The sequence below is a fragment of the Polypterus senegalus genome, chromosome 8 (assembly GCF_016835505.1).
Source record: "Polypterus senegalus isolate Bchr_013 chromosome 8, ASM1683550v1, whole genome shotgun sequence".
Lineage (NCBI taxonomy): Eukaryota > Metazoa > Chordata > Cladistia > Polypteriformes > Polypteridae > Polypterus > Polypterus senegalus.
In genome coordinates, this window is record NC_053161.1 from 56,367,489 (window position 1) to 56,655,846 (window position 288,358).

Genomic DNA, 288,358 nt, shown 5'->3' on the forward strand with positions numbered 1-288,358 from the left:
AGTTTAGTCCTGTAGGTTATTCCTTGACAGACCACCTATCGCACAGAAACTGGCTGTAACCCCCAATGTTCTTCCAATCTGCGTGGCACCAAATCATGTCGAGCACAAATGGAATCCCATCTGCGTTTCTTGTGCTTAGCATTAACATTTTGCTCTGTATTGTTAATAGTTATCTGATAAACTCTCACTCTCCTTTTATAATGCATTTTGCAAATTGCTGAAAAAATAGCTAATCCACCAAATGAATAACTTGAAGACAATTACAATGCAACATTAAATAGCATTCATTGTGAAATATATTCAGCATCACAGTGCCTCATTTTAATAAAACAAAAATAAGCATTTAAACTTCTGTCCAGGAGCAAAAAGAAGCACTACTATAAATAACAATATAAAAACATTTTAACAGTCACAAGCAGCGTATTATGTATATGCAGGCAGTATCAAGTGTTTCCAGCTCTGTTTTTATTTTGATCTTGTCACAATCTGCCCAGTCATAATCCTGTTTCTGTGAATTATTGTGTTTTCTTTTAGTCTTCATATGCTTCTTTTAAACAACCATCCATAATTCAAAAGCAACCAATGCTTTAGGAGAAAACAAATATAAAAAGCATGTAGCACTGAGACATTTAAGGTCATCTGTATTACATTTTTTGCTAGAACAGTCAATGGGGTTGTGGAAGTGAAATGGAGCTGAATGTTGTTCTGTCTGTTATGTACTGATTAACTACTCCAGCCCACAGCACTCAATCATTCTCCCTTGCTGATGAGCATTTTTCCACTTTATAATATTATTTTTTTCTTTAATGTTATTACTTTTCCTATGATCAGCACTACCATTACTTCCACTGGATATAAGTTTCAGGGGCACAATGATGGCACAAAATGACTTGTGCGTATAATATTCAGAATTCAGAATGTGGCTGCAAGGCTTCTAACTGGAAGTAGCAGAAGCCAACACATTACACCAATTTTAAAAACCCTACACTGGCTGCCGATTAGATTCAGAATCGATTTTAAGATACTCCTCTTAACCTATAAGGCACTAAACGGTCTAGCCCCTGCCTATTTGAGTGTCTTGCTCCATCGTCACAATCCTTTTCGTGCTCTTAGATCCGCAGATCAGCTGCTCCTAACCGTTCCCAAGGCACATTTTAAAGCTCGTGGTGAAAGGGCTTTTTCCGTCTGTGCACCCAGGCTCTGGAACTCCCTACCCTTAGTGGTTAGGCAAGCCGCCTCAGTCGCCACATTTAAATCATGCCTAAAAATGCACTTCTTCACATTGGCTTTTAATTCGTAACCTGTCTCATTTCCACTTGCTTCTTCCTATTTCTCAATTTTATTGGGTCCTCTGACCTGTTTTTAGTATCTCTGTTTTAATTCTCTCTTAATGTTTGTTTTTAATATTTTGTTTTTAGTCCTGCTTCTTTTTTAACTGTACAGCGCTTCGGTCAGTTGTAATGCTTTGCTTTTAAGCGCTCAACAAATAAAATGGTATGGCATGGTATGGTAATATTCAAGTAACTGACTCATTATTATTGTAGTGGCTCCTTTATGGGTAAAGGAAACAAAGACATGTGAGACAGAGAAGCTCTTAACAAGATAAATACATAAATAAATAACAGTGGGAGGATTAAAGCAGAACTACTGCTGAAGAAGCAGGGAACTCAACTATGTATAGTCTTTCCCACTGCTCTGACCATGGGGAATGCCTTCACTAAGCTGCGCTGGCTCAGTTAGGTAGAAGGGCCATTATACATTACCATTCACAACATTCACCTGCCCACACCATCATGCTCTTCGTTCTCCTTACATGATACCTCTCCTTCTCTGTCATCCCACTCCAAGTGAGTATGGTATCTCATTGCTTCGAGCTGGCCACTGAAACAACGCCCATCGATCCTGCTGGCAGTCCTCATTTGTATGGCCAGTTCATTGTAGCAGAGTTGCTACATTATAATGTGCATTGACGTGTTAAACATACTAAACCTCAAAAATGATAATGTCTATACTGTATATCATACTCTAGATCCTATTTACGGGAGTCAATACTGCATATTTTTTGTTTATTGATCAATTTACACTTACATTTACTTATTTGGCTGACGCCTTTATCCAAGACAACTTCAACATTTATGATACAATTGGTTACATTTCTTTTGGTTTTCCAATTGGAACACAGGCAGGTCAAATGACTTGAAGGTGTTATTGTGTCACTTCACGGGGTACAAAGCTCGTCGACTGTTTCACTGCATAGTAAAACCATAGCACCAAAACCCCTTGATTATTTGTCTTTTATTTCCTTGTGGCACATGATGCTTCGCAGGATTCCCTAACCCCTGGACTTTCAATTGTGTGTCTAAACTTCACAGGGGATATATTTATGAGATGATTGAGAATTATAAAGGAAAATTACAGAGAAATGTGCATGTCAGGCTCTGTACAATCAGATTGTTTTTGGCATACACATATTTTCACACTCAAATCAAGCAAAGGTTTACAAAAAGACCTTTTGTGTGGAATTTTCCACTTTTGACATCATGCCAGAACTCAAGTTTAGAATTTTGGAATTTCAGATTAGGGATACTCAACCTGTATAAGGAACATCTTCTGCATATTAATCTGCATCAAAACTGTTACTCCTCATTTTAAAGTAAAAATACATGCTGGCATTTAAAAATTAACTGCTACCCAAAAAATAAACATTTGTATTTCTTTTACATGTTCCCTCACATTTACAGAACTGCTGTGACCCAAGACCTGCTTGAACTATGTCTTTGCTAATGTCTGTAGCCCATCATAGTATATGCAATGGGCATTATTAGGATAAATGATATAAACCTAATTCACACATCTCATTTATCCCACTGATACACAATTTCAAATTGCATCATTTCATGTTATCTCAGCATTAAGAGAATGATATACACATTTGAACACAAAAGCTAACTGGGAAAATGTTAGCATTTAGGGTGGTATATCCCAGTCACTAGGGCTGGGTTTTAGCACTGATGTCCCAATTTGATTCGATTCCAATTCACAAATGCCCAGATTTAATTCAATGTCGACTTTATATTGACTGAATGAACTGAAATATGTGAATTTAGAAATTGCTTAACCATGCATAAAGAACATTAATAAAATGTGACAAATTTCAGTAACACTTTATTTGAAGGGTGTATACATAGTGACTTCATAACAGGTGCATAAGCATGGAATCACATTTAAGAATAAATACTTGATTAGCAATGAACAATTAACATCTTTAAAAAAAAAATTAATAAAATAAAATACACAGCACTGTACTCATTCAAAATTCAACATAATTTAACTAATATATCTATCACCACATCAGAGTCCACACATTATGGTGGGGTTCCTTGTTTTAATACAACGCAACAGCATCAGTTTTATAAAACATTTATATTATCTTGCAAATAATATCATTAAATAATGAAATAGTGCTTCTTCAATAATATATGTTATTCAATAACCTATTCATGTGTTATGAAGCTCCATGTAGACAACCTTTCACTAAACTATTAGCCAAATTTATTCCCAATTAAAATAATCATGAATAAGTCGAAATTAAAGATAGAAAGATACGAGTCTTCCCGTTCTATTATTCTACAAGTTATACATATCTTCAGTTGCTCACTTGTAGCAGTTACATTAATCAGTCTAGAAAATGTGTCCTGAGAGTCTTCTGACAAAAAAGTAAGCATTTTAAAATGAGGATCTAGACAGCTGGTGCTTGTTGACAGTGGCACTGAACGAATGGAACACTGTTATGGATAAAGCAACTATTATGGAACTACTTGAAGTTGCCTGCATTGAGCACACACACACACTTTTATATCACAGGTTACTCTGAAAATTCCAACACATTCCCCGCTTGCTATGCTGGGAGAGGCTTGTTGCAAAATATTTCCAGCATAGCAGTACTGCTAGCCCACCATGCTTAAAGAGAAGCAACATTTATTGGACTTGGCAAAACACAGACTTGTTATTGATGTGGTCATGCAATGGAACAGCGCACTGGAAATGGTAGAAAGGAGTTTGGAATAACAGTAAGTCATATCAGCAGCTCTGTATATAGGCAGCAAGGTTGCTCCTGGTGTGATTGGCAGGCAGTGATGTTCAGCTGTTGTAAGTTAGGGCTACACTCTCCATTGTCCTCAGAGACATGGCAATGCTTTGCTTAAGAACTTCATAAAGCCTAGGGACAATAAACTTCACTCAATTACTTTCTGGTTGGTATGGCATACTGCAGTTCAAAACCATGTATCATTTCTTAAAAACGCTCATTTTCAACAATAGTGTAGGTTATCTTATCTTTACAAATTAAATCTGTTAGATATTCTGTTATTTTTTTGGACACAAGGCCAATTTAACGAAAGCTTGGAGCTATGTGCCATCTTAAGTGTAGATTGTTTAGCATCTACTTGTTTGGATGTTGACTGAGATTATGTTTATGGGTGATGTTGGGATAAATTATTTCTCAAATTTGTTGTGTTACAACAATTACCATCCGAGTTGCACAGCTTACATATGGCTTTGCTTTTATCCAATTTTCTTTACCAACGGCACCATAAGTCCACACATCTGATTTGAGTGTCTAACGTGCCGATTTCAGTTAAAAGTGGACACACCATTTTATGCAAGAAAGTAGTAAAGTGCTTTTTCTGTAGAAAGTCTTAACAGGTCCATTAGCACCATCTACTGAATCAGATGGCAAAAATGAAGATAAGCAAAAATCTACATATAGTAACGGAGCAGGATAAAGATTCACAAGATCAATTTTCAGATTTAAAGAATCAATATTGAATCATTGAAATGAAAACTAACGATTAATCAGAAAAATGAACATTTTTGCCCAGTTCTGTTGACTTTTTTAATTTGCTTTGTACTTACTCTGAAATAACCTCTCCTATCTTTCTATAAAATTATAACAAACGTAAAAATCACACAATACATAAACATAGCAAATGCTGAAACAGCAAGATGATTTAAAGATAAATTGAAAACTAAAGAAATAATACAGAGTTGTTGAAGTAAAATTGGAGCAACACAAACAAACCTGGGAACCAAAGAGAAAAAAAACAATGACAAACTAAATTGAAGACTGGTGTATCCTCAGAAATTCAACATTATTCAAACCTCTTCCCTTCTAAATTTGTAAATTATACCAGATTTTTCACTTAATTACAAAATAAACAAATCCTACAATTAAATACATTTTAAAATGTAAAAAAAATCTTGAATATATATCTATATATATATATCTCTATATATATATATATCTCTATATATATATATATCTCTATATATATATATATATCTCTATATATATATATATATCTCTATATATATATATATATATATATATATATATATATATATATATATATATATATATATATATATATATATATATATATATATATATATATATATATATATATATATATATATCTATATATATCTATATATATCTATATATATCTATATATATATATATATATATATAATTCTTTTTTGCGTTTGAAATGGAAAATGAGTATGACCACGTCACGGAAATTACCTATGACCATAGAACATATTATAATACAAGAACTAATCACTTAATTTGTGGACGTCATTTTTACATCGTCTTTACGAAATATTATTACTTTTGCGAGAGTTATTTTACTGATATTGAAAAGAAGCAAGCACAATCACGCCAATCCATCCCATAGAAGTGCACCCCACGTCGCCCTCTCCCAGCCCTCCTCCTCTCTGGAATCCTGCACTGAGCCATCCACCGCTGGGCGCATTCTGACAGACAAGTCTCATTTATTTGTCCAAGTGACTGTCGCGGAAACTGCCACATTGTAACTTTTTTTTTTTAATTGGCAGTACTTGATAGTAGAAGAGATGAAGAAAACAGCTTTGCGTTTTTCTACTTTTTAACTGCCCTGAGCTGTAAACAATGTGAAGACGAGACCGCCTTCAGCAGCGAGGGGTACTGACAACAAAGTGGACGCTGGGAGGCACGGAATGTCGGGCTGCTCACGCCGGGTCGAGAGCTTTGCAGTTTCGGGCGGTGTCCTCTCTTCTCGCTCTGTTTGTGACACTTCGAGTGCCCTATCGGCTCCTTGGACAGTGGAAATCTTTGCGAATGAGTGTAATCGTTGCCATCAAAGCGTGACTCTCTTGGTAAATTGCGGTGCACAACTACTCACTGTCTCTTAAGGCGAGTTCGGATCACTAAAACCCCACAACATTCAAAGTTGCTTTTGTGATTAATTCCTTTAAGAAGATGGAGGATTTACATCTAAGAAGATGTACTGACCTCTTCATGTTAAGTATTGGACTTGAGAATTGTTTGGATCTTCTGCCCGTTGAGCACAGAAGGGCAGCGTACACATTTCTCAGAATAATTTTTTTCTTAAATCACAGTTTACCCGAAACCACTGTAGTAGTACTCAATGCATCTTTACTTCTTAAATGTTAATTTAAGAAACGCGAAGTGTGGCAGAGACAAGCTGAGCCTCATCTCAGAGTGCTCTGTCCCTTACACAGTGGGTTGATGTATGTAATTGGCGCACGCCTGTTGCGATCTCTCTGTATGTTGCCAATATGTTTGCACATACATTTATTATACACCCTGACTTTCCACAGTCTGGCTGATATCTTTAAGGAATGTGTGTGACATTTTTAGTTTTGCTGATCGGACATAAAACTGCAGTGAAAAGGAACAAGGCGAGGCAGACAGTACCATGCCACACCGAAGGGGGCAGATGTGAGCCAAACTGGTGCTGCTGCTGTTCTTCTACACAGAGGCTCTAAGCGGCATAAAGTTAGTGATATCAGAAAGTCAAGTGCACTGCTGCATTCCATTTATTTTTATTTTTTGGTCCAACTAACTGCCAAAATGGAAGATTAAGATTTTTAAAAATGAAGGAAAGTAATGGAGATTTGTGCAGAGAAGGATAGGCACATAGACTATTTACAAATAAAGGTAAGAACATAAACTGTTTTCGGTTTTATAAAAAAATGGGATCAGACTAAGAAAAGAAAAAAAAAAAAAAAAACGTCCAATATTTAAAAACTAAATTTTGACTTTAAACAAAATTTTCTTTTGTTTTTCTTGTTATTCTTTTGTTGAACAGTCTGTATTAAAACTGATTAAAGCATCATAATTAAAAGCTTTTAAAAACAACTAAATATTTCAATTAAGGTCAAAATAGAAATCCTTTTTTTGTACACCACTTTATTCTTTCATCTGTATTGAATGAGTATGAATTGTGGAATTGCAATGGAAAATTTAGAACACATGGAGGGTGCAGAGCAAATTAGCTCTCTCTCACCACTATAAATGTAACATTCTTTCTTAGCCAAATATGTACCTTACCTGTGTGTGTGTGTGTGTGTTAAGAATGCTGATGAGATATGAAACATAACCAGTAGTCAATGTGCATGCTGCCAACTGAATAGTGAATAAGCTATTCTTTACGGTTCATATATATATACTGTATATATATATATATATATATATATATATATATATATATATATATATATATATATATATATATATATATATATATATATATATATATATATATACACACTAGCAAAATACCCGCGCTTCGCAGCGGCGAAGTACTGCCTTAAAATTTTTATTAAGAAGAAAAATTAAGCCTTTTTAAACTGAGGGAAAATATACCAATAATTATTTGTTAAGGATCTCTTTGTATACCACATTGTCAGTTCAGCCCTCAGGTTATAATATGACCAAGCTGTGTGCGGAGCTTACTCTTGAGCATGCAAAGTACAGTTGGCCATGTGAAAAGTAATCTTGTTTCAGATCTCACAGCTTGGATTGCCACGGTCATAATCGGTTTGAGTTTCATAGTTTGTTTCAATTACGGCAGTATTTGCAGGACTTGTGTTGAAGTGACATTCGGCATCTGTCAAGCGCTGTAAGCATACAACTGGTTTCATCGATAACTTCACATCCAGCTTTTGAGAGTTTAAACATTCATAAACATCAAAGTGTCCACTACTCAAATCGTCACCTGTGAATCTAAGATGTTCAAGAGGCATTGGCAGTTGTCGAAAGGTGTAAAATATTTGGCCATTTCGGGACACTTGAAAGCGACAACCAAACAATTCAGCGGCAGCCATCAACTCACATGCAGAACCATAGATGAAGGGCTTAAGCATTTCACTCTTATAGTGCTCCTGTGTAATATAATTATCTCTTGTACCGTCATCAGTCCACACCTTGAACCTGTCCCAGTCATTCAATACATAAGACACAATGTTCCTCCGGATATCAAGAGTGAGCCTGATATGGCCGTGCAATATGTAACAAAGAGAATGGAAAAAGGCAGGTGCCATCTCCGGGCATGGAAACCATTCGGTAAGTGACAGTTCTTTGATCGATGTCTATCGAGGTGATCACCATGTTAATGGGGGTACGGTTGGAATGATAAAGGAAATGGGTACCTGAACAATGTAAAGAAAGTCTAAAATACCTACACAATAACTATAACCGTAATAAACAAACAATAAAACAGCGGAGAAGCTGTGGATTAAATAAAAAGGCTGCAGTTATCAGCAGGGAGACGCGAATCCCGTGGCGAAGCAAGCAAGGTAATGTAGAGACCGGAGCGACGGACGGCCTTATATAGGCAGGCAACCAACAACGTGGGAGGCATCGGGATGGGGTACCTAACGCCGCCTCACACGGTGACCGAGCTGCAGGCTATGGACGTATATATATGTATGCAAGTAGGATTCAGTTAGCGTTGGGAACCCGCGTACCAAATTTCTTGAAGATGGGCACATAAGTAACAAAGACCATTGGAAAGTTCAATATGTCGGCCGGCAGTGGCGTCATACCACCGAAATAATTACGTACATTGGTTTCAGGTCGCGCAGGGAAGCCGCCTACCAAATTTCGTGAAGAAGGGGCCATAAATTAGAAAGTTCAACATGGCGGACGTTGTCGACCATTACGCGTAGAATTTCGAAATGAAACCTGCTTAACTTTTGTAACTAAGCTATAAGGAATGAGCCTGCCAAATTTCAGCCTTCTACCTAAACGGGAAGTTGGAGAATTAGTGATGAGAGAGTGAGTGACAGGGCTTTGCCTTTTATTAATACACACACACATACAGTGCATCCGGAAAGTATTCACAGTGCATCACTTTTTCCGCATTTAGTTATGTTACAGCCTTATTTCAAAATGGATTGAATTATTTTTTTTCATCAGAATTCTACAAACAACACCCCATAATGACAACGTGAAAAAAGTTTACTTGAGATTTTTGCAAATTTATTAAAAATAAAAAAACTGACAAAAATCACATGTACATAAGTATTCACAGCCTTTGCTCAATACTTTGTCGATGCACCTTTGGCAGCAATTACAGCCTCAAGTCTTTTTGAATATGATGCCACAAGCTTGGCACACCTATCCTTGGCGAGTCTCGCCCATTCCTCTTTGCAGCACCTCTCAAGCTCCATCAGGTTGGATGGGAAGCGTCGGTGCCCAGCCATTTTAAGATCTCTACAGAGATGTTCGATCGGATTCAAGTCTGGGCCACACAAGGACATTCACAGAGTTGTCCTGAAGCCACTCCTGCGATATCTTGGCTGTGTGCTTAGGGTCGTTGTTCTACTGAAAGATGAACCGTTGTTCCAGGCTGAGGTCGAGAGCGTTCTGGAGCAGGTTTTCATCCAGGATGTCTCTGTACATTGCTTCAGTCATCTTTCCCTTTATCCTGACTAGTCTCCCTGGTCCTGCCGTTGAAAAACATCGCCACAGCATGATGCTGCCACCACCATGCTTCACTGTAGGGATGGTATTGGCCTGGTGATAAGCGGTGCCTGGTTTCCTCCAAACGTGACGCCTGGCATTCACACCAAAGAGTTCAATCTTTGTCTCATCAAACCAGAGAATTTTGTTTCTCATGGTCTGAGAGTCCTTCAGGTACCTTTTGGCAAACTACAGGAGGGCTGCCATGTGCCTTTTACTAAGGAGTGACTTCCATCTGGCAACTCGACCATACAGGCCTGATTGGTGGATTGCTGCAGAGATGGTTGTCCTTCTGGAAGGTTCTCCTCTCTCCACAGAGGACATCTGGAGCTCTGACAGAGTGACCATCTGGTTCTTGGTCACCTCCCTGACTAAGGCCCTTCTCCCCCGATCACTCAGTTTAGATGGCCGGCCAGCTGTAGAAAGAGTCCTGGTGGTTTCTAACTTCTTCCTCTTACGGATGATGGAGGCCACTGTGCTCATTGGGACCTTCAAAACAGCAGAAATTTTTCTGTAACCTTCCCCTGATTTATACCTCGAGACAATCCTGTCTCTGAGGTCTATAGACATTTACTTTGATTTCATGCTTGGTTTGTGCTCTGACATGAACTGTCAACTGTGGTACCTTATATAGACAGGTGTGTGCCTTTCAAATCATGTCCAATCAACTGAATTTACCACAGGTGGACTCCAATTAAGCTGCAGAAACATCTCAAGGATGATCAGGGGAAACAGGATGCACCTGCTTTCTCAATTTTTTTATTTTTAATACATTTGCAAAAACCTCAAGTAAACTTTGTTCACGCTGTTATTATGAGGTGTTGTGTGTAGAATTCTGAGGAAAAAAATAAATTTAATCCTTTTTGGAATAAGGCTGTAACATAGCAAAATGTGGAAAAAGTGATGCACTGTGAATACTTTCTGGATCCACTGTATATATACATACACACACAGTTGTGCTTGAAAGTTTGTGAACCCTTTAGAATTTTCTATATTTCTGCATATATATAACCTAAAACATCATCAGATTTTCACTCAAGTCCTAAAAGTAGATAGAGAAACCAGTTAAACAAATGAGACAAAAATATTTTATTTGTCATTTATTTATTAAGGAAAATTATCAAATATTACATATTTGTGAGTGGCAAAAGTATGTGAACCTTTGCTTTCAGTATCTGGTGTGACCCCCCCCTTTGCAGCAATAGCTGCAACTAAATGTTTCCGGTAACTTTTGATCATTCCTGCACACCGACTTGGAGGAGTTTTAACCCATTCCTCCATACAGAACAGGTTCAACTCTGGGATGTTGGTGGGTTTCCTCACATTAACTGCTCGCTTCAGGTCCTTCCACAACATTTCGATTGGATTAAGGTCAGGACTTTGACTTGGCCATTCCAAAACATTAACTTTATTCTTCCTTAACCATTCTTTGGTAGAGCGACTTGTGTGCTTAAGGTCGTTGTCTTGCTGCATGACCCACCTTCTCTCGAGATTCAGTTCATGGACAGATGTCCTGACATTTTCCTTTAGAATTCTCTAATATAATTCAGAAATCATTGTTCCATCAATAAAGGAAAGCCATCCTGGCCCAGATGCAGCAAAACAAGCCCAAACCATGATACTGCCACCACCGTGTTTCACAGATGGGATAAGGTTCTTATGCTGGAATGCAGTGTTTTCCTTTCTCCAAACATAACGCTTTTCATTTAAACCAAAAAGTTCTAATTTGGTCGTATCCGTCCACAAAACATTCTTCCAATAGCCTTCTGTTTTATCCACATGATCTTTAGCAAACTGCAGACGAGCAGCAATGATTTTTTTTGGAGAGCAGTGGCTTTCTCCTTACGTCCCTACCATGCACACCATTGTTGTTCAGTGTTCTCCTGATAGTGGACTCATGAACATGAACATTAGCCAATGTGAGAAAGGCCTTTAGTTGATTAGAAGTTACCCTGGGGTCCTTTGTGACCTCGCTGACTATTACACGCCTTGCTCTTGAAGTGATCTTTGTTGGTCGACCACTCCTAGGGAGGATAACAATGGTCTTGAATTTCCTCCATTTGTACACAATCTGTCGTCATATATATATGTATATATATATATACTGTATATATATATATATATATATATATATATATATATATATATATATATAGTATATATATATATATATATAGTATATATATATATATATATATATATATATATATATATATATATATATATATATATATATATATATATATATATATATATATATATATATATATATATATATACACTATATATATACACTATATATATATATATATATATATATATATATATATATATATATATATATATATATACATATACATATATATATATATATATATATATATATATATATATATATATATATATATATATATATATATATATATATATATATATATATATAGTATATATATATATATATATAGTATATATATATATATATATATATATATATATATATATATATATATATATACTGCTCAAAAGAATTAAAGGAACACTTTTAATCAGAGTATAGCATAAAGTCAATGAAACTTATGGGATATTAATCTGGTCAGTTAAGTAGCAGAGGGGGTTGTTAATCAGTTTCAGCTGCTTTGGTAATGAAATTAACAACAGATGCACTAGAGGGGCAACAATGAGATGACCCCTAAAACAGGAATGGTTTAACAGGTGGAGGCCACTGACATTTTTCCCTCTTCATCTTTTCTGACTGTTTCTTCACTAGTTTTGCATTTGGCTACAGTCAGTGTCACTACTGGTAGCATGAGGCGATACCTGGACCCTACAGAGGTTGCACAGGTAGTCCAGCTTCTCCAGGATGGAGACACACACATATACATATACACACACACACACATACATATACATACATACAATAATAAAAGGCAAAGCCCTCACTGACTGACTCACTCACTCATCACTAATTCTCCAACTTCCCGTGTAGGTAGAAGACTCAAATTTGGCAGGCTCACTCCTTACAGGTTACTTACAAAAGTTAAGCAGGTTTCATTTTGAAATTCTACGCGCAACGGTCATAACTGAATTCACTTACGTACATATGTATGTCCATAGCCTGCAGCTCGGTCGCTGTGTGAGGCGGAGTTGCGTCCCCCATCACCACGCCTCCCACGTAATTGACTGCCTGCCAAGGCCGTCTTTCGCTCGGGTCTCTTGATTCCCTTCCTTGGTTCGCCACGGTATTCATGTCTCCCCGCTGATAACTGCAGCCTTTTTATTTAATCCACGGCTTCTCCACTGTTTTATTGTTCGTTTATTACGACTATAGTTATTGTATAAGTATTTTAGACTTAAGTTTAGATTGTTCAAATACCCATTTCCTTTATCGTTCCAAACGTACCCCCATTAACATGTCTGTGGAGGTGATCACCATCGATCAAAGAACTGTCACTTACTGAGTGGTTTCCATGCCTAGAGATGGCGCCTGCCTTTTCCATTCCAAATCCACAAGTTAATAGAGCTTCTGTTTCTAGGTACGATCCCAATAATGAAAAGCGACTCATACGAAAACAACAAGTTTGGCTCAAAAAAGCCGATTGTGGATTTACGTACGACCCAAACATACATTATGAATCTGACAAAACAGTACACATTGGATCCATGGATGTTCACTGTGACTATTGTCAAACTCATAGGTGGAAATGAGAGTCTCCACCGAAACTCTGTAACGGCACGAGACTTCAGGTCACGGGTCTGCAAAAGAACCTAATTGAGGCAACTATTTTTACTGGCAGTGGCTCAGGTGAGAGAGTTTTTATTCCTCGCATCCCCGTTATACCGCTGATCTCCCATATCAATTCAAACGCCTTCAATTTCCAGTAAGGCTCTGCTTCGCAATGACAATTAATAAGTCTCAGGGACAAACCCTACAAAAGGTTGCCACTGATTTGAGATAAGATTGCTTTTTAAATGTCCAACTGTATGTTGCATGCTCAAGAGTAAGCTCAGCGCACAGCTTGGTCATATTACAACCAGAGGGCCGAATGTTTAAACTCTCAAAAGCTGGATGTGAAGGTATCGATGAAACCAGTTGTATGCTTACAGCTTTTGACAGATGCCAAATGTCAGTTCAACACAAGTCCTGCAAATACTGTCGTAATTACAACAAACTATGAAACTCAAACCGATTATGACAGCGGCAATCCAAGCTGTGAGATTTGAAACAAGATTACTTTCACATGGCCAACTGTACTTTGCATGCTCAAGAGTAAGCTCAGCGCACAGCTTGGTCATATTACAACCTGAAGGCCAAACTGACAATGTGATATACAAAGAGATCCTTAACAAATAATTATTGGTATATTTTCCCTCAGTTTAAAAAGGTTTTTCTTCTTAATAAAAATTTTAAGGCAGTACTCCGCTGCTGCGAAGCGCGGGTATTTTGCTCTTCTCGGTACCTTTTCCATTTCTGTCATGTACTTCTTGTAGCCTTGAGACAAAACTCTACACCGTACTCCAGGTGAGGTCTAACCAGTGTGCTACAAAACTTCAGCATAACCTCCTTGGACATGTAGTCTGTACATTGTGCTATATAACCTGACATTCTGTTAACCTTCTTAATGGCTTCTGAAAATTGTCTGGTATTTGACAGTGTTGAGTTCACCATTACTCCTAAATCCTTCTAATAAGGTAACTATATACACTACACTATATCTTTCCAGCTGGATAACAACAAAACAACAACTTCCAATAACTACCACCATGCCAAGTCTTGTCTCCAAATTGCCCCACTGTCACAATTTAAATTTTTTAAACAAATAAATGGGTGCAAAGGGAGAATATCTACACAAAAACATGCCCTTTGAATTGTCATTTAAGTTGTAACGAAAAAGCAAGCTGACAGTGCTTCTATTGTTTACATGAGAGTTTGATTAAGTCTTTAAATTCACAATAAGTACAGCGAGCACAAATAATTGAGAAATACATCTTTCCCCACATGCTTATGCAGGCAAATGATCTAGTTTGCTGTATACAGTACCCATATTCACACACAGATACAGGTTGCATTTAACACGTTACAGAACTCAGCTGGTACTGGAAAATGCATTTTACTTAATGACAATGCCTTTAAGTAAACATCCAGTGAGATAATGCTTAATGTGTACATAAAAAAAGTATAGAACCTAGAATATCACACAACTTTTTAGTTTAGAGTGAAGCAAGGTGTCATAAATGTGCATCTGTGGATTACTGTCTGGGCTAGTCTAGGACAGTCCTGGGACAAAAGGGGGTGCTCGTACAAATATTCTCCTCTTCTTTTTACTCTGCAGTGGCAAGAAGATCCCCAGTGAGGGCAACTGATTCACCCTTTCCAGTCTTCCAGCTTTAAAGCCCACTGCTGCGAGAGAGACAGTCAGATTTGACTCAACTGAAGGGAAGGATGGAGTTCCATATTCCTTAAGCACTGTCGTCAGAACAGCTTTAATTAATCTATTTGCAGTTACTTGTAACAGAGGCACGCATAGTGGCCCCATTTTTTTCATTTTTGTGACTGAAATTAAACAGGGACAATCAGCTTGATGCCCCAATATTTCTTCTGAGACATGTAGTAACTAATTTTGACTACAAAGAGACATTCCCACATCACCCCCACAATGCTAACTCTGGTAAACAATATGTAAATAACAAAACAACAAAGTAGCTAACACACCCTGACGCTGGCTCATTGTTGCAGTGGATTAACAACTCACTGGCAGCAGTCCAGCTTCTGGACATTTTCACTAGACACATCTAAAGGCCCAAGAGATCAGCAACTCACAAAAAAAGGTCACAAACATTTGCATTTCACTGTTGAACCAGGCACTTTTTTAAGATGATGTGTTTGGTTTACTGCACCAAAACTGCTGTTTATTGTAAGGAATTAAAACTATCCAAAACAAACTAAAAAAAGGTGCTGAGTGTTTCTCCACCCATGGACTATATTAATTTGTCTTAAATTTCAAACGTTACACCAACAAAAACTGAAATTTCAGTTATGTGGGCAAAATTTTGTTATCCTAGGGGTATATATGGTTGACTCAAGCCAGCTACAGATTAATTTCTGGTTAAGAGGTTTTCCATGAAAAGTTTGTTCTCCCCATTGGTGTTCATTCCTCAGATAAAAGACATCCCATTAGAAAAACTGGAGAAATTCAATTATAACAGCCGGAGTGTGTAATTGAGCCAAACAAAGACATGCATTATAAAGTTTTAGAAAATTACTGATTTTTAAAATGCCTTTCTGAATGCAAGTTCACCTGCAAACAAAAACCACTACAAATGAAAAGTCATGCTTAATGTTAAATAGTTCATACAGTTTTTCACCAAGAAACACTAAACTGGACGTGTTGTTTTCTAATATACCACTACAACTAAAGACGTTACATGAAGAGACTGCTGATCACCGTTTTGTGATTAACAAAACACCTCTTCATGGATGTGCAATAAAATGTAGTGTTCGGACTATGACGTGTTTATATTCTAAAATATCTGATATTAATGGTCAATATGTAACAGAACAGAAAGGCAAAATTTTCATAATTAAAGAACAACTGATAGAAGTGATTATAAAAAAACTGGCATACTACATACCTAACATTACAGATTAAAGAAAAAGGGGTTAGACGTAAACTATAATTATCATAATACTGTATCCTAAGTACTTGAAACTGAGTGCTATACAGCTAATTGACAGTGTAAATGCATGAGTAAGCTTCATCCTTGACTATCTTGTTTCTAATTTGAGGTTAAGAACTATGCCTTCTAAACGATTTCCGAGATGTTTTTTGCAAACACATTGAATTACATGGGATATTATGTATTCTTTGTCAGTAAACTTTAAACGAAAAACTGGCAGCTGTGCAGGCCTAAAAACAGAAATGTAAAAACAATGTCGTATCTTACTTGGCTGATGACACTCAAATAATACAATATTGGTAGAAACGTAGTAGTAATTTCACTGCTGTAGGATCTTTTGTTAGAATCTAAAACACAGTATTAAATAAGAGTAACAATGTTGCGAACAGGTCTTTCTTTGCAGCCATGATGACAGATGACTGGCGCGATGCCTCGTTCTATTCACTGGATAAACCGGTAGCTTAATCGCTCAAGATGCCAATAAAGAAGTGCCTATATAGATCGGCCGTCACTCAAGGCCCTGCTGCTAGGAGGCTCCCGTCCTCGTTTAGTATTGGTAAAAAGCTGCTTTGCTCCTCTTAACTCCACGATTTCAACTGTGGGTACACAGGCGAATCGCACGCTACGGACAAATCGCTCGGCTGCTAACAATACAGCAGCGGGGTGCGTCAGTCGCTCTTCTGTAACGTGACGCGGCGATCTCAGGTTTCCAGCAGCCACCAGAACTCGTTGCTACTTTAACTTCATACTGGACACAGATTATCAGACACGATTGTATAAAGAATATACATGTCTAGTTCATTTGCTAAGTATTTGTACGACCTCAAAAAAAAACTTTTACAGCTTATGCGTCGCTACAGAAATTGGCTTAACTGCGTCTCAATATGTGACTCGCAACGCCAGTAACCCGGCCCCTGCTTAAAATTCAGCAGGGGGCTGTCATACCTCAGAGCGCACAGCAGGTAGTTTTATGCTGTAGGCGTTTATTCTTCAGGTAAAATAATGAGAATCAAAGGCGTAGCGACTATAAATTCAACTAAAAATATTGAGTCTTACCTCAAAGCCACTCTTACGGAGCTCTCGTCCTGGCCAATCGACATGTTGGGAAAGGCTCCGCGAGTCTTGTACAAACAAAGGAGAAGAACAGACCACAGCAATGGAGATAAAGCCTGCTCAGTCGAGAGTCCCTGCAACTAAGCCGACTCCTGTCTCCGTCAAGCCGGCAAAAAGTGCGCAGGCAAGCACTCAGTTGCGCTTCTCAGCCATTTTCTTTATGTTTAATAAAATGCACGTAACTGACCTAGGCAGTTTTGCAGCGTCTTTCTCAGGTGTTATTTTAGCTGTACGCACGCCATGGTCACCCTAATCCTACTTTCCACAGCAAACGTTTACCATTGGCTTGGCTTTTCTTTCTGCCTAAAATTCTCCCACGATCACCGCCTGTCTGCAACACATTGACAGGACTGCTGTTTGTAATGTGCCCGAGCTCACCAGGTTGCGCGAGCCGCAATGCGTCATCAAGTCACGCCCCCTTAGAGCGCGTGGACAGGGAGGGTGGATTGTGAAGACAGGTCGAGTGACAACGAGCAACGCCCGCGCGATCACTTTCGAGAAGAGAAGGGAGCGTACTGCGGACAGCGACTTACCACTGTTAAAACACATGTGTGCTTTAAAATATAGAAGGTAAAACGTCATGCTCGAAGTGATGGATAATTAGCCATGAGATAACTGTAATTAGCTTTGTTCATTAGAAAACCATTGCGACACTTCCACGCCTTCCTAAATATATGAAGGCGTTCAAACTCTGTTATCTTCATGCTCCTGCTTAAAGGATAATTATCCTGAAGCTGTGGAGACATCATATAATTAGTCCTATTCATTAGAAAGCCAGTATAAAATATGAATCATTCTTAGGTTATAGATAGCTTAGTGTCAAGTGCTTGGAGAGAACGGTGGGGCTCCCTTGGGATGACACTGTCGTGCGCAAAGCGCAAGGGTAAGTGGACGGGGGGAAGTGGGTTGTTGCAAGCTGCGGGCCCCATGTGATCTGCAATATAGACCATGCAGTTCCACAATATCCACAGTTGCTTAACAAAACGGTGCGACACCAGTTGACCTAGCAGCGGAGAACATGACAAAAACGAGCCAATGGGGGTAAAACTAAAGTTGACGTGTATCCCTCTCAGAAAATATTTCCACCTCGCACTTACTCCTATATCTTTTTAACTAATGTATACAAATATGCACATTTCAAACTTTACAATTCTTTTAGCCATTCATTCAGATTAGTATGGCAAGTTAATGACCACCTCAACATCGTCTGGTGCAAGACAGGAGCCAACATTGCATTGGACGGGACGTCAGCGTGTCAGTTACCACATCTTTTGAAAGTTATAAAAAAAATGAGAAGGTGCAAACTCCATACAGACTGGAATTTGAGACAGAAGGGCTAATCACTGTGCCATCGTGCTGCCTTTTACTTCAATTCATTCTTACACAATGCCCTTTTCATAAGGCCAAATTAGATAACTGCACAGGTGGTCAAAGCTGATAATAAGAGCAGACATTATTTAAATAAACTAAATAAGCTATTTATAAAAGTTTAAACAAATGAAAAAAAAATTAAATGGCTTAGAAAGAAAGACTAAGAAGGCTTGTATTCAGGGATTTAAAAGTGAAAGAATCTTGTGTCAGACCCCAAGTGCATTTATGACAAAATTTAAACAAATGAATGGTCCGGAATTTTACCTGTAGAATAGTAGAACCTGATTCCTAGAAACATGTAGATGTGCATTCAGTCCTCAAGAACAGGTATGAAGTTAACATGTCATAATGTTGTCAGAGGCACTACATTTAGAGAGATAGGGGACCAGAGTAGCATTTGGTACAAGACAAAAAATGGCCCTGACAGCAAAACAGTCCATCATCAGGTCCTCTGGCACACACATATGAAGACATTATGCAGTTTCCAATTAATCTTAAACATAAATATTTGGAAATCTTATCTCCACTCCTTTTAAAATAAAGGAAACAACAGCCACAATCCATAAAACTTCTGTGTATATAAAAATATTCAAAGCAAAGTGTTTAGTGGTTTTTAGAGGTCAGCTGAAGTAGTACAGAAAAGCAAAGCATACAATAGTGGTTATTACACTTGCCAAAAGGTCCTGATATGGTTCAGTACAGAACATTAATTTTTAATATAGCACTAATCACTTTGGACAGGCTCAGAGTACTGTAACAAGTTCACAGGTATAATACACCTACAAACATTGCCAATTACAATATGTACATACATAAAAATACAGATTAGTTTAAACACAGTAAAACAGAAATATCTGTTCATTAACTTCATCATTGATCTATAGCCAGTTGACAACAGAGGAGAGGAAAATAACTTCAGTCAGCAGCATCCCTTAGGAAAATAAACTTCTGGGGGTGTCTATATTCAGTTATAACAAGACGTAGTTAAAAGACAGTATCAGTCATGGTCCTGTAGACCTAGGCCAACTGGCCAACAACCCCTGCTAGGCATTCTGCAGTATTACACAGGTTTGTGCTGAGCAGTATAATAAGATGAAAAGATCATTTATTTCTTGGATTCTAAGGCTCCTACTACCTCTGATGTATTTTCCAAGGGTAGAATAATAGCTTAGAGGTACAGCAATGGTACCAGGTGCTACAGCAGGAAACCAGAAAAAGAAATAGATGAGTAGAGGAGGGTTACTTCCTAATTGTTGTACTGAGTGCAGGAAAGAGGGAATGTAACCATTAGAACAGTCTCATAGGGATATATGTTAGAATAACTGTTTTTTGTAATTTATGTGAAACAATATATATTCTTATATAGAAAAAAACAGGTAAATCTTATGCCCAAACTCTATGATGCACAAGCAAGACACATCTGTACTTCTAACACTACTAAAACATAAAAAAGCACTAGAAACTATGCAGAGAAGAGTAACCAACAGAATAACTGAACTAAATGGTATGTCATACTCTGAGAGACAAAGGGAATTAATTTTAAGAAAATAAGGTTTGAAGTCACTTTTTGATTTGCACAATTTTCAAAATTACTGCAAAGTAAAAAATAAAGGCCATTGTGTTTTTCTTCTTATCACATTACAGTCATAGGCATTATTTATGTATTTTTTAATTGCATGTGTCAACCTGGATTCCTTTACTTTTGTTATATTTGACTTAACACTGAAGCTGTGAGTTTTCTCCTTTATTTTTATCTTCTTTCCTTCAATATTATGTAGGTCAACTGTTACTAATCTTTATGTCCTAGAATGTTAGGAAAAGATGATAATTACTGTTACTGCATTGCTGTTGACAGCATATGAAGATATGTACTGTTTACTAAAACCATTGTAATTTTTGTAGTATGTGTCATACAAAGGCTTTTTAGTCATTTGTATAAGGGAAAGGATATATTTATGTTAGACATTTTAATGTCTTACTCTTACCTTATTTTTTAAATTTACCACATTACTAGATTCTTGTTATGAGAGTTGTTTGTAACATAGTGGTTTTTTCTTTATATAATCACTGCCGCTCTGCCTGTTCTTCTTTTTCCCCATGACGGTCTTGGAAAATGGGGTTTGTGGCGATGTTTCTGCGTCTCCTGACGCTGCCTTCTTAGGGTTCTCTACCCACAGAAAATTTTTATACAGGTCCTCTGCCAAAACGACAACCACAGAATCCTGCCGACTACGCCACTGTGACAGATAGAGGGTGCTATCGTCATCTTGAACCCTCAGACTATACGCCAGACACCAGATAAAAGTCCAAAATAATTACTTTTTATTAATACAAAGCACCCTCCCTTCCACAATACTCATAAATTGCCACCCTTCCACCCAGCTCAGCTCAACACACTGGTGTTTTTTCCAGTCTTTTATAGTGCCTGACCCGGAAGTGTTTCCCACCCTTCAGTCCATGTGACTCCTTATCATTTCCAGGTCAGATAAAAAGTCCTCCTCTTCATCCCAGAAGTACGTCATCTCCCCTGTCACTGTGACTAAGTCACACTTCAGGTTTATAGGGCACAAACGACTCTCTGGGCCTCCCCGCAGCATCCTCTGTTGGTCCCTGTGATATCCAGTAGGGCTGTAAAGGAAAACTCCATCATCCATGATTCCCTGCTGGTATTCGGGGCACCTCCATGCTGCAGGGAGAGCTCCATCTGGCGGCCTGGGGGTATTGGGAGACCACAGTACTCCCCCAGCAAAAAACTATGGTTTGGAGCGTCCAGCCCTGCGAGGGACATCTTCTTCCAGGAGAATCCAAAGGTCGAGCCTTGGTGATGACACTCCCATGCAAACCTAGGAGGAACAGTACAACAATAAGTTCATTGATCCCCTGTCCTCCTAGGACAACCTTGCCATTCATGGCCCTGCCTGCGGCATTCGTAGCACAGCCGCAGTCCCCCCGGTTGCATCCCTCTGTGAGACTGAAAACACCTCGGTACTTACGGCTACGCCCTTTTCTCTGCTAAGGAGGATTCACTGGCTGCCCTTGGGCTTTTATTGCCCTTTTCCACTTTGTCAGGAGATCCCCACTTTACTTTAGGGATTTCCTGTTTAATCTGGGGCTTGTCTACGGTTTAGGTCTCTCTATTAGTTAAAGAGAGCCCTTTTACTGTCTGAATTCCTTTTGATTTACAAATGGCCGGTGGCGGCGTCTTTAGGACCGCATCGCTCCGGAAGCCAGCACTATCCAGCTGCCCCGGCTCGATCGATCCTTCCCCTGTCCACTCAGTTAAGATTCCCAACTCCCTTTTAGGGCTCGCAGCTACTTGGCACCCGCTATGGAATAACAGCAGGCCCGTGTCACTCTGTGTCCCTCTATTATGTATGGTACGAGCTTTGCTTACCTGTACCACCGCATTCATCATGACGAGAGACTCCTGACCAAATTGCCATAGGTACACGTCTACCTTTCTTAACGGTGCTTCAGCCACTGCTCCCAGTTCCCCAATGATCTTCTTAATGTTTGTCAGGACCTGTAAGAAACTACTTATGGGCTCGATTAACTTCTTGAGTTCCCGCGAGTCCAAAATATTATTTACTTCGGCCGGAGGTAGGCTTACTTCCTCATTCGCCTTACCTGCCGGTAGGGAGCCAATGAACACACCCGCTCCTGGCACATGCTCTGACGGGTCTCGCAGAGGCTTCTGGGAATTGGAGTTCTCTGTGTAGGATCGGGCTGCTGTCTTTGGCTGACTGTGATCCCCCTGTATTAATTTGTCAGCAGATCGACCAGCCATTTCCCGGCCCTCCTTACCTTTTTGTGGGGTGAGCAGTGCTTCACTCGCCTCTCCGTTCTCCTTTGGAAAGTCCAGGACCATCTCTTTGAGGGCGAAGTTGGAAGCAACAGGAAGCGGACCTTCTCCTTCCTGCAATGCAACGGGTTTGGTCACGTGTCCCTCGCCGGCAGCCGACATGCGGAAGTCCCTTCTTGTGCTCGTCTGCTTGCACCGGAGTACACCACCATCTTCAGGAACGTCCCCTGCCTCCTGCAGAGCCCCTGGATGGAAATCTGGGAGGTATGTGCATGGGACAAAATGTGTTATTTTAAGAAGGTTTTCCAATCCTTCCCCGGCACATATCTCATTGAAGCCGTCCTCTTCCGGATGCTTCTCCCAATATGTGTAGCCGCTCCATGGTGCTTTTTGAGTGTAGGCATTGTTAAACGCAGGACCTCCACTTGAGCTGCCGCTCTGCCTGTTCTTCTTTTTCCCCATGACGGTCTTGGAAAATGGGGTTTGTGGCGATGTTTCTGCGTGTCCTGACGCAGGGTTCCTTCTTAGGGTGTCCTTCTTAGGGTTCTCTACCCACAGAAATTTTTTATACAGGTCCTCTGCCAAAACGACAGCCACAGAATCATGCCGACTACGCCACTATGACAGATAGAGGGCACTATTGTCCTCTTGAACCCTCAGACTATACACCAGACACCAGATAAAAGTCCAAAATAATGACTTTTTATTAATACAAAGTGCACAAAGCACCCTCCTCTCCACAATACTCATAAATTCCACAATACTCAATCACAATACACCAATCCACCACTCCCAGACGCGTTGCCACCCTTCCACCCAGCTTAGCTCAACGCTCTGGTGTTTTTCCCATTCTTTTATAGTCCCTGACCCGGAAGTGTTTCCCATCCTTCAGTCCATGTGACTCCTTATCACTTCCAGGTCAGATAAAAAGTCCTCCTCTTCATCCCGGAAGTACGTCATCTCCCCTGTCGCACTTCCAGGTTATAGGGCACAAACAACTCTGTGGGCCTCCTTGCAGCGTCCTCTGTTGGCTCCTGTGGTATCCAGCAGGGCTGTAAAGGAAAACTCCATCGTCCATGATTCCCTGCTGGTATCCAGGGCACCTCCATGCTGCAGGGAGAGCTCCATATATATATATATATATATATATATATATATATATATATATATATATATATATATATATATATAGTAATAAAATGAGACAAAGACAGATAAAGGTTTGGGGCAGCCACCCATATAATTTGGTATCCTGGCTGCAAAAGTCGTTTTCAAAGCACTGGCACTGAAGTGCATACAACAGAGTCTAAAACCAGACTGCGGGAGAAGGGAAAAGGGTAGGCTTTTAAAGGGTAAGACAGGAAGTGAGGTTATAAGGATCTGGCACGTGTTCATTATTCATTGGATCAGGCCCGGATGTGACATCAGGGGGGCCGGAGCTGGTAAGGTCTGTTTCCATTGGTTCGGTCCCAGAAGTGATGTCAAGAGAGCCAGGTGGAGCCTCCCGGGTTTGGTCTACAGGGAAGTGAGAAAAAGAGTTAGTGCACTCTGCCACATCCCGGCATGCCTCAGAACTGCCTTCACTCGAGCCCTTTAGCTGCCTCCCAAGCGTGCGTGCGTGACAATATATATACTAGACATTAAGCCCGTTACAATAACGGGCGCTAGAACAGTAGTGCATAAACATTAGTAGGAACAGTCTATATTAAATGGCAAAGGACCTTGTATGTGGCTGTAATATGTGTCACTGTATTATGTGCCTTTAATTTTCTCTCTCAGTAATACTGGTTTGTATTTCTGTAAAATGCCTGTAATTTTGTCTGACAGTAATACAGTGGAACCTCGGTTCACGACCATAATTTGTTCCAAAACTATGGTTGTAACCTGATTTGGTCGTGAACCAAAGTAATTTCCCCCATAGGATTGTATGTAAATACAATTAATCCGTTCCAGACCGTACAAACTGTATGTAAATATATATTATTTTAAGTTTTTAAGCACAAATACAGTTAATTACACCATTGAATGCACAGTGTAATAGTAAACTAAATGTAAAAACATTGAATAACACTAAGAAAACCTTGAACAACAGAGAAAACTAACATTGTAAGAGTTTGTGCTATAGCCTTACGACACACAGTAAAAACACTTTTTTTAATGAGTTTTAAGTACAGGGAAAAAAATGAACATTTGAAAAATCCATAATTTAATAAACAACCAAGAAAAGTAACATTGCAACAATGCACGTGTGTGCCTGTATGCACTTTGAGCTACTTTTTGTATGAAAATGTGCTATATAAATAAATGTTGTTGTTGTGTGTGTGTGTGTGTCTCTGTTGTGGGCCTGCATGTATGTGTGTCTGTCTCTCTTAAGCGCACACCTCTGTGTCTGTGTGTGTGTATCTGTCTCGCCTGTGTGTGTCTGTCGCGCGCGCCTGTGTGTGTGTGTCTGTCGTGCATGCGCGCCTCTGTGTGTGTGTGTGTCTGTCGCGCGTGCGCCTGTGTGTGTGTGTCTGTCGTGCGCGTGTGTGTATGTGTATGTGTGTGTGTGTGTCTGTCTGTGGCACGCACACACCTGTGTGTGTCTCTCTCTCTGTACACACAGGGAATGCACAGGAAGAGACTGAACATGTGCCGTGTGGCCCCGCGCATGCGCACTTCACCAGAAGAGACACACGGACACCTGGACACACACAGGGGTTTAATTAACTATTATATATATATATATATTGTAGCAGATAGAGGCGTGGTCCACCTCTAACACCCTCAGGTACCACTCTGAACACCAGGTGAAAGTATAATAACTATTCTTTTTATTATTATACAGTGCACAAAGCACCCTCCACTCTAAACTCATAAATTACAAATAAATCCAACACTACAATTATCTCTCCTCCTCACCCAGACACTTCGCCCTCCTACCTCCCAGCTCAGGTCAGTGTCTGGACTGAGGCATCGTCCTTTTATAGCCCCTGACCCGGAGGTGTTCCTGTCCCAACAGTCCACAGTTCCTTTTTCCTTCCGGGTCAGGGCAAACAGTCCTTTTTTTCAACCCGGGAGCACGACGTTCCTTCCTGTCACATGACCGTGACGTACTCCCAGGTCATATGGCACAAAAGAGCCCATAAGCCCCCCCACAGCAACTCCTGGTGGCCCCCAAGGTATCAAGCAGGGCTGTGTATAAATACTACAAAGTCCATGAGGCCCTGCTGGACCTCGGGGCACTATCCTGCTGTCGGTAGAGCTCCTCCTGGCGGCCTGGGGGTGAGGACCGGCATAAAAAGCCAGCAGTCCTCCACAATATATATATATATATATATATATATATATATATATATATATATATATATTAGCCTGCACTGTTTGCATTGGAGTTTAATTTATGTATCTGTTCCATTGTTGATTAGTTTCAGTTTTTAGTAAGTTGCCAAATATACTGTAAATGTTATAGGTCAGTAGAGTTACCGCAATTAATATTTCAAAAAAGATAAGAACATGCTGCAAGCTGTCTGGGTTGAAGTGAGATGTCCATCTGGGATAGCTTTTTTATGTTGCATGTTGGAACATGTTTTAAACAGAGGCAACTGAATCTTCAGCTACAGTGTAATGGCATGTGTTTTTATGAGGAGTGCTTTAACAGTAGTCATCATGTTTAATGTTCTACCTAAAAGCAAGTTCAGTGCATGTGCTTTCTTTAATTTCTATTTCTGTTATTCTTTTTATGTCCACATATGCACCTTTGTTTTAAAATTAACAATAAATATAAACATTGTCCTTGGTTACTCTTCCTTGTAATAGTCTACTGAGTACTATCTTCACCAGACCGTATTCTTTCTGAATGCCTCTGAGCCATTTCTTCACTAAAATACTGTAGAATTCAAATGCCTTCTGTCATCATTAGAAGACATTTTAGTTCGTCTTATGGCTTTGTGCTTGACTTTCTTCAGCTGTTCCTAGTTCTCCTCATTTTTTCCTCAAGGCTCATGTGTGTAAATAGTATAATAGTAAATAGTATAATGTGCTACACTAGTGTATCACATCTTTCTCTTGTCCGTCCTTCACTTGTTAAACCTGTTCAGTACAATTCATGGTTGCAGTGGCTGAAGCCTGCCCTATTAGATGTGGACAGAAGGCAAGAAACAATCATGGACGTGATAATAGTACATCACCAAATCATATTTCATTGTCAGCCTGCCTCTATTATTCACTTCTGCCTCCACAACCCCATAATCAATTCTGATAATATCAGTAATAAAAATGGTGAAAGAGGACATTTGTATTGTCCTAACCATTACTATCTGTTGTTCATATACCGGTACTGCATAGGAACAAATCTTCACACAATTTTGTCCTTTCATGTTTTGTTTAGTATTTATATTATTTTGTTTCACATTACTTTGCAAAATCTTTTTTTAAACAACTTAATGAATGAAGGGTAGTATTTATTTTACTCAAGTGATCCATGTTTTTTATTCTTAATTAAACAGACAGATAAGTTTGTAATGACACATTTTCTTTAGGTATCTTCCAAAGAGTGATCTTCATTTAAATTATTTTGTAGTATAACCCGGTATTAAAACTAATAGTTGTTTGGCTTTAGGCAAAGTACCCTAGCTAAACATACTGTAATGCAGATACACTTGTACTGCATGCATTTTGGATGTTAACACCATACTTAGTTTACAAAGTTTCCAAACTTTGATATTTTTGCAAGTGTGTGACACAGGGAAGATTTTACAAGAATATTTTATTCACTTTTAATAAAAGCAGATTTCACAAAGAAAGTCCCCACTAATACAGAGGGAATATGCAGACTACAGAGAAAGTGATTGGACTGGCAATTGGGCTGAAGTAAATGGAATTACGAGGCACCACTTATAGTTGTGCCACTGTAATCATTCAGTTTTCTAGTCAAGATTCATTTGGGATTCAAATTTGATAGGAAAAATAATAACAATAAAACAAACGAGACAAAATTACATAATGAAAAATTACATAATATCCATCCATCCATCCATCCATTATCTAACCCGCTATATCCTAACTACAGGGTCACGGGTGTCTGCCAGAGCCAACCCAGCCAACACAGGGCGTAAGGCAGGAAACAAACCCTGGGCAGGGCGCCAGCCCACCACAGATTTCTTAATATCATGTCATAATTTTTTACTAAACACGTTTTTATGTTTTAACTTTTGAATAAGTAGCTTTAAATCATCAGAGTGTGTATTATATATTCTAACTGTATGGTGTATTTTAAAGTAGGCAATATATAATGGGAAAAGTGGGTGAAAGCAAAAAATTGGTTATATTCACCTTCTTTCTCATAATTGATAATGGTGATTGTACTTGTGGCTTATTATTATTGGTAGGTTGTTTAATTCTTTTTGCCACCAGTACAATTTAGCAGGTTTGCCTCAAGAACAGTATATCATCGTATTTTACTCATCATGCTTTTACTGCAGTACTGCCACCTTATATAACACATAAGATTTACAATCCCATTTATCCAAGTTTATGGTCACAGAGAGTTTGATCTTTGAGTGCATAGAAGAAACCAATGTAGGGTACATGCGTTCACACTGATACGGGGGCCAATTAATCTAAAATGCAGCTCTGTCAATTTTTATAATAGGGTTTACTTAATTGTGATTATAATTAAACATGCTTTTTTATTAATATATACTACATTTTAAGAGTTTGGGAGCAGACATGTTCTTTTCATCTGATTCTCTCTTTCACCATTTTATTTTTTCTATGTGCATCACTTTCTTCCACAAGGGGACTCCAATTTAAACCCTACCATGGTGTTATTTTAAGAGTCAGTCATTACCTCAAAAGGTCAGTGACCTCTTGACAATGCCATGCCTTGGTTTTTCACAATTTAGCCTCCCAGTTATATATTTTTGAAGGGCTAGATAACTGAAAAGCTCTTTTTTGCTGACTTGCCCATCATACAGCAAATAGAGCAAGTGGCCAACTTTCCAATTGTCCAACAGTGCTTCAGAACTGTATATCTGGCACTCTTCCAGAGTGGAGCAAGTGCAGACACACTTGGAAAAGTGTACAGATTTTCCAGCATTCAGCATTTCTGGTATTAAGGCCACAAAAGGGCACAAGGCTGAGTCTGTTTAGCTGTTTAAACAGAGGGTCAGTCTTTTAGTTCAGAATCTGCTATGTATTAAAGTTGTTTCATTCAGAATATACTGAATCTCAACATGCTTTCTCAGCTTTCAGGCTAAATAACTGGAGACACTGAAATACACCCTGAAAATGGACCTTGTGACTGCTCTCCTATTCTTAACCCCAAAACTGGCAACCACCCATTTCTGGTGAGAAATACAGCATGTTTTGGATCATTCTTGCTGTAAATATTTCTGTCCATCAATGTATATTGTAACTGTGATGACAATAATGCATTAATTGATGCATACACCAGCACATGCTGTGCCCTACAAAAAACAAAACCGTGATGGCATGTTAAGGACACATTATAAATAATAATCTATTTTTCGTCAAATCACAGGCAGACATGACATATGGAGCTGAGATTTAATGCAGACAAAGAATACGAAAAGTGGGATTCACAGCATACTTGGTTTCTTCTACTTACTTCAGATGCTGCTATCTACTTAATCTTAAATAAATTAATATTTAAAAACCTGTGATTTGACAGTCTTTGTCAGACTGAATCTAAATTACCTCAAGTACTGTCTTAAAAAAGCAGAAAGTAATCTCCTATCTGACCACTGTCAGTGGCTCAGTTGATTTGGATACTCGTGAAGGATGAGTTAAGCTGTTTCTGTTCTTTAGTCAAAGGTAAAAGATACATAAGACAAATAGCAACACAAAAAATGAAAAGCTCCAAAAGGAAGGCTATAGAGATTTTTGGTGTCTTTGGATATCCCAAGGTCTATTATGGCCATGTTTGGCTCCACTGAAAAAAAAACATTGTCTTATGTACTTTATTGATAACTTTTTGACACCTGTGAGGTTGGGGAAAATTACCATTTGCTAGTTTCAAAATTAATTAACAATCATGGCCTGTATAGAGGGTTAGCTGAAAGAGGGAATAAAACTTGAGAAAATCAAAGGGAAAATGGTGCCAAGTATGGAAATAAACAGGACACGGCCTACTCTAGTCTACCACAGATCTGGCTCTGGGAGGATTATAAATGTGTTCTTGTGTAATATTCTTTTCACTGAAGGGGCTCAGAATACTCCACATCAGGGGTCTCAAACTCGCTGCCCGCAGGCCATTTGCAGCCCTTGGTACAATATTTTGTGGCCCGCACCAACGCCGGCCTTCGCAAAACAATGAATGGATCGCGATTTTTATTGCGATTCAAGGGATAATGCAAGGGACGGCGGGCGGGAGCTGCTGATTGCGGAAATGACATAATGCCATCATAACAGTTATTATGGGAAGACGTTCTGTGTGCACTATTAGCTGCTAAGCCAATTAGAATTAGAACAGACACAAGGGAGAGAAGTTTAGTACAGAATTAGATTTTGTCATACCTTCATCATGACTTCATCAAAGCCTGCAGTGAAGAGAAAGATTGATGACGAGCACAGACAATTTCAGGAAAAGTGGGAGACGCAGTATTTCTTTGTTGAGCACAGGGCATCCCCACATGTCTTATTTGCACAGAGAAAGTTGCAGTGCACAAGGAATACAACTTGAAACGCCATTATTCCGCTAAACATGCTGAGGAATGTGCAAAATATCAAGGGGATGAGAGAGCCAAGCGGGTTGCCAGTCTTAAAGCATGTCTAATGAGGCAACAAGATTTCTTCAAGAAAGCAACCAAAGAGAATGTTGCATCAGTCCAAGCTAGTTACATGGTTAGTGAGAAGATTGCTAAGGCAGGGAAACCATTCACAGGAGAGTTTGTTAAAAAATGCATGTTACAGGCTGCAAGTATTATCTGTCCGGAAAAGAAAAGTCAGTTTAGCAAAATCAGCCTTTCTGCCAACACTGTGGCAGAGCGCATTTCTGATATGTCAAGTGACATTTATCATCAACTGTGTGAGAAAGCCAAATGTTTTGATGCATACTCAGTTGCTCTTGACGAGAGCACAGACATAACAGACACTGCTCAGCTCACAATTTATGTCCGTGGTGTTGATTGCAATTTTGAATTGACGGAGGAGCTGCTCACAATAATTCCAATGCATGGCCAGACCACCGCTAATGAGATATTTCATCATCTGTGTGATGCCATTGAGAATGCAGGTTTGCCATGGAAGAGGTTTGTTGGAATAATAACCGACGGAGCTCCATCGATGACAGGGAGGAAAAATGGACTGGTGGCACTTGTTCAAAAAAAACTTGAAGAGGAGGGTGTAGAGGAGGCCATTGCTCTTCACTGCATTATCCATCAGCAGGCCCTTTGCAGCAAATGCCTGCCGTGTGACAATATGATGTCTGTTGTTGTGAAATGCGTCAACCAAATCAGATCCAGGGGCTTAACGCACAGGAGGTTCCGTGCTTTTTTAGAGGAAATGGGGTCAGAATATGGAGATGTGCTCTATTTCACCGAAGTACGTTGGCTCAGCAGGGGAAATGTCCTGAAAAGATTTTTTTGAGTTGAGAAAAGAAGAGAAGTTTGAGCCCCCTGCCCTAGACTGTATATACTGTCTCTTGTCTTTTTTTAATGTATTACATTTGTAAATATGTAGAGCAGGGGGCTCAAACTCAATTTACCTGGGGGCCGCAGGAGGCAAAGTCAGAATGAGGCTGGGCCGCATAAGGGATTTCACAAAAAAAAGTCCTCAAATGTCATTATTAACAGTTTTAATTATTTCTTCTGAACATGAAGTGTCCTGAACATGAATAGAACATTGAGTGAAGATCATGAACAGTTCTTCTGAACATGGCATCTTTTGCCTACTCCCTGCTGCCAGAGACTTGACAGCGCTTCTTCTCACAAATCTGAACCACATTTGGCTTTAGAGAGGAAGCAGTTGAGACCCTCAGTATGGCTTGAAGATGATCATCATTAAGTCTAGACCTGTACTTTGACTTATTGAAGTTCAAGGTGGAGAATAACTTTTCACACAAATATGTGCTCCCAAAAAGGCACATGGTGCGCTTGAACATTCGGGAAAGCTCAGGGAAGCTGGGGGGCAATTCTCTCAAAAATTGCACATGCATGTCTGCTTTTCCACTTATCTCCCTGAACTTGGCTTTGATATCAGAGTTGCATTGCAGGTCAATGAGCTCCATTTGAAGCACAGGAGGGGCATCTTGCACATCAAAGGAAAAGAGGTCCACAAAAATTTGGAAAGTGGCTCTGTGCGTTTTGAAGTCTGCAAATCTGTGATCAAACTCCTTCTCTAGCTTAAAAATAGCATCAACATATTTCTCACCACTGAATGGTATGCCTGCATCCACAAGTTCCTTGCATGCTGGGGAATGGCAAAGGTTTGTCTGAGAGAGCTGGGATTTCCATAACACAAGTTTTGTGGAGAATGCTCTCACGTTGTCATAGGCAGCGCTGACGAGCTGCCCCAGGCCTTGTAACATCTTGTTTAGTACATTCAGCTTTTGTGTGATGTCAACAACAAAAGCTAAGTCCATGAGCCATTTGTGATCACTCAACTCAGAAACAGCCTTCCCATCCTTCTCTATGAAGGCTTTCACTTCTTCTCTCAACTCAAAAAATCTTTTCAGGACATTTCCCCTGCTGAGCCAACGTACTTCGGTGAAATAGAGCACATCTCCATATTCTGACCCCATTTCCTCTAAAAAAGCACGGAACCTCCTGTGCGTTAAGCCCCTGGATCTGATTTGGTTGACGCATTTCACAACAACAGACATCACATTGTCACACGGCAGGCATTTGCTGCAAAGGGCCTGCTGATGGATAATGCAGTGAAGAGCAATGGCCTCCTCTACACCCTCCTCTTCAAGTTTTTTTTGAACAAGTGCCACCAGTCCATTTTTCCTCCCTGTCATCGATGGCGCTCCGTCGGTTATTATTCCAACAAACCTCTTCCATGGCAAACCTGCATTCTCAATGGCATCACACAGATGATGAAATATCTCATTAGCGGTGGTCTGGCCATGCATTGGAATTATTGTGAGCAGCTCCTCCGTCAATTCAAAATTGCAATCAACACCACGGACATAAATTGTGAGCTGAGCAGTGTCTGTTATGTCTGTGCTCTCGTCAAGAGCAACTGAGTATGCATCAAAACATTTGGCTTTCTCACACAGTTGATGATAAATGTCACTTGACATGTCAGAAATGCGCTCTGCCACAGTGTTGGCAGAAAGGCTGATTTTGCTAAACTGACCTTTCTTTTCCGGACAGATAATACTTGCAGCCTGTAACATGCATTTTTTAACAAACTCTCCTTCTGTGAATGGTTTCCCTGCCTTAGCAATCATCTCACTAACCATGTAACTAGCTTGGACTGATGCAACATTCTCTTTGGTTGCTTTCTTGAAGAAATCTTGTTGCCTCATTAGACATGCTTTAAGACTGGCAACCCGCTTGGCTCTCTCATCTCCTTGATATTTTGCACATTCCTTAGCATGTTTAGCGGAATAATGGTGTTTCAAGTTGTATTCCTTGTGCACTGCAACTTTCTCTGTGCAAATAAGACATGTGGGGATGCCCCTGTGCTCAACAAAGAAATACTGCGTCTCCCACTTTTCCTGAAATTGTCTGTGCTCGTCATCAATCTTTCTCTTCACTGCAGGCTTTGATGAAGTCATGATGAAGGTATGACAAAATCTAATTCTGTACTAAACTTCTCTCCCTTGTGTCTGTTCTAATTCTAATTGGCTTAGCAGCTAATTGTGCACACAGAACGTCTTCCCATAATAACTGTTATGATGGCATAACGTCATTTCCGCAATCAGCAGCTCCCGCCCGCCGTCCCTTGCATTATCCCTTGAATCGCAATAAAAATCGCGATCCATTCATTGCTTTTGCGAAGGCCAGCGTTGGTGCGGGCCACAAAATATTGTACCAAGGGCCGCAAATCGCCCGCGGGCCGCGAGTTTGAGACCCCAGGTCTAGGGTAAAGAAATAAATACATTAAGGCATGTTTTTGGAAATTGCAAAATCCCTCAGGTTTTTTAGGTAATTAATGCAGGTAATTTAAATACATTATAATGGAATGCAGATTAAGATAATGTACAGCAAGGGAAGCCACGATCAGCTAGGAACAGAGTAGAGAAAAAAAAAAAAGTTTATGCAGATCTTAGAGGAAAATAAACTAAAGGCAGCTAAAAATACTTCAGGAAAATTTAAAGCCAAGAGTCCAAATGGCCTAGTCGGACTACCTACCCAGTTCTGCCTGAGCATATAGTCTAGTGATATATTTCAGTACAGAATATCATATGTACTTGACAGCATTTGAATTTTGCTTAGGTCTGGGACAGGTATGGCACTGATGATGCTCATGTCTCCCATCCACTCTCCCAACAAACTCTCCAAACAAGAAGACAGAGGTAGGAAAGACAACGTTAGAATTATTGGACTCCTGGAATATGTGAAGAAGGGGAATATTTTTGATTTCCAGGAAAAGCAATGGCCTGTATGACTCCTGTCTGTCCCAAATTTTACACCTAAAGGGATGTGGGCTCATAGAATATGTTCAAGAGTCAGCGACACTACTCGTTCACATCCAGTTATAATGAAACTGATTCATTATTCTGACAGAGCTACCATCCTGAAGGAGACACGTAGTCATCAAAGTATAACCTATGAAGACTGGAAGATATAGTTCTACATTGATTATTCAACCCACACTGCTGGGGGGTTCTCTCGCTCCACAGTTGTATATTATCTGACTGTTAATTTCAGATACACTTTCTCAAAATTTCCTTACATTAATCTATGTGATGTGGATGCAGGGGGTTGGAGTGGTATTATTTTCACTTTTCTCTCTCTGTATGCCCACTTATGGACCGAACCTATTGGTTACTTTTTTTTTTTGTTTAAGAGACCTTGGTTCAGTTTTTTGTGGTGTTTCTGCTGAATTTACACTAGGGGTGTTTGGGGGTGGGATTTTGGAGCTATTTCCTACATTATACGCGGTTGCTGGCTGGGCAACGGGACAGACGTGTTTGGTACTATTTACTATGTTTCATTATAAATCACCTTTGCTGATAATTATTCCTTCTCCTCTCTGATGGCTAATCTAATGGTCTTTTCCTTGGAATGTAAGGTCGCTCTCTTTCACTTGCAAAAGTGTCACTGATTTATTATCTTTCAATAAGGTGAAATAACATATGTGAACCACCACAGGTGCTCCTGCCGGCCCAAACTGACACAGATAGGCAGAGACATGAGTTCCAGCACAGCACACGTTTATTTACAAGTGGGGAAGCTCTTTTCCCTCACTCCCCACAACAGCACAGTACAATACAGTACCAAATACACAATGCCTTCTTCCTACTTTTCCTCTCCTTTCCACCTCTACTCCTTCACTGGCAAGCTTTGTCCCTCTTCTTCCTGACTCTGGCTCCCCGAATGGAATGAGGTGGCTCCTTTTATGTTATACCTGGGAGTGATCCATGTGACTCATCAGGGTTAACTGAAATTACTCCCAGGTGTAATTGGAACCCAAAGTGAGGTTCTATAGTTCCCCCGGTGGCCCCTACAGAACCCCCATCTCTTGACCAAAGACATTCACAGGGCTGCCTCTAACCACTACTGTATGGCGATGTCCTCCTCAGCTATGAATAAGAAATTGAGGTGATCCACAGGGCAGGTTTGCTATGCTTTGATAGAGATTGGTACAAAAAAATTTGCCTGTATTACAGTTTATGCCCCAACTCCATATAATAATGCTTTCTTTGCTGATATTATGAAATGCATCCTTTTCCGTTTATCAATTCCAATTAATTATTGGTATGGATGTAAACAAATTTATCAACACCCTGCTGGATAAATCTCCCTCATTGATTATATGCACTGTGAACTTGAACCTGGACACAGACAGACGGACATCGTTGGCTCCACCACACACCGTTTATTATATACAATATGTACAATTAGTCACGTGCACTCCCCAGTGCCTCTTGCACCGTTCCCCCAAAGTCCAGGCCTCACAGCTTCTTGTGCCTTTCTCCTGGCCGCCTCCAGTCCCCTCTCTAGCTCCGTCCTCTTCCACCCGATTCCGCCGATGACTGGAGGGAGGCCCCTTAAATAGGAACCCGGATGGGCTCCAGCTGCTTCCCGGCATTCCTCCATAGCCACGCCCCAGTGTGGCGGAAGTGCCGGCTGCGCACCCGGAAGCCGTCCGGGTGTCCCCTGTCGTCTTACCCCCAGCACTTCCTGGTGTGGCGGAAGTGCTGGGCTCCCGGGATATTCAGGCACTGGGGCGCTGCCTGGCGGTGGCCACGGGTCCCTACAGGGCTGGGCTTCCAAGCCATTTACCCGAGGCCCCCAACATAACCAGGGCGGACGCCCCCTTTGCGGTCTGGAGGAGGCACAAGCCCTCCTCCGGTCCTCCTGAGTGTTCCGGCCGGGGCTTGCCAAATTTGTTATGGATCTAAACCTTGTTCACTATTTTAGGTTATTAAATCCCTCTGCAAAAGAATTTTCCTTTTTTCACTCCCCGTTACAAGTCTTTTTCCAGAATAGACTACATTCTAATTTCGAAATCTGTTGCACCCTGAACAGAGAATTCATTGTTATCCATGTCCTCTCTCTCCAACCACTGGTGCATTAATCTTCAGCTTTTTTTTCCTTTTCTGTTCTCCAAACATCATCCTGGGATTTTAACACCTCTGTACTGCAAAATATATACACTTTATTGAACAAATCTCTATTAAACTTGAGGAGTTTCTCACACAAAGGCTCTGTTCAGGTTCCAACTTATGTTTGGCTGGTTATTATGGCACATACTCAAGACTTGACTGATTTCTTTTGCATCCAATTTATCCTGTATAACACACAGGAATATTGATGATCTTGAGAAATGTCTGAATAATTTGGAAAATACAACCATGAATTTCTGATCCATTACATGAGCTTAAAATTGCACAAACTACAGCCGAGTTAAATGAGCTATTTAAATGAACTCTGTGGAGTTTGACATTCATTACACACGCATCCATTATTATCTCTCAGTTGCTAAACCCAAGCAAATTGTTAGCACTTAGATTACGCAGATGTGACTCATTACCCTCTGTTTTGTAAGTTACGTTGAAATCTGGTAATATCACTAACCACCCTTCAAAAATTAAAAGATTATTAAGAACTTTTCACTTCTGCAGAATCCCTGTTGTCAGATGCATTGGATGTTTTTTTCAAATCTATTGATTTGCCATGACGCTCACAAACTGATGCAGCCAGTTTGGTGGCCCCAATCTCAACTGAAGGAATCAAAACTGCCTTAAACTCATCTGCAAAAAACAAAGCTCCAGGTACTGATAGTATATAGCCAGAAGTATATTCTGCATTTTGGTCACAAGTTTCAAGCTAGTTGTTTCAAATGATCAACACGTCTCTGTCCTGATCTAACCTATACTTTAACATAAATTCCTACATTATATCACACTTCCTAAAACAGGGCAAAGATCCCACACTGTGTTCTAGCTACCTTACAGTGTCACTTATGAACTCAGATGCTAAGCTATTACTAAAACTGATTCACTCCAACCAGACCAGCTTCATGACATCTCGTTATGTTGCTGACAGCATGTGTCGGCTTTTGCACATTTTAAGCGTGGCTCATTTGCTCTTAACCCTAGCAGTGCTCTTCTCACTTGATGCAGAAAAGGCCTTTGACATGATGGACTGGAAGTTTTTGTGGAGAGTCATGAGTGAAATGGGGTTTAATACTTTATTTATCAACATGATTAAATCATTTTATGTTTTTCCTATGGCTTCTGTTTTATAGGCTCAGATCTATCATACTTGCTTCCTGTATTCAGGGGCGATAGGCAGGGCTTTCTGTTATCTCCACTGCTTTTCATTATCTTCCTTGAGCCTTTAGCCATTGCCCTGCATTAGCCACTTTTACTTCTATTCTGGCTCATAACACAGTCCACAAGGTATCTTTATATGCAGGCAACATTCTTCTGTTCCTATGAAATGCCCCTTCTAATTTTCCTCACATGTTAACATTTTTTGTATGTACAAATCCAGATAGGGCTATACAACTAACTGGATCAAATCTGTGCTGCCCCCTATAAATCATGCTTGTCCATCTCCCGCTTGTCCTTCCTTCATTCCAGTTGTTAAATCTTTAAAACATCTAGGAATATTCATGACTTCTTCCATTACTGATATTGTATGGGCAAACCTCCACACTGTCTTTAATGAAGTAATATGGTCAATGCAGTCCTGGAATAACCTCTCTTTTTCTTTTCAGACTTATTTGGCAATCATTAAAATGAATATTGCCCCTTGTTTAAACTTTGTCAGCTCAATGTTCCCTCTTCCCCCACCTTCCTCCTTTTGGATCCAGGTCAAATAATATATCAGCTTCTTTTTATGGAGTTAAAAGATCTACTGTCAAACACACCTTTTTGATTTGAGCCCGGACGGGTGGAGGTATCTTCCTTCCGGATTTTGAAATGTACCATTGGGCATATGTTCTTTGCCCGCTATCCCTATGGCTGAATTCCCCACTCTGCCCTCTCTCCTGGCTTTTTGTAGAAACAAACCTCGTTTCCCCCAACTCTCTGCAAGACCTACCATTTATTAGGTTCAAAACAAAAAGTAGAAAGGATGAATATAATCCTCTTATAAATTATGTTCTTCGTGTTTGGCACAAAGTAGAAAAGCACCTTAGCTCCACACTGTGCTGGCACCCCCTCACACCATTGTTTCATAATATCTCTCTCAGCATTGGTGGGCAACCCATCTTTTACCCACTTTGGGCTTTACATGGTATCAGCACGCTCAGCGATTTGTGTCTGCCCCTGTCCCCAGCAACCCATTATTTGGATACTTTTTCTCCCCCTCATGTTCCACTAAGTGCATTTCCTCTTTGTATGCTCACCTTTGTGATTCCATAACTACATCTATCCCAGTCACTCAAAATGGATCAACAATCTTTTCCTATCAACCCTATTGTTTTGGAACACAATTTTTAAAACCATTAAAAATTCCTCTAGGAACTCTTAACCACCAATTTACATTCAATTGAAAATTGTCTATAGAGTGTGTTATTACCCTAGAAGCCATTTCCTGATGGGCGTAGCTCCTGATTCACTCTGCCATCTGTGTGCTCTTAATGTATAGGACACCTTTCTCCACACATTCTGGGAATCTCCCAATGTTGCTGATGCTGTTCTTTGGGTTTCAGTTGCTACTGCCTTTTCCTCAATCTTATCTGTCTCTATTCCTTGCCCTCCTACTAATCTACTTCTATTAGATTTCCCAACTCTCTCTTTCTCTTAACTACCAGCACATTATCTCATTGGCCACAATAGCAGCCAAAAGTCTAATAGTTTATCAATATTCTGAATCTGTCACTTTCTTGGTTTGGAAGCCATATTTTTACAACATTGCTTTACTAGAATTGTCAGCCTAGTGGATTAATGGGGTGTCTGTGCATACTGTTAGTAAATGGGAAAACACTGGTTGACAGCGAACCCCTGGTTTCAAATTTGACACTATTCTATTAGATTTATTTCCTCAGCTGGATGTGTGGGCCTCTGGGACCTGTCAGTGACGCTTCACCGACAAACGCGCGATAGATATATGCACCCCGACAAAACCGGGACCGACAAATGAGCGCCGATAAACCCACTTACTGGTTTTCAACAAATGCGCGCCGACAAAATCGCCACGACAAAATCGCAAGAGAGGCCAAGAGAGTGGGACGCCCTTGCTGCAATTCTTCCTACATTTGCAGGGCATGATCTTAAGGACTATCTGCGTGCCGTGCTGATGGCATGCCGCGTCTCATAATATTAACTTCTAAAATAAACATTATTATATATGCTTTAAACTAGTATTTATATTTAATGAAACTTTTGTGATTTTGTTGGGCCAATTTTGTCGGCGCGATATTGACAGCACATTTTAATCGCCACTATTTTGTCGGCGCACATACTGTATGTCTATCGCGCAAATGTCGGGTCACAGTCAGTGACCTGCATGTTCCATAATTTCCAAATTAATCCTCTTCTTAAATAGCTTTGGGGTGGGTTGGGTTTTGGGTGGGTGCTAGTGGGGGGTTTCTTCAAAATCTGTATATGAAAATATCATTTCCTTTTTTGTTGCCTTATTTGTTTTTAACATTAATAAAAAATTGATTACAAAAAAAATTACATATACAGAAGAGCATCTCTGAATGCACAACACGTCGAACCTTGAAGCAGATTGGCTACAGCACTAGGAGACCACACTGGGTGCCACACCAGTTGGCTAAGAACAGGTAATTGAGGCTACAATTTGCACAGCCTCACCAAAATTTGACAACAGAAGACTGAAAAAGCATCGCCTGATCTGATGAGTTTCAATTTCTGCTGCAACATTCGGATGGTAGGGTCAGAATTTGGCATCAACAACATGAAAAACTGCATCCCTTGTGTATCAATGTTTCAGGCTGGTGGTGGTTGTGTAATGTTGTCGGAAATATTTTCTTGACACACTTTGGGCCCCTTAGTATCAACTGAGCATCGTTTAAATGCCACAGCCTACCGGAGTATTATTGCTGACTATGCTCATAGATAGGTAGATAGATAAGATAGATATCCCTTTATGACCACAGTGTACCCATTTTCTGATGGCTACTTCCAGCAGGATGCCATTTCACAAAGCTTAAAATGCCTCAACTGGGTTCTTGAACATGACAATGAGTTGACTGTACTGAAATTACCTCCACCAGTCACCAGATCTGAATCCAATAGAGCACCTTTGGATGTGGTGGAATGAGAGATTCACATCATGGATCATATCTGCAGGAACTGAGTTATGCTATTGTGTCAATTTGGACCAAAATCCCTGAGGAATGTTTCTAGCACCTTGTTGAATCCATAACATGAAGAATTACAGCAAAAGGGGGTCCAGCCTGGTACTATTAAAATTATGGTGTAGAAAACCACCATAATTGCACAGCCTCTACATTGGAAGGATCGAGGGAGGGAACATTTCCAGAGCATTAACTCCCCTGGAGCACTAGGTGGCAACCCCCCTGGGTTGCAGCAATGCCACAAACTCCCGCAGGGCTACATGGGAGCTGGAGTTTGGTGCCATCCTGTTGGGTTCCATGGGCGCCACCAGGGGGTATTGCAGCTGCTGCTGAGCCCTTAATTGCAGCACTTCGGACCACAAGGTCAATGAGCACCTGGAGAACTTCCGGGTGCCTTATAAAAGGAACCAGCAGCCACTAGTCCAGGGAGCCAGAGTCGGGTGGAAGAGTATGAAGCTTGCCAGGAGGTGTGGAGGTGGACGAAGAAAGAAAAGAAACTGTTAGATGCTTGTGTTGGAACTGTGCTGTACACGTGGGAAACAGGGGAAAGAAATAAATAAAAACGTGTGCCCTGAACTTGTGTCCTGTGTCTGTCTGTGTCAGGTTCGGGCATCAGGAGTGCCCTATGCAGCCCACAATACAAATAAAAGTGGAAGATTTAACAAATGTTCCACACAAGTAAAATAAACAGCATTGACATTAATGCAAATTTAAATCAGTAAGTACTTTAACATTTACCAATATCCACACATAATCCTGTAGTTTGTTCTGTACACTAAAAACTTGGTTTAGTTGTTTATGGAATCATACCCATTGTGTGCCTAATCAAGCATAGCTTATCAAGCAAATTAAGTTTGGGATACAATATGTATATACTGTATCAGGTAGTATGGTTATGCAGTGGTGAGTAATGCAGCTCCAGTGACCTGGGTTCAAATCCCAACCAGGTTACCAATTTTCCATATAGGATTTGCATTTCTTCTCCATGTACAAGTGTGCAGTTTCTGGATATTGCAGTTGAATGGGAGATATAAAGTAGTTTGGTGTGAGTATGTAAGCGAAACTGCCAGAGAAAAGACTAACATATCACCCTAAATTGTTTCCTGTCTTCCTTCATATACTCCTGGAATAGTCTCTATTGTATGCAATTTTGCAATGGAATAAGTAAGATCAGGAGATGGATGGATTATTTATAAAAAAAAAATGTGCTATGTATGTAAGATGATTATTTTGGTTTACTTTACATTTTTAAAGAACACTAAAATTTTATCTATTCATAGATCTGTGTTTTCAATGCCTCCTGTAAAATAAATTCTAACCACTCAATATATTCTTTTAAAAAATGATAGCAAAGAAATGTAGGCATTTTGCATTTGCCATTCTGAAACTGGAAAAGATTGTACAGTACAAACTGTATGTAAACTCTATCTTTCAATTTCCATAACTGCTCCATTGATTTCAGGGTACTGGCCTGAACATAACCAGACAGGAATCAATACTGCACAGGATATGAGACCATGGGAGGGCACACCCAAAAGCCAAAATGGCACATTAAAAATATCACGGAAATTTTGAGAAACAAAAACAGACAAAAACTACAAGCTCTACAAATAAGGCACTCATTCCCGAGCTGAACATGCAGCCACATGCTCTGAAACAGTTCTGCTACTTACTGCACCATACTATTCACACATTTATACAATTAACAAATGTTTAATTTATTATTCTCCCATAATTACCTATTTTGTTATAAACTAAAAGATCCTTAACAAAAATTAAAAACCTTTATGTCTATAATGCTAATGTAATTGAAATCACTTTGTGAATATGAAATGATGTGATTCTTAAAAAGCAAAATGCACATAAGTTGAAAACTATTTCAGCTGTCATAAAGACTGGACCATTTATCTGTAAATTTAATGTTTCCTATTGCATGGAAATATTTTTTACTTGATTAAAATCTGTAGAACATGACTGTGCTTGATATAATGTATAGTAATATTTTACAAAAATCACTGAAGGGAAAGGTGGGGCATGAATTTTATGTTATCCAAACACACCCTTTTAACTGCACATTATAAGTAATGTGTTTAGTCTCTATAATTAAGATGTGTTTTAAAAGTAAAGCAAAACCAATAGAAGAACAATAAAATTGCAAGAAAGTTTGAATGAAGGCTGTTTAGTTTCGTAATACGTCCATTCATTACTGTTTTCAAACCACATTAACCAGTTCAAGGTCAGAGCCCAGAAGAAAGAGGGGAAACAAACTGAAACACATAAGATCTGGTACTGATTTGTACCAGCTCAGAATGTTGCCACTGTGACCCTAAACAGTAGGAAAATGAGTAATAAAGAATATGCTGCATAAGGAGATTATTTTTTTAATTATTAAACAACCACAACGATGGTAATAAGAAAAAGACAACTGTCAAAAAAGTTTCTGGAAAGACAGGAATTAAATCACGTCCATGATGAATGTGGAACTGTTAAAAAACCTGGTGGTCAGTGGTAGTTAATGTGGCAGAGTTGTCAAAGTGCTTATTTTCTGAAAACAATGGTAGATAGATTATGGATTATTGTGTTCCCAGGGCTGATTATGTCATTTGTTGAGTAGGAGAAGCCAGTCTGGTAGTCAGTATGGGGTCTGTAATGTAGTGGGTGATATGCCAGTGGCAAGTTTACACACAAACACACACACACACAGAGTCAATGTTCACATTTCCTCTGTATTCCTCTACAGGAGGCACTTATAATAGTCCACTTGAGAGGACCACTAAAGTTGTCCTGGAAGAGACTCCACGAGAGACAAATAGACAGTATGATATTACTTTGTCGTTGAATTTGGGCAAGGACTGGGGAGGTTGTAATTTGGTGATTCATGGAACAACCCTGTCTGTGGCAAGGGCACAGTACTTGTTACAGTAATGTTGTAAAATACAGAAGTTTAGGACTCAAATCAGTTTTGGTCCTCTCATGGTCAAACTTTCCATTTCAAAATTAAAAATCCTTTAAAACATGTCTCAGGAAGAATGAGTATACACTTTTCAACAAGATAGAAGAAAAATACACAATCTTTTTACAGATGTTTATCGTGCCACCTGGCACCTGGCCTTAAGACAAAGACATTGTTGAAGGTACACAACAACCCCGTGTGATATTAAAATAAAAACTGCATAGTTTTTACAGCAGTTAAAAATTTGAAGCAAGCTGAAAGTAAGTGTGCATGAAGAAAATAAAAATCCTCTGTGAAGTGCAAAATCAGTGCAGCTCCTGGTACCGGGACTAACGAATGATGGCAAAAAGCTTTCAGAGAAGGATCAAAGATTACCAGTCTTTTAAAGTGATTGAGGTAGCAGGAGTATCTGTCAGTGAGCTTCAGATTTCTGTAGATTTCATAGCAGTACCAGTTTATAAAGGCATTTATTAGAGATCAGGATTTATCTATAGTATCTCATACTATACTAAGCACTCACATCTTGCTTATTTAGAGTTAATCCAACACTCTGGGATGTGAGAGGAAAACTAGGGAATCCAGAGGAGAACTCACATGCACACGGAAAAAACATGCAAACTCCACATAGAAAGTCAGGATCTGAACCAAGGCTTCTCAAGCTGTAAGTGTGCAGCACTAAGCTAGGTGTCGATCAGAAAAGGCCACGAGTCCCTATAGTCCAAGAAGCACATATTGTTGTAGAATATACCTGTGAGGCAATTTCAATAATGTGCTTTAACTGTGGAAGATTGTGGGTTCGTTTCCCGGTTCCTCCCTGTGTGGATAGCGCTTTGAGCACTGAGAAAAGCACTATATAAGTGTAATGAATTAATTATTATTATTATTATTTAAAAAGTACATTTGGCTTACAGCAAGATGGGCATTTTTCCTGTCATGTTTAAGACTGCAAATTTGCATAAGCCAGCTATGCAGAGTGGACTTGTCAGGTATTTTGGGAATATTATCACAAGGTGGGTCATCATAAGCAGGATGTTTGTGTGAAACTGAGAAGTGCTGTCTAGTGCAGTGGCACTGTTGTATGTCTTCCCGCATACTGACAAAGTATTCACTTTAAACACCTGAACAGCTGACACATAAAAACAAATAAATAGAGGCATTCTTAGTAAGCTAGGCCAAGCGTTGACAGAATTTTAGTCGACAGAGCTGGGAAGGAAAAATTTAGAAAACAGCACATGCTGTGAAAGCCATTTGAATGCCCTAACACTAACCTGAAAAACTGAGCTAATTGATGATCAAATGCTCCAGGATGTGCTTCACTATTCCGACCTGTGTAATTAGATGTGAGCATCTGCGTAAACACAAACTACCGCCTAAAGAGCAAAATAAGACACCAAAATTCTGCTAAAGGAGAACTGGCTTAAACAAACACATCTACCACACAATTCAATATAAGAAATAAATCCATAAAAGAATGGAGTCTGTCAAAAAAAAACATTTTTGAGACAAAGTGAACTTCCTGTTTAAGATGAACTTGTCCTAAGTAACCACATGCAGACCATATAGCCACACCTATCCTGTTGTGGACCTCGTCATCCACAACTTTATAACATTTCAGTCATCTTAGATACAGTACCTTGAATTATGCAAAATGAACCAGTCCAACAATGAAAAGAAAAAACAAAAAGGCACCAACATAGCACAGAATGCTAGCTAACACAGCAGATACTTTTTTCTGTTTACAGCTGTTAGTGACACCCTTATATTGGTGCAGAAAAGTGTTGATTGATGAAATTTGCAGTGAAAATGCTGCATTTGTCGCCAACTGTGTTCACTGAATATTTTCCTGGAAATGTGCCATGTGGCTGGCTTAAACAAATGTTTTGTTTTTTTTTCCTGGCCCCCTATGTAGTTTTGAGAGGCCAGTGTGACCACCAACGAGCTATAGCAGGTAATGCTGGATGGGGCAGCCTCCCAAGTATACAACACTGATCCTAGTAGTGGGCTAAAATGAGTGAAAAACTTACAAATACATTTAAAAACATACACACTGAAGAAAACTGGACATTTGTTGGGATATTTGTGTGTTACTGGTAATGTCTTTTTATATGAATTTGTATGTGAACCTAAACCCTTTAACAGTATTACTTAGAGTGCTGTGCAGTTGAGGCAAACAGAAAGGAATGAAGAATCCACGTGATTTAGTGTTGCAATTATTTGGTAGCAGTGGCAGTGAATGAACAGAAGAGTCATGGGAAAAAATTAAAAAACAAAACAAACTGTGAGTACCTGACATTAAATCTGTGCAGGATGAGCCTCAATGTATTCATGCTTCCTATCTGCCATTGTCTGAAATAAATTTTACTATTTGGATATTTAATTCTGTTCATTTTATCTCAGGAAGGCATGGTCGTGCAGTTCAAATCATGTTTTTGGCCACAATAATTGGTCCAGCAGAGTTAGAAGATATTTCCCTAGCCGTCAGGGACACTTAAAAGACTACTGCACCGTTATGATTCGCTCAGTTCAGTTCCTCCTTCCATATTAACCTCAATGCATTTTGTGGAGTTTGGCAAATTTCCAGAACATTTCTATGATTTCACTGAACTCAAGGCAAAGCAAATTCAGTGAAGTCCATTGAAGTCCACAAGTTCAGAGCACCAAATTCATTCAGGTTTTATTAATGAAATGACATGATTAACACATTAAAAGGCTTAACTTTGGAGGCATGGCCTTGAAAATTAAAGTTTTATTCAGCTCTTACTTTTTAAACACCTGGCAAGCGAGTAGGATTTCAGTGAAACTCTGCTCTTGCTTTTCCAAACTCCCATGATATACCACCAGAGGGACATCATGAGGTTCAATGACAAGTGGCACATCCACTTTCCTCTCTAGAGCAGCACCACACAGCTCTTGGCACTCCAACTGTTATCTTCTTCAATCATTGTTTAAGTTGGAGCTTCGCCTCCTTTTAAAAGAAACTTTCTTGATGCCGCTTTCTCCTGGCAGTCTCAAGATACAGTTTCTCATAAACTGCTAAGAGTACAATAATGACAACAAAAAGCAAGAATGTATAATTAAAATGAAAAGCCTGCAATGTAACAAAATTAAATGAAGAAATGAATATATGCTGTATATATCTATTATACAAGGAAATCCTGAGACGAGACTTTCTCGTAGGAAATTTCAACTCCCGCAAGAGATAATTTCAGGTCCCGCTAGACAAGACTTTTTGCCAAGAGATTCTGACAAGTCCCGCCCACCTCTCAAACATTTACAACTGTGCCCACGGTCCAATCACTTCTCATTCATGTGAATGCTATTGTCAGACACAGTTCCTGCACACTCAGCTCCAAGTGGGGTCGGAAATAAAAGGCAAAGAGTAGAAGACAAAATAGAACGTCGTAAAGAGGTTCAAAAACATTGGTGCAATACAAATGCAGAGTATGTTAGAGATTATGAAAGTACTAAAACTCGAAGTCTCAAAAAAATGATAGTAAAGATCGCATTAGTGCTAACAAACAGAAATTATTACTCAGTGAAAATAACGGAACAGTGAAAAGAGATTGAGTATATGGACATTGGTGATATGACAGAAGTATGTAAACATTGTTTGGCTTTAAACTTTAAGTAGATCATCTAATTCATGTTGCCCTCAGGGAAAAGTAGTGTTTCTTCCCAATGAAGAGGTGTCTCTGTGAGAATTGAGTTTTATTGTTTGGTGAATGTGAAATCCACATAGGTGAGAGGGAGAGACGCGAAGTGGCTGGCACATAGCGCCCACCCAGGGATTGGCGGGCAAAGCAAGCAGGGGGCAGAGCTGCTTCATAAATGTTGTATTTTGCATGTTTTGGTTTCATTTTCTTCTTATGTGCCATGTGATTGAAAAGGGTTCTCAGCTGTGGCCAGGCTAGTAAATGATCACTTTTTTTCTGTCGGTTTCTATGGTGCTTTAGAGCACCAAGTGTTTCAATTGGTTAGGCTCGCTGGCTCTTGGTGTCCAACCAGGGGTTAGTCCAATTACCTGTGGGTTAAATATGGCCACTCCACTGATATCCAATATCCCTCGGTGGACAATTCCAAGCAAAATAAATATCTCTTTGTATTGTAGATACAGATGAAAATGAGCCAGTTAGGTTACGCTTCAGGTTTTTGATTTTTGTTCTTTCTACTTTTTGTGTTTGTCATCATGTTAGGATCTCCTGGCATTTTAATGCTCACAATAATCCTTGGGTCTTTGTTCTTAACAATAAGCAGGCAATGCATATGAGAGCAAAGCTTACAATTTAATATACAGTGCAAGTGACGTACTGAATATTGATTGAACTTCACTGCTCCCAACAGCTTCACTCACATGAACCATCCTATGGCTTGCTCCTCAAATGTCAAACCAGTGTGGGCAGAGGACACAAGGAAGATATGAAAACCTCAGACAGAGGATGAGAATTAGGCCTGGGTTCGAGCACTGTGAGGTAGCAACATACTGACTGTGCCATCATGCCAGCCTTACACAATATTTATCTAAACGCAGATTCAAAGAATTGTTTTGGATTATAGTTGGGCCAGTTGAAAAGCTCCTCTTTGGAGTGAATCTGAAAAGGAAACTTTGCACCTGATACTATAACAAATGTTCCTCTGTGCTGGTATGTCATCCATAAAGCTGAAAAGTGAATGACAAGTGGTACAGACATGGCATTGTTCCTTGTTGTGAAGCATGCCTCATTTGAACTGAATGCTGGGATTGACTAAGATTGCATAATAAGGTCACAAATTCTGCACTATTGTTTAGTTTATATGTGCATTTTCTATACTGTGTTTAAACTGTGCTAGTTAATTTGCAAGACTATATTGTGTTGAACACGTTGACTTTCACTTTTATAAAGGCAATCATAAATAGTGTGCATTGTCTGGAGAGCACTTTAGGTTTACATCAGAAACATGAGCTTTTGTCTGATGGTCACCAATTTTTTCACTGGTGGCATTAGTTATAGCTGTGCACTGCCTAATTTGTTCATTAAAATTCTGTTTGGCAGTAAATAGTTCAAGGATCCTTACTCTTTTTTAAACCATTACAATAAAATACATGACAAAGACAAATTTACTCTACATGAAAGCAGTAATGGAGCAAGAGCTGAAAAAGTCAGGAGTGTGTAGTAAGCAGTTGGCTCTGGTAGTGATCAAGATCAGGTTTGTCCCTAGCACCGAGCTCATCTCCTGCCTGGCATGAACCTTTGTACTTGTGGCCATGGCTCAGTGGTGTACCCAACACACACAAGCAACCTAACCAATTAGGCTAAACATCTGCTGTAGCCTGGCCTTTTAGTATCATTATGAATGGTAGAGTGCCGTTACTGTGCAGTAATCACTTGTGAAATTTTCCTCTTGTTTCTATAAACTTGTTATGTAGGTGAGATAAGGTGTATTCAGTGAATTATTCGTTCATGTCTGATTTATAATATGTACAATATGAATATTGTTATAACAGACAGCAAAGCAAAAATCCATTACATCCAGCTGTATGTGAGGTCTATGACAGTGACTAAAAGTTTACCTCATTAGTTCTTCACTGATCACAATCTTCTCTTGAAGGATAGTGTGGTAATGCAGTGGTTAGTGTTGCTATCTCACAAAAAACAGAGACCTAAATTGACATTTTGTGTGTACGTCACACATTCACCGAACTTTCTGGGTATTTTGGTTTCCTCCAGCATTTTATAGATGCCCACTTTAGATTAATGGACAACTCTAAGTTGTCTTGATGTGAGCTGAGTGTGTGTGTTTACATGACTGAGCTCACTTATCCAACCTTGCTTCCTACCTTGTACTTTGCTGCCAAGATGGACTCCAACTTTTTATAACCACAAAAAGAAACCAGCAGGATTGGAAAATGCTTTCCTTTTGTTCAGAAAGTAACATGTTTTAGTGAAATGGCCACAATCGACCCTCATTTTCATTGGTTAAACATTTGGGGGGCTGTCTACTTAGTTATATTTCTTTCAGTTATGGACAAACAAACTTGCAGTCCTTGAGGACAAGGCCAACAGCCGTTATCTCCATTCTGAGGATTTGCATGAACACAAATGTGCAGAATTTGTATTACTGTGGATACTTGGCTTGTGACGATACAACTTTAAGGCTCTTCTGTTAGTTCTCAGGCTCATTGAAAATATGCCAAGGTGTACTACCTGATCTTTGAGAACTCAAAACAGTTCTCAACCACTGTGACCACACCAGAGAGTAGCGACATGTTGCACTTGTACATGTTACACTGTACCCTGTACGTTTGTTAATACTACTCCTACTAATGCTATGTAACACATATCGGACTGTCACAATTTCTAGTCCTCAGTTATTTGTATTAGGACGTTTTGTTTACTAGGCTGTGGGCAGTATTTATGTACCTAGACAGTCAATCAGTCTTTCACAAACACCTAGAAATGAAGGAGTTTTAGGTCAGAATCTAAAGTAATAAAGTGAATGCACATGAACGTAGAATATCATTGAGAGTTAATAAGTAGCTCCCTGCTAGGGGGAGCTCAGCACACCAGAGGCCTCATGTATAAACAGTGCGTACGCACAAAAATGTTGCGTAAGAACATTTTCGCGTTCAAATCGTGATGTATAAAACCTAAACTTGCCATAAAGCTACGCACATTTCCACGATACCTCATACCCTGGCGTATGTATGTATGTATGTATGTATGTGGTTGGTATGTGGTTACTCTTTCTTTTTTAGATCCACATCCCTGACGCGGCTTTATAAATACACTGAAATTAACTGCATATTGTTTATTAGTTTAATGCATCTGATTGTAATTAACCAATAACAATATAATGGTCCACGGAATGGTCAAACTATTCCAAATACCATAGCTGCTTCAGCGTTGTTACTCTCACTGCACCTTCCTCTTCTTCTTTCAGCTGCTCCCGTTAGGGGTTGCCACAGCGGATCATCTTTTTCCATATTACTCTCACTGCACCACTCAGAGCAGCTGATCGGAAAGAGAATTATCGGTATAAAGCATCAAGCATATGCTGCCTCAGTCATGCTGCCTGTTGAACTGCTCTCACACGGCAAATGCTTCAAAACCTTTCCTGTACGGACCTCGTGGTTCAGAAACAGTTTCATCCCAAGAGCTCTAAACGCAATCAATCAGTCCATCAAGTGCTCCTTGTAGAACTGTTTGTACTTATAAGTACAATCACCTCACCGTAAACTTGCATAACAGTTATAATATTGCACAACCTGAGCCACTTTATAAAGTGCGTATTTACATATGATGACGATATCATTTTTAAGATGAAATGCAGCAAAATATGTTTATTATATTATACAGATAAAACTTTAACTTCATTTAAATAATCTATATCGTTAAAGACACGGTGTCGCTACGCTAGCAAGGATCTGGCACTCCATTCACGAATTGTCCCTGCCTCGCGCTGTATGCTTCGCTGGGACTGGCGTGAAGGATAGAATAATTAAACATGTACTACGAAGATATTTCAATGACCCTTAAAAGTTTTGAACAAACAGCGTTCTAAGCTTACAGATGGCTTAATGTCCATTACAGAGCTGATTGTGTGGCGATTGGGTATTTGGAGAAAGAAAAGGAAGGACAGGAATTGGGGGTTAGTACGTTTGAAACAGACAGTACTGCTGCAATAAATGATTTTATCAAAGGTTGCGCACAATCACTGCGGCACTGTGTTCCCATGTTTAATAATGTGCTTTAATCCTATCATCATGAAAATGATATCACATATACATCTCAGTATTTTAGTTATTCAGAGAGCTGTAATATCACGAATGTAATGGATTCTGTGTCCTGAAGAAGGAAGTGAAAGCCCGGAAGCACGTAGTGATAGAGCACATAGAAGATCAAATACAAAACAAAGCATTTAACGTGCTACTTTAGTTACGATGGGATTTGAGAAACTAGTAAATTAAACAATTTTAAGATTAAGTTTATGATGTGCTACTTTAATGACAAAATAAGCTACGTGATTAAAGTGGAAATTTCGAGATTAAAGTTGACATTTCGTGCTTTTTTCCCCACTGTGTACCTTTTTGTTTCCTCTGTACCCTAATAAGCTTTCATATGACACTCAGACGGTGGGCTACGACTCACCTTTTCATGGCAACTTTGATATCTGACAACTTCTTTTTCATTTCGGGCACTGTGCAACTTTGTGAACTTGAGCTTTCGAGTTTCTCCAACACGCTATGTCACTCGATCAACTTCCTTTTGTTGTTTATACCACTGCTTAAACCAACAAATAGTACGTTTTTCCTTGCCTCCAATTGGTATTCACTAAAATTGTTCTATTTTTCCTTGTGGTTTTGCCATTGTCTTTTCACAGAACGCTGAGCTTAAGGGCTATTTATATTGATTTACATATTCAAAGAGGCGTAATTCTGGGAGGAATTGGGGCGGAAAAGCAGGCACGTGCATGTGCGTTACTTTTCACGCTGACCGGGATTTATGTAGCGGAAGAAAGTGGAAATTTGCGTACGCACAGATTTATGCATCTGGATTTTTCTGTGCGTATGCACATTCCCGCTTTTGTGCTTACGCCATGTTATAGTGTGAGTTTTACGCACGCCATTATACATGAGGCCACAGAACTGTAAGGTAACCCCAATCACGTTAATCATCTTTATTTGGGCTTAGACTGAAACTGACCTGTGGGCAGATTGGCCTCTCATGGACCACAGTCCACTGACACTGAGCTCCTCAACTCTTTGGATTAACTGTTTTTTTTCTTGTCTTGTCACCTTTCATAGCCTTGTTCAGAGGGGTGTAACTTGAAAAGCAGGTGTCCTGTGAGTTGTATTTCTCTTCTTGGGTGGTCTTTTTGTTGCGACTCTTGGCTTCTGGTTCCACAACCCACCTCTGAGGCCTCTAGAATTCCTGACCTACCTTCTGCTGTGCCTGTAATCCTGGCGTTTAAGCACGTCATAGATGCAACTGTAATAAAAATAAATACAGGAACAGCAGATCTAAACTGAAAAGTGGAAAATTCCCTTATGATTTTAATGTGACAAACAGAGGCTCAATGAATGGTGGATGAGAGTTACATAATAAGTCTTTGGAACGGTGATGAGGCTGCCATGGAAGGGTATCAGATGGCTGCAGGCTTGGTATGATGTAAGTGACAATGACAGTTAATCTGGGGTGTTGAGTGAAAAGGTTTCTAAGTCCAGAGTAAAGTTTTGACCATAATAGATGCCAGTTTAGCTGAGTCTGTGTATCAATGTTCTGAAAACGGTCAGGTTTATTAATACTGTGCTGTTGATGAAGCAGTGAGGCAACGTAACCATTAACTTTCAAAATAAGCTAAATGGTGTCCTGTCCTTTGAAAACCTCCCTTATGTTCTGATGGGTTTGTTTTCTTTACCTCTCCTGCTGGACACTGGGACATGAATTAATTAACTACTAAACCAAAGTACAGCACAGTGCCGTTTATTTAAGAGTAAGTGTTTTATGTTTTCAGCTGTTTGCTTCAAAATCTGTTATGTTTTCATTGAATTCAACTGTGGTTCAGGACAGTTAAACTTAGGACTGTTAAAAATACAGTTTCAAAGTCTAATCATATTTCCTATATAAAAACATTAGCAGAATACCCGCGCTTCGCAGCGGAGAAGTAGTGTGTTAAAGAAGTTAGAAGAAGAAAAAGAAAAGGAAACATTTTAAAAATAACGTAAGATGATTGTTAATGTAATTGTTTTGTCATTGATATGAGCGTTGTTGTCATATATATACTTTGTATGTGTATATATATATATATATATATATATATATCTATATATAGCAAAATACCCGCGCTTGGCAGCAGAGAAGTAAAAACAAAAGGAAACATTTTAATAATAACGTAACATGATTGACAATGTAATTGTTTTGTCATTGTCATGAGTGTTGCTGGCATATATATATATATATATTTATATATATACACACAGACACACACACACACATATATATAAACATATATATATATATATATACATAATATATATATATATATACATATACATACATATATACATATACACATATACAAATATAGACATATATATACATATATACACATATATATATATATACACAGTTATATATATATATATACATATATACATACATACACACATACATATATATACATATACATATATATACATATACATATAAATATATATATACATTGTCAGGGATGCCAGGGGCAACGACCCGGCCGGGACGCCGTGAGGGACGGGAAGAGGGTCAAAGCCAACCCTGGATCACGTGGGGGCCGCCTTCCTGGTTGTTCTGGGGGCCACGGGTTGAGGGCATGGAAGCCCTACCCTGTAGGGGCCTGTGGTCACCGCCAGGAGGCGCCCCAATGCCCTGGGGACCTGTTGCCCCAGCACTTCCGCCACACCAGGAAGTGCTGGGGGGAAGACTTTGGGAGACACCCGGAGAGCTGCCGGGAGGACAGCCGGCACTTCCGCCACGCTGGGGCGTGGCCAAGGGAGGAATGCCGGGAACACCTGGTGCTCATCCGGGAACTGTATAAAAGGGGCCGTCTCCATTCATTCAGGGCTGGAGTCGGGAGGAGGCAGGACGAAGCACAAAGGAGGTGTGGAGGCGGCCCGAAGAGAGACATTTGTGGCCAGGACTGTGTATTTAGGGGTTGTGCACTACTGGGTCTGAGTGACCATTATTTGGGTCTGTATGACCATTTATTATTAACTGTAAATATTGTAAATAAAGGTGTGTTGGTTGAAAAACAACATGTCCGCCTGTCTGTGTCCGGGCCAAGTCCACAACATATATACACACACACACATATATATACATATATATACACAGATACATATCTACATATATACTGTATATACACATATATACACAAATCTACATATATATCTACATATATATATTAGGGGTGGGACTTGATTAAAAAAATTAATCCAATTAATTAGAGGCTGTGTAATAATTTCTGAAAAAAAATGCTTTTAAACTGCATTTGAATTAAAAACAGAAACAGAAATATCATCCCTGGTTAAAATTGGGCAGACTTAAAAATAAAGTGGTAGTTTAAATACTTTTAAGTACATTTTCAGAATGGTATTGTCTTTAAATAATAATAACCAAAATTTCAACATAAAGTGCAGTTTTTCTTCTTAAAAAAATAAGTCAGAAACATAAAAGGTAATTTGACCAACTTAATCTTTAAACTCTGAGTAACCTTAGCCAAAATTATTTTGTACATTAGGCTAAAACAGTGTGATCATTGAATATTTTGTAATTAGATGTAATTAGAATTACTAACGGTCATGGAAGTCCAATGATCCCCAGTAAGAGCCACAAAGTCCACTTTCTGTAATACATCTAATTTTGCTTGCTTTTCAGTGTGCACAAAACCATGCTTTTATCAAGGCTTCGCTTGGGTGAACTGAAATTTTCCTCCGATCAGTCGTAGGAACGCGATTTATTCCAACTCTAACATTTTTTTAGCTGTGATGTGTGCATCAGTGTAATCGATGTACCAGGAAATCATGCATTGACAAAAGTTCCCCATTGCTTGGAATTGAAAGTGTGATTAAATGCGTCATTTTTTTAAAGCGTTATGGAGTACATGCATCGAAGCTTCTCAGCTGTGCTTGTGCTAAGAAAAGGAAACATTTTAAAAATAACGTAACATGATTCTGCGGTAACCGCATATTTTTTCATACGTCCCAAACCAAGGAGATGCGAGGGTAAAATGAATCGGGAAGCGCGTGTACATACTCCGTGAATCCCCTCTCGGGAATCGAACCTCGGATGTCGGTGCTAGAGGCCAAGCCTCTACAATTATGCCACGGTGTGTGGCTTGTCTATTTGAGAGTATGTAGATCGAGGTATATATATATATTCGCAGTGGAGAAGTAGTGTGTTAAAGAAGTTATGAAAAAGAAAAGGGAACATTTTAAAAATAACGTAACATGATTGTCAATATACAGTAATTGTTTTGTGAGTGTTATTGAATGTTGCTGTCATCAAGGATTTGATTATCATTATTTGTTTCAATCAGGGTCGTATTTGTACGATGTGTTGTGTTCAAGTTACATTCCGTGTTTGTCAATTGTTGTAAAGATAAGAGGTTTCATTCATCGATTCGTTTCTTACTGCATCAATAAACGCTTCATATTTTTTTGCTGCTTTCTCAATTGTGTAATTCGGTTTTTGTTCAGCACTCTTTGGAACTGTTGCTTTTTGTCAGTGCACTGCGTCAGTTCACGTGAGCCGCTTGGTGTTCTTGCATTGAAGGTTCACAGCTGTGCTGGTGCCATCTCGTGTGATGTCCACGGCTGTATTTAATGTTAAGACCCGGCACTTAAAAGTTTCTCTCGCAGTTTCACTGAGTTTGTGCCAAACACCACCCTGACCATCTCATCTTCCTCTGCATAAGCACAGTCCTTCACCCGTGAATATTTAGCGGCAGTGTTTCTATTGGATTGCCGCTGATGGACGGCCTTATATGGGCAGGCACTAAATTACAAACGCCAGCGGCAGCCTGTCTATGAACTTAATTTAAACTTTAGGTTTACACCACGCTTTGTTTCCGAAGTAGCAGCACTCATGAATATGGTTGTATATGTCAGTCGCTTGCTTCTTATTGTTTCGCTGCTTTCTCAATTATATAATGCATGTTTTCTTCAGCGCTTTTTTGAGCTCTTCCTGGTTTTCTACGTACTGCGTTGATAGTCAGTTCACGTGATTACGTGGGAGGCGTGATTATGTCACACGAAACTCCGCCACCCACGGCCATCCTGCTCAACTCCATTACAGTATATGGAGAAAAATAGCTTCCAGTTATGACCATTACGCGTAGAATTTCAAAATGAAACCTGCCCAACTTTTGTAAGGAAGCTGTAAGGAATGAGCCTGCCAAATTTTAGCCTTCTACCTACACGGGAAGTTGGAGAATTAGTGATGAGTCAGTAAGTGAGTGAGGGCTTTGCTTTTTATTAGTATAGATAATGATGGTTTCCAGAAAAGCTATTTCTAAAAATTATTCTGTATTGTTTAAAAGCTCTCACTTGCAAATTCATTTGGCAACTTCATCTTTTGTTTTGGCAATCATTTCTTATCTGTACTCCAGATATCAGGAAGAACCAAGTAGCAGCTGGAGTTCTATTCATCCGTTTCTCATTTGCACTAACTTTGTTCAATTCACGGTCATCTCAGCAGCTCCGAGCACCGTAGCACGAACAATCCCTGCTGTGCATTAAATCATTCCGTTACAGGGCCCACTCATATTCACTCACGCCAGGCTCATCTGGAATTGCTAATTAAATTAACACTCCTGTCTTTGGGATACGGAAGGACCACCGAAGTATCTGGAGCAAACCCCACACAGACACAGGGAGGCACTAACCACTGCACTACTTTAACACCCTTTTAGGTTCTAGTCTTGGCTGAACCTAAGATGTGGACAGATGTGGACAAATTTGTTGGTACCCTGCCACAAAAAAAGATGAACCCACAACTGACTCTAAAATAACTTGAAACTGACCAAATTAACTGGTGCCCATGATTGTTTATACCATATTTAACAAAAGTCAGACTTTGCTTTTGAGTTTTGATTCGACAGAATATTTGAAATAATAACACAAATAAAAATGGCATATACCAAAATGATAAAACCCTTGGCCCACTCTTCTTGAGCAAGTTGCTTGAGCTGTACCAGGTTTGAAGGGAGCCATCTCCAGACTGCATGATTCATTTTTTTTCCATAGATGTTCAATAAAATTCAAATCAGGGCTCATAAAAGTCTACTTTAGAATAGTCAAATGTTTTGTTCTTAGCAATTCTTGGAAGCTTTCAGCTGTGTATTTTGGGACATTATCCTGTTAAGAGGATCCATGACCTGTGATTAAGATGGAGCTTTCTGAACACAGGACAGTATGTTTTGCTCCAAAATGTCCTGATGGTCTTGAGATGTCATTGTTCTCTGCAAAGACTCAAAGCACCCTATGGCAGATGTAGCAAAGCTGCTTCCAAACATTACTGAGGCTTCTCCTCTATGTTTCACAGTAGGTATGATGTTCTTTCTTTTGAAAGCTTCATTTTTTCTTTTGTGGAAATAGAGCTGATGTGAATTGCCAAAAAGCTTCAGTTTTCTCTCATCTTTCCAAAGGACATTCTCTCAGAAGCATTGTGGTTTGTCAATATGCATTTTTAGCAAATTCTAGATTGTTTGTTTTAAATATTTTTCTTTCAACAATGCAGTCCTCCTTGGTCTTACTCCATTGAGCCCACTGTCACTCAAAAAGTGATGGATGGTGTGATCAGATGGTCGTTGATCTTGGAGTTCAGCTTGTATCTCTTTGGAAGTTGGCCTTGGCTTTTTGAATTCCATTCTCACTATCTTTCTGCCCATTCTGAGGTCGATTTTCCTCTTGTGAACATGCCAAGAAGGTTGACTACAGTCCCATGGACCTTAAGTGTCTCAGTAATATTAGAAACTGTTGTCACAGGAACACTTAATTTAGCCTCTGCTTTTAACATGCTTGTCTATAATTTTCCTTCTGATCTCCTCAGACAACTCTCCCCTTTGCTTTCTCTGGTCCATGTTTAGTGTATAACACATGATGATACTAAACAGCAGAGTGACTACTTTTCTCCATTTAAATAAGCAGAATGACCAACAATTGCAGACGTGTGATACTAATTAGAGAGAACAGTTGGTTTAAAAAAATAATCTATTCCAGTTATTTATGACCTTTTCTGGTGGTACCAACAAATGTGTGCAGGCCATTTTAGAATATCTTTGTAGAATAAGTAATACTTGCTCTTTTTACACTTGTTTTGCTTTACTTTTGACATATCAAAGGCATGCAAGTATGAATGAGACAACTGCTTTTCATTTAATTATTTTTCAGGAGGAATACAGCACACTTTCAATGAGCTGTAAGGGTACCAATAAATTTGTTCATGTCTGTACCTTCTTTATAAATATGTGCTACATTCTACTTCCAAATGTTGTTTCTAATTTTGAGGATTTTATAAGTTTTTCCAAGCCAAAGTAAACTGACCTCACAGCAGAGGTGAGGAGTGGATTCACAGTGGCCTGTGCTTGACCAAATTCACAGTCTGGCATGTCCATTTTGAACACTGCTTTCAGGCTGTACAACTTCCAGGTTAATCATTAGGTTGGTAAGTGATCAACTGGATAAATTATATTATTCAACAGATTCATTTGTTTTCTGACATAACGCATTCAATCTGTTGTTGTATATTATTTATGGTAGATGCTTATGGGTTGGAGAATGGCTGACTGACTTGTGCTAATTTGCAGTAATTAAGACATCCAGAAAGTCCAACCAATACTAAACCTGCATAATCCACTTCAAAAGTAGGTACCTACAGTATCCCAGCATCTTTGAACACATAGACAAGGCACCAGTCCATCACATACACACATCCACTCACAAAGGGAGCTGGAAATTAACATCTTTAAGATGTGAGAAGAAAACCCACACAGACGCCGGGAGAACATTCAGACTCCAAATACCAGACAGTTGGATTTAGTCCATTGCAGTTCCAAAGCTACGCTAACCACTGTGGTATCAGGCCACTTGATGTTAGCGTAACATGAGACTGTTAAACAAGGTTAATCCAGTTCAGACCTTAACCTTTTAACAATGGGTGTGAGCCATAATCAGCTCTGGATGGGGCCAACGCATACACACCCACATGGGGCCAATACAGAGACACCTAATGACTGAATAAATATTTTTGGGGAAGTGAGGGGAAAATCAACACAGGCAAGGGGTGAACATCCAAAACTCCACACTGACAACAACTGCTAATGGGATTCAAACTCGTAATGACGGGCCCATGAGGCAGTAGAGCCAAATACTGCACTGATATGAATACAATTTATATAAAAAAATAAAAAAAAACTAAATTAAATATAAGTAATAAATGTCAGTGTTAGAAGTTTTTCCTTTCGCTTTTTTGGATTGAAGGCTTAAAACATATTTGTAAAAATCATGTTTTAAGCTGCTGCATAAGAAGCACACATAAAGTATTACTACTTCAGCTGACATGCAGTTAATGGGGTCATTTATATGATATACTCTGCACCGGACCAAGCAGCTCACTATTGATCATGCACTGCCTTTTTACTTTTGTCTCCCGCATTATCTCTTGTTCATTTAACATTTAATGCCAAAGCCAGAGTTAAAGGCTCGGAGTACTGAGTTACACATACAGTGTGCTTCAATCCATTTAGAGAAAACCTGGAAAACTAAGAGCCAAACATAAAGTTGGCAAACTGATTCATATTCCTTTTTTTGTTTTTAAAGAAAAGTGATCAAATGCAGATGCCAAATCAATTTAACTTTTGCTATGTGCAGCAGATAACAACATCCATTTATTTATTTGAAGTTAACATTTTATAATATTTACAATAAACTTTTTTGGCTGTACTCATTCTTTTACCTAATTAAAACCATGCTTGCATCTTTTGTCACAAACAAAGAAATTAGCATTAATGACGCCAATAATCAACCCCCCAAAAAACACTGTATTTCCTTAACGTTCATGAAAGGTAAAGAATCTCATGTGTCACAAATCATAGGCAGAAAATGCAATACTGTAATAAGCCCTGCAGGCAAACATTATTTATGAAATATTTTGGCAGAGGTTAAATGAATGGGAGAACACAGCATTCTGTTTTTTTGTTTTCTTTTCTTTTATATGTTATTAATAATTGAATAAGTTCTCGTAACAAAAGGAAAGACTCCTGATGTGTGAATCCAATAATCTACTTACAGCACTGATCTGCCTGCCCGAGAGCCCCAGTTATGCTTATTTATGTTCAGAGGTCTGTTTATGTCTCATGGTGTATGGAGCTATCCAGCTTGGCATATACATGGTGTATCTTTCTGACAACCTTAAGATACTTTTAGTCGAATTCCAAATTCATTAGCACATCCATCTGGATGTGATTGAGTTTACAGTGCTTACAGAAAGTTATCATACCTTTTTGAAATAGTTATTTTGTCATATAGACTGAAATCAAAAACAATGCTCAAAAGAACTTTTATCAGTTTTACTTACAAATGTTGCCTTGCAGCATCAAACTACTGAAAAGAAAGTGACCAGTTCAGAATATTAATTAAAAAATGAAAAACAAGAATGACAGGATTAGAAAAGTTATCAACCCACTAATTCACTACTTAGTAGAACCACCGTTTGCTATAATTACAGCCATCAATCTTTCTGGATATGTCTCTGTTAGCTTTGCACACCTAGATTGGGGAATGTTTGCCATTCTTTGCTGCAGAATCGTTCAAGTTCAGTCCAATTCCAGGGTGAGAAGCAATGGACTGCTCTCTTTAAGTTCATCCACAGATCTTCTGTTGGATTTAGATCAGGGCTTCAAGTTGGCCACTCAAGGACCTTCACCTTCCTATCCTTGAACCATTTTGTTGTTGTTTTGGCAGTATGACCAGGATCATTGTCATGCTGGATGGTGAATTACCTTCCCATCTTCAGCTGTTGAACAGAGGAATGCAGGTTTTCCTCAAGAATTTGGACATACTTGGCAGCATCCATTTTCCCTTCAACCCTGACCAATCGCCCAGTCCCTGTTGAAGAGAAACACCCCCAAAATATGTTGTTGCCACTCTCACGCTTCACAGTGGGTATGTTGTGTTTTTGATAGTGTGCTGCGTTTCCTTTTCGCCAAACATAGTACTTGGTATTTAATCCATAAAGGTTTATTTTTGTCTCGTCAGAGCATAGCACTTTTTTCCACATGGCAGCAAACAAGCAAACAAGATGGAATGTGGTACTTTTTTCGAAAAGGTTTCTTTGTTGCCACTCTGCCATATAGGTTAGCTTCATGTAAAGCTTGATAGATTGTTGTCACCATGAAACCTTGGAAGTCCTTTAAAGTTGCCTTTGGCTTCTTGGTAGCCTCTTTGATCAATGCCCTTCCAGCTCAGTCATCCAGTTAGGACAGATAGCCTGATCTAGGCAACATTTTGGTGATGCCATACATCTTCCACTTCTTAATGATGCTCTGAACGGTACTTAGAGGGAAAGCCAAAGCCTTTGAAAACTTTTCGTAGCCTTCTCCTCACTTGTGCCTTTCTACAACTTTCAACAGCACTTTCCCCAACCATGTTGGTTTCTTTTTTGGAAATCTTGCACTACTGGTAGTGAAATCTTCAAGAGAAAGCTGGTTTTATTCTAAGGTAATCAACACCACAGCAATCAATGTCAGGTAGGACAATTAGAATAGTTTTTGACCTGGCAGCTGATTGGCTGGATCTGATTAAGTTTCTCAGGGTATGATCACTTTACCAAACCAGGTATTTCCCAAAGTGATTTTTAATAATTGCAGGTTAGGTGCATTGGCTATCCTAAATTGTCCCTGGTGCGTAGGTGTGTGTGTGAGTGTGTCCTGTGGTGGGCTGGCACCCTGCCCGGGATTTGTTCCTGCCTTGCGCCCTGTGCTGGCTGGGATTGGCTCCAGCAGACCCCCTATGAGCCTGTGTTAGGATGTAGCGGATTGGAAAATGCCTGACTGACTGCCCAGTATGTTTTAGAATGGCATTTTCACATTGACAAAGAGGGTTATAATGTGTACATACAACTAAAAAAATCAGACTTAATTTATTTTATTTTCCAGGGTGTAATATGACAAAATGTATACATTTTCATAGGGTATGATGACTTTCTATAGGCACTCGAGTACAGAATTAGAGATCTGCAGTGGCTTGTGGGCAGATAATTATAAAAATGTGTTTATTTCTATTAATGTTTAACAAAGATGACCTTGGGTAAATGTTAAATATATACTTTGTGTGTGTGTGTGTGTGTGTGTATGCATAGGTTTACACATACATTTCAATACGTACATTGTTATCTTTCTGGTGAACAGGGGGCCTCCCTGATAAGATGTTTTCTAGGAGCAAGGATACCACCACGTAACACAAGGCAAGGAAATGTCCTGCAGCAAACCTCCAATAGTTAGAAACCCAAACTGGCAGGGAGAAAGCCTTTAGACATGGTAGCAAGGGAAATGCAATGGGCTGCGGCACCCATGCAGAAAAGGAGGAGTTACAGCCTGGAATACACAAATGATAACTCAGTAGATACTCTGAATCCTCTTCTCAGAGTGAGATCTCATTGGCAAGTAGGCAGGTTGGCTCTGAACAAACGAGGCAGTTGAACGAATTAATAGTATATGGCAACTCTTAAAGGTAAGGAATGGTAAAAGTCCACTTGTAACACTCCAGCTCATTAGACAGCCACACAAGGTGCCAACTGTGAGGAGTTAAAGGTTTTTGCATTTTTAGGTAAGGAGATGAGCATAAGTCTAAAGGACCTCATCTTTTAAGGGATACAGCTCAGGAGTTTGGAGAAAACAGCATGGATGAATGCACTCACTATACAAAATATTAGGGAAACCTGCTTATCCATGCAACTATCTATCAGCCAATCATGTGCCAGCAGTGCAGTGCATAATATCATACAAATACAGGTCAGGAACTTCAGTTCATGTTCACAACAAACACCACAATGGTGTAAAAATATGATCTCAGTGATTTCAAACATGGAATGATTGTTGGTGCCAGACAGGCTGATCTGAGTATTTCTGAAAGTGCTAATCTCTTGAGATTTTCACACCAAATAACTCTTGAATTTATTCAGAATGGGGCAAAAAGCAAAAAATGCCTACTGGGCTTTTTTTGTAGTTCTGATGTCACTACACTGGTTAGCTGTGTCATTTAGAATTGACTTTAAAATACTGCTTATAGTTTACAAAGCCTTAAATAATCTCACCCTATCTTATATTTCAGAATGCCTTTCACCTTTCACTCCAAATCATAACTTTAGATCTTCAAATGAGTGTCTGTTTAGAATTCCAAGAGATAAACTTAAAAGAAGTGGTCAGGCAGCCTTCTGCTGTTATGCACCTAAAATCTGGAATAGTTTACTGATAGAAATTCGCCAGGCTAATACAGTGGAGCACTTTAAAAAACTGCTGAAAACACATTACTTTAACATGGCTTTCTCATAGCTTCATTTTAGTGTAACCCTGTGGTGGCAATCTGCTCCACCGCCACCACCTGATCAAAACACCATGAAGTCCCTACATTGATGGATCAAAGGCCAGATGTCCACATGACCATCATCATCTAATTCGTTCATGTGAAGCCTGTAAACCATGAGGACTGATTGAGGTTATTTATGTTAGGTAGAATGCCCAGAGGGGGCTGGGTGGTCTCGTGGCCTCGGAACCCCTGCAGATTTTGTTTTCTTTCTCTAGCCCTCTGGAGTTTTTTTTTGTTTTTTCTCTCTTCCTGGCCATCCAACTTTATTTTTTGTTACTTAGCATTGCCTAATCTTATTTTTCTTTCTTCATCTTGTAAAGCACTTTGAGCTACATCATTTGTATGAAAATGTGCTATAGAAACAAATGTTGTTGTTGTTGACAGACATCAAGCCTGTGGTCACGACAAATAAACTTCTATGGCTAAAAATGTGACTTGAAAAGACCGATGATTAACATGTAAATGTCTGTCAGTGCTTACAAAAACCACTGATTATGAACACAGTTCATCACACAGTTCATCACTGCATCCATAAGTGCAAGTTAAAACTCTACAATACAAAGAAGAAACCAGAAGATGCTTGCATTTCTGTGCATCACAAATCGCATTTCAATAGAGTCTATCTTATAAAAGTGCATCACTTATCCTTTCATTCAGTGGCGGAAACAATTGACTGAAATGTGAGATCCATGCACTGAAACATAGACCCTGGCTGTAGACATTTGGGGACCCTCCAAGTTAATGGCTAAATAAGAAATATGAGTCACTGTGAGTAGCTGTTTGTTTTACAAAAGCAGCTACAGCACTGCAATACAATTAGTCATCCTGTATAATTCAAGGTATGCTGTGTTATCCATTTTATAATATTTAATAAAAACATAACTTAACATGCATTGCAGTAGAAGTGATGCATTTAAAATTTTTGCAATGAAACACAAAAAGATGACGAAAAACCTTTATCGAGTATTTCAAAATATTTCTTCGTTCATTCATTCATTTGTTCATTTAAATTTGCCATATAAACAAAAATTAAACATAAAGCATATTTTGATGGTAGTAAGCATAAAGATGCTCCATAGCCAAATAAAAATGTCAGATGGAGGCAATGAAAGGGAATAATCAATTAAGAAAAAAAACGTGCTTAGAATTAAAGGTACTGAGGGACAGAGAGGCCTCAGGTAAATGGAAACTGCTTTTACCAGGGTTTATTTTTCTACGACTACCTGCCCAAATTGGTTATTTAGGTTAATATTCTACAGACTGTGACTTTGCATGTTAATGAAATGTGAAGTTTTGCTTTTCAAAGTTAAAATCTGGCTAAAGCAGTGTTTAAAGACATACTGTTTTCCACTATTGCAGATATCAAGTTACAAAATAATATCTCCAAAAGCTGGTAGGTACAACGGCTTTGTCAACATAATTTATGTGGTGAAACAAGCTCAGAGTGAACATAGCAAGGGGTAAATCTCTATAGGCAAGGAACCCTTAATTACACATTGAGCCACCATCTGCCACTCCAAAAATCTGAATTTTGGCTTTCACGGCTTAGACTTCTTAGGATTAACTGTTAAAAACCACTGCCAATCTTGTCACATTTTACCTTTATTTACAACAAGACAGTGCATAACAATAAAATAAGTTGCATTCATTTACCTTTATTGTAGATTGGTAATGCTGCAAAAGATGTCAAGCTTCTTGCATAATCAAACTGAACATGAATTATACTACTAATCAATATACAAAGTTTCAGTTATAGTCATTTTTAAAAATTAAAAAACATTCTCACTTTGGAATAGAGGACTTATTGCTGTTTTAGTTGCTGAAGACACAATCAAGACATGCACATTAGTAATCAGTAGCAGAGTTTTTTGTCTGTGGTGAACAAACAGAAATTTCAAACTGGGCATGAAAAGGGCTTAAAGTTTTGCTTGTCAGCAAAAATGTGCACATTTCAGTAACTACTGAAATACTTAAGTCAGGCATAGCAATATAAATATTTTACTCTCCTTAATATCTGAAAAATATTGTTCTTGCAGTTTAATCCGCAGTTCTTTCATTTGTTCAGTTTAACTAATTTCCCTTGTCATAACATAATCCAAAATATTTTTTTCTTGGTGTATTTTTCATGAAATCTACAAAAGATGTGTAATATAACAGGACATTATGTGTATGTTACTTTTCAATACTATATTAAACCCCCAAAAAATCTATTTTGTCATCCAAGAGATTAAAATTCTGGGCACTTGAAAAGGATCATTTAAATGGAACTGTCTGCTTTAAACAATATTAATAGTGGGTTCAAATAGTGTTTTTGTTGTTAGCGCTGTACAGCTAATACTGTGTTGTATTGTGCTGTTGTGCAGTGCTGGTGCCTCCCAGCCAAGAGTTTCAGTGCTATGCCTATTCATTGTCAGTGCTGATGTATTCCAAGTGTGTGGGAGCTTTGTTCGAGTCTTAACGGTTTTCTTCCTGCCTCCTAGAAATGTGCACATTTGGCTAAGATGTGTACCTAAATTTGCCCAGGGTCACTTTGGGTGCCCAGTTTCGTTGGTTTAGAGACAGATTCCATCCTCTCAATGATTTTGTATTAGAAAGAAACAACTCATCTGTAAAATGGACGGATTTATCTGTGGCAAATTGCATCATTTTGATCTGAATTACTATAGACCAGCTACATACATATACATATATATATACACACACACATACATACATATACACATATACACTAGCTGTTCCCCATGGCTCTGCCCGTGTAGTAGTGAAACAGGACAAACTTTAAAAATCAATAAACAAAAAGGTATCACTAGCTAAGGTCCAAAACACAGAGGTAGACCCACTCCCCACTCCTGACCTCACTCTTCCCACTCCCCTCGGCCCAGCAGCCTGTGTCTCGGATTAGCACAGATATATTGCTCCGGCAAGCAAATTATGATTCTTAGCGTGATTAGAGAAATTGCAAAATCAATTGGAATGTTCAAGCAAATTCTAGAAAAAAAACATCTAAATCCGTTAAGTAGTTCTCTCGTTCGCTAGCTAAGTGGATGTGAGATACGGCCTGAGGCTGACACATGAGTGAGAAGTGACCCACCCCTCGGTCCGCTGCATTACTCTCCCCGGTACTATGATACTTAGTGCGATAAGAGAGGTTGCAAAATAAACCGGAATGTTCAAGCAAATTATAGAAAAAAAACCCACATCTAAATCTGTGAAAAGCGGACAGACATACAGATGTTGGATTTTATATATAGAGAGATATATAGCTGTTCTATAATAATAAATATATATATATATATATATATATATATATATATATATATATATATATATATATATATATATATATAATCCAACAAATGATTGTCTGTCTGTATGTCTGTCCGCTTTTCACGAGAGAAGAACTTAACAGATTTAGATCAAGTTTTTTATTTTAATATAATTTGCTTGAACATTCCGGTTGATTTTGAGAGTTTTCTCATTGTGCTAAGTATCATAGTACATTTGCGGCATTGATTTATTCGCTTGAATGAGAAAAAGGCTGTGGGCTGAGGGGAAAGGACTTCAGGAGTGGGAAGCAGGACGGGGCCCTCCTCCCTCACGGACGTGCCAGCGTCCATTCGAGTCTACCTCTTGCCATGTGTTAGAGCATGCCTTGCCTCTGCTTAGCTAGCGATAACTGTTTGTTGAGCAGACATTCTCATCCCAAGTCAAACTCGTGCCAATGAGGTGGATGCATGCCTTAAGTGCTCATCTATCTGGAGTGAAGTCGCCAAGCTGTCACTGACCCTCAATATGCGCACCTTTTTATTTGGGGATGGAACCAAAAAATTTTCATAGCTACTACTGGAAGTGGGGAATGGTTCCTTACAGACAAGAAACAGCACTATTGCAATAAACAATGATGATTGGTGTACCTCAGTTCAAGATTTGAACAAACCTATTACTACAGTATACCCGGACATGCCTTTGACTCTAGATCGTCCTCTTTCTTAGATTGGAGAACGTTCTATCCTCACTCCAAGAAACAACACTGTTAATAAAATTATTCAACTGGTGCTCAAATTGTTTGACATGCTGTCTCTGTCATTCCTTTTAATAAATACTGTTATAGAAGATAAGGATTCAGTTCATTATCGTATAGAATTTTTAAATTCCATTAAACCTCCTGGCATGCTGCTCCACAACTTAGCATTGAAAGTATTAGCACCAATTATCCTTTTGAGAAACCTGAGCCCACCCAAACTTTGCAATGGTACCAGGTCTTTTTCGCTTCAGAATAACATCATAGACGCGATAATCTTTAGATGATGCGACATTACTGAAAGGGTTTTAATCCCACGCATTCCTTTAATTGTGAAGGAAATGCCCTTTCCATTTAAGAGATTACAGTTCCCATTGAAGCTTTGCAATGTCAATTAGCAAGGCCCAGGGACAGACACTCAAGTTGGCAGTGGTTGATCTTAGCTCACCATGCTTCTCGCATGGTCAGCTTTACGTCGCTTTCTTTTTTTTTAGTTCCCCAAGAAACCTATATGTACTCCAAAACCAAAAATATTGTATATCAATAGCCCCTCGGATAGGAAAGCTATTAATATAAATTCTTCTCAATATAAATGACTTTTTCTTTTAATTTTTAATTGATTTTTAATATTTGTCCTGTTTCACTACTACGTGGGTAGAGCTGCAGGGGACAGCTAGTATATATATTTTTTTAATTTAGGAGAGCTTAATTTTTCCTTATCAAATTACAGGTAGCCCTGCAGTAGGCTGGCACCCTGCCCAGGGTTTGTTTCCTGCCTTGCGTCCTGTGTTGGCTGGGATTGGCTCCAGCAGACCCTCGTGACCCTGTAGTTAGGATATAGCAGGTTGAACAATGGATGGATGGATTACAGGTAGAATCTGGAGATTTTCCATATGCTTAAGATGCTGACCATAAAAATATCTTAATTTTAATATTCATATGTATACTTTTATTCAAGTTTCATTTAGGAGGACATACCAAAAAAGTCAACTGGAAATGTAAAATTATGTTGGCTAAATGGTTTGTTCTTATCAAGAATTTATTTAAGCTCATATGTTAGGATGGATAACAGTGCATAAATTATTCACTTACATTTTACATTTTTTTTTCTTGTTGACCACAGTTTTTTTCTGAAGTTCTCCTGGGAGTGATGAAATAGGTCTGACTGAGGGCTTCAGCAGTTGACCTCTGACTTTGTCTCCTCTACCCACTTTTGGCATGGTTGACGGGACTAAACTAAAAAGATAGCAGCGGTCAGTCCAGGAGTACCTGGAAAGACAAACACTACTACTCAGGACTGAAGGTCAAAGGGAAATATTTTTATGCATAGAATCTATTTCTTTTTATGGTGTTTAATTCAGTACTTCGTACACTACTACTTCCACAACCACTTGCATATTATGGCCAAAATGTATAATTCATAAATAAGTGTTGCGGATTACTGAAGTCCTGCTTTGGTATTCTGTAATCTTTCTTCTTTTACTCTTGTGATATGAATCTGTGGAAAACATGTCTGAAAAATATATTTTTTGGGTTTACAGACAAAATCATCATTTGATATATCAATTGATTTTGGATGACAAAAAACGCTCCAAAAACAATCCGCTATATCAAAGACGCCTTTAATAAAACATACAGACACTTTTAATTGCTCTTTACAGCAAGCATACAAACACCCTGAGCTGCTTAAGTATGGTATGTGTCTTAACCTTCTTGAACTTTACAAGAAAACAAGAGGGGAAAAAAAACAAAAAAAAACAGTGATGAAGCAAATAGTAACAATGTTCCATTAGTTTAGCAGTCTAAATTCTGCCATACACAACAAAAATGTAACAATCATTCTGAAGAAACTTGGCATGAGGTAAAGCATTAGAAAAAACAGTTTTCGAAAATGTCACAGATATGCTTGCAAACTACATTTACAAGAAAGAAAAAACAAAAAGAGAACAAAAAGCTCCACCAAGGGAGGTGGAGCTTTTACAGATCAGCAATGGTTCCCCAAAGAATATGTTCCTGTTATTGTTCAGCCTACGAATCAGAACACTTTGTTTTCTGTGTTGTTCAGTTTAAAACAGCCAAAAAGTTGATATATGAAAAATATTTAGTGTTCTGTAAGCAGTAAAAGGCCAACTCACAGTTTTCACCATATTACTCATTAGTCTTTTCAATGAGTCTCTTAGAAATAAACATAGTGTACTTTTTTAAAAGACTAAAAACAACAAGGTGAAATTGTTGGAATTTTTGTAAATAAAACACACAGCACAACATTTAGAAAAGGGTTAAAATGAAACAGTTTTGTTACAAAAAATAACTAACTCAATTGTAAAAAATGGTAACAGTTGGAAGTACTTTTTTCCACCAAGTAAAACTAATACATTTTTTCTATTCACATTAGTAATTCAGAAATAGGCAGCATTTTGTCAAAAAATAATATTTGCAATATTTAAGGATTTCTAGGAAAAATAATTAAAGATTGTAAGTAATCTTACTTCTAGGATTTCCTTCAGATCATTTCATAATGCTGTGCATAAATGGCTTTCGTAGAGGACTCCCGCAGACTTGGTGACCTAATTGTGTGCTGTCTGGGATGAAATGCGTCTAATCCTATATCTTTATGCTTCACGTGGTGCCTTCTACAGACAGGTGGCCTTGGAAGCACAGACAAATTCAGCTAAAACGTCCCTCTTCCTTAGCATGCCAGTCTCTTTCCTTGATGCATTTTGCATACTAGTCACACAGATAGTGAAAAGTGTTTATTTACTACAGACTTTGCCTGTCTCATTCAACTGCTGTTCTCTCTGTAGTAAAAAAAAAACAAAAAAAAAAACTAGGTGCACATAATAAAAAATTAAAAAGGATTAGGCAGGATTCATTAACAAATTAATTTCTCGTGCTTCACTAATGCAGCAAAATTGTCATCACTATGTTATTAAAAATTAGATATGTACACACATTGTTACTGTAACAGATTCCAACATACAATAACTTTCCAGGTAACTAAAACTCAAAAATACTTTGTTCACCCATTTCATGTTTGTCTTATGTAACATTGTGGTGGTGGTGGCATCGGGTTGGGGATTGCAACAAATAAAGCAAAGAAGAGACCCTACATGAGAGGCCACTGCTTCATAGGGCATAATCATCCCAATCCACTAGAACAGTGTTTCTCAAATTCGGTCCTGGGGACCCCCTGAGGCTGCGGGTTTTTGTTCCAACCAGATTCTGTTTTTAATTGAACTCCTGTGCTAATTAAGTGAACTGATATTTCCCAAGTTCTGTGTTTAGGGAACAATATATTAATTAGAAAACTAAGTTTGCTAAATATATATATACACATATATATTAAAATGTACCAAGATTTTCATTCCACTTTTACAAGGTGTTCTAATTGTTTAATTAATCCATTATTTACTAATTAGTGGGTCTGATGCTAAAGTAGTTACAACCTTTGATTATTCAGTGTTGTTTGCCTGGGTGTCTGCTCTGCTCGTTGTAAATTGTCATTATTAAAATGTAATGAAGGGGGGAAAACTGCATAGAGAAAGGGCAAAGTATAATGAAATCAACAAAAGAAAGTTAAGCATTTCAATCGATAGCAAAAGCAGAAATATTTTTAAATGTCTTATAAATGTAAAAAGTCATGCTGCTATGCTTTTCTGAACGTCAAATAAAAGAAAAGAAATACCAGCTAATTAAATGAGATCCGTGTTATCAGGTGTTGTCACCGATTGGGAATCTGGTTGGAACAAAAACCTGCAGCCACAGGGGGTCCCCAGGACTGAGTTTTAGAAACACTGCACTAGACTACTCCTATTGTACTCCTTGTTGACAATGTATGTTATTCAGTGATTTTAGTATAAACTTTGTCAAATTGTTAAAACATTCAAAACTTTTTTTTGAAAAAAAAAAAAAAAATGACAGAAATAAAGTAGGCGTGCATAAAAAAGTAAACTACCTATATATGTGCTTTTACATACTAGATTAATATTTAGTTCTTTGTTCATAATTCTTCAAGGTGAAATGCAAATGACATTTAAAAAGTGTGAGCCAGCGCTTACAGTAAAGCAGCATGCTTCAGGGTAACTAAGCAATACTGTAAAAAAACTAACATTTTAAAAACTGAAATTTTATTATAATTTACCCGTTTGATTATGTTGCTCTTCCCCCAACACCAGGAAACAGAAACTGAACAAGGTGTATGTCCTGGTTCCATGTGTTTTTCCATTACAAGTAAAGGATTACTTGTACATTCAGTACATCAAATGTATTCAACTGATGTGTGCACACAAACCCCTATGGAAAGTATGGAAGAAACTAACTGCGTGCTAAATACTCCTTTTGTTGCTTTTCTTAAATTCAAGTTTTTTGTCTAAGTTATATGGGAAGCCCCTATTTTCCAGTGTATTAAATTATCATCCATATTCATTGATTCATTGCATATCCAAATTTTAAATTCACATGAAACACTGTTACCAAGTACCTATACTTCATCTGTGGTCCAATACGCTATTTTAGACAAAAAAATCAAGTATTGCACAAAACAAAACAAATTCAAAACAACTAATGTGAGGTTTTAAAAACATTTCACAGCTCATCAGTCCTTTGAATGCACGTTTGTCACTTGCTTAACGATACAGACTAAAGACCACCTCACCATACTGTCAACTTTGACCATGCCGGAAGAGGTTACATATAAAGCACTATGAACCAAGCCATGAAACTATAATTCTAAAACCTTAAAAAAAAGTAATGTAAACAAAACACTAGTGGAAAATGTGCCATCAAAAACTTTTGACTTAAGCCAATTAAAAAGGTGCTATTCCTGCACCTCTGAATAGTGAGATTGTATGAAACTACCTACATCAGCATCAGCTTTACCACTGCCAGTATGAAGCTGCCTACTCTGTTTCTGCATTCATCTAAACAGTTCCTCTTTTTTAAAACGTCTCTGCTATGACAAATCTTTATTTTTCAATGTAGATATGCTCATGTTCAATATCTTCACTGACATTACTCCCTAAAATGTTTCCTATATGACCATCTACTTACAGTATATTTATTATACAAAGAAATTTAACATTTCACAGTTAAATGAGAGTGAGGGCATGCTTATATACTATATTCACATTAAAAAAAGAATAAAATAAATACTAAGCTAATTATGTGATGCAGCCCTAGGTAATGGGGTCGCTATTATGTTGCTTGTTATCTTGCCCAAAGTAATATTGTCTCAAATGTAAAGTTTACAACAAAGTTAACAGAAAAAAACAGAGCAATGTTTTCTTAAAATCAGTGCAATGGCACAATAACACTTACTAAATTCCACCTTTCAACCACATTATGGTTTCTTTGATGTTTTTTTGCACTTCTGCCAGTTGATGGAAAGAACAAGCTTAAGGTGCTAAAATATTTCTGTAACCAAATATTCTTATAAAATAGGGTAAAGTGCTTAACAGCTCCATAATGGATGTAAATATCGTAAATATACTCAAAATAAAAGCCTTTTGTCAATGTAAATGAGAGACATACAGTATACAACAAAAGACTGGAAAACATACAAATCAAGCAGAATAAAATCACTTTGATCTAAATGACATCATGTTAACACTCCTTTAGATTTGAGTCTTTGTCCCTTTTGCTAATGAAGGGACTTGAGTTAATCCTCATTGTCAGAAGTCTTTAGCACAGAGTCCTCTCCCAGGATTTTGCACAGCTCATTCAGTCTGTGCTGCATTTTGGGAATCCCAGCAAGCTGGGATTCTAGTCTTTGTTTCTCCTCTGTAAGAGAAAGGCGAGTCGCTGTGTCCAGCTGCTCAAAACGCCAACCCCCTTCACCATCAAACTGTAGAAGGTGTGTATGATACTTCCTACAAAAGAAAACAGAAATCAATGTTTTGCTCTCTGAACTGACACGTCTCGTCAGGCAGAAAAGCATATTAGCCCTTACATATTATTTTTCATTTTGATCCATTATATGATGCCCTAAGAATCGCTGAACACTTCAAAGTAACCTACAAGCATTTTTTGTACATTAATCAATTAAACATCAGATTGAAAAATAATAAAAAATGACAATCTATATAAAAATGAAGCTCATTTGCATTGGATTAGTTGAAAAAGATCTAAAATAAATAACACTAATACAAAAAGAATGTCTACCAAAATAACATTTAAATAAAGGAGGTTGTGTATCAACAACAGTCAGATAGTTTACAGTTTACTTTCCTCATTGTAAACTGCTGTCAAGAGTCATTATTACATGGCAGGAATAATGACTTTTCCGGTTATCGAGTTTGCATATTCAGAGTTAAACAATTAAATGACACAGTTATTTATATAAAAATTGGCATTTTCATATTACTACTCAGCATATCTGAATCTACTGTTTTTCCATTCTTTTTTTTTTTTTTTACCAAGGTGCCCCATCCATCCATCCATTATCCAACCCGCTATATCCTAATATCATTTCTTAAGAGTTTTGATATATCTAAAATGTACCTCCATTCTTGATAGGTTCTCTTGGTAAGATATACAAAATAAACTTATGCAATGCCTTGCAAGTTATAGGTAATGAAAATATGGTTTCAAAGTGACCTTTTCAGTTATCCTCCATTTAACCTCAAACCAGAATGAAAATCTTTTACTATCAGGAGATAAACAATGTGAAGGTACAGCTTCATTTACAACAGACCAGGTATGGTCGATAATGATTTTGTCAAGTGAAAAACACATTAACATACCACTTACAATGAACAAAACACCTTCTCTGTGGCTGATTACTGCCAGTTTAATGGACCACCACCACAGACTTTGTAAAGAAAATTGGAACACTCCTGAGAACACTTGTTCAGTTAACACTGACTAAATGCAATTTCTTTCGCTTTAGTAAATAGGCATTTTATGGAAGCAACTGGCAGAAAACTCATTAATTAGTGGCCTACCTTGTTCTCTGTATGTTTTGACAAATCTGCATTATATGTGTACCAGTTCTGCACTTAGTAATTGGTATAATCTACACTTGTATTTTAACTGAGAATTGTTCACAGAGCCCTGAGCCTACACTAAGTGAACAGCACCATACAAAAATAAGTTGTATTTTACATTGATACATTCCTGATAAACCTATGTACAAGAAAGTTATGGTTTCACTGCTGAAACGTTTTGTCCATTGTGACGATGCGGGATCGCTCCATGCTCCCAAGGTCCTTATGGGAGCCTTTGTACCTGGCACCGTCGGTAATGTCGCCGAGATGAGCTGACAAGTGAGGACAATTCTCAAATGAAGCCAGGGGATATTTCAAAAAAGTGCATAAGTGCTTTTATTAAACAATAATCAAAACAAAAAGTGCAGTGTCCAAAGTTCCAATAAATATTCCATAAAACCAGGTGTCCACTGGGAATAAAAACCATCAAATAAATAAATCCTTTAAAACTCGAGGTTAAAATAAAATACAGAAGTTAAAGCAGTCTCTCTCATTACTCTCCAGCCCACCTCCTTCACTCTTTATCCCTGGCTCACCCATTGCTCTCGCAGCCAGCGGAGAGCCAACAGCCACGAGCACCTTAAGCCAACCTCTGTCTTAGCCCCCTTACGGATATCACTGCCAGACCGAAGAGGTCGGCTCTCCTCCCTTCATCCTTCGCGCACCTGTAATCACTCCTCAGATCCCTTGGGAGGACACCTGCTCTGCTCACCCCACTCATTCAAAACTTTCAGTGGGGCAAACTAGCCCCCAGAGCGCATCAGTCTAACACTCCTTTGCGGGGCCCCCGCTCGTGGTGTCTCTACTTTCCAGATCGCTCTTTCCTGTCCTTAACCTCCTTTCACTTTTCCTCGATCCATCTATACATCCTTCCATTTATCCCCTATCCCAGGGGTCCTCAATAACGGTCCTGGAGAGCCGCAGTGGCTGCAGGTTTTTGCTCCAACCCAGTTGCTTAATAAAAAGCACTTATTGCTAAAGTAACACTTCTGCTTCACTTTAGTGATTTTGAGCCCTTATTGCTTAATTTTGTCTTAAACAGCTATTTTAATTGCTCCTTATTATCAATAACAGGCAAATGACAAGAGAGAGCAGCATTTCTCCATTTAGCTTATTTACATTTACACCTGTGTGTATTTATCTGCACTATTGGGTTTAATTAAATACTTGGAAGAAAAATGAAGAGAAAAAAGTGAAGGACTGAGAATTACTTGTCCATTTTAGCCTTCAAATCATTTGCATGATAGAAAGGGAAAGAAAATCTAGGATATGAGAATGACCTGACATAGCAGAGTTAATTTAATTTCATAGCTTGTTAGTGCTTTATTGGCAAGAATTGCTTTCTAATTAAGCAACCAGGTCAGAACAAAAACCTGCAGTCGCTGCGGCTCTCCAGGACTGGGATTGAGGACCCCTGCCCTATCCTAGTGTCGACCCGTATATATACATACCTCCACGCACACCTCCATGGGTGCAGCGCCTTAATCACACACTGCAGGAAGCCAATGAGGTAATCAAGGATGACTGCACACATACATGCAGGTGCGACTAGCTCCCGCTACCTCATTAACTCTTCGCGGTCATGCAGTCGCGCCCACGGAGAACGACACGGCTATACGGATTTAAAACCTGGGTTTTTTTGGGAAGCCGTGCTATACCACATCCATAACTTATGGATCTGCCTGATTGGCAGTTTTATAGGATGTGGGTGGACAGTGGATAATGTTTTGAATTAAGCCATGCAATCGTATTGTTGCATTTACTCCCATGTTTGATTTTGATTATAACTTTACTCTTATTGGTTTTCTGACAAACTATTGGAGGAATTATGGACTAAACTATGGACTATGTGTCTTAAATTTGATCCACTAAACTAGGTTCTAGAAAGTATAGTAATGTAGCGGCACCTCATTTATGTTTAATGTGCAATCATCAATAGTGAAGACAAAGTGTGGATCCCTGCTATAGGAGATATTAAATGTTTCTTTAAAAACAGGTCAGTTTGTCAAACTGAACTAATGTTTTTGCTAAATATGTTGCCCTGTTTTTGTTTTTTATTCTCTAAAGTCATACAAGTATGTCTCAGTGTGTGATTAACTTTTCTAATAAAATTGAAAGGCCTTTTGTCCAAGCACCATGACTCATTTCTCTCTATTATAAAAAAAAATCTTGGAAGGAGACGAGACATGATTTTCTCAGAGTGACATACACTTTCATGTCCCACGGGACGAGACATTGTGCCGAGATATTTAACCACACCTGGGGCATTAGCACAAACCACTGGAAATTATTACTCTGTGAAATAGCGGGACAGTGAAAAGAGATTGAATATATTGTTCAGATTTAAACTTTAAGTCAGAGACTTGTAGATCCTCTAATTCTTGTTGCCATTAGGGAAAAGAAGTTTCTTCCCAATGAAGAGGCGTATCCGCGAGAATTAAAAGATTTGTTGTTTGGTGAAAGTGAAATCCACATACGCTGTCACGCTTGGGTCACAGAGTTGCACAGATACAAAGGAGATTTTAGAGACAGAAATATTATTCAAACAAACATAAGTCTCCTTAAGGAGTGAATCGTGCTCCATGTGTAGTCGGAGGGGACTGTTCCGTCTCTCAATTAAAAGAATAGAAAATCTTCCCCTTCATAGGGGCACGCCTCTGGAGCGGGACCCCCAACAGGAGCAGAGGATGTCTGGGGGAGAAGACAGTCAAAGACAGTGAGACAAAAGGACAGATGCTGTAGAGGCTTTGAAAAATTCGAAACGCCGCGCCAGACGCAGATCACGTAGCACAGCAGCAGCAAGCCAACAGCCGATCGAGCAAAGAGGAGGTAAAAAAAAAAAACTATTTGTTTCCCATTGTATCACTGTTTAGGAGGGGATTTTGGCGGAGTGACCGTGGCTACTTTGGGTGTGTTCAACCCCCTCTTCACAACGGGAGCGGCTGAGAGATGAAGTGGCAGGCGTGTAGCGTAGGCTGGGGTTTGGCAAGCAAAGCAAGCAGGGGGGCAAAGCCCCCTAGTAAGTATATACTGAAAATAGATTGTTGAGTTTCTCCTCCAAATCTTCATCACACCAAAGGTTGCTGCATCACATACCTGTGAGCTGGATGAAGTGATTCTTCATCTGGAGCTCTGTCTGATACTGTAGCACTTTGTCTTACTAGTGCAGCACAAAACTCCCATCACAAAACGGAACAAAAACACAATACCTATAGACAATGAATGGCCTAAGAAAAAAGAAATAAGGCAAATGGCCAACTGAACAACAGAAAACAGTATATATTAACCGAACAGCTAAATTGCATATAAGCAAAAAAATGCTGATTGCTCTCTTTGACCCAGTTAGGATCATCCTAAAAATATTATATACTCCCTTTAATACACTCTACAGAAGAATATGAAAAGCTCAAGGTGGTAATACGATATTACGGATCTAATAAAAAAGAGAAAGACAGAAGATGACAGATTCCTGACCAGAATGAATGAATAGGAAGGAAAGTCCAAAACATATAGATACAGTACATGTATGATACTAAAGCCATGGAGCATAGGAGGTATAGTGGGTCAAAAAACGCTTTATAGAAAAATAGTTATGGGAGACTGAATACACTCTGACACTGTGTACTTTTAGTGCACTGTAATACATTCTTATTAAATGACTATGTTTTAACAATTTATAAATATTCATCAGGACATTTAGAAAGCAATATAAAAGGATGAAATTAGACTTTTAAAAGCTCTTACCAGGAGTTAAATAGGATAAAAGGTAGGAAATGAGAAGCACATCAATGTGATTAGCAGTATGGGCAAGTAAATGCTATCTTTTCTAATACAGATGTCCCAGCACTTACCATAGGGATGGTCTATGTGTGATAGAAAGCAGAGAAATCCCTGCATCTTTTGCAGCTTGAAAAATTTTTCCTTCTACGTCAATGCTGACAGCACTTGTGCACTCATCTAACAAAGCATACTTTGGCCTATAGAAAATAGAGTAGGAAAAGCATCATTAAAAACATAACATCAATAGAATGTCAGATGTCTATACAAAACTGCATTAGCTATGGACATTTGTAATGAAGTGCTCAAATATCTACAAAATTAAAAAAAAAAAAAAACATCCTTTAAAGATGGGTTAACAGTTAATTTGCATAGGGGTCATTCCACAGCTCAATTGACTGATATAGCAGTCATATATTCACTATAGATTTACAAACACAAAACAAAAACAGTAAAATATTTACCTATGATTAACTATTATTTTTATAGCACACATGTTGTATCTATTTGGATGAATAACAGAGTGATCCATATGCTATGCCTAAAATGTGGATCTGTGTCAGAGTAGCTATGTGCAAGAGGTATTTTATGATGTATATGGTCAGTTGTTTTTTTTTTGCCACACGAGGACTACATTGTACATACCTGATTATCCAACAAAAATACATTAAACTGTTGTTTAGTGTAAGCCCCTATTGACACTTATTGTATCAGCAATTCTTTCATCTTAATTCTCCATGAAAACAAGAGATGAACTATTTTTTATGACATATCTACAAAAAAACATTGGGTAAATAATTGGGTAGATATTTATTTTGGCTGGAGTGCTCTAGTAGCATGCCACCATGCTAAATGTAATGTGTAAAAATACTGGAAAGACCCACTTGCTCAATAGGTTGGGAATCATGGCTCAAAAGACATCATAATGACTTTGGATGATTGTTGCAACAGGAGGTTTAGTGAAAAAGGGTGGTAAATTTAGTGAAGTATCACAAAGTAACAGTGGCTAAGATGGTGCTGACATTGAAATGTACAAAAAAATACAGTATATCAGCTGTGACAGATATCAAAGGAAGATCAAACTCAATGGCTGTGAACTAAAGGTAGTGGATCAAATGACTCTAAATGTCAATCAAAGATAGAAGAAGGAACTTTCATCAATAACACCTGACATGAGGAATTACTTCTCTGGTTGAAGTACATTAAATGACTCATTGCACCTAAATTTCACTTTTGTGGGCAAAGTTATACAAAGAACACACACCAACAGGAATCTATAGACCTAAATACTCGATTTCCATTCTGGTGGTTCTGTTATGGTGTGGAGAGCGTTTTATGGTATAGGCTAACAAATTCCAGTAAAACATAATTATCTGGCTATTTGTTTCCTTTAGATTTCTAGTAATACCAAGAAACACTCAAAATGTCCACCAAGTAGCTTAAGTCATAAAAGCCACAGAATTGTTCTCCAAAAAAAGCAAGAGGCTATGTGGCTAATGGACTAAAGACATGGTTAATAAGTTAATAAAAATAGCATATACATCAGGGTGCTTTCCTTTCAGAAACACTTTATTACCACTCACCTACCTGTCCTCATAATTTAAAGGAATACTACGCCCAAAAATCAGTTTTTTTTGTAGCCACTTATGCACAAGGTGTCCCACTAGTGGGACATAGCCATATTTCAAAAGATGTCTGCATATGTTGCAGTGAAACCACAAATCAAACAACAATTATGGTATTTTTATATACCCAAGGTTGTCTAATTTTATGTAAATCCTACATTTCCATGTAGTCTACTCTCTTTCATTATTACAATATGCGATTCGCACACATATACCAAAGATCTCCCGTACTTCATGCCAGACACACTGTGACAAGCTTATTACCATTGAATAGCCGAGTTTCAGCCCATTCTAATGATGTATAGTTGTCTATGATTGGTCATTTATATTACATGTCTGTGCACAAAAGACAGGAAATAAATGGCTTTGGTGACAGCTCATCTTATACATCACAATTTTGAGTCTATTGAGAAAAACATGTCTTATGAAGGACTCGAAGCTACACTAGATTTGTAAGATATGCTTTTAGTGTAACTCCGTAATGTTGCGGCATGCAGTTTTACCATTCAAGCACCATTGGTTCAATTACCTTACCCAGACACTGCTGTACATTCTCCCTATGTCAGTTTACTGTGCAGTGCTCTTTAAATTTCAACTTAAGAGTACAGGAAGAGTTTCCTAGCAGACCTGTGAGTACTGTTATGCTGCATTAATGCTTCTCAAAGTTTCATGTGAGAACCCCCACTTTCATTAAATTTCTCTGAATCATGCTGCTCTGGTCATTGTGTTGTGAGCACATGAGAGAAAAAAATATAAAGGCGTTTCAGCTAGAAAGTTGTTAATGGCATAATCCCACCCCACCCTCTACTGAAGTGATCGACTGAGTCATGCAATCATTTTTATACCAGTTTTAATCACGCTCACCCCAGAAAAGACCATGATTAAAAACGGTAAATAAAATCAAAGTACTGCCTTTTTGTCAGATGGCATTGTGAAGCGGAATATAAAATGTCTAGCACAATTCAATTCGGTGATGGTGGTGTGGAGGATTATACTGTGAACAAGTCTCTTGTGCTTGCGACCTAGTGACTGCCACCTGTGACTCAAAAGTGGCTGAGAAACACTGGTTTAGGTGTATGTGTCTGTATGACTAGCTCTGCATTCTTGGCTTATAGCAAAGACATTGTCCCCACCCTTCTTACCCAACACTGAAAGACACTGTTATGAAAATGCATAGAGTGTATATACTTATGTTTATTCTAGGCGTGAAAAGCAAGAAAAAAGCAACAACAAGAAAAATGAATAAATAAAAATGCACTGAACTTCAGCAGAGCGACTGCAATAGAATGCTGGAGAAGAAGTGTGAATCGCTGCAGAAAAGCTCCAATCTAGTGTATAGAATGTAATATTTGACTGTGTCCAGTGGTGAAAAGAAATTTTTTCAAGGACTGGCATGAAAAATAATTTTGAAAGTAAAGGTTTGGATGAGTACATAATTATATGTACAGAGTTACAAATTATTTACTTCTTGCTTCAGAGTTATATTTAGTGTGTGCGTGCTTGTGTGTAGATATATATTTTTTTACAACATTAAAAAAATATAACTGTTATTGTGACACTTGTTTCGAGAAACTGTTTAGGAGCAAAAAGTGTAAATATTTTCAAAAAGGGACACTGTTTCCAAACAGAGCAACATCTTGTGCCAAACAGTATAATGCAATGCTATGGGATATGAAATCTAAACTTGGCACAATAAAAGCTGACAGATTAGAGTACAAAAGAAAATTGACTCCAGGGTTGTGCATCATAAAATGTCTTGGTTATGTACTGTAAAAGCCAGTTTTATGGAGTGAACTCCCTAAAGCATCAACTTTTTGAGGGTTTAATTAGCTGACATTGCTGCAAACAAAGGTGTTTAATCATGTAAGTACTTTACTTTAAAAATCTGAAGTGCCGTACTTTCTATCCTTCAGCAATTTGCAACTCCTTTATAACATAAGCAGAGAGTAATAGCTATTTTTGGGTATGTAGATTATAAGCAAAAATGTCAAAAACCCTTTTGTGCACAAGGGGGTTAAATATGACACCTCATGCAACTCGTAGTGGTGGCTAAGAAAAATGTTTAATTCTTGATTTTTTCCAGTTTTTCTCTCTCTTTATTATTATTTTGTTTTCTTCTCTAAAAGGATTGTATTCAGACTGGACTTTCCACTTTTTTGTCTTTGGAGGCCAAAGCCAACTTATAGTTTGGGTTGAAAATTCAATTTGTATACTAGGCTTTGTGACATTGTAAAGTCCAAGACTAGATTTTGGAGTCAAGGCAAGAAAGGTTCTATTACAGAGGCTAGGCCTCAGCTTTAGATATCTTGCCATTTTTTGGATAGCCAGAAAATGTAACAGTTGTGTGCTGTCATCAGCATGACATTTTTTGGGCCATTGTCGCAAGATAAACCTACTCCAATCTTGTGAATAAAATATTTTCTTGTGGAGAGAAAGACTTTTACAAATGCTTTACCTTATTCTGGTTCTTTACTGCTATGCTTTTTAAGACTTTGAGTTATGTTTTCATATTACGATTATTGCCTTTTTGGTTTTCAAATTTAAAATTTTCCATTCTATGCTTAAAAGTTGAGGAGTATTGATTTGCCAGTTATTGTGCATTGCCAAGATGATTGATGACCCTGTGGCATTCAAACTTGATGTGCCAATTGATCAAACCTCACAAAGAATGCTGAGCAGTCTTATCTTACTTACTTGTGATAAAACATCCTTGCCATGCCCATTCTCTGTTTCTCTCCGCCGGACAGGACATCCTTCCAGTCCATAACAGCATCCCACCCTTAAAAGAAGCATAACTTTATATTTTTTCTTTCTTATAGCCTTTTTATAGTAAACAATATATATTAACAAACTTCATGAGAACAGTACTTTACACTTTCTGAAGTAACAGTTTTCAAAGACTATAAGAATATCAGTTATAATCCACCAGACATAGAAAAGTGTTTTAAATTTTTATTTTTTTGGTGCAGTGGGTAATAATCTACTGGGGCAAAACCATGAAAAACAAAGCAAACTAGAAAACACACTGTACTGAGAAAAAAACTATGGTTTCTGAGCTGGAGTCTGTGAATTGTACCATGTAAAAAGAGTACACTTGAGATTACTGGCCAAAGTAATTTGGAAACATAAAAAAACAAGAAGCAGTAATAAAGCTAAAAGCCTGTATGGTGTTCTGCCAGTCTTTGGCATGCTATACCACATAATCAAATCACACAATCTCCTCTGTGAGCCTTTGTGTCCGCCTTGTCTCTCTGGAGGCTCCTCTGCTAAAAATAAACTACACTGCTATTTGAGAGGATACTATATGATCTAGCTTGGTTTGCATTGCCTGTACGGTTTGACTGTACAAATAACATGCTTAACACAGCTGTTTTCTAAGCAGTAATTTGGCAGATTTTATATAATTTAGATTTTACTAAACTGTATAATGTTTGATTCCTTCTTTATTACTGAGAGTTTCGGGAAGAAAGGAGACATACAATCTGTCAAACAGACCACAAATACAGTACTATATAAACTTAGTAAAACCTTGTATAGTACATTCACACAGATTCCATGCTACTGTTTAAATTCACCCTGATCAAAATTATTCTGTGTTAACTATAATGCCTCACCCACATAGTTGCATTTTCTAAGCTAGGCATACCTGTATAAGGAAGTAATTTAGGCATAAGCATTTTTTAAATTGTGGTATCCATTTTACTCCCCCACTGCTTGATTTCCTTTGCTCACTAAGGATGTACTCCCTCTAGGCTCATTTGTTCTGTACCGCCCTGCCCTCCCTACTACCATCCCCCTGGCCTGCACTTACACTGTGCTTAATGTTTTGGGCTCGGGCACCCTTTCGTCATGATCCAAACACAGAGTGACAACATGCATTTCAAAATAATTTTACTTATTTTGTGTGTTTTTTTTAATCATGTAGGGCAGAATAGCACTCTATCCTCTTACAGGTTTATTGAGTGTGTAGCACAGCATTTTGCTGTTAATCTTGCTGTACGTACAAGAAGATTTTTACAGAGACAAATAATTCTAAGGGAGGAATTTGCAGCTTTTCTTGCCAACTGAAATGCATGTTCATTTGTAAGGTGAGAATAAAAACCTGCTTTTAACTCAAATGGTTTTGAATGAAATGAGAATTACACTATTTGACTTATTGCATCATTGATGTCATGTCTGTTTTCTATGCTTCAGCACATTTAGCAATGACATTGTTCTGCAATCCTGCTGATCTGTGCCCAGGCACACCTATTCCAAGTGGGCCAGGGCATGGTACCCTTGGCCTGGGATTTGCTGATCACACTAGTCTGGACACAAACATGTATGGGCACAGAACAAATTGCTAATGTGAGTACACCCTAATACTGTTTCTTCATTGCTTTTTTTGCTTATCATAGTCTTTCACCAACAGAAATTGCATAAGCCTATTGTTTCTTCTCAACCACAACATACCTAGACATGACCAACTAACTAAAGAATTATGCACACCATGCCTCCCAGCACTCTCTTTTTAGTTCAAATCTTCAAAAGACCAAAAAAGAGGCAAAAAAGCTGCCAACAAGACAATTCAAAAGCAAACAAATGCAAATCATAATCCATCAAAGTAAGCCAATAAACAGAAGCAAAAAGATCAAATAAACCAGCAAAGAATAGTGAAACTTTACTGTTAACAAAACTCAGCTCCAAGGCTTATTTAATGAACTACAAGGGACTGGAAATCCCATCTGCCTTTAGAGGGATGGGAGCAGTCCATAAACTGAGATGGACATATGGCAAAGCCTCTGGAGAAAGTACCCACAAAACACAAACAACAAAGTTTTTAAAAGAAACAGTTAGGAAAGTTTTTTCTTTTTTTTGTTTTCTTTTTTGTATCATCTGCTGTTTTTTCTAGATTGATTTAGAAATAATTTTTTGTATAAGGTCTGCAAATTGTATCTGCTTGACCTTATACTACTATGTTACTTTCTTGAAATAAAATAAATAAAATAAAAAGAAAACAATACTTACATATTTTTAAACATAACAAAAACAATATCAAATTAAAAACATTGCCAAAACTTTTAGATTAGTTTGTATTGAATCAGACCCAAAAAGCTGATACAGGCAGATCACTACTGCTCAATATCACTCCCTGAAATGCCCTGCCCTACATCCCCTTTTGGAATTACCCACTCTAACAGACAAGTGAATATATACAGTATATGAAAAAAACAGCCATAAGGCAACATCAGTATGCAATGAGAAACATATTATACAAAGATGAAAAACAGCAACAATCCCTTTTCTCCATCCCACTAACACACAATAACCCCTATACGTGTAAATAAAAATATATAAAGTGGAAAATCACACCTCCAGCCCCCTTCTGAAGTTCACACACTAGTCCAATGTGGATAGGGTTAACAACAGGTGAATGACCCAAAAAAGTTGAAATCTTGGGTCGTGGAGTCGGCGTCTCAGACTACGAAGATGAAAGAGAGCATAGAGAAAGGGATGCAGTGCGAAGGGGTTCTGGACATATCAGTAGGAAATGGAGTAGTGCTTGCTCCGACAAAATTGCTGGATGTAGGATTGAAGTATCCTCGCATGTTTTTTGGGAATCTGAGTAAAATTAGATACTCACCGTATATACTCGCAGATAAGTTCTCATGCGGACAAGTCAAGAGCTGATTTTACTGTATAATTTCTGGTATTTTATAATGTCAATCATATAAGTTGAATGTAGAAATTGCTATTAGTACAAGGGATTATGATATGCTAACGCCCACCTGAGAAAGTAACCACGGAGCACACTGCATTTTTTTCTATGTAGATACGGCAATGCGCTGTATCAGTGCATGCTCCTAACCTCTCTCTCTCTCTCTATTGTGCCTATGTGACCACACGATAATCCCTGAACTATTTTGAAGCAACATATAACTGATGTGTTTTTTGTATCTCACACCCCCATACATCTTTATTGTAACAGCATCCCTTTTCTATGATGGAGGGTTCGATCAGAAGAAAATATGAAAGAAATTGGTAACTACGCTGCTGCAACAAAATTCAATGCGTCTGAAAAACTGATGCAAGACTGGAGTGGGCAAGATATTACGTTTAACGTTAGTAGTGCAAATTTTGAGTAGATGTGGCAAAGTAAAGGATAGACTGTGATAAGCTTTTTAACAGGACAGGTACATACCCACAATTAAATTTGTAGGAAACTTTAAAAAAAAACAAAAAACTCCACAATGGGTTAATAAACTGTTCAAAAAACGCTGAAAAGGAGGAAACAGCTGTATAAGAATAGTAACTCCAATGTGAATCGTAGGGCATGTAAGAACATAAGGGCAACCATTAAGAAAAAAAATAGAGGGAAATATAGCAGATAAGGTAAAAATGACCCAATGAGATTCTTTCAGTATTTTAGTAGTAAAAGAGCAGTCATAGTCAGTAGTTAAGGGGAATTAAAAAAAAAAAACCTTTGAAATAGCAGATACTCTAAACTTGCATTTTTCAGAGGTCTTCACATGTGGGTAACCTCCCACCCTGTAAAAGAGGTACAGGGTTATTTGCAGATTGTAGAGAGGTGAGGTATTGCTCAGATGAAGTAGGCTGAACTCAAATAAATCACCAGGACCAAATAATAATTACCCTTGAGCTCTTAAGGAGGTTAATGAATACATATACGTATAAACCCTTGATACACATTTTTAGGAAATCACTGTGTACTAGGGAAATTTCTAAAAAATACAAAATGAAAAATTATATAAAAAGGGCGAGTGACATATCCAAGCAACTTTAGGCCAATAAGCTTAAAGTTCATCACATGTAAATTAATTGAAGGATAAGATAAGATTGAGCAACACATGGGAAGAACAGGAGTTTTTCTGAACAATCAGCATGGGTTCAGAAGAGGGAGGTCATGTTTTGCAAACATGCTGGAATTTTATGAGTAAGCAAGTAAAGCACTTGATCAAAGTGGAGCATGTGATATCAGTTATCTGGACTTTCAGAAATCATTTAATAAGGTGCCACATGAGAGGTTGGGCATCAAACTAAAAGAAGTGGGAGCTCAGGGTGAGCAGAGGGTTATGGTATGATGAATCCTATCAGGATTGGCTGACTTTAAGAGTGGTGTCCCTCTGGGTCAGTGCTAGGGCCACTGCTATTTTTAATATATATATATATATATATATATATATATATACATACAGTGGTGTGAAAACTATTTGCCCCTTCCTGATTTCTTATTCTTTTGCATGTTTGTCACACAAAATGTTTCTGATCATCAAACACATTTAACTATTAGTTAAAATATAACACAAGTAAACACAAAATGCAGTTTTTAAATGATGGTTTTTATTATTTAGGGAGAAAAAAAAATCCAAACCTACATGGCCCTGTGTGAAAAGTAATTGCCCCTGAACCTAATAACTGGTTGGGCCACCCTTAGCAGCAATAACTGCAATCAAGCGTTGCGATAACTTGCAATGAATCTTTTACAGCTCTGGAGGAATTTTGGCCCACTCATCTTTGCAGAATTGTTGTAATTCAGCTTTATTTGAGGGTTTTCTAGCATGAACCGCCTTTTTAAGGTCATGCCATAGCATCTCAATTGGATTCAGGTCAGGACTTTGACTAGGCCACTCCAAAGTCTTCATTTTGTTTTTCTTCAGCCATTCAGATGTGGATTTGCTGGTGTGTTTTGGGTCATTGTCCTGTTGCAGCACCCAAGATCGCTTCAGCTTGAGTTGACGAACAGATGGCCGGACATTCTCCTTCAGGATTTTTTGGTAGACAGTAGAATTCATGGTTCCATCTATCACAGCAAGCCTTCCAGGTCCTGAAGCAGCAAAACAACCCCAGACCATCACACTACCACCACCATATTTTACTGTTGGTATGATGTTCTTTTTCTGAAATGCTGTGTTCCTTTCACGCCAGATGTAACGGGACATTTGCCTTCCAAAAAGTTCAACTTTTGTCTCATCAGTCCACAAGGTATTTTCCCAAAAATCTTGGCAATCATTGAGATGTTTCTTAGCAAAATTGAGACGAGCCCTAATGTTCTTTTGCTTAACAGTGGTTTGCGCCTTGAAATCTGCCATGCAGGCCGTTTTTGCCCAGTCTCTTATGGTGGAGTCGTGAACACTGACCTTAATTGAGGCAAGTGAGGCCTGCAGTTCTTTAGACGTTGTCCTGGGGTCTTTTGTGACCTCTCGGATGAGTCGTCTCTGCGCTCTTGGGGTAATTTTGGTCCGCCGGCCACTCCTGGGAAGGTTCACCACTGTTCCATGTTTTTGCCATTTGTGGATAATGGCTCTCACTGTGGTTCGCTGGAGTCCCAAAGCTTTAGAAATGGCTTTATAACCTTTACCAGACTGATAGATCTCAATTACTTCTGTTCTCATTTGTTCCTGAATTTCTTTGGATCTTGGCATGATGTCTAGCTTTTGAGGTGCTTTTGGTCTACTTCTCTGTGTCAGGCAGCTCCTATTTAAGTGATTTCTTGATTGAAACAGGTGTGGCTGTAATCAGGCCTGGGGGTGGCTACGGAAATTGAACTCAGGTGTGATACACCACAGTTAGGTTATTTTTAACAAGGGGCAATTACTTTTCACACAGGGCCATGTAGGTTTGGATTTTTATCTCCTAAATAATAAAAAACATCATTTAAAAACTGCATTTTGTGTTTACTTGTGTTATATTTGACCAATGGTTAAATGTGTTTGATGATCAGAAACATTTTGTGTGACAAACATGCAAAAGAATAAGAAATCAGGAAGGGGGCAAATAGTTTTTCACACCACTGTATATATAAATATATATAAAAAAGATGTAGATAGGAATAGAAGTAACAAGCTTGGTGAAATTTGCAGATGACACCAAACTAGGTTGATTGGCAGATAATCTAGATTCTACTGAATCATTACAGAGGGACTTAGACAGCATACAGGCTTGGGCAGATTTGTGGAAGATGAAATTTAATGCAAGTATTACATGTAGGAAGTAAAGGTAAAAAAAAAAAATTAGGTTTGAATACACAATTGATGTCTGAAAATCAAGAGCACATCTTATGAGAAGGATTTAGGAGTCATAGTGGACTTCCTGACAGTGTTCCGAAGCCATTAAGAAGGCAAACAGAATGTTAGGTTATATAGCACGGGAGCTTATGCTCAAGCTTTATAATGTACTGCTGAGGCCTCATCTGGAGTACTGTGTACAGCAGGGGTCTCCAGTCTTTTTTCCCCTGAGAGCTACTTTGACAAAATGAAAATGGCCGAGAGCTACTCATGTATTCTGACGTTTATTTCAACCCAAACAAACTGAATAAGCTTGTTTTGCCTGAACATTTACAAAATGTTGGTGTCCACAACTCACATTTTGCATTAAACCATCACAGAAATATTTAGTTCACCTGCAAGTGCATTTTGTATGTCTGTATGCATTTTCTAGCATATCTCACACTATTGAATTAAAACATGGCTGCTGTCAAAACAAAACAATGCAATTCCAAATACACAGGTATTACTTATTCATTTGTCATTTTGTTACATGTCAGTTTCACTTCACAAGAGTATTCACATGTCCAGTTGCATGTGTGATGTGCTTTTTAGTTAGTGAGATGTCTGGCACTACATGGATTCAACAAGAGAGGTGTATGGTGGAGTGTAGTCACTTAGGTTCACTCTTATGGAGCCATTTAAATGTTCATCTGTCAGTCTTGTTCTGAACTTTGATTTCATGACATTCATGTCAGACTCACAGAGGTATGTAGACCCAAACAAAGCAGACATTTTCAGAGCTGCTTGGTGAAGATTCTTATAGTTATCTGGCTCTACTAAGATCTAGAAATGCTGAGAATGCTGTTGAGACTTTAACTGCACATTATTTTGAAAGTTTACTAATACATAATATATAAAATCCAATGTCTTTCTGTCTGTCCACTTTCACGAGAGAACTACTTAACGGATTTAGATTGGGTTTTTTTTCTATAATTTGCTTGAACATTCCAGTTGATTTTGTGACTTCTCTCATTTCGCTATGTATCATAGTTCACTTGCGGTAACGATTTATTTGCGCAAATCCATGAGAGACGTAGTGGGCCGAAGGGAGGGGGTTGGGCTCTCCTCACTCACTTGCCAGCTTCGTGGCGTGTTCCTTAACTCCACTTAGCTAGCAAATGAGAGAACAACTGAATTTAACTTTGTTTGATATTTAAAATAAAGTTTTACTTAGGTCTGAGTCCGGGTATTCTTTAAGTGTATGCCACATTGAAAAGATAGACTGCAATTCAGATTGTGGATCGTGATATGATTTTTTGGAAAGATTGCCCACCCCTAATTTGACTAATCAAGTTTTCAAATTTATGTACGATTCATTAACCCTTTGGCGAGCTACTTGGAAAGGGATTGCAAGCTACCGGAAAAAGTCCAGGGGAGAGCAACTCTGCTGATTCCAGGACTACAGGGGATGAATTATGATGAAAGATTAAAAAAGCTGAGCCCTTTCAGTTTAAGCAAAAGAAGATTAAGAGGAGACATGACTTAAGTGTTTAAAATTATGAAGGAAATTAGTACAGCAGATTGAGACTGGCCCTGCGGTGGGCTGGCGCCCTGCCCGGGGTTTGTTCCTGCCTTGCACCCTGTGTTGGCTGGGATTGGCTCCAACAGACCACTGTGACCCTGTAGTTAGGATATAGCGGGTTGGATAATGGATGGATGGATGGATTGAGACTGTTAATTTAAAATGAGTTCCTCAAGAACCTGGAGACACAGTTGGAAACTTGTTAAGGATACATTTCTCATGAACATTAGGATGTTTTTCTTTACTCAGAGAACCAAAGACATATGGAATAAGCTAACAATTACTGTGGTAGATAGTAGGACTTTAGGTACTTTCAAAACTAGACTTTGTCATTTTAGAAGAATTAAATGGAATAGGAACAGTGAGCTTTTTTGGGCTGAATAGCCTGTTCTTGACTAGATTGTTCTAATGTTTAAAACATAACAAGCTTCTCATCTCCTTTCTTGGTGAACTATTTCCCCTTTTCAGTATGAATCACATAGTCAGTCGTTGCCTATTAATTGTGGCAGACCTTCCCTTGTATATATACAGATCTAAACCTTTAATATCATTGTGCACCTTTCACACTGGATTCCTGATGTTTGCTTAAATGGGATTAAGATAGTGGAATTCTGCACCTGCCTGACAGCTTCCTTTAAGCATCATTTACTTTAATATATTTTGGTACTGCTTGTGTTCTCATTTTATTAATGAGAAAAGAAAGAGGTGATAAAATATATTAGTGTTTTGCTCTACACTAAGGCAGGCTTGTGTTTTTTTTTTGTACTGTACTCAAACAGCACCACCTTATATATTTTAATAATTCTTCTATATTTGAAATATATAAAGTACTGCACCTGCATTATGTGCTAAATATCTGCACCATAGATCACCAATATAATCCAACAAAAATTTAAAATCAATCTAATTTTGCTTTCTGAAACCATTAAACATTGTGCTTTATCACTTTATTTTTTTTTTTTTTTGGCTGAAGATCTGCAATAGGCCAATAGGCATACAAAATATAGTGTTAAAATCCAAGAAATATGGTAAACATTTTACATAAAGAAATATATAAATATTGACACGGACACCTGAATTTATTCAAGTTAAATTTCACTAACTCAAAATAGGCAGAATTAATTTTGATCTTATTTTTGGTGAACTCTACTAAGCAGTAGAATGTCACATGGATAGCACAGTGGTTATAGAATGTGTGCTAATGTGTTCTAGCACTGACAGAATGATCACCTACTTCCTACAATCACCTACTTCCTACATAGCCATAAAAAATGGAATACATTGTGGAGCTAAATATTTGGAAGGTGGGAAATATAACCTCTTTTTTAATTTTGATAAATTTTGTATTTTATTTAATGTTATTCAATGTTTGTATCTTCTTTGTTAAATAATATAAAAAGACACAGCACCATCAGTATAGCCTTTAATCCCAAACTTTAACAGGTTCTGAAAATGCCTTATAAAGATTCAAAGGATTAAAAAAAAAAACAGTTGGAGGTTGAGCTTTTAGCTACAGGGCCTGAAACCTGTGGAACAGCCTGCTTGCTTATATAAGAGGTGCTCTTTCTGTCTCAGCTTTTAATTCAATGCTGAAGACTCACTGCTGTAGACCAGTACACGGAAGGACTACACTTAGAAATATCAATCATTCCTGTGCTGAGGGATTCTATATACTCTGCAGTGAAGGGTCACTCCTTCTGTTACTAAAACACATTTGAAACAGCAGGACTGCACTTAAACTAAGTAACTAGAATAAAAGTGCAGATTCAAATTATTCTATAAAAGGAACTAATAAAGTATGCACTGGCACTTGAATCTTTATAACTGAAAAGCTATGACATTGTTGTTGCTCCAGTAGGACAAAAAAAGATAAAAGAACTGTAAAAACTTTGGTTTTAAACCTAACATTTTAATAATTCACATAAATACCTCTTATTAAAACTAACTTATCAAACAGACCATTCCGCACACCCCTTGCCTACAATCCTGCACATACTAAAATTGCAAACTACTAGTTGTCCTGCCTTGCAACAGCCTGGCAAACCTGCATCACAAGCTGTGAACAATGGTGGTGTCCATAACAAAAACAAAACAGCATCATGATAAAGACATATTACAAAAACATCAGAAAACCCACAATTAAACAATTAAATTCCTTGACCTCTGTAACCCCCAAAACAATATATATACAATATTTTTATAGGCCAAGGAAAACTAGAAATATAAAAAAGTCCAGTTCATGACCAAATGATGTTTAGAATATGATAAAGTTCTGACACTTTTTACCTTATTGTACCTAGAGTATACATTCTAAACTCACTAAAGTATGCTTTCTCTCAACTTTCAGTGCTCGCTGCTTGACTATAACCTTACCATTAATATCATGCCTCTATTATAAAAGGTGCAACTGCCAGTGTGGGAACACTCATTGTATTTATAAATTCTGATTTTGTGCATTGGTTAATGCAAAATTAGGAGAATAAGAAAGAGCTCCAAAACATGTTTTACCAGGGTCTGTCATAATATTTGTTATAATACCTCCGTTGATTCGTTTAAAGTATGCAAATCTTGGCCCTTTCTTGCCCTCTCTGGAGGTAGGGGCAAGGAGGGGGTGGAACTTACATGCTAAGCATTCTTTATTTCTTTAAGGGTTTTCAACTTGAAATTGCCTAAACATTCAAATGGATTTTATTCACATTTCTAATGTATACAGCTTTTTGTTTTCTTAAAAGATTTATTTACATCTAGTTGCTATGCTAAAAGTTGCTTCTTTAATTAAAATTCAAGATATTGTAAAAACCATAACTAGTCAGTGAAGAACCACAGACACGTGCTGGGGCTTAAAAATCACCAAGGACAAGTTTTTATTTACTGATTGAAAAAGTAAAATACGGCACTTTTTATATATTTGACCATGGAAGACATCCTGTTCCACAATAAAATGAGTTCCCTGATCTACCAACACCTCTGCCATTACATGGCACCCATACAGTGTTAGGGCTGAGAGAGATGCACCATGTTCACCCTTCAAACTGGACTGCCCTCATGGCTTTAGACAACATGTTGCTCCCACTCACCTCGCTATTTCTACCTGCTTATGCAGTGAAACTTTTTCTCTGGTCCACACATTGCATTGCACAACTCCTGCAGGGTCACGTTGCACCAATGGCAATTTCGGCTGACACTCAAGGTTCACTTTTTTTCAACTCCTCTGTCTTTACCCCTCTCCAGTCTCTAACGCTGTCAGCTTTTACTCCAATGATGTATGTCCGAAGCACCTCACTCTTATACCATATTTTAATCTCCTCGCTGAGCTGCTTGATTTACATGTCTGGAAGTCTTGTGGAATGTGTGCTGCTCAACATGTCTCACCGAATCTCTCGCCAGCTCATTAGTACCATTTAGGCTTGGAGTAGTGATTTGGTATTCATGCCTTTCACTTGTATTCCCGTAAAAAGTTTCAGTATGTGTAGTCTCCCAGATATTTAAGCTGATTTTTTTTCAAAATAGTAGTTATGATAAAAAAAATGACACCCAGTTTAAATATAGAGAATAATCAAAGTTAATGAAGCTATGTGAAACAGAGTAGCAACTTTAAAATGTTAAGTGTAGAGAAATACTCGTCACTTTGAATGGCTGCCCATTTCGAATTGACCTTAATCACCCTAATTCTAACCATGCAGCTATAGAATGTCCATGTTTACTCCCAGGAAAACTCCTCTGATCAGTGAGCAAAAAGTGAATTTGTCACTTCTTATTTTTAGAAGAACTAGGGGGCTTGGCCCCCTGCTTGCTTCACTTGCCAACCCCCCCGGGCTGTGCTACGCGCCAGCCACTTCATGTCTCTGTCGCTCGTGTATGTGGATTTCACTTTCACCAAACAACAAATCTTTTAATTCTCACGGATACACCTCTTCATTTGGAAGAAACACTACTTTTTCCTGGTGGCAACACAAATTAGACGATCTACAAGTCTCCGACTTAAAGTTTAAATCCGAACTTCTATTGTGGTCCAAGCCTGTGTATGTTCTTCTATTTCTGTCCAGGTTCTTATCGCCTGTATATTTGCTGCCCAGTAATAAAACTGGAAGTTAGGTAGAGCCATGCCACCTTCTGCCTTTTGTCTTTGTAGGGTCGCTCTTTAGATGCGTGGATGTTTTGAATTCCAAATAAATGAGGTTATTGTTAAATCTAATTGCCTAAAGAATGATTTATTAATGTATATTGGGATGTTTTGAAATAAAAAAAGGAGTTTAGGAAGAATATTCATCTTAACAGTGTTAATTCTTCCAGCTAGTGTGAGATGAAGGGTTGACCATCTATGCAAGTCTTGTTTAATTTTTTCCATGCAGACGGCGAAATTTTGATGATAAAGAGCTTTATGTTTACTTGTGATGTTTACCCCGAGGTGTTTAAACTGTTCTGCAATGATAAAAGGTAGGGTGTCTAATCTAATATTATATGCTTGAGAATTCACCGGAAAGAGTACACTTTTATTCAGATTAATTCTGAGACCAGAGATCTTTTGAAATTCTGTGAGTGCTGCTTAGACTGCAGGCACAGAATTTTCTGGGTCCGATATATACAGTACCATATCATCTGCATATAATGAGATTTTCTGTTCCAGTCCTTCTCTGCTAATCCCCTTTATCTGATCAGTATTTCGACAATGTATTGCCAGTGGTTCAATGGCAATGCAAACAGCAGCGGTGACAAGGGCATCCTTGTCTAGTGCCACGTTCTAGTTTAAAGTAGTCTGAGCAAATGTTATTGATGCAAACTGAAGCTTCTGGGTTAGTATACAGTAATTTAATCCATGCACAAATGTTGGGCCAAACCCAAACTTCTCCAATGTAGTAAAAGGTATTTCCATTCAATCATGTCGAATGCTTTTTCTGCATCCAATGATAATAATATTTCTGGGGTGTTTGATTTAGTTGGTGAGTATATTACATTAAACAGGCGTCGAAGATTTGAAGATAAGTGCGGCCCCTAATAAATCCAGTTTGGTCTTGTGATATTACCAGGGGAGCACTTTCTCCATCCTTCTAGCTATGATTTTAGAGAGTATTTTAACGTCGTTATTCAGAAGTGAAATTGGTCTGTATGATGCACATTGTAATAAGTCCTTATTTTGTTTTGGAAAACAGTGATTAGTGCTTGGCGAAAGGTTTGTGGAAGAGATTGGTTATCTCTGGCTTCTGTAAATGTTGCTAATAGGAGGGAGCTAGCTGAGCGGAGAATTTCTTGTAAAATTCTGCAGGGTAGCCATCAGGGCCTGCTGCTTTCCACCTTGGAGTGACTTTATAGCATCTAGTAATTCTGATAATGCCAGAGGTTTATCAAGTTCCTCCACACTAAAAGCGTCTATTTGTGGTATCTGTAATGTATCCAGAAATGCATTAGATTGTGTATTGTCTTCTTTAAACTCAGTAGTATATAGGGATTTATAGTAGTCTCTGAAAGTGTGCATTATATTTTTGTGTTCAACGATTTTATCTCCGTTCGTGTTGGTGATTACCGAGATTGCGCTGCACTTCTTGCTTGTGAATTTGTTGAGCTAAAAGCTTATTAGCTTTCTCTCCATGTTCATAATAATGATGTCTGGATTTGTAAATTAGTTGTTCAGTTTCTTTAGTTGTCAAGAGGTTTAATTCTGAATGTAGAGCCTGCCTCCTCTATGTAGAGTCTCGCTTGGTAGTCTGGCATGTTCTTCATCTATTTTAGTAATTTCGCTTTTTATCTCTGCTACTTTCTTGGCTTCGATTTATTTCTGTGGGAAAGATATGAGATAATCTGTCCTCTTAAGAAGGCCTTAAGAGTTTCCCAGAGTATTCCTGCAGAGATCTCAGGGATGTATTTGTCTCTAGAAAGAATTTGATTTGTTTGGATATAAATTCATACAATTCTCGTCAGCTAATAGAAGCGGGTTGAGGCCATCTGCGGGTGAGTGTATGGGGCTTAGTAATTTTAGCTCCAAGATCATAGGTGCATGGTCAGAAATAACAATAGCATCGTATTTACAAGATTTAATCTTAGGCAAGAAGTTATTGTCTATAAAGAAGTAATCAATCCTTGAGTAGCAATGATGTACTGGTGAGTAGAAAGAATATGTTCTTGAATTTGGGTTTAAAACCTCCATGGGTCTGATAAGTTGTGATCAGTTATAAACTTTGTAATTATCTTTGCGGTGTTAGATGCCGTTCCCCCTGTGGAGGAAGTCCTATCTAAAAGTGGATTTAGAACACAATTAAAGTCCCCAGCCATTATAACTTTATGAGTGTTCAGATTGGGAATGGATGCAAATAAATTTTGTATAAATTCCTTATCATCAACATTAGGTGCATAAACATTTATCAAAATCATTTTACAGTTAGATAAGTCTCCCATGACCATTACATATCTCCCTTCAGGATCCAATACTACATCTGATGCTACAAATGGTACTGTTCTATGTATGAGAATTCCCACCCTCTAGTTTTCTTTGTAAAACTAGAATGGAACATTTGGCCAGTCCAGTCTTTTTGCAGCCGGAACTGATCCTTGCTTAGTAAGTGGGTTTCCTGTAAAAATACTATTTTAGCATTTAGACCTGTTAGGTGAGAGAGTACTTTCTTTCTCTTTAATTCGTGATTCAGGCCTTTAACATTCCAGCTTACGAAGTTAACTGTCCCATCATGGAGACACTGATTCTGAGTTTTTGATGTCATTTTATAGTCTTAACTGGAAGTGAGACAGCTTAGGTCTTAATTTCCTATTTCCCCTAGAGTTGTTGCCATGCAGCTTATTATTACGTTGATAGTTATAATTATAAAGATTGAGAGGATAGATTAGGTATAGATCAAGCCTGCTCTCTTTCTCTCCCCCCCTTAACCCCCCACCCTCCCTTTTTGCCTCCCCAAGTGAGGCTAAAACCCACTTCACATAGTCCCAGTCCTCTGACATACCCAGAGACAGAGCACGTCCAAAGCAAAACAAGCCCCAATGCAGCGGTGCTTTAGGGTTAAAAGATAGAGATATCTATTACCAATATAGTCTTAAAAAAAAAAAAAAAAAGAATTTTGCACTTAAAATATATATATAGTCTTCAGCAATTTTAGTGCATTAAGATGATACACCCAGATAATAAACCCGGTGATGGTGTTAAAGATGTGTCCAAAATAAGCATAACAAGTCTTAATGCAGTAATAGCAATAACAATAAACCAAGGGTATGATATTGAACAGTCTTGTTTAGGGTAGAGATGAAATAATTAGAAAAGAAAAAAAAAAGGAAAGAAAAAGTAATTAAGCACAATAAAACATAAACAGATAGCCCTAGTAATACTAAGTAATAATGAGAAAAATGAGAATATATGCTGATAAAACCCTTATTTTAAAACGAATAGATCAGACAGTAGATTATTAACCGCCATGACTCACTATTATGTATCAGAATAGTCCGGGATCAGCTTTCTTAATTCCTTTTCTGCTTCTTCCTTGCTAGCGAAGACATAGAAATGACCTTGCCATTCCACTTTCAGTTTTGCGGATACAAGAGGCTGTATTTGACGCTGGCTTGCCGTAACGCTGTTTAATGTTGTAGAAGGCAGCGTGTTTAGTAGCTGTTGCTGGAGAGAAGTCAGGAAGATACGAATGTGGTTATTTTCAAATGTAATATCTTCCTTGTTTCTGAGGAGTGCCATCACCTCTAGCTTAAATGATAATCGTTCAAAACGAACTATAAAAGACCTTGGTCTGGGTCTAACGGTGTTTGATCAAGCGTACGCGGAAAGCTGCTGCTATCTCAGATTCTGCTTTAAAGTCTTCCCCGATTATTTTAGAAAAAAGTTCAGCAGCGAATTTCACAGGGTTTGAACTTTCTCGATTCTCAGGCAGACCTTCAATTCTGACATTATACCTTCTACTTCCATCTTCCAAAGCAGCCAGTCTTCTCCGAGTTTTTGCATTCGAGCTGACATTTTCTGCTTTTTCTTCAGCACTGGTGGCTAAATTTTCAGCTAATTCAATCCTAGTCGTGAATGTCTCCTTGAGATCCTCCAATTGATCAGTAAGCGTTTCAATTTTACCCAGCACCTGTCGGATTTCCACTTGCATTTCTTGTTGCAGCCTTTCATTTGCCTGTTGCAGCATCAGCCGTTGCGTTTTGTTTGCTTGCTGCCATTCCTGTTTCAATTCCAGCAACTCTTGTTTCAGCCTCTCATGTGCCTTTGCCCTTGCTTTCTCATTTGCCTTCTCGGTTTTCTTTATATCTTGTACGATCTCAGCGAGCATCACCTCCAGTTTAGACATTTTAATTGTGCTTTCTTGTACCGTGGGTGAAGCGTCAGACTCTACTGTAGCCAGTGCTCCCGCTATTCCCGGCTCGCGTGGAGTAATTGAGATCGCGGACTGTAAGGCCCCTTCCAGTTTCAGGTGTTCTCCGATCAGCGAGCTATCAAGATCTGCACTCCCGATCTTACATTCGCTCCCCTTTTCACTCTCAGCCGGCGACGATGTAGCGGACCTTGGTCCCGAAGAGTCTGTACTTTCGCCCAGCTGTTCCAGCTCTCTCTCTGAAAGGCCGTATCTTGAGCTAGGGCTTCCTGATCTTGGCTTGGGTGCAGCCTTAGTTTTCTTTCTTCGACCCCTTTCTTGCTGGCCATATTTATATATGCTTACATATATAATGTAGCAGTGTCCTTGGGTTGAATAAATGCAGGATATCTCAGGATAATAAGCAAATAATATGAAAAATAACACCGCTGCTAGCGGAGCTCCAATTCAGACGTCCATCTCTCACATCGGACGAGACCAACTCTCTTTTACCACAATAGAAGTAAAATCCTGCAGTACTTCTTTGTATTCCCTGCTATGCGCTCCAATAAACACACGCTATCGGCAATATACAAATAACCCAATTGTGCTCCACTCACTTAGAATCTGGAACCAATGTAGAAAGCATTTTAAGACGGAGAAGCTTCTATCTGTGGCACCTCTGCAAGAGAACCATCTCTTTCAACCTTCACAAACATATGCAGTTTTTAATATCTGGAAAAAATTTGGAATTAACTTGCTTAGAGATCTTTATATAGACAACGTCTTTGCTTCCTATGAACAATTACATTCCAAATTTAACATTCCAGCTACACATTTCTTTCACTATCTTCAAATCAGGAACTTTGTTAAACAGAACCTTCCAGATTTTCCTCATCTTGCACCCTCATCCATGCTGGAAAAAATATTGCTCAATCTCAAGGACTTAGACTCCATCTCTGCAATATATAAAATCATTTTACAATCCCTCCCTTTCAAAGATCCAAGAGGACACTGGGAAAAAGATCTCTCAATTAATATATCAGAAGAGGAGTGGAAAGTAGCAATGCAGAGAATTCACTCGAGCTCCATATGCGCAAAGTATACAATTATACAACTTAAAATTATTTATCGAGCACATCTGTCTCGACTAAAACTCTCCAAAATGTATCCAGGGCATGATCCAACCTGTGAACGCTGCAAACTAGTTCCAGCCTCACTAGGTCACATGTTCTGGGCCTGCACCAAATTAACATTATTCTGGACAAAAATTTTTAATTACCTTTCAGATAGCCTTGGATTCACAATCCCTCCTAACCCATTAACAGCTGTGTTTGGGGTTCTTCCAGAGGGGCTTAAAGTGGAGAAGGACAAACAAATTGTGATGGCATTTACTACACTCTTGGCACGCAGACTTATTCTGATAAACTGGAAGAATCCAAACTCTCCTCTTTTAAGTCAGTGGGAAACTGATGTGTTATATTATTTGAAATTGGAAAAATCAAATACTCAGTTAGAGGATCCGTACAGACGTTTTCAAAACATGGCAGGATCTAATCAGTAATATTTTAAAATAAGTTCATGAAGCATAGAGAATTTATTAATTTAGGTATGTTTAAAAGCTGTAAAATTTTTATGCCGTTTGGCTTGCTCTCTCTCTCAAGGGTGGGGATCGATCTGTTCTTAACTCTATTTTTCTTTTTGTAAAAACTTGATTGCTTTGTATGGAGTGCAATAAAATTAATAAAAATAACAAAAAAATATAAAAAAAAAAAGTTTAAATCCGAACAATATATTCGATCTGTTTTCGCTTTTCCGTTATTTCACCGAGTAATTATTTCCATTTGTTTGCGCTAATGTGATCGTTAATATCATATTTTTAAGACTTTCGAATTTTAGTACTTTCATTATCTCTAATCTGCTCTGCATGAGTATCGCGGCAACGTTTTTTAATTCTTTACGAGGTTCTACTTTGTCTGCTACTCTTTGTCTTTTATATCCGGCCCCGGGCATAGTTAAATCTCTTGGCACAAAGTCTCGTCTCGCGGGACATGAAAGTATCTCTCTGACAAAGTCACGTCTCGTCCCAGGCTAAAAAGTCTAATCTCGTCCCAGGATTTTTTTATTATAATAGATTTAGAAAGATTTCAGAAATTTTATGAAAATTATGTGATTTATAGACAGTGTGGAAACCGTACCCCCAAACACAGACAGACCGACACCAGAATCCAAAACACACTTGTTTATTTATTTTTCCCACTGCAACTACAATGCCTTCTCTCAGCACCTCTCTTTCTTTTCTTCCTCTTTTTCTTCCTTTCTCTTTCTCTCTCTCTCTTGACCTCCTTCCTCCTCCTCACAAGCTTCGTCTCCTTCCTCCCAACTCTGGCTCATTGTCTGGAAGGAGGCGGCCCCTTTTATCAGTACCTGGATCAGCCCCAGGTTCTCCCCTTGACGTCACTTCCTGGTGTGGCGGAAGTGTCAGGAAAGCTCCTGGAAGCACTCCGGGTCTTCTTGGAATTATTTCTGGCAGCACTTCCTGGTGTGGCGGAAGTGCTGCCATCCAGGATTCTCCAACTGTCCGGGGGCCCCCTGGCGGTGGTCACGTCCTCTCACGGGCATCCCAGCTCCGTCTCTGTGGCCCCCAAATAGACCCGGACGGCTGCCCTCTCATGGCCGAGGAGAAGTATTGTCCCAGTTGGGGACTGTCCAGGCGTCCCGGCCGGGCAGTGTCCCCGTACATCTGTGACAACAGCTTAACAGTAAGTTTTTTCAAGGTTCATTCCTCATACAGTAAATTTAAGATTTTGGTATGTTTCTTCTTATTTATTAACGAATATTAAATTTAGGACCTTTTTATGCTTAGGGATAATTTCATTACCTATAATGTTTAAGAAGGAATCTTACAAGCTTTCCACTTTAATTACTATTTTGTTTCATAACCATTAACACTAGAACTTCACACATTTCTTCAGTACTAATCCGCCCAGGAGCACCAAGTACTGTCTGAATCCTTTTGTTCTCAGTAGTAACCTATCAGCTCAGCATCGTGCTATCACATCCCTACTGCCCTACGCCCAAAAGCAATAGATAAGACTAATACAGCTTGAATACCGTAGATCCCGGAATACAGGCCGACCCGGTATATTAGCCGAACCCCTTCTCTACCTACTAAATTACATGTATTTGCCAATGACCGGTATTTAAGCCGACCCCCTTCTCCAAGCAAAATTTTCAAAATTTCCTTAAAATTGTCTCTTCGGGTATATTTATGATGTTTATCGGCGAGAATTTGAGACTGCCGCATTTTGATATATAATATAATGTGCATAATTTACCAAAACACCAATAATTTTTCTAATGTACTAACTAAAAAGTTATAAAAAGTGCCTAGCCTACTTCGATTAAGCTAGGAGCATGGCGGCGCGCATGGTCGCAGCGGCTCAGGGCTCTCCTTTTCAGTGCACTTTTTTGTTGTTTTTGTACTTTTTTGTCCTTGTTTGTGCACGATCGGTTCGCTAACATCCGCTACACCATTCAGAACCTTATAGACATTGGTGTCCAGAGCCAGACATCTGTTTCGAGTGTTTTTCATCACACGCACAACATCCCAGACAACATAGCGAGACCAGCGGGCTCTCCGTGGATTGTTGTCGGGTCTAGGAGACGACACAGACGGAGGAGGGAAAGAAAGCAGAAGCTGGGGCGCAGATCCGGCGTTATGCTAAAGCTAAAAAACAACCATACAAGCCCTATACAGAACTTTTTTCTGCACTGAAGGAGCTGCTTTTAATCTCATTGTAGATGCATATAGTGACAATAAAAGGCATTCTATTCTAGAAACAATTTCATACTGTACTCACCATTTAATTTGACATCTTTGGGCTGCAGGAGGGGAGGAGATATTTCCACACAATGTCCATCTTCGCTTCGATTACGATCGCTTTCTTTTACCTTTTCTTCCTTCCTTAGCAATTATGTGTCTTGCTTGCATGGTCTTAATGAATTATATATATATAGGTAAATCACTGCAATGACGGAAATTACATCCACAAACACATGTATCTGGGCTCCAACTGACGCTACTAACGCTCTCGGTTTACAATCGCGCAAGCGGATACACGTGACCGCATCCGTTTCATAATGCAAGATGTTGATCGTAAATCAAAACAAAAAATTTCATTTTAAACTTCCCGATAATTTATTATAAATTTTATTAATAAAATCAACAACTAAAACACTTTTTTGAATAAATTCTTTATTTAATTTAAAGTACCGGCATGCAAAGTTACTTCTTCATCTGAAAGATGGCTCTGTGGTTTCGTCATTATTTACTTCTGTATTCATCGGCAAAACCGGCATTGCGCTGGAAATCTTGAATCTGAAACGATACTCGTTGTATGAACCGACCCCCAAACTCCAAGCCAAAAATCTAGGATGAAATTCTCGGCTTATATAACGGGATCTACGGTAAACGTAAAGCATATATCGTTTATATATACTTTCGTTTTGAATGTTAGCCTATGTTGAAAAAAAACACAACTACAGAGTTGTGTGGCTTTTGGGCGGCATAAAAATTGCTTTTGTATTGATTAGTTATCAGTGAAAAGCAAAATAACACTCAATCACTTGGCCACATGAAACAGTAATTGAAGCAGAAACTATTTTTTAGAGCAAAAATGGCACAAAAGACAGCTGTGACACAAGCACCTTTCAAAAGTTGCTCTGTGGCTTGCATAAAACAATTATTTAATCGTTAAAAAGTATAGTGACACTTTTTAATCAGCTGTGAGCATAAAACATTATGTTAAGTCAGAATGATAATTTCCTATATACAGAAATAAAATGACAACATTACTTACATATTTCACAGATTATGTAGTTTAAATGGAAGGCTGCTTAATGGAGTGAATATAAAAATGATCACCAGTCTGCTATCATTTTTCACACACCAAAAATGAGTGCACTGTATATAAAATTGCATTTCAGGTGAATTTATAGTTGTTTTTTTTACCTAAATAAAACAACTGGAGAGCCAACAGTTTTTTTTCGTTTATCTTGGTTAGTTAAACAATATAGCTGATTATAAGTTAGACATTTTCTCATTGCTTATTATATAGTTGTCTGCTGAAGACAGACAGCAATTCACATGTAGGAAACAATGTTTAGTAATGTCAATAACTGCAACAGAAGGGGATTTACTGTTGTAAAAAGGATATGCAAATGTGGTCAAGTCTGAGCTAGAGAAGAGAGAAAGCGATTCATACCTTGGTGCCAATATTCATTTTATTTTGCTTGTGTGGTAGTAAGGGTTCTTTATTGAAAAAAACAAAAAAAAAAAAACAAAAATAATATTCAAGTTTTCTGAACGGAATTTCAGAGTTGCACCAATGTAGGCATTGTGCAGCAAATAAGGAAAAGTCAAAGAAGGCCAGGATGTGAACATGAAGAAATTAAAAAAAGATTTAAAATATAACCCCAGTTAGAGTGGACCATACAGTTCTAGTGTTAGCCTTTTAAACTCTGTAGTATCTTTCTTTATGGTAACTGATCTGTTAAAAACTCTTGAGAGATTCTATCCATTCTTCAAGCTCAAACTTTTGACCCCTTTGGGTCTGTCTTTTAAAATAATGGCAACAAATTCTAAATGCATTATGAAGGTAAATTGAATTATATGTAGCATTTAGCGGTTTAGAAATGTAAAGGAAAGCTAAACAACATAAACTATACTGAAATAATTTTGGGTGCCCACTGTGTTTCTTACAATACTCTTTACACATAATGTGACAGGTTTATTAAATCAATATAACAAGTGGTAAATCTGTGCTTAAGAAAAGCCACTGTAAAAAACACTGACAACTCACCACAAAAAAAACAAAAAAAACAACAATAAATAAACTTACCTCCCTCTCTCTGAACAATTTGGTTCAAATTTACTATGTCCAAAATAATTTCCAGATCCTGGTCACTATAACCTTTTTCGTGCATGTCTTCTACAGTGTCAGGGTATATAACTTGATCTCGCAGTGTTCCAATTGACATATAGGGCCTAGAAAGGATAAATATGGTGACTAAAATAAATCACATCAAACAGCATACACTATATTTATCTCTTAACAGTTTTGACAAAGATACATTTTACATACTATTAGTTTAGATTACATGCATTATTAAGTCATTTCAAATATACAAACTGCACACTGCTACCTTTGACTTGTAACTGTGAACAAAGTAGACTGTGAGGTTTCAACAAGAGGAGTTTAACCCTGAGGAAATGCCAACTACAATACCTCAGCAAACTTGGCTTTTAGCTTACACTTTATAGGCCTGTAAGATGGCTAAGATCTCTTTATTAGCATACTTCTTACAACATGCTGCAAGTAAAAATTGTTTTCGTAACTACTAAAATTATAATCCTGATATAAGAAATTACATAAAAAGATTTTTAAGTGATATGATTTTATTCAAAAATGCATTAAAAAGTAAAGAAACATTTTTTTTTCTTGTACTAAGATTTTGTTGGTCATATGTGACTAAAATAAAATTGTGGGGCACCCATAAAATAATTAATTTAATTCAATTGAAAAGCATAGCTTCATTAAAGTGAAATTTCTAACCAACTTAACTATGGAAAAAAAAATGACACATCATATAAAAGTTGATTAAAATAGGTAGGATAATGGTTATAATTGGAGAATGTTTCAAATTGTAAGAGTTATTTTTTTAATCATTTAAATAAAATGCTAATTTACTTATTATTATACTAACCCTGTACAGACCCATCCTCAGTTTGTAAAACTTCATGAATCATAATTTTCCTAGAGTTTCAGATGATAAATCTTTCTGGCATTTAACTTTTCCTTTTGCAGTATTTAACTATTTTAAGATTGACTCTCTTTCACCCAATATACCATTTTAGACTCTGTCTGGCTAAATACACATTCTCAGTGGCAACCGATACCCTATATAATGTACATTTAGTTAATAAACTTAAACACTACACTGACTGGGTATTTGCAAGCTCTTCTCAAAGTCTCAATATTTCTAACCCATAAGCTCAAATTACTTGGTAAATGCATTTAGTTGCTGATAATATCTACCCTGCTATTTTCTGTTCCTTGGTACTACACCATGTGTTGGGTAGAACATGGACTGAGGTTAGTCTGGAGAAAGAGTGGAAGATTTATAATTTTTAAAACATACGGTAGATACTCGCATATTAGTCGATCTTGCAGATAAGTCAAATGTATTTTTAAGCCGAAAATTATGAAATTTGTTATGACGCGCGTATAAATCGAGGGTAAAACTTGGGTTTTTTCATGGCCTGTTGTCTTAATAAGTACGGTCTTCTCACCAATACCTGCTACAGTTCGATTCCCCAGCATATCAAATGTCATTGGCATTTCATCAATGTAACTGAGGTCAAAGTCATGCCTTTGTCTTTGCTTGATAATAAATTTATGAAAGGAACTGACCTTTTCTTCTAGATTTTTCGGCAACGTCTACACGATTTTTGTTCGCTGATGAAGGCACAGCCCATATCTGTTCATAAACCACGTACACCAGCCAGCCGATGCTTGAAATTCCAACAAAGGCTTATGTGGTGTTATGGGTCCACAGCTCTCTTAGCAAAGGCCGTTTTAGTTTTTAAATAAATAATCACCGCGCTCGTGGCTTAGCGAGGGGGCATGGTGGCTGTAGCGAGTCGCAGTGTGATCTGCGGTGTGGGCGTTTCTCACCTAGTGCACAGGTGAGGGACTGCCCACATCCGTGAATGTTCCTGTGGTTAATGTGCTGCAGCGGCTATGTCCTCTCTGCATATAAAGAGAAGCGCGAGTCAGTTAGAGAGGAAGGAAAAACGGAGTAAAAAAAAAAAACAACAAGGAAGAGGAAGAAAGACGGAGGTGGCTGGAGAAAGCAGGAGAGAGAGAGATGGTGCGAGCGAGAGAACGAGCGGTCGCAGGCAGCTGTGTGGAAGCCTGGGTGTTAGGCCGACACTCGGAGTCGAAGTAGAAGTCACTCCTGCCGAGCGATCATGTAGCGGGAGTGACCAAAGAAGAAAAGACTGTCCCCGTAAGGCGAGGACAAAAGCGGGAGTTGGGAGGCTTGGAGGTGAAGTCCTTGGTGTGGGCGTCCTGGATGCCAAGGTTCCAAGTCTCAGGCCTGGGATGAGTGCCAGGCCGAAGCCAGGATTGGGAGGACTCCAGACATCTGTATGTGTGTGAGAAAGGACAGCTGCTGAGAGAGTGTCTCGCCTGCTGTAAAGCCCAACCGGGAGAAGCAGGTGAGACGCTAGTTTAAAAGAGGCACCGGGCTTATTGATTTTAAAGACTGGTTCCAGCAACATTTTAACCTCGGGTTTTTAAAGGATTGTTTTTCTATTTTATTGATTTTTAAACCTCCACGTTTGCTTTATGGATTATTTATTTAATGAAGAGTTCTTTTGAATCACTGCACTGTTTACTTTGAACACTGATTTTGATTGACTGTTTTAAATAAAAGCACTGTGCTCTGTGCCATTACCCAAATTCTATGGAAAATTGTGTTGCCCAGTGGATAATTTAACCCTGTTTTTTTGAATGAATTTTAAGGCATACATTTTAATACATTTATTAATACTGTCAAACTAAAGATAAAATATTTAAAATGAAGGTGAGTAAAATCAGCACTACAAATCTGACAAGGTCATTTTCCATGTGAGCCTCTGGTTATTTAAATACTGCACATTGAAAAATGATTATCTAACATTTGGTGCTGTTTTGACCACTGTGGTTTACAGGCAGATCAAAAAGTAAGACTCCAAACTGTTCAGCATATAATGCATATTGGACTTGTGAATTGCAAAATTTACAATCTAGCTTCTTCAGTTATCAATATATTATGGAATATTCATACACAGGCAGTAAAGACATAGTTAACTGAATGGTAGCACACTGATGCAGTGGTTAGAGTTGCTGTGTGCAGTTTGCACATTGTTCCCATATACAGTACATGTTAGGTTTCCTAAAGGTATGCAGTTTACCACCCAAAGACATGCATGGTTTGTCCATCTGCAACTCCACATTGGCCCTGTGTGAACATCTATAGACTGGCTCTCCGAAACTGACTTCAGAAACAAACATCAAGTAAGAAGTCATTAATATAAGAATATTATACTCAGGAATAAGTTTGTAATTTCTACCTGCCTTGATGATTGCTCCTTAAATACAAACTCTGTTGTGTAAATAATCTGGATTGGTCTTTAAGGTCTTTCTGGCAACATGTAGCATTGAGGAGTTCAAAACTATTTACCAAGGTTTCCTCTAGAGGGTGCCATTTGATAGCAATAAGTGATCATTTCATGGTTTCAGCAATAATAAATCACTATGAGTAAAATATTTTAAAAAATATATGCCTTTCATACAAAGAAATTCTTTTGATTACTACAGTACATATAACTTTAAATCACACAGTGATACTTGTTTGAGCCTACTTCTGTTATCTAGAAGTACTTGTAGAAGTAACATACAAAATTTTTTAAAATGTTTGGGAAGGGGTATTGAGCATAAATTGTAGCATCTAGGTAGCACAGGACTAGGGAGAAGCCCAGCACTGGGAAAGAGAAAGAGCAAAACCCACACAGGTGTCAGACAAACAAATTTATCAAATTTATATACCAGTATGCCAAGGCACATCCAGGTAGCATTAAGCAATATAGGTGCAAGAATAAAGCTTTAGAAGCTTTGCTAAAGACCAGAAAACATTTAGATTATTACATGACAGAACATGATCCCTAAGTAGAAAATTTGGGACAGTTTTTTACTTTCTAAAGTTAAGTTCAGGTAAAAGAATGTTATAAGGCCAATTCTTTTTCTATAGTCTCTCTTCCAGAAAGGAAGGAGTGGAGCGGTGTTTCTCTTTAAAGGCAGAAAGCCTTTGAAACCACCTGACAGAACTATTATGTTTCACCTGCACAGTACTCTAGGGTGCCAAGACACTAGGAGCTGTTGGAGGAAACTCTAACATGGTCTCCCTGTAGACAAAACTAATACTCCTGAATCAATGGCTTGAGAAATGAGATTTTAAATTGTATTTTTTAAAACAAACAAGACAAATTTTATTTTAAAATGTTTTCATGGTACATGATTCATAAGGCAGTTATTTAGGATTGGACAGAACAATGACCCTGGTACATTTACTGAGGAGTCTGCATATTTGACACGACTGCACAGTCATTAACTGGTGCTCCAGTTCCTTCCAACATTCAAAACATATGGTGCTTGGTTTAAGTGGAGGCTCTAAAGTGGGACTCTGTGATTGTGGGTGTGTGTATGCATATGCTTTATGAGACAGACTGGCACCTTCATGCTGCTAACATAACTCTCTTATTCCCTGCAATTCTATGATTGAATAAGCAAGTTCAGAAATTGCATGGACAGATAAATGAATGATTTTAAGAGGTTATGTTGGTGCTGGAATTTAAACATTTATTAAAAACATTTTTTACTGTAATAAGGGTTGCATTCTCTTATGCAAAGTCTAAATCTGTCCTCTACCCTCTGAAGCAAAACTCCGACAACTCCAAACCCATGGACTACATATAAAACTGACCTGGAAAGGTCATGTTCTGAATTTGAGAGAGAGACAGAGAGAGAGAGAGAAATGGAGAAACAATGACATGGCTAAAAATTGTCATAATATAAATTCTCTATCAAAGCTATCCTTGTATTTAGAAAAGTTGAGGTCAACAGAAGGTTGCCCAGGTTTTCTTTTGCACAACTTCCTATTTAGCTATTTACACAATCCTGTTCATTCATAATAAAACCTTCTTAATTCCAGTCATAGGGACTAAAACATACTCCAGCTATATTCACCTAAAGCAGGGATCAACACAGTGATGACAGTCTATCATTCTGACACTCACTCACTCACTCACACTCTCTCTCTCTCTCACACACCTACTAAAACCAGGGCCAGCAAAGCGTTGCCATTTACCTGACACTTGTACAGTGCATCCGGAAAGTATTCACAGCGCATCACTTTTTCCACATTTTGTTATGTTTCAGCCTTATTCCAAAATGGATTAAATTCATTTTTTCCTCAAAATTCTACACACAACACCCCATAATGACAACATGAAAAAAGTTTACTTGAGGTTTTTGGAAATTTATTAAAAATAAAAAAACTGAGAAAGCACATGTACATAAGTATCCACTGCCTTTGCCATGAAGCTCGAAATTGAGATCAGGTGCATCCTGTTTCCCCTTGATCATCCTTGAGATGTTTCTGCAGCTTAATTGGAGTCCACCTGTGGTAAATTCAGTTGATTGGACATGATTTGGAAAGGCACACACTGTCTATATAAGGTCCCACAGTTGACAGTTCATGTCAGAGCACAAACCAAGCATGAAGTGAAAGGAATTGTCTGTAGACCTCCGAGACAGGATTGTCTTGAGGCACAAATCTGGGGAAGGTTACAGAAAAATTTCTGCTGCTTTGAAAGTCCCAGTGAGCACAGTGACCTCCATCATCCGTAAGTGGAAGAAGTTCGAAACCACCGGGACTCTTCCTAGAGCTGGCCGGCCATCTAAACTGAGCGATCTGGGGAGAAGGGCCTTAGTCAGGGAGTTGACCAAGAACCCGATGGTCACTCTGTCAGAGCTCCAGAGGTCATCTGTGGAGAGAGGAGAACCTTCCAGAAGGACAACCATCTCTGCAGCAATCCACCAATCAGGCCTGTATGGTAGAGTGGCCAGACGGAAGCCACTCCTTACTAAAAGGCACATGGAAGCCTGCCTGGAGTTTGCCAAAAGGCACCTGAAGGACTCTCAGACCATGAGAAACAAAATTCTCTGGTCTGATGAGACAAAGATTGAACTATTTGGTGTGAATACCAGGCGTCACATTTTGAGGAAACCAGGCACCGCTCATCACCAGGCCAATACATCAAAGCATGGTGGTGGCAGCAGCATGCTGTGGGGATGTTTTTCAGTGGCAGGAACTGGGAGACTAGTCAGGATAAAGGGAAAGATGACTGTAGCAATGTACAGAGACATCCTGGATGAAAACCTGCTCCAGAGCGCTCTTGACCTCAGACTGGGGCGACGGTTCATCTTTCAGCAGGACAACAACCCTAAGCTCACAGCCAAGATATCAAAGGAGTGGCTTCAGGACAACTCTGCGAATGTCCTTGAGTGGCCCAGCCAGAGCCCAGACTTGAATCCGATTGAACATCTCTGAAAAGATCTTAAAATGGCTGTGCACCGACGCTTCCCATCCAACCTGATGGAGCTTGAGAGGTGCTGCAAAGAGGAATTGGCGAAACTGGCCAAGGATAGGTGTGCCAAGCTTGTGGCATCATATTCAAAAAGACTTAAGGTTGTAATTGCTGCCAAAGGTGCATCGACAAAGTATTGAGCAAAGGCTGTGAATACTTACAGTATGTACATGAGATTTCTCAGTTTTTTTATTTTTAATAAATTTGCAAAAACCTCAAGTAAACTTTTTTCACGTTGTCATTATGGGGTGTTGTGTGTAGAATTCTGAGGAAAAAAAATTAATTTAATCCAATTTGTAATAAGGCTGTAACATAACAAAATGTAGAAAAAGTGATGCACTGTGATTACTTTTCGGAAGCACTGCATCTATGGAAAAACAGCTTATTGAGTATGAACTCAAGACTGTGAAGCTACGAGGCAGCAACTCTAACCACAATGTTACCCAGATTTCTATAGGAGAAATTTGTCCACACGTGGTTGGTAGATCATGGTAAAATATTTTCATCCATGCAAGTCATCTTCAATCTGTCAATCATTCTAACAATTCAATTCAAGATGAGCTTCTTAAGTACTAGCCTGGCTCTCAGAAATGTAAGAACCATGTTCTTCACGATACTTTCTTGGTTAAAAGGTTGTAAAAAAATGTCCTGCACAATGAAGAAGGTACTGCCTACCTGCCAAAGCCATGAAGGTTTGATACTGACTGAACAATGATAAAAATATACCTACCTGGGTTTTACAAGGACTGCCCACTGGTACAATTTGATATTTACTAAAGAATTTATACTAAATGGGGGTTGTACTTACTGTTAGCCATTATGAAGGCAATAAGAAGTTAAGCAAAATGACACATTTTATTGCCTAACTTAACAGATTACTATATTTAAACTTTTGAGGCAACTTGCATATTGCAATCTATTCAATTATGCAATAAAAGGTGTAATTTTGCTTGACTTATCATTGTACTAAAGAGTTTATTAAACTTACATAAAAATGGAACTTTATAGGTTTCAAAGAAACTTGTGTTTCTAAAATGTTTTGCCCTAATCATCAAAATAGTATGACAATCCCATAGTGTAGCTATTATATGCAAACCATTGCATACTTTTAAGTGAAAAAAGTCTGCTGGAAAACTGACAAACCTAACATTTAGTCACACAGCTATTCTAAGTCCAGCACAATGGCCATTTACACTTTAAAGAACTGCAATTCAGATAATTATACTATGCCAATAAAATGAACACTACCTTGTTTTTGTGCTGTATTATGTACAATATAAATAATATAACATATACTAGTATTGACTGAAAAACGGTGCCTGCTCTCTGAAGCTTTAGGAATGGACAATCCAGCCTTTGTGAAAGCAGAAAGATATTGATCAGATTCCTGCCACCAGACCTATCTTTACGTATAAAATATTTATCTGAAAGCTGTAATATTTATAGTTTCTCTGTGCACCACCTGTGAGATCTTTTACATCTTTCACTTGCATCATCTCAGGTTTCCTTAAACATCACTGATCCCACCTCATCTGCACAGGACTGATGCTGCTAATGTTACCAGTGACAGCAATCAGTTATTTGTATAAATGTTTTTGACATGCACTTTCTGCAAATGATAATGGTCAGACTAATTTGTTTATATTTTATTCATGGATGTACTTTTTATACAGGAGTGAATGGAAATTTGTTATTGTACTTTCCATATAAATCATACATAGATATCTGTGCCTTTAAGTGAACTCTCAATAATGCAGCTTTACAAAAACAAAAACAAACTGACATTAACTTTAGGTCTGTGTTGCCATCTCTAGGTTTAAGCCTATGGTGTCAATGACACCATTACCCATTTTAAATACTGTACATGCAAATGAATGAACCACAGTTTATAATATTAGCACTATTTTCTTTTCACACCTCTACCCACACAGCCTACAAACATTCATACTAAAACCACTCAAATCAGCTTGTCTTCCACTAAACCAAATACTTAGGCTTTTTGCCATAACAACTCATTTTGCATCAAATTATATTTGATGAAGCTCATGAAGATTCAATACAAATACTGATCACTCCCCACAAAACACAATCATCCAATTTAACAAAAACACTCAAAACACCAATTTCTCAAACAGACACTCCATCCAAGTTACATAGTTGAAAAATAACCTCATGTAGTGTCATGGAGTCCAAGTTTGAGATACTAAGTTAATTACACTCACAAGTTGTGGGTAAGTGCTGTTATGACACCTGGTGGTGTTTGTCTTCTAATGCTAACTATGGGATGCAAGAAGAGTGAAAAATGAAACAGTATAGTGTAATTGTCAGATAAGATCTTTTGGGCTTTTGTTTCAGTCAGGAATATTCTATGATTTAAAAAGTTCACACCAATCTTTCTAGCCCATTCTTACCATAGTATATACGTTTCACAAGCTTTTGTTTTTCTGCTAGTGACATTATTTAGCTGGATATAAGACAATCACAGGTATATTCTTTACTATTTTTTTTATGCTGCTTAAAGCTGGCATTGCATGCAGCACACCCAACATAAAAAATACATGATTTAGTTTTCTAGATAGCTTATCGCTTACTTTAAAGAAATACTCCAGCAAAAATAATTTTTATATGTTACTTACTCCATATCTTTTGTAGTAGTAACCAAGACAAAATGTTGGTCTCACGTTTTCATGTAAGATAGAACAGTTTATGATATAATATAATGTAACGTAATGATGAGCAGTTCTGTCCAATGGTAAACAATGTGAACAATGTCCATCAAATAAAGAAAAAGATCAATATTAGGAATGCATTGTTCACAACATATTTGCTGCATCTTTATGTTCACCCAGTGCTGAGAAGGACATTGCTAAATTTGAAAAATCCATCAAGGTAAGACTGTGTGCTCCTTGCACTTCATGGAAGAGAAGCCAGTATGATGCTCCTGTTTCAAAGAAATGCAGAAACCTTGTGCGGAAAGAACAGACATATATACAGAAAATCATTTTTTCAATTGTTTGCCTATCTCATGTTAACAAGCAATCACAAGGCCACACAGTAGTTAGTGTTGCTGCCAGACTTCCAATGTGCTATTTAACTCAAGCTGCGTGTGTATTTACAAAATGCTACCTATATAGTCTGAACAGTATCTGCTTTTGACAGTATACGGTTTCTTATGCCTGGGTAGCAAAATCTAGACTCTCATTTTCGAGCCAGGAAATCTGGGTCCCCCTGATATCCATTCTCAGGAGATGGTTTAAGTGGGAAAAAGGTTAAGAGGTGGAACAAAATTCTTGTGGCATATAAATCCTATGCAGTCCTGGGGCCTCTATAAAGTTTTGTGTGGAATTAAAAAAGACTTATAAAACCTACCAAATATAGTGCTTATAAATCACAGTCACCTTGTAAATATTTAAATGTGAACATGCCTCAAACACTGTCCTGAAACATCCAAACATGAAACATGCTATTCAACCTCATACATTAGCAATCTCAATGCTGCAGCACTCCATTGGCCAGTAGAGCAGGCCTCCTTCCTGATGTGCTGAGACCCCACCACTGCATTCAATAGTGTCTGGGGCATTATACAGCCTCGCATTTGCGTTCTGGGGGTCTTAAAAAGGCATAAGGCGTTAGGGTCTGAGTGTGTATCCAGTATCACATGGTTCACAAATGATTGCTGTTAAAATGAGTAGTACAGGACATATGAAAAACTGATGGTTCGGCCATTTACCTTACCTTAGCCATTCACCACACACAGTACCTTCAAGTCTGTCAAAACTACTTTTCCCCAAAATAAATGAATCACAAGCTGACTTAGGTTATTGAAACACATTTGCCAGCAACATCATGGCATCACAGATGACTTGCACGTCAAATGAATCTAACATCGTTAAAATAAAGCAGCTTAATTTTTGGCATGTACCCTTATTGCAATATGAAGGCATTCAATTGCTCCGATTACATTAGGAGAACCAGACAGACCAGACAGATTGCTTTTTTATGTTGGCAACAACATGTTTTATGTATGAGCACCCACACTATATGAAAACTGGATGCTGTGCCTCGCCAGCTACTTAATGTCTTTCAGCACAGCAGGTATGATGGAGTGAAGCTTGGCTTAGATAGTTCTGACCTGTTAGCCAGTTCCCTGAGAAGTGGCAACAAGTACCTGATATAAATTGTTGTATAAATACTATTGATTAGATCCTGCCAGGTTTTGAAAAGGTTCTGCACAGATCCTCTAAGTGAGAATTTTATTTTTTCCAATTTCAAATAATATAAAACATCAGTTACCCACTGACTTAAAAGAGGAGAGTTAGGATTCTTCCAGATTAGCAAAATAAGTCTGCGTGCCAATAGTGTAGTAAAGGCAATCAGTTTGTTTGTCCTTCTCCACTTTAAGCAGATCTGGAAGAACACCAAACACAGCTGTTAGTGTATTAGAAAAGATTGTGACACCAAGGCTGTCTGAAAAGCGCTTAAAACGTTTTTGTCCAGAATGATGTTAACTTGGTGCAGGCCCAAAACGTATGACCCAGTGAGGCTGGAGCTTGATTGCAGGGTTCACAGGTAGGATCTTGCCCTGGAAACATTAAGCAAGACAGATGTGCTTGATATATAATTTTGAATTGAATAATAGTATGCTTTGCGCATATGGAGCTTGAGTGAATTCTATGCATTGCTACCTTCCACTCCTTTTCTGATATGTTGAGTGAGAGATCCTCTTCCCATTGTCCTCTTAAATCTTTGAAAGGGAGGGACTGTAAAATATTTTTTATATATTGCAGAAATGCTGTCCGAGTTCTCGAGCAATATTGTTTTCCAGCATAGAGGAAGGTAGGAAGATGTGGAAAATCGGGCAGGTTATGTTTGACAAAGTTTCTGATTTGAAGATAGTGAAAGAAATGTGTTGCTGGAAAATTACATTTGGAATATACAGTAATTGTTCATAGGATGCAAAGATGTCTATTAAAAGATCTCTAAGCAATTTAATCCCAAATGTTTTCCAGATATTAAAAACTGCACATGTTTGCGAGGGTTGAAAAAGGTGGTTCTCATGTAGCAGTCCCACAGATAAAAGATTCTCCATCTTAAAATGCTTTCTACATTGGTTCCATATTCTGAGTGAGTGAAGCACAATTGAGTTATTAGTATATCGGCGATAACTTGCATTTATTGGGGCACAAAGCAGGTAATATAGAGAAGTACTGCAGGATTTTATTTCTGTTGCGGACCAAGCCTGTGTATGTTCATCTATTTGTGTCCAGGTTTTTATAGCTTGTATGTTTGCTGCCTAGTAATAAAACTGAAAGTTAGGTAGAGCCATGCCACCTTCTGTCTTATTTCTTTGTAGAGTCGCTCTTTGGATAAGTGGATGTTTTAGGTTCCAAATAAAAAAGGTCATGGTTGAATCTAATTGCTTAAAGAATGATTTATTGATGTACTGTATATTGGAATGTTTTGAAATAAAAAAAGAAGCTTAGGAAGGATATTCATCTTAACAACGTTAATTCTTCCAGCTAGAGTGAGATGGAGGGTTGACCATCTATGCAAGTCTTGCTTAATTTTTCCATATAGACGGTGAAATTTTGTTGATAAAGAGCTTTATGTTTACTTGTAATATTTACCTCTAGGTATTAAAACTGATCTGCAATGATAAAAGGGAAGGTGTCCAATCTAATATTGTATGCTTGAGAATTCACTGGAAAAAGTACACTTTTATTCAAATTAATTCTGAGGCCAGAGATCTTTTGAAATTCTGTAAGTGCTGTTAAGACTGCAGGCACAGTATTTTGTGAGTCTGATATATACAGTACCATATCATCTGCATATAGAGAAATTTTCTGTTCAAGTCCGTCTCTGATAATCCCCTTTATCTGATAAGCATTTCGACAGTGAACTGCCAGTGGTTCAATGGCGATTGCAAATAGCAGTGGCGACAAGGGACATCCTTATCTGGTACCATGTTCTAGTTTAAAGTAGTCTGAGCAAATGTTAATACAGTACAAACTGAAGCTTCTGGTTGGTATACAGTAGTTTGATCCATGCACAAATATTGATTGTCTCTAGAATCTATAAATGTTGCTAATAACAGGAGAGCTAGCTGAGTGGAGATTTTCTTATAAAATTCGACAGGGAAGCCATCAGGGCCTGTTGCTTTCCCGCTCTGAAGTGAATTTTAAGCATCTAGTAATTCTGATAGCACCAGAGGTTTATGCAATTCCTCTGCAATAAAAATATCTATTTGTGGTATCTGTAATGTATCCAGAAATGCATTAGAATGTGTTTTGTCTTCTTTGAACTCAGAATATAAGGTTTTATAGTAATCTAAATGTGTGCATTATATTTTTATGGTTAATGATTTTATCTCCGTTCGTGTTGTTGATTGCTGGGATTGTATTTCGAACTTCTTGCTTGTGGATTTGTTGAGCTAAGAGCTTATTAGCTTTCTCTCCGTGTTAATAGTTATGATGTCTTGATTTAAAAATGAGTTGTTCAGTTTCTTTGGTTGTTAAGAGGTTGAGCTTTGAATGCAGAGCCTCTCTTTCCCTATGAAGATCTTCATTTGGACACCTGGCATGTTCTTGATCTATTCTAGTAATTTCACTGGTTAGCTCTGATAACTTCTTAGTTTCTAATTTATTTCTGTGGGAAAGATATGAAATAGTCTGTCCTCTTAAGAAGGCCTGTAGAGTTTCCCTAGAGTATTCCTGCAGAGACCTCTAAGGATGTATTTGTCTCTAGGAAGAAACTGATTTGTTTTGTTATAAATTCTGTACAGTTCTCATCTGCTAATAGAAGTGGGTTAAGATGCCATCTGCGAGATTAGTATGTGGGACATAATGATTTCAGCTCCAAGATCAGAGGGGCATAGTCAGAAATAACAATAGCGTCATACTTGCAAGATTTAATCGCAGGCAAGAAATTATTATCTATAAAGAAATAATCAATTCTTAAGTAACAACGATGCACTGGTGAGTAGAGTTATTGCCATGCAGCCTACTGTTACGTAGGAAGTTATAATTATAAGGATTAAAAGGATAGATTAGGTATAGCTTGCTCTCTTCCCACCCTTATCTTACCACCCCACCCCATTTTGCCTCCCATGTGAGGCTGGACCCCACTTCACAAAGTCCCGGTCCTTTGACATACCTAGAGAAAGAGCACGTCCAAAACAAAACAAGCTCCACAGCAGCGGCATTTGAGGATTAAAAAGTAGAGATATCTATTGCCGATAAAATCTAAATATTATAAGCATAAAATATAATCATCAACAGTCTTGAAATATTAAGACAGTAAACCCAGGGAATGGTGTTAAAAAGTGGCCCTGAATAAGCATAGTAAACCCTAATGCAATAATAACAATAACCCATGGGTATGATGTTAAACAGTCTCCTTTAGAATAGTTAAAAATCAAAAGAAAAAAAAGAAAGAACTACTTTAATTTCTTCCACACATACACATGTTATTATAATTAAAACATAAACAAAAAGTAGCCGAGAAGAAAAAAGGATGTATATTAATGGTACCAGTATCACTGCAAGTGGATTACACAGCAGGTAATATCTTCTTGCCATACCATGACAGGATGCGACTCACTTTCGTATTTCAAAAAAGCGTTGGGATCAGCTTTCTTAACTCCTTTTCTGCTTCCTCCTTGGAGGAGAAGATATTTGTCTTGAATATCTACTTTCAATTTGGCAGGATACAAGAGGCTGTATCTAATATCGGCTTTCCGTAACCGCTGTTTAATGTTGTAAAAAGCTGCACATTTAGCAGCTGTTGAGGCAGAGAAATTAGGGAAAATACGAATGTGGTTATTTTCAAATATAATCTCTTGTTTGTGTCTGAGAAGTGCCATTACATTAAGCTTAAATTGCAATCACTCGAAATGGACAATTAAGGACCTAGGTTTAGAGGTATTTGATCCATGTATACGATAAGCTGCCGCTATCTCGGTATCTGATTTAAAGTCCTCTCCAATTATTTTTGAGAATAGTTCAGCTATGAATTTAACCGGGTTTGGACTTTCACGGTTCTCAGGTAGACCTTCAATTCTAATATTATTCCTTCTGCATCCATCTTCCAGAGCCGCAAGTCTGTCTCCGAGTTTTTTGCATTCAGAATTCGCAGCTGTAGCTTTTCCATTGGCATTAGCTGCCAATTGTTTCGCTTTTTCAATTCGAGCCGTGAATGTCTGGTTAACGTCTTCCAGCTGATCAGCAAGTTCTCTCAGTTTAGGTGCATTTTCCTGAATGTGTTCCTCAATTTTTCTCAACGTATCTTTAAAGACTACATCAAAACGATTATACTGTATATACGTTTTTCCAAGTCTTTATATTCCTACCGCATCTCTTGCAGCTCCAGCCGCAGCTTCTCATTTGTCTTCTCGAATGTCTTAAGCAAGTTATTTCTTTCTTTCTTAATATTTTTCTGAATGTCTTTCTTGAGCTCACTTATGGCCATGGCCAATATTGCGATCATTTTCTTCAGTTCTGAGAAATCATTTCGGCTTTCGTGCTCCGTGAGTGAAGTGGCAACCCCAGTTATAGCTGATGCAAAGCAAAGACTGCAAGGCCATTTCTAGTTTCAAGTGATCTTCTGGAATCGGCGCGCTATCGTGACCTACATTGCTTGCACCTTTGCTCCTATTTTCGCTTTTGACTGGAGATGTTGCAATGGAGTGGGGTCCTGGGAAGTCAGTTGTTTCACCTGCCAGTTCCACGTCAGTCTCCGAAAGGCCATACCTTGCACTTGCATTTGGGCCTGATGTCTGTCTAGACTTGGGTGTAGTTTTAGGTTTCTTTAATGATTCTTTCTGACCCCCTTTCTTGTTACTCATGTTTACAGTGGGATGCAAAAGTTTGGGCAACCTTGTCAATAGTCATTATTTTCCTGTATAAATCATTGGTTGTTACGATTAAAAATGTCAGTTAAATATATCATATAGGAGACACACACAGTGATATTTGAGAAGTGAAATGAAGTTTATTGGATTTACAGAAAGTGTGCAATAATTGTTCAAACAAAATCAGGCAGGTGCATAAATTTGGGCACCACAAAAAAGAAATGAAATCAATATTTAGTAGATGCGCCTTTTGCAGAAAATTACAGCCTCTAAATGCTTCCTGTAGGTTCCAATGAGAGTCTGGATTGTGGTTGAAGGTATTTTGGACCATTCCTCTTTACAAAACATCTCTAGTTCATTCAGGTTTGATGGCTTCCGAGCATGGACAGCTCTCTTTAACTCACACCACAGATTTTCAATTATATTCAGGTCTGGGGACTGAGATGGCCATTCCAGAATGTTGTACTTGGTCCTCTGCATGAATACCTTAGTGGATTTTGAGCAGTGTTTCGGGTCGTTGTCTTGTTGAAAGATCCAGCCCCGGCGCAGCTTCAGCTTTGTTACTGATTCCTGGACATTGGTCTCCAGAATCTGCTGATACTGAGTGGAATCCATGCGTCCCTCAACTTTGACAAGATTCCCAGTCCCTGCACTGGCCACACAGTCCCATAGCATGATGGAACCACCACCATATTTTACTGTAGGTAGCAGGTGTTTTTCTTGGAATGCTGTGTTCTTTTTCCTCCATGCATAACACCCTTTGTTATGCCCAAATAACTCAATTTTAGTTTCATCAGTCCACAGCACCTTATTCCAAAATGAAGCTGGTTTGTCCAAATGTGCTTGAGCATACCTCAAGCGGCTCTGTTTGTGCTGTGGGTGGAGAAAAGGCTTCCTCTGCATCACTCTCGCATACAGCATCTCCTTGTGTAAAGTGCGAATGGTTGAGCGATGCACAGTGACTCCATCTGCTGCAAGATGATGTTGTAGGTCTTTGGTGCTGGTCTGTGGGTTGCATCTGACTGTTCTCACCATTCGTCTCTTGGCTGCATTTATATGTTTTGTATGTGTGTGGGTTTATCTCTGTGGATGGGGTGGTACAGCAATTTTTGTTTCTTTTGACCTTTTCTTTGAAATTCATAGTTTTTAAATAAATGGTCCACCAATGTTTACCATCCAACCTGACAGAACTGGAGAGGATCTGCAAGGATAAACGGCAGAGGATCCCCAAATCCAGGTGTGAAAAACTTGTTGCATCTTTCCCAAGAAGACTCATGGCTGTATTAGCTCAAAAGGGTGCTTCTACTAAATACTGAGCAAAGGGTCTGAATACTTAGGACCATGTGATATTTCAGTTTTTCTTTTTTAACAAATCTGCAACAATTTCAAAAATTCTTTTTTTTCTCTGTCAATATGGGGTGCTGTGTGTACATTAATGAGGAAAAAAAAATTTACTTAAATGATTTTAGCAAATGGCTGCAACATAACAAAGAGTGAAAAATTGAAGGGGGTCTGAATACTTTCCGTACCCACTGTATATTCATGAAGGGGAGAATTAATAGAATATATGCAGCTTATTTAATAATTCACAGTCAAAGCCTGTTTCAAAGATTTATTGTGAGCTGAGGCAAGTATTGTTATTTTCCATTATGGATAAGAGTAGTGCTAGTTCACAAGAACTTTTCTGGCATCACTCATTTATACTTGCAAGGCTGACACTTGAGGTCAAGCTATTACACCCTTGCAGGAAATCATTAGTTTGGATTGAATGCTGATATAGTATATACATTTGGCTACTAACTGAAGATAAAAAAGTACAACTCAAGCCTGGCATGATTTAAGAGCCAAACTTGATTTGTGTTGGTGTGTTTCATGGATCTAGATTTCAGAATTTCAACCTGGCACCTAGTTATTATCCATTTAGAGTATGCACATTCTCCTCCTGTCTTTGTAGGTTTTCCTTCAGTATACACCCCAAAGACGTGTGTTAGGTTAACGGGCAACTCTAAATTAGCTGCAGTGTGTTTGATTCCTACATCGTGCCTAATGCTGTCATGATTGGCTTTGCTCAACTGGAAATATATCAAAAGGGCAAGGTGAATATTTTATATGTTGCAAAATTCTTCATAAAAATGTAATATAATAAACAAAAGATACCGATGTACCAATAAATGAACATATCAGAACTTAAGAACTCAAACTTAAGTTTGTAATACTCTAATGGACATCTTAGGATGCCTAAAATGTTAAAATCTTAGTAAAATCTTAGGACGCTCCACGGCCTGGAATTACAGCCAACAGTTTAGAATTGTCATTTATGAATTTTTTTCTTGCAGTGACATGATGGATATAATTTTTTGGAACATCCTTTCTTGCAGCTCAAAGAGTGTAACACTTTTTTTTCTGTGACAGTGTCAGGATTATTTTCAACCAGCCATGATGTGTTACTATCAGGTATAATCCCGAGCTTTGCCAGGATACCCCAATTCCAATGTTGCATACTCCTAACTGTTTTGTGAAGTTAAATGTTTGGCCCCTATACGATCGGTGTAAGAACTTGGTCCGCATTACCGGCAGTAAGTCGAACCCGTTTCCAGTGAGAGCTGGACTCCGCCAGGGCTGCCCTTTGTCACCGATTCTGTTCATAACTTTTATGGACAGAATTTCTTGGCAGAGCCAGGGCGTTAAGGGGGTCTGGTTTGGTGGGCTCAGGATTGGGTCACTGCTTTTTGCAGATGCTGCTGTCCTGTTTGCTTCATCAGGCCAGGGAGCGAGATCCTGCTCCAAGTGGAGGAGTTCAAGTATCTTGGGGTCTTGTTCATGAGTGAGGGAAGAATGGAGCGTGAGGTTGACAGCCGGATCGGTGTGGCATCCGCAGTGATGCGGGCTCTGCATCGGTCTGTCGTAGTGAAAAAGGAGCTGAGCTGTAAGGCAAAGCTCTCAATTTACCAGTCGATCTATGTTCCTACCCTCACCTATGGTCATGAGCTATCGGTAGTGATCGAAAGAACGAGATCGCGAATACAAATGCCTGAAATTAATTTCCTCCGCAGGGTGTCTGGGCTTTCCCTTAAAGATAGGGTGAGAAGCTCGGTCATCCAGGAGGGGCTCAGAGTAGAGTCGCTGCTCCTCCGCATCGAGAGGAGTTAGATGAAGTGGCTCGGGCATCTGATGAGGATGCCTCCTGGAAACCTCCATGGTGAGGTGTTCTGGGCACGTCTAACCGGGAGGAGGCCCTGGGGAAAACCCAGGACACGCTGGAGGGACTGTGTCTCTCAGCTGGCCTGGGAACGCCTTGGGATTCCCCTGGAAGAGTTACAAGAAGTGGCCGGGGAGAGTGAAGTCTGGGTATCTCTGCTCAAGCTGCTGCCCCTGTGACCCGACCGAGGATAAGTGGAATAGGATGGATGGATAAATAATAGTAACTATTCATGAGTCATGTATTGTGAGAAGTACAGAATAAAAGCAAGTCATTCGGGGGTTGTTCTAACATTGTGCCTCTCAGTCTCTGCAAAAAGAATTATTACTAAATTATTTAGCTTAATATTTCTGGATTTCCAGATTTTTTCTAAATACTTAAAAAATTCATAAAGCTTTTGTTTTAAATTGCTTTTGGAATCACTTACTGGAGATTAACCAATTATTCAAATCTGTTTTAGTACACCTTAACATATTATTTATTGTCTTCAATTAAATCATTAAACCTTCTTTATTGTTTTTAAAGAAGTATCGCAACAAAGTGGAATTTATGTAGAACATGTGTAATTTATTAAAGTAAATCACTTATCCCCTATTAGAATCTGCTTAGAACTAGATGAAAAATCCATCTCAGTAAACCTAATTATTTACTTGAGATACAACACTCTGCACAAAATACTATGTTAATAGGAGAAAAATATTCATCTGAGTAAATTATTTCATCCTTAGTGGATAAGCCACAGTTGAGGTGCTATCAGAAATCTCTTGATACCTTTATGAGATATAGTGGGATTAACAATGGATGGCAAGGTGATGTTATTGTTCCAAAAGCATGAATTTAACTAAGATTTAATAGTTTTCTATAGTATTAATACTGGTTGAGTGAAAAATTTAGTTCAAAACCTATTTCTTCCATTTATCAAATTTAAGTTTGTTATTTCGCTAAACATTAAAGGAACTATTCCCATGTGGTATGATTTGTTCACTTTTAATTTATTGTATGTTTTCTTGTATAGAGTTATGCAATCTTGTAATTTTTTAGGGTTTTATCTTGCTCATGAATCCAATTACACTGCTATTTTTTATTCTATGCATGATTTTGTTTTGTAAATATTTTTGAGCCGTTTTCACCTCAGTTTTGTCTATGATGGGCGCTGCTATTTTGTCTAGCGATTGTTAGAAACACATTCCGCAGTATTTACGGGGTGTGTCCTCAGAAGTCATGACCCTAACATTGCAACACGACCAATTAAAATGTCAGTAGTTGATGTGGTTCCCTATCTATGTTTGTGGACAAAATCCTTTGTTGTCAAATGTGTTTTTCTTTTTCAAAACTCTTCTTTTTTCTAGTTTTCCTAGTTCTCAAAATTGAATACATTTCTTGACTATGATCTGAGTTTCTTGATTTGGTATTGGAGAAAGTTAGTTTTAATGTTCTAGTTTTTCAACCTATTTTTTGTTTTTGACAATGTCTTTTCCACCGATCCTTCTCTAAAAGCCTTGCTGTGTACATCTAAGCATAACAGCAACTCATTTTTACACAAAACAGTTTTTTATTTCAGCTGAAGTTTTGCCCACCAATGTTCCTTTTATCTTTGAAATCTGATAAACCAACAGACATTTTATTCTGTTAAATAATGGCAGTCTGATGAAAATTTCAGTACTGTACTGCACAATATTGTTTAACCACTTGAAAAGGTCAAATATTACCATACTGAAAAAAATAAGCTATTTTCTCTAGACAAATTGTCTAATAAATCCAGTAACTGTTACATTTCAGTCAGTGGATATTCAGTAATGAGAGATGTTGTTACCTTTGAGGGATATAGAACATATGCTGAGGAGGTGGTTTATATAACACTCCACCATAGACAGGCCAAAGTCCACTAAGTATTCGAAATAACGAGCTTTTTCCACAGCCATTTGGACCAGTTATTAAGAGATGCATTTTTTCTTCCACCTAATAATACAAAAGTTATGTTAGAACAGCAACAGCTATATTTTTGACAAAACAATTAAGACATGAGTTTGTAACAATAAATTATTTTCTGTAAAGCACAAGAACCACCAATGAAAAACCTCATGAATCATTAACCTCTGTCCATTTTCCTACTTTATTAGGTTTGTTACATGAATTTGGCTTTTGCCTAGCTATTTTCTATTTTTTGTGCTGTAATTTGTCTGTTTTTTGAAACATGTCTCCTTAAACTACTATATTCTGACTAGCTCCTGTAGTTCTCGTCTATTAGTCTGTATTTCAGAAATTTAGTTTTTATGTTCTCCAGTTTCCCTTCTCAGTATCATGTATCAGGATTTATCAATCATCACAAGTCACTTTTGTCTTGTTTTCTAACAAGGTGACCCTGTGACGTAAACATGGATCCCACCTGAAGGGGAAAAAGTATCTAGGAGGATGAAGACAAAATGGAATATGAAATCGTCTTATGGTGGCTTGACAATTATAATGCATATGGCATGCTTGCTAATTACTCACCTTAAAATTCAAACTGGATACTACCATATCTCCATTTGGAGTGATGACAGGCACATTTTCACATATTATTCCGTTATCCACATCAATAACATTTCCTATATGTATATATATAAAAGAGCTGTATTATTATGATTACACCCTGAATGCCAATAAAATTATGTTTTTAAAGAGGATTTCTGTAACTACCTAAAATGCAACATCACTATATAAAGTACAAAATATAGAAAATAATAACTTTCTTATTAAGATTAGCTTATTTCCACAATTTTTATATTTAGAGTTTCATTAATCGGAAGCAAAAATCTGCCAAGAATATTTAAGCTATTAAATTTACCACAATAATGATAAATTTCTGAAGGTTAAAAGTCAAGGGGTTTGCCAGAATATAGAGTGCTTAGGGTTATTGCCTAAAATAACATATTTTTCATTTACTGTGTATAGGAAAATAAATATTTTGAGATAACAGAAAACTGAAACTCTTAGTCCAAGCTTTGACACCAGAAGCACTATTAAAAGTAATGTGTTTCATAACAGCTGCTACATACATGCTGTAAATCAGGCTTCAAAAACACATTAATCATAAATATATTCCATAAAGCAATATTTGTTAAATATAAAATTCATCATACATTTCAATAAGAAAATAGATTACCTGTTCAATAAATGAAAAATAAAAGCATGTCCATCAACATAAATCAAGACATATGCAAATATTAAACTAGACAACAAATGGTGCATAATAATAAATTTGCTTGAACATATACATCATAAAATAGTTTAAATAAAATTTACATTTTTAAATTGCAAAAAGAAAATCCATTTTTTCTATTTACAAGACAGCTGAAGAAAGTGGACTCTACAAACAATAGACTAATAAAATAATAAATATATCTTTGCAAAGAGAAAACAAACTGCTAAAAAAAGTGCAAAGAGAAGAAAACTGCTAAAAAAGTGACATTATTCATAGTTACCTTTGATCTCAAGAGGGCCATCAATGTGCATTTCAGGTCTAGTAATGTTTTTGTTATCAGAGGCAGCTACCTGGGTGACAGCAGAACGCTTGTAAAGTCCATTTTGAACTTCATCAAATACCACAAACATGTTGTGTACCCGTGCTGTATACCCTGCCAGTTCAGTTACCTATCCCAAAAAAAAAAAAAAAAGTCATACAGATGATACTTACAGATTTATTGATATTCTGATGAAATCAAAATTTACCTATTTTTCTGAACTATATTTTAATAGTCTTTCTAAATTCAAAAGGCATGCATAGTGACCAAGAAAGATTAGACAGGAGAGGAACCGAGTCTGAAGAAGTTTGAACAGCACCGAAGTACACATTATTACACTAGTGCAGGAGTTGTTGCATTCGATCCTGGAGGGTTGCAGTGACTACAGGTTGTTTTTCCAATCCAATTAATTCATTAGGGCCAGTCCTTCCTGATATTGAAACTTGTTGCTTAATTTTATGGCTTGCTAGTGCTTTGATTCTGGAATATGAAGATCTTACAAGGTAGAGTTCTCTTTTCTGATAATATTATCCAAATGAATTGTAAAACAAAGCAAAGTAGTAATTGTCAGCACTTCACTTTTCTTCGCCACAGTTTCTTTAAATATTCTATAAAAATTTTATTTAAAAAGATATTTCATGATGAACACACACAGCTAAAAATGGTACCAAGTTAGATCAGTTTTTCTCTAACTCAGTCTGGGGGCTCATTGTAACTGCAAATTTTGTTTTAATAAATTTACCTCAAACTGATCTGTTTTTCTGCAATCAGAAATGCACAGAAGTGTGAAATGTATAGAAATTACATGAATTTAGAAATATTTGTATTTAAGTTCCAAGCTTTAAATGTTGTTGTTGCCGTTTTACTTTTAATACAACTTTTTTATTCTTTTTTTGTTAGATTCTAATTAAGGAAGCAATGATAATTCACAAGCAGCAGAAGAGACACCTACACAATCAATACTAAAAGACTGCAGCTACTTAAAGCTAGCATGCTGAATCTATACTAATAAAAGGCAAAGCCCTCACTCACTGACTCATCACTAATTCTCCAACTTCCCGTGTAGGTAGAAGGCTGAAATTTGGCAGGCTCATTCCTTACAGCTTACTTACAAAAGTTGGGCAGGTTTCATTTCGAAATTATACGCGTAATGGTCATAACTGGAACCTATTTTTACATCCATATACTATAATAGTTTTCTGCTCGATGTTGTAATTTAGTGCCTGCCCATAGAAGGCCGTCCGTCAGCGGCATTCCAATAGAAACACTGCCGCTAAATATTCACGGGTGAAGGACTGTGCTTATGCAGAGGAAGATGAGATGGTCAGGGTGGTGTTTGGCGAAACTGCGAGAGAAACTTAAGTTCCGGGTCTTAGCTAACATTAAATGCAGCCGTGGACATCGCACGAGATGGCACCAGCACAGCAGGGAACCTTCGATGCATGTACACCGAGCGGCTCACGTGAAATGACGCAGTGCACAGACAAAAAGCAATAGTTCCAAAGAGTGCTGAACAAAAACCGAATTACACAATTGAGAAGGCAGCAAAAAAATATGAAGCATGTGATACACACAAGCATATACTGCGAAACAAAGCACACGGTGGAAAAAGTTAATGTTCCGCTAAAGGAAGGCAGTGTAAAAAAAAACCCGTGCATGCAGTGTGTCACGTCTCAGACAAAGAGTATGACAAGCTGTTTATTGATGCAGTAAGATACGAATCGATGAATGAAACCTGTTATCTTTACTACGATTGACAAACACGGAATGTAACTTGAACACAACACATCCTACAAATACAAACCTGATTGAAAGAAATAATGATAATCAAATCCTTGATGACAGCAACACTCACAAAACAATTACTGTATATTGACATTCATGTTACGTTATTTTTAAAATGTTCCATTTTCTTTTTCGTAATTTCTTTAACACACTACTTCTCCGCTGCGAAGCGCGGGTATATATATATATGTATATATATACCCCGATCTACATACTCTCAAATAGACAAACCACACGCCGTGGCGCAATGGTAGAAGCTTCGCCTTTAGCGCCGACGTCCGAGGTTCGATTCCCGAGAGGGGGTGCACTGAATATGTACACGCGCTTCCCGATTCATTTTACCCTCGCATCCCCTTGGTTTGAGACGTATGAAAAAATATGCGGTTAACGCAGAAAGACACATCACCAATTGGCTTTATGAATAATGGATACTTTATTCGCCATCAATGATTGTTTTGGTAAAGCCATACTCAGTGTATTCATTAGATGAACGGTAAAAAAGTAAGAGCGAGGGGAGGGTGACTTATTGAGGCACGCAGGTGAAACCACAATAGCACGCGGGCTTGATCTGAATTCGAAAAAATATATCTTTTCAAGTTCTATTTAGTCAACACAAATATCTTTGGTTGGAACGTAAGGCGAATTTACTCTCTACATTTGTATGGTGAAGAAAAATTTATGCAATAATGCCTACATTTAACTTACATTCCTACCAAAGATATTTCTGTCAACTAAATAAAAATTCCTTCTATTTAAAATTTAAATAGAACTTGAACAGATACGATAGTTCATAATATCCACGCAGACTTGCACGTAAGATCGGGAGTCATCCGTTTTAACAAACAGCGTATTGCACTGATACGAAATAGCCTGTCCATTTAATTACTTAGGAATGGATAAATAAATTAAGATATTGTACAAATAATGTTTTTCATTTTTCTTCCTTGATGGAGTCTGGCACCCCCAGCAACAGTTGCTCGGACCCCAAAGAGTTTATATATATATATATATATATATATATTGTGGAGGACTACCGGCTTTCCATGCCGGTCCTCAACCCCAGGCCGCTAGGAGGAGCTCTCCGACAGCAGGATCATGCCCCGAGGTCCAGCAGGGCCTCATGGACTTTGTAGTATTTTTACAACCAGGAGTCGCTGTGGGGGGACTTATGGGCTCTGTCGTGCCTTATGACCCGGGAGTACGTCACGGTCATGTGACAGGAAGGAACAACGTGCTCCCGGGGTGAAGAAAAGGACTGTTTGCCCTGACCCGGAAGGAATAAGGAACTGTGGTCTGTTGGGACAGGAACACCTCCGGGTCAGGGGCTATAAAAGGGCGGTGCCTCGCTCCAGACAAGGAGCTGAGCTGGGAGGTAGAAACGTCCCTTTTTCAGGACTGTGTATTTCAACAATAATGTTTTAAAATCCAAATAACTTTACAGATCTTCATTGTAAAGGGTTTAAACAATATTTTCCATGCATGTTCAATTAACCATAATCAATTAATTAACATGCACCTGTGGAATGGTCGTTAAGACCTTAACAGCTTACAGAAAGTAGGCATTTAAGGTCACAGTTCTAAAAGCATGGGACACTAAAGAGACTTGTCTACCGACTGTGAAAAACACCCAAAGAAAGATGCCCAGGGTCCCTGCTCATCTGCGTGAACGTGCATTAGGCATGCTGCAGGGAGGCATGAGGACTGCTGATGTGGCTAGGGCAATAAATTGCCATGTCCGCACTGTGAGACGCCTAAGACAGCTACAGGGAGACAGGAAGGACAGCTGATCATCCTCGCAGTGGAAGAGCCCAGGTCTCAATCCCATTGAGCACGTCTGGGACCTGTTGGATCGCAGGGTGAGGGCTAGGGCCATTCCCCCCAGAAATGTCCAGGAACTTGCAGGTGCCTTGGTGGAAGAGTGGGATAACATCTCACAGCAAGAACTGACAAATCTGGTCCAGTCCATGAGGAGAAGATGCACTGCAGTACTTCAAGCAGCTGGTGGCCACACCAGATACTGACTGGTACTTTGATTTTGAGCCTCCCTTCATTCAGGGACACATTGTGAAACATTTTTAGTTTATGTCTTATGGTGTTGACTCTTTTACTGTTCATACAAATATTTACACATTAAGTTTACAGAAAGTAAAAACAGTTGAAAGTCAGAGGACGTTTCTTTTTTTGCTGAGTATATATAAAGCCCTCACTGACTGACTGACTCACTCACTCACTGACTCTACAAGTCCCCGTGTAGGTAGGCTGAAATTTGGCAGGCTCATTCCTTACAGCTTCCTTACAAAAGTTGGGCAGGTTTCATTTCGAAATTCTATGCATAATGGCCATAACTGGAAGCTATTTTTCTCCATTTACTGTAATGGAGTTGAGCTCGAAAGCCGTGGGGGGCGGATCTTCGTGTGACATCATCACGCCTCCCACGTAATCACGTGAACTGACTGTCAACGCAGTGCGTAGAAAACCAGGAAGAGCTCCAAAAAGCGATGAAGAAAACATGCATTATATAATTGAGAAGGCAGCGAAACAATAAGAAGCGAGCAAGTGACATATACAACCATATTCATGAGTGCTGCTACTTTGGAAACAAAGCAAGGTGTAAACCTAAAGTTTAAATTAAGTTCTTAGACAGGCTGCCGCTGGCATTTGTCATACCCACGGGTAATGCGGGATACAAGTTTAATGAGAGGACGCAGGATATAAACGAGAGTTTTGATCACTTTGTAACTAAGTTAAAATTGCACGTGAAGGGCTGTGCTTATGCAAATTCCGAGAGACTGTGTTTGTGGGGGATTAACAGTTAAGGCGGGTCACGTCATCATCTTCCCTCCCATTCACCTCATTTTGCTCTGAGCTGAGCTCCGCAGCTAACTTTGTGACGCTGCCACCAAATACTCAAATTAAAATCCACAAGTTAATACACACACTGTCTCTACAGTTTCTCCACACTGAATCCTCCAGGCACTACTTACAAAAGGTTACATTGACAATTGTGTTACGTTATTTTTAAAATGTTTCCTTTTCTTAGCACAAGCACAGCTGAGAAGCTTTGATGCATGTGCTCCATAACGCGTTCAAAAATCACGCATTTAATCACACTTTGCACGTGGGCAGTCGTGGCTTTGTCTCGAGAGAGGTAAACAAGGTTAGCACGCGAGTTGTATTCCAAACAAAGGTCGTATACCAAGCAAAATTATTTGTGTCCAAACAGGAGGTATACCATGTTGGACTTATTCCAAAGCAGACGTATACCGAGGTACCACTGTATATATTATATATATATATATATATATATATATATATATATATATGTGTGTATATATATATATATATATATATATATATACTGCTCAAAAGAATTAAAGGAACACTTTTAATCAGAGTATAGCATAAAGTCAATGAAACTTATGGGATATTAATCTGGTCAGTTAAGTAGCTGAGGGGGTTGTTAATCAGTTTCAGCTGCTGTGGTGTTAATGAAATTAACAACAGATGCACTAGAGGGGCAACAATGAGATGACCCCCAAAACAGGAATAGTTTAACAGGTGGAGGCCACTGACATTTTTCCATCCTCATCTTTTCTGACTGTTTCTTCACTAGTTTTGCATTTGGCTACAGTCAGTGTCACTACTGGTAGCATGAGGCGATACCTGGACCCTACAGAGGTTGCACAGGTAGTCCAACTTCTCCAGGATGGCACATCAATACGTGTCATTGCCAGAAGGTTTGCTGTGTCTCCCTGCACAGTCTCAAGGGCATGGAGGAGATTCTAGGAGACAAGCAGTTACTCTAGGAGAGCTGGAGAGGGCCATAGAAGGTCCATAACCCATCAGCAGGACCAGTATCTGCTCCTTTGGGCAAGGAGGAGCAGGATGAGCACTGCCAGAGCCCTACAAAATGACCTCCAGCAGGCCACTGGTGTAAATGTCTCTGACCAAACAACCAGAAATGAGGGTGACGCAAGGGCCCCATGTCCTCTAATGGGCCCTGAGCTCACTGCCCAGCAGCATGCAGCTCGATTGGCATTCGCCATAGAATACCAGAATTGGCAGATGCACCACTGGTGCCCTGTGCTTTTTACAGATGAGAGCAAGTTCACCCTGAGCACGTGATAGAAGTGAAAGGGTCTGGAGAAGCTATGGAGAACATTATGCTGCCTGTAACATCATTCAGCATGAGCAGTTTGGTGGTGGGTTAATGATTGTCTGGGGAGGCATATCCATGGAGGGTCACACAGACCGCTACAGGCTTGACAAAGGCACCTTGGCTGCCATTAGGTATCAGGATGAAATCCTTGGACCCATTGTCAGACCCTATGCTGGTACAGTGGCTCCTGGTGCACGACAATTCCTGGCCTCATGTGGTGAGAGTATGCAGGCAGTTCCTGGAGGATGAAGGAATTGATACCATTGACTGGCCACCACACTTTCCTGACCTAAATCCAATAGAACATCTCTGGGACATTATGTTTTGGTCCATCCAATGCCACCAGATTGCAGCTCAGACTGTCCAGATCTGGGAGGAGATCCCCCACAATACCATCTTTCATCTCATTAGAAGCATACACCGATGTTGTCACGCATGTATACAAGAACACAGGGGCCATACAAAGTGCTGCGTACAATTTTGAGATGCTGCAATAAAATTTTGGCAAAATGGACTAGCCTGCCACATAATTTTTTCACTCTGATTTTTTGGGCGTCTTTGAATTCAGGGCTCTGTAGGTTGATCATTTTCATTTCAATCAAATGATGTGGCATCCTTTCGTTCCTAACACATTACCCAGTCTATATCAGTATAGATATCCAGGAGGATTTCTTTTTCCCATTGAGATATGATGTGTTTTCAAAGTGTTCCTTTAATTTTTTTGAGCAGTTTATATATGTTATATATGTTATGCAAACAGCCCCTCTGCTCACACCCCCTCCGTCAGGCACAGAGAATGTCAGAGAGGGTGAGATAGAGGCAGAGACAAGCAAACAATCAAGCACCGCGCAGGAAGCATATCTTATATCATTGAGGAGTTTTAGTTAATATGTAATACATGCTCTGATTGGGTAGCTTCTAAGCCATCCGCCAATAGCGTCCCTTGTATGAAATCAACTGGGCAAACAAACTGAGGAAACATGTACCATAAATTAAAAGACCCATTGTTCGCAGAAAGCGGCGAACCAGCGAAAAATCCGTGATATATATTTAGATGTGCTTACATTTAAAATTCGCGATAGAGTGACGCCGCAAAAGTCGAAGCGCAATATAGCGAGGGATTACTGTAGATAGATATAGATATATATATATATATATATGAGAACACATTAACAATCATGTTACGTTATTTTTTAAAATTTTCCTTTTCTTTTTCATAACTTCTTTAATACACTACTTCTCCGCTGCTAAGCGCGGGTATTCTGCTAGTGTATATATATATATATATATATATGTCGCATGCGGGTGGGGTGGAGCCCAGCCAGGTCGCCCAGGAGGACCGGAGGAGGGCTTGTACCTCCTCCAGACCGCGAGGGGGCGACTGCCCTGGTTGTATTGGGGTCCACGGGTAGACCCCGTCAAGATCGCAGGTTTTGGTTCCACTAACTTTTGTTTTTAATTGGACTGCTAGCTTAATTAAGTAATCTGTTATTACCCAGTTTCTTTGTTTTGGAGTCAATTTAAAAATTACAAAACTAAGTTTTTTAAATTTTATTACAATGCAATAAGCAGGTATATGAGAAATGGATTTTAGTTTTTTTCCAGGTTTCCTGGATATTTAATCCATTATTTACTATTAAGTGTGTCTGATGCTAAAGTAGTTGCAGCCTTTCATCATTAAATGTTGTTTTCCCAAGTACCTGCTCTGCTTCTTTTTTAATTGTCTTTATTAGGATACAGCAAACGTAGCAAACTACACAGACAAAGGTCAAAATAATAGAAATAAAAATTAGGCTTTTTTTATTTTTTTATTTATTAATTTTATTACAATCAATACATAGCAATCAAGTTTTTACAAAAAAAAGAATTATGTTAAGAACAGATCGATCCCCACCCTTGAGAGAGAGAGCAAGCCAAACGGTGTAAAATTTAAGGCTTGTAAAAATACCTAAATTAATAAATTCTCTGTGCTTTATAAACTTATTTTAAAATATTACTGATTAGATCCTGCCATGTTTTGAGTCTGTACAGATCCTCTAACTGAGTATTTGATTTTTTCCAATTTTAAATAATATAACACATCAGTTTCCCACTGACTTAAAAGAGGAGAGTTTGGGTTCTTCCAGTTTATCAGAATAAGTCTGCGTGCCAACAGTGTAGTGAATGCAATCACAATTTGTTTGTCCTTCTCCACTTTAAGACCCTCTGGAAGAACCCCAAACACAGCTGTTAATGGGTTAGGAGGGATTGTGAGTCCAAGGCTGTCTGAAAGGTAATTAAAAATTTTTGTCCAGAATAATGTTAATTTGGTGCAGGCCCAGAACAAGTGACCTAGTAAGGCTGGGGCTTGGTTGCAACGTTCGCAGGTTGGATCATGCCCTGGAAACATTTTGGAGAGTTTTAGTCGAGACAGATGTGCTTGATATATAATTTTGAGTTGTATAATTGTATGCTTTATGCATATGGAGCTTGAGTGAATTCTCTGCATTGCTACTTTCCACTCCTTTTCTGATATATTAATTGAGAGGTCATTTTCCCAGTGTCCTCTTGGATCTTTGAAAGGAAGGGATTGTAAAATGATTTTATATATTGTAGAGATGGAGTCTAATTCCTCAAAATTGAGCAATATTTTTTCCAGCGTGGATGAGGGTGCAAGATGAGGAAAATCTGGAAGGTTCTGTTTAACAAAGTTCCTGATTTGAAGATAGTGAAAGAAATGTGTAGCTGGAATGTTAAATTTGGAATGTAATTGTTCATAGGATGCAAAGACGTTGTCTATATAAAGATCTCTAAGCCAGTTAATTCCAAATTATTTTCAGATATTAAAAACTGCATATGTTTGTGAAGGTTGAAAGAGGTGGTTCTTTTGCAGGGGTGCCACAGAAAGAAGCTTCTCCGTCTTAAAATGTTTCTACATTGGTTCCAGATTCTAAGTGAGTGGAGCACAATTGGGTTATTAGTGTATTGCCGATAACGTGTGTTTATTGGAGCGCAGAGCAGGGAATACAAAGAAGTACTGCAGGATTTTACCTCTTTTAGGGCGGATGTCGACTTTTGTCGACAGGAGGGGTTGAGGGCGAATGTCGACTAAAGTCGACATCCAGGGATAGAGGCGATAATCAGCTGTTAATGGCGACAAATCTCACTGTCACGTCACAGGCATTCCCTCTGTGCTTGGAAGAATGATAGACTCGTTGACTCGGCAACTAATCCTAGCGTGTGCGTGAGTTGCGAAATGTAAACAATGGCAAGATGGTATCGACATGTGACAATGGAGCGAGGTGAGTGCAGAAAAGAAAACACTCGGCAGACAATGACAATGTTTTGCGCATTATAGCGGAGTCGGACTCTGATTTTTCAGAATCGAATTTTATTGACAGTGATCAGGAGATTGAGCAAGAGAGTGAGAAGCCGGCATCAGCTGATCAAACACCAGCCGATGCAGCCCCAGCAGATCTGCTGCCAGCTGAGCGGCGCAGCCGATGCATCTACAGCAAGGTTGCGTGGGATAAATACACAGACATTGATCCGTTGAGAGCCGAGCTGGCTACTGGACTTCACAAGACGGCATGGCTTGCTGTTGGACACGACAGATCACCAGCTGCTGTACTTCAGGCTGCTCTCTCCTGATGCTGCTTTTCAGCTACCGCCAGACGAGATAAACAGGTAGGCAGAGAAATTTTTTCAATCGCGGGCTGCGTTTGCATCGCATTCTCATTTTTCAAAGTGTAAACACACAACAAAAGACGAGATGAAGCGTGCTGTGGTATTACAAATAGAGATGGGACAGAACTGGTGATATAACTTCAGGGAGCATTGGTCCAAAGCGTGCTTTGTCCCTGGTGGCTTTGGACAGGTTATGTAGCATGGTGATAGGTACGTGCTGCTGCAAAGTTTTATTCACTTCTGTAATAAACAGAAGCAAATCCCATGGGGTGAGCCGGGCTATAATGCCATGCATAAAGTTCATAAAGTTTCAGAAGATGAAAAGAGGTGACAATACGGTTTTCATGCGGGCAGAAAACTTGGTGGCAGTGGAATGGCACAATGGCAAAAGGGTGACTTGTCTCTCTACAGCACACACTAACAATATATGTGAGAAAGTGCAGCAACAGACAATTGAAAAGTAGGCACTAAAGCAACACGTATTGTAAGCAGTGCAATGTGGCAATGACTGAAATTGGCTGCTTGGACCGAGATCAGACTTTGCAGGACTTTGCTGTGTAAAATGTATGTGATATGTATGTGAAATCATAGAGTATGCAGGCTCATACAACATGCAAGACAGTAATATTTGTCAAAAGTAAATATTTTTTGTTGATTTGATATGTTAAACAATTGCTTTGTGTTCTTTTTTAAAAAATGTTAGTTTTTGGAAAAATATTCAGCCCTGGGAGATGTCCAAGCCTGTGTATGTTCTTCTATTTGTGTCCAGGTTCTTATCGACTGTATATTTGCCACCCAGTAATAAAACTGGAAGTTAGGTAGAGCCATGCCGCCTTCTGCCTTTTGTCTTTGTAGGGTCGCTCTTTTGATGCGTGGATGTTTAGAATTCCAAATAAATGAGGTTATTGTTGAATCTAATTGCTTAAAGAACGATTTATTAATGTATATTGGTATGTTTTGAAATAAAAAAAGGAGCTTAGGAAGAATATTCATCTTAACAGTGTTAATTCTTCCAGCTAGTGTGAGATGAAGGGTTGACCATCTATGCAAGTCTTGTTTAATTTTTTCCATGCAGACATAAATTTTGTTGATAAAGAGCTTTATGTTTACTTGTGATGTTTACCCCGAGGTATTTAAACTGTTCTGCAATGATAAAAGGAAGGGTGTCTAATCTAATATTATATGCTTGAGAATTCACCGGAAAGAGTACACTTTTATTCAGATTAATTCTGAGACCAGAGAGCTTTTGAAATTCTGTGAGTGCTGCTAAGACTGCAGGCACAGAATTTTCTGGGTCCGATATATACAGTACCATGTCATCTGCATATAATGAGATTTTCTGTTCCAGTCCTTCTCTGCTAATCCCCTTTATCTGATCAGTATTTCGACAATGTATTGCCAGTGGTTCAATGGCAATTGCAAACAGCAGTGGTGACAAAGGGCATCCTTGTCTTGTGCCACGCTCTAGTTTAAAGTAGTCTGAGCAAATGTTATTGATGCAAACTGAAGCTTCTGGGTTAGTATACAGTAATTTAATCCATGCACAAATGTTGGGCCAAACCCAAACTTCTCCAAAATAGTAAAAGGTATTTCCATTCAATCATGTCGAATGCTTTTTCTGCATCCAATGATAATAATATTTCTGGGGTGTTTGATTTAGTTGGTGAGTATATTACATTAAACAGGCGTCGAAGATTTGAAGATAAGTGTCGGCCCCTAATAAATCCAGTTTGGTCTTGTGATATTACTGAGGGAGCACTTTCTCCATCCTTCTAGCTATGATTTTAGAGAGTATTTTAACGTCGTTATTCAGAAGTGAAATTGGTCTGTATGATGCACATTGTAATAAGTCCTTATTTTGTTTTGGAAAGACAGTGATTAGTGCTTGGCTAAAGGTTTGTGGAAGAGATTGGTTATCTCTGGCTTCTGTAAATGTTGCTAATAGGAGGGAGCTAGCTGAGCGGAGAATTTCTTGTAAAACTCTGCAGGGTAGCCGTCAGGGCCTGCTGCTTTTCCACCTTGGAGTGACTTTATAGCATCCAGTAATTCTGATAATGACAGAGGTTTATCGAGTTCCTCCACACTAAAAGCGTCAATTTGTGGTATCTGTAATTTATCCAGAAATGCATTAGATTGTATATTGTCTTCTTTAAACTCAGTAGTATATAGGGATTTATAGTAGTCTCTAAAAGTGTACATTATATTTTTGTGTTCGATGATTTTATCTCCGTTAGTGTTAGTAATTACGAGATTGCGTTGCTACATCTTGCTTGTGAATTTGTTGCGCTAAAAGCTTATTAGCTTTCTCCATGTTCATAATAATGATGTCTGGATTTGTAAATTAGTTGTTCAGTTTCTTTAGTTGTCAAGAGGTTTAATTCTGAATGTAGAGCCTGCCTCCTCTTATGTAGAGTCTCGCTTGGTAGTCTGGCATGTTCTTCATCTATTTTAGTAATTTCGCTTTTTATCTCTGCTACTTTCTTCGCTCTGGATTTATTTCTGTGGGAAAGATATGAGATAATCTGTCCTCTTAAGAAGGCCTTAAGAGTTTCCCAGAGTATTCCTGCAGAGATCTCAGGGGATGTATTTGTCTCTAGAAAGAATTCAATTTGTTTGGATATAAATTCAGTACAATTCTCGTCAGCTAATAGAAGCGGATTGAGCGCCATCTGGGGTGAGTGTATGGGGCTTAGTAATTTCAGCTCCAAGATCATCGGAGCATGGTCTGAAATAACAATAGCATCGTATTTACAAGATTTAATCTTAGGCAAGAAGTTATTATCTATAAAGAAGTAATCAATCCTTGAGTAGCAATGATGTACTGGTGAGTAGAAAGAATATGTTCTTGAATTTGGGTTTAAAAACCTCCAGGGATCTGATAAGTTGTGATCAGTTATAAACTTTGTAATTATCTTTGTGGTGTTAGTTGCCGTTCCTCCTGTGGAGGAAGTCTTATCTAAAAGTGGATTTAGAACACAATTAAAGTCCCCAGCCATTATAAGTTTATGAGTGTTCAGATTGGGAATGGATGCAAATAAATTTTGTATAAATTCCTTATCATCAACATTAGGTGCATAAACATTTATCAAAATCATTTTACAGTTAGATAAGTCTCCCATGACCATCACATATCTCCCTTCAGGATCCAATACTACATCTGATGCTACAAATGGTACTGTTCTATGTATGAGAATTCCCACCCCTCTAGTTTTCTTTGTAAAACTAGAATGGAACATTTGGCCAGTCCAGTCTTTTTGCAGGCGGAACTGATCCTTACTTAGTAAGTGGGTTTCCTGTAAAAATACTATTTTAGCATTTAGACCTGTTAGGTGAGAAAGTACTTTCTTTCTCTTTAATTCGTGATTCAGGCCTTTAACATTCCAGCTTACGAAGTTAACTGTCCCATCATGGAGACACTGATTCTGAGTTTTTGATGTCATTTTATAGTCTTAACTGGAAGTGAAATAGTTTAGGTCTTAATTTCCTATTCCCCCAAGAGTTGTTGCCATGCAGCTTATTATTACGTTGATAGTTATAAAGATTGAGATGATAGATTAGATATAGATCAAGCCTGCTCTCTTTCTCTTCCCCCCTTAATTTAGGCTTTTAAAGATGTTGAAACAATACAAATACTTTAAATACTTTATAAATGTGAAAATCATGCTATTGTGCTTTTCTGAATGTAGAATAATTAACACTGATTGTCAATCTGGTTGGAACAAAAACCTGCAGCCGCAGAGGGTCCCCGGGACTGAGAGTTTGAGAACTCCTGTTGTACAGAAAACTCACATTAACAAAAAAATGACAATGTACAGAATTTGGTTCAGTGTGAGCTCAAAGCTACAATGTGTTGCATTGGAGGTGTCATGTTTTAGAAAGTTTTTCAGATATATTATAGTTTTTGATATATTTTTGTTCATGCAGGCACTTCTTTGGACATTTTAGAATGTCTCCTCAGTGTCTGATCTTTCTCTGGACAGTATTTGGCAAATAATTTGACCTTCTATGTTGATTCATGAAGGCCCAAGACATTTTCAACATCTTGTTGGCTTTTCATGCATTTCAAATAGTTTCAGCTGAGACAGGGCACTTCAGACAAGACATTTCAACATTTTTATTATGAGATTCTCTGCTCATTAATTATATTTGGCTTCAAATTAAGAAACTGGCTTTGAACAAAAAAACTGCTGCCATCGTGGCCTGCCATGGCCAAACTTGTAGGAACCCTGCTATTGAATATCATATGGTATGCACATGCAACTACCAGTAATACAGCAGCATGCAGCTCATTAAAAGAGTTATAGTAAAATGGAATGATTTTGGAAAAAAATGATGTTGGAATGGCTGTGTGTAAAAAAAATGGAAAATGAGACATCTGTTTAATTTTTCCCATTATTATTCATTAATACTTTTGGCTCATTGTGAATCTTCTTCATTTTAATATGCACAGCAAAGTTAATGAAACACTTCAGTTACCCACCACAAGGTAGGAATGTTGATAATATACTTGGTACTGCGCAATTCAGATTCTGCTACAGCATCTCAGTTTGGTTCAAGTCAGGAATTTAACTAGGCCACTTTAAAGGTTAAATGTTGCTTCTTCTGAGCCATTCATTTGTAAACTTGTTTTTGTGTTTTACTGTATATCTTTGCCCTGCTGTGTCACATAATGATGTTTCAGTTTCAAGTGATAGATATACAACTCTATATCTTCCTTAATAATATATTTGTAAAGTGCAGAACCCATAATTCCTTCAATAATAGCAGATCTTCCAGGTGTTGAGGCAGCAAAGCATCCCCACACCATCCAACTAACACGCCAATGTTTTACTGTGCATATGATAGTTTCTGTCCAACATGGTGGGCCTTAAGTTGTCCATAGAGATCTACTTTTGAAATATCTGTCCATAGAACATTATTCCATAAAGGCTTTGGGATCACCCATATGTTTCTTTACAAATGCGACTCCAGCGCTGATTTTACTCCTGGATGGCAGACATTTCTGCCTAGCTGCTCTCTGATAAAATCCATTTTTACTCAATCTCTTTCTAATTTTCTTATACTGTATGTACACTGACCTTAGCGGACGGTAGAGAGGCATGCAGCTCTTTGGATGTTCTTCTGGGATCCTTAATGAATTTTTACAGGAGTCATTGCTAGGCCCTTGATGTGATTTTGGCAGGCACACACATCCTGAGAAGACTACTACTGTTTCAAATATTCTCCATAGGTTTGTAAAGCCTCTCAATTTGGTCTTATGGAGTCCCATAGCCTTAAAAGGATTTATAGGTAAATTTAAACAATTTCCATTATCTCTCCTGGAATTTCTTTTGATCAAGGTATAGTGTTCTTCTAGAAATCTTGTGATGATTGCTTTACTGTCATTGTAGATTTAACAGGGCTGGCTAAATTCAGGCCTGGCTGTGTTCAAGCAGCTAAGTCTAATTAAGTCTAATTATTAATGTGAATTTCCCCTTTGGATTAATAAAGTATCTATCTATCTATCAATTAGCTTTGGTCAGCTGTTTGAGTTAATATGAAAGGGGATAACTGACTTTTCATATGGGCAATACAGGTGTTGTATAACTTTCTGACATCAATATATTAAGTAGCAAAAAAAACTGAAAAAGACATATAAGGCACAGCATTGAGTCTTCATTTGTAACACTGTTAAGAGTTAATTTCTGTCACAATTGTAAGATGTTTTTTATTTTTCTAATTGCAAAACATGCATTAAAATGATTGGCAGATACAAATTGTCTCTGAGTGAGTGCGATGTGGGTCTATGCATGAACGGACTCTGTGATAGACCGAAGTCTTTCCTGCATTATGTCTAGTGCTACAGTGTTAAATTTGATTAAGAAAAAATAGTATGTTATAGAATAGTTGAAATAAAATTGATTACACAATCTACTGTAGTAGCCTATTTACAATAATTCAGTTAAAATACTGTTTTTCAAACAGAAGCATTTATGTAGCATGTCTCCAGAATAATGTAGATAATATATTTTAAAGGACTGATAGAGGAATTAAGTCAGTCATTCATAGACAGTGATCTTTACAGGCTTTAACAGGTGGAAGCAAACCAACTGCATTACAGAGTATAACTACTTAACTGTGTATTTGCAGTGGCACAGGGATCCAGTTACTGTCTGCCGAGACCTTATAAATTGGCTTCTTCTCAACTTCTGGTGTCACCTCCCCTCACTTTAATAAAAAGGTTGTACTTTAACTCATAATATTTCAATATCTAAAAATGAACATTCAATCCTACACTCGCTTATTACTATATTATATATATATATATATATACTATACTCGATTATTTTATTTATCCCTAAGCAAACAAATATATGAATCTGAGAATTACACTGCCATAAAATGAATTTCCCCACATTCCAACAAGATAATCCACATTAAATATTTCATCAGACATCACTGAAATGCCCTCTAGCCACTATAATGAAGACTGTCTGGTGGTAGTTTGACTGCATCACAGATCCAGGTTCCTCACTTCAAATCCTGAACTTTGATATCTTTATAGACTTTACATTTTTCCCACATATCTCTTTTCTGGTTATTCTCATTTTTCTCTCAAATCCCAAAATTGTACGGCAGATTAATTGGCGATTCTAAATAGGTGCTGTATGAGTGTCTACATGAGTGGGCCTTGTAATGGACTGGCACCATTTCGATGACTGGTCCAGATTTGCCCACAATGATGCTGGGATAAACTTTGGCCTACACAACCCTGAATTGGGTTAAGATATTTGACAATGTAATGGTATAAATCATTAATATTTTTGGCTGTTTGAATGTACATAAATACAACTACATTGACCCAGTGGTGCTGTCGCTTAGAACATCATTTTGCAGTAAAGATCCACCCATACATCACCACTTCCGAATCCTCCCTCTGTATATTTAGGTCAAAGCAGATTTGACTCAGATTTGGAGATCATTGTGTCTTGTTATGAGTATTGTCTTTTTGGGACATATTGGATTTTTCATCTTTTTCTATTCTGTCTGTGGTTACTGCAGTGGTCATCAACCTCTTTAAGCCACAGATCCCTGACCTTAGCCTTGGTAAAAGGCAAGATGTACTTATGAAACGTTGAGAGAAAAATACAGCCCAGACTGAGATTCCAACTTGAGGCTTTTATTTAAGTGTATTGTATTTGAATTACATGAAATGCTTTCAAATTGATCCAACTAAAATAATACTGTAACTAACGTATCAAACAGTCAAAGCTGTTTTGCTATAAGAATTTAGCTTTTTAAAAACTGGAACTGTAGATCTGTATAACAACCTAACTTTGTGCTAACAACATTCTCAGTCAGTACAATTAAAGTGAAGTGCATTACACAAAGCCTCCAAAAGACAAAACAGTTTCTGTCACGTAACTTAATCAGTCAGTGTGTTGGCTGTGCTTAAATGCGGTCTATAAGTGCTTTGTATTTTTGTTTAAAGCTACAAACAGCTAATCTGAGGCAGTCGGTGAGGTGTCTGTCAGTAAGACTACTCCTGTACTTTGGGTTGATTATTTTCACACAGGTAAGTGGAACCAACGTAGGCACTCACTCTTAGTGCAGATGCGATGAGGAGAGGAAACTCTCTGCTGACAAGTTCCCAAAAGTCACTGCCCCATGATCTGGCTTTCAGCTCCATGTCATTTTGCAAATCAAGCATCTCAAAGTTAACTCCACTTGGCAAGGCAAATACTTGCTGGAAATCGGCTGCTACCTGTTCTATATCAATAGGCAGGAAAGAGTTTGAGATGAATGCAGCAATATCTTCCATGGCATCTAACTCAATAAAAACTCTGTTGTCACTTTGTCCAGGTGGGCACAGTATTGCTCAGGATGAAAATCACCCTTGGCTTTGATGCCATGTGACTTTTTTCCCAGGTTGGGAAAGTGTATCAGCCTCCCTTTCATTAGTTGTGTGAACCAAAATCCAAGCTCTTCCTTGAATGCTTTCACTGCGCTTATCACATGGGGCAGATATAGATCTTTTCCCTGGATCCCATTGTTGAGTGCATTCAGTTTTACAGTTAAGTCTGTCAGAAACCCAATGTCCAGTAGCCATGCATCATCTGACAGTTCCTTGTGCTCCTTGTTCTTTGTCAACAGAAAAGCGTTTATCTCCAGCAGCAAATCACTAGAGAACTTTGTTGTTACACAATCACTGGATGTCAGCATGGAAGTCACCATAAGCAGCATCAACTTCACCCAATAACATCTTCAATAAGAAGCACTGGAGCACTTTGCTTGTATCGAGTTATCAGACTAACTACAAGTGTCCATACATGCCAAAATTCCACGACCTTACCAGCCTAGATCTGTTGATGAACCACACAATGAAAATTCACGAAGTCAGGGTCTTTACAAGACAGGACTATAAAACCAGAATGCATATTGTGCATTGCCAGGGCTCCACCGGTAGTAATTACCACCAGTTTTTGAAGAGGGATGTCATTTTCAAAGATATTTTTTTTAAACACAGTATAAATATCCTCACCCCTCATTTTCTCCTTAAAGTACCTAAGAGTGAGGAAGTCTCCTTTGTAGAAGAATCTTGGAAAGCCATTCTGACAAATACAACAAACTGAGCCATGTCCATTACATCCAGGAATTCATTGAACTATAGTGAAAAAAATTCACAGAGTGTCAAGTCTTTCAACACATGTTAATCCACGTCCTCTGACAGTGATCCTCAACCATCCTTATCACAGTTGCAGGACCAAGTGAGCTTTGTTTATGAAGTGGCTGAAAACGGTCTCTATTGTAATGTCAAATGTTTTTTTCAATATATCATCATCTGTAAAAGGCTTATGTTTAGCCAAAAAGTGACCTATTTGAAATATGTTGCTTCAATAGCAATTTTACTTTGAGCAACAGGATTTGTGAAAGTAAATTGCTGGGCCTTTAACTCTGATGTCAGCTTGTTAACTTTCTGAGCATGGATCACGCTTTTTGGTGGGTACCTGTCTTTGAAATTCTCGTGGTTGCTGCTGTGGTGTCATTCCAGATTTCCTATTTTAGATAGTGCTTGCTTTTGGTGGCACAACATACATACACACTTATCTCTCAACCATGGTAAAAAGAAACTCTTCTTCCCATTCTGGATGGAAATAATGTATTTTCTCCTTCTTCTATGGAACCTCTGCCATGCTATCTGGATTTCCATATTGTGACTTAACTTCGGACTGCCTTTTAGACAGCTTGTTTTTGTCTATTTTTGCTCCTGTGAGTATTTTGCTTGTATTTTTCTATTTTTATCAAATCTATCTTAAATTTCTAAAGATCATTTATTCATATTGCTGTCTACATCTAGGGGGTTTATGGTCATTCCCCCTCTTGTTATAGTTTTTTGCTATATTTTGAGACATTTTTAATTGTTTTGCCAGCTCTACTATTTTGGAGGCCTCACACCCATTTTGCTATTTTTGGGGTGCCATCTCGCAAAACAACACTGGAGACCGACAGACATAGTGGTATACTACTTAAGTAGTTAAGACCAATGACAGCTTGTGCTTCCAGTAGATGTGGCTAAGGACTACAATAAAGAAAGTGAATTCAATGAAAGAAGCCTACATTATTAAATACACATTGTAATATTACTTACCATCCTATGTGCACAATATGCTTTTCATTATAACAGTTAGTGGTATCATGTTTGCTATTAGGTTATGACACTTTTTAGACAGCACTTCTGAGGAAACATTTTTATTGGTTATGTATGTAGTGAGAAGTCAAGCAATATGACACCTTTTATTCATAATAACATGGTACAACTCCCTAGTTCTGAAGAAACACAATTTGTTAAATATGAGATTGCTGAGCAAAGTCACATTCCCCTCCTACATCAAGGACAATTTTCAAGTCCCTGGTCTTCATTTATAAGAAGATTTTGTCTGGCACAAATTCTTGTTTCTGCAATGTTAAGTGAAAATAATACTGTACAACAACTAATAAGTATCATGTGGGTCCCATGAAACAAGTACCATGAAATCTAACTTAGTTCAAATATGCAACATGCCTCACAGTTATGACCTCTGAAAATGTGAAGTATAAAGTTAAAATTATGGGTTTTTTTACATTTTTCTTCTGTGATATATTAAATAACAAATACTGAATAGTGCCCCATTGAAAAAAACAGTCATGCATTTAAATTTCTCTATTTACAGTACTAGCACATAATTACATAAAACTAGAGCAAAAAAATGTGAAAATATGCGGGCTATTACTAATCGTGATGGTCATTTCTGCCCAGTGGCCAGTCTCAGCAGCCCAGCCAGTAGTGTAGCTTAGCAGGGGCAGCTCTAGGCTCTTGGCGGCCCTGGGCAGAGAAAGAATTGGTGGCCCCTTTGCCTGCCAATGTCAGTATGGTATCTTATGCATGGCAAATGGCCAAGTTCGTTTTGGACACTGCATAGCCGCCTCATGCTCATGACACGCTTCTATATGCGTGTTCGTAACTTGAAAACCAAGTTGCGGGCCATGATATTCTCATTACGGCAGAACGTTACAATACTACATATAGCTTACTGCTCTGACTCTAGCAACATTAGTAAATACAGCGTACTAATTAACAAGAAACACAATGTTTTTCGGCCACATTGCCATCAGCTATGTCATTATTTTCTCTTTCTGTTTTATATTCAATAGCAAAATACCCGCGCTTCGCAGCGGAGAAGTAGTGTGTTAAAGAAGTCATGAAAAAGAAAAGGGAACATTTTAAAAATAACGTAACATGATTGTCAATATACAGTAATTGTTTTGTGAGTGTTATGAGTGTTGCTGTCATCAAGGATTTGATTATCATTGTTTCTTTCAATCAGGTTCGTATTTGTAGGATGTGTTGTGTTCAAGTTACATTCCGTGTTTGTCAATTGTTGTAAAGATAACAGGATTCATTCATCGATTCGTTTCTTACTGCATCAAAAAACAGCTCGTCTTCTTCTTCTTTATCTGAGACGTGACACACTGCATGCACGTTTTTTTTTTACACTGCCTTCCTTTAGTGGGACATTGACTTTTTCCACTGTGTGCTTTGTTTCCGCAGTAGCTGCACTTATGAATATGCTTGTATGTATCACACACTTCATATTTTTTTGCTGCCTTCTCAATTGTGTAATTCGGTTTTTGTTCAGCACTCTTTGGAACTGTTGCTTTTTTTCTTTGCACTGCGTCAGTTCACATGAGCCGCTCGGTGTACATGCATCGAAGTTTCCCAGCTGTGCTGGTGCCATCTCATGCAATGTCCATGGCACTTAAAAGTTTCTCTCGCAGTTTCGCTGAGTTTGTGCCAAACACTACCCTGACCATCTCATCTTCCTCTGCAAAAGCACAGTCCTTCACCCGTAAATATTTAGCGGCAGTGTTTCTATTGGATTGCCGCTGATGGACGGCCTTATATGGGCAGGCATTAAATTAGTTACGCCTCCCACGGGCATCAAGCAGAAGTCTATTATAGTATATGGATGAAAAAATAGGTTCCAGTTATGACCATTACACGTAGAATTTCAAAAATGAAACCTGCCCAACCTGTGTAAGTAAGCTGTAAGGAATGAGCCTGCCAAATTTCAGCCTTCTACCTACACGGGAAGTTGGAGAATTAGTGATGAGTCAGTGAGTGAGTGAGTCAGTGAGGGCTTTGCCTTTTATTAGTATAGATATATATTGGCATGGCGGCCCCTGGGATTTGGCGGCCCTGTCCAGGTGCACAGTTTGCACATGCCTAAAGCCGCCCCTGCTGTCTGCTGCTGCAGCCTAGCACTTCAGTTGTGACGTTGCGGCTCATTAACTTTGGTCAAGGCTCGTGGCTATACTAGCAGATGACGTTTCCAGTACCGTAATGCCATGGGAAAATGCACTTTTGTCAGAAGGCAGAAGTAAGAAAAGTCAATAAGTAACGCCGAAGATGCAGAATGATTCAATTACAAATGATAGTAATCATTTTGTACAAGTTCAGTGCTAACTAGGATCTATCATGCGGGCTGAGTGTTTGACAAGCCTGCTGTACAGTATATTGTTCTCGGTCAGATATGCATCACGCAGAGGGACTTTGTGGTAAAGCGGGTCCACAGCTCACGTTAAAGAGGCCAGTTTTAAATAAATAATCTCCACGCTTGCAGCTTAGCAAGGGGGCGTGTTGGTTGATTGCTAAAGCTTCCACGTCCTCTTAATAAATAGAAGCGCGAGGCGGCTAAAGTTAGGAAAAAGAAAAGAAAGACGGAGGTTGCAGAGTGAGGAAGTAAGCAGGAAGCAGTGTGGAAAGAACCGGTGTGAGCAAGCAAGCGCTTGCTTGCAGGCAGGCAGCTGGACAGTGAGCCCAAGCAGGGGTGTTTTGGCCGACACTCGGTGGGGCAGAAGAAAGCGGTCGCTCCAGCTGAGTTGCTGGAGTGACCAGAAGAAGAATGGCTGGCCGCGTAAGGCCAAGAAGACAGTTAAAGAATGCACCAGGCTTGTTTTAAAAGAGAGTGCTTCGAGCATTGTTTTAACCTCGTATTTAATGAAGACTTTTTTCTATTGGATTTTAAACTCCACTTCACTTTTGTTTTAATGGGATTTGCAGTGTTTATTGAAGGACTAGCAAAATACCCGCGCTGTGAAAAGGAAAAAATAACGTAACATGATTGTCAATGTTTTGTGACTGTTATGAGTGTTTCTGTCATCAAGGATTTCATTATCATTATTTCTTTCAATCAGGTTCGTATTTGGAGGATGTGTTGTGTTCAAGTTGCATTCCGTGTTTGTCAACCTTTGTAAAGATAACAGGTTTCATTCATCGAAGTGTTCACTACCCAAATCGCTAAAGGCAAGGAGGCGCGTATTTTGAACGAAAAGGGAGAAGACAGAAAAGGAGCGGAAAAGTGAGAAGGAAAACTGTTTAAACAAAGAGCTGGGAAGGTGAATGGAAAGAAGCAGCCAGTGGTAAAGCAAGGAAGACTCCGTAATAAGGACGGTTGGGTGCACGTAGAAGGTGTAACAATAGGATTGTTAAGCCTTATGATAATGTTCCTGCACGGATGGTTTAGAGAGACGCACAGGGAGAAGTTTAGAATAGGGAACCCCGTGTGACTGTTCTGCTGTTCTCCTTCGACAGTTCTGTGGCTCTGCATATTTGTATGCACCTCTCTAAACTTGCATCACTGGTTCCGCACACAATTCGGTCAAGTATAAGGGAACTTTTAATCTCCCTGAAATTGCATGTGCCTGCTAACACTCTCAGATCTGTGACGTAGTTGTCTATATTTTCTCCCCTTGCCTGATTTCTTGAAAAAAATCTGTACCTCTCTACAGTTTCGTTTATTTTTGGGGTGTAATGTTCATCAAATTTACGAATCGTCAAGCTCATGGTTAATTCATCAGGTCTTACATCACCGGTCAGCGCCTGACACAATTCTCTGCCGCTCTCTCCAATAAGAAAACAAAATAATCTGACCTTAGTGTTTTCCTCTGCCTCCGGCATTGCAAATTCTGTGAATAATCTGAACTCGTCTTTCCATGTTCTCCATGTCTTTGCCAGGTCTTTAGCATTGGGGCTTAATGTCAGTGGTGGTCTCAGACCGTACATTTTCCTTTCGTGTTAGCATATCCGCGTCCTGAACTTTTAACAGCAAACTGGCGTGACTTTCGGCGCAGTTTCGTCACCTATGCTGCCACCATGTTTCTTTCTCGAGATTACTAAAAAGCACAGACTGACGCTTTCAGTTTATGTATGTTTATTTCACAGTAGTTAAAGCCAGAACAAAGTCAGTTCAAGTGAGCCGCTCGGAAAACATGCATCGAAGCTTGTGCTTGTGCTATCTCGTGTGATCTATCTCGCGAATATCGTATTCGTCTTAGGCATGACAAACGCCAGTGGCAGCGTGTCTATGAACCTAATTTAAAGTTAAGCTTTACACCCTGCTTTCCTATTTGTTTGCATAAGCACAGTCCTTCACCAGCAATTTTAATTCCGTTACAGCAATTTTAACTCTGCTACAAAGTGATCAAAATTCTTGTTTATAACTTGCGTCTTCTCATTAAACTTATATCTCGTGAATATCGTATTTGTCGTAGGCATGTCAAATGCCAGCGGCAGCCTGTGTATGAACTTAATTTCTATAGATTCTGAAATAGAGACCAGGGTCCAGGGTTAGCTACTGACTTGCATCTACTGGTACAGTGGAACCTCGGTTCAGGACCGTCTCTGAACACGTACAAATCGGTTTACGACCAAAATATTTGCCAAACTTTTACATCTGTTCACGACCATAGACTCTGTATACGAACAACCCAGTTTCCCTTTCGGTTTCGGTTTCCCTTTCGGCCATTGATTTCCGCACGTGTTCAGTATCTCCCTGAGCAGCGAGAGAGAGAGAGACACACACACACAGACATGTACGCGAGAGAGACACACACGGACACGTGCGCGCACGCGAGAGAGAGAGACATACATGTGAGAGACACACACACACATGCGCGCGAGGGAGACACACAGACATGCGCGCGCATGCGCAAGAGAGAGAGAGAGAGAGGGCTGGATGCATAAGGCTTGTTTTTAAAGAGACAGATCCGAGCATTGTTTTAACCTTGCTGCATTTAATGAAGAATTTTTCTATTGGATTTTAACCTCCACTTCACTTCTGTTTACAGCGATTGGTTCGTAGCGTGCATTGTTGCAATGTTACTTTTCATGGTGGTTTATTAAATTACGGAGTTTTCAAATGTTCATTTTTTCCCTGTGCTTAAAACTCATTTAAAAAAAAGTGTTGTTAGCGAGCGGTTCGTAGCGCTGCAGCGCAAACTCTTGCAGTGTTAGTTTTTTCTGTTGTTCAAGGTTTTCTCAGTGTTATTCAGTGTTTTTACATTTAGTTTACTATTACACTGTGCATTCTATAGTATACTTAACTATATTTGTGCTTAAAAATCTTTATAAAAAATATATTTACATACAGTTCATACGGTCTGGAATGGATTAATTGTTTTTACATACAATCCTATGGGGGAAATTACTTCGGTTCATGACTAGAGTTTTGGAATGAATTATGGTCGTGAACCGAGGTTCCAGTGTACAAGCCAGATATAACATTCAGCAACTTCAGGGGGATCCTGTGAGGTCTCAGGATGTCACTCAGGGCTGCCCGATTAACTGAGTCGAACGACTTGCAAAAATCAACAAAGGCTGCAAACTCTGCTGATATTCACGTCTCCGCTTGGTGAGAACCATCAAGTGCCAGGATGAAGTCAATGATAGACTTATTAGATGTAAAACCAGACTGTTCCAGTGATTTATAGGAGAGCAAGTGATGGATCCTATTAAGGATGACCCTAGCAAGGACCTTACCCAGCACTGAGAGCAGTGTTATACCCCTGTAGCTGCCACAATCCAGGCGATCACACTTCCTTTTCCAGATAGGGATATCCATCTCCCAAATGTAAGCAAAGATTACTTGCAATGCCAGGAGGACAGCCTTTCCACCAGCATGGATAGTTCACCCTGGATACCACTGATCCCTGCAGCCTTCCCTAGCCTCAGCTGGTTCATCAACTGTGCAATCTCAGTAAGACTGGGTGGTTCACAGCTAATTGGAGGATCAGCCTCAAGAACAGTGGACCCAGAGATATGCAACATACTAGCCAAAGGATCAGCGTTAAACAACTGCTCAAAGTAGCCAGCCCAGTGGGTAGCAATCATTCGTAAGGACCGTTCTGTCACCCACCCTGTGATTGATTCTGATATGCCTAATGCTTCTGTTCCTCTATAAACAGGATGTGGGTTACTAGACCATTGATGGTGTGTCACTTGCTCATAGATTTCTCTATGAAATGGCTCCTTATCTGCCCTCAGAGCCCTCACAGCCATCCTTCTCAGTTCCCAGTACAGACTGGAGTTGCCATTAAGCCATGCACTGCGACTCCTCTCGTTATTATCCAGGATGCCCTGTGAGATGTAATACCTCCTTCTGGAACAGCAGCAACACCAACACAACCCTGAGCAACTTTCAGGGTCTTTTCACAGAAGGTCTCCCAAACCACATTAAGATCAGCGGTCGTACCCAAGTCTGCAAGAGCCTCACACAAACTGCGTACAAACACAGCTTGTCCTTGGAGTCTGGCCAAGTCCAACCTCATTCTCATAGTAGGTGGAAGCCGATGGGACCTAAGCTGGATCTTTAGAGTGGCAACAACAAATCTATGGTAAGAATTCATAAACTAAGCGCTTCTGTAGGGGCCTCCAGCATCTGCCCACAAAGATGTGATAGATCTTGTTCACCGCAAAAACAAGTATGGGAGTACCGATTCCAACGATTTTGCTCAGGGTGCTGGAACCAGGATCCAGTGATCTGCAGCCCCTTACCTTTTGCAAAGTCAAGGAACATGGAGCCACTTTTACCATGGTTACCAGAGCAACGGGGACCAACACCATCCTCATAGGCAGCCGTGTCAGTTCCAATGGCCATAATGAAGTCACTCATTACCAGAGAAGTGTCACCTTGTGGGCACCCATCAACCATTGAACAAAGGTGCAAGCAGAATGTTTCCCTCTTGAGACATCACTTACTGCTGTGGAACATGCACTGAGACAACAGACAAGGCACCCAGAGAGTGCCTTAGTCTCATAATAAGCTCAATGGAAGGAGTGACATCAGACACCATTGGAAGGAGCCAATCCGACACAGCAACAACTACTCCCCGAGTATGGCAGCCATCAGAATGACCAGACCAATAAAAGATGTACCCAACCTAGAGAGATCTAGCCAGTCCTAGGTCTGCGTACCTCAGAGAGTGCCGCCACTGAAATGCAAAGTTTATGAACCTCTTTCAACAGCAGAGGAAGATGGTCGTCATGCTGGAAAGACGAGACGTTCCACACACCTACCCAGATGGGCTGCCTCAAATTAGGACCCAAGTGCTACTATGCAGCAAGTGATGCCTCAGCACCACACCAGTTACCATCCCCAACAAGCCTGACCCCATTGGCTCTTCGGCGGTTTTGATTCTTCTGGGGATGAGCTCCCGAGGGCTTTCCCCCATCCCCTTCATTATGGCAGCATCCTGTGGGCGGCTGGAGCAGAGCTACTCCCGCGGAGAGCACAAAGGAGTCCTTTCTGCCACTTTGGAGCTGTATGAAGTTTTTACAGTGGCTTGAGGGCCAATCCTACCACCAATCCCTACATCCAACACTGGAAGTTGGAGGGACATTTGCAGGACTGGATGTAGCTTAATATCACACTCAGGACTGTTAGGTTCGGATAGATTTGTTTAATGTCAGTAGAAGCCTACAGATATGTCCTGTTAAAACCAAACAAAAGTAAGACCAGATACTAAATAGTTTAATAAAATGCTTATATTTTGCAATACTTTGTGCTGAACAAATGATACTTTTGAATGAAAATTAGCAATCCAATTTTAAATGTTTAAATCAAACAAATATTTAATCCTCCATTGTACAATTTACTTTACTAAACTCCTACCATAACACTGATACAAAACAGAACTGATTGTTATTGTGATTCACTTATACATTTTTCTGTTAAATGTCAAGATAACTGTAATTTTACTTTTAATCTCAAGAGTAAACCGTTTGCAAAAATAATAAGATATTCCAGTATGTTTGCAGCTTTCTGACCGGGAGGCTTGCCAACCCATTGGGCATCCAAAGGAAGAGACAGCAGGGGAACCAGAAAGCCCTCCCCGAAGCAGGCGATGGATTGTATGGTGTGTGTTGTGTCCCTACCAATGATTGGTTGGAGGCAGGGCCAACGAATGTCCCTCCTGAGCCGGAAGAGGACCTGACTGAGCCTGTGTGTAGGCTCCACGGCTCGCAGTCGGTGAGTGGAGTGGGGCTGAACAAAGGGTAAGTCCACTGCCAGCTGACATAATACTTTTGTTAGTGGCTCTGCGTGAGCTGGGGGAGAACCTTCAGTCTGCAGAGTTGCTCCTCCAGGTAATGCGTGTCCTCCGTGAGGCAATCGCGCCTCTGAAGACCCTGCAGAGGTGGATCAAGTAGCGCGGTGCTGGATTATCCAGCCAGAGGGACGCGGCAGTGCAGGTAAGTCAAACCTGTACTGTAAATGAAACAGGAATGTCATGCGAAGGGATTCCAGTATCGTCCAGTTCCAGAAACTGAGTAGCCACATCTCCTACAGTGGACGCAGAGGTGAGGGCTGATCGCGTGGTGGGAGCAAAGCCAAGATGCTGGCTGATGTGTGCCGCAGGTCAAAGGGCCCTGCTCCCAGAGCCAACAACAGTCTCACACCGCTCTACAGGGGCACAGACGGTATGAGGTCTCTCCAGACTGTCAGGGCGCCCCAGAGTAAAATGAGGACCCGGAGGAGGAAAGCCAGATCGGCCAACAAGGAGAAATGTAAGTCTGCGGGCACACATACGTTGCCAGGCTGCTCTCTGTGGAGGCAGAGAGAAGCGCCTAACTCGGCTGAGGAGACGGGGGTGTGAGCATTTCTGTCTTGCGTTCAGGTAGCAAGGGCATGAGTAAATCAGAGGGGATGCCGACGTTATGAGTGCCAGGGTGCCGGTCAAGGGGGGAAGACGTTGTCCATTCGGAGTGACAGTGGTTGCCTGGAGACAGTGTCAAAGCAGCATCTCTGCCCCCATTTGCAGTTCTTGTATTGCAGGACTGGACCCTGGACAAGAGTGTGCTGGCTCCCCGCTGTGGAAGATCTGCCCTCGCGCAATGGGTCTCAGTTGAGAGAGGGGCAATGTGGCAGATGGCCAGGATCTATGCCCGGCCAGGATGCCTAGAAGGAGCAGGAGAGGGATTACCCCACCCCTGGGCCATGAGAGGGCGGCTACCCTGGTCTGTATGGTGACCACGGGAAGAGAAGATGGAACCTCAACCCCACCGGGGTCCGTGGCCACCTCAGAGGGGCGCATGGAGGATTGTGGAGCCCTGGGTGTCAGCACTTCTGCCACACCCGGAAGAGATTCCAAGGGGAACCCGGAGTGCTTCCAGGTGCTCATGCAGCACTTCCGCCACACCAGGAAGTGCCGCGGGAAAATCATCAGAAAGCACCTAGAGCACACCCGAGTGATTATAAAAGAGGCCACCTCCTCCAAGTGAGAGAGCCAAGTTAGGAGGAAGAAGGCAACACTCAGGAGGAGAGATAGAAAGGCGGCAGGAGAAGTCCAGAAGTGAGAGAAAAGGACAGGAAGAAAGGTGTTTGGTGCAGGGGCACTGTATTGTGTGCTGGACTTTTATTGTGATTAAAAGTGTGTGTTTTTGGAGCATTGTGTCCGTTTCTGTCTGTACAGAGGCAGAACTGCCACTATATATATATTACACTGTATATTTCAGCAAACAGGTTTACTAGGCTTGATTGTGTTTTTGGTGTTTAACTGTGTTTGCTCCTCAAGCATGATGTTAATGTTTGCTGTCTTATAATACGTGGACTTTAACTTGCATATGTGCTCTGATTGCGCTTTTCAGCCTTTTTTTGTCCAGAAATACTGTATGTCATAGGCAAATTTACAAAATGGCTAATGTGAACTTTATGGCTTGTGAGATTTTTACCCTAAATCTGTACAGCACAGTATGTACCCTGCTGTAACATTATACATTTACTATTGCCACTTCCAATGTTATATATGAAAAACTCCCATGCAGCATTTTGTTGTTTTCATCCAGCCATGTTGATTGCTTATGTTGTCTGGTCAGGGAAACTTTAAATGCTTAATTTTACTGCCTACTTTGCAGGCCCAAAATTTTATGAAAAATTGTTGTATTTTTTCATCACAGTTTTGTTGATTATTTAATTTCATTTTATGAAACTCTTTTTTCATTAATAGTTTCAGACTTTGTTTTCATTTTAGTCTACAATAATAACCTTGGACAGAGATACCCAAAGCCTCTTCTTCCACATACATTCCAAGTTGAATGGCTGAGCTTTTTTTGGAGGTATATTGTTAGAAAACATTTGATTCTTTTGATTTGTAAAATTCATCCAATATCCATTGTAATAAAAAATTAATAAAAAATAAAAGCTGTTATGTCTGTTGATCAAAATGTGCCTAATAGAACACTCATCATAAGATTGCACTCTTCCTTACTTATAGTAACTGGAAGGGGAGGCTGATCCAATCAGCAAAGGCTAAACCTTCCCTTAACAGCTATGTGAAAGCATCTCTTCATTCTGTTTTGGGGCCTGAAGGCTCCTTAGTGCTGAAAACACTGTTGAATCGCCATCTCTAAGATTAATAATAAAAATAATTAATAATAAAAACTTGAACTAGGAAAAAGTAACACTTTTCCCTGTGAAATTACATAGGGCATAGCAAAAGTAAGAGTGTACCACACCATGGACATGGCCATGTAGCAACAACAACAAATGCACTCTACTTCAAGAATAATTCTTCACTTGAACCTGGAGCATCAGACATCTACTTAAAGGCTTGGCATCATTAAATTGACTTATCTCAGCCAGGACAAATTAGAAGTAAACTGCCAGACAAAGACTTGCTTTCTCATGTTGTGATTATTACTACAGAAAAACAACTGTAAACATAATCTTTCCAAGCCTTTGACTAAACTGGAAAACAAGAAAGGTATGAGTTACGACACAGTGAAAGCTCGCCCTCTCACATTTGGAGGTGAAAGCTACCAGGCCAAAATTCCTAAGCAAAAACACTAAATAAAAAAGCCTGTAAAAACAAGAAACTCCAGAAAACCAGTAAACAAACTAAGACCAGTCTTCTTTTTTACTGCTTGTCTGCCTGTCGTCTAAGTCTTGTATTCTATTATTCATATTTATATTAAGCATCATTTCTATAATCCTTGTGTTTATCAGTAAATCATATTATTCTGTTTCTTAATATTAATGTGGTTCACTTACCTAGATATAAGTCTAATAGCTGGGAACCTCATTTACAGAGCAAAGTATGGAGAACATAGCAGGAGCTGTATCAAAAGGTCTTAAATCATTAATGCCCTTACCAAAACCTAAGCAAATAATTTATTTATTTATTGATGCAATTAATTAATTCATTTACATCAACTGATTCCCTCCTCATTCCCACAATGATCCCTAACCTATGACAGCTTGCAACCTGCAATTTGAATTTGTCTGCAACAAGAACACTTTGAACCTGAGCTGACCCACAAATAATTCTACAGATAGCTACTTTAGCTGCATTAATTTGCTGAAGCAGCAACTGGATGCCCACATGCATATTAAAGAGTTTTCCAATGATACGTGTATCATATGCATGTACCATACTAAACTGCTATTACTAGCAAAACAGACAGAATGATTACAAACTTTTCAGGCAAGAAAGATTTTACTGTATGTAATTTATTTACTTGACAGAACTACCAGTTGTAATTCTGTGCATGTTTACATACAGAATTTTCATTTGTCTTTTAATGAACAGACCCCTGAATCATTACCCTTACCACAATAGTCCTGTTTCACTGATGAAGTTAACATAAGGATATGTGCCTAGCATAATGTTGTATGAAGAACGGAATAAAACCATAGAATTTAACTCTTTCATAATACAAACACAAAAGGTAAGGTTTCCTCACAATCCAAGGCATACACAAAAATAGGTATTTACAACAAGTGAGATCATTAATTAAAATAGATGTTGACTGTAAATGGGATAAAGCATTCTGAGAAATAGGTTCTTTCATAGCTGGCATAATATAGACTGCTCTTGAAAAATTAGGCAATACATTTTACAGTATATACTGTATATAAAATATAGTCACAAACTGGTTATATTTTCAATGTTCGATCAATCATCCATCCATTTTTAAAGTAATTTAATCCAATTTAGGGTTAATGTAGGTATAAGGCTGCAGTGCAAATTACTGTACACTGTGCACTATAGATTTTTCTTTTCTTTTTTTTTTTTTTTAATGAATCTATCTAATAATCCTAAATTCAAGTCCTGGCACATTCAGTATTTTTGTTGTTTTATAAACTCTCACCATTTGTCAATGTAGTTTTTTTTTTCTTAAGTATATAGAGATCATAATTAACATTCATTTCTTAACTAAGGCATTTACACAAATGCAAATTAAACAGGGAAGGACAAGCTAAGCTATAATGTATACAGTCTTCCTTTCATAGGATTGTAAAAAATGATTGTGTCTAAATCATAGGTTGCTAAATAACTCATAGGAATGTATTGATGCAAACAGCACATGGATGTTGTGGCTAGCCAAAATCAACAAGTAAAAAGCAAAAAACGAGCAAAGACGCGGATTTCAGAGCAAATCCTATCACTGAGCTCCTATTCACAATCTTAGCCACTCCTCCTATGTGAGGTATTTTATGCAAAAATTAAAATGAAAATGTAATCTCTCTTTCGCAATTTCATTTTCAAAGTCTGCGTGCAAAAATGCTGCAAAAAATAAAATGAAAATTAAATAACCCCATTTGCAAATTCATTTTCAGCCTGAACCGCAATGAAGCTGCAAAAATGAAAAGTAAAACGCATTTCTACTTTGCATTTTAATTTTCAGGTTCTCAACATGCAAATAGCATGGGTGATTGGGCAGGGCTTCAATTTCCCATAATTATTTATCCTTCGTAGCCGTAGAGCCACTTCGATCGATAAAATACTTCTCACTTCGAGTAAGTGCAATTCATGTGATCTTTTCACTCCCATACTGCGAACTTCACCGCAAACCTGTTTTTACAAAATCAAAAGACCATGCAAAATTGTAGTTCTGAAGTAATTCATTTCCAATTTAATTACAATATTTAACATGACAAAAGTTAGCCTTGATTATGTCATAATTTACATTTATTTACACTGAAGTAAAAAAGGGACGCTTTGTATTTTTATAGTATTATAGTGTAGTGTCAACCAGAGAGTACAGCAATAGTGTTGTTATACTTAAAAGGACTGCTTGAATTTTGTTAAACTAGTTTGAAAAACCCCTGTGACTGTGCAAAGATCAGTTTTTACTGGCACTCTTACTATTGATGATACAATGCCGGCTCAATCTTTTACTGACTCATCCCTAGTTGATGTAACTTGTCCTGTGCCATAGCATAGCACTCCCTTCAAAGTCGCTGTCCCCAGCAGCCAAATCCAACTCCTTGCAACAGTGCACAAACTTGTCAAAACAGCTGAGCGGTCTTCCCTCCCGCTTTGGTCATGCAGCCACTGCTGAGGGCACATCAGCAGGGTTTGGGAGTGATGTGCTGTCAGATGGCACAGCAGGGATGTTGCGTGCTGCACTGGTAGGTGGCACAACTGGGATGTTAAGTGCTTTGCTGCTGTTTGGTGCAGCAGATGTGTTCAGCACAGGTCAGCTGTAGGCAAGCAAACAAATCTGGGGCCTCACACATAACGCCGTGCGTAGAATTCGCACTATAATATGACGCAAGCACAAAAGCCAAAATTTGCTTACGCATAGTAAAATCAAGATGTAGGAATCTGTGTGTACTCCAACTTCCGCGTTCTTCTGCTCCATAAATCCCGGTCAGCGTGAAAAGTTACGCTTGTGCACGCACCATCTGTCCCGCCCCTGCTCCTCCCAGAATTAAGCCTCTTTGAATATGCAAATCAATATAAATCACCCTTAAGCTCAGCCTTCTGTGAAAAGACAATGGGAAAAGCACGGGGGAAAATATAGGAATTTCAGCGAATACCAAGTGGAGGCAAAGGAAAAACATACTATTTGTTTATTTAAACCTTGGTATAATCAACAAAAGGAAGTTGATCGAGTGACATAGCGTGTTGGAGAAACTTGAAAGCTCACGTTCACAAAGTCGCACAGTGCCGGAAATAAAAAAGTTGTCAGATATCAAAGTCGGCGTGAAAAGGCGAGTCGTAGCTCACTGTCTGAGTGTCATATGAAAGCTTATTAGGGTACAGAGAAAAAAAAGGCACACAGTGGGGAAAAAGCACGAAATGTCAACTTCAATCTCGAAATTTCTACTTTAATCACGTAGTTTATTTTGTCATTAAAACAACATTATAAACTTCATCTTAAAATTGTTTAATTAATCAGTTTCTCAAATTACATCATAATTAAAGTAGCATGTTATATGCTTTGTTTTGTATGTGATCGTCTATGTGCTCTGTGTGTGTGAGAATCACTACTTGCTTCTTAAAACGGCTCTCTTCCACCAACTGGACACAGAATCCATTACATTCATGATATTACAGCTCTCTGAATAAATAAAATACTGAGATGTATACGCGATATCATTTTCATGATGATAGGAGTTAAAGCACGTTATTAAACATGGGTTTCAGAGCGCAGTGATTGTGCACGACCTTCGATGAAATTATTTATTGCAGCAGTACTCAGGGCGGCTCTAGGCCTGTGGCAGCCCTGGGCAGAGAAAGAATCGGTGGCCCCTTTGCCCGCCAATGTAAATATGGTATCTTATGCATGGCGAATGGCCACGTCCGTTGCGGACACTGCATAGCCGCCTCAGGCTCATGACAGAAGCATTTAACTTTTGTTGAAATTTGCCGCTATGTTTTTAGCTGTGTCGTTATTTTCTCTATCTGTTTTATATTCAATATTTTCCCAGTTGATTTCATACAAGGGACGCTATTGGCGGATGGCTTAGAAGCTACCCAATCAGAGCATGTACTACGTATTAAATAAAACTCCTCAATGATATGCGATGTGCTTCCCAAGCGGTGCTTGATTGTTTGCTTTTCTCGGTCTCTCTCACTGTCTCGGACGTTCTCTGCTCGTGACGGAGGGGGTGTGAGCAGAGGGGCTGTTTGCACAGAGGCTGTTTGCCTAGAAGATACGGACGCTACTCCAAAAATGCTGAAAGACTACCTTCACATTGCTCCCTTCTGTTGCGGCTGCTTTATCGCGATGCGCATACTTAAAAGCCCAACAGCACGTAATGATTTTTTGATTGTTTGCTTTTCTGTCATGCTCGCTCTCTCTCTCTGACATTCTCTGCTCCTGACGGTGCTCCTTGGAAGAGAAGATATGTTTGCATTCTTTTAATTGTGAGAAAGAACTGTCATCTCTGTCTTGTCATGGAGCACGGTTTAAACTTTTGACTAAAGGGTGTTATTTCATGTCTAGAAGGCTCTAATAATGTTAACAGTGTGGGAGAGTTTATAAGGGCTTAAAATATATAAAAATAACCATACAAACATATGGTTTCTACTTCGCGGATTTTCACCTATTGCAGGGGGTTCTGGAACGCAACCCCCGCGATCGAGGAGGGATTACTGTAAACATATTTTGCTGCATTTCATCTTAAAAATGGTATCATCGTCATATGTAAATACACGCTTTATAAAGTGGCTCAGGTTGCTGTAGTGCAAGTTTACAGTGGGGTGGTTGTACTTATAAGTACAAACAGTTCTACAAGGAGCAATTGATTTGAGTGCGTTTATAGTTATTGGGATGAAACTGTTTCTGAACCGCGAGGTCCGTACAGGAAAGGCTTTGAAACGTTGTGCCGTGCTGAGACAGTGTGTGCTTGATACTGTACACCAATAATTCTCTTTCCGAACAGCTGCTGCTGTGATTCCCCACTCAGATACAGTGATAAAAATACTCAAGAGTGGTGCAGTGAGAGTAATATGGAAAAAGATGATCTGCTGTGGCAACTCCTAACAGGAGCAGCTGAAAGAAAGAAGGAGAAGAAGAAGAGCCATTACAGTGCTAAGCACTAATGGTACAATACTGTAAAAATACAAAGCATCGCATTTCCACTTCAGTGTAAATAAATGTAAACCATGATAATAAAGGCTAATTTCTGTCATCTTAAATATTTTAATTAAATTGTACATTAAATTTCTTCAGAACTACAATTATACATGGCCTTTGGATTTGTGAGGCAGTTTTACAGTGAAGCTTGTAATATGGGATGAAAATATCAAAATCATGTGAATTAGACACAGTTGAAGTGAGAAGTATTCTATCAATCAAAGTGGCTCTACAGCTATGAAGGACAAAGAATTGTAAGAAATAGATTTACAAAGCCTCTCCCATTGACCCGCGCTATTTGCATGTTGAAAACTTGAAAATGAAAATGCAAAGTGTAAAACGAAAATTCAATGAGCAGCAGGTGACCCCAGTGTTTATTTGTGTTTTACCATTCATTTTTGCAGCTTCATTGCGGTTCAGGCTAAAAATTTAATTGCAAATGGGGTTGTTTAATTTTAATTTTTGCAGCCTTTTTGCTTGCAGAGTTTGAAAATAAAATAGGAAAAGAGAGATTGCATTTTCATTTTATAAATTTAATTATCATTTTAACTTTTTGCGGAAAATATTTCCCCATACTTCTCCAAGTTGTTACTCTGTCCTCAAAGGGCTACTCTTCGCTTGCACTTTCATCAATAGGTATCTTAAACTCCCAATCAATTATCTGTAAATCATCTCTAAGTCTGAAGTTTTCTCTCTAGTGTCTTGCTTGGTCACTTACTTACTCACTTACTGACTTCCTACATTCCTTTTAATTTTGTGTTCCTTTCCTTCTTCGCCCTTTCACCATTTTTGCTTCAAGTTGTGTGTTTACTGTTCCCATTCTTCTACTCACTTTAGACAGGACTTTTTGCAGCATTCTAAGTTTGCATTTCTTACGTCTCCCCCATGTGAAAATTTGCACCTCTTCGATTAGTTTAGTTAATTTGTTCATCTGAAGGAAAATGATCAGTTCATAATAAAAATTTAAGAACTGTGAAATGTCCTTGAAGAATAAATGTTCTTAATTTCAACAATATTGGTCCACTCCAAGCTAAGATGTTTCATGCGAACAAACAGACAGAAGACATGGCAATCTCAGTGGACAATATTTATTTGAGTACTAATTTCCAATAGAAATACAAGTTATTGCTAGTTTATTGCTGTTTTTATACTTTGCTATGGATTTGAAGCACCATTACCATCAGAGTCAAATCATTTGCCTGGTGTCTGGGTAATGCTGATTCAGAAATAAACTTAACTGTAACACCAGTATCTGAAGCATCAAAAAGAAAGTCTGCTGCTAGAGATACAGATATTCTTTTTGTGGATGTTACTCTAGATTGCAGATCCTGGTCAGCTGCATTTCAATGTAAAGAATCATCCTCATTTGTTTACGTTTGAAGAACAGACACTTTTAGTAACAAAAGGAGAACCAAACAAGACACAAACTCAGGTCACAAATGTGTAGAAGGAAAGTGGAGAAATGAAAAGGCGCAACAGCCAGCAAGTTCACAGTGCTTTACTATTAAGCCAACATCAAGTAGAATGTATCAAATCAGCAGAATACAAATGAATCAATTTGTTAGGAGCATTTTCAAAAATGGAGACTTACTTTTCAATGGAGAATCATGACCACAAATAATTATACTTTCTCACCTCAGAAATATTACCATTTTTAAGCTACTTCTATCCAACTGTAACATACGATCGATAAAAAAAAATCTAGGGGCAAATGTACATTTTAAAATCTGTGCTAGCCCACTACTTAACTCCAGATGCCTTCTTTTGCTTTGTTTTGACATCACGGCTGTGGATGATCACACCTTCTCTTACAATGGATACAGGCATACTTCCAACTACCATTCCTCTGTTTTCTTATACCAGGTTCAGCTCTGTTGGTGCGGAGTGGGGTAGGGGAATAGGAAGTTTTTGTTGTGGTTTAAGTGGGTAACAAATCCATCCAACCATTTTCCTAACTTACTTATCCAGGGCAGGATTGTTGGGCAGCTGGAGCCCATTCCAACAACCATTGGGACAGGGCCAATCCATCACAGGGGCAAATACAAACACACCTACTCACATGCTGAGGCCAGTTTAGCAGCTGAGATTCATGTAACCTGTATGTCTTTGAAGCCTGGAAGCAAACCAGAGCACCCCAAGCAGACAAAGGAAGACAATGGAAACTCAACAACATTACATAAACCATATTATCCTTACTGAGAGGCAGCAGCATTACCTCTGCACTACTGTACCACCTGCTTACGGATTAATTTATGGTTTTAATTACTTGCTTAAACTGGTTAGGCTTTTTTCTGTACTTTCTCCAGCATTTTATTCTTAATAAAAATTTGATTAGGATAAGTACATTTATAAATTATAAGCTATAGCTGTTAACCAAACAAGAACATCCTGTATAGGTTCATTAGACACATTTCAGCACACCAACATGTAATAATCAAATAAATACACACTTCAGATAATACCAAACCAAAACAGAAACACACAAAAATGTAGTAATTTCTCAAAAATCTCAGTTTAGTTGAAAAAATAGCTCCTGCCCTAAAGTACATTTTTTGTATTGCAAATTGCTCATGACAAATACACATCTGCCACTTTTTAAGCAAGTCCAACTATGACAAGCATCTTCTGTATAGTTCTGGTGTCGGACAGGTCATAATGAAAAAGTGTTAAAATCACTGTTAATTTATTGTCAAGCAAATTCTCAGTTAAAATAATACTAGTTACTAAAAGCAATTCACCACACACAATTTATCTCTCTATTATATAAAAATATCTTGGGACGAGACAAGGGTTGTTCAGAGAGATGAGACATGACCCCTAGTAATAATATTAAAATATTTTTGTGTAGCATTACTAACTACATTATTAACTAAGATGTACAACTGCTTTTTCACTGATACAACCAAGAACCCTGAAAAAGGTGTTATTTCTACTCTGAGTGAATCAATGGAAACAGAATGGTATTTGGATATTGCTAACAGATAGTACACAGTAAAATGGCAAACATATTAATAATGCTTTAAGAACAAAACTGCCATCTGTATGACACCAAAGTCTGAAACCATCACATTATTAAAGGTTGTTAACAGCTGAAACCCACAACATCAAAACAGTCTCAAAGCTGCAAAATTTCCATAGTGGGCTGCAGGAACCTTCTCAAAAAATATATTAAAATAAAAACAAAAAAAAAAAACAAACGATAAAAGGCATCTGACATACAATAGTTCCAGATGCTTGGAAAAGTGCTGCATTACCTTCATTTACCTTGATTAGTTGACACTCTCACAAATATGATATCTACACAAACTGCATAATAATAGTAATTATCATTCCACCAGCTCCCTAAAATTTAATGTAACAAAAACATTATTAGGCATGCTAATGAAATAACTGTAAACTGCTCTTAGTTATCATGTATTTCACAGAAGGCAGGTTGAGTAATACTATGAAATTTGATAGTTCTGGCCAGGACTAACCTAGGTAGTTGCCAGACTGAAGGAGAGTGAATGGGGGAGGAGATTAAGGCTACTGCTGGACCATTAAAGTGGGTATAAAATATGACATGAAAGTTAATTTTCAGTCTGTAGAAACATGTTATATAAGACACTGTTTTCTAGGCAATGCACTACATTAGTTAGTTGTTATGAAATAGTTTTTTTTTTTCAACAGAGCAAATAGTAATTTGCAGAAAAACTATTTTCCGGTCCTATTTGCCTTTAAAGGAGATTAGAATGTGAATTTTATGTGAATGTGTATCACTTAAAATGCAAAAAAAAAAAAACTATGCAGGAAGAATTATTGTTGTGATAAACCTACTGAGATGTTTAAAAATCGGTTGAGATAGGCAGACGAAACACAATTTGTCAGCACAATGCCCAACAGATGATGGTGTTATAGACATACAATGGCAATATGCTATGTAACGCTGAAGTGCTGCATTATTTTTTGAAACTACTGAATCATTGTAACCTTAATAAAGACATCACACCAGTTTTCTTTACTGAGGCAGGATCAAAAATAATAATTCACAATGGCTACTAGAGAAAAAAGCTGGGAGCAAAAGCCAGTTCTGGCACCACTGTACACAAGACACAGTGGGTTACTTCTGCTGCATGATATGCTCACTCCAAAAAAATCATGCCTGTTAACAATACCTTAGGAAATCTGTGTAACACAATAACCATTTGGGCTTGAAAATACAAAGTTCTAGGCTGCTATCCCTTTTTATATAAATATTTCCTTTGTATAGTGTTACACTGTATTTAAGTATGTTGTGTTACACCAGAAGTAAATGGATGCATACAGGCACCTCATACTATACCATACAGTTTATCAACACAATTAAACTTCAAGAGACAATACAGTTCTTTGATATAACATATGTACTGTATGTCATTGTACAAGAAATATTTTTATATTAGTGCGCTGGAAATTGTGAGGGGAATCACTCCTTGTTAAGACATGTGGAGTGCAAAGGAGAATGGAAGTGGGTGCATGTGTAGGCTGGGGGCACGAAGTAGCTAGGAACCAGGGTTGGTGGTGGATGGGAGTTGTTCGTTATGTCACACATGTGCATTTAGGAGACAGCTATATATATATATATATACTAGCAAAATACCCGTGCTTCGCAGCGGAGAAGTAGTGTGTTAAAGAAGCAATGAAAAAGAAAAGGAAACATTTTGAAAATAACGTAACATGATTGTCAATGTAATTGTTTTGTCACTGTTGTGAGTGATGAGTGTTGCTGTCATATATATATATATATATATATATATATATATATATATATATATATATAAAATATATATAAAATTTATATATAAATATAAATATATATACATATTTACACACACACACAAACATATATATATACATATCTATACATATACACATATATATATACACACACACATATATACATACATATATATCTACATATATATATATATACATACATACATACATACACACACATATATACACACAAATACATATATATATATATATATATACATACACACACATATATAAACATATATATACATATACATACATATCTACATATATACACACACAGCTATTTCGTATCAGTGCAATACGCTGTTTGTTAAAACGGATGACACCTGCTCTTACGTGCAAGTCTGCGTGGATATTATGAACTATCGTATTTGTTCAAGTTCTATTTAAATTTTAAATAGAAGGAATTTTTATTTAGTCGACAGAAATATCTTTGGTAGGAATGGTAAAACCAGACAGGAATATTATTCCTGAATAAATCAACTCAAACCTTAAACAACTTATAATATTTTGCTCTCCATAAAAATATATCCTGTCTAAATTATACAAGTTAGAAATAAAGTAAACATTAAAAGAACAAACATTCAAATTTCTTTACTCTTATGTAATTTTATATTTTATAAAAATAAACTTAGATTTTAAATATCCCAAAAGATTTTGCTCTCCATAAAAATATATCCTGTCAAAATTATACAAATTCAAATATGAACATGCTGCATAACAAAACCTGGAAATATAAATAAAATGTGTTCCTTTCAGCAATAACAAATCAAATCATTCAGTTGTCTTTGCTCATATGTCATTTTAGAGCTGGACGCCTGGCATCTTTTTTGGCAACAGGTTCGTTTCTGTTTGGTGTGAGGTTCTGTGTTGTGGAGATTCTCAGGATGGATTGCAGGTGCTCATCAGTGAGGCGACTCCTGTGTGCTGTTTTGTTAGTCTTTATCACTGAGAAGAGCTTCTCACACAGATATGTGCTACCAAACATGCACAAGGTTCGAGCCGCATGTAGACGGACTTTTTGTTCTTCAAAGTCACCAAAGCGCCGTGCAAACTCAGTGCGCTCAGTTTATCAGCAAAGTGCGTATTTGGGAACACCGTAGTGACGACTTGGTTTAACATTACTTGGTAACAGGGAAAGTGGGGCAAGTGGTTGTGTCTCCCATAAAAGCAGCCTCAATTGAAATCACTTTGTGATTGTGCACGGGTAAAAACGTCCGCTGAAGTGTCAGATTCTTATTTAATTCTTCTGCTTTCTGTATCTTCTGCATTGCATTCAGGTCTTTCAGGTTACCCTGATGTTTTGTTTTATAGTGCCATCTTAGATTAAATTCTGTAATTACAGCCACATTAGCTCCACAAATGAGACACACGGGTTCAGTAAACATATACTCAGCCTCCCATCGGTTTTTAAAGGCTCTATTTTCATCGTGTGAGCTAGCTTCGCAATAACTTGCAGCATCATAAGCTAGACTTGATTAACGCGGTAAGTGTTCGGCAAGGCAGCTGAAGCGCTGCATTATGGGATCTGTAGTTTATTGTGTTACCAGCGCTTCATATACCCGGGCTTTAATAACAATAAAACAGTATATAAAATGATCTCGGGGCGGATATAATTACACGCGGGCGGATGTGGCCCTGCCCTTGAGTTTGACACATATGGACTAAATAGAACTTGAAAAGATATATTTTTTCAAATGTGATCGCAATTCAGATAGAGTTGACGCACTACAGCCTGCATGCCTCAATAAGTCATCCTCCCTCGCCTTACTTTTTACCGTTCATCTAATGAATACACTGAGTATGGCTTTACCAAAACAATCATTGATGGCGAATAAAGTATCCATTATTCGAGTATGTAGATCGGGTTATATATATATACATATATATATATATATATACCCGCGTATCGCAGCGGAGAAGTAGTGTGTTAAAAAGCTAGAAAAAGAAAAGGGAACATTTTAAAAATAACGTAACATGACTGTCAATATACAGTATTTGTTTTGTGAGTGTTACTGAGTGTTGCTGTCATCAAGGATTTGATTATCATTATTTCTTTCAATCAGGTTCGTATTTGTAGGATGTGTTGTGTTCAAGTTACATTCCGTGTTTGTCAATCGTTGTAAAGATGACAGGTTTCATTCATCGATTCGTTTCTTACTGCATCAATAAACAGCTCGTCTTCTTCTTTATCTGAGACCTGACACACTGCATGCACGGGTTTTTTTTACACTGTCTTCCTTTAGCGGGACATTGACTTTTTCCAACGTGTGCTTTGTTTCCGCAGTAGTTGGATTTATGAATATGCTTGTATGTATGAGGCGCTTCATATTTTTGCTGCCTTTTCAATTGTGTAATTCGGTTTTGTTCAGCTCTTTGGAACTGTTGCCTTTTATCTGTGCACGGCGTCAGTTCACGTGAGCCACTCGGTGTACATGCATCGAAGGTTCCCAGCTGTGCTGGTGCCATCTCGTGCTATGTCCATGGCTGTATTTAATGTTACCTTAGTCCTGGCACTTAAAACTTTCTCTCGCAGTTTCGCTGAGTTTGTGTCAAACACCACCCTGACCATCTCATCTTCCTCTCCATAAGCACAGTCCTTCACCCGTGAATATTTACCCGTGGCAGTTTGCTATTGGATTGCCGCTGACGGACGGCCTTATATGGGCAGGCACTAAATTACAAACGCCAGCGCAGCCTGTCTATGAACTTAATTTAAAGTGTAGGTTTACATCGTGCTTTGTTTCCGAAGTAGCAGAACTCATGAATATGGTTGTATATGTCACTCGCTCGCTTCTTATTGTTTCGCTGCCTTCTCAATTATATAATGCATGTTTTCTTAAGCGCTTTTTTGAGGTCTTCCTGGTTTTCTATGTACTGCGTGATTACGTGGGAGGCGTGATGATGTCACACGAAACTCTGCCCCCACGGCGTTGAAGCTCATCTCCATTACAGTAAATGGAGAAAAACTGCTTCCAGTTATGACCATTACGCGTAGAATTTCGATATAAAACCTGCCCAACTTTTGTAAGGAAGCTGTAAGGAATGAACCTGCCAAATTTCAGCCTTCCACCCACACGGGAAGTTGGAGAATTAGTGATGAGTCAGTGAGTGAGTGAGTGAGTGAGTGAGTGAGTGAGTGAGTGAGTGAGGGCTTTGCCTTTTATTAGTATAGATACAGTATATGAGAGAGACAGTGTTACTTTGTAATTTTAAATTGAGTAAAGCAGAAATTTAAATAGAAAACAGTTCTAGATGATAAATTTGCAAATACTAATGTGACATTTTCAAGCTAAAATTTGCAAAGACAGATTGTGCACATCTTGCAAAAAACCTGATGTGCGTGTAAATATTTGATGATCTGCAGAGCCAAACAGTTAAGGATAACCCTTGCTGCCTTCTCAAATGTGGAGCTATGTTGTCTGCTTTAATGTAATGAGATACAGGGCAGCAAAGCCACAACTCAGTTTACTTCTTCTTTTTAATATTTTTACATTGCTGCACAAATTTGTTTCTTTCAGCCAGCTACCTAGTTTTCTTATTTTGTATTTATTAATTTTATTTCAAGAAAATAACACTACCTATAATCAATTTGAACTTGTACAACAAATTAATTCATAGTCAAAACTTGAAAAAAAATATCAGAAAGTTAAAGAAAGCAGGAACAAAAAAAAAGACAATACCTAACTAAGCAGAATTCAACCCTCACCAGAAAGGAAGAGAGGAGAGCCACAAGATGTCCTTTTCCCCGACATAAATGTTAATGCTAAAATGTTAATTAAATCTTCCTATACTTAAAAAGTTTTGAACAGATCCTCTAAATTAGAATTAGATTTTTTCCAAACTGTATAGAACATCAGTTACCCACTGACTTATAAAAGATGGGTTGTGGTTCTTTTTAAGCAAGATAATTCTCCCTGCTAATACTGTAGTATAGGCTATTAAAATCAATCTGTTCCTCTGGGAGTACACCAAACACAGATGTTAATGGGTTATAAGTGGTTTTGACAAGAAGGCCGTCTGATAGGCACTCAAAGAGTACTGTCCAAAATTATGTTAATTTGGTGCCCTCCCAAAACATGTGGCCCACTGAAGCTGGAGGTAGACTGCAACGCCCATAGGCTGGATCTTGCCCTGGATACATTTCAGACAATTTTAAATCAGATTAATGTGATTAATTAAAGACCTGAAGTTGAATTATTGAATGCTTTCTGAGCTAGACTGGATTATATCCAAGGCTAAAATCTACTCCTTGTCTGACATATTACTTTAAAGAACCTTTTCCCATCGTACCCAGGGTTCTTTAAAGAGAATATTCTTTTGAGATATCTTTATATTCTCTCTTGAGTCTTCGAGACCGATCAATATTTAATCTGGAATAGAAATGGGTTGGAGATGTGGAAAATTGGGTAGTAGTTATTTTTTTTTTTTTTTAGAAAAATTTCTAATTTAAAAGTACTGGAGAAAATTGTGTTGCTGAATTGCATATTCCAAGTGATTGATGGACAATTTGATTATTGATCTATATTAACGAAAAATTACTATTTACTGGGGCACAAAGAATGGTATATAAAAAAGCACTGCAAGATTTTATTTCCATTGCAGACCAGTACTATCCTAGTTATTATTCTCTTTATTTTCAGGTCCACTCACAATGAGCATTACCAAGTATTAATCCCTTTGAAGTACCCGCAAAAGCATTAATCAGACTTCTTTAAGTTTGTCCCCCTTTACATTGCTATAAGGCCTGTCTGTGCCTTAGTCAGTTTATCCTGTCTTGCAACTTTAAAAGAGAGATCAAATGGAGTAAATGGACAGCACTAATGGATCAACAGGCAACAACATAAGGTACTGTGTAACAGTCATTCCAAGTCTCATTATAGGGGTGAGGCAGGTCTTATGTTTCAAACAAATATTGCCCTTCACTCCTCCTGTGGCAAACTGGCACAATCAACTAAGGTGATGTTATTACACAATGATGGTCTATCTTGGTGAAAAATGTGCAGGCAATAAAAATTGGAACAAGATCAAGACAGGAACTGGGAGATACTGTATTGGAAAAGATATTTTGCAATTGAAGGACACCTGTTATAGGTGGTAGACCCTATTACTGTACTCAGTGTTCTGAAATTTTTTCCAGCCAGGTGGCATGAAAATGTAGCCCGGTGGGGCGGGATGGGGAAATTTGGTGGTGAGGAAAATTAAATGTACACTATTTTTATTAGTTATTATTATTAATTATTTCCCAATGCTCAATATGACTTCCTTTTTAAGGTTTGACACTTGTGCCAGAATATTTTTATTAAATTTAAGAAGTATCCAATTCAGGATCCTGCAACCCTAACAAAAATTTTAAATAACAATTGTTATGACATAAACCAAGAGGCACAAGTATTGGTACTGTTGGGAAGAAAAGTGAAAACAATGAAAAAAAGTATGGGAAACCTAAAGAAGAAAAATTTAAAAATATTTCTCAAAGCCAACCTGCATATGCAGAAGGTGTCTTCAGTTAAATACTTATTCTTCTTTTCTTCCTAGAGGCCCAGTTGTCTGCAGCTTTCCCATAATCAAAGTCCCCAGGATCTGGGCCCTCCAAGGAGATCAGCATGACATTATTTAGCGTGCTTTGATTCATGCAATTTCTCAAACAAGACTTGATCTTTTTAAGGGCAGAAAACGCCCTTTCACATTCAGCTGTGCTCACTGGGATCACTAGCCCAATATGAGCTAGTCTGGCTAAATTCGGAAATGACTCTTTGAGCTCTGATGTCGTTCGTTGACATTTTTAGTAAAATCTGTTTTGGACTGAAGTCTTTGTATGATTGACTTCTGATAATTTTTGACACAACTGTCCATTCTTGCCTGCTACTTTCATATTTTAAACTTAGAGGGCTACCATTTTTGGAGTAATGATCGAAAAGAGCCGGCACGGTGGCGCAGTGGTAGCGCTGCTGCCTCGCAGTTAGGAGACCTGGGTTCGCTTCCCGGGTCCTCCCTGCGTGGAGTTTGCATGTTCTCCCCGTGTCTGTGTGGGTTTCCTCCAGGCGCTCCGGTTTCCTCCCACAGTCCAAAGACATGCCAGTTAGGTGGATTGGCAATTCTAAATTGGCCTTGGTGTGTTTGTGTGTGTCGTGCAGTGGGTTGACACCCTGCCCAGGATTGGTTCCTGCCTTGTGCCCTGTGTTGGCTGGAATTGGCTCCAGCAGACCCCCGTGACCCTGTGTTCGGATTCAGCAGGTTGGAAAATGGATGGATGATAGAAAAGAATTTCAGCAGACTCACTTGAATTGTGAGTTTCTGCATTGAAAACTTTTGAAAAACTGGAAACAATTGGCATATCAGGGAATCTTGCATCTAGGTGCTTGACAACTGTCTCTAGGTATTTATCATATATTGCAGTTTTGAATGACATTACATCACTCTGTATATAAACAATACGGAGATCTGACCATTCTTCTGTCATACAATGATGAAGGCTTTGAAAATATCTCCCAGTAGTGTCTTTCAACTCCATGGTGGACAATTTTGTGGCAAGCAAAATTGGCTGAATTTCGGTAAGATTGACATCTTGCCCTTGCCCAGCCCTGATAAGTTGAACAACAAAGGTAATACATCTGAAAGCATCAACAGAGAGGAAACAAAATTATATGTTTTAATACATCTGCTTAATCCTTCAACTGTGATCTCATTTGTTCAGTGGCATCTCTTTCCAACGCAGCTATGACACTCATCATACACTGTCGTAGTGACTGTACTGCAGAGTCATTAAACAGCCATCTAGCGTCACTGGCCATTTTCTGCTTAATCTGGGGAATATTCATAATATTTTGAATTTCTGTTAAACCAGCCATCCTAACTGAAGAATTTTGGAAGAAATAGAACAACTGCCTTAAGATGTTGTTCAGTTTTGTTAAATAAAGGTACAGCACCTGCTTCTTGAGCACTGGCAAGGACCAATCAGTGGTTTACACAGTGGCAGTTGACCAAAAGTCCAGATGTTTTATCTTTAAGCAGTTTTGCCACACCTTTCTGTTTCCCAATCATAACAGCCACTACATCTGACCCTAGTCCAACCAGATTAGCAGTTTTCAAGCCTAGAGTGTCCTTAGTCTCACTTAGTGTGTTGTTTATAGTCTCCACTTTGCCATCAATTATGTTGCGGGTTGATATAAAACTAATTCTGACCTCTTTAGTGACCTGGCAAACATATTTAATGTAAATAATTGTTTTACAACTGAGATGTCTGTGGTTTCATCACACAGAATACTGAAAAAATGTTCTGCGTGTATATTTTTCAGTATGTTAGACTTTATTTCTGATGCTAAGACATCCAACAGCGCTTGCATTATTCTTTCAGATGTGTATTGTGCATTTTTACCAAAGGAACAACAGGTTTTCAAACAATGTTGTATGTGTAAACTCATTTTTTGCCAACCAATGCACGGATCTTAAAGCTCCCACAAAGGCATCTCTCTGTAAGTTATTTAACACAGATACAGCTCTTTCAATTTGACCCATTCCAGTTTGCTCTAGTACACACTTTCCTTTTCCTTTTCGAATTCTTGAGCATGGCATGTTTACCCAAGGTAACTCCCTCCTTTGGGGTGTTTGTTTGAATATTTCATGCACAATGAGCACCACATACCATTTTACCATTTTCTTTGACCATTAGCCAATCAAAATCTTTAAACCATTGTTTGTTTATGCCGGATAAGTGGTGCGTAGATTTATCAAATGGCAGAGTGTGCTGAAGAGACATCCCCTGATGGACCAGCCTCTGCAATGTCTTTGTCTGAAATTGCCACATGAGGAGTTGACGCCGCACCTTCATTAGTTTGTGGCGTCTCTTTCTGAGATAATCGATTAGTGTTTTTTTCTGAACAATTTTTTTGCTCATGTTGGTAAAACGTTTGGAAAAAATTAAAAGTATCTATGAATAAGACTTTTGAGTGAGAAAGTGAGAGCCTGTTGGATATTCAATACACACTTGCTCTACGGCAGGGCAAGATATGAACAAAAAAGGAATGGCAGATGGGTTACTTTAACAAAATCCTCAGCAATTCAGTGACAAAACATTTGCTCAGGACACAGTGTGTGCTGCAAGGGTTTATACACACTTTTTGCAATATGGACGCAGGTCCAAATATGAGCAAATATAAGAACGGCAGATGGGGTCACTTTAACAAAACCCTCAGTATGAGCAAATATAAAACCAGCAGAGGGAGTCACTTTAACAGGAACCACAGTGAGTGCTCCAAGGATTTTTGCACACAGAACACACCTAATGCTTAAACAACTGTGTATATATTGGTTTGCTATGTACTGAACAAGAAGAGAGCAGCTGTATGCTTACCAGCACTACACATACACCGAGAACAGAGATGTCACTTCCTGGTGCCCTTTTTCTGATATCTGACAGGCTGGTTCCACTAGACTTTTTTTATTTTATCAGTCCTCCTCTCACCCGCCCACCTCCACATCTTCTTTGCTTGTGAAGTGCCGCTCCGCTCCCGCTGTTAGCATGTACAGCCTCCTCTCGCCCGCCCACCTCTCCATACTCCTTGCTACTGTATTAAACTGCTCCGCCTAGTACCATGTACACCCCCCTCTCGAAAGCCCACCTCCCCATACTCTTTGCTGGTGAACTCCGCTCCACTTCGTCCCTGCTATTAGCTTTAGCATCGAGTGATTGGCAACATCCCATCCCGCGCCACTTACGATCCTGCTTCTAAAATATTTGCCCACCCGCTTGCTCGTCCCTTGCCATCTCTGCAGATAATTAGATCTGCCTGTGCCTGTAGATTTGCGGCTGTCATCTCACAATGTCATGTGAGATGACAGCTGGGCGCTCAATTAAATTAGCTGGGCGGAGTGCCCGGCTAAAAGACGCTAGGGAGAACACTGGTACTGGATCTCACAAAACAGCTTTAAGTTAGGGGGTAACTATTACAATTTCAGCAACTTACCTATCATTTAGTGCAAGAAGGCAGAGTCTTCTGCAAATATGGATTACAAAGAACAGAAGAGAATACTGTATTCAATTTTAAAAGAAACTGTTTTGTAATTCTGTAATCAGACAACCATCTACTGAAGTGATTGCAGCCAAAGAAAAAAACAGAAACATAAATAATATCAAACAAAAAGATATCTGCACTATGCTTGTCTGCTTTCATTTGGTAGGGAGATTTTCTTTACAAACAAACCCAAGACCCTGGTAACCAGTTTCTAAGGTTTAACTGGCAAACTGGTTATCTGGCCATGTAAACCCTTATTTGAAGCCACCAGTCTTTGCTTTGCACACACACACAGACGCGCACACACACACACACAAACAAACCGTAGCCATGGGTAGAAAACAGTGTAAGCGTCCACAAAGATATATTTCCTGAACCATATTCTCAGATGATTGCGTTATTCCTTCTCCTGGTTGAAATAATGTGTCTTAAAATTTTACCAATCACTGAATTCATGGTAATGGACTAAACACACAGTCCTAAGCTCAGCATTACAACCTCAAGAGTAATGCTGGAGATAACACATTAAAAGTATCATGCAATATATATGAATAAATTACATTTTAAAGTAATAAGTAACCAAGCATAATAAGCATTATATTACGTAAAAATACCCACATTATTATTATTATCTCAGCAGCACTGGGTATAAGGCAAGGAGCAAACATACTGGTAGCACCACTCCTTTCCAGGGCTTAGTCACATAGTCAAGCAGAAAAGAGTGTGCTGCATACAATCCAGTAATAGAAACCTGTTAATAAAGCATCTCTTCAATTTTAATTCAGCTATTTGCTTTAGATATGCTAAAACAGTGTAATCGTGTGATGCAGTGGCCAGTGTTCCTACTGCAAATCATCAGGGGCTCAGCTCAGGTCAAGGAAGTCAAAAAGGGTTGAAAGGTATGTACTTCACAGCACATAATGGACTAAACATATTCATAAAACTTAAGAAAATGATCATGTTTGTTTCTGGTCCATTTCATGAAGTTTCATATATAGGCTTAGGATTTAATAACAAATGCTGGCCAGTCAAACGTGCATTTTTTCCATACAAATTTAACATGCTCTTTGTAAAGCATTATATTTTATAATAAGTAATTATATAACATATTTAGTTACATTTTTTGTAAGTAATGTGTAATGTAACTTAACAACTGACTTTTAAAGGTAAGTGAGACGTCACGCATGTAAATGGAGGTTTTTAGGAAACCAGCTTTATGTCTAAATCACGTTACTCACCTTATCCTGGTTTTGTATGTACATCTAAATGCAATCATCCATTATCCAACCCGCTATATCCCAACTACAGGGTCACGGGGGTCTGCTGGAGCCAATTCCAGCCAACACAAGGCACAAGGCAGGAAACAAACCCTGGGAAGGGCATGCAATCAAAAACACTCAAATTAACATCTACTGCAGCCATTCTGTGGATTGGACTAACCAGCCCAGGTCTATTTGGTTAGATTTGAGATTATAAAACTGTAGGCTTAGACTCTTTTCACTGACACAATTAAAGTATAAAAAGGACAGCATGTTACATGTGCTAGTTCTTACTGATCAAAAATTATTTTCCTCTGGGGAAAAAGGTGAATCAGAGTATAAATTCTTCTATTTTTTTAAATATGTTTTTCAGCAATAGTACTATAAAGAGCTAGGGCTAGAAGCACTGAGCACATACAAGTAACCAAGAATAGACGATTAGCTTAGGCTAGTACTAGTAAATTACTTTATACCCCTCTAAAAAGCCTCTTACCGAGATGAAGGGTAATTTGAAAAAGTTCCTTAAATACAACCTTAATTGACAAAGCAGACTCACCTTAGACAAACAAGTATATATATGTAAACTACTGCTAAGTAAAACTCTCTCCTGCCAAAACCCATTTCTTGAAATACCACTTAACTGTGGTGTCCAAAAATTAACTACTCTTTCTGATAACTGTTTAAATAGATTCCTAGCGACCCTCCAGGAAGAGCAATATAATCAATATGTAATTTTCAATTTTAATGTTCAAAATGTGCCAACTATCTGTCCTGGCACTATGAAAATTAACACTAATCTACCAGAGCACTTTTCTGAATTACAATACTTGCATATAGGATTCACTGTAGATATAAGGAATTATCCTCTGATCCATTCTTTCATCCCATTTCTACTTGGCTTTTCCATTTCAGGGTTGAAAGCCCTATAAACTCTGGTTAAATGTGACAACAGTCTTCTTACAAGCACTAAAGAACAAAACCCTTACTGTGCTGTTAATTAAACTGGCCTTTTAATAAACTGCTACAAAATCATGATGCTGTTCCTAGTGCAGCTGCAGTTAAGGCATTCACTACACTCTTTGGTAAAAGTAGCTTGTCTAATCAGATATTGTGCTGCTTTGTGTGATGCCTTGAGAGCTGTTTTACAACTTATTGCTCACACATGGCTAGTACTGCTTTGTTTGAAGTCTCAAGTGTTCTTTAAAATCTATTGATCACATATGGCTAATATATGTTAAGCACAACATTTGACTTCTACATCAAATGATAATTTACTCACCAATTTTCAAACTGATTATTAAACTGCCTGTTTTAATCTTTATTATGAAATCACAAGCACGAGTCAGGAAGCTACCTGGTAAAAAGTGTGCTCTCAAACAAACTTCACATTTTACATGGATCTGCACATTTCAGGTAATTTATTATTCCAAGACATATTACTTAATAACAAAAATGTCATACTGGTCATAAGTTCTATGACTTGTGTGGCTAACACAACACAAAATGTGTAGACTGAAAAGTTAAGCAGTAAAAGGATGCCGGTTTTTGTAATTCTGTTAAAATTAATCTTTATCGTTTGACTTGCTAATTCGTAGATCAGATTCCCAGGACAAAATCTAGAAGAACACTATGAAAACTATATATACATGGGGCTAATACCATATGTGATCTCAGTACTATTTGTCACTTCATGCTACATAAAAAAGCATTATAAAATGCCCTACAAAAGCTGACAATAAAAAATTAAATTAGACTGGCACCTAACGACGGGCAGATTGGAAGCTACTGTAGCTGTTCAGGTAGATAGTGGACAATTGCCAAACAGGAGTGGAAGGATAACTGACCTAGGTATATGGACTGTCCTCTGGCAGCTCCCAAAATTTTCTAGGCAATTATTGGATAGCATTTAAATCTGAGAGAATGGCAAAAAAAAACTCAGGGAAAACAGAGGACTGAAGGGCTTTTGGCAAGGGTTTTCGCTATCCAGTTAATGAACTATAAATCATCCCTGCAGGATTAAATAGCACATTAAACTTTTGCAACACCCTGGAAATGTGAAAGCATTTCTTTAAGCCACTATGGTAAGACAAGTTTTCAGAATAGCAGCAGACGTCATCATAGAGGATGACCCAGAATTAGAAGGGTACTAAACTGAGGGAAGGAGAAAGATTCAAAGACCAGAATCCTGGGAAGAAAAGATAATGTTCCCTTACACAGTTGAAACCCAGAAGACAGCAGGATTTTTTTGATGCAATAAGAGAAAGGCAGAGAAAGTTGTCAAAAGGCCACAAGAAGTCCTGGAGAACAGGAAGCAGAACAGAGTCTGTAGCTTTGAAAATGGGATCAGGTTGCAGACTTGGGGAACAGGCTAATGAAGACAGCAGAAATCCAGTACAGACCCACTCAGCTGTTGGGGTGCAGCACTCAATTCCTAATTGGAAGGAGATGGGTTATGTTGGCCCTTTATGAGAATGGAAGCTGTGGACTACAGTGAAAGCTTCCCCCTTTAACGGCTGGATTCAAGGGTGCAAGAATACCAGTACCATTTAAGGAAGCCCCAACTTGACTTAATTATAGCCAAAAGGTGGGCCCTTGCTTGATCTAGGGGCAATTCTGATGTCTGTGTAGTAGCACTGTAGCATGTAGAGATAACAGTGAAATTCTTATTTGCATGAGATAACTGATTTGGCCAGGGCTATGTGAGTCTGGTGCTAGAAGAAAGGTTGAGGTAAAAAGATCATTGGATTTAAGAGAGTGTATTGAAAGAGAGAAAACAGACGTGAGAAACTGAATGTTTTATGAGGTGTGTGAGGTCAATAAGTAGGCAATCCACATTACTGGAAGTATAAGGAATCAGGCCTAATCTAGGTACAAGAAGCAGATACAGATTTGCATAATAAACACTCCTGTAGTTCCTATCATTTGTATTGGTGGCAGGCCAATTTTTTTCAGCCATTAGCTGACTGGGGCATTGAGATGCTTGGCGACATTTGCAATGAATATGAACTTGAATAATTCTAGTAAGGTCCAGGTTTTCTGTTCCTCTTATTTTTAAATTATCAGATTAGATTAGTCCTTAAGGCAACCGGGGTCCCAATAACTTCTGCACTGCCTCCCTATCCCTTTTATAAATATTCCTGCTTGACTATCTTCAGACTTTAAGCCAATATCATCTTTAAATGCAAGTCTTTGTAAAGGTATCTGACAGACCTCTAACTTTACAGGTTAACGACATGGCCTCTTTTCTTCTGCTCTTTTCTAGCGGAAGGGTATGCTGCATAATATTTTGACATCCTCCAAGAAGCGCAACTATCAGCAAACACAATTTAAATCTGTACATTGCCCTGTGTCTCACCCCTTTGAAACTAAAGCTGCTGATCCTATCCTGTGTCCTTTAGATGCCCCTGGCATTTTTCTTTTCTCAGTGTTTTGTTACTGCCCTTTAGTTTATGCTTTTAGAATGAATGTTTCCAACTGTCTGTCTAATATTAATTTTTCTGTTAATATTCCACTTTTGCCTAATATATTTCTTTTCCTGGAAATCTCTTCTCTTACCTTGACTTCTATCCAGCAAAGGTTATTCTGTCTGGGTACCACCCCTGCCAAACCCATATTACACTTTCACTGGAAATCTCCTGACTCACTCTCTGTAAACTTTTGGGAATCCTTTTTTTTAATTTAACTCTACCTGAATTTTCAGCAGCATTGATTCATGTATCATCTTGCTCCAATACAGAAAAGTGTCAAACTACTGTGCACTTGGTTCAAAGCTGGCTGGAGAGGGATCTGTGTAACTCCACTATTTCTAATTTCTAATGTTTACCTTTTCTCCTCTGGTGCTTGCTGTGCCTGCCTGGCCTCTCTTGCTGGTCTATGTGGGCATCAGTAGGTTTTAATTTAATATGAAAACTTTTGTACAGGAAACTTTTCAAAGGGTATATATAGTAGATAAGGGTTTTTTTGTTGATAATCTGTTCCTCTTTCAAATATTCCTAAAAGTGTTTTTTGTGATTACTGTACTTTAAATAAAAACTTTTGATCCCAAATAAGACCTGTATTATATACAGATGAGACTCTGTAATAATACTTGAGGTATGGTGAAACAATCACAATATTCATTTTTACATACAGCGTATGTAAAAGTTCAAACATAAATACCCAAAAAACACATTTTTCATAAACATTCCCTATAATATATATGTTCAACTGAGAGTAATTGAAGAAATCATACTATCTGCAAATGCTAACAATCAGTCCAACATTGTATTGGTCAACATACTGTATTAGACTCTTTCAAACCTATTTCACACACACACGTATATCTATACTAATAAAAGGCAAAGCCCTCACTGACTGACTGACTGACTGATCACTAATTCTCTAACTTCCCGTGTAGGTAGAAGGCTGAAATTTGGCAGGACCATTCCTTACAGCTTCCTTACAAAAGTTGGGCGAGGTTTCATTTCAAAATTCTACGCATAATGGTCATAACTAGAAGCTATTTTTCTCCATTTACTGTAATGGAGTTGAGCTCGAAAGCCGTGGGGGTGGAGTTTTGTGTGACATCATCACACCTCTCACGTAATCACGCATTATGTAGAAAACCAGGAAGAGCTACAAAAAGCGCTGAAGAAAACATGCATTACATAATTAAGAAGGCAGTGAAACAATTAGAAGCGAGCGAGTGACATATAAAACCATATTCAGTGGCTCACGTGAACTGACGCAGTGCGCAGACAAAAAGCAACAGTTCCAAAGAGTGCTGAACAAAAAACGAATTAAACTGCTACGCTCAAATAGACAAACCGCACATCGTGGCGCAATAGTAGAGGCTTTGCTTCTAGCGCTGACTTCCGAGGTTCGATTCCCAAGAGGGGATGCACTATGTACGCGTGCTTCATTTTAGCCTCGCATCCCCTTGGTTTGAGACGTATGAAAAAATATGCGGTTAACGCAGAAAGACAGATCACCAATTGAAGCTTTATGAATAATGGATACTTTATTCGCGATCAATGATTGTTTTGGTAAAGCCATACTCAGTGTATTCATTAGATGAACGGTAAAAAAGTAAGAGCGAGGGGAGGGTAACTTATTGAGGCACACAGGCAAAACCACAATAGCACGCTGGCTCGATGTACTGTAGTGCGTCAACTCGATCTGAATTGCGCGATCACATTCGAAAAAATATTTCTTTTCAAGTTCTATTTAGTCCATATGTGTCAAACTCAAGGCCCACGGGTCACATCCGGCCCGACGTGTAATTATATCCAGACCGCGAGATCATTTTATATACTGTATTATTGTTATTAATGGCCCGGGGATATGAAGCGCTGGTAACACGATAAACTACAGATCCCATAATGCAGCGCTTCAGCTGCCTTGCCAAACACTTACGTTAATCAAGTCTAGCTTATGATGCTGCAAGTTATTGCGAAGCTAGCCCACACGATGCCGAAGAGAAAAGGTGATTCTGAACATAGAGCCTTTAAAAACCGATGGGAGGCTGAGTATATGTTTACTGACATTGCCAGTAAACCCGTGTGTCTCATTTGTGGAGCTAATGTGGCTGTAATTACAGAATTTAATCTAAGACGGCACTATGAGACAAAACATCAAGATAACCTGAAAGACCTGAATGCAATGCACAAGATACAGAAAGCAGAAGAGTTAAAGAAGAATCTGACACTTCAGCAGACATTTTACCGTGCAAAATCACAAAATAATTTCAAGTGAAGCTACTTTTATGGGATACACAAATGCACCAGTGCAACTTGCCCCACTTTCCCTTTTGCCAAGTAATCTTGAACCAAATCGGCACAATGGTGTTCCCAAATACGCACTTTGCTGATAAACTGAGAGCACTGCGCACTGAGTTCGCACGGCGCTTTGGTGACTTTGAAGAACAAAAAAAGAATTTTGAGTTGTTTCGCAACCCATTTGCCGTCGATGTGGAAACTGCACCTGTGCAGATTCAGATGGAGGTGATTGAGCTGCAGTGTAATGGCACACTGAAGGCAAAGTACGATACTGCACGGCCCGCACAGTTTATTCACTCCATTCCCGCAGAAATGCTACAGCTCCGTCTACATGCGGCTCGAACCCTGTGCATGTTTGGTAGCACATATCTGTGTGAGAAGCTCTTCTCAGTGATGAAGACTAACAAAACAGCACACAGGAGTCGCCTCACTGATGAGCACCTGCAGTCCATCCTGAGAATCTCCACAACACAGAACCTCACACCAAACATAAACGAACTTGTTGCCAAAAAAAGATGCCAGGCGTCCAGCTCTGATAAAATGACATATGAGCAAAGACAACTGAATGATTTGATTTGTTATTGCTGAAAAGAACACATTTTATTTATATTTCCAGGGTTTGTTATGCACCATGTTCATATTTGAATTTGTATAATTTTGACAGGATATATTTTTATGGAGAGCAAAATCTTTTGGGATATTTAAAATTTTAAGCTTATTTTTTATATAAAATTACATAAGAGTAAAGAAATTTGAATGTTTGCTCTTTTAACGTTTATTTTTTTTCTAACTTGTATAATTTAGACAGGATATATTTTTATGAAGAGCAAAATATTATAAGTTATTTAAGGTTTGAGTTGATTTATTCCAGAATAATATTCTGTCGACTAAATAAAAATTCCTTCTATTTAAAATTTAAATAGAACTTGAACAGATACAATAGTTCATAATATCCACGCAGACTTGCACGCAAGATTGGGAATCATCCGTTTTAACAAGCAGCGTATTGCACTGATACGAAATAGCCTGTCCATTTAATTATTTAGGAATGGATAAATAAATTAAGATTTTGTACAAATAATGTTTTTCATTTTTCTTCCTTCATGGATTCTGGCACCCCCAGCAACAGCTGCTCGCAACCCAAAGACTGTATATATGTGTGTGTATATATATATGTGTGTATATATGTAGATATGTATGTGTATATATATATATATATATATATATATATATATATATATGTGTGTATATATGTGTATATATATATATATATATATATATATATATATATATATATATATATATATATATATATATGACAGCAACACTCATCACTCACAACAGTGACGAAACAATTACATTGACAATCATGTTACGTTATTTTCAAAATGTTTCCTTTTCTTTACTTCTTTAACACACTACTTCTCCGCTGCGAAGCACGGGTATTTTGCTAGTTACATATACAGGTATATATCATTTACTCTCTATATATAAAATCCTAAGCCTAAAAGTGCAACGATTTTGTGTGATGTTTTTATGTCACATTTTTTGTCACGCTTTAACTCTGGCCTATTTTAAAACCTACATATATATGTTTGGTATCATTCTTTTCGGAATTTATCGAAGTTTAACGTGATGTTGTTAGATTTTCAGATTCTTATTCCATTTTTTAAATTATAAACTAAAAAATATCAAGAACTCATGTCCCTCAAGATGAGACTTAACCAAGAGTGCCAAGAGATTTAACCATACCCGGGGCTGGAAATGAAAGCCAAAGAGTAGGACAGCTGCTGTATAGGCTTTAAAATGTTCGAAGCACTGCGCAAGATGCAGATAGTGCGGCACGGCAGCAGCAGCAAGCCAGCAGTTGATCGAGCAAAGAGGTAAAAAAACCCTTATTCGTTTCCCATTGTATCACCTTTTAAGAGGGGGTTTCAGAGAAGTGACCGCATACACGTGTGTGTGTGTGTGTGTGTGTGTGTGTGTGTGTGTGTCTATATAAATTCCAATGTCTGTCTATCTGTATGTCTGTCCACTTTCAAAGTAAGAGAGAACTACTTAATGGATTTAGATCGGGTTTTTTTCTAGAATTTGCTTGTACATTCTGGTCAATTTTGTGACTTCTCTCATTGCGCTATCATAGTTCGCTTGCGGTACCAATTTATTTGTGCAAATCCGAGAGAGTAGCTGTGGGCCAAGGAGAGGGGAGCAGGGCCCTCCTCACTTACACACCAGCCTCTATTTGAATCAGTCTACCGCTCTGCTGAGAAAACGTATCTTGCCTCCGCTTAGTGAGCAATACCTGTTTGTTCAACAGACATTATTATTGACAAATTGTTAAGGAGTAGCTTTTTCCGTTTTTGAGAAAGATCACAGCTATGTGCTTTTCTCCCCATGCGGGGGATGTTCTCCCATCAGAGCTGAACCCAGTCAGATACGGTACCAATGTTTGAGTGTACCGAACTTCCCTGCTTGGCCAGAATTACGTTTATTTATTTATTTTTTTTAATTGATTTTAAAAGTTTTTTCTGTTTCAATACTACGTGGGCAGAGCCGCGAGGGACAGCTAGTAAATATACATACATATACACACACATATACAGTGTCTATATATATATATATATATATATATATATATATATATATATATATAGAGTGACGTGTAAGTACCTGTCTTGCAATCCCAAAACACAAGGCCAAGTCTCAATACTTTAGCAAAACCAGTTTTTTTCAACTTGAAACAGGAACAGCATAGTTATTTATTGTAGCAGGATCTACCACTCTCCTATACACAGACACAGCAATCAGGCAGAGTTGTGACCAGATCAATGGCCAAGTAAAACTGGGGTAAACAGGGAACTGCATTTACAATATTCCTTGCATCACCTATCAATGGCAGACACTCATAGAGCAATCATAATCTTTTAGGATTTGTTTTTGCTCAAGCTGCTACAGCGCCGGGAGCCTGCGGTTATCCTGGTAATAGATATTTTGTCTTCCACAGACATGGCAATCGTGCTTCGGGGTGCTCTTCACTGTGTGCGAGTAGAGGAGTGAGGGTAGCAGAGAAGAAGAAGAAAGTGCATCCTTGCTGGGGTCCCTGGTTATCATTAGAGGATGCTGTCAGTGGAGGACCTCCCTGCTTTTTCTATGGTCAAGAAACACTTCCAGGTAGACATGGCATGGGACTAGAAGGATTCTCAGGTCCAACATAAAAGAAGTCTACTGTCTCACTTCAGTATAGTCAGAGCTGGGAGGAACAAAGGCAACACTTAACTGGAGGAAAAAGGAGGAGGAACTGTTTTGTACTTTGATTTATTCTGGCTGATTATTGGCGGATTATTGATTATTTTATCACATCAACATGTGTTGTATTGCTGTGTCTGCAGTTTGTAGTTCTCAGGTGGCCCCTGGTGATCACACTATATATATATATATATATATATATATATATATATATATTGCGGCATCGGCCGGGACGCCCAGGAGGGCCGGAGGAGGGCTTGTACCTCCTCCAGACCGCGAGGGGGCGACCACCCTGTTTACATTGGGGGCCACGGGTAGAGGGCTTGGAAGCCCAGCCCTGTAGGGACCCGGGGGCAACCGGTGGCCCGGCGCCCCGGTGCCTGAACAACCCTGGGAAGAAGACAGGGGACACCCGGAGGGCTTCTGGGTGTGCAGCCGGCACTTCCGCCACACTGGAGCGTGTCTGCGAAGGAGTGCCGGGAAGCAGCTGGAGCCCATCTGGGTTCCTATTTAAGGGGCCACCTCCCTTCAGTCGAGAGCGGAAGTCGGGTGGAAGAGAGACGGAGCTGGAGAAAGGACTAGAGGCGGCCAGAAGGCGATTGGACTGTGTGCCCTGGACATTGGGGGAACGGTGCAAGAGGCACTGGGGAGTGCACGTAAATACTGTAAATATTTTAAATAAAGGGTGTGTTGGGTGAACTAATGATGTCTGTCTGTGTCCGGGTTCAAGTTCACTATATATATATATATATATATACATACACACACACATATACATATACACACACACACACTCCTACACTAAATTATACAAATAAGCACTAAGTGAGAGCTCTCCTTGCATCCACTAAATACAGATTTGTCTATCAGACTACCAGATACTAAAGACTGATTCACCACTCTGGAGAATATGTTTCCACTACTCCAGAGTCCAATGGTGGCACGCTTTTACACCACTCCAGGTGACACCTGGAATTGCACATAGTAATCTTAGGCTTGTGTCCAGTTGATTGGCCATGGAAACCCATTTCATGAAGCTCCAGGTGCAATTCTTATGGTGATGTTGCTTCCTGAGGAAGTTTGGAACTCTGTTGTGAGTGATGCAATAGAGAATAGGTTCCTTTGTTTCAGCATTCGGTGGCCCTCTGTGAGTTAATGTGGTCTGCAACTTAGTATCACAGCTGCTGTGACACTTTTACTTCACAATAATAGAACTTATACTTGAATGTGGCAGATCTAGCAGGGCAGAAATTTCATGTTCTGACCAAAGGTGGTATCCTATGACAGTGCCATGTTTTAAGTCACTGAATTCTTCAGCATGACTCGTTCTACTGTCAATGTTAATGGCATGGCTATTTTCTTGATTTTTGAGAATAGGTTCCTTTGTTTCAGCATTCGGTGGCCCTCTGTGAGTTAATGTGGTCTGCAACTTAGTATCACAGCTGCTGTGACACTTTTACTTCACAATAATAGAACTTATACTTGAATGTGGCAGATCTAGCAGGGCAGAAATTTCATGTTCTGACCAAAGGTGGTATCCTATGACAGTGCCATGTTTTAAGTCACTGAATTCTTCAGCATGACTCGTTCTACTGTCAATGTTAATGGCATGGCTATTTTCTTGATTTTTGCACCTGTTAAAATGGATGCAGCTCAAAACACATGAACTTGGTAATTTGAACTGATGTCCAAATTCTTTTGGTCATATATATACTGGACCGGGAGACCAAGTATATGGCAGTGGAACGAGAGGCCCTAGTGATAAAGTGAATTATTAACCAGCTGAGGTACTACCTCCTGGGCTGTGAGTTCACAATTGTGATTGACCATGCACCCTTACAGTGGATGGCACCTCAGAAAGAATCACTAGGTGGTTTTTGGACCTTGAGCCTTATCGGTTCAAAGTCCTCCATCATTGCAGTTCTCTCAATGCCAGTGCTCTTTCTTAAGCTCACGTCCTCATGATTTGGACCACCTGACCTGAAAAGTCTGGGCCTTGGGTGTTTTATTGTGTGTGCACATTGGGGGCAGCTGAAGGGCCCTAGTGACTGTAATTCTGCTGCCATTCCAGGGGTTAGCACTGTATCCTAATGCCTTTCTCTCTTCCTCCCTCTTCAGAATGGTTGATTGATGGCTGGTTGATTGATGGCTAGAACATTTCTGATGTCACTTCCAGTGCCCATCCACCTGGACCGGCCTCTTCTTTTCAGAAGGGCCCAAAACGGAAGCTATGCCATCTTGGGACAATTCTGTTTTGAATTCGCGTCTGCAGAGATGACACCATAATAATTGTGTTTTTTTTTTATTTTTAATTTTATTTTGCTGAGATCAAATATACGGGGTGACCATCTTGGCAGCCCAACTCTTTATCATTGCCCTCTCTTTCTATACACACACACACACACACACACACAAACTATATTTATAAACCTATCCACATGCACTTAAGGAATATCTTCAAGTCTCTAAAATCATAATACCACCCCAGGTACAGAGGGGGCACTGTCACTAACTCCTCCTCCACCCACAGTTCAGACACTTGCCAGCCAAATAACAAATGACACATTGTTCGCTTCCACCCATAAAGATATCATTTGAGGAACAGTTCTTGAGGTGGAAACATCAATCCCTCTCATACTTTTGTTTCAAATGGCTGCACGCAATTTGATTTGTACCCTTTTGTGCTATTTTCTTTGCCTTTTTCATTCAGTGATATTAAGCAGTGTTAGTGGCTGGTGGGCCACCCCTTTTTACTTTTATGGTTTCTTCTTTGATTATAACATACATCATATATTAACATTTTTACATATCTTGGAAATATTTAATTAAAATGTATTACTAGCTGGAGTGAGCATATCAATATTGTATCAATCATCAAATACAGGTACATACTTTGGATGTGGTTCCTTACCAATGCAGATTACATACATACAAACCACTGAAGTAATACAGTGTAGTTAATTAACAATAAAAAAATGCCTTTTAAATAGGAAAAGCACCTTGCATAAAACATACAGAGACTATATAAACATCAGAAATTAAATACCCTAGTAATTCAGCATACATGACATGAAAATTTAAGAAAAATTCTTAAAATACCTCTTTATAAGAAGACATTATCCTTTCTATAGCATCTGCTCCTGAAGCCAAAAGGTTACGTGCTGTAGTAAAAGCTTCTGTTCTTTCACTGACCATAACCTGGGTCTGACCATCTTCCAATTCTGTTGGCAAAGTACAGCAAGTTATATTTTAGATGCAGCAAGGTACACCCATACCAATCAAAATAATATTTTACTCATTCTCTCAACCAGTTTATTCCAATACAAGGCTGCACAGGTTCAGGGCCTATATGGTTATCACTTAGTATAATACAGGGCCCAACACTAGACAAGCCAGCAGTTCACCATAAGAAACAATAACAAACACTAGGCCAATTTAGAGGCACCGGGTAACTTAATCAGCATATCTTTGGGATGTGGGAAGAAAATCAGTGTACACTAATGAATAGCCAAGCAGGCAAGGGAAAAGCAAGCAAACCCCACAAAAGCAGTGGCCAGTCTGAGATTAGAATCCCAGGCCCTGGATCTTTGAAGAACCATCACTATCTTGCTATCATATCACCCTGGACGTAACATTTTGTTCAGAAAAAATAACTAACATAGCATAATGATGGTGAAAAAGAAAGAGTGTGCTAGCAGGGTGGAGTGGGTACAGAAGTGTGAGAAATGATTTGTGACAGACAGGTACCAGCAAAAGCGAAAGGGAAGGCCTATAAGATGGTAGTGAGACCAGATATATTATATGGGTTTGAGACGGAAGTACCAATAAAAAGACTAGAGATACAGCTGGAGGTGGCAGAGTTAAAGATGTTAAGACAACGATGGAGATTATAGGGAAAAAATAAATTAGAGGTTCAGGTTAGGTTGGACAGTTTGGGGACAAAGCCAGAGAGGTGAGATTGCTTGAGTTAGACGTGTGCAAAGGAGAGATGCTGGGTATATTGGGAGGAGGATGCTAGTGGTAGAGCTGTCAGGAAAGAGGAAAAAAGGAAGGTATAAAAAAGCAACTGGTTGGGAGAAGGCTTGAGATTCTTCTCAATAAGTATCAATTTACACTATACACTACTGTCTAAGAAAAAAAGAACTTTTACTAGTTTTTTTTTTCAGGATTGCTCCTGAAAACAGAATTACAGTTACATTACAGAATTTAAATTCTGCAGCAGAGAAGAAAGATGTCTGCACAGCGGTCTCATATATTTAGAGACACAGTTTTATTTTCCTGCACAGCCACTGTTTGTGTGGTATTTGCACTTTATAAATTTTCATAGTGGCCACATTCACAAAATGTAAGTGTAGGATAAATAGGAACTGTAAATGTTGCATTATGATAGGAGTATGCCTGGTAATTGACTGAAATCAGGGTGGTTTCCTGCCTAGCACCTCAAGGTATAGGATACAAGATGCAACTGAAATGGACTAAGCTGAAAAAAAGATGACTGGGAAAGATTTGGACAATTATTGAAACCATACACTTTAAGTACTGAATGTGTTATATCTGTTTTTGAAATAAAGACAATTATTGCTCAGTACTTATATATGTAAAGAAAGTGAATAAAAAATTGTTTTTCTACATTCTATATTATTGTAGGGATGACCTATATACATTTAATGAAAAAAGAATGCCAAGAGGTTGTCAAAAAACAAAGAAAAGTTTATACACAAAGTATGGAATTAAAATCAGGGCATAGCATAAAGTAAAACATTATTTTTTGATACCCTGATCTTTTGAATTTCTAACAAAACTCAAATCTAATTCTCAAACAAGAGTACTCCTTATTGCTCTATTCCTATAGTGCATATGCCTAGATGTGGCAAAGCTGCAGAGGAACTGCCAATATTCTTTATAGCATTTATTACAGAAGCAGCAGTACCTTTAATTTATGTGAACTGCATTCAGTACATGATTTATTTCCCTGAGATTTTTACATATCAGCTGCACAGATCTTTTAAAGATATTCATTCACACAAATTTAAATATACCACAAAGGTTGATCTGCGTGAAGCTCTAGCCTCAAGGTTCAGATCCCTAGGTCTGTTGCCTTTTGTGTGTTTGAATGTTATCCTCCATGTTTGCATGCACATTTCTGCCAAATTTGAAAAACATGAAGGTTAAATTGACTGAGGAGTCAAAAATGTAATGTGCGGGTGTATTCATGAGTGTGTCCTGAGATAGACTGGGTGCTCATCAACGGTATTCTACTTCCAGGACAGGCTCTGGACCAAGTGATGGCAAGCAAGTGCAGAAAATGCCTGGATGAATTGCGTTAGTTTGAATTACTTGTTAACATATACTTTCAATATCTTCAGTTTAGTATGTTCTGTGTTTCTTACAATATTGTAATAAAAAAACAGTATTATATACAAATTGTATTTCTGAAGTCCAAAAGAAGAAAGTACAACATAATTTGGAAACATTTTTGTACACTATCCAAAAAATTTTAATGAAAGCAAAAAAAAAAAAAAGACTTGCTTAACATGGACCAGCAGTAAATATATCGACATTACCATTGTCAGCAAAACCTGTTGCTGTGATAATAGGCACTGCCACCATGACTAAGCCACAACCACTCCACACATACTTCATCAGGAACTGTTCTATCATAATGTACCAAAGCCTTTTTGACAAAATAAGATTCATCTGATCAGCAAGGGCCTTGTAACACTTCTGCAGCTGTTTCATCTCCACCTATTTGAAAATGAAAGAAAATACATTTTTAGCATTAGGCTACTGGACAAGCTAATCATAATTATTTTAGAACCATAGAAAACTGTGTTTATAAGATTACATTTATTTTGCTGTAAAATTTTAAAATTAAACAGGCACTGATCGTTAGCATTCAGCTTTGACAGCGTGAAACAACTCTTATTATGACATATTATGTATACAGTATATTGGAGGTACCAGAGTGAAAAATGTTAGAAGATATAAAATCATACTATTCAATGTACATTTAGCCCATTTGTGAGTCACATAAACTATGGAAAGATTATATAAGGGCTTTCACTTTACAGTTTTGCTGGCCCACTGACTGCTGAACAGAGTGAAAACATACAAATTCTCCAAATGTCTGCATGTACGCTAGATTAAATTATACAGAGCCATTCACTGTGAGCTCCTTGATGAACCAGCACCCTGTGCAGGAACAGTTCATGCCATGCACCAATGATGCAGAAATGGGCTACAGTTACCCACAGTCTTTTTAAAATAATCACTTGTCAGCCTATACCAAAAACAGTTAAACGAGAGCCGACTGTTAATTGATACACTTATACAATACTGTATAAAACTTAACAGTATCCAAAGAAATCATGTTTAACACTTAAAAGGAAGTATTACTTAATATAAAATGCCATATAAAATGAATAAGCTTTAAAGCTTTATTGTGCATTTATTTAACAAAGCAACTAGTAGAAGTTTAACACTTATTAAAGCAAGTTTTAAACTCCTAGAACTTATCATGCACAGGCCATCTCAACACATACAATGCTATCTGAATACACTTTTGCAGTAACAGTTGCAGAGGGTTGTAGCCTATCCCAGTAGCCCTGGGTGCAAGGCAGGATCTAGTCCATGATTTGGGTATCACTCACACTGGGTCAGTTTAAAGTCACCAATTCATATCATATGCATTTCAAGTGAATAGTACCTTAGTACATTAAATGTTTCATATTTACGCTAAATGCAATCCAACCTCTGTAGCATTTCAAAGTACTAAAATTCATATTTTATTACAATTCCTTTCAAATCCTTTTCCAGATCCCGACCCCCATTATATTGTTCTAAAGGTGATAAATTACAAAGAATACACTTTTTAGTTGGCTAAGAAAGGCGCAATATAAAGAACCGTTGATTGAGTATTCAGTTTTCTCCTTAGACAGGCAGTGTGCATGATGTACGTTATTAAAAGGTTTTATCATATGAAGAAAAAGAGTTTATGCGATTCACAACTTACCTTGTGCCCTCTGTAAAAAGCAATCTCTTCAGCATTGGCAATAATGCGGGAGTGCACGTATCGCAAGTATCCCTTCCTGTGTGCCTCCTCAGCCACCAATTTGCCAAACCTAGGCGAACAGGCTCTCAGAACTTTTGCTGTTGCATACACCACTAGCCCTGCCAACAAAGTGGGTCCGGAAGCGTTGGCCCCGCGTGATCTCGCTGTCTGAATGAGTGTGTAGGAAGTGAGCATTACGTCCAGAATTGGTTTAGTCAAGTTCGAGTACAGATGCGCCACCGACTGTGAGAACATCATGATGTCCTCCGTGAGAGACTGGTCAGGATTCGCCAGCCTTCCATCCATATTGCTGACCTTATAGTATGTCTGATTTGTGAAGTACGTTTTATATGCGTGATTCACCAGACGGGTGCGAAAGGCCAGAGCCAGCTTGCACTCCAAATAGCGGATTGCGCTGTTGACAAAAGTGGCCGGGATGGCAATCAGGAGCCATTTCATCAACTTGATGACGAAGCTTCTCGGCTTTTTTTCGACAATCGTCTTCACAATTTTGCCATCCAGGCCGGCCACATAGATTGACAGAAACGTCCTGGAGACTAACGCAAACGAGTGCAAGCAAAGCAGCCCAAGCTCTTTAGTCAGCATCTTCGGAAAGAGTATACGCATGAGCTCCAGGATCTGATTGAAGAATTCGGCGTTTACTCCGGGGGACCTATTAGGAACCATTTCTGTACTGTGCGACAGCACCCCGTTGCCTTCTTCCACGGAGCCTCTTTGGTTCTCCCTTTTTTCCCTTGGCTCATGTCTTTTGTTAATCTGCTTGCAGATGACGGGGTAGAGAGATTTCGCTCCGTAGACGGCCACTGCAATAAATGCTGCTCGTTTTAATGCGGTGGTCTGGTCCCATTTTACTTTAGCGGCTGCATGCAAGATGTTGGACATCTTTCAGCTGTTACACACGCTCGCCACTTAGCTAAAACTGTGTCTTGTTACCCCGTCATTGCTGGTGCTCCCTTTAAAAACTAAATCTCTTGGCAAGTAACCGTTGCAACATAATGACAATCCGCGCACCGCTAGACTGCACCAATTGGATCGGTTTTTTCTCAATAGATTTGCAGTTCTTGTTCCTGGCTACGCCCCCAGAACAAAACAATTGGACAAAAGACGTGCTCGGAAGCCATGGACTGTGAGCCTTATTGGCGAACTTTAGCGCTTGCCTTGTTCTGATAGGCTGGGTTGCCGTTATGACATGCCTGATTCAGAACTTCGGCTGCGGAAGCGCTGTCATAATATCATATGTAAATTGTCATAACTGAAAATGAGGCGGATTCAATACGCTTAGCTAACATTATGCGGACAACGTCTCGTCTTCGGTATTTTTTGCTCTCCAGTATTCAGGATGTCATAATGCAGAGTCTAGGATCTCGCACAGTTGTTTAGGGCATGTGTTTATATTTGTCGTAGCTGTTCTTACTGAAGACATCTGTAGGCCTCATTGTATGATATACTAGTCACGCTAGAATACTAGAAAAGCACATCAAAAATGGCCATGAGGAAAATCAATAATGTACAAATGACATTCGCAAATTGCGAGCTATTTATTTAAATCTTACATTTTTTCTTCATTAAACTGTGAAAAGAAACAAGAACTGAATTCTGCCTGTTAGATATAACTACTAATACAAACATTTGCGGATGCGAATTTTACTTTCAAATGTATCCACCAGCCATCTAAAATAGCAAACATATGTCTGGTAAAACCAAGTTTCAGGAGCGTGCTGTATACCTTGCATAATGTAAAATAAGTTATGTCGTGGAATGGGGTAATACTGTGTGTCTGTTTTGTACATTTAAATTATTTTCCATTCTTGCCTCCTACAGAAGTTGTTAATCGCTCATGACAAAGGAGAACTGAAATCAGAAACTTTGCAAATTTAGTTCACATGTGGCACATAGATATGTCATTGCAATATTCCAAAATAAGAGTCTTCCTACACCTAATGTTAAGCCTAGCACATTTGGTAAAATCAACCAATGTTTTAGGTTACCACAGATGGAATAAAGCATCATCTATTTGTAAAATATTCCAAGCATGAAGCTCATGGCAAGAAATGAAAACTGCATCATTAAGTCATCATCCCTGCTCCCCTGTTAATGGACAAATAAGCACCATCAAAAATTACCTAAAAGGCAGCACACTATTTTTTGGCATTTCATTAGGAAAACCATATTTGTCAAATGAAAACCACCTTTATTAGGTGTATTCCAGTTGAGTATAGCAGGGGACCACAACCTATTCCCACAGTAACTGGTACAAAGGTAAACCAGCCTTGGAAAGGGAGCCAGTCTATCAGTGGGTCAATTAAATACACACCCACTTATATCAGGACAGTCTGGAGTTGTAAATTATCTTAAAATGCATCTATTTGACATGTGATAGTGAGAGTCAAACCAATGTATCTGGTGAATATCCATATAGTCATGGAAGACTGTGTAAATTCCAGATAGGCAGTGACCAGGCAAAGGTAAAAGCACTAACTGCTGTGTCTCCCATAAACTATATCTTTCATATTTTATTTTTTAAGCCATAAAGTATATTTTTGGTTTTGTCTTAAATTCATTATATTTATTTCAATTATTTTTGTACAAAAAATAGGTGTTCGTCAATGGTCAAATTGGTGCAGCTTGATAAAGATTTTTAGAATGTCAGTTTATTAATTAACCTTTAAGTACTGTCTAATCAAGAAAGGGACTATATTGATCAAAAATATATAACAAAAATTTCCACCATGCAATCATTTGTTTGTAATACAGTTTAAATAAAAGTGCCACCTACACTGTATGTATTACATTAGGACTGTTGACGTACAGTGGTGTGAAAAACTATTTGCCCCCTTCCTGATTTCTTATTCTTTTGCATGTTTGTCACACAAAATGTTTCTGATCATCAAACACATTTAACCATTAGTCAAATATAACACAAGTAAACACAAAATGCAGTTTTTAAATTTAGGTAGAAAAAAAATCCAAACCTACATGGCCCTGTGTGAAAAAGTAATTGCCCCCTGAACCTAATAACTGGTTGGGCCACCCTTAGCAGCAATAACTGCAATCAAGCGCTTGCGATAACTTGCAATGAGTCTTTTACAGCGCTCTGGAGGAATTTTGGCCCCCTCATCTTTGCAGAATTGTTGTAATTCAGCTTTATTTGAGGGTTTTCTAGCATGAACCGCCTTTTTAAGGTCATGCCATAGCATCTCAATTGGATTCAGGTCAGGACTTTGACTAGGCCACTCCAAAGTCTTCATTTTGATTTTTTTCAGTCATTCAGAGGTGGATTTGCTGGTGTGTTTTGGGTCATTGTCCTGTTGCAGCACCCAAGATCGCTTCAGCTTGAGTTGACGAACAGATGGCCGGACATTCTCCTTCAGGATTTTTTGGTAGACAGTAGAATTCATGGTTCCATCTATCGCAGCAAGCCTTCCAGGTCCTGAAGCAGCAAAACAACCCCAGACCATCACACTACCACCACCATATTTTACTGTTGGTATGATGTTCTTTTTCTGAAATGCTGTGTTCCTTTCACGCCAGATGTAACAGGACATTTGCATTCCAAAAAGTTCAACTTTTGTCTCATCAGTCCACAAGGTATTTTCCCAAAAGTCTTGGCAATCATTGAGATGTTTCTTAGCAAAATTGAGACGAGCCCTAATGTTCTTTTTGCTTAACAGTGGTTTGCATCTTGGAAATCTGCCATGCAGGCAGTTTTTGCCCAGTCTCTTTCTTATGGTGGAGTCGTGAACACTGACCTTAATTGAGGCCTGCAGTTCTTTAGACGTTGTCCTGGGGTCTTTTGTGACCTCTCGGATGATTTGTCTCTGTGCTCTTGGGGTAATTTTGGTCGGCCGGCCACTCCTGGGAAGGTTCACCACTGTTCCATGTTTTTGCCTTTTGTGGATAATGGCTCTCACTGTGGTTCGCTGGAGTCCCAAAGATTTAGAAATGGCTTTATAACCTTTACCAGACTGATAGATCTCAATTACTTCTGTTCTCATTTGTTCCTGAATTTCTTTGGATCTTGGCATGATGTCTAGCTTTTGGGGTACTTTTGGTCTACTTCTCTGTGTCAAGCAGCTCCTATTTAAGTGATTTCTTGATTGAAACAGGTGTGGCAGTAATCAGGCCTGGGGATGGCTACGGAAATTGAACTCAGGTGTGATACACCACAGTTAGGTGATTTTTTAACAAGGGGGCAATTACGTTTTCACAGGGCCATGTAGGTTTGGATTTTTTTTCTCCCTGAATAATAAAAACCATCATTTAAAAACTGCATTTTGTGTTTACTTGTGTTATACTTGACTAATGGTTAAATGTGTTTGATGATCAGAAACATTTTGTGTGACAAACATGCAAAAGAATAAGAAATCAGGAAGGGGGCAAATAGTTTTTCACACCACTGTATATAGAGCTATGCACTTTTAAAACCATTTTGTGTTTTGGAAGCACTTTGATTATTTTTTAAAATAATAACAGTACAAGTTGTACTAAATTAGGTTTCCTACAGATACTGTGGGTCTATGGCTTTTGAGAAAAATCATTCCAGATAACTACAGATGCTGCTGATTGTATATGTACAGTCAGTAAATAATGAGAGTACTGCAATGGAGTCAAAATATCAAAATTAATTTTCTATATGAATGCCTTGTGATGAACAGCATACTTTTGGTAACAATAATTCATAATGTTTAATTGTATGTCCATGTACACCAATCAGCCACAACATTAAAACCAGTGAAAGGTGAAATGAATAATGTTATCTCATTACTATAGCACCTGTCAAGACATGGTATTTACAGTGAAAAAGTATTCAATCCCCTTGAAAGTCATCATAATTTTCCGGATGACAAAAAGATTTGTACTCATATTTATTCATTCAGTATTTTAATGTGAACTCTTACACTGTAACAACACATTTCCAATGTCTAAGTAAACCATTTTCAGTAGATATTTACCTAAAGAAGAAAAACTCAAAAGTTAGTATTTGCATAAGTATTTAAATCTCTGTGCTTTGGAAGCTCCATGTTTACAAAAATGACAAATTAATCACAAATGATACATAATTATAAGAGTCCTTCATATCACTCTGGATATAAAAGGCACACTTTGTAACAACAATAGTCTTTTTTGGACAATCACGGCAAAAGTGAAGACAAAGGAGCATTTTGCTGACGTGAAAAACAAATTCATTGAAATGCACAAGGCAAAAAATGGCTACACGAAAATATCAAAGAGTTTGAATGTCCTGTTAAGCACTGTTAGATAGATTATGAGAGCATGCAAGAGCAGTCCTTCAAAACTAAACATCAGAAGAAGATGTCAACTGGTGAGAGAGGCTACTAAAAATCCAACTGTCACTCTGAGAAGTCTGTAGTGATCTTTTGTTCAAAGTGGAGTAAAGGTACATGGGGCCACAATTTCAAGAACTCTCCATGAAACAGGCCCTCTTTGGGAGGGTAGCAAGAAAGAAATCCCTTAGAAAGGTCCACATAAAAGAACATATAGCATTTGCTACAAAGTACAAGAAATATCCAGTTAGGATGTGGGAGAAGGTTTTATATTCAGATTAGAAAAAGACAAAGTTTGGTCAAACTTCAAAGAGGTACAAGTGGCATAAAAATAACACTCCCCTTGCCTCAAGAAACACGATACCTATGGTGAAATATAGTGGAGGCAATATCATGCTATGGGGATGCTTTTCAAGTGCTGGGCCTGGGAATCTTGTCAAAGTTGAAGGGACAATGGATGGTGTCAAACCCTAGTGACCCTACTGTTGGCTCTAGCAGGAACTCAGGGACATGAAGTATCAGGACAAGAATCATTAGGACAATAAGGAAAGCAGACACTGCTTATATAACAAGTCAAAAGGTGTATTAAGATGGAAAACGAAAATGAAGTTGGGAAAAAAACAAAAAAAAACAACCACATTCATCACATGGTACGCACCTTAAAAAAATCTTCCAAAGCAGGGGAAAAAAAATCCCCTTTTTAACGAAGAATAGCTGTTAAGTAAAAAAGAATACTTTGCCTGCTTTCTCTATCCCTATCCAAAAAAAGTACCTGAAGAAAAAGCTTGCTTTCCCTGGCAAATTAGAATAATGGTCTATTCCCTGCCTATAAATCACCCTGCAGCCACCTTAATGCTTAGCATATTGACATTCTCCTGGTCTCAGCTGAACTCTACTCGCCTGGTGAAAAGATCAGCTTTTATTTCAGGTTAACCATCACCTGACTTCACCTAGCCTAAACTGTACCTCTCCCAATTGCACTGCATGGGCGTTTAAGTTGCAAACACTCCGCAGCATCCTGTGTCGCATCTGTCTCGTGCACCCACAACTGGTGTCCGTCATATGCTGGTTTCTCACTCTGCCACAAAGAATGGGGAAGAATAACCCCTGAACAATGTGCAAAACTGGTAAATACTTACTCCAAAATAATTAAGGCTGTTATTGCAGCAAAAGTGTTCTTAACAAAGTATGAATGTGTACGGTTTGAATACTTACGCAACACTATTTTGAGTTTTTCCATTCCAGTTGAATATCTACAGACTTTTTATTTTGACTTTGGAAATGTATTGTTACAGCATAAGAATTCACATTAAAAATACTGAACGGATAAATGTGTACAAATCTTTGTCATACAGAAAATTATGACGACTTTTGCACACTACTGTATTAGGCAGCAAGTAAACAGTCAGTTCTTGAAATCAATGTGATGAAAGAAGGAAAAATGGTGAAGTGTAAGGATCTGAGCAACTCTGACAAGGCCAAATTGTGATGGCTAGATAACTGGGTAACAACATCTGCAAAACACCAGGGGCCTCATGTATAAATGGTATATACACACAAAAATGTTGCGCCCGTTTCCATACTCACTTCGGGATGTATAAAAACTAAACTTGCCGTAAAGCCACGCACATTTTCACAGCAGGGTCACCCCTTGCGTACGCACGCTTCTGCTCGGTTTTGCAAACTGGTGGTACCCAGCGTCAAAGCAGTGATATTGTTGCTGTGGTCTGCTTTTCTTTTTTAGATTCATATATGATGCAGGTTTTATCAAATGTGCCGAAATTGCATATCATTTACAAATTTAATTCCCTTGATTGTAATCATTCTGTGACAATAACTGTGCACGAAATGACCAAACTATTCCAACTACCATGGCTGCTTTAGCATTGTCAGAAGACCTTGCAAATGGAAGAATTGGAAGAAAGCATGTATTTACAGGTGATGATGACTGGATTCCAAGTCGATTTTGATTTCCAACAGCTATCCTCTTGGAGCTGTGTACTAAATTGGTGCCAGCTTTACAAAGGCAGACTTTGAGGAATTATGCTCTACCTACTCCTTTGCAAGTTTTTCCCACTCTCAGGTTTTTAGCCACAGGAGCTTTTCAACTTGAACTTGATAACGATAGGGTGTTTCACATATATCAATGAGTCGTGCCATGCCAGCTATATAGGATGGTATTATCCACTTATCATCCAGATAGATAACATGTCCTTACACCATGGTTGAACTGGAAAACATAAAAGCACAATTCGCAGCAATGACCGATTTTCCAAATGTAATCAGAGTGGCCAACTGTATGAACATTGCTATTGCAACGGCACTGGACAAGTTACATCAGCCAGGGATGAATCACCAAAAGAATGAGCTGACATTGCATCATATATATCCGGAGAACCCATAAAAACGGCAAATCTGTACATTTGCAAGTGCTTTTTCCAACTAGTGTGGCAAAAGGCAAACAGTCCTTTTAAGGATAGCGAGTCACCTCAAAGTAAAGAGCAGAGAATCGAACCATAGTGGTGCTCAGTGGTGTTGCTACACTGTAAAGACACCTTCAGAGAATTAATTTGCTTATGTAAACAGCAAGTGTTTCCACTCTATTAATCTGTTGCTCCATAGTGCACAGAAAGTGTGTTGCAGTGTGCAAGCATGTACCTGAAGCGACGGTCCTATGATAAATCTGACCCTGACCCATCAAATGATCAGCCAAGTTGGACAGTGTCACAACTTCATTTGAATGTTATTAGCAAAATGTAAAAACAGGTAATCAGATGCAGCATTTATTTTTTAACCAATTCATTTAATTTGTGGTCAATACCACATAGTGCAGCCCTTATATTCCTTAGTTCATTGGCCACATCTCTTACAACATCCACAATTGCAATTTGTGACTCCAGAACAGCATCAATCAGCACACAGCCAGATGACCTCCCAGCAGTTTCTGAGGCAGAGGTGTGTGTGCAGCCAGCGCCCAAAGACGTACTCGGCACAGCAGCACCATCACCGCCTGAGCATTACAACTGGGGTCAGCTTTTGTAATATTGTCTGAAACAGAATAAACAGATGGTGGGGTGCAACTCACCTTTTCACGTTGACTGTGATATCTGACCACTTTTTTTCTTTCGGGGCACTGTGCAACTTTCTGAACTTGATCTTTCAAGCGTCTCCACCAAGCTTTTGTTGCATATACCACTGTGTAAGCCAACAAATGGTAAGTTTTGTCCTTTCTTCCACTTCGCATTCACTGAAATTCTTTTTTTCACGTGCCTTTTCCATTGTTTTTTAACCAAACACTGAACGAAAGGTGATATTTATATTGATTTGCATATTAAAACACCTTATATTCTCTCGTATAAGTTAGGTCTTGACACCCAAAAAATCAATCATAAAATCAGACCTCCACTTAAACGCCCGTTCAAAAATGCAACACTTACTTTTTTTTTTTACATCTTCTTGCCTCCTCCAATCTCGCATCAGTTTCTCAGACACATCGAATTTTGTTACAGCAGCGCAGTTAGCAATTTCTTTCGCTACTTCAACAACGTTTAATTTAAAACTACCTTCGTATTTTCTTCTGATCGAACACTCAATCATAGATAAAGGATGCTCTTATGACAATGGTGTATGAGGGTGTGAAATACAAAAAACACAAATCAGTGCAAATGTTGCTTCGGAATAGTATGGGTATTACTGCGCGGTCACGTAGACACAATACATAGAAAAAAAAAGCAGTGTTCTCTGTGGTTACTCTCTCAGGTGGGCGTTAGCATTTCATAATCTCTTGGGCCAAGAGCATGACTTTTCCGCATTCGACATATACGAGCGACATTATAAAAAACTGGAAATTATTCTGCAAAATCAAGCCCCGACTTCTCTGCAAGTATATATGGTATGCAAAATTCTAAGAGGAGTTGGGGTGGAGCTGTAGGTGCGTTCACTGCATTCAATTTCACATTGGTTGGGATTTGTAAAGAAGAAGTACGTGGAACTTGACATACTGTACACACAGATTTATGCATCTGGATTTTCCCTCTTTTGTCTGTACGCCATGTTTTAGTGTGAATTCTACGCATGGTGTTATACATGAGGCCCAAGGTCGTGTGGGGCATCCCCAGTATGCAGTGGTTGGTACCTACCTAAAATGGTCCAAGGAAGGACAACCATCCTGAGTGTCCAAGCTTCAATGATGCTCATAGTGTATGAAGCTTAGCCTGTCTGATCCAATCCCACAGAAGGGCTACTGTAACACAAATTGCTGAAAAACAGGACACATAGTGCATCGCAGCTTGCTACATATGGGGAAGCATAGCCAGAGACTGGTCAGAGTATCCTGGCAGATCCATGTCCACCATCGAAACTATCGGCATGCGAGTGTCAGAAGTGGACCATGGAGCAATAGAAGATGGCCTGGTCTGACAAATCACATTTTCTTTAAGATTATACGGACAGGTGGATTTATGTACATCATTTATCTGGGGAAGAGATGGCCAATGTTCTGCTGTGAAACCTTGGGCTCTATCATTCATGTGGATGTTACTTTGATACGTGCCACCAACCTATAGACCACCTACATCCCTTAATGGCCATGGTATTTCCTGATGGCGGTGGCCACTTTCAGCAAGATAATGTACCCTGCCAAACTCTATAAGTTATTCAGCAATGTTTTGAAGAATATGACAAAGAGTTCAGGGTATTGACCTGGCATCCAAATTCCCCAGAAATCAATCCATTCAAGCACCTGTGGGATGTGCTGGAAAAACAGGTCTGTTTACTGGAGACCTCACCTCGCAACTTAAAAGACTTAAAGGATCTGCTGCTAACATCTTGTGCAGTCCATGCCCATAAAGTTCAGAGCTGTTCTGGCAGCAAAAGTTGAGCTTACACATTATAAGGCAGATGGTTTTAATGTCATGGCTGATCAGTGTATGTGCTCTGTGTAAAAGATGAAAAATGTTAAAATGAAGGATTGCTGTTTTTTTTTTTACTAGTGCCAGAATGCTGTTTACTTAATTACTTATTTACTTATCACACATTTACTTTATCCCAATGGGTATTCTATAAATTTGGCTGTGATTTGAGTTAGGCTATATGATATAATGTAACTGGTTGCTCTTCGTGCAGGATGGAGCAGTCTAACCCATTCTAGCCTAAATTTATCTGTACATGCTACACAATCATTTCTTACTGAATGTGCAGTAGGTACGTAGGTAAGTAAATTTATCAACAAAAGGGTAAAAACTGCAAAAAATAATATTTCCATGCAACATACTTTAGTCCACACTATGTGTCAACCTATTAGGCCTCTAATTCAGTAGAATCCAAATATACAAATATTTTAATAAAATACAAAGATCCATAAATTATTAATTGCCAATCCTCAGTAACACTTAGCATCTACATTAAAAGTAGGTACCCAGGAACACTCTTCCTCATTATGCCTCTTCGATCTTGAAATAATTGTTAGCTATATCTACATTCCAGTTGATTTTACTTGGGTCTATGAAACAACAATCTAAACCTCAACTTCTTGGCTGAAAGCCATAGCATCTGACTGAAATAAAATCACAAAGCCACCCCTATGCTTGGTATCTGCAAGCATTTTGCTGGGTTTACTGACTTTTTTCAGATTCTACATATTCTAGTCCACACTGTTCTAAATTCTTGTTAATGATTCACACTCAAAACTGTTGAAAGGCTTTGGACTTTATTTTCATAAACAGAAATGGAGGTAACAAACTTCTGTTTCTGTGGAGTTGAAAAAACTTTTCCTAAATACTAGCCCAAAAGCAACATTTTGCGCCAGTCATCCTGGAATTTTAAGATATAACAGTCACACATTTTGAATGACTCTCCTTGTTGGCCCATTAGCTTTTTGTAGATAGGTCAGGTCAGGTTCAGATCAGGCCAGGTTGGGGAGCATACACTAGTACAGCATGTTGCTGCACCCACCACACAATGTGGCAACACCCAGGCATACACGTGGTCCAGTCCTACACTCCAGAAGGAGTCCAGTCTTTGTCTTAAGTCACTGGATAACATTCATGTCTCACAATCACATAGCATAACAGGAAGCACAAAGAATCTAAAGACTTGGACCTTCATCCTTTTGCAAAGATATCAGGAGCACCATACAACCCTTTTCCAGTAACCTCATGAGCCCCTCCAATGCTCTCCCAATCCATCTACTGACTTCATAGGAAGAGTCACCAGAGACATAAATGTTGCTGCCATGGTAAGTAAGAAAGCCTTTCGATACAATCGACACTCTCCCCACAGATAGGCACACTGCTGTTGGCTGTGCCCAAGAGGTCATTAAATGCCTGGATTTTGTTTTTTATCCAGGACACTCACAAACCCGGACACTCAGACTCCTCACTCAGTCTCTCCAGAGCCCCAATCAGAGCCTCTATTGATCACAACATCATTGGCAAAGTCAAGATCAGTGAAACTTTCTTTGCCAACAGATGCCCCACAGCTGCTAGACCCCACAACACCCAGTCCAACCAGGTATTGAACAAGCAGGAGCAAGAACACATCCTGACAAACCTGAGAATCAACTGGGAAAAACACAGACGTTCTGCCTCCACTCTAAAAGCCCTCACAGTACCAGTGTACAGGCTGGCCATGACATACAACAACTTTGTGGGGATCATGCAAATTCTCAGGATGTCTCACAGGGAAAAATCAACAAAGGCTGCAAAGAAATGTTCATGTTTGTGTTTGATGAGAACCCTCAGTGCCAGGATGCAGTCTCTGGTAGGTGAGCAAGTGATCATGGATCCTACTGAGGATGACCTTAGTAAGGGGCTTGCATGGCATAGAGAGAAGTGTTATCTCCCCTTAGTTGCCACAATCCAGGCAAACACCCTTCCCTTTCCAGACAGTGACAACAAGTCAGTTTTCCAGTCAGGTGGGAGGACGCCCATCTCCCAAATAGAAGCAAAGACTACTTGCAATGCCAGAATGACAGCCTTACCACCAGCCTGGAGAACTTCAGCCTGAATACAACAGATCCCTGCACCCTTCCACACCCTCAACTGGTTCACCACCTGTGCAGTCTCAGTGAGATCGGGTGGTCCAACGTCCTAGCCAGAGAAACAGCTTTAAACAGCTAATCAAAGTAGCCAGCCCAGTGAGTCACAACTGTAGATAATAGAATAATAATAATGACAACAGATATATAACAAATTAATGAATATATTTAATAATAATAACATAATAATAATACAACTTGTAGATAATGTTATGTCAAGTTAACAAACCAGTGGCAGCAGGGAAAACTGATGCTCGCTGTCAGGCACAGCAGAACCTAGAAAGCTATGTAGTTTAAAGATATCCATCATCAATATATATAAAATGCTAAAGGTTGTGTCAGTCTGTCACTTGATTACTTGCAGACCACTGGGGCTAGTACCTTGATCTTAGTTTTAATCGTAAGTTGATGTGATACACACTGGTGAAGCAAAAAACTGTGCCGAATGGCGACCTCTGTGAAGTTATCGTGGTTCACGTCTTTCCTATGGCAAACTGGTCGAGAAGGTGACATGGCAGAAAGAAAAACAAGAACAGTGACATCTGCTTAACATGCAGCAAAGAGCAGAAGCCAATTAGCTGATATGAAGAAGAAGAATGACAGCTCTGACATCCACTGTGCATCAAGCACATATGGCACAGCAACCCGCTGGTACTCAAAAACTACTAGTGTGGGAATTTTCATCTTGAGAGGACCAGAGGTCCTCATGTTTCCTAGTTGTCTAATAAAGATAAATATGCTTAAACTTTGTACAATTTCTCTCATACAAAAAAATGAGCTGTTGTTGAAATCTTGGGAGATGGAAATAAAAGTGTTCAATAAGTGATGTATTGATGTAAATTAGTAATGTAATTTTGAAGACCAATATATCCAAGGACAAGTTGGGAGGTATTAAACGTTTATGGAGAGGACTAGTTGTGCTACCCATCTAAGACATTTTGAAGTGTAAACACTCAAAAGTAGACCTCAGCGTTAACATTCACAGTGCACCATCTATTGGAATGTATTATGTAATGCATTTACTAATAAAGTACATTGCAGTTGTCAATCAAAAAGATGGCGCATCACAAACATTTGTAGGAATAAAATGAATTAACAAAAATATTTTTTATGCACCACCTGAATAAGATAAAGCAAAAAGGGCTTGGTTTTCTTTACAATAATAATAATATACATACTGTATGTCTTTACTAAATTTATTTCTTATTTATAAATCACTTTTCAAAACAATGTCTCCAAACAAGCTATTAAAAATGTAATGGCAATCATAAGCAAAATGTTGAAGATCAATTAGGTACAAAATAAAAAAATACAAGCCAAAAAAAACACTCAAGTGAGTTAAAACAATAAATCAAAATTCGAAATAGTTATAAGTACATTAAACGTTTTAAGGCAGATCTAAAATACGAAGGTAAAGTCCCAATTCTCACACTATTAGTTAAAGAAATAAAGTATATCACTGCAACTATTTCTAACAGCACATAATTTATTTTTTGAACGTATGTAAAATTTGCCGGCATCCAATCCTAGAAAGGCCAAAGCCAATCCATCAAAATGCACAAAATTAACCAGATTTATTCAGGCAGAAGTCACTTTAATTAAAACTTAATAATTAATTAACTTAATATACATTCTTGGAAGGTGTTAAGAACTCTGAAACACCGAGAGAAAACACATGCAGATGTGGGAATGGCATGCAAAATTCACACACAAAGTCGAGCTGAATATAGTTTTTAAACCGAAGATATGGAGTAGTAAAAAAACTGTTAAATTATCTGCATGATCCAACTCTTATTAATGATTAGCTGAAGTAAAAAGCACTTTTCACTTTGGAACTTTAGGCCATGGGAATGAAAATGTCTGTGAAACAAAAGACAAAATTATTATGACATAAACACATGACAAAAACACTGACTTGGGAAAATTCAGTAACAACGGCATCGGTGTTGTCGAACAGTCTCGGATGAAGTGTAAACTCTGTGTGCAGTGTTCAAGAGAATTCATTCAAATGCCACAGAGTGGCGCTATCTCGTACCTGCCTGAGAACCATGGCGCCAGCAACGGAATTTCGTATAAATTGTGTCTTGTAAAGTGAAAACAAGACGTCACCGTCCATTTCAGCGACCCGAAAACAAAGAGCCCTTTTCCATTGAACTGCATAGCCGCATACATCCTTACGGTTATCGCCTGCCTCACCCTCACTTAAACGATACCTTTATGAACAAAAGCGGGAATTCAGTTGCGCAACACTTGGAATGGAAGCGCGCTCACGTGGCTGAGCCGGTAAAGTGCAGAAGAAGCGGGGCGTAGCGAAGGACGCTCAGCGCTCAGTAGAGACTTGAGTATCCACATTTAAACGAAAAAAAATCCACACATTGTCACTGCGGAATTGCTATGAATGCTGTTGTGGACGATGTGCATGGTTTATAACCAGTATAGTTTTTTTTTATGTATACATAGTTTAATATAAGGTACTCGCTTATTCGTGAAAGATGAACTGGGTCGGGGGTACGCGGTAAGTTTCGTGTTACATTGTTAAAATTAAAGTTGTTTAAAGTCTTTTTGTGAATCTGAAACAAGTTTTAACCTGCACGTTAAAATGTATATATTTTTGAACAGTGTATGTATAATATTTAAAGCATTTCCTCGTAATCACTGTTGCTTAATGTAACCGTCTCTCGCGAATGAAATGAAATACATCTTTTCTAACATATATTGCAAATATCTGTAAATTGCAGCATGTTAATACATTTCAGCTGTTTACATGACTTTGTCAACATAAACATATTACTTTCTCTTGGATTGTAGAAGCAGGTTCATGGCCAAAAATGATACAAGACGACAAAAGGTAGTGTAAAACATCATTGACTGTTGTGGCATTATTATTTATCCACCCATCCATACATTATTATTATTTTCAATTCAAATTATAATATTATAACATTTTTAACTTGCAGGATTATTTTGAAAAGAAAAGACTTCTAAGGAAGATGAACCTTTTGGGATTAAAAAAATCAAATTCAAATGGAAATAACAGCAGCATGGATTTAGTTACAATGTTTGTTGTAAATCAGATTTCAGCAAATAAGCAGAAAAAAGGCAAGTATTGCATTGTAAGACAAAAGGTTATTTGTAAATAGAATTGTAATTGATACTATGGCATTGATTTATCAAAGCTGCCCATGTATTTTGGTATCCATTCATGCTATACTTTGTGAGGCTGTTGGAAAATAGTATTGGTTATTGAATCAGGGCACAGATATACCAATATCCCTGAATTCCCCCAGATTCAGACCTACATGTGTGACCGTTTTGAGTTGCATTTCAGTCATTATACACACATAGGATTCTACATAGCCCTGTTACTATGTAATTGAAACAATGATTCTCGAACAATTCCAGAGTTGAGTAATTATAATCTTATAAATAAACATCTATGCGTGGAAGTACGTGTGTCTGTCCGGCCCGGAAGTGAGAGGTGGAGTCAGGGTAAGGACTCCACCTCCGAGAATACACAATCGAGGCCAGCACGTCAGCAAAGCGAAATCTCTGAAGAAAGAGTCCCTTGCTTAGCGGCTAATACAGAAGTGAGGTGAGCACATCAGCAAAACGGTATCCCTTTTACTTTTTCTCCAGCCGTTAATACACAAACGAGGCAAGCATGCCAGTAAAAGGAAACCTCCAAAGAAAGACAGTCATTTAGCCTATAATGCACAAACGATGCGACCATGTCGGCAACACAAAACCTCCTAGGAGAGAGACGCCCAAATTTGTTTCTTTAATTTACCTGACATCTCTACATTTCAATTTTTTTTCTGACGATTTCAATAGTTTCTAAGACCCTGTGCTGGCTTACACAGCTAGTTAATTAATAAGAGCACATTAATAATTTATTTTTACATGGAGAAATAGCCTTCTGCATACTTTACAGAAGTGGCTGCAGTATTTTGCAACTCATGTATTCATGATGTGACTGCATCCTAGTATGATTTGAATGCATCTGTAAATCCGTTGACTTGATGCATTCATTCTCAAAACATAAAAAAAGTTTGGTTCATAACTTGTTGAATACATTAAAATACATAATAGTGTATTGTTTTTAAAAGAGACTGCTGACCTTTCCAAAATTAACAATACATACAGTTAACATATCTGTGGATAACATAAATAAAGATTGTACTACATGTTCAGTTGCTGACATGTATCAGTATGCAGATTTTTGGTTAATACTAATAATAGATCTTTCTTGTGTCATATCTGATGGTTCTAATATTGATATGTATTTCCTTTATTCTACATTATATTTATATGAAAATTGTATCCAACTGCTAACCTTATTTAACTAATCTGTATTATTAAAGTTAATCTTTTCCCTTAAAAACTTTTGACCTTTGTAAATGAGCTTAGTTTTAGGAATAAATCTCATAAATTAACAAACAGTTAAACTCCTCTTATATAATTTCTTAAGTTATTTAATATGAAACCATATCTACCACATAAATATAAGTATAAATTGTTTTGCCTACAGGCTAACAATGACACCTCATTGTCAGCCAATATTAGGAGGCCATTATAACAGTAAAATTGGGGGAGACTCTATTTCAAAACTATGGGCTCCCCTGACCCACTAGATGGCAGCATCCCTGGGCTTTAGGACCAATTCAGGTACCCGAAGGGAATGTTGGGAACTGTAGTGAGGCATCCCTGCTCAGGTATGTGGGTGCCGCCAGAAGGTGCTGCAGGGAACTATATTTACGATTGACCTGGCAGAAGAAGTACTCTCAGGTCCAAGATAAAAGGAGCAGCTTGACCTCATCCCGTGGGTGGTCAGAGTTGGGAGAGTAGTCGGATGAAGCTCACCTGGGTTTACACACCAGCTCGGATACAGGTTCAGCAAGTACAAATGTTTTATTTGTTGTGCAACTCTTACAGCAAGTGTTTCCCACACCACAATAATAAACCCAGCTCTGCTACAAACAACACTCAATGACACTTTGTCTTTGTCTTCCTCTCTCAGCCAACTCCACTCCTCACAGCAAGCTTTGTCCTCCTCCTCCTGACACTGGCTTCTGGAGTTGTCACAGCCAGCTTCATTTAATGCTACATCTGGAAGCACTTTCGGGGTTCCGAAGCTGTAGTTTGGAAGCACTTCCAGTTCCCGCAGCACGCCCTGTTAGCACCCATGGAACCCAACAGGGCTGAGTCAAAGAACTCCAGTTCCCCTGATGCCCTGTGCAAATCTGTGTCACTGCCATAACCCAGTGGGTGTAAGCTGTCTCCCCCTGTCCCATGCAGTGGGTGTTCCAGCCAGTTAAGGCTCCTGGACAGCACCCTTCATAATATCTTATATATAAAGGTTTACATGTGGAAGTGTGTGTGTCTGTCCAGCCTGGAAGTGAGAGGCTACTACAGCATGAAGCTCAGAGAGCTGGCAAGGCGCCCCCGAGTTAATGAGTTGGAAGAAAAAAAGCAACTGTTTTGCCAAAGTAAAACCGCCGAGAATAGAGAGAAACTGTTACACTAGTGATACAAGCACATCGGAAAAAACAGCATCCCTTATACTTTTCCTCCCACCATTAATACACAAGCGAGGTGAGCATGTCAGCACAATGAAACCTAGGAGAGAGTCGCCCAGAGTAGTTCCTTTCAATTACCCATCATCTCTACATTTCAATTTTTTTTGTGATGATTTCAATAGTTTCTAGGACCCCGGGCTTTTTACAGCACAGACATACATACATAGCTAGTATATAATAAAAGGTAAAAGATTTTCATGCAATGCTCATTTTTCTTCAAAACTGTACATCATATATTATGAGGTTTATGAACTCTTTTAGAACCATAGCATGACGGCACACTGAAGCACATCTGCAGCGTCTGTGGAGGACTGCTTCTCTGTTGCTGAGGCAACCACAGGTTTGCAGCACAGTAGTACAGTGCCTCACATGTCATAATATATAATTTTTTCATCTTCATTAGGAGAATACAACAATGATACACTCATGTCAGTACAACTAATTTAATGCACCTACTGTATATCAAACAAAATACCTTATATACAGTAGATCTGCTCTACTAATAACAGCAGTAGTTCAGTTGTATATTAGCAATCAACAAATAAACCCTGTGTAATGACACACGCTGGCAAATTGTAAAATTGTTTAAACATTCAATTGCTGATACAATCATGACAGGTGATCATACAGATAGTTCAGCAAGCAGATTACCATTCATCTTGAACAGATGACAATTTCCAATAGTTTTAGAATTTGCTATGACTACTGTATAAGGGCCAGAATTCTGACCGTGTTGGAATATACTTGTAGGCCAGCAGTGAGCAAAGAGCACACACCTCTAGTGTGTGTGTGTGTGTATGTATATGTATGTATGTATGGATGGATGTATATATATTGTGGCGGATGGCCGGGACCCATGCCCGGCCAGGACACCCCTTGATGCTGGATCCGGGGGAGCAGCCATGGGATGCACACTACATCCCCCGGAACATTTGGTGGCAGCCCCCTGGATTGCATCGGAGCCACGATGGTGGAACACTGGAGCTCATCCCTGTTGTGCTCCATGGCCATGGCCAGGGGGAGCTGCATGGTTTAACGAGCCCATGTGGGCTGGACTGCAGCCACATCCGGAAGTGCAGCCTGAAGTAGGTCAGTGAGCACCTGGTGCACTTCCATGGGTGCTATAAAAGGAGCCTGCAGCCACTACTCTAGGCGCCAGAGTCGGGAGGAGGAGGACAAAGCTTGACGGAGAAGTGGTGGAGGAAAAGAGTGTGGTTTGGGGTGATTTACTTTGTGTGTTGTTTTGGGACTGTGTAGGGCCTGTGGGACATGGGGAAGAAGTGCCCCATGGCTGAAGAAAAATAAAAACCTTTTTTTTATTTATTTCAACACATGACTCTGTTGTCAGTCTGTGTCAGATCAACACCTATATAGCACCTTTGCCACTATATATATATATATATATATATATATATATATATATCCTCTTTAATAAAACCCCTGTGTGCATCCAGGTGTCTGTGTGTGTGTCTTCCCATGCACTAGGCACCGTGGACGCACACACACTGGAAGCTGGGCACACAGTGAATGGCCTATCCGCTGCCACACATGATAAGCAAATAAAGCACACACATTGGAAGCTGAGCACACAGTCAATGGTCTTGCCACGGCCGCGCATGATAAGAAATAAAGGACACCATTGCTGGGGAGAGTGCTGATTGGGTAGTCGCAGCCGCGCACATAAAATTCGTTGCTGGGGAGACACCACACATTAAATAATCAGCTGCACGCCCCCATAGATTAAAATACTTGCTGGGGAACTGCACAGTACTTGCTGGGGAGTCGCCACAAGCATGATTATAAGCAGCACGCCACACAATAAATCAGTTGCTGGGGACACTCTGCTGATTGCCCACTGTTATGACAAAAAATTAAAGTCATATTACGGACATCAAAGCCAGTATTACTGTCAGAGAAAATTACAGGCATTTTACGGAAATACAAACCAGTATTACTGCGAGAGAAAATTAAAGACACACAATACAGTGATGCATATTACAGCCACATACAAACCAGTATTACTGTAGGAGAAAATATTACGGACGTATCTACTAACAACATGCCACCCAAAAAAAAGGACACGTCAAGTAGGACAAAAGACACAGACAATCAAATCCTATATAAGCAACATCTCCTGGAAGAACGGTCAGCTCAACAAGTAAACATCAACAAAAGAAAGGCTGAAAGACAAAGAAAAATGTGAGCAAATAGATCGATTGAAGAAAAAGAAAATGACCATCAGAAAAACGCTAAAAGAGAAAGACTCAGAAGAGCAAACCTTAGAAAAAGTTGGCATTTACTTGCCAGAACCAGTATTCGTTATATGCTGCATTATCAAGAGTTAGAAGTTTTCCAGATGTTGTTGTCAAGGTTGTAGAGATTTCTGAACAAGGCAAACTGTTGCCAAACTCAGACAGAATATTTACAAGAAATGTTGTCTATAATGAAATAGTATAGAAAAATTTCATGAGGTAAAAAAATAGAAAATTTTACCTAAATATCTTCTTCAGATATTGTGTCTTACAGATTGTTACAAAATTTTACACTAAGGCAATATTAATTATAATTACTGTATTGTCATATACGTTTCTATTTTATTTTTATTATTATTTTACTTTAGGCTTCTTGCAAAAATACTTTTGACCAAAAAAAAATTAAGACAAGAAACAGAATGAGGTCAAGGTCCCTTGCCATTTAATATAGACTGTTCCTACTAATGTTTATGCACTACTGTTCTAGCGCCCGTTATTGTAACGGGCTTAATGTCTAGTACATATATATATATATTTATATATATACAGGGTGGGCCATTTATATGGATACACCTTAATAAAATGGGAATGGTTGGTGATATTAACTTCCTGTTTGTGGCACATTAGTTTTCACAAGAAAAACAATGGTGTGCTTGGTTTTAACGTAACTTTATTCTTTCATTAGTTATTTACAAGTTTCTGACCACTTATAAAATGTGTTCAATGTGCTGCCCATTGTGTTGGATTGTCAATGCAACCCTCTTCTCCCACTCTTCACACACTGATAGCAACACCGCAGGAGAAATGCTAGCACAGGCTTCCAGTATCCGTAGTTTCAGGTGCTGCACATCTCGTATCTTCACAGCATAGACAATTGCCTTCAAATGACCCCAAAGATAAAAGTCTAAGGGGGTCAGATCGGGAGACCTTGGGGGCCATTCAACTGGCCCACGACGACCAATCCACTTTCCAGGAAACTGTTAATCTAGGAATGCTCGGACCTGACACCCATAATGTGGTGGTGCACCATCTTGCTGGAAAAACTCAGGGAACGTGCCAGCTTCAGTGCATAAAGAGGGAAACACATCATCATGTAGCAATTTCGCATATCCAGTGGCCTTGAGGTTTCCATTGATGAAGAATGGCCCCACTATCTTTGTACCCCATATACCACACCATACCATCAATTTTTTTGTTCCAACAGTCTTGGAGGGATCTATCCAATGTGGGTTAGTGTCAGACCAATAGCGGTGGTTTTGTTTGTTAACTTCACCATTCACATAAAAGTTTGCCTCATCACTGAACAAAATCTTCTGCGTAAACTGAGGGTCCTGTTCCAATTTTTGTTTTGCCCATTCTGCAAATTCGACTCTCTAGTGACATGCGGTGAGTGCTACGCTGTGGGCTCTTGCTGAATGAAGCTAGGACAGCCACTGATGTTTCTTCATTAGTGACAGTTTTCATGCGCCCACATTTTGGCAAATCCAACACTGAACCAGTTTCACGAAACTTAGCAAGCAGTTTGCTAACTGTAGCATGGGAGATGGGTGGTCTCGTAGGGTGTCTTGCCTTGAAATCTGCTGCAATGACCCAGTTACTGCATTCACCAGACATCAACACAATTTCTATCCGCTCCTCACGTGTTAACCTCTGCGACATGTCAATGGCTGTAAACAAAGAGAAACTTGTAAATAACTCATAAAAGAATAAAGTTACATTAAAACCAAGCACACCATCGTTTTTCTTGAGAAATTCCCAAGAAGTTTGATGTGTCACATGACCCTCTTCCTATTGAAAAAACAAAAGTTGGATCCAAAATGGCTGACTTCCAAATGGCCACCATGGTCACCACCCATCTTGAAAAGTTTCCCCCCTCACATATACTAATGTGCCACAAACATGTTAATATCACCAACCATTCCCATTTTATTAAGGTGTATCCATATAAATGGCCCACCCTGTATATATATATATATATATATATATATATATATATATATATATATATATATATATATATACAGTATGAAGGCTGAGCAAGTTAACACATTATCGTGTTAACACATTAATTAACGGCAACAAATATTTTATTGCGTGTTAACTCAGTTTTTGTTATTATTTTGAAAGCCTCAGTCTCACTAGCGATCGATAGAGATCAGTGATCTTCTTGTTATAGCACTTTTCGATACGCTTTTGCTAGAGGGAAAGTTAGCTTTGTTGATTTGACCTCGATTCCCTGCACATGCATGAGTAGCGAAGAACAAACCTCTTCTAAAATGGCATGTGGAGAGATACCAACGTGAATGCTCAAAGCAAAATAATCCGCGGATTACTTTTTTCGTATTGTTGCTGAATCGGAGTCTGACTTGTCAGACTCAGATTTTGAGGCAAGTGATCTGGAGATGTAGATGAAAAACGAAAGTGAGGTACCGGCATCAGCTGATCAGTCCCCATCTGATCATGGTGCTGAACACGTTCGTGTAACTGATGCACCTATGGTAATGTTCGCCTGGGTGGACACACACTTACAATGAAAGGAGGTACAAGCCATATTGTGTCTCACTGCAACTGCCACCCTTGCATGCCTGTCTCAGAAAGACAGCCAGGCAGCCAGTCCACCGTGCATTCCTGCTGGCAATCAAGCTGCTGCTGCAAACTGAAAACAGGTGCCAACAGCAGGCTGCAACAGACGTTTTATGTTGATTTATGTGTGAAACCATTGCTTTGTGTGCTTTTCAGAAAACTGAGTGTTTTGGAAAAAATATTAGACCTCAAAGACTTGCCACTGAACATAGACTGTTTATGCTGCTCCCTGATAAAAGAAAATGTTTCTGCTGGTATCTGTGCAGATGAAAAAAAAAAACTGATTTGGAAATGTTAACTTGCTGTTGCTCGGAAGGTGCCTGTTATAATGTTGTGATCGTAGCTCTGGACTCTGAGGGTAACTTATTTTTCTATAACAAACTAGATAAAACATTCACTCCCTGGCAGTGGCAAATAGCTTTGGTTTTATATTTGATTTGATGACATTAGTGTTTAAGTTGAGATTTACAAGAAATATTTTAACTTCTACTATGTAAAGGGAATACTGCTGTTAAAAAGAACCTTATTTAATGAAAGTGTTTGTAAACCAAATACATGCAATACACTACTTTTGAGTTCATTATTGAATTTTGCACATAACAATGTTTGTTGTGATTGTGATTAATTGTGATTAATTGCAGACAATCGTGATTAAAAATTTTAATCACTGCCCAGTATACAATGTGTGTGTGTATGTGTGTATGTATATAAAATCAGTCCTATCAGACAGCTGTTAACTCAATTGCCTCCCTAAACCTTCTGATGTCAATTTAAGCAGTGATTGCTTAAAATCACGTAAATACTCAGATGGGGATCTTTTAATAATGGAATTGTGTAGATCATTCTTAGAAGCTTTTGTCAAAGATAAGATAGTACTCCAGTTAGAGAGGAAAATATTGACAGTAGGTCTCATCTCAAAAACATTTTCAGGCATTCAGCCTGTCCATTACTTTCAGGATGATACTCCAAAGTAAAATAATTTTTACACCGAATTTCAAACAAGAAAATTGCCAGAAACATGAAATAAGTTGCGAGGATAAAATGGGAACTAATGGGAAAATGATTTACTACCATTGAAATAGTAGCATTTTCTTGAGATGGAAGGAGGTTGGTAATGGGAGGGCTTCTTCTCATGTTCATTTGGGAAAAGGTCCATTCTTCACTTGAATAAACCTATAGGAAACATTTGACTTGTGAAAACTTTTCATTTTGTCGGGCCAGTTCTTGTAACTAAGTACTATTTAATCAGTCTAATTACATTTAAACTTGTGTGTGATAATGCATGAAAGCAGGATAATAAAAGTAATTTCTGCATGGAGTCACATTCAGTGAATATTAATAAAATGAAAAATGTATCCCTAGCAACTTGTCTTCTGAACACTTTACACTTTTTCAGATGTTAATTAAGGAATGTTCATAGCTGTCAAAGCATGTTTCAGTAATTGCTCAATAAACTGAATTGTATCACCCTAGTCCTCACGGTTATGTTTGAACAGACCACGTGACACAAGGGATAGGTGTGCACAAAACCAGCAACTGAAGTGTGCTTGGCTCATTTTAATTAAAAAAGAAAACAGCACTTGGAATCAGCTAGGAGAATCCAAATTTGTGCAACTGTAAAATCCCCAAAACACCACAAAAGTATTTTAAGGATTTCTTAGATCTCAGTTTGTAAAAATTGTGGATCCAGTGACCTGAATAAGCAATGAAGAAATTAAATTGAATGAATATTTTTTTTTGTTCAGCTCATTGTAGAGAATACAGTGGGACAGTGCCCTATACTTTTTTGGGCATATAGGAATCCAGCACCAATAGTAGTAAATGCATTCTGAAGATTTTCTATTACATTACCATCCATTGTCTTAGACTCAGGTTTTGATAAGGAATACATTTTCCTTTAGGAGCTCCTGGTAAAATATGTATAGCATAATTTAATTCTTTATGTGTAGTGTGTTATAATCATTTCTGTTTGCTAAACACCTCTCTCAACTCTTCACATCATGGAGGTTAAGTTTCAACTGTATAGCATAGAGTAATTGGTGGGTTGATTTTCTGTAAACTGTTTTTAAAACAGGAGGAACTCCAAGATTCCAAGTAACTGGTGCCCCAATGTCCCAATATTAGCAGTTGAGTTATGTTTCAAAAAATATAACTGCTTCAAAATGTAGATTTCCAGTTTGTAATTTTAGATTTAGTGTATAACTTCTAAGAATCCATTATCAATTGGACCACAATTAATTGACAAAATATGAGATTTGATCATGAGAGTTTAACTTCATAATACCTGCTCTAAATGAATAATGAATAAGTGCAGAATTGAAAAATGTTTTCAATTTTTAATTAAAAAAGAAAACTACACTTGGAATCAGCCAGGAGAATCCAAATTTGTGCAACTCTAAAACTTTCATTGCACCTGAGTCCAGTAAAGCTGAGATCTCATCATTTAAAGCTAAATTCATCATTTAATTTAACTAGCACAGGAAAATAATTTTAAACTGATTAGTCAAAAAATTACCCTTTACCACAGACCCGAGCCAGAGCTTCACTGGCACTCTTTCTTGAGTGTCTATTCAAAGAAACTCTGAATATACCTCACCAAATCTTTCTTTTCCCAGCTGTTTATACATGGACCAGTACCGGTCCATAGAATACTTTTGTTGCTCACCGAAAATCAACAATTTCTCAGGTCATGTTTTTTAGCTAATGTATAAAGTCTTCTGATATGATTTCGACCAAAAATTATATTATGTTTTGTCTCAATGATTAAAATTATGCTCCTCCTTGATCAAATTGTATTAAATTTGGACACCCAAATCTCCAAGGGGTAACATTCTCCAGTTTAATGCTCAAAACTCCAAGGAGGATCAGTCGACCCCTCATTGCCTGTAATTAGTGCTGGGAGGTATACCGGCTCATACCGAAAACCGTTTTTTATTTTTGTTATGATATGGATTTTCCATACACCGCAACACCAGTTTAAATAGCCTAAACATTGTTTGGAATGTGGCGCAGCGGGAAACTGTTTAAGAGGGGACCTTTTTCACTGCTACACCGCTAAACACGCATGCAACGGAGTACATACGTTGGTGGAGCTTTTGAGTGGTGAAAATGGACAGAGAACATTCCGAAACTGAAGCTGTAGCAGACGATACAGTTGAACATGATGACACAGAAGAACTTTTGCTGAAAAAGGAGCTATGTTTGTTGACTGGAGATACTTTGGTTTTAAAAGTTTGGATGTGGACCAAACAACTATTTACTGCAAATGCCATAGAGCTAAAGTTGTCACCAGAGGCGTCAACACAAGCAATTTGCTCCACCACCTTAGCTGCACACATGCTTTGGAGTACCATGAATGTATGGAACTAAGATTGGCACCCTCCACTTCCTCAGGTAAAACTGAAAAAGGTAGAGGACACTCGAGTCAGATGTCACTTGTAGTTTGCTAGTTAACATTAACAGAAAGTGTAGTTGGTTTACAAAAAATATTTTCTATTCATTCCTTTTCTAAGACATGTTCAGTGCAATACAACTTTTGACAAGCACCTCTGGATATTTGACTAAGTCTAAATGCCTCTTTGGATGGTTGAAAATATGTTGTCAAAATTATAGTTTAAGTTGGTTGCAAAATTTGTTCAATAAAAAGGTTCTATATTTTGACTGCAACTGTCATGCAATGTGATTCCTTCTCTTCATTAGTGCCACCCCCTTGAAATCACTTTATGGGGCCATGCAAACCTGTATTAATACTTGTGTGCTCATTAAAGTGTTTTGTTTTTTTGTACAATGTAAAATTCTCTTGACAGTGGAATAGGTTATTCTTATCCAGTCTGCTGCAGTAATTGCAGTAGAAAATGTGGTTAAAATCCACTCATGCATGGGAAAGAAATACCGTTGAATACCGTAAAAACCGGTATAATTTTGAAAAATACTGTGATATAGAATTTTGGTCATACCGCCCAGCACTATGTCTGATCCAATGTTAGTAAATCATGACACACTTTTCTTTCTTTTTCGGTGTTCAGTTTGGAGCACAGGCAGGTCAAGTGACTTTCTCAGGGTTGCACAGTGTCAGTAGCAGAATTTTAATTCACAACCTTAGGATTTGAAGTTCAAGGCTTTAACCTCTACACCACACTGTCTTAGTCACTAAGCCACAATACACACTCATCCAACTTATTCAAAAATATAGCAATACTAGAGGGCTCTGCTGCATGCATATGTGGATTTCACATTAACCAAACAACAAATGTTTTAATTCTTGCAGATACGTCTCTTCATTGGGAAGAAACACTACTTTTCCCTGATGGCAACATTAATTAGACGATCTACAAGTCTCTGACTTAAAGTTTTAAGCCGAACAATATCTACATACTTCTGTCATATCAGCTATGTCCATATATTCAATCTCTTTTCGCTGTTCCGTTATTTCACCGAGTAATAATTTCCGTTTGTTATCATTAATACGATCTTTACTATAAGTTTTTTGAGACTTTCGAATTTTAGTACTTTCATAATCTCTAACCTGCTCTGCATGTTAATAGCACCAATGTTTTTGAACCTCTTTACGACTTTCTACTTTGTCTTCTACTCTTTGTCTTTTATTTTCAACCCCGCTTGCAACTGAGACTTTAGGAACTTTGTCTAACAATAGCATTCACACGAATAAGAAGTGATTGGACCGTGGGCAACGTTGTAAATTTTGAGAGGAGGGTGGGACTTGTCAAAATCTCTTGGCAAAAAGGGGACCTGAAATTATCTCTCGCAGTACTTGAAATTATCTCACGCAGTACTTGAAATTATCTCTCAGAAAGTCTCGTCCCAAGATTTCCTTTTATAATAGAGAGATGTGTTAAAAAAAAAGAATATTTTGAAAAAAGTAGACACATCAGGTGGGAAACAGTAAAACACCTTAAGTCCCTGGCCAACAGTTACTGGGCTTAAAGACATTACCTTCCTTTCCATGTACCATTGCTGGTTGTAGACGTTAGAAGCCCCTAGAATGTTGCTGGTAATTTTCATCCCCAGGCTGTACAAATTCTTTAACTAACTAATGTAGTTTCTTCCTGTTTTATTTTATGGCCTCATGTTTTTTTAACAAAAATTAATTAATGCAGTAAGCTATATTTGTTAGTTCCATGAGCTAATACTAGTAGCCTAAAGGGCTGTCTCATTAGTTGGACATGTTTTAAGCAACACTATAATTTAGTGATTTATGAAAATCGCTAAGGAAAAAGTAGAAGAGTCGCTTGGCTTAATTTAAAATGCTACATATTATATAGTGCTTGTGATTTTTTTTTTACAGTCGGACCCTGTACCTTGGTGTTAATTTATTTACATGTCTTTAACATTCTCCACAGATTATTTATTATAAGTAGCATCTAACATTGGGATGAACATTTAAGGAATGACCTTAAAAGCATGTACATCTCAGTTAGATGGTGCAGTAGCACAGTGGTTATGAGTACTGCCTCACAGCTCTAGTGCTTACATCCCAACTCAAGCACTGTATGTATATACTGTAGTTTTACATTCAGTTCAGTTAATATTATGGTAAACAGAATGGTGTTTATTCCATGTTGCATCTGTGGAAATTAGTGAAGGTCTGGTAGGGGCAGACTGAGTCTCCTTGGCTGCCTCAGAAAAAGAAAGCACTCTACAAACATTTCAACTAGACCTGAAATGATTCTTGGTAATAGTGATATGGATTTTTTAAGAACTTAAAACTATTCACTCACTTCATATTATTCCAAATAAGATAAATAAGACCGTGGCGTTTGTTTTGTTGATGCTGAGAGAGAAATATTTCTTAACACACCATTCAATCAGAAGTTTAACTCTAATTCTTTGAATTTTTAATGGGCTGGCACCTTGACTTCTGTATGTGCACACTGGTTTGTAAACAATAGTATATTTTGATAAGTAAGCAAGACCGTAAGTCTTGCAATGTGTGTTTTAAGAATATGCTAGTGTTAAAGTTAAAGCCTAAGATGCATGCTGATTCATTAAAACTAATGGTTTTAAAAGTGAGTTAAAAAGTGACAGAATATCACTGCAGTGTGCATAATTCCTCCAGTAACTAACATTTCTGTTTTTTCTGTATTCAGAGATAAGTAGTTCTCATCCATTCACCTCCTTTAACCTACCAACATAATTAATTAAGTGTTTAAGCAAGACTGCTAAGAATTGTTTTATATAAGGTGAGACTTAATCTGCATGTTGACAACTTTTTCAAGCATTTTAGAAAGAAAGGGTGAGTTTTGAAATAGGTCTGTAATTTTTAAGTGTATGTGGGTTTAGGTCTAATTTTTTTTTTCTCAGTAAAGGTCTGATAATTGACAATTTTACTTCCACTTAAATGGAGGTTTGGTGATGGAGTGAAAAATCCATTACCAAGTTAAATTCATATTCTGATTCTATGACGTTTAAAAAGTAGAGGAAGTTGATCTTAGCAGCCTTGGTTTGTCTTAGGACCAGGCCTATTGAATTTTTGTGATACATACAGTAATTTATTTAAATATACATGTATGCAGACATGAATGAACACACATAAATATAAGTTAACATACTTAGTTGTGTATTATTTTACAATCTATTATATTGTTAAATATTCAGTTGAGTGATTTTATGCAGTATCACTAAAGTGAAATTTACATGGAGGTACTGGATGAACATACCAAATTTTTAATGCATCAGAAACTGAGCCATTCAGCAATAAACCATTGATAATACTTAAAATTGGTGCTGCCAGAATTCATTGAGCTTTTCACATGTTTTGCTGGGACTGAGTCTAAGGAACACTCAGTATGTTTCATTTTAGAAATTAAAAGTTCTAACTTCTTTTATTGTTATCAAGTTGAAATTACTAAAGTGGGGTATGCAAGGAGAGGCATCGTTTGCCAATGTAGTATTTAGCTTTCAAGGTTTTGTTGAAAACTAGAAAGTGTGGTAGATTGCCGGCATTTCACTCCGGCCCTCAACCCCAGGCCGCCAGGAGGAGCTCTCCCGACAGCATGATCATGCCCCGAGTTCCAGCAGGGCATCATGGACTATGTAGTGTTTGTACACAGCCCTGCTGGATACCTTGGGGGCCACCAGGCGTCGCTGTAGGGGGGCTCGTAGGCTCTTATGTGCCCTATAACCCGGGAGTGCGTCACGGTCACGTGACAGGAAGAAACAACGTGCTCCCGGGTTGAAGAAAAGGACTATTTACCCTGACCGGGAAGGAATAAGGACTTGTGGACTGTTGGGCAGGAACACCTCCGGGTCAGGGAATATAAAAGGACTGTGGGAGCTCCCAGACGATGAGCTGAGTTGGGAGGCAGGGTGGCTAAGCGTCTGGGAGTGGAGGATTGTTATTATTGTTGTTATTGAAGAATTGTGGAGAGGAGCGTGCTTTGTGCACTTTATTATTATAATAAATATCATCATTGGATTTTACCTGGTGTCTGACGTATAGTCTGAGGGTACAAGAGTGCGAGAAGCATCTTATTCTATTACAAAAGTTATATTGTCAGTTTTATAATTAAAGTGGTATATAAATTAATTTTAGTTAACAGCTAATTCGCTCTGCAGTTCAGAGATCTCATTTGTTAGAATAGCTATACTTAACGATACACAAAGATCATTTCATTTTTCATCTATTATTCTAGAAAAGTGGTCAAAATGGCTTATAAAGAGACCTTTTAATATTGTTCATGCAGTTCGTAAGACCAGCAACTTTATTGTTCTCCACCTACGATCGAGTTTTCTACACTCTAGAGTACAAATACTCTCATTAAACCAGGGAGAATTTCTATGTGGTTTAATCACTTTTGTATCCAAAACCTCATTTAAAGTCATATTACACTACGATGTCAGCTGATTTACATTTTTTTCCATAGTTATTTTTGAGCTTCTGAAACTATAAACAACTTTTGCTCCAGATGTCACACTGTCCTTAATTTAATCTATGACTGTATTGGTTCAGTGCAGAAACAAATCAAACTTAATTGAGTAGTGATCAGAAATAACATATACCTGTAGTAATATTTCAGTTTTGAATCTTGACTCTGTAAGTAAAGGTTTAATGTATGGTTATCACAGTGGCAATCTGAAAAATCTTGCGTTTAACAGGTTAGTGAAACATTTGCTAAAAGTGTTACTTTCCATATCTATGTGTATATTGCAATCCACCATAAAAATACTAAGATCATAATTGATAGCTAAATCAAATAATAGGCTGCCAAATTCCATCATGAGCAGTGAATTAGGCCTTGCTGGTCTGTAGACTAGCACTGCAACTGTTATGGAATTTGTTTTAATACTTAACTTGAGTGCCTCCAAGGATATCAATTTGCCTAAATTTTAAGTAGTGGTTTGCAGTTCATCACACAGAATTAACCAAATGCCACCTCCTTGATCAGTAAATGCATTTTCTGCTGCCTCAGCTAATGGAATAGTGTTAGATTTAAGAAGCCATGTTTCAGTAATGAGACACAAAATAATATTAGCAGGTGGGATAAACAGCAGCCTAAGATTTAAGACTACAAAATCACAGAGCTGTAGTCTGGATGGTGCTCTGATTAGTCAGCCAGGGAAATGTGCTATTTTGTGATAAAATAAAACATCCTCTCCCGTTGGGATGAATACCATCTCTATTAAAAATTCCCAGCCATTCCCATAAGTTATAATTAACAGCAGTGAATGTAACAAAATCTACTATAGGCAGAGAACAGATAAAACTCAACTTTAACATCTGTGTTCTTCCCATGGTGTTCAGCTGGTTGGCTGCAATACACTTGCATTCAAGCTTTCACTGCCAGCTGGACAATTGATTTCATTCCATTGGCTTCTTTTCCTACTCCAGTAATTCTGACTGGATTTTGTTTTTCAGTTGACTTTATTTTTTTTGCTCCTGATTTATGCTGCTGATAAATTATCAGATATGCTGTCATAAAACACAAGTTAATTTGTGCATGTGTAAGAAGATCCTATGCTGATGTGAAAGACAATTAATTATGTTAGGTAAACTGGAAAATCTAAACTGGACCTTTATAAATTACAGTGTGTGTGTGAATTAGTGTACATTGTTATGGACCGACATGAAATATACTGTTGGCTAATGTCTTGTTCATGGTGCAGCCCCCTTCTACTGGATGAATTTGGTTTGAAAATACATACATGGTTATATATTGTCCACAATTCTTTGTAAATATCTTTGTTCATGCAATGATACAATAATGTGTATCCACTGTGATAGATGGCCAGGACCATTACCTGGCCGGGACGCCAGTAAGGTGGAAGGACCTAAGAAACATTGGGACATTGTCTCCACCAAGATGCTAGAGGGCAATCCCCCTGGGTTGCTACAGCACCACAGATCTCCACAGGGTATGCCAGGAGTTGTAGTTTGGAGCAGCCCTGTTGGGTTCCGTGGGCACCACCAGGGGTGCTGCAGGTACAGTTGAGCCCTTTGTGGCACCACTTCCACCATAGTCGAGAAACTCCTGGAGTACTTCAGGGCGCACTATAAAAGGAGCTGCCTCACCCCTAGTTGAGGAGGTTCACAAAGCTTGTAGGAGATAGAGAGAAAGAGATAGGATGAAGGAAAGACTATGCTCGTTTGTACATTTGGTGCTTTGTGCTGTGTTGTGCAGTGGGGCGCAACAGAAAAGCGCTTCCCCACTTAAATAAAGGCATGTTGTCTGACAAGCCTTGTGTCTCTGCCTGTCTGTGTCGTGGTTAGGGGAGCTATACACCCCCTGGTGATCCACACCAGCAATCTGTTTTAGTTTAGTTGTTATTTAGCTCTTGTTTTATATCAGTTATACATTCCTTCAGAGAATTTTAGGTGTTACTGCTTTCAGTATTGCTTTTCATATTTGCTGAATTACTTACTCCAGTTCAGTGCTGTGGAATGCCAGTAGATGCATCCCTTCAGTAAGGGGATGCTTAGGCTGGTGTGTGCTAGGGGATAGGGCTGGGGAGTTAGGCATATGAAGGTAAAAGAAATGTGCAGAATCTGTGCTTAAGTGTCTGCAGATTCAAACCCACTTCACAATAGCTGGGAGGCAGCAGAGCAAGTCACTGTGATTTCCATGCCAACCTCTTTCATATTGTTCTGAGTAGTATTAATACTAAATCAACTGCTCTTGGTTTTATTTAATTTATATTAAAATATTTTAGAATAAAAATGTGTGACTTCAGAGTTTTTATTTTATCAAGCATTTTTTGCAGTTTTACATAGTGACTCCTCTCATTGGGCCATGGAAAAAAAAGACCTGCATCAAGAACAACATACATTATTGTCTTCATTTTCTAGAAGGAACAGTCAAGATGAGCATAATTCTCAATTCAGGTATTCTTTACTTTTCTCATATAATAAAAATGAAGACATGGAAAACATGTATTAATTTATTGTTAATTAATAGTTACCACTGATGAGTATTTGCATTTATTTCAATATTTTTAATTAATATTTGGAGACTCACAAAATTTGTTAATATGGTTTACTGTTTCACAAAACTTTTGTTTAGAATTAAAATTCATTTTATGTAGCACCTATCACAGTACCTTACTAGTTTACACAAACTAATGTCACAGCAAAAAGAAAGTGCAAATGAAGATTATTCCAATACATACCAAAGCAGAGCAAAACACTTGAATTGCTTACAAAAATCCTAAATAAATGACAGTTCATCGAAAATAAGAAATGATAGAAAGGACTGTGGGTATGGCATTTATTGAGTTAGTATTTAAGAATGAGTCAGAGATAATCACTGGTTGCTTCTGTAATGCTCTTTTTTATTTTTGGGAAGAATGGCCTGGGTATGACGTTAAACTGTATCCGGCCCTGCAAGTGGTCCTCCAACTTGCAGGGAAATCATGGGGATTGGTGGAAGGATTGGCACTCCAGCCACCGTAAATAAACTTGACAAAGCTTGGAGACTATAGAAAGGACTCCTTTTTGCTTTCCGCCGGAGTAGCTCTGCTGCAGTCGCCCATAAGAAGGCTGCTCGCATCATGAAGGGGATGGGGGAAAGCCCGCGGGAGCTCCATCCCCAGAAGAGTCAAAACTGTTGGAGAGTCAACAGGGTCAGGTTCATTGGGGATCGGAACAGGTGTGTTGCTGAGGTGTCGCCCGCTGCATGGCACCACTTGGGTCCCAATTTGAGGCAGCCCATACGGGTGGGCGCATGGGACGTCTTGTCTCTCCAGTAAGATGATCATCTTCCTCTGCTGTCGAAAGAGCTGCATAAACTCTGCATTTCAGTGGCGGCACTCTCTGAGGTGCACAGACCAGGGACTGGACAGATCTCTGTAGGTGGATACAGACCAGACCTTTTATTGGTCTGGTCGGTCTGATGGCTGTCATACTCAGGGAGTAGCTGTTGCTGTAGTGGATTGGCTTCTTCCAATGGTGTCTGATGTCACTCTTTTCAACGAGCGTATTATGAGACTCAGATTACAGCACTCTCTGCTGTCTTGTCTGTTGTTTCAGTGTATGCTCTGACTGCGGTGATTGATGTCTCGGCAAGGGATACATTTTATTCGCAGCTTCACTCGGTGGTTGATGGGTGCCCATGTGGTGACACTCCTCTGGTCATGGGTGACTTCAATGTAGCCACTGGCACTGACATGGCTGGCTTTAAGGATTGTCTCAGTCCCCATGGGTCTGGTAACTGTGGTGAAAGTGGCTCCATGTTCCTTGGCTTTGCAAAAGGTCAGGGGCTTCGAATCGCTGGATCCTGGTTCTAGCACCCTGAACCGCATCGTTGGACTTGGTACTCCAATACTGGTGGTGTGGTGAAGGAGATCAATCACATCCTCGTGGGCAGACGCTGGAAGATCTTGCAAAACTGCAGGGTCTACAGAAGTGCCCAGTTTGTAAATTCTGACCACAGACTTGTTGTTGCTACTCTTAGGATCCAGCTTAGGTCCAGCAGGTTACCACTTACTAGGAAAATGAGCCTGGACTTGGCCAGACTCCAAGACTAGGCTGTTTCTAATGAGTTTGCACAGTTTGTGTGCACATAGTTTGTGTGAAGAACTTTCCGATTTGGGTGCGACTGCCAATCCTAATGTGATGTGGAAGACCTTCCGTGACAAGACCCTGTAGGTTGCTCAGGGTTGTGTTGGTGTTACTGGTGTTCCCAGAAGGAGGTGTTTCATCTTGCAGGGCACCCTGGGTATCATTGAGAGGAGTTGCAGCGCACGGCTCAGTGACAACTCTGGTCTGTACCAGGAACTGAGAAGGACAGCTGCGAGGCCTCTGAAGGCAGATAAGGAGGCATTTGTTAGAGGAATCTGTGAACAAGTAACACACCATCTGTGGTCTAGCAGCCCACATCCTGCTTACATAGGAGTCGAAGCATTACCCACATCTGAATCTGTTCCTCGGAGAGTCGCAGTCAGGGCAGCTGATGGAATGGTCCTTACGCATGACACAGCAGTTGTGACCCGCTGGGCTGGCTACCTTGAGCAGCTGTTCAAAGCTGATCCTCCAGCTAGGACGCTGGCTATCTCTGGGTCCACGGTTCTGAACCACCCAATCTCACTGAGATTGCACACGTGGTGAACCAGCTGAGGGGGGAGGGGGAAGGCTGCAGGGATCAGTGGTATCTTCTCCATGCTGGTGGTAATGCTGTCCTCCTGGCATTGCAAGCAATCTTTGCTTCCATTTGGGAGACTGGCATCATTCCAACTGACTGGAAAACGGGACTTGTTGTCCCTATCTGGAAAGGGAAGGGTGATCACCTGGATTGCAGCAACTATAAGGGGATAACACTGCTCTTGTTGCCGGGTAAGGTCCTTGTTAGGGTCGTCCTCAATAGGATCTGTAATCACTTGCTCACCTACCACTGACCGGAACAGTCTAGTTTTACGTCTAAGAAGTCTACCATTGACTGCATCCAGGCACCCAGGGTTCTCATGGAGTGCAAATGCGAATATCATCAGAGTTTCTTTGCAGCCTTTGTCGATTTTTGCAAAGAGTTCGACTCAGTTGATCGAGCTGCCCTGTGGAACATCCTGAGGATTCGCGGGATCCCCTCAAGGTTGCTGGATATCATGGCCAGCCTGTACACTGATACTGTGAGTGCTGTGCAGAGTGGAGACAGGACCTATGCGTTTTTTCCCAGTTGATTCTAGGGATCGTCAGAAGGGTGTTCTTGCTCCTACTCTGTTCAATGCTTGTATGGACTGGGTGTTTGTAAAGGTCGTGGGGTCCAGCGGCTATGGGGCATCTGTTGGTGAAGAAAGGTTCACGGATCTTGACTTTGCTGACAATGCTGTGATCTTCATGGAGTCAACAGAGGCTCTGATCGTGGGAACTCGAGAGACTGAGTGAGGAGTCTGAGTGTCTGGGCTTGCGAGTGTCCTGGATAAAAACCAAGATCCAGGCCTTTTATGACCTCTTGGGCACAGCCATCAGCAGTGTGTCTGTTTGCGGAGAGAGTGTTGACCTTGTTGAGAGTTTTACTTATCTTGGCAGTGACATTCATGTCTCTGGTGACTCTTCCTATGAATCAGTAGACAGATTGGGAGAACATGGGGGGTCATCAGGTCAATGGAAAGGCGTGTGTGGCGCTACCAATATCTATGCAAAAGACGAAGGTCCAAGTCTTTAGAGTCCTGGTGCTTCCTGTCTTGCTATATGGTTGTGAGACATGGACGCTATCCAGTGACCTGAGATGAAGACTGGACTCCTTTGGTAATGTGTCTCTAGAAAATCCTTTGGTACCGTTGGTTTGACTCATGTGTCGAATGAGGCACGTTACCTGCATTGAGAGGGAGCTTCAGTTACGGCACTACGGCCGTAGTGGCGTGTTTCCCTGAGGGTGATCCGGCTCATAAGATCTTCATTGTTAGGGACCCAAGTGGCTGGACCCGGCCAAGGGGTTGCTCATGTAACACCTGGCTGTGGCAGATAGAGGTTCATTTCTGGCGGGTGGGAATGGACCACGTGTCTGCCTGGGGGTTTATAACTGGGATCCTGAGTTGTTTTGTTGTGTAGTGGGTGCGGCAATGAACTGTACCAGTGCATGCTCCCCAATTTGACTTGACTTGACTTGAAGAGTGCCACAAAATGCTGGCAGCCCATCTTTTGCTAAAGAGAAATATTGTCTGTCCCTGTGATTAATGTCAAGAAAAGGTAAGTACAGAAATGGCTGGATTAATAATTAATAAAGGTTGAAATACTACTACTAAAAATGTTATTTTAGTATACTGCATGTATATGTTCTTGAAGCCTTTTTTCCTTGTGTCAGACTCGTACTATATTATTGCCACTGATCTTTGTGAAGTTAATCTCTAGATAAAGTGTGGCTTAAAAGCTTATAAAATGTATAGAAAAAGGGTTGTTTGGAAAATATTGAGACTTGTGTAGTAGCAGATTTTTGACCCTTTTATGACACTTTCTTGTGTTTATATCCTGCTATGCAATCACTTCAACTTCACTTCGCTTCCACTGATTGTCCCCATTAACTTATTTTTTATGCTTAAATATGAGTTCATACCATAATTGTTGAAAATCATTGTTGTGTTTGCAAAGGATTTGAAGAAGAACCTGTCACTATTACAGTATGTCTGTTCTTTTACTTGGGATCTTCTTCTTTCCTGTCATTTTGTTAGGGGATCCATCTTTACCAGTCCTGTAGATACCCATTCCTCAACCCCTCTTTTAATATCCTTTTCAAAACAGTTACCTTAGCCTTCTGTACACTCCCTCAATCATTCCCCTTCTTCTTTCCTCCAACTAAATAGCCAGCTTCTCTAATTTTCTCACTAATCTTTACCACCCCCACCCTTATCCTAACCTCCTCATCATTTTCTGAGTTTTATGAAGATTAAAAATCAAATAACAATAAGCGTAAAAAGCATTTCTATAAAAAACGTCAATACAAACATTCCTAAATATTAACATTGGGAATTACAAAAAGTCACAATGACACAATATCTGTAGAAGGTAGAAAGCCATGTGAACAAAAGGCCTATTAAATGGTTCCAATTTTTGGAAAATAAAGGAAAAACAGCACAGTTTTAGGATAGAAGTAATTAAATATTGTCATTTCTGAGAAAAATTTTGCACTGTTCCCAATAGGAAAAATTAGATTTTTTTCCAGTTTTAGATCATCTAAGAAACGGCTTTCCCTTTGGATTATAGACAGTTGTAAAATGAAGGTGCTATATTGCCCCCGACCCGGCACAGACTGACCCAGAGGCACATGTAAAAGCACAAAGACTCTTTTATTTATCTTCACCTGTGGGGCACGTCTTCCCCGGGAACCCCACAGGCAATACACAGTCCCACAAGCACTTAACTCGACACAACACAATCCTCTGGCACCACCACCACCACCATCACCACCACTCCCACTCCCACTCCCACTCCCACTCCCACTCCCACTCCCACTCCCACTCCCACTCCCACTCCTCCTCCTCCCAGACAACCTTGTCCTCTTCCTCCTGATTCTGGCCCCTGAGTATTGGCTGCAGGCTCTTTTTGTAGCCCTCCTGGAAGTGCTCCAGGTGGTAATTGGCCTAATTTGGTTGCACTTCTGGGTGTGGCTGAATTCCAGCCCACAGAGGCTCGTTAAGCCATGCAGCTCTTCCAAGTGGTGGCCATGGAGCCCAACAGGTCTGAGTCCTGAAGTCCCACACCTGTGGCCCCGATGTAATCCAGGAGGGCTGCCACCAAGCGTTCCGGGGGACATAGAGTGCATCCCATGGCTGTTCCCCCTGATCCAGTGTTGAAGGGGTGTCCCGACCGGGCATGGAACCCAGCCGCCCGTCACACAGTGTAATAAGTAATAAAAAAGAATCAATGTAAGACAACATAAGAGATATATGATTCATACAAAAATAGAGTCCTTATATATAATGCTGTATTCTTAGGGCCGATTTATACTTCACGCTCAGAAAGCGTACGCGCCCGCATCATGGCTGCCACGCGTTCCCAACGTTCATTTCTCGCGTCCTCTGAGCAGGTCCTCAGAAATTAACGCACGCGCGCGCGAAGTTGCAGTACCAGCATAAAGTCGGGGCGAGTGTGCTAAAAGTTGGAACGGTGACGTCAGAGTCTCTGTTTACTATCTACATGTGACAGCAAGCCTCTATGGAGATCCTTCGGGGATTGATGTGTGCGCTTTGCTGTTTGATGAATGGTTCAAAGTGGTGAAGCAAAATGCCGACATACAGATGCATTCGTGGTGCTTATATATTCAAGCGTCGCATATTCCCGATCGTAATGACACGATACATTTTAAAAGTCTCACATACCATCTTTTGTGTCGTCTTTTTTATTTTTTTATTTTTGCAACTTAACAACAGCAACATAATGTATAGCGTTATATTTGAGCCACTGAGAAAAAAATAAAGGGCACGGTGAAAACGTATATTTTGTGATTAAAGTGGAAATTTCGGCTTTAATCTCGAAATGCCCATTTTAACCCCATAGTTTACTTTATCACTAAAGCAGACCATCGAAAAACGTCATCCCAGTTTTTAATCGCTACAAGCTTCTTGGACCTGACAGCAGCGGAAAGCAGCAATAGATCACACCACAAATTAAATGTATGATATTCCAACTCTCTGCACATTTAGAATCTTTAGATTTATATTTGATATCACTTTCATGATGAAATGCATTAAAGTGTGTATGTTACATTTTACATATAATTCCGTTTAAGTAATGAATACTGTTAATAAATACACATGGGGGAATAATTACACACACGGGGGTGTCACGGTGGTGGAGTGATAGCACTGCTGTCTCGCAGGGAGTTATGTTGCTGGTATTTCCTGCTTGTATTCCACACTGTGCTCCAGTTTCCTTCCAAAGATATGCAGATTTGGGGATTTGGTGCTGCTAAAATGACGCTAGTGTATGTGTGTGCTTGTATTCACCTTGCGATGAGCTGAGGCCTCGTCAAGGGACTGCTTCTCACTCGTGCCCAATGCTTGCTGGAATGGATCATCCATCCCTGGATTGATGGATTTAATCAATAAACATCCTATTGAGAGATATTGCAGTAAGGTGTCATCAGAATTTAATAGGTGTTCTAGGCAATTCACAACACAGAGAAGCCGAACATGTTCTCACTGTTATAATGTCTCGCACTGCCACCTGGTGGATTCCTCCAGATTTATGTAAAGTACGCGCGCAAGTATGAACACTACAACGATTGCGTAGCAGGAGTGTCCGCTGCAGCATGCGTCGCGTGAAGTATAACTCCGGCCTTAGTCTCTAAAGATGAGTATGACGATAAGATGGTAGGAAGGACAGTAAAAACAAGAATAATTCCAGTTGAGCCGGAGAAGAAAACAAAATCTGTAGGAATTCCAAGGCCAAAAGACCACCCAGTCCCTACTGAGCATTGTACTTAACATAAATGTTCTAAAGTCATTCCTCATTGTTTCCAGGCATTGTCCCTGTGGATCTGACACAACTGGTGTCATGGACATCTTGGGCACCCATCTTCATTTGTGCATCATGGATGGCTGCACAGTGCCGTGATCAGGTGGAGGAGCTGCAAAATGCCACCACAGAAATTTGGAAAAGAAAGAGAAAAGTAGAAATTAGTAACTATAGAAAATCCCTGAAAAATATGATAATTCTATGCATGTATAGTCTATTTTGAGTATGAGTAAAATGTAGCTATGAACAAAAAATTTAAAAAGTGTTTTTTTAAGAGTTATTTTGAAATGTTCCACAGTATTAGCCTAGTGAATCTCTCTTGTTAAAATATTCCAGACTTTTGGTACATAACAGCGAATGACAACCTCACCACTTTTTTATGCTTAACTTTTAGAATAATAAGCAAACCACTAATAGAAAATATATAGTTACGACTTGGAATGCAGGGGGACAGGCACTCCAGAATGTAGGAAGGAGGCACTGAAACAATTCTAAAACCGGAAAGATGTGCTCACATTTTCTTTTTTTGGTTAAGATTCTTGCTGCTGTCTTCTGAACTAATTGCATGCCATCTCTGTCTTGCTTAGGTAGTCCTGTTAGGAGTGCATCACAGTAATCTAGTCTACTAAAAACAAAAGTGTGAATTAATTTCTCAACATATTGTATTGTTATAAGTGGTCTAACTTTTCACAGCATTCCTTAAATGAAAATATTGTTAGTGTGCAATTTAAAGTTTAGGTCGAAATCCATGATTACATTTAAAAACTTTACCTCCACCTTGACTTATAATGCTAAGGGATCAAGTTCATTTCTAACACTCTCAATACTTCCATTTTTGCCAACCACTAAGATTGCTGTTTTTTCCTTATTTAGCTCAAGAAAGTTACAGCTCATTCAATTAGAAATTCAAGTAAGATACTGAATCAGTGAGGTCAGGGCATTCGGCCAATTTGGTGCTATAGATACGTAAAGCTGTGTGTCAGCTGCATAACTGTGGTAGATCACCTCATGTTTCAGTATAGTCTGGCATAATGGAAGCATATAGATTGAAAGAAGCAGTGGGCCCAGAATAGATATTTGTGGTACACAGTATACAATATTATTTGCCACCCAACTATAATCGCCATAGCGAACAATGAATTTTCTACCTGTTAAATAAGACTGCAACCAGCTTAAGACACTGCCAGAGAGAGACCCACCCATTGTTTAAGACGATTTCATTATGGCAAATACTATGACTATATAATCCATCCATCCATCCATTATCCAACCCGCTACATCCTAATTACAGGGTAACGGGGTCTGCTGGAGCCAATCCTAGCCAACACAGGGCTCAAGGCAGGAAACAAACCCCGGACTGGGTGCCAGCCCACCGCAGATGATTATATAATACTAAGTAATGATAATAATACTAATAAGTTGTATAACATTGCTTTAAAACATATATTTTACATTAATCGAAACAAATGGTAAATTGTGTAGCTTATGTACTTTTTCTGTTGATCAATATCAATCGAAAAAGCCAAATTAAATCCATTGTGATTCAATGTAATATAACAAGAAAATGTAAAAACGTCTAAGGGGTGAATACTCTTTATAGGCACTTAATTTAACATAAACTGCTCAAAAAATAAAAGGAACACTTTGAAAACACATCAGATCTCAATGGGAAAAAAATCATGCTGGATATCTATACTGATAAAGACTGGGTAATATGTTAGGAACGAAAGGATGCCACATCGTTTGATGGAAATGAAAATGATCAACCTACAGAGGTCTGCTCTTGAGACTGTGCTGGGAGACAAAGCAAACCTTCTGGCAATGTCACATATTGATGTGCCATCCTGGAGAAGATGGGACTACCTGTGGAACCTCTGTAGGGTCCAGGTATCGCGTCATGCTACAAGCAGCGACACTGACTGTGGCCAAATGTTAAACTAGTGAAAAAACAGACAGAAAAGATGAGGAGGGAAAAATGTCACTGCCCTCCACCTGTTAAACCATTCCTGTTTTGGGGGTTGTCTCATTGTTGCCCCTCTAGTGCACCTGTTGTTAATTTAAATAACTGATTTAATGAAACTGATTAACAGCCCCCTCTGCTACTTAAGTGACCAGATCAATATTGCAGAAGTTTCATCGACTTGATATAGTCTGATTAAAAAATGTTTCTTTAAATTTTTGAGCAGTGTATTAATTGCTTTTGTATGCTGTCTATTTGTTGAGAGTGACAAGTTCACTATTATTCATAAGTCCTTCTCAAAAGGGATACTTTTAAGTTTCAGAGCTCCCATTGTGTATTCAAATTTAACATTTTTAATTCATGCATTTGTACTTCTTATTTCTGTGTAATGCCTTACATTTACTTACATTAAATTTTATTTGCCACAGTTCTGCCAAATCCTATATTCTGCCCAGGTTCCTCTGTAATTACTTGACTGATTCTAGATTTTCTGCCATTCTACTTAGTATCATCTAATTTAACCAGCTTGTTATTCATATGGCTAATCAGGCCATTTAATATATAAAGTCTAAAATCTGTATGGGTTTGTGTATGTATGTATGTCGTGTACTCTTTGTATTATTTGGCAGGTACTATATATCAACTCGTATAATGTGTGTGTATGTGTAATATACGAGAGGCATCCATCCATTATCCAACCCGCTAAATCCGAACACAGAGTCACGGGGGTCTGCTTGAACCAATCCCAGCCAACACAGGGCGCAAGGCAGGAACCAATCCTGGGCAGGGTGCCAACCCACCGCAGGGCACACACACACCAAGCACACACTAGGGACAATCAACCTAAAATTAGAGAATTGATTTATTAGAAAATGGAACAGAGTTTAACAAAACTGATAATATAATTTCTTTGTAGTCTCCCACCTTCTCAATGTACTTGCGACACCTGCCTGGAAGTGCGTGGATTCCAGCAGAATAAAAGGTTTTGTCTTGTCCTCGCAACCTTGTGTTTATCTCCAGCATATAAATCTTCACCATTAGACCAATCTGCCTAATATGTCCTGTCCAATCCAAAATTTTGACCCTGGATGTACAGCAACTTTGGATGTTATTTTTACTACAGTTTGAACAACATCACCACCTTATGGCTAAGAGCAAGTGAGACACCCCAACAGACTGAAGTCAGACTAGTAAACAAACTAGCACTGGCCTCTGAGGCACAACACATTTAACATCACCTATTTCTGACAGGATTCCTTGCACAACAACAATTAGCTTCCTGTGCTTCAGCCAATTTTGCACTCATCTGCACTCATCTGCACACATGGCACCCAGCATTCTCATTTCTTTTAGTTTGATGCCTAGCTTTTTTATGTGGGATAGGGCTATCAGATTGAACGTTGCTATTAGAATATAATTTTAATTTATTTAAAAGAGGTCTTATTCGAAGGCAAAAACAGACATTTGATTGTAAAAGGACAAAAACAAAAGTGTTTGTTTTATCTGCATTCATTTTGGCATCAAGGTACACATTTTTGCACTTCACTTCCATGATCATTAATTTCACAATTTTGAATGGTTAACTTCTTATCTTTAATTGTAAAACTTACAGCTAGACCCCTCACAGCATTTTGTTTCCAATCCCACAAGTGTACCTAAAGCAGTTTTTCTAAACATTTTTTCAGTGTCCTGAAAGTATCATTTTGCATCATATTCTGTCTCTTTCACACTTAAACCTGATATCCCTGACTGGTGTTTAATGCTAAGACATTATCATTAAAGCAAATAGAAAATAACTCATAATTCTGGTTTTCCTTTCACTACAGAGCTTTAAAATCCCTGCTTTAGAACAGCCAACACGCTGTGTCTTAAAGGTTAGTCTCTGTTTTACGTGGTTGCCAGTTTGATCAATTAATACTGAGGCAACCCCGTAAGCCACTTTTCTGAGGGAGTCCACAGGTGCAGACAGGTATTTTATTCTGAATGTCATAATATTAACTATACCCTGCCCCTTGCCATTGGACACGTTGAAAGTAAAAAAAAAAAAACTGCCTCTTGTCTGCTCTTTTACTTTGTTCAGTATTCTCACCCTGTTGCTGGCTTATTTACTCATATTCCTTGTAGTCCTTGTCAGGACAGTGAACCATAAAAGAAGACATGAAAAGCAGCATAAACACTTATGAGCCACATGTGCTGGCACCGCACCGCACTAAATTATTATTAATATTTTTTTGCCTTTTTTTTTCAGTTAACTCTACAAATCATGATGTGCTTATGACAACATTGCTTGGGCCTTGTATCATTCAGCAGATCTTCCTGCGTTACAAAGATATCGTAACATGTATTTAAATAACAGTTGCCCAAGTACTGCTAGGATTTTTTTTCCTTAATAATAAAGTATAAAAAAGCATGTTCAAACATATATGTACAATATCCAAAATATATTCAACTATTCACTTATTTTTAACTGGAATATTCACACCTTATTTGTTGACAACCCTATCTTATCAAAAGCTTTCTGAAAACCAAGATAAATAATATCATATGTATCTGACTGATCATATTGTCTTGTTGCTTCTTCATAAAATCCCAGCATATTAGTAAAACATGTCTGAATCCATGGTGGCATGGTGGTGCAATGGGTAGTGCTGCTGCTTCGCAGTTAGGAGACCCGGATTCACTTCCCGGGTCCTCCCTGCGTGGAGTTTGCATGTTCTCCCCGTGTCTGCTTGGGTTTCCTTTGGTTACTCCGGTTTCCTGCCATGATCCAAAGACATGCAGGTTAGGTGCATTAGCAATCATAAATTGTCCATAGTGTGTGCTTCATGTGTGTGTGTGCCCTGTGGTGGGCTGGCGCCCTGCCTGGAGTTTGTTTCCTGCCTTGTGCCCTGTGTTGGCTGGGATTGGCTCCAGCAGACCCCCGTGACCTTGTAGTTAGGATATAGCAGGTTGGATAATGGATGGATGTCTGAATCCATGTTGACTGCTCACTAACACACCTTTTCTTGCCATATGATTAGGGCCCATGATTTACCATGGCAAGAAATTGTAAATTCCATGGCATGTTTTTTTAAATTCCGCGGCATACCGTGGCGTGGCAAATGCAGTACCAGAACTCCATAAGACTAATTCGTAACCCATGCAAAATGAATACAGTTTTTCTTATTCTTAATCCTTAATAATAATCAATCATAATTCGTAATACTAATCAAATAGGTATATCAAAGCGTTCACATCCGCACATTTTAATCCGCGGATTTGCTTTAGGCAAACGATGCTGAAACATATGTAGGCATAATATTATTCTCAACAAACTATCAAATAATGTTTCTAAAGTTATTGTTTATTTATTGTTGAAGAAAATGGCATTGTAAGCTCGTAGGTTTTCTTGTGACCGAGAATATCTCAGTGGTGACAACACCAGTCCATATTTTGAGAACGAACGTTCCACATCAACAGAAGAGATCGGCAACGCAATGTAAACTTTAGCAAGAGCTGCTAAGCGAGGCAGTCTGTCCTCTAAGGCATGCCAAAAAGCAGTGATATTAGCTGGAATTACTTCACGAGATGCTATGTCCAGATAAGCTTGCCATTCATCTGCTGCAGCCATCATTGTTGGCACTGATTGTGCATGATCAGCAAAATTCTTCAATAAGAGTGGTAGCTGTTGTGGATCAAATATTCTCACAGATCTGAATAGGTCTATTGCCGGCTGTTTGGTTCCCACAAAATATTCTTCAAGTTTAGCAGCAGCATTGTGCTTTGCATCTTCACAGCTGCTGGTTGCAGTTGGAAATCCGGACAATTTCAGGCAAGACAGTAAGTCAGACACTTTGTTGTAGACATCGACAGCCATGAATGACTGTGCCTCAAAAGAAGTCAGTGTTCATAATTGGCTGGCAGTGAACAGATACAAATTCAAGCTCAGCTCAGTTTATCAGTACTTTGCAGCAACGCTGACAGCTTTTTTAACTGGACTGTAGTTCCACTGTGTTTGATTTCAGTAGCAACAAATGAGATATAATAGTCTAGATACTCAGCGTGATACAGCACAGCCTCGAACCAACAGTTCCATCTTGTGATGACTGGAGTTGGCGGCATGACTGCCTTTTCAAATTTCATTTGTCGCAGATGATGAGGATATCTAGCACGACGTCCTGTAACAAACGCTACGTCATTGAACTGCACATTAACCTCAGTCAGAGTAATAATTAGCTTTGCAATGCTTACATTGTTCACTTTGGTTAAAAAATCTGTGTTCACTAACATTGCTGTGCATTCATCTGGTTTAAAAGAGCTGAGTGGTTGAATAAGCACATTCACAGCATAATGTCCAACAACATCCGTTGTTTCATCGGCAATAACGACCACTTTCGGCCTGGCTAGCTTCACTAAGTGTATTAGCCTGCAGTATTCCATCACCGCCCTTCAGGTTCTTCTGCATAAAACTATGCATGGTAGGGTTGTCAACTTTCTTCAGTGGTATATTGGCTGCCATAAATGCTTCAACTAGTTCCATCACTAACGTATCTTTGGCAGGAGTTGCAGCAGTTGATCATTCAATGCATCCCGTAATAGTACTTTGTCGTTTGCTGCTTATGGGGTCATTCGTGGCCTCATGTTGTCGTTTATTTGCACACTCTGTGTGCTTTTTTGTCCCCAGGTGACCAGTTATAGTCTGGCGTCTAACATGATCGACCGGTTTGTTACAAGTCTTGCACCACAGTAAACCACCTTCGGCGTAGAATTTATCCTGTCCAAATTCTTTAACTCGCTGTTCTGGTCCGATATTCACTGCAGTTTTATTGCGTTGCTTGTTATTGTTATAGGACATACTCAAAGATTAATTTTACTAAATTTAAATAAGCCTAATTGATTATAAAGTACACAATAGGTGACATTGTTACCACAGCCAATAAATCGATTTAGAAATTGCTACAAGTACAACCAATGCTATATATCGACTTAAAATATTAATGTTTACTCTTCCAACAGAAGGGATAATGACGTAATGAGATGATTCAATAGGCTCAAGAAAGAACTTAAAGAAGTAATTAAAACTAATCATACTAATATCAATATGCCTCAAATGGTGAGATTTCATTCAGATTTGGTATTTTCCGCCGCAGTTAGGTTAATTCTGCGGCGTGGCCTTTTACCGCTGCAAAACCCTTAATTCCGTGGGCCGTGGTAAATTGTAGGCCCTACATATGATGCTTAAAATTTTATTTAGTAATTCCTTCCTTTAATTTACCTATGACGCATTTTAAGATCTAGTCACCCTTTTTATTAAATGGGATCAATATTTGCTATCTTCCAGTGCTTAGGAATCCCCTCAGTATAAAAAAACAAAACAAGGGTTTATATATGCACTCAGTTTCTTAAGCATTCAAAGATAAATGTCACTCGGTCTTTGATTTGTTTGATTTCAACCAGTATTTCTCCCTCTAGAATTTCCAATTCACTAAGTACCTCCTTGATTGTCATTGTTACTTTTACTGAGGGTATTTGCTTATTCACTTGTGAAAACTTCAGAAAATTTCAATTTTAGAGTTTTTGCTATTTTACTTTTTGTACATTTCAATTTACCTTTGGTGTTGCTAATATACTTCACTTTTTACTTGATTGCCTTTTTACTGCTAAAATACTGAAAGGATGTTTTTGGGTCATATTCCACCTTTTCTGGAATATTTTTTTCTAGCTGCCTTAGAACATAAGAAATTTGACAAACAAGTGGAGACTATTCAGTCTATCGAGCCCTTTTATTTAGCTAATAGCTCAGCTGTCCCAGTGCTTTGTCATGTCACGTCATTTTGTAACCAGCTGTAATCTAGACCAGCGTTGTGGGGGGGTGCTGAAGCCAATCCCAACAAGCATAGCGTGTAAGGCAGGAACAAACCTGGATAGGTTGAACACACACACACCTACACACTCGGACCGATTTAGTGTCACCAATTCATCTAACGTGCATGTCTTTGGATAGTGGTAGGAAACACACGCAGACCTGGTGAGAAAATGCAAATACCCCGCATGGAGGATATGTGAACCGTGGACTCCTTACTGCGAGACAGTGCTGTCCTTTTAGCTATTGTAATATCATTTTTAACCATTGCTGTGATGCTTTATATGCTCAACTGTTAATGCTAGAGTTACCCGCCTTGAATGTCTTATACATATTTGTTTCCTTTGCAGTTTCTTTTTTGGATTGGTGATTCTAAATTGGCCCTAGTGTGTGCTTGGTGTGTGGGTGTGTTTGTGTGTGTCCTGCGGTGGGTTGGCAACCTGCCCAGGATTGGTTCCTGCCTTGTGCCCTGTGTTGGCTGGGATTGGCTCCAGCAGACCCCCGTGACCCTGTCTTCGGATTCAGCGGGTTAGAAAATGGTTGATTGGTTGGGTTTGCCATTTCCTTTTTTATCTTTTTATCTACTGTAGTGTTTTCTTTTAATTTCTTTCTGCTTCTAAATTTTGGGATGAACTTGTCCTGTATTAGATGTGAAACATTTTTAAAGCTGTTCCACTATTCCTCAACTGGCTCCATGCTTAAAACTTTATTCGTATCTGCTCAAAATTTACACTGCTATAGATTAACTTAACTGTTGTAGTTTCTGTATATGTGCTTTGCCAGCACACTATGAAACATATATTATGGACACTAGACCCTCATTGGTTCAGTCACCTCTTTTACATGAATTCTGTTCTGGTTATTACAAAATGCCAAGTCTAGACAGGCTTCCCCCTCTTGGTCTTTTAACATATTGCATCACTGATTAGGTCCAAAACTTCTACTAATGTACTGTGCTAAATGTAAGGTTTGCCCATCTAATATTTGAGTAATTCAAATACCCCATAATTATAATATTCCCTTCTAACTTTGCCATTTTAAGATTATAATAAAGATGCAAATTAATAAAAATGTCTGAATTGTGAGATATATAACCCACTTCCAATACCAGGCCTCTGTCTCTAATGCTTTAAGGTTGAATCCAGACATCCTCATTAAGATGTGACTTATCCATTTGAAGAAAACTTATATTCAAATTCTGTTTCACATAAATAACAACACCCCTCCCTTTTCTGTTTTGCCTACCTCCCCTAAAATCTATTACCATACATGTTACACTCATCTCTGTTAGCGAGGTTTCTGTTATTGCTATGATATAATTATTCTTAGCTGCATACAACTCCAATTCACTTGTTTTGTTTTTGATGCTTTAATCTTTAAAGAAAACAATTTTCAATGTATTATTATCTTACTTTGTCTTTTTAACTTTGGGCTTGAAATTTCAAAAATTCTCACTTACCTTGTGTATTTGTTTCCACATTGCTGGTTGTTCTTTCATTTGAGGCCAAAAATATGGCCTGTCCTAAAGTCTATACCCTACTTTCTCTACTTTAAACAATCCTCAACTATTCTACTGATATGCTGCCCCAGTATGCTGATGTTACTCCAGTTAAAACGCAGAATGTCATGGAGGAACAGGATACATCTGGTAGAATTTCGGAGAAAAACACCTCGTTAGTTCTGCTTTTAGCATGGCACCTACTGCTTTAGCAAGGACAATGACAACTGGACCCAACTGCACTCTGGACAGGGGCCTATCCATCCATATTGGGTGGTCTCCCACCTGTGCAACCTGATTATGACACACCATGTGAGTGTCTCTGTCTCTGGAGCAAACCTGCCTCTCAATCCCCCCTAATGATTAAATCTCCCATTATCATTACCTCTCTTTTTTTGCTTTCTGAGGACATGTTTTGAGGTAGGTAATTGGGGCTCTCTGTATCTGTTGTAAAAGATGCAAAAGGAGACAGCATAAAGGTTTGGGGTTTCCGGTTGACTGTAAAATTATCCACAGTCAATAAACAAAAAACAAGGTCAAATATATAAACACAACTTGTTCATATGCACGACGGCGAAAACGTCGGCGGCGGCCATTTATGTAGGAGGAGCCAGAAGTGGAGGAATGCTGGGAAGGAACCGTGAGGGAAGATGGGATTGATGACATCAGGAACAATGGAGGAGGAAGGGCGGAAGTAACGTGCTGCGGGAAAACGAGGCTTATGGTGGCGGATCGTCTTTTTTTCTGCAAGAAAGCAAATGAGAAAGGTTAGTACCCACCACTCACTGCCAGCGAACGTCTTCCGAAGCGTGTTAAGGTCCGTCCGCGGTCTCCTACTCGCGCGTGCGTGACACAACCCCTCCCTCAGCTCAAGACCGTCAGGTCGGGCGGACCTAACCGAGAGGTCGTGGATACGAGAGAGGGCATCGGCATTGGCCTTAAGGTTGCCGCGATGATAAGTGACAGTGAACTTATAGGGTTGCAAGTCCAGAAACCACCTGGTGACCTGCGGATTCGACTCCTTGTGTAGGGACATCCACTGAAGCGCAGCGTGATCAGTCACCAGAGTGAATTCGCGACCTAACAGGTAGTAATGGAGATGAGTTACTGCCCACTTAATTCCCAAGGCTTCCCTCTCCACTGCCGCATACCTGGTCTCTCGGTCCAGCAGTTTCCGGCTTATGTACATCACGGGGTGTTCGACACCATCGACGCTTTGGCTCAACACGGCGCCCAGGCCTGTGCCCGAAGCGTCGGTCTGGAGAATAAAAGGGAGCCCAAAATCAGGTGTCCTTAATACAGGTGCCGACGTTAGGGCCTTTTTTAGGTCACTGAATGCGTGTTGCGCCTTGTCGTTCCATACCACGTATAAGGGAGCGCCCTTCTTTGTTAAATTAGTCAAGGGTGCTGCCCTTTCGGAGAAGACCCCAAGTAAGCCTGCACCTGTCTCTTGGTATTCGGACGTGGCCATTCCAAGATGTCCTTAATTTTTGAACATTGTGGTCTCACCTGTCCTCGTCCCACAAGGTAGCCTAAATACTTGGCCTCCTTCAAGCCAAAAAAACACTTACGAGGGTTTATGCGGAGGCCAGCTTTAGCTAGTGTCGCAAGGACAGCAGAGACCTGCAATAGATGCTCCTTCCAGGTGCCGGAATAGATGACTACGTCATCCAGGTAGGCGGCACTATAAGACTGGTGGGGCTTCAGCACTCTATCCACCAGACGTTGAAAGGTCGCAGGGGTCCCGTGCAGCCCAAATGGGAGGACCTTGTATTGCCAATGTCCGCTAGGGGTGCTAAAGGCCGTTTTCTCTTTTGCAGATGCCGGTAAGGGAATTTGCCAAACCCTTTCGTCATATCAAGAGTAGTCCAGTATCGAGTCGTAACCAGCCGTTCAAGTAGGTCATCAATGCGGGGCATCGGGTAGGCATCGAATTTGGAGACCTGATTCAGACGTCTGAAGTCATTACAGAACCTCCAGGAGCCGTCCGGCTTGGAAACGAGGATGATAGGACTGGACCAGGGACTATGGCTTTCCTCAATAATGTCCATATCCAAGATCCGTTGCACCTCCAGTTCCACTTCAGCGCGTTTTGCCTCCAGGAGTCTATAGGGTCTCTCCCGGACAATTACTCCGGGGTCCGTGACTATTTCGTGCGCAATCAGCGAGGTCCGGCCCGGTGACTCGCTCACTACTTCGGGGACGGACCGGATTGCCTGGGTTATCTCCTGCCGCTGTAGGGGTGTCAGCTCGTCACCGAGGTTAAGGGCAGACGTGCTTGTGAATAGGGAGAGGGATCTACGTGTGTCGGGAGACTCCTCCCTGTCCTTCCAGGATTTTAATAAATTAACGTGGTAGTTTCTCTCACTCGGCTGACGATTAGGCTGTTTAACCAAATAGTCAACGAGCCCCTTTCTTTCCTTAACCTCGTATGGCCTTGCCAGTGAGCTAGTAACTTAGAATGGGAGGTAGGAACGAGCACCATCACTCGATCCCCCGGGCGAGTTGCGATTGTAACACCAGGCCTGAGCTGCCTGCGCATGAGTCACGTGGTCCTTTAGGAGCGGCCTGATTTTCGCGAGCCTGTCGCGCAGTTGCGCCACATACTCCAGTAAATTGGAGGAGCAAAGGGCCTCAGCCTCCCAGCCCTCTTTTAGTATGTCCAGAATTCCTCGGGGTTGTCGCCCATACAACAACTCAAAAGGGGAGAAGCCCGTAGAGGCCTGGGGCACTTCCCGGTAGGCAAAAAGCACGAGCGGTAGGAGCTGGTCCCAGTTCCTGCCATCGGCGTTGACTACTTTGCGGAGCATCTGTTTAAGCATCTGATTAAAACGCTCTACCAGCCCGTCTGTTTGCGGGTGATAGACAGACGTCTTCAGGTGCTTTAACTGGAGTAATTTGGCGACCTCCCTGAACGTATCCGAGGTGAAGGGCGTACCCTGGTCCGTGAGGACTTCTTTGGGTATACCCACTCTAGAAAATAAGTTGACTAATTCCCGTGCAATGTTTTTTGTGTTAGCGGAGTGCAGGGGAACCGCCTCTGGGTATCGGGTAGCGTAATCCACCATGACCAATATGTACTTATGGCCACGGTTTGAGGGTTCCAGGGGTCCTACTAAGTCCACCCCTATTCTGTCAAAGGGAATATCTATCAGGGGTATAGGGACGAGAGGAGCGCGGTCCCTCCTAGGAATCTGGCGAATCTGACATTCCGGACAGGATTGGCAGAAACGCCGGACCTCCTCGTTGATCCCGGGCCAGTAAAAGCGGAGTTTTATCCTTTCTAAAGTGTTTTAGGCCCCGAGGTGGGCGCCTAGGAGGTGAGCGTGAGCTAGTTCACATACCTCCCGCCGGAAGGTACGTGGAACTAGCAGCAGCTTCCGCACCTCGCCCTCTTGGGTTGCCACCTGATACAGCAGATCATTTTCAATCACAAAAAAGGCCTCGCGTGGTATGGATCCGTCAGCTTGTGAGCTGCCTGGAAGAACAACCGCATTCCGGGCAAACTGCAGGGAATCGTCATTCCACTGCTCCCTCTTAAATGAGGCAGGCGTGGACCGAAATTGATGGTCCAAGTTACTCAGGGTGTCTTGTGAGCTGGTCAGCGGAAGTATTCCCTGGCTCGTCCCTTCTCCGGCGGATACTTCCGGGTCAGGGGCCGTCGCCGGGGAAGCGTCCCCCGATGTGCCTGCGCCATTAGGGCCTGCCCCAGAGCACGGCGTGGAAATCGCGGGAAGGGTGCCTCACTCCCTCATAGCCAGACCCAGTGAGGCCCTGGGAGCGGTGTGTGTCTTACCGCATTTTTTGTGTGACCAGTCTTGTCCCAAAATCACTGGATAGGGGGGTACGGGCAACACCGCGACCATCAACTTAGACAATTCCCCCTTCCAGGTGATGTATCACTGTGCGGAACGATACGCACAGTGCTCCCCATGCACGCAAATGACTTGCAAATGACTTAATGACTTAAGCCACTGTCGCGGTAATACATAACGGCGAGCGACAATGGTTATGTTGCTGCCGGAGTCAAGCAGAGCCACCACCGAATGCCCATTCAATAACACCATTCCCGTGTTTGGACTCGCCAAGGGATGCGACGGAGTACAGTACCTCTCTGCGGTGGCCCAGGTGCAGTCCATTGGCTCTGTGGCTGTGTTCAAGGGACAGGTCGGCAGTAGGTGGCCGGTCTCACCGCACTTGTAACAGCACGGGGAGGCCGGCTTTTCTTTGGGTGTCTGCGGCGCTTCCGCAGCGCGTCGAGAGGGCTTGGGGGTGGCCGCCCGTCCCTGTCGGTTCCCACGAGCTTGCCTTTCTGCCCCCCCGGCTCGTAAGACCGCGAGCTGACGTTCCAGGACTTCCAGGAGTCCTGGCATGTCCTTATAAGGATGGCGCTGGACCTGCTGGGCGAGGAAGCTAGGCATGGCATTAACCAGGCCCTCACAGGCCACCTGCTCCACCACCTTCCGGGCTTGGGGACCCTCGGGCCGTAGCCAACGCCCCATTTTCCCCCAGAAGTCGAAGGCCTGTGCTCGGGCCGGCTTCTCTGGGTCAAATTGCCAGCTCCGCTTATCCACCCACTTATCCGGGGTCGGGTCACGAGGGTAGCAGCTTAAGCAGAGAGGCCCAGACTTCCCTCTCCCCGGCCACTTCTTCCAGCATTTCAGGAGAATCCCAAAGGCGTTCCCAGGCCAGCCGGGAGACATAGTCCCTCCAGCGTGTCCTGGGTCTTCCCCGGGGCCTCCTCCTGGTTGGACGTGCCCGGAACACCTCACCAGGGAGGCGTCCAGGAGGCATCCTGATCAGATGCCCGAGCCACCTCATCTGACTCCTCTCGATGCGGAGGAGCAGCGGCTCTACTCTGAGCCCCTCCCGGATGACTGAGCTTCTCACCCTATCTTTAAGGGAAAGCCCAGACACCCTGCGGAGGAAACTCATTTCAGCCGCTTGTATTGCGATCTGTTCTTTGGTCACTACCCATAGCTCATGACCATAGGTGAGGGTAGTAACGTAGATCGACTGGTAAATTGAGAGCTTTGCCTTACGGCTCAGCTCCTTTTTCACCACGACAGACCGATGCAGAGCCCGCATCACTGCAGATGCCGCACCGATCCACCTGTCAATCTCACGGCCCATTCTTCCCTCACTTGTGAACAAGACCCGAGATACTTGAACTCCTCCACTTGGGGCAGGATCTCTCCCCAACCCTGAGAGGGCACTCCACCCTTTTCCGGCTGAGGACCATGGTCTCGGATTTGGAGGTGCTGATTCTAATCCCAGCCGCTTCACACTCAGCTGCGAACCGATCCAGAGAGAGCTGAAGATCACGGCCTGATGAAGCAAACAGGACAACATCATCTGCAAAAGCAGTGACCCAATCCTGAGTCCACCAAACCGGACCCCTTCAACACCCTGGCTGCGCCTAGAAATTCTGTCCATAAAAGTTATGAACAGAATCGGTGACAAAGGGCAGCCCTGGCGGAGTCCAACTCTCACTGGAAACGGGCTCGACTTACTGCCGGCAATGCGGACCAAGCTCTGACACGGTTGTACAGGACCGAACAGCTCTTATCAGGGGTCCGGTACCCCATACTCCCGAGCACCCCCACAGGATTCCCCGAGGGACACGGTCGAATGCCTTTTCCAAGTCCACAAAACACATGTAGACTGGTTGGGCAAACTCCCATGCACCCTCCAGGACTCTGCTAAGGGTGAAGAGCTGGTCCACTGTTCGCGACCAGGACTAAAACCACACTGTTCCTCCTGAATCCGAGGTTCACTATCCGACGGACCCTCCTCTCCAGAACCCCGAATAGACTTTTCCAGGGAGGCTGAGGAGTGTGATCCCTCTATAGTTGGAACACACCCTCCGGTCCCCCTTTTTAAAGAGGGGACCACCACCCCGTCTGCCAATCCAGAGGCACTGTCCCGATGTCCATGCGATGTTGCAGAGGCGTGTCAACCAAGACAGTCCTACAACATCCAGAGCCTTAAGGAACTCCGGGTGCATCTAATCCACCCCCGGGGCCCTGACCACCAAGGAGTTTTTTGACCACCTCGGTGACTTCAGTCCCAGAGATGGGAGAGCCCACCTCAGAGTCCCCAGGCTCTGCTTCCTCATTGGAAGGCATGTTAGTGGGATTGAGGAGGTCTTCAAGTACTCCTCCCACCACCCACAGCGCCCGAGTCAGGTCAGCAGCGCACCATCCCCACTATATACGGTGTTGACACTGCACTGCTTCCCCCTCCTGAGACGCCGGACGGTGGACCAGAATCTCCTCGAAGCCGTCCGAAAGTCGTTCTCCATGGCCTCTCCAAACTCCTCCCATGCCCGAATTTTTGCCTCAGCAACAACCGGCCGTTCCGCTTGGCCTGCCGGTACCTATCAGCTGCCTCCAGAGACCCACAGGACAAAAGTCCTATAGGACTCCTTCTTCAACTTGACGGCATCCCTCACCCGGTGTCCACCAGCGGGTTCGGGATTGCCGCCACGACAGGCACCGACCACCTTGCGGCCACAGCTCCGGTCAGCCGCCTCAACAATAGAGGCACGGAACATGGCCCATTGGACTCAATGTCCCCCACCTCCCTCGGGACGTGGTTGAAGTTCTGCCGGAGGTGGGAGTTGAAGCTACTTCTGACAGGGGACTCTGCCAGCCGTTCCCAGCAGACCCTCACAACACGTTTGGGCCTACCAGGTCTGACCGCATCTTCCCCCACCATCGAAGCCAACTCACCACCAGGTGGTGATCAGTTGACAGCTCCCCCTCTCTTCACCCGAGTGTCCAAGACATATGGCGCAAGTCCGGCGACCACGACCACAAAGTCGATCATCGACCTGAGGCCTAGGGTGTCCTGGTGCCAAGTGCACATATGAACACCCTTATGCTTGAACATGGTGTTCGTTATGGACAATCCGTGGCGAGCACAGAAGTCCAATAACAAAACACCGCTCGGGTTCAGATCGGGGGGCCATTCCTCCCAATCACACCCTTCCAGGTCTCACTGTCATTGCCCACGTGAGCATTGAAGTCTCCCAGCAAAGCGAGGGAGTCCTCAGAAGGTACGCCCTCTAGCACCCCCTTCAGAGACTCCAAAAGGGTGGATACTCCAAACTGCTGTTGGCGATACGCACAAACAACAGTCAGGACCCTTCCCCACGAAGGCGGAGGGAGGCCACCCTCTGTCCACCAGGGTAAACCCCAATGCACAGGCTCCAAGTCGGGGGGCAATAAGCATGCCCACACCTGCTCGGCCTCTCACCGGGGGCAACTCCAGAGTGGTAGAGAGTCCAGCCCCTCTCAAAGAGATTGGTTCCAGAGTCCAAGCTGTGCGTCGAGGTGAGTCCGACTATATCTAGCCGGAACCTCTCGACCTCGCGCACTAGCTCAGGCTCCTTCCCCTTCAGAGAGGTGACATTCCACGTCCCAAGAGCCAGTTTCTGTAGCCGAGGATCAGACCGCCAAGGTCCCCCGCCCGCCACCACCCAACTCACACTGCACCCAACCTCCTTGGCCCCTCCCATAGGTGGTGAGCCCATGGGAAGGAGGACCCACGTTACCTCTTGGGCTGTGCCCGCCGAGCCCCATGGTTGCAGGCCCGGCCACCAGGCGCTCGCCATCGAGCCCCACCTCCAGGCCTGGCTCCAGAGGGGGGCCCCGGTGACCCACGTCCAGGCAAGGGAAAACGTTGTCCAAGGTTTTTGTTCTTCATCGGAGGTTTTTTGAACCGCTCTTTGTCTCATCCCTTACCTAGGACCAGTTTGCCTTGGGTGGCCCTACCAGGGGCATAAAGTCCCGGACAACATAGCTCCTAGGATCATTGGGACACGCAAACCCCCCTACCATGATAAGGTGATGGTTCAAGGAGGGGACTCACTTCATATCCTAGTAAGTAAATGAAAGCATAGTCAAAATCTGTGATTTCTTTTCCAACTCTTGTTGTCACTTCTTTCTGAGGGGTGTCTGTGTCAGAATATGTAGAATCAATCAGCAGACTCATCACAATACAGTTACATTTAGATTTTATTTTTTTCAGATAAGTAAAATTATATTTTCATTTCCAATCTTAAAGAAAGTTTTAGTTGTATGAACAAAGTAACTGTCGATAAAACATTCATTTTAATTGCATTAATTCTTCCAACCAATGACTAATCTGTATTGTATAAATTATATAGTTTTAACAACTCTAAATGCTTTATCCGAGGTTTTGATTATAATTCACCACTCAGTGCTGCCTGCACATTTCTAAATAATGTCAAGCAATACCATCAGTTGCATTATGGTGGCACTAAAATTAAATTAGTGCATACATAAATGAGATTGCAATGTTACACTACAAGCGGCTGTAGTAAACCATTCACACTCTTAACTATGTTCATTTACACTAGGCCAATTCAGAGTTGCTGTGGATATTAGAGGAAACCAGAATTCCCATAGTAAAACAACATGAATCCTATGGGGACATTCAGACTATACTTAGGGAAATCAAACTTATACCCATGCACAATGTGTGTTTGTATTGAGAATTGTCTTATATGATGTGCACTATACGTACATGTTCCAGTGCAAGACTCAAACTTGCATCCTGTCCTCTGCACAGAGATCAAACAACTGCCAAAGTAAGCCAAGCCAAAGAGAAATCATTTCACTCAATTAACTATTTTGACTTTTGACTGCATATGCTCATCTTGCAACAGGCTCATTTCATTTCAGCACTGTGACTTGTGTATTGTAACTGAGTTTAAAATTCATATTTTGTGTGTCTCTACTGTTAAGAATGCTTAGTAATGGCATACCAATACAGTGAGTTGATTCAAGTCATTTGGTTCAGTTTTTTTAAATGTATCCAAATTATTGTCTCACTGATCTTTCCATTTATTCTGTCAGTAGTTAAATTATTTCAGTCCTTCACCAACTCCAAAAATCCATTTCTCACCCTGTAAGGCCTGATGTTGCAGTGCAGCTAAAAAAGACTGGTCAATTAAAGAAGGCTGTACTTTTGAAGAACAGACTTGTTTCTGATCATTTTAAAAGTGTGCAACAATGAAGGTTAACAAGGGTATCATCTCATTTATGATGTGTTTAAAGCTGCATAACAAAAGTTACTTAGTATCAGTTCATTTGTTGACATATTCTGTGTTCATTACTGGCATTTTTTTAATTTTGCTGCACCACTTATACCTTTTACCCATGTACTATACTTTGTGTAATTCACCACTTTATTTTCCTGGTGCTTGCATTTCATGGTCATTGTATTGTATGCATGGCTGGTTTAATATAAAGAAAATGGGTTAGGTTCAAAAGGTGTATTGTTATTAACAACCCATATTGCATAATATTAATGCACGACAGGAGAGATCTGGTTCAAAACATCTTTGTATAGTCACATATATACTGTATGTTTATGAATAAAATTGTATATTTTTGAAAATGGTGTTTTAGCAAAGGAAGGGTAACTAAAGGAAAGGTTATAGTGCAGGTATGAAGAGAGGTATAAAAAGATTTGCAAAGTACTGCATAGAGAGCAAGGGAGATGCGAAAAACACAGAGAGATTAAACAGACCATGGAGATTGGAAACTGGAAAGAACAGTCACAAGAATTAAGGATAGAACAAACTTGTAATCTTTTAAAGTATAAGTGTTAAAAAACAAAAAAACGTGAGAATAGAAAGTAGGAATTTGTTAAAGCCACTTTTGTTTTGTTTATTTCTAATTTATTCAATAATATTGTTTTAGCTTTTAACTTTTGTTTGTTATTAACTTTTGATTTGGTTAGCATTTTGATTTTGTAAAGATTTTAAAGAAAAACTTGTGTAACAAACTTTTGCTTTAACTTAGACTACTCTTCTACTTCTTCCCTTAAATAAAAATGTTTGCGCATCTCTGTCATTTGAAATGTAATCCTCTTGGTCTATAATGAACATAGCAGCCAAAGTTATTTTTTAAAATGGTCAGGAGACCAAGCAGGACAAGAACATGAATATCCTTCTGTAAGTGTTTAATGAAGATGTGCATTGTTAATACATTTTTGAAAGCCCTATGTAAGTTTGGCTCATAATTCAAAATTGGAGCGGTATAAGTTTGGTAGACTAGATCCCCATTCAGGGCTGGTTCCTGGGTTGTGTCTAATACTACCAGGATAGGGTCTGGTAACCCAGTGACCCTAAACTTGATTAAGCGGGTTTGAGATATATCATGGTTTGCTTACTATAAACTATGAAATTTTATAATTTTTTAAGACATTCAAAAATAGTTCAGTGACTCTTTTGCTTTTTATTAATTTGCATTGTTTCAGTGATTATTTTGAATTAGTATTTTTTAAATGGTATTCTGTTGTTAATAAAAATAGATATACTGTAATAAAAAGATATATTAAAGATTAATTTAAACTGTGCTTACTGTATGTTGGAGTTACTTGACATTAGTCAGCATCTGTGTATTAGGTAAAAGAAATACCTTTTTTTTACTGAACAAAGAAGTACAGATCGAAAAGATAAAGGTGGAATTTCAAGTTTGATTTCAATAATATACACTAGTCCTGTGGTGCTGCTGTAGCTGCAGGTTTTTGTTTCAACCAATCTCACAATCAGTGAGTCATTTTACTGATCTCATTCTTTAATTATGCATTTCTTTCGTTTATCTTATTTTACATTCAGAAAAGGGTTACAGTGTAAGATTCACATTTATAAGAAATATTTGTATTTTTCCCATAGCTTTATATAAGTAACTCTTTTTTGTCAATTTCTTGTTCGTCTACCTTTCAGTCTTTGGAAAATTAATTGTATCTTATTAATGCCAACTAACAACAAGTGGAGCCAAACAACACTGAATGCTTGGAGGCTGCAGTGTCACATTTTACTGTGATACGCACTAACATGCTTATTAATAAATAACAGCTTAAATAATCAGAACAACTGGAAATGTGGAATTAAAATAATGAATGGGATGATAATACAAATATTAAAACAAACTAAAAAAAAAAAAAAGAATTATTCTCATGCAACATACATACATTACATGCTTGGTACATTCCAAGAATTGGAAAACCCAGTTTTGATATATCTGGTTTGACAAGAGACATAGAATATAAGAAATAACAGTTGGGTTAATTAGGGTAGGAGTCCAATTAACAGCAAAAGTTGGCTGGATTGAAAATCTCTGGGTGCGGGGTTCCCCAGAGCTGAAATTAAGAACCAAGGATATACCATATAAAGGTACTTTATTTATACCAAATATAACTAAGACTAACTAGATTTACTGCAATGACCCTAATGATGAAAACTGGTAACTTTTAATGTGCTTTATTTTATTTCAGTTTTCAGTATCATAACATGGACAAAAGGATAACAGATTTGGAAAGTGATGGATTAAATTACAAACAGGCAAGTACTGTTCTCATCAGGTACGTGTTAATCTTCTAACATCTCCATTAAAGGAACACTGCAAATTGGGCTAGTATTTTTTTTTCCATGTTTAATTTATGATATACTGTACATGTGACGCACATTCGAATGGATCGTACTACTGAATTTAAGACACATTTGTTCTTTTCATTCACTGGTCAAGAGTCCTGTTTTCAATTTAAAAGCCTTATACCATTTGAACATGGAAATATTTATTTAACAATATTTCAGCATATGACTAGATAACTGATAAGGGGAAGACACAAAAATATACAAACACAATCCTCTAAAAACCAGTAATACAAACAATGGTACTTCTTGTCAATTCTGAATAGATTGCTGAAGCATTCACAGTCCAAGCTGGAAAAATAATGTGACTGTCTAGCCTGATGACAACTTCTAAAGTTAATTAAAAATGTATTACAATCAATGACACAAGACTGAAGGTGTAAATTGGAGGTGCCCTTCCCTATAAAAAAAGACTTGCAAAGTCTGGGCATTGAAAGTACAAAGTCAGTATATCTCAAGGATGATCCATTTATGTCAATTACGCCCCAATAGAAGAATTGTAGATATAAATAAAGCTGCAAAAAAAAATTTTAACACTCGAATCCCTGAAGCCTACAAAAAAACTTGTAATCCCTGCCCACTTTAAATTCCTTCGTACCTCTTCATCAGCGTCTTTTGTTTTGTAAATGTGTCGATCAGCACAAGCAGCAAGCAGACTGCTGTCCCATCCCCCCTACTGACAGAGCTCAACTCAGGCAAAAAGCTCTCCCAGCTCAAGCCTTGTTTATCTCGGTGTAATCTTCCTGGAGTTTATATAGGGTAGATAATATATCATTATTTGGAACACATGCATTTCTTGTGTATTCCATGACAGGAAATGTGAGCAATGTTGAACACATACCTAAAACACAAACTTTTATGTTTTAGTACTAACGACTGAAGTCCAAATATCAAATAAACACTTTCACAAAAGGTGCACGTATAACCAAACAAGTGCGCTTTTATTCAAGAATATAACCAAAGAAAAAGAAATCAGGTTAGGGTATGACTGCTTTGGTGGTATAGCGATAAGAACTGCTGACTCATAATTAAGAGGTTACGGGTTCGATCCTGGCCGCTTCCCAGAATTTTTTTTTTTTTATAATAAAAACATATATTTGATTTGTGTCTGTAACAGCTAGTGTAAATGTATGGTACTCGTAAAAGTTAGTGTTTTTTATTTTTATTCCGTTTTATTCTTTTATTCGCGTTCTCGCCCCCACCCCGATACTGCTGATTTTAAAATGTGCTATAACAGAGGTGAACTCGGATGAGGATGAGCAAGGCATGCCAAGCTCACCAAAGTATCGTGCAAAGTTCTGTTTGTGATTATGTTTTGTGATGGTCTTTATATAAAAGCCACATCAAATGTTATTTACCCATTTACCTTGATTTATTTATCTTCCTACAGCATAGTCACAATTAGACTGCAGAACTTCATGTGTGGTAGCATGTCTTTATTTGACAACAGCGGTGTCAGATCGGGGGGAGTGTGAACGCGACTGAGAGAATTAAACTGAACCAAAAAAAAAGGATAATCTTACATTTCATCATATATCATACATTTACACCGGCTGTTACAGACTCAAATCAAATATATGTTTTTATTGTATAATAGTAACAGTAAGAGCAGCTCACTACTAAATAAACAGTAATTCTGGGAAGCAGCCAGGACTGAACCCGCAACCTCTTGATTATGAGCCAGTGGTTCTTACTACTGTACCATCAAAGTGGTCGTGTCAGTGCCGTACCCAGCCCAATTTCTTTTTCTTTGGTTATTTTCTTGAATAAAATTGCACTTGTTATACATGTACCTTTTGTGAAAGCATTTACTTGATAAAGACTTCACACATATACACTTCATGTCAAAATTTTGTTGTTAGTACTAAAACATACAAGTTTGTGTTTTAGGTATGTGTTCAACATTTCTTGGATTTCCTGTCATCCTTCACTTACACATAGATCGTTGTAGACATGGAACACACATGAAATGCATGTGTTCCAAATAACAACGTATTATTTACCCTATACAACTCCAGGAACCTTACACGAGATAAACAAGGCTTGAGCTGGGAGAGCTTTTTGCCTGAGTTGAGCTCCGTCGGTAGGGGGGGATGGGACAGCAGTCTGCTTTGTGCTTTTGCTGATCGACACATATACAAAACAAAAGATGCTGATGGAGAGGTGTGAAGGAATTTAAGGTGGGCTGGGATTACGAGTCTTTTCATAGGCTTCAGGGATTTTAGTGTTTAAACCCTAAGTATTCTACAATCCACAGTAAGACAAATCATTTACATGGATTATAGGACATTGGTCTGAAACTGGCCCTTAGTTTAACCCTACACTCTTGACCCCAAGTATCCCTTAAAGGGCTGGGTCTCTATAACATTTTCACTGCATTGAAAATGCTAAATATGGATTTAGGTGCCACTCCATTAAGACAGGAGCTGTGTGCTGCCACTTGCCATCCTCTTACTTACTAGATGTAACATTGGTTTAAAAACTTTTTTTTAAATGTATTACACACTTTTAGATTGGGTTATTTTTACTTTTTATGCTGTCATTTTATTATGAACATTCCAAGTCATGTTATCCAAAGACACATACTAATTTAAGCAAATAATAAACTGTGAAATCTTTAAGGGTTATGTTGGTCTGTTTGGCAGTGTGTTGGATGTATCATTTTGCGTATTATCTAACCGTTGGCATGTATATTTGTTAGTTTGTGGACATTATTCTTAGATGCCTTTTGTTTAACTTATATAATTTGTGATTATAATACAAGAAATGCCTGTAGGTTTATGTATACATTTTATTAATGTTATACTCTCTTTAAATGTGTTTTTTTACCACTCAGTTTGCCTATCCAGGAATAATCACCAGTACTCAGTGTTTTCCCAGTCATTGAAATTGGTCAATGGTTAAAGGCTTTGTGGCACCTATTCTTAAAGTGAATTTAATTAATTTATCAACTCGCTGTGAAGAGCGGCTTTATTGTGAACAAGTTGTCTGTATAGTTTTTTATTTGTTTACTTTCGGTTTGTGCTGCTGTTCAAATTCCAGTGTTCTTTACACTAAATGGGTGTCAAAATCACGCTTACCTTGTAGTATACAATGCACATTGTAGAATTCGTGTAAAAACTGGGAAATAATCTTGTAAATTCATCATGCACTACAATGCACTTGTTGAGACATCTCCAAAGACTGATGAATGGTGAGATTTTAGTAACTACAGTTCTTAAATGTGATGTTCATTCCGTGTAACATTTATAGCCATTTATTTTGAGATGTAATCTGACAATGTCTTAAAGTAATATTATGACTCTGCCCCCAGCCTCCAAAACAAATGCATTCCTGCAGCTCTCACCTTTTTTGAATGACTTATTTTATAAAGCAAAGCACTAGTATTCCGACTCCCTACTTATTATAATAAATTAAAAAATTTAAAATGTGTATGTATTCTTTTAGCTATGTGTTTATTGTAATTCCATTTAAAAATGTTATTTGCATTATATAAATATTAATTTCTACAGTTATCTCATTATTTATGACAGTACCACGACCTAACTCTTCCCAGTCAGCACTAATGCCACCCAAAGATTTTCTAGGGAAAACACTGTGAATTACTTATATACTGGGTGATCATAATACATGATTAAAATAAAATGGGTACTCCAAATGTGCTTAAGCAATACCTTGAACAGGTAATCCTGATCCTAAGAAATAATTAATTGGTTATTGTTTTTTTTCTCACAACTTCGTTATTGATTTTGATCTAATTCTTTCTTTAACACTAGAATTACCAGAGCCTACGAAAAAACTCGTAATTCCGTCCCACCTTAAACTGCTTCTTAAATCCCTTCACACCTCTCCGCCAGCGGCCTTTGTCTTCTAAATGAGCTGATAAAGAGAAGCTTGGAGCAGCCGGCTATTCCATCCCCCCACCAATTTAGAACGTGCACGAACTTCTCTCAGCTCATGCCTTGATTGAGTATCTGGGAGTGAAGTGGAGTTTTAGAGATGAAATAATAGATCGTTGTTTGGAACACACGCATTTCATGCCTGTTCCGTTTCTACAGTAATCTGTGTCAACACATTGTTAAAACAGAAACGTTTTTTTATATTCTAGTAGTAGATGACAAAATGTAGGCATAAACTATATAATGTATGAAACCTGAAGTCCAAATAGCAAAGAAACATTTTCACAAGAATAACACAATTGCGCTTTTATTCAAAAATATAACTGCAGAAACAAAAAGCCGCCTTAACATGCGACATTGACAGCAGTTTATTGTAACTTCCTCCGTGGTAGGGACATGCGGGACTGGCAGGAACACTCAATAAAACTGAATAAAAAGAAAATCAAGTGACGGTGAGATACGAAGAAGGCAGCTTCGCCAGCGTCTGTGTGTCAGAACCGGGTGGGGGGGCGTTAGTATGCATCGTGGTACACTGCAGAGCTATAGCGTGTCTGTATTCTGTTTCTTTTGTACTCCAGGGCATGCAGAGGAGAGAATAGTAAAGAGCAGTAAGTTCGGCGCTATATGCAATCATCAGACACTCCCCATCTGCTCGTTGTTTTGTTATACTTTTACACCAACATATGTTCCTGTGTTTGAGCATGCTCAAACGGGCATGCTCAAAAAATACACGTGTAATGCCACGAAAACTGCACGCAGACACTTCATTTCGCAAACAAAACAAGTGCACTTTTATTCAAAACTACCTGTATAACCGAAGAAAAAAGAAAGCAAGTTACAGTAGGCGATTGATCGACAGCTTGCATGGTGCAATGCTAAGAAGTGCTGATTTCCATTCCGTGCTATATAAAAGCATCACATTCAAATACAGTTCCCACACACCCAAGGACCGTCCTTCCTACATTTACGACACGTGTACTTGCCGTGCACACAACTCTCTGAGCTATGGTTTCTATTACACTGAATGAGCATCTGACAATGTACTTTCTTCCCTGGGGGAAGGTCCCGCATCAGAGAATTTCCAGTTCCTGCATAAATTCACACCCGATCTGACGCTGTTCGTTTTCAAATAATATTGCATTAGTGCGATTATATTTTCACATATATTGTCTCTTTCTTTCAGGTGTGTAATAGAAACCACAGCATAGAGAGAAGTGTGTACATTGCTTCTTACAGGAAAAAGGCGATGGAAAAAGTGCACTTGAATAAAAGTGCACTTTTGTTATACTTTTACACCAACATATGTTCCTGTGTTTGAGCGACACGGGCAGATGGGGAGTGTCTGATGATTGCATATAGCGCCTAAGTTACTGGTCTTTACCATTCTTTCCTCTGCCTGTCCTGGAGTACAAAAGAAACAGCATACAGCAACATGCGGGACTGGCAGGAACACTCAATAAAACTGAATAAAAAGAAAAGCAAGTGACGGTGAGATACGAAGAAGGCAGCTTCGCCAGCGTTTGTGTGTCAGAACCCGGGGTGGGGGGCGGGGTGTCGTTGGGGAGTTTGGCGTTAGTATGCATCGTGGTACACTGCAGAGCTATAGCGCGTCTTTAGTGAATGTCAGATGGGGTTGTATGGATTGATTCTGAACGCGACTGAGAGAATGAAAAGTGAATTAAAAAAAAAAAAGCTAACCTTTACAAGGATCATAAATTGCACCGGCTGTTACAGACTGAAATCAAATGTATGCTTGTATTCTATAATAGTAAGACTAAGAGCAGTTTACTTCTCAAAACGGAGGGGCGCAGGATCGAACTCATGACCTCTTGATTCCCAAGCGGGGCTGAGTCTATTGAACCACGGAGGAAGTTACAATAAACTGCTGTCAATGTCGCATGTTAAGGCGGCTTTTGTTTCTACAGTTATATTTTTGAATAAAAGCGCAATTGTGTTATTCTTGTGAAAATGTTTCTTTGCTATTTGGACTTCAGGCTTCATACACTATATAGTTTATGCCTACATTTTGTCATCTACTACTAGAATATAAAAACGTTTCTGTTTTAACAATGTGTTGACACAGACTACTGTAGAAACGGAACTGACATGAAATGCGTGTGTTCCAAATAACGCTCTATTATTTCCACTCTAAAACTCCACTTCACTCCCAGATACTCAATCAAGCTGAAGTTCGTGCACGTTCTAAATTGGTGGGGGGATGGAATAGCCGGCTGCTCCTAGCTTCTCTTTATCAGCACATTTAGAAGACAAAGGACGCTGGCGGAGAGGTGTGAAGGGATTTAAGAAGCGATTTAAGGTGGGACGGAATTATGAGTTTTTTCGTAGGCTCTGGTAATTCTAGTGTTAATCTTTTACTTATTTGTTGTGAGATTAATCTATGGACTTGCAGCACATTTGTGCATTTTCCCTATGCCTTTGTGTAATATTTTCTGGGTATTGCAGTTTTATTCCCATCTCCCAAAAATCATGGGTGTTATGTTAACAGGCAATTATGAAATGGCCCTATGTGAGTGGGTCTTGTGATAGACTGTCACCCTGTCCAGGGTTAAGTCCAGGGTTTCTGTGCCCAAAGTCTCTGGCCCACTGTGGCCCACTGTGAATTAGTTTAAGCAGGTCTGAGAATGTTATTTTGTGTTATAATTGTTACTTTTTTAGTATAACATGTCAAATTAAAAAATAAATATTTACTTTAATATTAATCATAATATTACTTTGTTCTTTACATTTTTACAGTTGTCACCAGTGTTGGAATCTAGTTTTTCTGATGGTAGTGGAGCAAATTACCAGCATCTTACACATGGAGAAGGCTGTTATTCTTCATCAATAAGATTTAAAGTACATGAAAATTTACCAGCTAGTACTCCTTGGCAATCTACCTGTCACAAGTATAAAGAAACTCAGGTATTAAAATTATTATATTATAGGAGGATATGAGACATTAAAAATTGACTTTTGTCTTATGAAAATGTTTCAAAAGAAATCATATATATATATGTAATATTTCATTGTGTTCAAAAAAATCCCTGTAAGTAAACTAAAATCAATGGGGCACAGGTGAGAGTTGGGCATAGGTAAATTTCATACTAATATTAGAAAATATTTCTTCACACAAAGAAAAACAGGTAGATCTCATCCTGACAAGTGTTTGGTAAGCAGTTAAGGCTGCCTGTCCTGTTCCTGTGAAAAAATTTCTTGCATTGTATTACTATATACAAACTTGTGTTGTATAATCCAATACTTGGGCTGTCACCATTTAATTATAATGAAAACAGAAAATGTTTTCACTGATTACAGTTTTAGAAAGAATAAAAGTTTCTTGATTTATGCCTGAATCATCTAGTATAAATGTACTATCCATCATCAAAGTTCTTAAACTATATTGTTTTCTCTAAAGTTCCAAATTAAAAGTACATTTTAATCAGTAATTTACAGTCGTTCATTTTGTCATATACAGTATATACATCATGATTTGAAACATTTATTAAAACATGTTTTAAATGGGATTGTGAGTTCGACACTTGTAGTCCAAAGACTGTTCTGTTAGGTTGAAGGATAACACTAACTACTAAATTAGTCTAGTATGAGTACAGGTGTATGTGTGCCTAGTATTCTTAATTCAGAAAAGAATAGATAGACACTACACATACCTATAATTCAACTCTTTAAAATCAAAAACAGGAAGTGTTAAAAATAAATCACTGAATAAATAATTTTTGTAGTTTGCACGTATACAGTAGAATTGCATGTCAGGGTATTACAAAATTCTGCTCATGAATATATCCTGTAAGGCTTTAACAGTAAATTGTAATTGTGAATTTATAATAATAATAATATAAATTTAAATATTGATATTGTGTTGTAGAGGTTAAAGACCAAATTACAATGTTCTCCTATTAAAATACATTTTAGCAATCTAAAAATATGAATGTGGAACAAAAACCAAACACATTTATTTTTTCAGTGTAAAAGTGAATTATGTATATATAGACAGAGGAAGGTATATTGAAGAAAACACACACCACAAAATAATGAACTAGCTAAGCATTAGGGTAAAACTATAATTACAGTTTATGCTTCATATTTAAACAAAGTTTTGAACCAATACTTTTTTTTCCCATCTAAGCAACCATTCACTAAAGCAGCTTAATCCAGCTCAGGGTTACAGTAGCACTAAAGCCTGTCACAGTAGTGAAATGTGTAAACCAACCATGGATAGGGCACTTCTTTATCATTGGGCAATCCCACGCATAGATCCATACTTAATCACAATGGGTATGTTTACAGCTGCAAGATAACTTCACCTGAAGAATATGAAGAAAATCTCACCCAAGTAATGATCTGCACCCAAACAATGAACAGGTTAGGATTCATTCTTATGGAGTAGTGAGGTAGCAACAGTGACTGCTCCAACACTTTCTCCCACTGTGGAAATTCTGTAGTATTTTGATTATTGTGATTTCTTTTCCAGTTGCTGTTCTGTAGGAAATGTTGACTTTCAGTCTTGGAATGCTACTGCTGAGTCTGGACAAGAATCAGTGCATCAAATACATCACCATTATAGCTTTCTGTCTTATACAGAAGCGTCTTTGAAACACTATTCCAGACTTTGAAAGCTTTGAATTTCAAAATTTTAGCATACTTTTTCTTGATGTAGAAAGCTTTGAATTTCAAAACCTTAGCATACCCTTTCTTGATGTTTATCTTCTATCTGCTTGTGAAATAATTGTATCATTGATGTTTTAACTCATAGGGGTGCTAGAAAAGATATGATGTAATGGCAGCTGAGATAGTTCCTCTAAAACATTTTGCCAGATGGAGGATAAATAACTCTAAACTGTGTTTGCAGTCATATTAGCCCTATGCCAAGAAAAATTACTTAGCATTTAAAAAACTTTATCATTATAGTGTCTTTCTATTCAAAGGTGCTTTACACTTATACAACTATATATTTTAATTTATTAAAATTATTTATCATAATTGGAGTAGAGGCAGATTTACGTGACTTGGAGTCAGTGGTAAGTAATTCAGATGGAAACCTTGTGGTTTGCAATCCAGCTCTTTAGCATTAGACCATATACTGTCAGTAATTCTCCAACCTACTATATCCTAACACCGCAACATCCGAATGTAAAAGGAGCACAAAAATTAACTTAATTGTTTGCTTTACTTTCAAAAAATATCCCACTATATATTAAAATCTAACACTTTTTTACTTCATATGGTAATACATAAAATTTACATACATTAATATTTCATCTGGCACATATCTGTCCAATTCTATGTTGTTCAGGTCTCCCTGTAATAAATCAGCTGATTCTGTATTATCTGTCCTTCCACCTTGTTTTCAGTCTTCAAACGTTTATTATTACACAGATTGTTTATATATTCAAAAGAAATGCAGCCCTAGCAATGATCTCTGTGGGACATTCCATAATTTGGAAAATGCTTTTCTAGTATAACCCTTTGTTTGTGGTGTTTAAACCAATTTTTTACCCAACTACACACAGCTCCCTGAATTTTCACTTATTTTAGTTTGATTACTAGCCTCTCTTATAATACTTATCGAAATCTTTCTCAGAATAAAGGTAAATATACCATGTGCATCTTTCTGTGATCATACACTATGTCCTTATTGATTACTCATAGAATTCCAGCATAAGAGTGGAACACATACTCCACCATCTGATCCCATGTTGACTATTTACTAATACACCTTTTCTTGATATATGATAGTGTGGAAGAATAATTTTAGGGTAATATAGCAGTCATCTTAAAGAAATAGCATAAAGGATTAATAAATGTCGGAAATGAGATAAAGATCAAGTGAACAACACAATGTAAACTAAGATATAAAATTTGGTTTACAAAAAATACTGAGATGGTCAAGTAAATAAAGAATGTACCAGAAGAAAGGTTGATGTAATATACAAAATGTACTGAAGGATGACTAAGAAATCAGTAGATGTCCTATAAATGAGAATGGACAATTGTTATATATACAGAAATTTCAAGGGTGGTGTCTCATCTCAAAAGGTATAAGAAGAACCAGAATATAATTTAATATACTTATATTCTATATAAATATTTGGGTGTTGTGAACGCTGGCCCCGGCACAGACAGACGGACATCATATTTTGCTCCCCACACACCGTTTATTTACAATATTATCAAATATACAAAGTCACGTGCACTCACGAACCCCAGTGCCTCTTGCACCGAATCCCCCAAAGTCCAGGGCCCACAGTCTCTCTGCCTTTCTTCCTGGCCGCCTCCTGTCCGCTCTCCAGCTCAGTCCTTCTGCCTCCCGACTTCCACCACCGACTGGAGGGAGGCGGCCCCTTAAATAAGGCTCCCGGATGAGCCCCAGGTGCTTCCGCCATCTGCTCCTTGGCCACGCCTCAGCGTGGCGGAAGTGTCGGCTGCCTTCCTGGCAGCTCTCCGGGCGTCACACAAAGTCTTCCCCCCGGCACTTCCTTGTGTGGCTGAAGTGCCGGGCTCCCGGGATAATTAGGCACCGGGGCGCCGCCTGGCGGTGGCCACGGGTCCCTACAGGGCTGGGCTTCAAAGCCCTGTACCGAGGCCCCTGCCTAACCATGACGGACGCCCCCACTCTGTCTGGAGGAGGCACTCGCCCTCCTCCGGTCCTCCAAGGCGTCCCGGCCGGGCTCCTGCCCCGACCGGCAACCGCACGGGATAAACCGGCATCGGCGCCGCCTGGCGGTGACCACGGGCCCCTACAGGGAAGGGCTTCCATGCCCTCAACCCGTGGCCCCAACAGAACCAGGACGGACGCCCCCTCGCGGTCTGGAGGAGGCACAAGCCCTCCTCACGTCCTCCTGGGCGTCCCGGCCGGGCTCCCGCCCCGGCCGGGGGCCACAGTGTAAACAAACGAACCAACCAGAGTAAAATGTATGCATTGATTGACACTGTATGTAAATTCAACCGTTTATAAAATGAACCTCTATCCTTTGTTTCTTGGGCCATTCTGATAATTCTGACCATGCTGTAACAGACTGCTTTTAAAGAATGCTCCCTCCAAAGAGGGAGTAATTAAAAGATACAATGAACAGCTTTTCTACTGCCTGATTACTGAATTGTCCTGTTAGAGGATGTTTCTTTCTGTAATAAGATGTTAAATTTCGACCACAATAGTCAATCATTTCCTTAATTATTGGTTCTATTATTTATCCATGATTAAAGCTGTTTTTCCCCTACAATTTCAAAATTACTAAATATCTCCATAGTAATTCCTGTTGGAAAATTAGCAGCTTTTCCACATATGTAAGCACATTTGGAGGATTTACTTTGTCAATGTCTGCATATTATAATTCATCCTTACTATTTCTAATGTATAACACATCCCCCTTTACTATTCTTTTACTGTGAAAATATTAAATGACTCTCATATTTGGGCCCTTATGCAGTATCTCAATATTTGTCTCCACTTGACTTTTAGCTTTCTTAATGTCCGATTTAATCATCATTGTCATGCTCTCATAAGGCCTACAGTTACCATTGGTGTTATTCTTAAATCACCTTATACATTTGTTTTTCCATTGCAACTTCTTTTTAAGCTCTGTATTTCTCCATTTTATAGACATTTCTGGAATTTCCTGCTACTTCTAAACTTTGGGATAAACTGGTCTTACATTATACAGTATGTAAAGCATTTTTACACTTGTCCCAAATTTCCTCAACTATCTCACACTTAAAAGCCTATACCAACGAGGTCCTCTTAACACATAAATAATCTTTTTTTTTGTTTTATTTAGTAACATGTATAATTAAATACTTTTTTGCTACGTTAATTATATATATTTTATTGCTAATATTGATTTTTATTCATAAATCATTCATGAAAATTTAAAATATTCGAATAAAAACATAATTTATGTTTGTGATGGCTCTTAATGTCGCTGGAAATGCAGCAGCTGCTTCTGTATCTCCATTTACTGCTTCTCCAATAATCTGTATGTTATGAAGATTGTTTCTGTTTTTAAATTGATTTAACCATCCTCGACTAGCTATGAAATTTTCACTGGTGTCCCCTTTTTTATTCTGAATATGGTTAAAAATTGATTTAGCTTTTTCCATTATGATTGCTTCACTTATTAGCATATTGTGTTCGACTTCATCTTCATTCCAGATGGAAAGTCGTTTTTCCATTTCCTCAATCACATTGCTTCTGGAACGGGTAATTTGTGTTGCAGAAGTCATTGTGGTTGTAGTTGCTGATGATACGATTTTCTCGTTATTTTTTAAAATTGTCAGTATTGTTGAAGTTGATAAATTTAATGCAGTGCCGATATCAATTTGCCGTTCACCTGCATCTAATCGTCTGACCACTTGCATTTTAGTTTCCGGCGAAATGCTTTTTCTTGTCACTTTACTTACTTTGCAACCACTCATTTTAAAACTAAAAAGGGATAATTGTTATTTATTACAGTAAAATAAAATGTTATGTTTATATCCTTACGCAATATCATTGTTGACCAATCATAAATGAACAGTGACACTGCAGGCGTATGTAATGTACTGTACTAGACTGATATCAAAAGCGGCGCGAGACTGCATGCGAGTATCTAATAAAGTCGTGCGATTGCAGTGAAAATGTCACACTTTTATGTGACTACAAAGTGAATCAATTAAAAATTAGAATTAGAAAAAAAAAACGCATAATACCGAAACAACGTTAAACAGAGCAGCGTTAAGTGGGGTCTTCCTGTATTAGTTTGCCACATGAAATTGTATTCTGAAGTGAAGCATATTTCATAAATTTAAAAAAATAACTAGCATGCTTTAGTGTTTTATAATGTTAATGGGTACCGGGATCCCGTTATAAATAAAAACATTAAAATTTACAGAATATGTACACTATGTAATAGCAAAAGTTTCATTTTGAAAAAACATGCCTTCCATGTTTTTGAGGCATGCTTGTGACAACAAAAGTAAACTGGAAATAATACATTTAATTACATTTTTGGTACTGTTTTCTCAATGTAAGGATATGTTTTTGCTCATTTCTATGCTTGCAGCGGCCATTGTAGGTGAAGCTATGAAAGCATAACATATGCCCAACCCCTACTATATTCTCCTTATTGTCCAACTTTTGCCCTTGCAATTGTTTCCTCATCTGTTATTTTCTGCTATGGCTTGTAATAACAGACAGATGTGCGCTCGGATAATCTGAGTTTTTTGTAAACAGCCTACTTTTTGCTGATTACATTCAGTGTTGTTATTTTACAAAAGACAATGTAGTTAGATACACACCAATTAGAAGTGTTGTGAATTTCATTGCATTTTGTACACATAACAATCAATCTTAATAGAAATGACTACACTGCATTGTGTTTTTAATGAAAGCCTTATATTTTTGAAACAGCCAAGCTACCTCTACCACTTGTCACTGTGAGGCAGGAATGACAGCTCTGTGTCAACTGTCTATGTTAAAACATCTGTACTAAACTTTTTAAACTCCATCCTGATTAACCTTAGGTCAATTGGCATTGCCACAAAGGCCCTAGACTGTGTGTGACAACCATGCAATGTACTGGAGCCCTTTCTGGGAATTATTCCTGCGTTGCACCCAATTCTTGCTATAAAACACTCTAGCTACTATGTGACCCTGCCCTGGATAACCAGATTAGGAAGATGGATGGATTATTATTATTCGTATTGTTACTATTACTATTTTGCATATAGTGGAAAAATATATGACTATATTACTTGATGGAAGATACTGAGGACAGCAAATATTATAATAATAATAAAAATAAGGTGAAGGAGATTGGTGTTCACATCCTGGGTGTTCCCTCTGTGGATTTCACATCTTCTCCCTGAGTGCTCCAGTTTCCTCCCACAGTCCAAACACATGCAGGCTAGATAGATTGCCTTTGCTAAAGTGCTCTTTTTGTGTGTGTTTGTCCTGCAGTGGACTGGCATCCTGGTTGGGGGTAGTTCCTGTTTTGCATCAGTGGGTTATTAAGATGGATGGATGGATGGGTATATGCCTTTAGTGTCTGTTCAGTTCTTATCATTTGATTGCATCCTACGCCTGAGCTTAATATTCTCTGTCACTGAAGTGCATACATCAGTCTTAAGGCAGCAGGCAATATTGAGATAACCTTCTGATAGTGTAGGAATATAAGCAATTGTAAGTGTGACTTTTCTGTTAGTATTGTCTAATTGTCTACAGAACAAAGAGCACAATTCACATCTGGGTGTCAATTATCAATGTCAGTATTGGCATTTGGTGATGAATTTCCAAGGTGTATCCATGCCTCTGACTCTGAAAGGTACAGTGTAGGAAGTGAAATGCACACTTGGTCTCCCTTTAAAATGGTTTAATCTCACAACAATGGTATCCTTTTTGCTTTTTATTTCTTCTTACAATGATACGGATGTGCTAATTTGCAGTATGTGTGTAATTTCAAGACCTGGATAGGGTTTGTAACTGTACAACCATCTTTCCTGGGTGACTTTGAAATCTGAAGTCTTACATTATCTAGTTTATTATTGAAGACGTTTGTAAAACCTGTCCTGCTAATGTTTGTAGGGACTTTCAAAGGCAGTTGCGATGCAAATGAATAATTGCTGGAACCAGTATGGGAAGGTTATTTTTATATTCCCCAATTAATCTCATGGGGGGATCACGTGACCTGCAAGATGAAATGGAGGTTTTTGAGTGAGCTTATTCTACATTTCTACCTTTCTCATTGTGTTTTTGTTCCTTAGTTTCCATACTAATGTATATATTAGAGCAACCCTTCACAACTCAAAAATTATCCGGGGCCGCAACGAAAGTTGGAAAATGTAGCACACTCTGCAAGGCAAATTAAATTCACAAAAAAAATGAAGGTGGCAAATCTCAATATATTCAAGAGAATAACAATTAAAACCATGTTAAGAAAGTATTAGATAACTAAATTTAATAATGTTAACTTAACAAAAGCATGACAAACTGCCACATTTGTACTTGTTCAATTGACCTTTAATGTGAGATGTTACATCTCGTCACCAACTAGTTTTTCAAATTCTGGAGTCATATTTGAAGTTTTAAATATGTCTTCTAAGTGTCTGTCAGTTAAACATGAACAAGATTTGCTTTTATTAAGGTTCATAACAGAAAATGTTTGTTCACATATGTACGTGCTGCCAAAAACACTGAATTTTTGTCCAAGCTTCTGTAAAAGTCAAGATCACCTTCTCTATGCTTGGTTTTATAAATTGCTGAACATTGAAGTTGGATGATCTCCAGCTGTAAGTCCACGGGAACTTCATCTGGGTTCACAGAAAAAGTGTCTTCAATCACTCTGAATTTGATTTCCTCTTCTTTTGTCTCCTTTCGACAATTGGTTTTTAAACAGTGTACATTTCATTTTAAAAGCTCTTACTGATGCGAAAAGTTCTAAAATAAGCTGTGACTTTCCCTGCAGTTTTGAATTAAGTTTCTTCAAATGAGTGGTGATATCAATCAGAAAACATCGGTTGTTGCTCCAATTTTCTTTTTTCAATTTGGGAAAATCCTTTGGAGTGTTTTTCAAAAATTTGACAATTTCCTCTTTGAGTGCAATGAAAGATTGCAATACTTTCCCACAGCTTAGCCAATGAACCTCTGTATGATACAATAAATCCAAGAAATTAGTGCCAGTTTTTTCTAGAAATACACAAAATGTTCAATGTTTAAGCCCTCTTGCCCAAATGTAATTTACGACAGAAACTATCACTGACATGACATGGTCGTAACTTAGGACTTTGCTGCACAGCACTTGTTGATGAATGATGCAATGATATTTGGTTAATTGTTTCGCAGCAGATTCTTCCAGGAGTGTTACCGCACCAATCCTCTTGCCACACATTGATGGTGCGCCATCGGTGCAAATAGCCACAATATTTTCAAAAGTCATACTCAATTTCTTAGTGATACATTGCTTCACTTCATTTGAAATGTCTTCACCGGTGGTGTGGCCTCTTATGGAACACAAAGCTTCCAATTCTTCTGTAATTTCAAAGTTATCAACACCACGGATAAAAACTAAAAGTTGTACAGTATCATTTTTGTCAGCGTTTCTCAACCTTTAAGTATTTGCGACCCGAGCTTTCATAACAGTTTTAATCGTGCCCCCAACATTTTTTTTAAATGTAGATGCATATTTTATTATACCTACTTAACTATTATCGACATTTATCTAACTCTATATTTATTGTTCTAGTATCAGAATGTAGTTTAAGTTAATTTGTTTTGGTTTCAACAGATGTTTTTTCATATTTTTGATTCTTGTTTTCTTTTTTCACATCTTCGAGCCCCCTTTTTGTTACTTCGCGCCCCCCTAGGGGGGCCCGCCCCACAGGTTGAGAACCACTGATTTATGTTGGTGCTTTCATCTGTGGCTAACTAATAGTACTTGAATTCTGCAGCTTTCTTTCTTGACTGGCCATGAAGATTGCTAGAGATATCATTCACTCTTTGTTGCACAGTCATCCGGGACAAGCTCACGTTTTCAAAAGTATGTTTCTTTTTTGGACATAGTTCAGATGCAGTAATCATCACACACTTTTTTATGAAGTTGCCTTCCGTGAAAGGTTTTCCAGCAGCAGCAATTTCTTTCGAAATTAAAAAGCTTGCCTTTGTAGCAACTTCACTTTCTGTCTTTGCCTTTTTAAAAAAATTGCTGTTGTCCATACAAAGCTTTCAGCAACTATGACGCCTTAATTTTCTTCTCATTTTCATTCAACTTCGCCAACTCGACATGTTTGGAATAAAAATGACATTTGACATTGTATTCCTTTGGAACAGCGCATGATTCGTGGCAAACCAAATAAAGTATTTTGTCATTGTAGAAGCTAAACAATACAATACAATACAGTTTATTTTTGTATAGCCCAAAATCACACAGGAAGAGCCGCAATGGGCTTTAACAGGCCCTGCCTCTTGAAAGCCCCCCAGCCTTGACTCTCTGAGAAGACAAAGAAAAACTCCCAAAAAAAACCTTGTAGGGAAAAATGGAAGAAACCTGGGAAAGGCAGTTCAAAGAGAGACCCCTTTCCAGGTAGGTTGGGCGTGCAGTGGGTGTCAAAAGAAGGGGGTCAATACAATACAATACACAGAACAGAACAAATCCTTAATACAGCATAAAAATAAAAATTTTAGAAGTACGGAGCAGAATTTAACAGTAGATGATATTACATAATAAGATTTGGATATTTTTAGAGTCCTGGAGACCTCATCCATCAAGCTGCCTCCCCATTTGGCCATTCCACGGCTGAAATGTTCCTCGGCCAGCCAATCCGATGAAAGGACCCCTTTTTCCCATGATTCCTGTGATCCTCCATCAGGGATGACTTTACCATAGGCAGGCAAACAACTTGGCAGGTGGGCCGTGGCACCAATTGCCACATTTGAGTACCGAGAACAGAAACAGAATAAGTGAGGGTTAGTATACAAATTATAACAATCATGTTACTTATGTTTTAGTGCTAATGACTAACAACAGAGATGCAGTATGTACAGTTAATCAGCAGCTCTAGTCAGGATATGCTAAACTGAAGTAGTGAGTCTTCAGCCGGGATTTAAAGGCTGAGACCGAAGGGGCATCTCTTATAGAAGCAGGAAGACCATTCCACAGTTTAGGGGCCCTGTAACTAAAAGCTCGACCTCCCACTGTTATTTTATTAATCCTTGGAATCCTAAGCAGACCGGCATCTTGAGATCTTAATGTGCACTCAGGTTTGTAAGTCATGATAAGTTCAGACAAGTAAGCCGGACCTTGGCCATTTAATGCTTTATATGTTAAAAGAAGGATTTTGAAATCTGCCCTAAACTTAACCGGGAGCCAGTGTAAGATTTAAGAACTGGAGTTATGTGTTCATATTTTCTTGTTCTTGTAATAATTCTTGCAGCCACATTTTGGATTAACTGGAGGCTGTATAAAGAACAGTTTGAACAGCCAGTGAACACCGCATTGCAGTAGTCAATCCTACTAGAGATAAATGCATGAATTAATTTCTCAGAATCCTGTTTATTTAGAAAGCGCCTTAATTTCCTAACATTTTTAAGATGGAAAAACATGTTTTGGACAACTTTGTAATATGTGCTTTAAATGACATGCTAGAATCAAAGATAACTCCTAGATTGCGGGCTGATTCAGTAAAATTAATTGGGATTCCAACTGAGTTAAATGATGACAAAATATTGCTGTGATCAGCATCATTCCCTCCAACAATTAACATCTCTGTTTTATCTGTATTTAAAGACAAGTAGTTCTCATTCATCCACTCCTTTAATTCACTAACACAACTAATTAAAGACAACATCGGAGAAACTTCATTTGATTTAAATGAAAGGTATAACTGGGTGTCATCTGCATACAAGTGAAAATTAACATTATGTTTCCTAATGAGAGATCCCAGTGGAAGCATGTAAAGTGAAAACAGTAAAGGTCCCAGTACTGAGCCCTGCAGGACACCATATTGAACTTCTGTGTATAATGATGGAGTACTGTCAGCACATTTCTGTACATATTGGAATCGATTTGATAAATAAGAACTAAACCAAGCGAGCACGGGGCCTGTAAGTTTTCTAGCCTGTGCAGTAAAACAGAATGGTCAATGGTGTCAAATGCTGCACTTAAGTCCAACAACATAATTACAGTGGAGTTTCCTTCATCAGAGGATATCAGAATGTCATTTACAACCCGTGTTAGTGCAGTTTCTGTACTATGACCAGTGCGAAAACCAGACTGGAATTTCTCAAATAAATTGTAATGCGTAAGGTGTGACTGAAGCTGACTGGCGACTACTTTTTCTAGTATTTTAGAGAGAAATGGTAAATTTGAAATAGGCCTATAATTATTTAGTATGTGTGGGTCTAGGTCTGACTTTTTAAGTAAAGGTTTAATGACTGACACTTTTAGTGCATCAGGTACGATGCCATGCAGTAATGAACTATTGATAATGGTTAGAATAGGCTGCAAGAACATCCATTGCACTTTTTACTAGTTTTGTTGGCACTGGATCTAGGGAACAAGTAGTGGGCTTCATTTTAGTAATTAAAGTTAAGACTTCCTGCTCAGTTACAGGATTAAAATTACTAAAGTGCTGAATGCAATGTGCAGGGTCTGCTAAGCTAGTATTTGGTTTGTACTGTGATGCTGAGATCTGGGATCTTATATTTTTAATTTTCTCATTGAAGAAGTTCATAAAGTCTGTACTGCTAATATCTGTTGGTATTTTGCACTGTTGATCTGAATTCCCATTTTGTTAATTTAGCCACTGTTCTAAACAGTACCGAGGATTTTTATTATTGCTATCTATTAATGTAGAATAGTATTCTGAGCGAGCTTTAAAGAAGGCTTTTTATATTTATTAACACTCTCTGTCCATGCAATTTGAAAGACATGTAGCTTTGTTGTTCTCCATCTGTGCTCCAGTTTTCGACACTCTAATTTAAGAGCTCGAGTATTTTCATTAAACCAGGGAGAGTTTCTATGTGCTTTGATCACTTTTGTTTTAGGGGAGCCACTGTGTCCAGAGCATCTCTCAAGGTCACATTATAATGTGATGTTAGCTGATCTAAATTGTTTTCCATGTTTACATTTGATGTTAACTGATCTAAATGGTTTTCCACAATTACACTCGACTTACTCAAGGTATCTATAAATTTTGTAGCAGAATTACAATCTAGATGTCGCATTGTCATTGTTTTAATCTGTGATTGCGTTGGCATGGGCAGAACTAAATCAAATGTAATTAAGAAGTGATCGGAAATAACTTCATTTAATGGAGTAATATTTAAATTTTGAATTTCAACTTTGTAAGTTATAATTAAATCTAATGTGTGGTTATGATTATGAGTTGGACCTTTGACAATCTGACAAAATCCTACTGAATTTAACAAATAAGTAAAACATTTGCTAAAAGTGTCAGTTTCCACATCAATGTGTACATTAAAATCCCCCATCAGAACTACGTGATCATAATTTATAGCCAAATCAGACAGAAGGTTGCTAAATTCAGTCATGAACAATGAATATGGCCCTGGTGGTCTATAGACCAACACTATAATTGTGTTGGAATCTGTTTTAATATTTAAAATGAATACCTCAAAGGATGTAAAGTGATTTGCATTTTGTTACAATGAATTATTCCAAGGCCTCCTCCTCGACCAGAATCTCTAGACTTATGAAGGAACGAGTATCCATCTGGTGATGCCTCTGCTAGGGGAACAGTGTCACATTTACTAAGCCAGGTTTCAGTAAGAAGACACAGATCAGATTTTGTACTTAATATAATTTTATATACCAAAACAGCTTTAGTGCCAAGAGAGCGAATGTTCAATAAACAGCATCTGGTCTGGTTTTATCCCTTGGTCTAATTATACACCTTATTTTTTGGTTATCAATTAATTTAAGGTTTGTATCAAGACTAAATTTACTGGATGCCCCACAACAGGGATTATGGGTAACAGCTTCAGGAAAATAACAGGTGGGATAAACAACAGCCTGTGATTTAAGATCACATGACTGCGGCCTGGATGGTGCTATAATCAGTCAACCAGGGAGTTTTGCTGCCATATTTTGGGATAATACATAAGATCCCCTCCAGTTAGGATGAAGACCATCTCTTCTGAAAAATCCAGGCCTTTCCCAAAAATCATCCCAATTGTTCACAAACGCTATGGTTTTAATTGCACACCAGGTTTCTAGCCAGCTGTGAAAGGAATGCAATCTGCTATAAATCACATCCCCTCTATATAATCTTGGTAAGGGACCAGATACAATTAAATTCCGACATTTTCTTTTAGCTTTGGTGCATAGAGATGAAGTTCAACTTTAATACCTCAGATTGCTGTAAATAAATATCATTAGTGCCGACATGCAGCAATAAGGTAGATACTTCATCGTTGGCGACACGGTCCAATGCGGCCTCTATGCCAGAAATCTTGGCCCCTGCGAGGCACTTAACATTAACTGCTGGTTTAACATAGTTTGGAATTCTAACATTCCGCACTACGGAATCGCCAGTTATGAGCACTTTATTATTCTCAGTTTCCACAGGCGCGCTGTGGAGAGCTGAGAATCTGTTCTGGGTCCGAATTGGTGACCTGGGTGCCGGGGGACTAAATTTTGGATTCTTAAACCCCCGTCTTACTGTTACCCACTCGCCCTGTGGCTGAATTGGTGCTGCTGATTTCGGCCGCGCACTGACTACAGTGGGACCTGGAGACTGAAGCCGAATCAGAAGTAGCGAATTGTCTAAACAAACCGAGTCGATCCAATTTTCGGTTTGCCTAATTGCTAACAGATTCCTAACGCGGTCCTCCAATTCACGTATTTTCCCGACCAACTCTAAATTAACTAAACACTTTTGGCAGGTGAAGCTATCTACACTGTCATCTACACTATCTGAACTGTACATACTGCAGGACATACAACATATAAACGTGCCCTCGACGGGCAGAGAGCAGATAGAACTTACGTTAAGTGTTGAAGTCATCTTTGCCGTTTTTATAGGTGCTTTCCGATAGATACTTATTTGTCCACTCAGGATTAAATACTCTCCGTTCTGACTCAATTTTGAGCTTGCGATTATCACCACCCATTATTTCTGGTCACTGTGAATTGAATGTTAATTAAGACTCGCGCTTTATCGTGCACACATGTACTCGTAAAAAAAAAACACAACTCACGCGGCTTCAGCTGTAAAAACGTAAGATCAAGGTTAAAGACACAAGCACAGTTGAAATAAGATTAGTAACGTGACAATAATCGCACTGGGTACTGGGATTGAATAGACTTTGCATTTAACTTTCGGGAGCTAGCACGTGGACTCTGACTCTGCGATTTTATATTACTGTATATAAAAACAGTAGTTTCTTTAAATCACCTTTAGATGCATTTTGTACGATTAGATATAAGTTTAGTCACATTTAAGTATGAGTTCACAATTCTAAGAAACACTGGCACGGGCCGCAGTGAGAGCCATATCGGCCGCATGCAGCCCGCGGTCTGTATGTTGTGTAGTAACAACAACAACATTTATTTATATAGCACATTTGCATACAAAAAAATGTAGCTCAAAGTGCTTTACAAAATGAAGAATAGAAAAATAGAAGACACTATAACAAATAAAAATAAGTCAACATTAATTAACATAGAATAAGTAAGGTCCGATGGCCAGGGTGGACAGAAAAAACAAAAAAAAAACTCCAGACGGCTGGAGAAAAAAAAAAAAATCTGCAGGGATTCCAGACCAAGAGACCGCCCATAACATAAATTAAACAGTCCTCTTTGTATTTAGGGTTCTCATGGAAGGACTTGATGATGATGGTCACTTAGACTTCTGGCTTTCAGTCCATCAATGTTGGAGCATCATGATGCTTTGAGTAGGTGGTGGTGGTGCAGGCCACCACCACAAAGAAACCGGAAAAAGAAACAGAAGAGAGAGTAGGGGTCAGTACGGATCCTAGAGCCACCATGTACAGTTATTACGATGAATTGAACATACAGAGCATCAGTACCAAGTCAAAGTGAAGTTAGGAGAAAGCCATGTTAAAGTAATGTGTTTTCAGCAGTTTTTTAAAGTGCTCCACTGTATTAGCCAGGCGAATTCCTATTGGCAGGCAATTCCAGATTTTAGGTGCATAACAGCAGAAGACCGCCTCACCACTTCTTTTAAGTTTAGCTTTTGGAATTCTAAGGAGACACTCATTTGAGGATCTAAGGTTACGATTTGGAATATAGGGTGTCAGACATTCCGATATATAAGATGGAGCGAGATTATTTAAGGCTTTATAAACCATAAGCAGAATTTTAAAGTCAATCCTGAATGACACAGGTAACCAGTGTAGTGACATCAAAACTGGAGAGATGTGCTCAGATTTTCTTTGCCTAGTTAGGATTCTAGCAGCTGCATTCTGTACTCGTTGCAAGTGATTTATGTCTTTTTTGGGTAGTCCTGAGAGGAGTGCGTTACAGTAATCTAGTCTACTGAAAACAAAAGCGTGAATTAATTTCTCAGCATCTTTCAATGATATAAGAGGTCTAACTATTAACTGTAACTGTATTAGAGCCTAGTTTGGTATGGAACCCTCTAGTGTTTACCCTAACTGCTGCTTTCAAGGGCCAAACTAGAAAACCTTTCAAACTTTCATCCATGCATATGTGGCCAGCGGAATCTTCAGGGAACCAAACATTTGATTTTATCAGTTTTGTTTCTTTTTATCTTCCTTAAAGGTTTTACTCTAGGTATTCATTTATTGTATTTTTTGCCGCATATTAGGTATGTAGAGGTCGATTTTGAAGCTGATTATCTACCTGTCATACAAGGTACGTTATGTATATGTGTATGTACAGTATATGAATATTTATGTATAGTTGGTTATTATGGGCATTAATTATACATTTGGTAGCTATCTGGCATGTTCCATTACACCATGCATCTGTGTTTGATTAGGAAGATTGGACTTGATCCTGTTAATCTTATTCATGTACTCCTTTTATGCCAATGGTTGTTAAAATTTCTGAAAAGATTTGAGTGTGGATGTCTTATTGATAAGTATTTTGTGAGTGATTCAGTAAAGTTACAGTCATACAATTATGCTCTCCAATTGGTACATGTATGCAATATGTTTAGAATATTAGGGCAGCATGGTGCTTTTGCGTTAACTTGATTTAGATAACTACATTTGAAAGGTTTTCTTGGAAAATATTTTTGGCGGAAAGGATGGTAATCAGCAAGGTGTTTCTGTTAACAGCTAATTGGGAGTGGGGTGGGCGGGTGTGGACTTAGTTGTGAATGCCCTTGTCAGATAGTGTCAGGTGCTGGGCTGGGTGTCCATTCCGTCTTTTTGGCATGGTATTAACATTAATGTGTGGTTTGCTCGGCGGATCGCTCGGCTCTTTGAGGCAAGTGTTGCACTGGGGAAGTTTTTTTTATTTGACTATGACTGGGATGCCAAGTGACCATTATAATAGTTACATTTTTGCTCAGTATATTATCCAATGGATGTTATTTTCTGACTGTTTTGTATTCTTTGGGGTTAATGGGCTTTTATAGAGGGGTCTGTGGGAATAGTAAGATAAGCAGGGGTAGGGGGCAGCCTTTCGGGTTGGCTTCTTGGTTGTGGCTCACTTGCCTAGGGCAGCACAATACAATGGAACTATTTTTGGTTATTCTTTCATTCTCAGTTACTGCCTGGTTGACTTTGCTTTAATTTAAGGGATGTATAGTATTGGACATATAAATTGGAACACAAGGTAGTTGCGTACACCAGAAAAAAGAACAAGCCTGTCAAATTGTATGCAGACTTTAAAGGCAGATATTTTGTGTGTAACTGAAACTTACTTGAAGGAGGCACACAGATTGGTGTTGAGGCTTTTTAAGGTGGTGGCATTTTCTGCCGGAACATCACATAAATGTGGCATGGATGATACTTGTATGATGATCCCTTCAAATTAATATTGTTGACTCCAGCACAGATCAGGCTGGCAAATTTTGCTACGCGTTGCTTAAAATTATTGGCCAGAAACTGACATATTGCATTTATGCACCAACACAGTTTGACCAGTGATATAAACGCAGTCCTGGATTCTTTTCTGGACCACTGCTCTGTGAAACCGAATCAGCGAGTCCCTGCCTCTATGTGTGTGTTTTCAAAATTCTTGGCTGAGATTGGTTTAGTTGATAGTTTTAGTCTTCCATATGTTAAAGAATATTCATTCTTTTCTGCAAGGCACAAATCGGACTCTCGTTTAGATCATATTTGTGTATCTAAGTCATTTGCACACTTCCGTCATAATTCTTCAGTACTGCCTACCTCTCTCTCTCTCTGAACATAGAGTGGTAGTATTCGATCTCCGTATCCCTGTGTTCTGGAAAAGGTCTAGTCGCTACTGTTTTAATACATTATTATTGTCCAATGGAACATTTTCCTCTGAATTATCAAAGAAATTAGGGATCCCACCTTTGTATGGCTAGCCATTAAGGGATTTTTTAAAGATAATATGGTTGCTTTTGCCTCGAATTTGTCCCATGAACCTTGAAAGTCCATCTTCAAAATGGATATGCCTAATGGAGAATGCTAGAACCAGGTGCTTGGATGTTGCGCTGGAGCAAGAACTTAAACCTTTAAAGGCTGATCTCAATTCATTACTTTGCAGGAGAGCAGAGTTTCATATTCACCGTACAATGGATCATTATTATCTTTCCAGCGCCAGATTAAGTAAATTTGTACCACTGAAGCTCTTATTCTATATATTCTTTATACTGAAGTTCTTATTAAGTCTATCTGCCATTAAAACTACAGAAGGGACATTAACTAGCAATTCAAAATACATTAATGGCAACTTTATACAATTTTACACAGATCTATTTAACTCCGGGAATATGGTGGCATCAGACAGTGAAATTGAACATTTTCTGCCAGGGCCTGATCTTCCAAAAATGTCAGTAGAGGTGGCGGCAGAATTGTGTGCTCCTTTACAAATAGATAAACTGAAGCATATATACAGTAATCCCTCGCTATATCGCGCTTCGACTTTCGCGGTTTCACTCTATCGCGGATTTTAAATGTAAGCACATCTAAATATATATCAGATTTTTCGCTGGTTCGCGGATTTCTGCAGACAGTGGGTCTTTTAATGTATGCTACACGCTTCCTCAGTTTGTTTGCCCTGTTGATTTCATACAAGGGACGCTATTGGCGGATGGCTTAGAAGCTACCCAATCAGAGCATGTATTACATATTAACTAAAACTCCTCAATGCTATAAGATATGCATCCCGCGCGGAGCTTGATTGTTTGCTTGTCTCTGCCTCTCTCTCACCCTCTCTGACATTCTCTGCGCCTGACGGTGCTCGGCATATTTAAAAGCACAAAAGCACACGTATTGATTTTTTGATTGTTGCTTTAATCTCGCTCTCTCTCTGACGTTCTCTGCGCCTGATGGAGGAGATGTGAGCAGAGGGGCTGTTTGCACAGAGGCTGTTTGCTTAGAAGATACTAATGCTCCTCTAAAAAATGCCGCGGCAAACTTAAAAGCACAAGTATTGATTTTTTGATTGTTTGCTTTTCTTTGCGAGCGCTCTCTCTCTCTCTCTCCCTCTGAAAATTCTCTGCTCCTGAAGAGAAGAAGATCTATTTGCATTCTTTTAATTGTGAAAAAGAACTGTCATCTCTGTCTTGTCATGGAGGACAGTTTAAACTTTGACTAAAGGGTGTTATTTCATGTCTAGAGGGCTCTAATAATGTTAACAGTGTGGGAGAGTTTATAAGGGCTTAAAATATATAAAAATAACTACACAAACATATGGTTTCTACTTCACGGATTTTCGTCTATCGCAGGGGGTTCTGAAACGCAACCCCGCGATCGAGGAGGGATTACTGTATATATATATATATATATATATATAACTGAGTTATATAAAGCTTTCTGGTCTCATTTATCTGTGCCATCTGAAATGTTAAACTCTGCCATATCCAGGGTAGGCCTAACACCCTATGGTTAATCAATCTAAGATGTCACTATTGCTAAAAACAAGTAAAGATGCAACCCAATCTATTAATTACTGGCTGACTGCTCTCATAAACAGCGATGTGAAGATATTTGCGAAAGTGCTGGCTGTTAGGTTACAACAGATCATTGCTAAATTGGTTTATCCAGACCAAACTATTTATGTGCATAAAATATGCTACAGACAATATGAGAAGACTATTAGATCTGATTGAATGGACAGGAAGTTTATCTCAAGCACATTAATGGAGATGGGTTTCAGTGCAGGTTTTCTTAAGATGGTAAAAACCTTGTACTCTTATACCAGATGTACAGTTTGCACAGCCACAAACTCACCCTTATTTTACCCTTTTAATTTGCAGTGTGGTGTTAGACAAGGGTGCACAATTTTTCCTATGTTTTTCATTCTCATTTTAGAGCCCCTATCTATGGCACTTCATTTGAGTTCTGCTTTTTTATATCAATTACTGTGACCACCACTGAACATAAAATTTCATTATATGCCAATGATATACTTCTATACCTTGGTAATGCTGTGACTGGCATTCCATCAATAATGTCCATCTTTTCAACATATGAATTTCTTTCAGGTTAAAAAATTAATTGGTTGAAGTCTGCTCTCTTGCTGCTGAGCATCTCCATTAATCATTTAACTGCAGCTCACAGTTTACCTGTGGTCAGATCATTTTGATATTTAGGGCTCACAGTTAACTTCTTCCATGAGTGAAATTTCATTGGTTAATTGTAGGGCTACTTTCAAAGCAATAAAGGCTTACATTTGTGCATGGGATAAATTAAATTGATCTTTTCAGACATGATTATCTAAAATTATCATCTTAAATTATATTAACATGATTGTTCCTCTGGCCCCACTCCCTGGTTTTTGGAAAAAGGTTAAGTTGGTGCTATTAAGATTTCTATGAAATAAAATGAAGCCAGCTCTTAAATAAAACACCTTGACTCATGCTGGGATGAATGGTGGACTTGTGTTTCCAGACTTTGAGTGATATTATGCTGCCTATGTTCTTAGAGCTATTTTGCAATGATATACTAAGAAGATACTGACCCTGTGGACGAAATCTCAGACCCGACAGCAGGTGCGGTTATAAAGCAGCTTTATTTTCAGAGTCACGGTGAGAAGAGTTTCAGAAAAGCAGACAATCAAATATACATGACAGCGTCAGGGCTCTTCTGAACCCCGTCTGTTGGGTGGGGTCCAGTTTTATACCCCTAGAATGCGTAATTTAATATCATTATAAAATGTAACAGTCAACACTTTATTATACACAAACCTTTAGCCCCTTCAACGCCCCTTGTGCAACTTGATTTCTTGGCTCCTTTTGTTATGGCGTTCAGATGTAAGCTAAAGGGAAAACGTGATAAGGCAGACTCATGTGTGGAATGCTCAGACCTTGAGTCCTTTGCACAAACATTTTTCTGTTTGCTAAAACAAAGCATGCTGTTACATGGTTTTGTAAAGCTTACTTCTCAGACATGAATTAGTACAAGGGAGAGAAGAGAACATTCTTCTTCCACATTCCCCTTTTTAGCAAACAAAAATATTTGATCAGGAGAGTTGAGTAGGAAAGGGTAGGAGAGGAGGATGGAGTGGAGTGGGTGGAGGAGTGTGGGGTGGCTGTGCTGATCTGAAGCATTTTTCTTTGTGTAAAAATAAGCCTTTGCCATGAGGCAGTAAAATACTTGGATACAATGTATCTTATCAAGGGAACAATACAGCAAGCTACAAGCAGGAGAACAATTAAAGCAACTGTAAGAGAGATGAAAACTGATTTAAGCCATTGGCCCCAGGACCCAAAAGTGGACATAAACCATTTGTCCCAAGGATTAGAAATGCCAGAATTAGTAGCTAGTTCATGTCAAATCAGCTAAAGCACGGGTGATTGATCCATCAGGAGCTGTATTATTAGGGATATAGGTACAGCATGCATCACCAAACATAGCACAAACGCCTCCTTTCTCAGCCAAGAGCATATCTAAAGCCAATCGATTTTGCCAGGTCATGAGGGATGTTTTATCAAGTTGCTCATGGATACCTTCAACAGCTTCTTTAGTAAAATTTAAGAATCTTTGTTGATTATAATAGAGGTAATTAATCCAATCTACATTTTTGTTTATAGTAACCTGAGGAAAAATAGACTCAAATTCGGCAACAACTTGGTCCCTTGCCTTGAACTTATCAGGGACTCCACGAGGGACTCGAATGGAATCAAAATACACCCCAGGGCCATGTAGGGAAAACTGGGAAGGGTCCACAGAATGGGGTTGACAATGTCAGCCAAACATGGTCGACACATGGAAGGCAGTTAAAGGGAAAAGTCGGAAAGGCATAACAAATTGTATTAAAGCAGAAGTGCCAGTCCAGTCAGGTGGAAGGATGTCAAGCAATTTAGACCTATGGCACATCCACCAAATATCAGTATTCTGAGTAATCAGAAAAATTGATAATTTGGAAGCTAAAGAGGAAGAATTAATCGGAAAAGTTTGGAAACAAAAAGAGGATGGGATATTACCAACATTTGTGCCACGAGAGGAAGTGAGGTTTCTAAAAAAACAGGTATAAATACCTTCATCAGGCTGGAACATCGGGGAGTCATGGGAAGAGTAGGGGGAAAAAGAAGGGAAAGTGTAATGTAATTAGAGTCGATTGAAATAGAGGAAGAGATAAAAAGGGCAAGTAGGCAAGGAAGGCCAGTAGGATCAGATATGTTAGAAAGAGGAAAAGGGACAGTGGCCAAATGTGGCCTAGCTATAGCACATGCATAGCAATCAGATTGATTCACTTGTCTAGCCGAATATCATACCCATTGCAGCCAACGGTTCTGATCCCCATACCCAATTTCAATAGAAAAAAGTGGAAGAAGAGGTGGTTTGGACCAGGGGTAGGAGAGAGGGGTGTGTGTGTGGGGAAATGGGAGGTGTTAGTAACAGGGTTCTCAACCTTAATTTGAAATCTCCCTAGAGGATCTATTCCAGATACATATGCCCCTAAAATACAGGTTCCTGAATCATGTAAAGAAGGGTTCTTCAGAGTAATGATCAAAGGGTTACAATGGTATTCGGCACATTCATGAGGGGCATGTCCTTTTAGAAAAACGATATTTCAGACCATACTTCTGGGCCTTATAGGGTTGATAAACCCCAGTCATCAGTTCCAGTATTAGCCAAAACCCAGTCCCACATGTCACAGTTACTTCTGAATCCAGAGTTTGTAACAGTTACACACACATTTGTCAGACCAGTTCCACTGGATTTGTCGATCAGTCCCACAGTCAATAATAGAACAGAAATCCACCTGAACTGATGTGGTGATTCCGAAAGGAAAAGTCAAGGTGACCAGAGCAGTCGACAAGGGGATGGAAAGACATAGTAGGACCACAATCAAGGGTGCCATCTTTTGCAATGTGAGATGTGAATCCAAGCAGGCAGTCCCTCAACTTTAACAGCATGTGGTGTCTACAGCAGAACTTGGAACGGTCCTCTCCACCGAGGGTGATGCCAATGTTTCCTTCGAGTATCTCTAGCCAGAATCCAGGTTCCTAATGGAATCGGGGAGTCCTTTGATGGAGGACTAGTTCTCCAGGCCTGATTCACCTGCTCGTGGACTTCCTTCAGAGAAGCTCGGAGACCTGTAAGACTGGAAAGAAGATCATTGTCCACAGTATGCAGTGTAACATTACCTATGACCATGCCGACTGGCATGGTCCATCCGGTCAGAATTTCGAATGGCGACAGCCCTAACTGCCAATGTGTTCTTCCCTTTAATCCCATCAAGGCCAGAGGCAGAGCAGATTTTAGCCAATTTAGATTGCAAGGTACCATTGCATCGTTCCACAATACCTCCACTCTGGGGGTGGTATTTGCAATAATGATGCACATTTATCTGGAGCCAGGTGGTTAATTCATTTATAATGGAATTTAGTGGGTGCCATTATCAGTTTGTAATTTCTGTGGTATTCCCCATCTAGGAATGATTTCCTTTATCAAAGCTTTTGCCACAGGTTTGGCATCTGCATGTTTGGAAGGGAAAGCTTCCACCCATCGGAGAACACATCAACAATTACTTAACAGTATCGGTACCCCTTTGATGGTGTTAATTCAATGAAGTCCATTTGAAGGTGTTCGAATGGACCCATTAGGTTAGGTGTAATGGCGGGACTTACCTGGGTGCCCTTTCCTACATTAAACTTTTGACATAATGCACAGCACCTGCAGAACTGCTCTGCATATGTAGAGAAACCTACAGCTTCCCAATATTTTTCAACATCTTGAACCATGGCGTCTTTTCCAGCATGGTCTAGGCCATGGGCGATTTTTCCATACCTGGGAAAGAAGCTTTTGGGAGGAAAGGTTTGTTAGTTTGCTTATGGGTCCAGACTCCATCAGAGAGGGACCCTTCTTTGGACCATTTTCTCTTCTCTGTGTCCGTGGCTGCATTCTGTAAAGAAATAATTTGATTATCAGTGTCCTGGTCATTTCTCTGTTGGAATAAAAAGATTGGTGTGTTATTATACGCAGCCCGTTTAGCAAAATGATCAGCTAATTTGTTTCCTTTACTGACAGGATCCTGTTTTCCTATGTGAGCTTGACATTTAACGATCGCTAGCTTTGATGGTTTCGTTATGGCCTCTAAGAGGGATTCTTTTAGTTTTTTATGTTGAATGGGCTTGCCAGTACTGGTCTTGAATCCCCTGAGTTTCCATAATGCCCCATGATCATGGCAGACTCCAAAAGCATATCTAGAATCAGTATAGATAGTTACAATTTTTCCCTCTGACAACTGACAAGCTCGGTGAGAGCTATCAACTCAGCTGCCTGCGCTTAAACTTGAAGAAATTCGGTTTGCTTCCAGCAGGTGGTCACCTTTGACCACTGCATAGCTGGTTGAAGGTGTTCCATTTTCCAATCATAAAGAACATCCATCCACAAAAATTATCTCTCCTGTTCCTAAGGGTGTTTCCTGTAGGTCTGGTCTAGGTTTTATAACCTTAGTTATTTTATCATGACAGTTGTGTTCCCCTTGATTTTCAGTTGGAAGCAATGTAGCTGGATTTAAGGTGGAGCACCTTTCTATGGTAACGTTTGACAATGTACAGAGTATATTTTGGTAGTGTATTTCCCTAGCAGTAGTGAGATGTGAGGTTTTAACCTGTACTAAAATGGAGTGACGGCGTGAGGCACTTTTACCACTAGGGGGCTCATGAGCACATATCTGTACTGGCTAGCACGGCCTCTGTTGTGGCTGCTACAGCTCTGAGACAGGTTGGATGTCCCACAGCCACTGGATCCAATTTTTCAAAAATAGGCTAAGCCTTTGTTTTTTCTCCATGGAGTTGTGTAAAAAATGCATTCATATATCCCCTCTTTTCGTCCACAAACAGAGTGAATGGACGAGATAGTCAACAGTCCCAACGCATGCAAACAGTAGGGCATTTTTTTTTTTAAGTCACATAGAGCCTTCCCAGCTTGATCATTCCATGCCACCTGACCAGAAAGGGGGAGATCAGGGGTGACCGCTAAAGTTTGCAAAAGCTGTGCTCTTTCATTGAAGTTTAAAATCCATTGCCGGCAGTATCCTATAATGCCTAATACAGACACAACCTGTTGCTTTGTAACATGTCTTGGTCTAGGAAGATTTTGAATGGTGTTTATACGATCGCTAGAGAGAGAGAGCTCTGTTTCACAAGAAATGTCATGACCTGAATATTTCACAGTTGTTTGAATTAACTGCAGTTTTGTTTTAGAAACTTTGTGGCCATTTTCTGCTAAATAATAACAATTGCTGAGTATCCGTGCACAATCTGCTTCGTAGTACTACACAACATTCCACATACTGTATCAATACACTGTCTTTTCCGCCAAAAGCCTTTTAAATTTTGAGCAAGAGCTTATCCAATACACAAGGGCTACAATATATCCCTGAGGCATAACGGTCCATGTCCAACGGCGGTTTTGGAAAATAAAGGCAAACCAGAATTGAGAGTCGGGTGCAAAGGAATACAAAATAAGCATTAGCAAAGTCAATAACAGAGAAATAACAGGCGGACGAGGGTATCGTAGAAAGAATAGTGGAAGGATTAGTAACAATAGGTGCCCTAGGAAAACTGCAGAATTTACGTGTCGAAGATCTTAAACAAAAACGCCATGAACCGTCAGCCTTTTAAACAGGTAAAACGGGGGAGTTGACTGGAGAGTATTTAACTTGAATGACTGCTCCACATTTCACGAGATCGGAATGTACGGCGGAGATGCCAGCCTCTGCTGCTGGAGACAGAGGATACTGGGAGCGATGCGGCAGAAGGAGGATTTTGGGTAAATCACCAGTGGCTCACAGTGTGCTATCCTTCCATAATCATTTTTCCCCTGGGACCAAAGTGCATCGGGAAGTGAGGAAAGCCAAGTGGAGAGGCGGTTTGCAATGAAAAACAGAAAGGGAAGACGGCACAATGCACGATGTACTAAAAATCATTTTGAAGCACAAACTTTAGTTATCAAATGATCTGAGGTATCAAAGATACCGAAGCAACATGTAGCCAGTCCGTCCTATTGAAACATTGTTCCACCCAATCCCCAATTTCAACTCAGTGAACGGTGCTATAATTGGCTAAAGAAAAACATGGGGAACCAACCCCCAAATAGAAAACGCTTTGGGAATATGTGAAGTGCACTGACAGCAGCAGCTGTGTGTGCATGAGAAAAAATGCAAGGGATATGGAGGGTCTCTGGGCTATACCTGAAAGAGAAAAGATTCTAACCAAGGTGTGTCCACTTCAGAAGGGAAGTACTGGGCAGTGCAGTGGAGGGTGTTGGGGACTTGCAAGTGGGGAAAAGAATATAAGAGTGTAGGGCTTTAGAAGAATGGTGTGTGAGGAGATGTTCAGGGTCCAGGCTGCAAAAGAGGGCTTAGTGTGGGGAGGTTTGGCACAGGAATTTAGGAATAGAATAGTGAAACCCTCGTTTGGTTAGAGAAATAGAGAGGGAGAGCGTAGTCATCATCCCTTCCTGAACAGATTAACAGGGCAGAGCTGATTTAACAAAGAACGGTGCATCAAAGTGGAACCACTGGAATGAAGCTGAACTCGAAGAGGTTTAGACACCAGTAAAAAATGTGGTTGTCCAGAAGCACTAAGAACAGTCAGTGTATCGTTCGAGGCAGATTAGAAAGCAGTTTCAGTGCCATTCAGCAAAGTCAATAAAGGATCTGTGTCCCATGGCAAGTGAGCAAAGGCAACTGAAAAGAGTGGCTGGGGGTCCCTGTGAAAGGAATATCCTCAGGTTCAGGTAAGGAAGGTGGGGAGAAGCTGATGTGGGCAATTGCTGCAGAAGTGTCCCATCGTAACAGGCAAGATGTGTAGGTGCTTGATCTGAGGGGAGAGGCGGCTGAGCAGACGAAGAATTCGGATTAGGAAGTAAAAATCCACTACCTCTCCCCCGGCTTCACCCCTGTTCTCGGAAAATCCACGTCTTTCACGTCCTCTCCCCTGCCTGAGCTCCACCTGCATAATAATTCATTTGTGCGCGATTAACTTGGTCTGAGTGTCTGACTCTTTTGTTTAGTCTGTCGTTCAGCATGCTCCGCGTGTCTTTTTTTTTTTTTTTTTTTTTTTAACTTCATCAAAAGTGGCACTTTCCCATCCAAATACAGGACGTGCGTACTTTATTTTGAATATCACTTCTGAGTCCTGACAGAAAAGGAGGAACTGCTGCCTTGACACGGTCATCTGGGCTGTCTAAGCCAGAATGGTTTGTCATCAAGTCCTGAATGCGGTGTGCCCATTCATCTACTGTCTCATCTTTCTT

General features: G+C 39.1%; 2 protein-coding genes across 6 annotated transcripts in view; both read right to left on the reverse strand.

Annotated features, from left to right (window-relative positions):
- The window catches only part of kif21a (kinesin family member 21A), a 253,360-nt gene extending 235,376 nt beyond the window's left edge, over nucleotides 1-17,984 (reverse strand). For all 5 annotated transcript variants that reach the window (XM_039761105.1, XM_039761101.1, XM_039761104.1 and 2 more), the window contains exon 1: nucleotides 17,543-17,984. In XM_039761105.1, the coding sequence (XP_039617039.1) occupies nucleotides 17,543-17,586 (44 nt within the window). In that variant the 5' untranslated portion in view covers nucleotides 17,587-17,984. The remainder of the gene's footprint in view (nucleotides 1-17,542) is intronic.
- A 53,464-nt stretch (nucleotides 17,985-71,448) lies between these two features.
- LOC120533954 (ATP-binding cassette sub-family D member 2-like) lies at nucleotides 71,449-194,276 on the reverse strand. Its single transcript, XM_039761106.1, has 10 exons — nucleotides 193,151-194,276; nucleotides 191,703-191,883; nucleotides 189,238-189,359; nucleotides 126,755-126,923; nucleotides 125,784-125,878; nucleotides 125,104-125,249; nucleotides 104,891-105,036; nucleotides 82,819-82,903; nucleotides 78,574-78,699; nucleotides 71,449-73,606 (listed from the first exon to the last, which is right to left on the reverse strand). Exons 1-10 carry the CDS (start codon nucleotides 194,090-194,092, stop codon nucleotides 73,396-73,398), a joined length of 2,223 nt encoding a protein of 740 aa, XP_039617040.1. The 5' UTR covers nucleotides 194,093-194,276; the 3' UTR covers nucleotides 71,449-73,395.
- Nucleotides 194,277-288,358: the final 94,082 nt, after the last annotated feature.

Excerpts from the sequence above, each read along its gene's own strand:
- LOC120533954 (XM_039761106.1), bottom strand. The coding sequence starts at position 194,092 with ATGTCCAACATCTTGCATGCAGCCGCTAAAGTAAAATGGGACCAGACC. Across the intron at positions 125,879-126,754 it reads TGGCCCTCTTGAGATCAAAG|GAAATGTTATTGATGTGGAT; the intron begins GTAACTATGAAT and ends ATATACATATAG. Across the intron at positions 125,250-125,783 it reads TATCCAGTTTGAATTTTAAG|GTGGAAGAAAAAATGCATCT; the intron begins GTGAGTAATTAG and ends TTGTATTATTAG.